The 288,358-nt window shown below is 39.4% G+C and overlaps 6 protein-coding genes and 1 long non-coding RNA gene across 8 annotated transcripts; 5 read left to right on the top strand and 2 right to left on the bottom strand.

Annotated features, from left to right (window-relative positions):
• The first annotated feature begins 16,635 nt into the window (after nt 1-16,635).
• On the top strand, nt 16,636-85,428 carry sh2d3ca (SH2 domain containing 3Ca). The gene is made up of 16 exons (XM_084745820.1): nt 16,636-16,821; nt 18,614-18,865; nt 19,290-19,806; nt 24,236-24,275; nt 69,772-69,900; nt 73,286-73,435; nt 75,265-75,542; nt 75,662-75,739; nt 76,836-76,963; nt 77,048-77,420; nt 79,275-79,404; nt 79,517-79,632; nt 81,041-81,212; nt 81,304-81,415; nt 81,499-81,705; nt 84,496-85,428. Exons 1-16 carry the CDS (start codon nt 16,803-16,805, stop codon nt 84,669-84,671), a joined length of 2,877 nt encoding a protein of 958 aa, XP_084601946.1. The 5' UTR covers nt 16,636-16,802; the 3' UTR covers nt 84,672-85,428.
• An 8,204-nt stretch (nt 85,429-93,632) lies between these two features.
• Nucleotides 93,633-107,474, top strand: urm1 (ubiquitin related modifier 1). Its single transcript, XM_084746498.1, has 5 exons — nt 93,633-93,725; nt 95,627-95,697; nt 102,417-102,498; nt 105,675-105,723; nt 106,614-107,474. Exons 1-5 carry the CDS (start codon nt 93,691-93,693, stop codon nt 106,680-106,682), a joined length of 306 nt encoding a protein of 101 aa, XP_084602624.1. The 5' UTR covers nt 93,633-93,690; the 3' UTR covers nt 106,683-107,474.
• Nucleotides 107,475-133,029: 25,555 nt separating this feature from the next.
• cercam (cerebral endothelial cell adhesion molecule) lies at nt 133,030-146,721 on the top strand. Its single transcript, XM_084746010.1, has 12 exons — nt 133,030-133,380; nt 135,347-135,457; nt 137,723-137,840; nt 138,061-138,195; nt 139,699-139,903; nt 140,059-140,178; nt 140,335-140,411; nt 140,564-140,670; nt 141,060-141,192; nt 141,454-141,581; nt 142,985-143,188; nt 145,985-146,721. The coding sequence occupies exons 1-12, from the start codon at nt 133,178-133,180 to the stop codon at nt 146,217-146,219; spliced, it is 1,776 nt and encodes a 591-aa protein (XP_084602136.1). The 5' UTR covers nt 133,030-133,177; the 3' UTR covers nt 146,220-146,721.
• Nucleotides 146,722-153,693: 6,972 nt separating this feature from the next.
• Nucleotides 153,694-210,621, top strand: sardh (sarcosine dehydrogenase). The gene is made up of 21 exons (XM_084746263.1): nt 153,694-153,875; nt 154,546-154,682; nt 156,420-156,598; nt 157,605-157,784; nt 158,880-159,003; nt 160,130-160,230; nt 164,217-164,321; nt 169,133-169,262; nt 171,426-171,512; nt 179,134-179,224; nt 179,402-179,543; nt 186,444-186,527; nt 186,808-186,921; nt 188,154-188,292; nt 190,938-191,051; nt 192,622-192,769; nt 200,181-200,274; nt 203,423-203,585; nt 203,886-204,054; nt 206,009-206,144; nt 210,258-210,621. The coding sequence occupies exons 1-21, from the start codon at nt 153,694-153,696 to the stop codon at nt 210,384-210,386; spliced, it is 2,748 nt and encodes a 915-aa protein (XP_084602389.1). The 3' UTR covers nt 210,387-210,621.
• A 3,191-nt stretch (nt 210,622-213,812) lies between these two features.
• LOC146308289 (uncharacterized) lies at nt 213,813-214,351 on the bottom strand. The gene is made up of 2 exons (XR_014772670.1): nt 213,882-214,351; nt 213,813-213,851 (listed from the first exon to the last, which is right to left on the bottom strand). It is a non-coding gene; the product is annotated as an uncharacterized LOC146308289 (long non-coding RNA).
• A 2,074-nt stretch (nt 214,352-216,425) lies between these two features.
• On the bottom strand, nt 216,426-238,328 carry dbh (dopamine beta-hydroxylase (dopamine beta-monooxygenase)). The gene is made up of 12 exons (XM_084745971.1): nt 237,629-238,328; nt 232,122-232,268; nt 229,866-230,123; nt 228,409-228,585; nt 224,692-224,794; nt 223,557-223,723; nt 223,235-223,378; nt 222,174-222,212; nt 220,925-220,984; nt 219,909-220,036; nt 219,379-219,538; nt 216,426-216,560 (listed from the first exon to the last, which is right to left on the bottom strand). The coding sequence occupies exons 1-12, from the start codon at nt 237,995-237,997 to the stop codon at nt 216,447-216,449; spliced, it is 1,866 nt and encodes a 621-aa protein (XP_084602097.1). The 5' UTR covers nt 237,998-238,328; the 3' UTR covers nt 216,426-216,446.
• Nucleotides 238,329-248,953: 10,625 nt separating this feature from the next.
• Nucleotides 248,954-280,375, top strand: LOC146308287 (protein FAM163B-like). Of its 2 annotated transcripts, none has more exons than XM_084746602.1 (3): nt 248,954-249,077; nt 273,472-273,587; nt 279,753-280,375. In XM_084746602.1, the coding sequence occupies exons 2-3, from the start codon at nt 273,495-273,497 to the stop codon at nt 280,188-280,190; spliced, it is 531 nt and encodes a 176-aa protein (XP_084602728.1). In that variant the 5' UTR covers nt 248,954-249,077; nt 273,472-273,494; the 3' UTR covers nt 280,191-280,375. The 2 variants fall into 2 exon arrangements, with proteins under 2 accessions (XP_084602728.1, XP_084602729.1); XM_084746603.1 differs by lacking the exon at nt 248,954-249,077 and adding an exon at nt 252,692-252,820.
• The last annotated feature ends 7,983 nt before the right edge of the window (nt 280,376-288,358 follow it).

Here is a 288,358-nt window from a genome sequence, read left to right as displayed (position 1 = left end):
TTTTCACTTTCTTTGATGTTATTTGCAGTGATTGCATCGATACTGAGGAAGAAGGTGGTGATGGGATTGGAGCATTTCCTTGTGAGTCACCCTGTGGTTGCCAGAAGTCACGACACAGCAATACTGCAGGTACAACTCGCCTCATTTACAGAGGTTCTGTCCACTGCTGAGACCTCTGTTACCAGGCCGAGGAGAATGTACCTTTATTTGTGGGGCAAAATCAGAAGATTGCATCAGAAAAACTTAAAGGATGGTTGATGTGGTTTAGTGACTTTTTAGCAGTGAGCTTGTAGAGGCCTTCCAAGCCTTTAGAACATGTTAATTTTCATCTATCATTGCTGTGAGCCTAAAATGATTCTTACATTCACATTCTCCACTTGCAAAATAGTCTATAAATAGTCTATACACTGAGTAGAAAAAGTAAATAAATAAAAGTTAAAAATGCTGTCATAGCCTATGTTTATGGCAAGGCGTCACCTTTTCCTCTAAGCTAGCTGTGGATACCAAATCCACAAAATGAAACTTATAGAGAGTTAAACAGTTGCAGCTCCAGATAGACTTTAAAAAAAAAAGATAAAACAAAAAAAGAGTAAAGGTTGAGAGTTAAGGTTGCAGGTCATCATACACTATTGAAAAAATATACTTATGCACATCTGCCATATTCTGCTTATATATTTCAATAAATCTTAAGCTGTGTACACACTGTGTGATTTTGGGCCGTCCTAGATGAAAGATGACCGATGTGAAAGATGGTGATATCTATGGCTCTGAAACTGGTCATATATTACATTCAAAGATGGCCTTTCTCATGGTCAAGATAAGATAAGAACCAATGACAGTCTGGACAAATGTCTGACAGTTTCAGAAATTTACGATGACCATCTCAGAACGTGACTGCTGCTACGGCCTGCATTTACTAACCAACCAACAGGAATGCCAATACCTCATGCTCCTTTTGCAAAATTGACACCCCAATTTGGCCTCTTTTCCCTCGCCGAGGCCGATTCCACATTCTCCTCTTCATCCTCTTTTGATGAATATTTTTCCATACACATAAATGCCACTATTACTTAGTTTCATTGTTCACCATTATAGTGGAGCAGATGGATGATGCACACAGATGACATTTCTTGTAATTGTATTTTGACTTACATCATAGCCCATGACTCAGTAGGTGTGATTATTATACAGTCTACATACATCAAACTTGGTGTTGTATTGTTTATGTAGTTTATTAGATCCATATCACACAGCGTAGCTTCCAATAGTCTTATAAGATTGCTGAAATCTCACAGTCTGCGGGAGACTTACACTCAGAACCTCCATCAGCAGCACGTTTTTGTAGACTCAACATCCCGATGACTCAGGATAACTGAAAGATTTTGTTTCTGAATTTCACCATTTTCTACCAAATGTAAAATAATAAAGTTTAACTCTCTACATAGTCTATGGATTATCTTAAATTACCTCGTGATTGCATTCAACTCTGTTCTCAAAACCTCATCAAATAAAATCAAAAGTATTTGCGTGGTCCAGATACCAGAGGTGACAGAACTTAATACATCACTTATAAACATCAAATAATATATCACTTATAGTAAACAATATGTAAAATATTGTTTAAAGCAATTCACTGTCTAAACACCCAGGATTACATTTCTCACATTTCTTTAAACCTACATTAATTATTTTATTTGGGCACCTGGAGACATAAGAAACAAGCTGCAACCACAACAGCTACATATTAACACCTTATAATATTTATTGTTTATTCAATATTCCTGTTTTTAGCTGCCTTTAGTGTACATCATTCCCCACGAGCCCAGACCAGCTGCTCAATTCACCCCACAAATCAAATAAGTATGCAAATATGGGATACATGCAAACAAACAAAAAAGATCTATGTGTGTTTCAGAGACAGTTTTCCCCTCTGTGTTGTGTGCTTGAGTGCCTTGGTGTGTGTTTGTAAATTTGTGTAAAATTTCCAAATCTTACCATCACTTATAATGAAAAAGAAAAAAAAAAAAAAACAAATACGAGCACATCAACCAACTGTATTTGCAAATATGAGCTTAATAAGGAGGAGGCAATGATTGATAGTGCAGATCAATGCTTTTTAAAATAACACTACTTTAATGCAAATGCTCTTTCAAAATAAAAAACACCCCCATCCAGCCCACACACACAATCACATGTACAAATAGAGTGATGCATCATGTGATGTACAACGTAATTACAGCAATCTAGTTAAAATCCAGCTGGGAAAAAAACAATAATTGAATGCTCCATGCAGTTGTTGCAAATGTATTTGAATACCAGGGAACACTAACACAGAAAATTATATTCATATTTCCATATTTCAGCTTTGTTTTTCACGGGATAATGATGATGTGACGTTGCAACAAATGGAGACTATCTGTCAGTATGCTCGCTGCCCACTGAAACTCCTGCCTCTTATTAGATTTCATCCATAAATAATTGATTACTTTGCACCTCCCCCATTCTCTCTCAATCTCTCTGTTTTTGTCTCACCCCCCCAGTCAGCTGTGGAGAAGGGCACTCAAGGTTGAACAATGTGATTCTGTGCATGTGTGTGTGTGTGTGTGTGTGTGTGTGTGTGTGTGTGTGCATGTGTGTAAACCATGAAACAGAGAGCAGAGATCAGAGTGCAGAGAGCATCCTGGTTTGATTCCAGGAGGAATGGAGTGATGGATAGACCAAGAGAAAAGAGGAGAAATGAGAGGAATATGTATAGTACACAGAGCTATGTCAATATGTACATGATATGTTGTAAGATTTCACCTTATATGCTGCTATATATTTAAATATAGATCTAAATATGAATAAGAATATGCATATGTATATTTAGTTATTTTAGTAGCTATATGTTGGCTTTTATGGTAACAAGCTGCAGGTTACCAGATGTTCAGGAGTGAGAGTTTTCACATGGACCAGATTCATACAGCAGATATATGCAAGCGTGATGCTGATCTGCTCACATCATGCAATATGCAGATGGCAGAACATTAATACAGAGTTATGCAAATGTGCATTGTTAGCTTCTGATATATCTCATGAATTTCAAAACAGAGTGAACAGTTAATTTTCTCCTAGTGATGCCTCTGACAAGTTGAACTGTTTGGCATGATTACAGTGTGTGTGACAAGATGAAAACAGTTAGATGGATTTAATTTGAATAAAAATAAAAAGCTCAAAATACAGGATAATATTCTAATCACATAAGTAAGCTGATTAAGACCCGCTTATTACTTTAAAGAGGGAAAGCTGTACGATTACAGTCTGTACACGCTGCTCAAAACAACCAGTTAAAATCTGAGACTGAAATGTCACTTTTGACCTTTGGATGACAGTTGGCAAAACCATCCCATTTAGGGAACTAAATGTTCTGTAAAGATGATGAATGTCCTGCACCTTTACAGAACACTGGGGACCCTCCTGAAATGTTATCTTTTGGTTATTCAAGTGCTGCAGTTCAAAGTTCCCTATATGACTTTAAGGGGACGATCCATTCTGGTTATTTTACGGTCACATTGTAAGATAATAAAAGAGGGCATTTGGGACGTTAAGAGAACAGTTCCATTTGGTTCTCTGTCAGTCATATAGGGATGCTTCATTCAGGACTACATCTAATGCAGAACAATGTTCCCTATTTCTCTATGGCTCAGTTTTGGTCATTTATGGTAACATGACATCACAAACAGGACTTCTAAGACATATTAGAACTAGAGTTGATTTCCAGGTGCTTCACCGTGGCTGCTTACTGCTCCTAATACTAAGGATGGGTTAAATGCAGAGAATAAATTCCTCTATAGAGATTAAAGGCAGAATATGTAACACATTCCTAAACAAAACAATGTATAGACTTACATAAACATAATCCTTTTCAATCATCACTTATGACCCACTAGAAGTGTGTGGTGGTGTCTGTATCTGCTCAGACCCTGGCCTCTGCCTCTACATCCTCATTTTCCCATCATCTTGCAGTGCTTGGGAGACTTTATCAACCCAAATCCTCTGTATTACTGGTGTGCTTACAAACAAGGTCCAGACCAAACCTCCTGATTGTAAAGTACAACTTGCAAGTAGTTTGATGTTTGTTTCTTTTTTGGTTCCAGAAACAAAGGCTCTACAAAAGTTCCTGTTATGTAATATTAAAGTTCTTAAATTGTTCTGGGAACATGATGGAAAAGGTCATTATAGGTCTGTCCCCTTAAGGTTCCTGTAATGTCACTAAAGGCTCTGCAAACATTATGGGACCGTAGTGTAGAGACCTAGAGGGAATTTCCTGCAGTGATAATCCCCTGAATGTTCCCAGAACATCCTGGATGTTCCCTGAAACGCCTAATAATGTCCACCCACTCCTCACATTGAGACCATCTCGGAATGTTCTGGGAACGTTACAAGGCGCTGTCCTTGACACCAGCAGTGACATTCTCAGAACATAGTGGTAATGGAGAGTTTCTAGCTGGGACGGCCTCCTAAATGTTTCCAGAACATTCTGAATGTTCCCTGAAAACCCGCCAAATAATGTTCCCCTACCCCCTAACAAGCACCATGTCATGACCGTCGACCAGGAATATTACCAGGCGATGTCCGTTAGGTCTGTTCTAGGGCTTTTTTGTCATATCACACGGTATTCCTTTGCAGCCGGAGTTCCCTGTTTGATGTGGAATTTTAATGTTCACATTTACATTTTCCGAGATCATATTTTGTAACACGGCTTTTAACTTTCTTCACGTTCCTAACAGGGATCTGCTCAGAAATGGAGATGAAGCCGAGTCATATGAGGACAAATTGAAATTAGAAAAAAAAAAAAATCCCTTTCCCTGAACAATGATGCCTGTGACAATAACCCAGTGGAGTGAGATAAATTGAGGAAAATCATCAAGCTGTTTTTTTTATTTGGGAGCATCGCACTCATGATCCCTGACACCATCTGCTGTCTTCCTCTCTTTGTTTTTCTAGTTCCCCCTCTAGTGCTCTCTCTCTTTGTCTATTTTATGCACACACACACACACACATACACACTCACACACACACACAGACACACACTTCCTCTGTATTTTTTTCTCTTGCCACACCTCTTTCTCTTTCTTTACATTCTCCTTCATTCACTCTTCAGTTCACAGTTCAGTATGACAGTCAACTGTTGACTGGGTCGAGGTCTGTGCCAGCTGAGTGGATGCTGAGAGAATGAGAAAAGGCTAAGCTGACACAATGTGTGTGTGTGTGTGTGTGTGTGTGTGTGTGTGTGTGTGTGTGAGAGAGAGACAGATAGAGAGAGAGAGGGAGAGGAAGAAAGGAAATGTATTCATTTCATATCCACAGTGAGCTTTCTCATGCATATTGCTAAACAGCCTGTATTTAAAGTAATTTGATTTGTACTTAATTATGCCTGTTTGGGACCTGTGGGTTTCCTCTAGTGCAATATGGTATAAATATTTCCTTGTGGTAAGTGGTAAGTAAGCTATCAGAAGCAGTGGATAAGAAGTAATGAAATATTTAAAAGGGGATTTACTGTCCTGGAATGTTTTTAAAATATATCTGCTTATTTTAGCCTTGCCAAGTGCTCAGAAATAATCAGAAATAGAGTGATGAGGATGAGTGTATGTATATCATCTTTTGTCTTAATGGTTTCCAGCTGTGACAGGATTTCTTGTTATTATTAAAGTGACAATGAAAGGTTTTCTGACCCAGAAGCTGTAAAGAGATTCTGGCCTCTAGTCATATATGTTGCTGTAGATTTGCTGTAGGCATGTCATCATGTCTCTCTTGAGACCAGAATTGTTATGCTCCTTATTAACCCTGGCCTAATTTAAAGAAATATTAATTAGTTTTACAGACACTATGGTTATGGTTTAATGGCAAAAGGTAGAATGCATGATAGGGGAAGATTGGCCATTAATTTTCAAAACACATTGTTATTGTCAGGACTACATGAAAAACACTGCTCTGCCTGTGTGTGTGTGTGTGTGTGTGTGTGTGTGTGTGTGTGTGTGTGTGTGTGTGTGTGTGTGTGTGTGTGTGTGTGACTTTTGTCTCTCATATTTGAAACATGTTTATTGAGGCTTAACCACACAGGGCTGCATAAATTACTTTATACATGCAAAGAAATGTGTGAGTGTGAGTGTAAAACTCATTCTGCAGCTCTCACAGACAGAGAGCAGACAGAGAGAAACAGAGACAGAGATGTAGCCGTTGGTCAGTATGTTTTCATAGGGTCCCAACTTCACAACCTGTGCACTCTATTGGCTGGGGGCTACACACCACTGACAAACAGGCTGAAGCCCAGAAATGTCCCGAATACCAAGAAAATAAGAAAATACAGGCAGAGGACAGACTTTCTGCAGAGACAGTCACCACTGCACACTTCTAATGACCTGCAGAAACCCTGTCTTCACTCACCTCTTTTAACAGGAATAATAAATAAATAACATGGAGGTACTGATACCGGTTACTGGGAGCTGTAAGTCTTGCATTATTTTTAGCATTATTCTTTTTCTATGTTTCCAGCATACTTTTCTCTCTGCACCACTGTCCATGGTGCTGATCACCCCTGTCCTCACAGTCCATGACTGAGAATTCAGGGTCAAAACAATATGAATTTGTCCCTTTGGCCACAGCTGATGAAGTGGGGGATTTAAGCTACAATAAAGCACAAAACATGCCAGTGTGTCTTGGTGCCCAGAATTTGATCCAGATTATTTTTTTCCCCTCGGATGTTTTGACCGATTCGATAATCTTCCCTCACTCTATACACGAGAGCGTCATCATCAGATAAGGACGAGGACAGGACCTGCCTGTGGTTCCACTCAGCCAGGGAACCATCTGTTTTAAAACTTTGTCCTCTGGGAGACGGTTCTCAGTAATCATTAAGATCCCTGTGAAGCTCAACAGTGTCTGTCTGAGAATTATCATCATCCTCAAACAGCCCTCCTGAGATTCACTACTCACAGAAAATCAATCTCTGCTGTTAAACTATCCAACAGCCAAAACTTTCTCTGACCCTTAACACTGTTGTTGCTTGTTACCATGTGGTGATTTATTATACTACAACTGATGGGTAACATTTTAAAATCCTGACAGCATAAGGTTGAACTATGAAATGAAGAGTGATGATATATGAATTCTCCATATTGAGGAGTCTCATATTCAGCACCACCTCTAAATGTCATGCATGCCACCAATACACCACTGTGCTGAATGTACTGAATTGCATACATGCATGCTGCCTCACATGCACTCAATTATAGTATGATATACTGTAATTGGCCTATATTCAAATTATATTACAATCTCAGCTATCTGCACCCCTCTAGTGGTTGAAAACTGACAATGCAAGATGGAAAAAGCACGCACAGGATTTACAGAAGAATGTACCAAAGCATTTGTCTTGACTTCAAATCATAAACAGAGTTAGACTGATAGAAATTACCGTAAATTTGACATTTGAAGGAAAGCAGCAGCAGCAGCAGCAGTTTAATAATCAATATATGATACAATATATTTTAGAGACAAGTATATGGGTTGAATGCCGGTGGATTGAATGCTTGCAATGTCATGCAGATCAGACAGGGAAGTGAAATAAAACTCTCCCATCCTTCAACATCTCTCACTGAAGTGTCATGAACTTAATCCCTAACTGTTCTAGTAAACTTCCTAAAGGGCCAAAAGTAAAAATGAAATGATCTTGTGCTGCGTCAGTGCATGCGTGTGAACCTGTGTGACCTGCAGCTACTCCCAGTGATGTTACAGTAAATACAGAAAAAAATGTTTATTGAATTTGTATTTTCCAAGCTATGATAATAAAAGAATTTTGCATTAAAATCCTTACAACCAATCAAATGGGTAATAAACAGAATTGCAAAATGTTGATTGCTTTATTAGCAACATTTCTCATGATATGATCTTTCAAATTTCAAATTTCAACTCATGATAATGTTACTGCCTAGGACAGGCACATCCATACTGGTCAGTATATCTTTTGGTCATCAGATTTTCCTTTCAGAAATGGGTATTAAAAAACAAAAAATGTTGCAAAGTGGTTTTCGCTAGAGATACAGAGCATTTCTGTTTCACAGTCAAAATGGAAGACAAGACAGGAGCACCAAATGTGTTAGTGTTGTTTTAGTTCAGGCTAAAATGTCTTTGGAAACCAACTTTGATGTGATTTTAGACATGGCAAAACATCACTCTAAAAACTAATTCAGGGAACTAATTTAATTAGTATTAATAATTATTTAATTCAAAAAGATTGATGCAAAATGTGTTATTTATTTATTTATTTAGAGACAAAACATTTGTTTTTAGACTGATGGACTGTCATCTGCAGAGATCTTACTCAACTGTTATTTGTAAAAAACCTGGTCAAGTCAGTGGCTCAGAATGTGTAAAAAAAAAAAAACAGGCCTTTTTCTCTTTCTGTTTTCTGATGATTTTAATTTTTGTTAGCCTAAATAGAAAATGAAAATCCATTCATTTTTAAAATTTCACTCATTGCTTTTTGAACATGATTAAGAAAAATCAGTTTTTGTCTTTTAAAATTAAATTAAAATTATTGTTTTTTATACGGTTTCTAAAAGGAAATCCAATGACCAAAAGATTCACTATAGACTGAATACTATATAACAGAGTAAACAAAAATTGCAAATAATTATCCAAACCAATATCAGTACAGCTCCCTGACAATGCACTAGTAGGCAGGCATAAATAGTTATACAACACATGGGCATATGGTAAAAGATCAGAGCGGCACAGCGTCGAGTAAATGTTAGTTTTCACTGAGGAGTCACTGTTTACTCCTAATGATTCAACACCTTACCAACAAAGAAGAGCGTCACTGCACCTGGTGCAGATGAGTCACCTTCAGCTGGATCTACTGATAGACTCATTAAAGAGTTGGACACACACACACACACACACACACACACACACACACACACACACACACACACACACACACACACACACACACACACACACACACGCACACAGCTGCCCTATTACTAAGCTGGCCTCTTGACTTTGCTCCCAAACCACAGAGGAGATGACACAGAAATGGATAGCAGCCGACCAACAGCAGATTGTTGGGTAATTGAGTGTTTTCGTGTGTGTCCATGCAGTTGTGCTTTTTATTGACTCTTATCATTTTCTGGTAATGGACACCAAATGATGCTGGTTATATTTCACATTACAGCAAACCATTTCACTTATTCTCCAGTTGATCTGATTTTGTGGGAAATGAATAAAAACATCCAATGAATTCATGAGGATTATATTTAGCACAATGCATATTTACATGTACTGTAATCGGCTATGAGTTGTTTACATTACATTTTATTATCTTGCATAACAAGACCGATAAAGTGTCTCAGATTTGCTCAATTTGTTCCGGGACTTTTTTTTTATTATCATAGCCAGATGTCAGCCTCGGGTAGAAAATGCGATTGTGTGCGTGTGCATGACCAACAGGGCCGGAGCTACTATGTGCAGCTAATCTCACATTCTTCTGGATCCTAATATTATTTGTGTATATTTATGACTGTATGCTAAAGGACCTGGCCTGGACTGGCAGTGATCAACAATTTTGGAAAGTCCTTGAAAAAATTATTTTATGGACTGCTCTGTTTTATACTGACTGCTGACTCCTCACTCCTCTTAACTGACTAGTAGGAGTCATCAACAAGTGCTAGGCTAAAAACAAGGCTTACTTTATCTGTTGCAGACCATATTGTGACCTCTGTCATGGCTCAAAATTTGACATCCACATAAAAGTTTTGTTTCATCTTAAACCAGCGCAATTGTAGATTAATTCCATACCTGATATGTTATGATCCATGAAAGTTAGGCATGATACAAGATGAATAAATCCCCATTTTGAGAGCCATTTCTGCTATACATCTGGACCGTTACCATATTTCAATATTCAAGGTCTGCATATGAGAGATGAAACAAATGAAAGATGCCGACTTCACTACCAAATTAATTATACTTGCTTAATTCTGAACTGATTTTCCTGATTTTCATTTTTGGCTGCTTCTTCTTGGCTGCTGCTGTATGTCAACTTATACACAATATATCGAGAGATGTAGACTTCACTACAGCCAACAATTTTTTTAACATTCTAAATAAAAAATAACTCTAAATAAAAAAGAAAATGTTCTAAATAAATTGTTGTTCAAATTTTGAAGTTTGGATTTTTCATCCCTTTTATTGTTTCCCTATTAAGTTTATAAAGTATGGGTGAAGCCGGGACACTTGATTACAATAGTTTTACACTATTCTAGGCATCTTGAAGAAAACTGAGAATATACTATGCAAAAACAGCTTATTAAAATGTCTATATAAGAAAATTAACACTGTACTATGCTAAAAAATAAACCAAAAAACTTTATTCAAAACTGGCAGTTGTGATGGCATTGCAGTAGGTGCTTCACCATATGCTGCCTGCTGGAGATCTACACTCTACTAGTTTTGCAGTTTTGAGACCATTCATTCTCTTCCTTATCATCAACACTGGGGTGTTTTTGCTCTCCTGCCCTTCCTTACATCCTTTCTTATTGAATTATAAAATAGACCACATGGCAGCCATCCACAATCTTCACCAGTCTTAGAAAGCCGCATTCTTGAACAGCTGTCATCCCTGCCGCGACTGTGTAGAGGTGCACTGAATGCAGATACTGACAGGTTCATACCACAAACAACAACAAGTCACAGGAGATGTTCATTCAGCACTGGAATGCTTATGCAGTATCACAAAAGATGAAATTATGAGGAAAAAATAGATGTACTGTATATGAAATATTCACTCCCACAGGAAATTTGAAAGATCATATTATCACTTTCAGTTTGACCCAGTGTGGTAAACCAGGAAGCAACAAACTGGTTAATATCTTACAGTATTACTGCCCTCATAAAGGGAATATGGGTCAAGAACACATGGGTCAGCGGATACCAGTTAATTAAATAACTTGTGTCTTCATCATGTGCTTTCTAAATGGGTCTGTATTGATGGCTCAGAAATAGAAACTTGCCCGGTCCACTGTCCACAGTATGAAGAATACTAATTCAGAGTCCTGGCTCTCCTCCCCCATGGTCTTCAGGGAGACACAAGCTGCCAGAAATCCACACTGGCACAGCTCCTGCAAGCTGGAGCGTTCTCAGGTCTTCTTGTATTTTTCCAAAATAACTCACTCAGAGAACATCTGAGCATCACAGAAAGAGCTCCAGTGTCCCTGCCTGTACAGAAACATGCCGATCACTCGATGATCCTCACTCACCTTCTGTTAATCCTGTTCTGGAGGACACCCAAACCACAAACCCACAGCCACATGCAGTTCATTTTACCCCCTGTGTACAAGTATGTACTGCTGACAAATTAACTTTGTACCATTAATATGTAAGATCATTACCACCATTGTCAGATTATAATTACTCATCAACGGCCTTTGTAACCTAATTTATGTCTTAATGACGTATTTGATCCCATAATGCATAAAGCAGATTAGGTTTATTTATATTAGGTTCATTAAATGTAGTCGTTCTATGTGGAAAATGTCATTATCCACACTCATACATGTTTGGCTATGTGTTATGCATTACAGTTCTTTGCTGTAATTGGTCTCTGTTGCTCCAATAGAAGGAGGAGATTCAATTGTCTTTGGCGCCCCCCATAGTCTGAAACACATGGTGACATATTTTAAATGTTTCATTTTAATTTAATCCACCATCCAATAACAGTAATACTGCAAATGTTCACAGAGGTTATATACATTCTTTGACACATATTTGCTGTAAATCCTGTCAGCTGTCTGACTATGTATTTTTAAGCCTGACAAATGAAACCCACCCAACAGTCAGCTGTGTTATAACAGTGGCAAATTAACATATCATATCAGCAACAATCATGTCATGTGGTGCAGTTTCGAGCCTTTATTTTACTGCCATTCAGAAAAGGTGCAAACTATTATAAGCAATAATAATGATAATAATAATAATCAGAGACAGCTCCTTCTGATTCAAAGAACCTGGATGCAGAACTGTTCAGATTCAGCCTACTGAGGAATTATAAAGAGGTCAAATGCTTATAGGATTCTTTGTAACTCTTCCAGCAGCAGATGGTGTCTGGAGATGTGTAATGTACTTATAATATATCTGAATCTGACTGGTGATGAAACTGCACTTAATTTGGAGAAGTCATACAAGAAATTCAACAACACCTCAAATCTGTCAAGATACTAAGTGACACAAGTTAGATCACATTAGGCCTTAATATCTCCAGGTTTGGAGATTTAGACATTTGGGGCCTTTTAACATTAACAGAACAAAATAAAACATAATGTCAAATATTCACTAAGATACCATAAGATAAATATAATGCCAAATATAAATATATGGATCTTTGCATAGAGATTAGGTTGCACAGGATACAAGCAGGAGAATCACAGGATATTTGCACAATATGAATAGATATAATCGCACAGTATAAATATATACTGCACAGGACAAACTGGATATACAAAACATTTTCTCTCTGTGTGTACATATAGAATATAAAGGGATATAAACCCAACAAAAAATATAAATGCAACATTATCGTTTTTTCATAAAGGCCACTCTAAGATGTGCAGTTTGATCTTGAAAAAGATATTTATTAGGTACTGAAGTATGGCTATTTCACATAGAGCTACAGATAACAGATTTTTTTCCCAGGAGGGCAAAGCCATGATCTGCCTCATGCTGCCTCTGATTGGCTACTAGTTGCCCTCATTGGTTGGGTTGGTTGGGTTTAGGGCATGAGGAGTAATTTTGAGGGTTAAGGCAAGAATCTCAAGGTAAGCCAATCAGAGCCAGAGTCAGGCAGGTACAAACACTCTCAGTACACTGTCAAAGATTATCATCATAGTTAGTATTTATGTTGTGCTGGATTGTATTTTATTAAGAAGTGTTTCTAATGTTCTGTTCCCCTCGTACATGTAAGAGGTACAAATGTAGATTTATCCAGATCAAAATGTGTGCATCAGTCATTGTAGAATATGATAAATGTCACTTGGAAACAAAATTATGTCATGCTTAAGTATTTCATACCAGACCTCATGCAATTATTTTCTATTTTTGGAAACAGCAGTGTGCAGGGGACGTCAAGTCTGTGTCCTCACAAGTACAGTGAAGGATGTATCTGTGTTTGCCAGGATGAACGTGTGTTAGTGTGTGTGTGTGTGTGTGTGCTGCTTTAATTTCACCTTGATGACAAACAAGGCTTCAATAATTCAGCTCTCTGCCTCCCTTATGTTTGACAGATAGAGGCCGCATCAATACAAAGTGACAAAACCTGATGACAACACAATCTGTAGCATTGTCGTGTTGACCTTTTCCTCTCCCACCTCCGTTTCATTTTACGATCATTGTTTTTTTTTTGCGGCATTTATCCTTTAGTGGACAGTATACAACCGTAAGTGACAGCTCGAATGGTTTAAAATGAAAGCAGACACCATGACACAAAGGAAGAGGGAGGTACAGAGACGAGGTTACATGCTCACAGAATGTGAACAAAGAGCCTAAAATAAACAAAGACAAAATGCTGAGAGTAAATGTGGCCTGATTTTTTTTTTCTCCTGTAATTTTTTTGCAGCCTTCATGTTGTCATGAAATGTTGTGAACCATTCAGAGTCTTGGGATGGACATGACAAGCATGGACTCTTAGATCACCTTCCTAAGTTACCAAAAAGTTAAATTATAGCCATTTCCTGATTGTTAATTAGCTCACTATACTAACTGTACAAATTGCCCAACATGCAACATTTACAAAGCACGTTTCATCTCATCTGCAAAGCCTTTAGATGACATTTTAATCTTAAAAGTTCATAGGAAACAACATTGCCGTGTTTTCTATGGGCCATATAGGGGTCTCCAGTGGAGTATCGAGTGTCCATAGTGATAGACAGGGCTAAACTTGGATCAGCAGAAGTTATCAAGGCATGCTGTAGGCTGAGCTGGTCAACCAGTGTAGCTAGCAGTGATGGACCATGGCGCTGGACCCTGAGCTCTCAATAGGACCATGAGACAACTGGAGGCAATAAACACTCAAGCACGGCAATAAAAATCTGGTGAAATATGCCTGTGGAAAAACCTGTTTGGGGCACAACATAACTCAATACCTCAGGGACCTTGGGAGCCCACCAAAGCTGTGTGCTCAGCCTCCTGCCGTTCAATCTGTACTCCCACTACTACAGTCTGTGACGTGGAGAGAAGTCACTTGTGAAGTTTGGATTTCAAACAGAGATGAAGCTTCAATTCATCCTCTGCGCACCACCAATAATAGTTTTCTGTCTGATTTTCTGTGAGTTTGGCTTTTTGTCTGTAGCACAGGAAGGACTGCATCTTTCATTTTGCAACCCCATGTTGTAAAATGATAAATGAACATAATAACCTTGTGCTCACTACGTTATATCATATTTTTCACTTTACTCCACCCACCTCCATAATGGTAGATTACAGAGCAGTGATCAGGAGTCACATTCAGCTGATTTAGTATGTAAGCTGCACGAAAAGGACCAGGTGTTCTGCTTGGACCTTCCTGAAGGGTACATGATATTACCCTGAATGATCATACATGCAAATCAAATGAATCATTAAGCCAATAATTCAAAGTCCTATTCATGAGTCATTTTGAAATGTTAATAGTCTTAATGACTCCTAACTGGAAATGTGTGAAGTCAGTTTATCAGCTATTGTATAGAACAAACATGCACATTATCTGCAATAATCTGTGGAGAAATACAGTTCTGCTTTTTCAGTGAGTTCTGGTGCCACCCAGAGGATGAATAAGAGAAGGTAAGAAGGTAATCATTGTATAACTGTGTCTGTATGAACTGACCACAGTGACTCTGAGATGTTCACTGAGCTACTTTACATTGAGTTTATAGATGGCACCTCTGAGAGGAACAAGTTGCATGACAAAAGTTTTTTGGTGTTGCTGACACAATAAAACCAGACATGATGATGAAACAACTGAGCAGTGAAGTGCTAAAGTCTGAAATATTATCTTCAGGGCATCTTTGAGTAGAAAACGGAAACAAACCTTTGCTCTTGAAGATTGCAGGATGATAAATATGTTAAAATTATATTATTACCTCCTATTTCAGCAGCTGAAATTGTCTTTAATAAAGGGGCTGTTTAGATGGTTCAGATGTACTGGAGTCTGTTATTTACTTTATTATATAGCTTCACAGGTCAGTTTCTTGACCACATATACTGGTGTGGTACTGTGTTAACAGGAAGACCAAAGGTGTCTTTTTAGACGCCCAGTGTCTATGTCCTGTTGCCAAAATGTCAACAGGAAGTGAAAACCCAAAGCATGTCTTTTACTAAACACGATATGGTTAAATGGCTTCCTCATCTGGCATCTGTACATTACATTTTTTTTTAACAAAAAGGAATAAGTGTAGTCCTATATATGAAATGTCAAAACATTTATATACTGTATTTTGCATTAATGCAATTTGCTCCTTCATTATGCTTAAATGGTAGACAATAAAAAATAAAAGAAATGCTATGAAATACTAGATGAATGACAAAATCGAAAGAACAGACAAAGAAAGATTTCACAACATGAGTGACTTTCCAAATTTTCCAAATATTGATAGTTTTTTTGTTGTCTTTGATAAAAGAAATTGACATAGACAGCTGGTAGGAGAACACTGGTTCCTGGTTTTAAAGTCACACCTTTCTGCCTGTACCTATACATCAAACCATCGTTCGCAACTGCCGTTTCTTTTCTGACAAGAAACTGCTGTTATATGAGCCAAAAATGAGAAAAAGAAAACTATTTCTACACAGTTTTATACATTTAAAAATATAAAATGGTCCCTTGAAGCCAAAACATACATATACAGTATTTTGATGGCTGTTTTAAATTTATCACACCAGTGTTTGAATCGATGCTCTGTAACAGAAAACTGTGTGTAACTTTATGGTGGACTTAATCAGTTTTGAGAAGAGAGAACTTGGTTTTGAGTAAAATGTTTCATTTTGCAAGAGAATTGTGGAGTTTTGACAATATGGTTAATTCTTTTCAGTTTTGAGAAATTGAGCTGTAGTTTCAATAAACCTGTTTGCATGGTAGAGACAAACTAAAATCATTGTCATTCATTTCTTCTTAAACATTAGATGGACCTTAGAATTATCGTCATCATGCATTACTGTGTGTCAGCATTGTGAGAGATTAAAAACCTTTACCCTGATCAAACATTAACCGAGATGAAAGGAGTCCTAGCTTGAAATACAAAATCAGTGATATCAAAGGTGAGAGTTATTATTACTTCTGAATGAGTTTATGACCTGCTTTTTATTTCAAAGAGACAAAAGTCACAATCAGCACTTCTTTCTCACAGTTTTTGTTTTGTTCACTGTTCACATGACTTCCACCCACCACCCACCACTTTCATATATGTATGTTTTTTTTTTAAATCTTACACTTTCAGCCCGTGTCATCTCATCTCATCTTTTCATTTCCTCCAACCATTGGCTCCCTCAGTTTTACACAGGAAGTGTCACAGTCTGCCTTGCCCCTGCTGTCGCTGCCTCTCTTCGCTCACACATGCAAACTGCGTGCAGTATCTCGCCCACAGAGAGGAACTGTGGTTCGAACTGAGGCTTCTCCTCCTCAGCGAGAAGTCGTCTTCCCTCTCTGCCTCTCCTTTTCTCTTCTACTGCATCTCCTCTCAGATGATCTTTCTGTCACCCACCTGCAGCTGATCTGATATCCACACTGCTGCCACAATATGAGCTTACGCAAACTGAGTGAGTACTGTGTGTGTGTGTGTGTGTGTGTGTGTGTGTGTGTGTGTGTGTGTGTGTGTGTGGAGAGCAGCTGCACTTTCTTCATGTGTTTACACTTTTAGTCAACCAGGATGTGAACAGTTAGGTTAACCAGTCAGGACTGTCAGATGTCAGTTTTGCAACATTTTGATGATACTGATGACATGCAAAGATCAATTTGCAGCTGAAATTATATCTATTGAGAATCTAGGAATTGTACAACAGTGAATAGAGGCTATTTTGGACACATGTTTTGTTCTGCAATTGAATCAATGATGTTCTCCAGTGTTTATTATATTTCATTTATGGTATTTGGACTATATAGTTTTAATTATGTACAGAATATGTTTTGTAACAGCAGCTTTTACCTGAATAGCAAAACACTTGCACGCCTACTGGTAGTGACATGCAGAGACATCCAGGCAAGAACATATGCAAACACACACACACACACACTCATATGCACATATATGTTTCGCTTCGTAGCTGCAAACGGTTGGCTGCTTGCACATCTCATCTGTAGCTCTGCAAAGGGACTTTTTGTTATGACAGCTGAGGAAGTTGATTATCTTTATTTTATTTTATTTATTTCACATGGACATAACAATACCATCAGAACTGCAACACACATTTATGCACTTAAGCATCAGATCCACTGTGTGGAGTGTTTGAAGCAAAACACTTACAACTCCTGAGGAGTCAAGAGGCTTTTAAAAAGTTAAAATAGAACAAAATAAGAAAGACAAACAAGGAGAGTAAAATTACAAACCAGGTACAACAACAACAACAACAACAACAACAACAACAATAATAATAATAATAATAATAATAATAAGGGGCTATGACACCTTCTCTGAAGTCAAATTAAAGCACTTTTCAAAAATTTTCTAGGTGCATTTTCAAACTTTTCCAGCACCTTACAGCTGGGGTAAATTCACATTTATATAAACTCAAAATTATTATTATTATGTCACATTTTTTATCCCATTAAAACATGTTAATGTGCTGTAAACAAACAAAATTATGTTTCATGATAGCATTTTACAGAATTTAAGGAAACAAAGTTTCATGTTTCACCTCTTTGTAATTAGACTTTATTTCTTCATCTAAAAAGCAAATATCTCAGTCAGGTAGCAATTTATTACGGAAGTAATGCAATTACAAATTTAAAGCTGTTTCAAGCACATTACCCAAAATCCAAGCACTTTTTAATATACTTTCTAGGATTTGAGTGTCTACTGAACTCTGTTAACAGCACTATTGAAAACACTGTTGCATTTCAACTCAATGTCATCAACAGTCCAGAAATTTTATTTCTTTAACCAAGAGGAAAAGAGGAACCTGTTTTTTAAAACTATATTTATTAGCACTTGAGGGCCGCACACTGAACTGAACACACTGTTGTTGTGGGAAACTTTTTTTAGCAAGCAATTACATATTTATGTTACACGGCAACATCAGCAGTCCAGTCGTCATTCTCCTTTTAATCTTCGCTGACTGGTTTTAACCTACTAGATGTTCCAATGTGTTTTATAGCTAGCTGCTAACTTCTCACCTGGGAAACAACGGGTGACATGGCAGTAGGCTTTAATTTGTGTCCTTTCCTAATGTTGAGTTAAACTTTAGTGAACTCTGAAGGGGAGTTACAGCCTCAACCAGTAGCAAAGTGTATAGTGTATAGTTCGCCTCACATACACCCAACAGACGGGTGGCAAACATACTTTTGTCGCCACATATTGAACATTTCTTCTTTTCTAACTGTCCCCCTCTGAAGGTTTCAAGTGGTTTGGTAGCCTCACCAACCTCTCTTTTCGCCGCTCCACTGAAAAATCAGACTCCAAGTCCTCTCCATCAAAGTCTGGAGCAAGAGATGGCACGAACCTTGCTCCAGTTGTTGAGACAACGGTGGATGATATGGACGCCATGCGTCCTCGCACCGCCAGCTACGTCCGCTCCAGTGAGAACTATACACACATGGGTACACTGCCACGGCTACTGATGAAGAGGAAAGACAAGAGTAATAAAGGTAACGCAGTCAAGGTTATGGACTACATTTCTTTTCTGACAGTAAACTGCTGTTATACAAGCCAAATATCACCCTCTACAAACCAACAAAACTCCATAGGCAAAATCAGTAATTTTACCCCACATAATAGCAGAGTTGATGACCTACTGCTGCCTCGATTTATTAGTTTGTGTGTGTTATTGGGTAACTTTGTTGAATCCAAACTTAAAATTTAAAACACTGACGTCACACAACAACACAAACAAACTAGCAGACTGCTACTCTGTTTGTCCACCATCCCTTTGAGTGAAAACATTTTAGCTTGGTAAAAAGTAGAATTACAACAATTTTCACCTTGACAGAGCTTTTCTCCCTCTCTTTTTCTCTGCTTCTCCGTGTCTTTATGTGCTTTGGTGTTTGTTTCTGATATCTCTGTGTTGTCTAGGAGGCCCCAGCAGCAGCAGTAAGAAGAGTAAAGACAAGAGCAGCATCAGCAGAAGTCAAAGCCAGCGACCTGCATGTCACCAAGACGGTGGGCCCCGGAGGGTCACAGCCGCCTCATCCAAAGTGTGTGAAGATGAAGACAGAGTTAAAGCTGACTCTGAGCTCAGCCAAGGCCCTCTACCTGATCCCAACACCCAGCCTGAACCTGCAGGTGAAACTCATGTCACCCAAAACACCATCTCTGGTCTCACAGCTGCATGTGAAGATTTGTCTCCATCTGGTGGCGCAAGTGCTCCACTTCAACCAGACACTTGTGACAAGCAAGATGTCTCCCAGGCAGCTGCTGACTTGAACCAGGAGGAGACTTCATCACCTGCGCTCAGCCAGGAGAACGATCAGACACCTGAGGATGATGGGAAAGAATCTGGACGTGTATCTGAACCACAGCAGGGGGCAGAGAGCAGAGAACTGACAGAGGAGGCAGACAAAGGAAACGAAAACTCTGACAGCATTTACAGGTGATTCTTTTTCTTTGATAAGTTATTTAATTTCAGTTTATTTTCTTTCCATTTTTCTTTTTGCACACAGCCACAGAAGGAGGAAAGGTTACCGACTGGGGAGGAGGGCAGAGTGCCATTTAAGGCAGTTTTACCCAGATTTTATTGTCTATCTAGTCAAAGTTGAAACTATGCAAAAATCACAGAAAAACTGTCTAATATTGTATGAATGTGAAATAATAATTGAAGATAAGGAAGGTTATTGTTGGTTGCTTATCTCATGATGGTCCTGATCATACTTGGCACCACTTATTGCATTTTGTTTAGACAAACAGTGTTTGATGCAATCTGACTGTGCAGAGGCTGGATTTCCAAAGACAACAACTGTCCCAAGAGGTCCAGAGACAAGCTCCAGCCATATATTGTGTCAGCTATGTGGGATTATGCACCATTAAAACATCACCTGACATGATAAAGGAGTTCCTATGGTGGCTCCTGCTTTACTACCTGATCTTGATACCCTGTCTTGTGGAGGGGTCAAAATCAGAGCTGGAAATTAACTAAGTAATTTTTTTTTTCTCAAGTCTGTAAGTACTGAGCAGGCCTAAATTTTGAATGAATATCCAAACCTTTCACCTACATATTTGAGGCTAATAAGGCTAAATGGGCCAATGAAAACAGTACTGACAAGAAAAAAAAAAATGCTGCAGCCAGAGCCAGAGCAAATTAAATTGGATGCCTGCTAGTGATAATGCATCAAGAGTTAAAAAGTGAAATAGTAATTTTTTGAAAAGAATACCTTGTGCTCTTTAAAAAAATACCAGCAGTTTTACTTGTAACTGCGTAATATTTCAGTACAGTATTTGTTTGTCTCTTTCCACCCACCATTGTGCAGACAAATACAACTAGCTGCACCTGGCTACAACAGTAAAATGCTGTTTACGCATCACTTTAAGCAATCTAATAATGACATACAAAATCATAGATGCATCACTAAGCATTTTTTTTTTCTGTAGGAAACAGTATTTTTGGTTTTGTACTTTGAGATAGCTGATTTTGAATGAAGGATCTGTACTCCTTCCCAGTTGTCTTAAACAATATAATAAAATCATCACGCAAATCTGGGTTTGGTTATATTCCAGCATAGAAACATAATGCACATTACAGTTATCAGGGGCCTCATAGCAGATGAATCCGGCCAAGCTCTGTGCGTCCACTAGGGGCGCTGATCGGTTTGAACTGCTCGTAGGCAGAGACACCGGGGAAGTTGGACGGCTCACAAACAGTTTGTGCTGACTCTGCTGTGGACAGGACTTGTCTCAGGCGATGGGTGTGAGGTGAGAAGATAACAGGACTCATTACTTCACTTGTTAAAGGCAGCAGGTAACATCGATTCCTCTTATTGATCAGATGCTGCTGAAAGCTGCTGGCTGCTCTGTTGCTCTGATGTTTCTCTTATTTTGCATCGACTTGTTCTCACAGAGTGAAGATCAGTATAAACACGCTTTTTGTGAGCTCATTGTGCGAGTTTCATAACAGTGTAGCTCATTTATGAACAAAGTCCTAACTTTGTTGTGGCGTTTGAGGGAGATTGGCTCCTGAAAGGTGCCTCTTCCTCCTCCTCCTCCTCCTCTTCCTCCTCCTCTCGGCAGAACAGATTGCATTTTCTCACTGCTTTCCCATGACATGCCAAGGTCTCTGTGCCTCCAATATTCCTTGCATGATAGCAAAGTGTGTGTATCGTGTTACAGTGGAATTTGCTCTGTGTGTGTATGTGCATGCAGCATCAGCCCATTAGTTCAGCCTGGGGACCGTGGGAAATCCAGCTGTATGGTGTTCTGCAAGTTCAGTATGGACACATCAAAGAGCCCTCTGCTGTCCTCTCTGTCTGTCTGTTCAGCCCTAAATCACAGGTCCTTCCATCTCTGCCTGGCTGTCCATTCATCTCCTCCTCTCACTCTGTCAAAACTGCAGCTCTTCACTTCTTTGCCTTTGAGTTTGTCCACTTATCTGGAAAATGATCTGAAATGATTTACTGTCATGGTGCTTCTGGGATTGTCAGCCCAGCTGGATAGTTATGGGTTCTGTTTTGTTCTTTTGCCTAGTTGTCTCTCGTGGAACCAAGCTCAGCTTCTTTGTACGGCACTATTTTAGAGAGAGGAAGAACAGGGATGCCCCCACGTTAACTCATATCTAACTAGAGTTGAAACAGTCAATCAAAAATAGCAAATATTTGTTGGTTTCAGCATCTCAGAGGAGTAGATTTGATGCTTTTTGCTGTTGTATACAGTATGACATTAAACTGAATAGTGTTCATCAGATAACACAAGTGATTTCAGTTTGTGATCATGAACTTTGTTACACTGTGTTGGGCATTTTTCACTATTTGACATTTTACTGGCAAAACAGTTAAATAATCAAGAAAAACCTGAAGATTAACTGATTTTGAAAAATACTCAGTAATTACAGCCTTTGATGCCAATTTCAAGTCAACATTAATTTTTAAGTAAATCACTTTCACTCATTGCAACTTGTACAACATTTCACCATCTCTGCTGTGAAATCCTGGAGTCAGATGAGGAAAACCTGGAAAAGGAATAAGCATTTCACTTAAAGGTTGACTGTGTCAGATTTAGAGGGATGTAAAGGCAGAAAAAGGCAAACTGGAATGTAATATTCTCATGTATGTTTTCATTAGTGTATAATCAACTTAAAATAAAAATCATTATGTTTTTGTCACCTTAGAATGACTCTTTATATCTACAGGTTGATGCTGCATCTATGTGTATATGAGTTTATCACATTTTCTGCAAGTTTTCTACATGTTTGGAAGGGGAGGGTAAAGGCAGGGGTTTGTAATTTTGCAGCTCACTGCTAGATGTCACTAAATCCTACACACTGGTCCTTTAAGAATAGATAGCATGGATGTATGCCAAATGCTTACCTAGTTACAATATTAAGTAAATAAAAGTCTAGCATAATCTTAAGTTCATACAATATAATATTAAGGATATATTAAGTTCAAGAGTTTCAAGTTTAAAAGTTTCATACGGCCCCTGTAGTTTACTGAGCTGTTTTGTGTTGAGCCTGAAAGAGATATTTCACCTTCAAATCAAAAATCAATATTTTTCCTTTGTCCTCTAGTGCTATTTATCCATCTATACTGTTCTGGTGTGAGTTGCAGAGTAAACTAAATGCTTCAAGTCCTGTGTTGCTCTAAGCACCAAAAAAAATACACTTGAAAAATTCTAAATCAGTGTATGTTTCCGAAAATCGTTAACCTGTTGCTCACAATAAAGCACAGACCTTGTTGTGATTAGTTTCATGTAGGAACCACTTTCTTCTGCAGTAGAAACCACTGGAACGTCTTTCTGTACAATGGAAAGAAAGTCTGTTGTAGACCGAGATGAACTTGAAATAAAGATTAAATGAAAAAGCTCTACTGCAGTAATCAAACAGTGGCAGGTGCACAAGTTCATGCAGAGCGATGTTTGCATGTATGTTTGCATCTGGAATTTTTGTCATTATCAGTCCAAATCTGACTAAAACAAGGTGTTCGAACCACAGCTGGTTCCTTGACATTGACTTCAGTTCTACCATGGTGCTCAGAAGCCTTCCTTCTCTCTAGATCTGGTGTGTTTCTGTATTTTCTTTCAAAGCCTCCAGTACGGTTGGTATGTTTTTGCACGAAGAGCTCAGTCACATTCTTGTCTGGATAAATGCTGACGTTATCAGTGAAAATGATGGAGGAAAATATTTTGCATTTGTACAACCATTTTTTTCTAAAAGGTTTAAGCGGTGGAGCAGCTTGGGAGGGGGATGTAGAGCTCCTCTGCCGTGGGACCTATTAACATTCCCGAGCCCGCTGCCATGATGGGGCCCTTTGATCTGGCCTCTCTGTGGTCATGTGTAACAGGGCTTTGCTCTGGGTCCTATGAGACCCATCATGCAATTGGGAACTGTGCCGATTGATCTTAAAACTTGTCTGGGGGTGTAATTGCCCCTTTAGCTCGCGCTCGGTCCATATCACAAAGCTGCATGGCGGTAGCCTACTCGCAGGATGGCTCCCAGGACCGCAGCATAGCGGGGTTTTTGACACATGATCCGCATCCATCACGAGCGTTAAAGTGTGAGTTATGGTGCCTGAGAGATTTGAGAGACCAGCTCCATATTCAGCAACATCAGATGCTCAGTGGGGTTTGTTATCTGCAACAGCGTGTTATTCACCGGAGAGGCCGCTGCGCAAGTGGGTCACGGGAATACAGGCGTGTTTTTTGTCTGTGGTAACATGGACTGTACCTGTTACAAGACCAGATCAAACACAGAGGTGCAAGTGTGTGTGTACATGTGTGTTGATACACACAGTTTCAACAGAGGTTTACAGACTTTCTCCTGTTATTACATTGCCTAACATTTTCCCTCTTTCGTCTCTTTTTCCTTGTTTCTTCAGACACATGGAACCAGCAGAGAGCCAGGCGGAGTACGTCCAGGTAAGTCTGCTCTATGCAGGTGTGTGTGTGTGTGTACATCTGTGTACACCCCTTGTCCTGTCCTCTTGTGTCTGTCTTTGTCCTTGAATATGTGGTGTGATTGTACGTCTACTTCTAAGTTCCCTTTTTTCCTTCCAAACCCTGTCCTTTTTGAGGACATTCCTATATAAAAAAAAAAAGGCTACTGGGGATCATATAAAAGGTGCCGCTCCTTCTCAGCCTCAGTAATTACTCTCTCATCCTCCCTTCCGACCGCTTTGATGAGGGGAAACAGAAACGTCAAGGATTTTTCAAGCGAGCGACACGAGTCCCCACTGTGTTCTCGCCGTCAGGCAGGGTGCCTGCAGGTTTGCAGGGATACTGACCTTCAAGTGGACCGTCTGTGTACATGTTCGTTTTGGGGTATAATCAAGCCCTGAATCTACAACATTATACTTTGGCAATGAAAAGTGACGACGTGTCCCACAAGTGCTACGAAATACACACTCTGGAGTCGGACTTCAGTGGCTGTCTGCCTCTCACAGCCTGCCAGACTTTATTAACATATTGCTCTTAACTGTTATACACATCTACTCATTCGAGAAGATTATGATTTCTTATGACTTATAAACAGACACTAACTCCTTTGGGTGAACATTTGGTATTACTTTTAGCTCCATTTAAAGTCAATAAATGTGAAATGGGCTGAATATAGGCCAAAACTAAAACAGACATTCTGCATCAAAATGTTAATTTTAAGTAAGAACATACCGGCTGTTGTGTTGTTGTGAGAGAGTATTTCAACTTAACATCTTTCCTTCGTCTCTAATGACATATCATGTTCATTTTATGATGCAGTGTAGTAAATATATTGCATATTCTCTTTTCAGCTTATTCTGTCATAATAATTTTGAGTTCTTACTTGTGTCTTTTAATGCCAGTGACACACATGTAATCTCATGCCTGAGATGCCAGTAGGTATGAGTTATAGTTTTCAGCCTACATGAGCGTCTCAGTTGGAATTTCCTCCTCTCTCTCTCTGACATTATTGAATTAGATTTTTTATCGTGAGCGCTCAGATGTAATTGTGGCTGATTATTAGCCCCTAGTCTTCAACAGTTATGCTCATTTCAGCAGGCTCACTCTGCATTTAGCCTAATTCACTCTGCCATTTAGCTAATTGAATTTGGAGTGAAGCAGTGCTAATGTCAGCACTGTGCGGCGAGCCAGCAGTCTGTGCTGCTGCCAGCAGGTGGGGCCATACACTAAGTGTGTGAACTCCTTAAAGATCAGAGAGCATGTGAAGCTGTTTCATGACCTTGGAGATGGATGATAGGGATTCGTGCTGCCTGTATACCACAAACACTCATGAATACAGATACCGGACATTAAAGAGGGAGCAAAAGTGGGAAGTGAGAGCAAGAAAGTGAAGCTCAAAGATGAAAGAAGGCAGGAAGTAAAAGGGAGAGGGAAGGAAAGACTGAAGTGAACTGTCGAGCTCCTGGGATCTGTTTATTTATTGATTTTACATCACAGGCAAGTGGTAAAAGCCTTCTCCTATGACCCTGACCTGTGTGCCTTTTGTAAAACAAATATGTCCAACTTCCTCTGACCACAACAAACTCACTATCGTTAAATCCCACAGCGCTGTCTCGCTTGTTAGGATGCTGGAGGCCGAACAACAGAATGTAAATAGTACATGTCTGTAACATCTTCATACAGCTTTAAGGCCCAGTTGGTTATTTTTCAATCTTAGAGATCATATAATCCAAGAGCATGAGTCACAGATGAAAAATTAGCATTTTTTGCCAACAAAACTGATGAAAAGAATATTTTAATAGCATCAGAAAACATTTATACATACTGAGATATTGTGCTAAATAGCACTAAAAGTGGTTCTCTGGCTCATAATCATAAGGAAACCATTTTTGGTGCCATACAGCATCTATCTTTAAAGGTGCTATATTGCACCTTTGTCAAATGGTGCTATGTAGAACCATTAGCGATGCCATATAGCACTATACTGCTTCAACAAAAATTGTGTTAAACAGCACCCAACAATGGTTCTTTGGCTTGTAATCATAAGCAAACTTATTTTGGTGCTATATGCTATCTTAACCTTGTCTTATCTTCCAATCCTCCCCCTTCAGAATTTAAACTACAGTTGAGTGATTCAGATTGGTACCTCAGAAATACGCCTGTGTTCAAAGAACTCATGTTAAGTTAAAAACGGTGACATCTGCTATATATGCACTTGAAAAGGTATATTTTTAGTAACCAGCAGCTCTATAGAGGTCAAGTGTGTTCGTGTATCTGAAGGTGTGTGTTTGTGTTCATACCAGTGAAAGGCTCAAAGGGGGTGTGGTAATGGGTGTGGCCTTTTGCAAAAACAAGCATAACTTCCAAATGGATTCACAGACTCGTACAAGATTTAGTGGAGAGGGTGGTCATGAGCCAAAGGGCAGCTGATAAAGTGTTCATGCTGGTTACAGGCAAAACAGGGGCATGGCAGTGTGAGTGGCCTGTAACAAAAAGGCATACGACTTCAAAATGGATTCACATCACATGATCAAACTCATGGATTGTTTTTCACAGACTCTTGTAGGAGGCATCATCGATCTCAGCAGAGAATTCCAAGTTCAGTGGTTTGTCCCGCCTCCTGTACTTGAGACACGCCTCTTTCATATCCCATTAACTTTTTATTTGTTTAAATATCTTTTGGGAGTCTCCGTTGCACTAAGCTGAGTTCATTTTTCATTGACACTTTGGTCACGCCCCCTTTCATAACTCATGTACTGCTTGTTGTTGAGAGTTTCATTTTTCATTGCTGTGACTTAGTCCCACTCCTTATATTTTAGCCATGGAAGACAAGTGGTTGTGTGTGTGTGTGTGTTTGTGTGTGTGTGTGTGTGTGTGTGTGGGCGTGGGCGTGGGCATGCAAGCACATGTGGATGCATGAACCGCACATACATATGTTGCATCTGCTGGTCACAGCTATTTTGCAAATTCACACTTGTTTTTTGTAAAATAGGCAGCTGCAATTTATAACAAATCTATATAAAATGTACATAAACTATAAAAACTGTTTGATTAAATCAATAATTTATTTTTTCCTTGGGATTTTTGTAATATAAAGATATACACTGATAATTGCTGGGTAATATGTATGTAAATGTTCAGTGTAAAGTTTATCCTGTCTCTCATAACTTTCTCTGTGATCTCTCTACTTTCCCAATACAGAAATGTCTCATTGGACTGTAAAATCAACATATTGCTGGTAAAATGTAAATACACCAGTGGAATATTGCGTTAGACGCATAGGGGTCTTGGGGCCATTTTGCAAACTGTGGCTGCTCACTTTTTTCTTGGCTGTGGGGTGGAGGACTGAACATATATTTAATTGGCCCAAATAAGTAATCAAACAGCAAAGCAGCCCATATAAACACACAAAGTTTGCACAAGTCAGACATAATTTGGCATTGGCATAATTGGCAGCATGATCTATGATGATGAAGATTCAGAAGAATGGCATAAATATCATACTGTCAGACACCACAAAATAAGGTGCCAAGCTCCCCCTGGCTCCCCTGTAGTTTGCACCCTGCTCGGGGGCAAAAAGGTTGATAATCATGGCTTTAATGTAAACTACGTTGAAGAATCAGTGGAGAGCCTCTGAGGAACTATACAGGAGTTAAACAGGTTCTTTGTACAGTAGCGGTGCTACATAGAACCTCTTCCGCCTCAAAGAACCACCATTTTTCCATGTGCGATTTGAGCTGTTTAGCATTATAGTAGTGTAGCCAGAATGAGAAGCCACCCAGATCCACAGACATCTAAGCAACTCGTTGAATATGTGGCCGTGTGTCTGACATAGTGCCTCTGCTCTTTACCCCTAAATGTTAATGTTTTATTTGATAAAAGTGTATGATTTTTTTAATGACGTTAGTGATGTGGTCTTTATTTCAGACAAGATGACCCATGAAATACTGTCTGGAACCTCTCAGCCATGTAATAAAGTCTGTCAATCAATTTGGGAGTGATAAGTTCCGACTGAGTGCTGCAATTAGTGTTCTTGTAACTTAGCAGCGTGGTTTGTATAATGGCAGTTTTCTGTTGGAAAACGCTGTCTGATGGCTAAGTAAAGAAGTGAAAATATTCTAAATACAGCATACACTTAAACCCATATTCATTTTTTAGGCAGACCCTTTTTAAGTTGCTAAAATACATTTTGTTGCTGATCCCGTCCTAGTTTCTATTCTGGTCTGTCCTGATACAACTCCACTTCATATAATGAGAACTATCCCTTTAGCACCATTAACACTCCATCTGTGTTTTCTCACCCAACTTTGTGTATTCTTTCCTTTCTCACTCTAACACACCACGACAGCCCCTCCCACCACCACCCACAGCCCCACCCACTCCCTGAAAGCTGCCAACAGTCCCTCCGTCCCCTTCCATTTCTCTGAAACATTTATGACAGCTGATGTTTAAATCAGGAGATGGCCTCGGTGTTCCCTGTTAAAATGGGAAAGACCAGGCCACTGACTCTCCCCCTCTGGTTTGTCACATGTGCGCACTCACCCTCGTGTATTTACACACAGAATCACGCATAGATAAAATGAAACTGAGACGAAGTGAGAGAGAGAGAGAGAGAAAGACAGACAAACCAATCTGATCTGAATATGCTCAAAGAAAATAAGCAATCAGGAAGAAGCATTCAGGGCGAGTTATTCATCTTTTAGGCTTTATCATAAAATATCCATCGTCATTCATTTTTCATGTGGATGCATGGCTGGTCAAGCAACAGCTACTGTTTTTGTTTTTGTGACTTTAAGTGAAAGATGTAAAAAGCTTTTTTTTAAATGGGTGAGGTTAGAAAACAAAAAAAAACAGGACCGACCAAACTGTGTTTTTAAGTAACCAATCAAAATTGTTCAGCCTGTGTGTGATCTTGTTTTCTTATGGTGTTTATGACGTGTATGTGTGTGGCTGCTTGTTCTGTGATTGTGTGTCTGTTTTTGAGTGCAGCCCAGACCTGCTTTGTCTCCTGGCCTGTTTAGTGGTTTGGTGCTACTTTAAGAGGAGGGGGAAGGTTCATATGTGGTTTATTAACATGTGTCTGGCACGAGACTCACACCGGTGCTCTCAAAAAAAAACAATTCGTATGTGTGTGTGTGTGTGAGAGAGAGAGAGAGAGTGAAGGGGCTCAGCTGTGTATCTGTGTGTTACTTCATGTTTGATTATGTGAATGGTTTGAATTTCTAAAAATCTGTATGTGTCTGTGTGCCGCCTGATTAAATTAAGGCAGTGCCCTGTGGGTGCATGTACGTGTGTGTGTGTGACTATTACAGTATATTGAATTAATGTGGCGCCTCTGTAAATGAGAGGGGGTGTAAACTGTCAGGCCCTCAGTAACACACCCCTGGAAAGTCTTCAGTTAGTGTTTCTTCACCGCACAAACACACTGACAGAGACTCAGAGCACAGACAGTACATACACTCTGTATAGCAAATTACTATTTACGTCTTATTGTTGTACAAATCAGTTCAGTTCACCAAAGAGAAAGGGCCCAGATATGAACTACACCTTTTTATGGTGGTTTAACTCTCAGGACATGACCAAAATAACAGAAAGAGATATTTCCAGGTTGCAGTTTGTGAAGAGCAGATTATTGAATCTCAGTTTCATGATATCTTTCCATTGCTACACATTAGTGATGCGTGAATGGGCTTTTAATTCATCCAAATCCACATGTACGCATAAATCATCCACCCCCCACCAATTTAGAGACCCGCCCCTGCCCCCCCACTGTTCCCTGTGTATTACCTTTCAAATAATGTTTCGCAGCGTGAGCTTTCCAGGTGATTTCTTCATTGTGATGTATTTGTGTTTTTTTGAACGTTTTACTTTAATGAGTAGAAAAGCTGCTTTCAATAGTTTTAAATGTTTCAATGCATGCAGTTATGTCACTGCAGCACATATTGTTAATATTTAAGTAACAAAACTAAAACCTGTGGTCACAGACTTTACATGACAGAGGAAACTCTTCAGAGGAAACAGAGACATGTAGGAGAACAAACAACGTAATATCTTGACTGATCCTGTCGGGAGATTTAAATAATGACTTAAGTTATGCTGCTGTGCCTTGTGCAAGTCTTTTAATGGTGAGCTGCATCCACCCGCTACCTGTCTTCTATTAATCAAAATTTTAATTTTAAGAGCTGGCCAGCTCTTCAAGCTAATAATTACAGTGATAGCAGGTAATGTTAACCATGTCTGCCATCTTAGTTGAGTGTGTCAGGGTGCTAACATTCATCGGTTAGCACGTCAACCTCACAGCAGCCTCAGGGAAAAGTCAGGGGATCATCAAAGTCAGTAGGCCTCCTCCTCTGGGGATCATGAATGCCTGTAACAACCAATCTAACATAGCATATTTTGATATTTCACATTATAAGAGAAAACTTTGACCAGCTGATGGTGCTAGAGGAAGATTCAGCAGGATTCATCCTCTGGGAAACCTAGTTATCTGTGCCACATTTACCACATGTATCCAGTAATTGAGATATTTCAGTCTGGACCACAATGGTGGACCGACTGACATTGCCATCCCTGAAGCCACACCACTAATATGACTTAAAGTGCTCACTGTCAGGAATCACACTTTGCTGATTGGTTTTCAACTTAAAATGACCCTTTGTCCAGCTGCCTTTGTAACAGTGATTTATAGCAGTGGTCGCTGTCTGAACTCCTGGTTCTGCGGTCATAAAACACTGAAATAAAGTGTGATATGATAAGGAGAATGGTCTCAAAAATTCTCATACCACATTCAAAATAAAGGAAAACTGCATTAGTTACTGACTGAACGACACCTTATTAAATATTTGCTTCACAAACTGCAACCTCAAAATAGCTCTGAGTTTCAGGGAGGAAAAAAAAGCTCTTTTGTACTCTCAGGTGTTTCTCTTATTTTGTCCACCCTCTTCAAGGTCAGCATGCTTGTGTCCCTGAATGCTACACAAGGTAGAGAATAATGACACATTGATCTCTGTAAGACAGCGTTACACAGTGCTTTATTCACGCTAAAGATGTGTCTAGTTGCTACAGCAACACATTCCTGTAAGGTTAAAGTCATTTTAATGCGATTAAAGCAGGACAGCTGATTTTTAATTGCGCTATTTCACACCTAAATGAATATTTTTCTACCCAGTCTGTGGGGACGAAGTCACAGCATTTCCAGCAGGCCTCTGTCTTTCTCTTGCTGCATCATTATTGCAGGCTGATGTTTCAAACGGGCTTTGAAACACATATCTGCTGGTTCGATACGGATTAACCAGCCGGTGAATGGGGTCCACCCTGTGAAAACACACTGATGACAATCAGACACACACACAGATCATTAGCTGTACCCTCCTAACCCCCAATGGAGCCCGGCCTTTGTTTTTAGACACGCACGTGTGCACACATAGACACATAAAAGTATGTGTGTACATATAATCTTGATCTGCCCTCGGTGTGGCTCTTTTCATCTCTTGCACACATGCACGTACACGCATTTTACTCTCTCACACTCACTATCTCTGTGTGTCTGTCTTTCACACACACACATACGCACGCACACACTCCTTTCATTAGTGGGATGCTTGCAGGCACATGCAGGGATTCTCCATTGTGCTCCCTATCAGCCTGCAGGATGGGGCTCACTAATTAATATTTAACTGAAGACCGCCTCCAAGCAGAGGAGGAGATGTAGAGATAGAGGTCTGGGAAGGAGGGGAAGGTGGAGGGATGGCCATGGAGGAGAAGGGAAGGACAGGGATCAGAGAGAGAGAGTAGGAGGTTAGGCTAGTGATGAGAGGTCCGGATAAGGAGGGAGGGAGAGGGAGAGATGAGGGGAGGAGAGCCATGATAAGAAGGGCTGGAGAAAGGTTGGATTCGACAGAGAGAGTCGAGGGATATGGGAAGGCTGAGTGGAGGTACAGACGAGGAAAGGAAAGAAAAAGAACAAGACAGACGATTCAGGGTAATGAAGTGAACAAGACACTAAAGTAAGAATGAGAGTCATCCCAACCTGTGACTGTTGGGAGTTCAGTTTGTTACTTTTAAGTATCTTAAATGATATCGAACACCTGAGCCCCAAGGCTTGATGGTATTTCTTACACTGTGTATTATGATAAATGGCCACATTTATCTCCATAATAAAAATCTGTACCTGTATTTTTTTTCCAACACATTGATGCATGATCTTTACTTTCCTTTGTTGATTCATGACTCACATGGTTGTCTTGTTGAATTACATTATGAGAAGTATACAAAATCTAATATGCAGACTGTTTGTTGGGTTGGTTGCAGTAGTGGATTGTTATTGTCATTGGTTGTTTTAGCTGCTGGCATTGACCATTCATAAGTCCCGCCCCTTTTTGCTCTATGCTCCAGAACCACGGTCAAATATCTCCTTTCCTGTTGTCTGTACTCAGACACGCTATGTGCAAGACTTGTCCATGTTGAAAAGAAAACCAAATGTTGGGTTTGGTAAGATGCTTTAATGATACTGCTTTTCAACATAAACAAGCACATAGCATATCTAAGTACAGAAAACAGGAAAGGAGAAGCTTGTCCAACGTTCCACGAGGAACCAAACGTGCTGGAGCACATAGCAATTAGCACAATTCAAAACATAATGCTTTTTAGATGCTGTAATAAAGTAAGTAAAAAGAGCGAGTTACTGTTGCACCAGAATATCAACACTTTAGTGTTATATCATAGTACCGACGGAGCGTTATATATTTTTCTCTCTATCAAGTATTTTTAGAAAACACGGAGTGACTCAGTTGGGATGAATCCGTTGCTGTGCTTTAATGTCACAGCTCCCCACAGCAGCTTTTTGATATCTGTTTGACTTAATTCATCTGAGGATGCAGAATGACATGCAGAAACACGAGTGAGAGCATTCAGCATTTTGCTTCAAAACAATGAGGAGGTATGCTCCTTTTACATAGTAGGACTCTTTCACTTGTGCAAATCAAAATACTTGTTTAACTTACACTGCAATACAGTACTAATGCTAAGATCATAGCTATAGCAGCTCTTATATGTTTTAAACTCTGCATCCATCATTTTGTCACATGTGTTTTCCACACAGCATGCATTTTGGGTTGTGCGCGTGTGTGGCGCAGCGGCCAGATGTAACACGCTGTATGTTGTGATTGTTTTGGCATGGTATTACAGAGGATTGACGGAAGGAAAGCGCAGGGCCCCTCTTATGAGATTATTTGTGTCCCCACTGTGTAATCTGTCTAATCCAGTGCTGGATGGTTTGAGATTACATTAAGAGGAGACGCTGCAGTTAATGAATCCATCCTGTGTCTTGTGGCTCCTTATCTGTCGCTCCTTTTCTCTCTGCCCGTGTGACCCACTAGCATGCATTCAAGACTCAGATTAGCAAAGCGATTACTGGCATCATCTGATGCTGCGTTTGTGCGGTGCAGAGATGACCTCAAAGACAAAGTGAGAAAAGGAGAGATTCAATGTTTTTATGCCTCTGCCCTGTTGTGTTTGTGTGTTGTCCATCCCTACATGCGTCCATCCTCCCCATTCTTGCATATTTTGAGAGCATCTTGAGGGAATTTCTTTACATTTTTTGCAAATGTCAACTTTGACTCAGTTCAAGGTCACTGTGAATACATGTTCATCCCATTCTCATGTATGTGATATAGGAATTTCTTCAAATTTGGAATATGACCATCCCGTTCTTGTCTATGCGATATCTGTGGAATGCCTTGGAGGGCTTTGTATTATATCTGGCACAAATCACCACTTGGAATCATCATCTGATGTTTTTGGCCATAACTGAAGAATTCATATGCTAATTATGACAAAGTTTCACACAAATATCTAATAGCGTAAAATGGTGAGGTGATGACATTTTACATCCAAAAGGTCAAAGGTCAAATTCACTGTGCCATTATAATGTTTAGCTCTCTATCAGTCCTCTGTCCACCTCTCTGTCTCCAAGTAAAGACATGTTTCTCAATGGGAATTTTTCACTGGAATCACACATGACAATATAGTGATTAAAATACTCTTAATACCTTTTGCTAAATTCCTTCACTGCATATATTATACAGACATGGATGTAAACTGGGACTTGACTTGTTGGCAGAGGAATAGAACCGCAAGGTGGTAATTCTAGTTTGTGACCTGGTATGTTGCATATTTTTCTCTTTCCCCGTCTCTTTCTCTGGCTCTGTCTCTCCCTCTTACGTTATGCCTCCCTGCAGTGGCGCAGACCCAACTAAATGCAGTGTCAGAATTTTGGATGCTGTCAAGGCTCTCGCAGTGTTGCTATGGTGAAGCGTCCTCAATGATGTCACTCACTCAGGCCTCTAGAGACAGAGCCCCACCCCTCCTGACATACATCTCCCTGCCGGTATGTGTGTGTGTGTGTGTGTGTGTGTGTGTGTGTGTGTGTGTGTGTGTGTGTGCGTGTGTGAAATGGGCCAGTGAAAATCACACTGTGTTATCCTTGAAACACCTGCCTGTGTGTTTCAGCTTATAATGAGCTGTCTAGCTGCAGTCTGCATGGCTTTTTAGAGACACATCATTATATTCTGCTGCACACAAACACATAGAGAGCAGGATAACATTTCCATCAACGTTATTTCACCACAGGAACGAAAATCTCCGTAGCTCCTGCTATCTCTAGTAATGTCTAGTGGTGTGTGTGTGTGTGTGTAGACTTGTAGGGGGATTAAAAGGTGTAAATTTGCATTCAGGCGTGTGTGTGTGTGTTGGAGGAAGGGGAGGGTGCACCCCTGTTGGGTTCCTTTCATGGCAAAAGAAAGGTTAGATTCCTTTGGGAGGCTGCACTCCTCCTCCTCTTCTCTCTTTTTTCCCTGCATCTTTTCCATTCATCATCTCATCTTTTTAATTATCTCTTCTCTCCCTCCTCCCATCTTTTCTCACTTTCTCCGTGTTTCACTCCCTCCGTCGTGCCCCCGTGTCAGCATTGTCTCACTGAAGCGGGGGTCGTCGGGAGGGTGGGTGGGGTTTCTGCCTGCCTGCAATTCGACAGCACTTCTCTCTGCTTGTGCCTGCTAGCATTCAACCCCCCCCTCTCCGCCTCCCGCCTCCTGCCTCCATCCATCCATCCCTCCCACCCACCAACCCAACCTCCCTCTCCCTCTCTCCCTCTGGTCCGCCCTCCCCCCACCCACACTCCTTTCATCAGCAAGCAATGAGGTAATCCCTAGCAGCCGCGTGAAGTGCAGCAAGTGCAGTGAGAGGCAGAGAGAAGCAGGAGAAGCGACAAGAAGCCGGTGCAGGGCAGGAGGAGCAGCAGTAGCAGAGGAGATGTCAGGAGCTGTAATATCACTCGCTGTTATCAGGACCAGCTGTTAGCGGCTAAGGTAGCTGATGTGGTTACCAGCAGCTGCTTGCAAGCTGTAGCTGTGGTGTTAGCTGTGTAGCTCGTAGCTTGGTTTTGTAGTGGTGGTGGTGGTGGCACTATGTTTAGGGGCTGTTAGCCAGGCAGAGAGGCGAGAAGCGGAGGCTGGCAGGGCTGGGACAGGCTTAACCCAGGGGTCGGGGGTTTAGATCGGACACCCTGGGTAGGGTGGAAAGAAAGAAGAGGACAGGAGACAGGGAAGAGGTGAAGTAGAAGAAAAAGAAAGGAGGGAGAAAGGTTTTGGGAAAGGTGTGTACCCACCATGACGGAGAGGTGTAGTCTGTGGAGTGCCCTGTCGGCTGCAGCATGCTGCTTCTACCGGGGGTCTTTCATGCAGGTGCAGGTGAGTGACCATCTATGTGTGTTTGTTTGTGTGTTGTGGTAGAGCCTGTGCTTCCCAGTGTTTAACAAAGTGCTTTCAGTACCATGATATGTCATTACCAGGCATATGTGTGTCCTTATTTTATATACCGTCCAAGTTTTCATATATCCATGCACGTGTGTGTGTGTGTGTTTGTGTGTTTGTGCTTGTGTGTGTGCTCACTGTTGGCTCCTCTCCTGTCCCGGCAGCCGGTAATGTCAGCCTGCCTGCTTTAGAGCTGGCAGACTGATGATATCATAGATGCTGTACAGTACTCGGGTGTCAGATGGACTGTGTGAAATCACCGCGTGGAGACAGATAGATAGAGGGGTAATGAGGGAGGGAGGAGAGGGGAAAAAGAGAAAAAGAGGAAGGGAAGATGTGTGTTTATGTGTATGAGATAGAGAGAAACTCCACACATGATGCACATGAAGGGTAGAGTGAAGCATACAGTATCAGTTTAACTTCGGTCTAATTCTGGCTTCATGCCTGAAACCTAATATCTGACCTTATTCCTACATGGGACAAAATGACACCTACAGTATATTTTGTGTGTGTCTACAGTCTGTTTCCATGTCTGTTGTGTTCAATATTTGATGCTCTTCTAGCAAAAAGCTGTTGTCAACTTTTAAGGGAGCATCAAAATCAAGTTTGCTGTAAAGGATAATATTGGTAGTTTTCAACTTGGAGTCAGTTTTCCCACGTTTCTGGGAAAATTTTTTGAAATTGGTCCAGCATTGAGGGAGGGTGCTGCAGGAAGAAGCGAAACTAAGCAATGTCGTAATCCCTTCAGGTAACTGTGCACCGTCAAATAACATCTACTAAAAGTGCATGTTTTTGCCACTGACAGGCTCAGACTGTTATAAGTGTCTGACAACATTATGGAAAGGCTCGCTACAGAGAGAGACCATTTTTTTTAAAGAATGAGATACATTTTGTTTAACCAGAAACATCTCTTTTGTCACTCTTGTCAAATCCACCAGACTCCGTTTACACAAACAATAATTTTGTCATCGTAAAACAGAGAGAAATTGAATAAAACTAACCCAAACTGTCTTGGCTCATCTTTCCACTGTTCCAACAATTGCCAACTATGGTTGTTTTTTTGTTTTTTTTATATAAACCCTTAATTCAATGCATTAGATGTGAAATAACTGGGAGAGGAACAAGAGGGAGGTTGGACATCAAAGAAACAGGACGGAGAAACGCTGTGTACAGCTGGAATTTTTTCCCATCTCCCTCGGCGAGTAAAGGTTTTATTTCGACCAAACCGAGCTGGCAATTGCTGGAGCAGTGGAAAGCTGAGCCAAGATGTTTTTGGTGAGCTTAATTTGTTTCTGTCGAGTTTGAACAAAGCAACAACGACTATGTTAAAACTGCAGTTTTGCAAAGGGAGTTTGGTTAGTTTGGCAAGAGCAATAAAACAGCTGTTTCTCGTTAAACAAAATGTATCTAATGTCTCTTTCGTCTCTGCGGGCATCCTTTTCATAATGTTGTCAGACACTTAGAATAACAATTTAAGCTAGTCTGTGGCAAAAGCAACGACATTATGTGGATGTCCAGTTAATGTGGACATTAACTGTTTGTGTAGCTTTATTTAGCTTCTGCCAGCTGCAGCACTCTCCCTTAATATGGGACCAGAATCAAACATTGTTGTCCCTATTCCCCACTGGTCAGCTAGACACAAAAAAAAGGGAAAATATAGCTCAGTACAAAAAATATAGAAGCTACCCTTTAACCCATCTTATGAATTTTCAATGTTTGGTTGGTAAAGCTCAATATTTGTAGAATATGACCAAAAATGAGACTCTTCCTAGTGGGAGTTTCAAAGATTTCACATGACAGCAGTGATAAGAGAAGAGAACACTTAAAGGGAATTAGTTAATAGATGAGATAATAGGAAATAGTAGACTACGAGGAACCCAAAGATGTTATTGCCTGGAGTTATGATACTGTGCTGGACTGAAGTGGTTGTAGTTGAACTTCTCTTCTCTTCTCTTCTCTTCTCTTCTCTTCTCTTCTCTTCTCTTCTCTTCTCTTCTCTTCTCTTCTCTTCTCTTCTCTTCTGCCACGTTGTTTGCTGCAGACGACTGCGTTGATATAATTATGGTTTTACTTTAAACGGCAAAGCCACAGAGTTGTGTTTGTGCGTGTGGTTTAGGGCAGTAATCCTGATGTTTGGTGTTGGCGTGTCCCACCTTGTCCCTCTGGCAGCAGGACATTTCGTCAGTGTGACAACTGGCAGAGACAGTCAGCGCCTTCATGCTGGATTACTTTGGTTGTTTAGTTCTAAAAACAAATGTCTTTCCTAAAGAAAAACATGGAGAGAGAAAGAGATATTCTTGGCTCCCTTCTTTCTAGGTTTTGGAGGCATCTGCTTTTGTTTAGAGTGAAGTGTTTCAAAGCTCGCTGTAATGAAGTTATTTTAATTGAATTTGTCATGGGGGTTCCTGTGTAGTGGTGGTTGTGGTTGGTGTGTGTTTGTGTGTGTGTGTGTGTGAGAGAGAGCGGGAGGTAAATTAATTAGCAATCGCTGAATGGTTAGAGTTAAGTGGGAGCATTTCTATAGTAAAAATAAATAATTACTTAATTGCCTGCAACTTGGGGTTGTTTACAAACTGTGATTTTTTTTCTTTAGACTAATATTGATCCTCCATCCGTTCTAATTAAACGTAGCCTGTCAAGCACAATACTGTGTGTCACGTAACCCAAACAGTGTCTGCTACCCAGAGAAGTGATGCTTTAATCATTACTTGTTCTGCACGTTCAATGCCATGTTGGTGCTTTTTCTGTGCCTTCAAGGGCCAACCGTTTGTTATGATATTTACACTGGTAGCACTTATCTGAAACTGGTGATTTAGTCTTTTTTTTAATCTGAAAACATAAGGATTACTCACCGGCTGGCTGGTGTGTGAAACTGTGAACGCTCAGGGGAACCGGTGATGTTGATCTCAATCTTCTTATCAATAGAATACCTCCACGCGGTGAAACCTAAAGTCACTGCTGTCTTCTCTCTGGTCTGGACTGAAGTGATGTGACTTTGACTTGAGTCAGACTTGAGTCACAAATTTGATGAGTTTAGACTTGACAGAATCAAAAAATTTTAATGACTCATAACATCTCTTGGGCTGTTTTTCACTTGAAAATACTTGATACCCCCCAAACTCAAAGATTAAAAAGTATATCATTTTAAAAGTGTCACAAATCAATTCATTTTCCTTAATTTCCTCAATCAACTAACATTAACACTGTTCATGTCGAGCAAGTCAACACATAATTCCTCAGGCTGATTGGTATTAAAAAATGTTTCTGGAATGACTAGTTGATGAATTTCTTAGTTGTCAACAACTATATTAAACGTAACTGTTTTGACTATCGATTAATCGATTTTACTCGAAATTCTCTGAATATCTTTATCTTGTGGATAAAACGACAGTTCAGGATGTTCCCTTCGGCTTTGGGAAACACTGATCAACATTTTCCACCATTTTCTGACATCTTGTGGACCAAATAACAAATAGATTAATGGAGAATATGATTGACATATTAATTGATAATAATGTGCATTGTTGCACAAGTGACATGCAGAGATGATGTTGATCCAGCGACAGTGGTGTGTGTGACCTCAGCTGATCAGCTGTATCAGTGCAGAGAGATTACACTTGATCCCCTGGTCTAGACTGCAGTATGCTAACTATGGGCGTGCATGTGCACACAGACACACACACACACATATACAGACATGCAGCTTAACCATTGTGTCTGTATTAGACCCAGTGCTTCCAGCGTATCTCTGTAACTGGGACAATGTAACTGTCCACTGGACTCCTGCAGCGGTAAAAGCCCCATGAGCCCCCAGAAAATGACACACAGGCACACATGCATGGACACACAAATACACAGAACTACCCCCTCCTCTACACTTACATTGTTTTTGAAGTTAATCCTTTTTTCTGAGCTACCCCCCTCCTTTCCCTCTCTGCTACACGACTCCGTAGCCTCATTCCCTGCTGACCTGACCAGCATGTGGCAGCCGTCATGCCAGCCAGCAGCCGGCCCCTCTGTCCTTTAGCGTTCCTGCAGCCCGACTGTATCTGGAACACTGCTGTCGACCTCCAACCTCGCAACATGGCACCTCTCTGCCACTGAGCCCCATACACTGTTAACCAAGTTTCTGTTGGTGCAAACAGATTCTCTCTCCCATAGCTCTGCTTTTAGTCCCCTCTAATGACTACTTTGACTTGATCACATACTGTGGAATCACACAAGGCTATAATATCACAATACAGAAGAATATAAGGCACAATTGTTTTTGTTTACACTGATTTTACTGAAAGAGAAGGTCTCTGAAGAGATTTTCACCTTCATTCTTTGTCTCTTGCTGCAGGAACGTCCCGATCACCTTAGTCCTTCACCTACTGTAAATGAAGGACTCTTGTAACAGCAAAGCTCAGAGGATCTTCTGGTTATAGAACATGAAGAGACACATGGGGAGTAAATGCAAATCAGCTGCTTATTATGCACTAAAGTCCATCTAAGAGAATAAAAATACAAACTGTGTTTTTTACCTGGAATAAAAGGATAGTTCAGATTATTTGATGTGGGGTTGTATGAGGTACTTATCCATAGTCAGTGTATTAACTACAGTAGATAGCAGGCAGTATGACCCTGTTAGGAAAAGCAGAGAGGGGCACCAGCATGGAAGCTAAGCAATGTACTGCTGTGGACAGGGTCAGCAACAAAAGGTATTTTAGAAAAGATCCACCTAAAAAAGTCAATATCAGTTTAAGTGCATGTTATATTTAGAGTATTTTGACCACTTTACATTGCAGTAAGACAACCTTTTCCAACAGGAAACTGCTGTCACATAAGACAACTATCACTCTCTCCAAACTCCAATGGTGAATCATTAATTTTACTTCAAAGAGCATGGGGGTTGTTGGACTACTACTACTACTACTGCTATTACTACTATGACTAAAGTTGCTGGTTGACTGCTGCCCTGTTCTGTTAGTTTGTTTGTGTTATTGTGTAACTTCATTTTTTTTTTTAAAGTTAGTTCAGACTCACCAAAGTCACACAATAATACAAACTAACAGAACGAGGCAGCAGTCGACCAGCAACTCTGGTGATCTGAACGGTTAAATTACTGAGTTCAATCTATTGTCGTACGTCATACAAACCCACTTCAAATAACGTTTTTTATCCGTTGTGATGTAAAGAAGTTAGATTGTCATAGAACTGCAGTTATTACATGCAGCAGTAGGATTTTCATAAGAAATCTGTCAACAAATAGATCATACATATTAAAGTGGCCAGTTTTATTGCATTGACGTCCCTTCTGTGTGTCTCGTCTGCTTTATCTTTATTCCCGAGAGCAGGAGGTCACTTTTTAATAACAGAAATTGCACCAATACCATCGGCAATATGTCCTGTACATCTTCTATATATAATAAACCCCTGCACAGTTCACAGACTACAGTTTGAAGTTATTAGTTTTACAGTAAAAAAAAACAAAACAAAACTGTTTCATACATCCTCAGCTCTGCACTTTTTACATGTCTTTACGTTGAAAGGGAGAGCTTAGTGGGTCCACTCAGTGAGTCACAGCAGGTTAACCAGCAATCAGCTTGTCCGTCAGATCCCCGGGGGTCCAACAGTGTGGGTTTTTTTGCATTAGCTTTACCCATCACCCCACTCACTGTCTGTCTCTGTCAGTGCTAAGCTAGCTGTAGAAGATATGGCCCTGCTAATGCCTTTATGTGTGTGTATGTGTGTGTTTGTCTGTCCAAGCCCAAGCCAATTGGTATGTTTTAGTATTGAAATATTCACCATGTAATCCCCTCTTCTCCACTCCTCCTATCTCTCCCTCACTCCCTCGCGCCCTCCTCCCCAAAGCTTTTCACCACAAATCCTCTTTTGGCGTGCCTGCCTGTCACACCCTCGGGCTCATAGTGTGAAGGGCAGCTGTGCATGTGTGTGTGAGAGTGTGTGTGTGTGCTTAAATTGCCTTGTTCCAGAGTCCATATCCTCATTAGAGCTCTGTGATGTTTTTGGCAGTAATGAGCCTGCATGAGTGTGTGTGTGTGTTTGTATGTGTCTGCCATGTGTGTGTGTTTTTCATGTGTGTATGACTATGTGGGTGTGTGGTGCCCCTGACCATCCTGTGAATTTGCTCTTCAGTCACATTTCTCTGTTCTCAGATCTTCTTTGAGTTGTAACGTCTGGATTTCTGGTTTATACTGGACATGCTGAACCATTATAGTTTGGGCATTAGCTGACGAGAAGGATTAGTTTAATCCGGTGTAATCGATCAACATTTCTTTAGATTAACTACTTTATACAAGTTGGTTTGACTCTTGGAATGAGATTTAACTAACACTTTAAAGGGATAGTTTGGATTATTTGATGTAGAGTTGAGGCACTTATTGATAGTTTATTACTTACAGTAGCTGGAGGTCGACATGTCCATGTTCAGAGAAGCAGAGAGGAGTACCAGCACAGAAGCTAAGCAATGTACTGATGTGGACAGGGTCAGCAGCAAAATGTACTTTAGCCACAAGATCCAATCAATATCAGCTTAAGTGTACACTGTATTTAGAATCATTTCACCGCTTTACTTTGCAGTCGATGGGAAACTGCTGTTATAGAAGCCAACTATCTCTCTTCCTAAACCAACAAAACTTCGCTGGTGAAATCAGTCATTTTACCTTGGAGAACACTGGAGTTGCTGATCTATCAGCTATCGACTTTAGTGTTTTAAAAGAGTAGTTGGGATTGGCCGAAGTCCCACAATAACACAAACAAACTAACAGATCAAGGGAGAGGTAGACCCGCAACTCCCATATGTAAAATTGCTGATTTCACCTATGGAGTTTGGTAACACTAAGTAACACTAAATGAGGTCCTCATACTTAAACAACAAAATCTTGTTTGTCATTGTCATCCCAAGAGACCCATTTGAGCATTTTCTGAACAATTCATCTGAGTGTTTCCTGATCTGCCACCTGTGTTGTTAAAGTTTGGTTACTTTTTGCAGGGTATGGCTTTAAAGAAACCCGTATTTCTGCAACTGCTTGTGGAAGACGAACCACAGTCTCCAAAGTCAAAATCAGATACGCCCCAAACCATCCACCTCAGCCCTCTCCCTGACAGGCTTTGCAGAGCTATAATAACATCCTGCTACTCCTGCCTTTGCCTCTGAGAGAGAACTTGCACAATCTCAAGAGGTTGCTTGTCAAGAAGAATGTAAACCCAGGTTCAGTCAAAGACACTAAAGTCAAGGAATAGTAAAACTATTTTGCAGTAACCTATTTTGGCATTAAGATATAAGCAGAGTATAGTGATAAGAGAGTTGCACTGTTCACCTGATTACAATTGGACATTACTAGTCAGCTGATGCAGCTGTGAATGAATGAAACAGATAATGCCAAACAGCTAATACAAGACGGACTTGAGCTGAACGCCCCTGATGTCTTTTACTCAATGACCAGTGTTGGTGATTTCTAGTGAGGACAGTTTCCTCCAGAGCATCTCCCTTTGGTTTTTTTTTCCTGAATAGCATGCTCAGTTAAAAATTGTGTGTTTGCCACGTTGAGTCCATATGAACGCCCCCCTCTTGTGGTATTCACAACCTCCGAAGTTAAGTTTTAGTAAGCTCCGAGTTCACGAGTTGTGACATGTTTGTTGATTTTTTTTAGAAATGTCAGAGGCCATGGAGGTTAATTTTTCAGTGGAGGGCAGATTAATAAATTGAAATTTTAGCTGTACAGACATTTTCTTCAGAATTGTTTAGTATGCCTGAAAAAAAATGTTTATATTCCCAGCTACTTCATCTTTTTATTATGCCTTTGCATTTCCTGCATTATGTCATCTGCTCACTAGCTTGCTAAATTTTTAGCCTCAGTGGCTTCTAGATCGCAACAAGTATGGCGTCCATGTTGGTATTGTCTAGCAGTGGTGTTCTCTGGACTTAATGTACACGACTTCTCGTGGCTTAAGCACAAGCTTACACGCTCAATTTGAAGGCAACATTAGTCAGAAACATCATGAGAAATTGCCTCCTACCTTGATTTATATATGTTAGACGCTTAAGGCCCAGATTGTAATAAAGCCTAACCAGCTGAAGACTTATATCACCTTCTCTTGAGGGCTTTTACTGTGAAGCAGCCACAGGAAGTATTGAGTTAGCTTTAACAGCATACTAAAGAGTCATCTGCTATCTCTTTCTTCAGCGGTGCTTTGTCCTTCAGATGCATTGTGCTCAGGGTCTCCTTTAATCTTCATCTTGGCCAAGACGGGTGGAGCAAACACTTGGTGTTAAGTGGTTCTTCAGCTGCAGGTCACTATTAGGCAGCTTAGTCTGAAAGGTAGAGAGAGTTCTTTGATTCCGAAACAGATAAAATGTGGATTAAAGATGTATTGACATTATGGTTCATTGAGCATAATATCAAATGTGAAGTTGTATGTAAAGTTAATGCTCAGCTCTGAATGAGATCAGTTGTTACACCTAAGAGCAGTCAGGTGATGGCATTAATGAAACACTTATAAATACTGTAATTTGAATAAACGTGGCCGGGCTGATAGTAGAAATGTGTCTTCAGGCATTTTATGGTTCAGCGAACCGAAGCGAATAATGTGCTCACGTTCAAACAAGTGAAAATGCAAAACCAAAATGGTCTCCTCATATCATGACTTCTAGCTGCAGGCCAGGATCACAGAGGTTTCCAGCTCAGTGCTTCATGTAATCATCTGCTCTCCCTCTCTTGACGTGATAGAGGAAAGCTTTAAAACAGAATACCTTAAGAGTGCAGACCTTTATGGTCAAGACTCTTTAAACAGAAACTAGCGGAGGATAGAGATTATTCTAAAGAATACCTGCCTGCTGCAGGTTAGAGATGGAAATGCCCTTTAACTCTTTGTGTTATAATTATCTTTTTCTCTCTCAACATTTAAGGAGTAGGGCTTAAAGTAATTACTTTGGTGAATATTTACATTTAGCTTTTTATCTTTTTAGTGTTTTTGCCTGTAAAGAAATGGTCTTCCAATCCTGCAGTCACAGTCTGTTCTGCTTAAAGAGATAGTTGAGGTTCTTATCCATCGTCAGTGTTCTACCTACAATAGATCGTGGGCAACACACCCCCAGTTTGGAGAGGCAGTGAGGATTGCCAACATGGAAGCTAAGTGTATGCTAATATTTCCACCACTTTACCCTGCTATGTGAAGTAAAAGTACGTATTTCGCCTATGGAGTTTGGCTGGTTTGGAGCGCAATATTTGGCTCGTATAACAGCAAAGTAAAGTGGTGAAAATATTCTAAATATAGCTGACGCTTGAACTGCTAGTTTATTTTTAGATGGACCTTTTTTAAGTGGCTGAAATAACTTTTTTCTTGCTCTGTCCACAACAGTTGATTACTTGGCTTTCCCTGCTGCTTCCACAAACTGGGAGCATGCCAACATCCATCTATTGTGGTTAATTAACTCACTATTAATTAGTACCTCACGCAACCCCACTTTAAATAATCCAAACTATCTTTTAATTTAGATTTTTCATTATTTAATTCTAGCTGGGTAAAACATCAAATAGTAGTAAGCATCGCTTCATAGGGATGCTGTAATGATGCATGGCTGATGTATCTGGACTTGAATAGAGGTATAAATGCTGAAAAGTGCCGACGCTCCTTTAAATGAAGAAAAATGACTCGTAGATTATCAAATTGTTAAAGAGCTCTTGAACACAAAGGTGCAATTTGACATTGAACATTGGTTTATTGCATCATCCATTAGCACAGTTTATCTATTACATCCACTTTGCTCAAATTGATCGAGAATAAGAATAATATTCTCCTCTCTTCTTCTCCTATCTTTTTTTTATATATCTCGCTTTCTTACCGCTCACTCCGGCTCCACTTTCTGCTCCATTCATTCACAAATTCAGACGTCGAGTATTAAGATGAATGAAGTCAAGTGTCTGTTAGTTTTTCAAGTAAACCTTAAGAAATGACACAGAGGGCAGCGTGTGTGTGTGTGTGTGTGTGTGTGTGTGTGTGTGTGTGTGTGTGTGTGTGTGTGTGTGTGTATCAGTCCTCTGAAGTCTCTCGCTGCAGAAATCTCACATGCCTGTGGATCCACACATGCGCACACACCACGCTCACATATGCTGGGAACGTCGCAGCTGAGAGGGAGTGTGGCATAGTGAAGGGATTTAGAGCAGGAGGTTGCCAATTGTTTGCCCTCCTCATCTTTGACCTCACCTGACCTCGGGAGGACGCAGAGGCTATTGGATCACAGGCGGCTGCAGCTTTAAAGGCTCAGTTCTCCCAAATGAAACAAATAACCGTTCTAGCACGTCGGGGAGTTGTGCTCTCGTGCTTTTAATGCCCATTGTTTGACACAAAAAGTAGGGCCTTCTGGTTTGAAATGATACATAATGGATGCAATCTGGAAGCTCAGACACTGAGACGGGCCTTGTGTTAGCAAGAGAGTTGATTTAGTTCATGTCAAAGGATATTATTGATCTACTTCCAGACGAATCATGTTGTGATGATATGATTTATAAAGTGTTCTGACTTGTGTTACATAAAACAGTGTAACACAGTTCAGTGCTTTGTAGGGCATGTGTCTCATGAGTTTGGAGAGTGGCGTCTTTTTTGTAGTCTTCCAAAAACTTAAAATACAAGAGCAAACATGTGACAAATGGCTTAAACTTTGTCTTTATCTGCTCTAATGTGAGCAGCGAACGTTAGCATATCCGGCTAATTAGCTTACTACCTTCAGGGATGTTACTTCTAGCCAAACCTGTGCTAGATGCCACTGCATTCGCCAAATTCATGGCTTATTTTAAGGGGTTAACTTGGGATTAATTACGTGGGAGTTTGAGGAGGAGGATGTGGGCTGGTGCGGAATCAAAATGGGCCGACGACGCATCCTTCTCTGGCTCACTCTCTCAGGTCTAACTGGGTTATTTTAGCCTTCTCAATATGTGCTGCACTTAATCTAGTTCCTTTCTGTCATCTGTCATATACATGTTGTATTTCACCATCTTAAAATGTGTCAGATGGAAGATGGACCTAGCTGACTCGAGGAGTTTAAGCTACACTTGTGAAATCTGCTAGCGAGAGTCATCGTTTTAGTCATCAGCTAGAAATGAGAGGATTCTTTTGTTTCCTTTCTCTGTGGAAGGAGGTCCATTTCTCACTATTAGTATATTGCCTCTTTTTCGGTGCAGCAGATGCAGCATCTCATCTCTCTCTCTGAACCTGAACCTCACAAAAAAACAAAGCATTCAAATACTGATTTGGATGTTGACTACCATAAATTAGAGCTAGTGCTTTGAATGTCAGTTTGATCAGGCCTTATATATCAGTATCAAAATTATTCTTATTATGGAAAGTATTTTTACCATATTGCCCTGCCCTCCACTTAAGTCATATTTGCAAATTATTCATTTATTAATTTGGGCTGTGCAGAGTCTGTTTTGCCAGGGAAATATTTTCTTCAGGTTAACGCTTTCCAGCTTTCCATTGCTGTCTGTTCTAATTTCAAATAAATCCCACTGGGTGGAGTGTGTTTGAGTTACAGAAGGGCCTGGACCTCTGTGGAGTTTTTAATGCATCATTTTCCTCTAAGAAAGGACCCCAGGCTGTTGGAGCGTCTCTGGGTGATTTGCAGAGAACAGCGGAGAATGGCAATGAACACACATGCAGGCAGTCACTTTCTCTCTCATACACACACACAGATATTCACACATGTATTTGTACATGCCTACACATGCATACGTGCACGGGTCCACAGATCTGGGCTGCAAGTGGCATGCTGTTTTTAGACTGTCAATCGATCTAATAATAGCCTATATTTTTCAAATCAATTGACTCTCGAGTCTAAACTTCATTTCATTTGCATTTGTCCTTGTTAAAAAGCTTAAAGACTTTTTTGTAAAATGTTATCAAATAATATTCTGCCAGTGGAGTTGACTGATAGTTTCAGCGCTACTGCAGAAGCTCAAATTAACGAGTGCTCACTCATGGAGATGGAGAAGATAGAGTGACATTTTGCTGAAGGCATTGATAGCATTTTTTAGTTATTAATGAAGAAGATTGGGGTGTTAATGTGAACCAGATACAGATACTGATAAGAGATTAAACAGATTTAATTGACTGGAATTTGATAGCTTTGTTGGATGTAATTCAATTCAAATTAGATTGCACTCCTGCTTAATAAGATTGAATTCATGCAGCGTGGACACGGACCGTGTGCTGGAACACATATAACTCATGCATGCACATAATCACTGGGTTTTAGTCAAAGTGATTAGAGACGGATGAGAAGACTGGGTCGATCGAACAGTAGATATCAGTTATTATGTTTCCGGTGTGCAATAAGTAAGAAATACAAGCATCCAGATATAAGAGAGTAATGGACAAGGCAAAGAACATCCTGTAGCAAGGCAATTATTTTCTGTATCAGGGCATCTCAAAGTGGATTACTGTGGTTCGTGAAATGGCTTTCGGTATGTGGTATCTAGATTTGTATCTATCTATAGTGAGCGTTGGATTTTTCATATAAAGTAACAATACGTTTTTGCTTATAGTGATGAAATTTCTTGCAGTATCTTCAAATGCTTCATATCCCTAAAATCTGTGCAATCTAAGTTAAAATGCTACTTAAGTCAGTAAAACATAATAATTGATAAAAGTATTGAAATTGTGTCATAAATGTAAAAAACATGTTTTTTAATGAAATTTTGCTGAAAAAAACATACTAAAAATATACAAAAAGATTTCTAATACAATATTTGTTAGTGTCCTTTTTTAGTTTTTTGATATTTGAGGTGTTTTTATATACAAATTATTATTACTATTACTTAGATGGTACATCATCCTCAGCCCAAAACTACTCAGTTTTATTTCTCTCATTTTCTCTCTCTAACATGAATCATGGACCTGCCTCTTTGCTGGCACCATGTTGCAGTGCCACCTTATTTTGTCACCACGTTTTGTACAGCGCGTAACATAACAAAATGACATCGTCACAAGCTTACAATGTGACAGTGTGAAAGACAGCAGCCTCAGCTCTCTGCTGCAAAAAGAAAGAATGCTCTAACTATTGTGGATTTAATTGTAGATCGATTCAAACAGGATCATGTTTTCAGCTTTCATAGGGTTATATGAGACTTAGGCTTGGTCTGCATCTTGTGTTCACACGTGGAGTCTTGGAAGAAATCCCAACAGCCGTGCAGGCAATTACAAACTCGCAAGTGACATCATACTCTAAAAAGGGGGGGTGAGGAGTGGGAGGTGTGGGTGGTGAGAGGAAGAGGGGAGTGTAAAACATGTAAGAGAGGAAAAGAGAGGAAGGAGAGTGAATGCACAGCACTTTGTAACAGGCTATCACAGGTTAATTTCCCATGAGCATCTCTTAGAGGAAACGTGTCTAGTGCCTCTCCTGGGAGTGTTTACACTCACACCTTCACACACATGCACACACACACACACACAAACATACACACACACACACACTTCCAAAGACTGAAGTCCTTTTCTGCCTCCTATTTTTGTCTGTTGCTTGAAAGCAGTTGCAGGGGCAGCGCTGCTCTCAAAAGGTGTGCACGTGCAGTGAAAAGAGTGTGTGTCAGTGTGTGTGCGTGTACTTTATTGCAAAGTCCCAGCTAGCAGTAAAAGCTCCATCTGCATCACCATGACAACAGCCCGGTAACAACAGGGAGACAACACCCATCTCAACCCTCCCAACCCCCATCAGCTGTGTGTGTGTGTGAGTGTGTGTAAGAGTGGTGCGTGTGTATGTGCATGCTTGATTACTTGCATATTTGATAGTGTGCATTTGAGCGAAATTCCAATGTGTGTGCGTGTGTGTGCGTGTGTGTGTGTGTGTGATGGAGAGAGCGTCCATTAGGGAGCATCCCAGCAGGTACTGTCTGTGTCTCTGAATGATGGACACGGCCCTAATAGGTCTGCCTGTATGCCTCAGTGGGGAGTGGTCATGGTCACACACACACACGCACACACACACACACACTGACACACACATATACACACATGCTTCATCGCTGCCTGTGTATGAATGGAATTGATACCTCAGCGGCACTCTCCCACTGTCTGCCTCTGCCAGCCAATTGTTCAGCTCGCTGCTCAGCCTCCAGGAAGAGATGACATCATTGCTGGCCAATGGCATCACAGCTCTAGGGCGTGCTTCTTTTTGACGGTCTGCAGGATTGGGGGTGACGAGGAAGGTTGTGTGTGCACTGGTAATAGGGAGATAAAACTGATTGATATGCATCCATGGTGTACCTATGGGATCAAACTGCAACCTCATTTCCATCTCATCATGTACGGTCACCACTGACTCTTTTCTTCCTTCTCTTCTCTCTTTTCCTTCTCCCTCTGTAACTTTTCTTTCTTATCTCTCTTTTATTCATTACTTCTCCTCTTTTATTTCTGTCCTCTACGGTTTTGTCTTTAACTGCATCATCATCATTTCTTTCTGCGCGCGTGGTGTGTCCAAGTTCCAAGGCCAGTCAGTCAATAGGTCACTGTTGTTGTGCTGTGACTAGGCACAATTTATGTGTGTGTGTGTGTGTGTGTGTGTGTGTGTGTGTGTGTACTGACACAGCAGGGAGTAGGGTGTCACCGTGACCAAGCTACAGATAAACTTGTTTATGATAGTCTTCCCTCCTGTGACCTTCTGTCTAAAATTGGTGTTTGCATCATGAATTCCCAGCCATAGCACTATTTGTATCTGTTTATTCAGGAAAAGTGATTGTCGTCTTGTTGGGGTTCAGTCAGAACTTGTCCTAAGTACGGCTGTTGCAGTGACAGAATTAGGTTGGCTCAGCGGCGCAGTATGCAGTATTGTCACCATACTTTTGTTTGTTTTTGTAAATTACTTCATTTACAATTTTTTTCACAATTACTAGCACACATTTCTTGGAACTTTCTACCCTCTTCTCAAAAGTGTAAAAACAAAAACAAATCCTCTGACTCCTCTGTCAAAATCAAACAGTGCTTTCAGCTCATACACACAGGCAGTCAGTGTATAAACACTATTGAGCAGTCATTACACACTTCATGGAAAATGGAAAACAGTGTTCAGGACATGCAGCTACAGAAAAATATTTTTATTTTGTAATAAATGCAAAAATATGCCTCAGCATCATGTCTTTGTGCTGGGTCAGGCCAGAGGACTTCATCTGCATCCCTGGCAGCTTTCTCCTTTGCCAGGCAACTGGGGGAAACCATCTGGTTTTGGCCAAAGACGTTCCACCACCATGCAGGCATTTATGAATCACTGATTGATGTTGAACCACCCACATATCCATATTGTATTCTAGTTAATTAGAAACAATTTTCACTTGTTGTGTGTAAATAATGAAAGATATTGCCCGTGCTTACAATTTTGCAACACAACTGCATCACAATGCAACATGTGTTTTAGTGAATAAGAATGCGTGTACAGTTTGAGTGAATGATTCAATAAATGAGTTTAAATACTGAGTGTGTGGTTCAGGCAGTATGATTTAGTGTTTTAGCAATTGTGAAAATCTGTGTGATAAATAAAAAAAAAAGCAAGTAGTTTTCCCACTTAGACTAAATGCAGAAAGAGTCTCATTTTCAGGGCAGTGAATCCTGTTTTGACAGCTTAAGCTTAAAAATTAAGCCCTTTAAAAATTAATTTGAATTGGTGTATAATAAAAACAAAAAAAACATCAAAAGCAGTGGTTGTGTCTGAGGATGTCAGGGTTTGTATTTATACTCCATTTCTTGGCTGTGTTTCAGTCAGCAAAGCTGATTAATCCTCTGCTGTCAGTCATTGATTAATTAATTAGATGCTGTGTCACCATATGCGTGTGTAACCATGGTAACCAGGCTGCAGCTTAGGCCACAGCCTTTATTGAAGTTAAATAGTAATAGAAGCAGTATTAAAAGTATATTGTGTATAAGTGTGAGTAGGAATAGATGTCTATAATATTATAATAGAATTATAACATCCACAACCTGCACTGATATTTCTTTATTAAAAAACCAATGATCCTCAGCATTGCTACATACAAAAAGAGGGCAGATAAATTGCTTTCTGTTCTAGATTTTCTCATAAAGTCACAAGTCAATGAGAGATACAGATTTCTATTTTCATTTTTAATCAGCTGAGGCCCTCATCTCCCTCCTCACCAACCCCCCCCCCCCCACCTCTCATTTGGCCTCTCTGCTGCTGCCTGTCCTTCAGCTGCTCCTTCCTCTCTTTTTGTCCGTTTCCTGTTAAGCTGCATTGGAGAAATTCATCGTGGGTTTGTGGTTTTCCCTCCACACCTGTCATTTTCAAGATAGATGGTACTTGTATGGACGGTAATGGTACAGGCTTGCAGTTAAATTGCAAGTAAGGAATGGATGGTGTGTGTGCATCAGTGCGTACGTCTGATTGGTTGCAATATATGTTTAAATTCAGTCTGCATATAGACATGTATGTATGTGTGTGCGCGCCTGTTTGTGTGTGTGTTAACAGAGGAGGCGTAGTATTGATGAGTCTTTAGACCTTCCATCCATCAGTGTGATGACCTTTTACCCCAAAAGCCTGCAAATTAGCCATTAATGGTTCAGCCCAGAGGATGGAGGAGAAGATGACAGCGAGTGGCACAGCCCTCAGGGGTCAATTGTGTGTTTGTGTGTGTGTGTGTGTGTGTGAAAGTGAGTGGGTGTGCTGCAGCCAAGCTGGGCAAAGGTGTTTGTCATTGTGAGTGGACGCTGATTTAATGTACCACAATTAGCATATTTGTCATGATGAGGTCTGTTTTTACCAGTTTGCTGACATTCGTGATTCTGCCAACCCTCACAAGCTCTGGTTGTCTGAGCTGCCAAAATGAAAGGTTAGACTTGTATTTCCAGCTGAATGAATAAAAACTGCCCAGAGCATCTTTCAGCTGTCCCAGCTGGTCCTGGTTGTCATAGACACTAACAACTCCTCTTTCAATTAAAGAGAAAGAAGAGGATATTTTTCGTCATGAGTGAATCAGAGAAGACAAGTTCATTTTGAGGCTGTAATGTAATTCAGAATAATAGCAAAATCTGAACAAGACTGTAGTGTGGTTGTATGAGTTACTTATCTATAGTCAGTGTTTTTATACAGTATATGGCGATCAGCACGCCCCCAGTTTGGAGAAGCTGAGAGGAGTACCAGGAGAACCCAATCTGCCTTTAGTAGATTGTGTTATCAAAGTAGGCAAACAAAATTAGGAATTTAAATTAAACTGGCCCAATTTGGAGAGTGAGTATAACGTACATTTTTACGTTAAAAAAATATCAGAAGAAGTAGAAATATCATTTATTAAATTTTTTATTTTGTATACAGCATTGTTTTCTTCTTCCCTCTGCCTCCTAATGCATCTCTTCCCTTCATGTCTTTGCTTCTCCCTGTCTGTCTCTCCCTGTTTCACTGATGGAACAAGGTGATGCTCCTGCTGTTGTTGTATATCAACACACACTCACACACCCACACTCAACTACACACCCATGCTGACAGGCCGGCTGAGTGGATCGGTGAGGGAAAGTGCATGGAGAGGGGAATGATATGATATGTGGTTGAGAGATGGCAGGTTAGAGCAGGGAGCGAGAGATGAACTGGCAGTGGAGAGACAGAAGGAGGAGGAGGAGTGATGGAGAATTATGAGTGGAGGAATAAAGGAATGGAGGAGTAGAAAGGCGAAAGCTAATGGATAATAAAGTAGAGAGAAAGAGTGAGAGATGAGATGGACAGATCGGCCGTGATGCTGGTTAGAGAGGGGAAATGAGACAACTGACCTACCTCCACTTATTTATCTCCATCTTACAAATTCAGAGGAAGATATTAATAATATTCAAATAAAGAGCAGGAAAGGCTAAGTAGTGCAGAGAAAGTCTGCACTGAAAGTGGTGGAAAATAAAGCAGTAAAGGAAAGCTGTATGATGAGTCAGGCATGTGTATGGACATTCAAACAGTCTATAAATTGCACCGCAGCGAAGTGAAGGGAGAAGTGAAGTACGGGGGGGAAAGCAGGCAGAGATGCAGTGACTGAACTGCAAAACCTCAATTCTCTTTGATTATTCTGAGCTTCAGCCAAAGATGGACAGGGCTGGTTCGGCTGTGCCAGTCAGGGTTAATAAACATCTTGACAGAGAAAACTTTTGAAACTCTTTCTATGTGATCTAGAATAAGAGATTTATCCAAATCACTGTTAATTGTAGCTACTGACAACAAATGTCCAGGTTAGGTTTGGTCACATGACGAACTGTCAAACTTCTCAGCCTGTTAGAAGCTGTTTTTTTTTTTTTAACAAAAACACAATGACTGAGCCCCTAACAGATGCAAAGCCACTGTGTGCTCAACATTGATTAATGTCCTCTGAATACCACATGCAAGTTGGCTCTAAGCGATGGCAGAAGTGTGTCTGCGTGTGCGTCTACCGGGGTTTGAATTACCCTCTATGGTTCAATTTTAGTCTGGTCTAACATTTTGCTGTTAACATTTAAAATTGTCCTGAAGAAAATATGTAAAATACATTAATAAAAAGCGCATTTTAAAGGAACCATGTGAAGTTGACTTTTTTTCTGTACTTTTTCTGTATTCTGTACAGAAACAAGTACACGGCTCAACATAACAGCGATATTGAATAAGTCACAAGCAATTATGTCATAGATTGTGTCACAGATTACACATTCATCTAAAACTGTTGCTAAATCCTTTATTCTTCTGAGTTCCTGTGATGAGTGATGCTACAGTGAATAAAGCTGAGAGCTGGAAACATGACTACTAAATGTTGTCTCAAATCCTCTCAGCCATGCTGGCAGAAGCCCAGGTCACCACACGCTGTAATGTGTGTAAATTTAAAGCATGAGTCATTGTAAGAAAACAGCAAAAAGGCTGTGTGTTTGAGTGGGCCGCTGAGGTATTTGTTTACTCTGGTGTGGCTCCATGACTTTGTTTTCAGCTATTGTTGTGGTTGTACTATCAGATTTTAATTAATTTGGATTGAGCTCATAGTTTGGCAGCACGTTTTTGGCAGAACAGCTGATCGAAAAGGGTTTAGCGGCATTTTATCTTCGTTCGCTGTTTAGTCTTTAAACCAAAGCTGAGTCCTGATTTGTCAGGTCTCGTGGCCTTCAGTCAGGGGTGAAACCGACGACTGAAATATAGAAAATAACCACAGAAGATCACACACACACACACAATCATGCACACAATGGGATACCATGATAACTGCTCCCAACCAGCCATGTTTTCCTCCTCAGTGCACCCCACTGCACATGACAGAGCAAAGCACACATGGGGCACGTTAACCTCTCTCCATCACACACACACACACACCCCCATACATTTGGTCCTCAGGGAAACACCAGCTGGGACATGCAGAGTATGGTGTTACCATGGCAACAGCATCTATAGGTGTGGCATTGCTGACTTGACAGTAAGGGAGTGGAGTGTGAATGAATATGTGTGCTTGATTGTGTGTGTTTGATTGTGTGTGTGTGTGTTTTTTTTATGTGTGGCATCTTGTGTTTGTTGTGGATAATGATCTTATTTTGTGGACATCTGTCCGTCCCTTCATGACTGCACCGGAGTCGTTCCATGTTATAAACAGACAGATAACAGACATCTGCAGTCAAGCGCTCTATTACCATATTTTCATTGTCTCTCTCACATTTTTTATGCAATAGTTCTGCAGATAAAATAAACAGACAGTTTGTTTTGTTTCTCTGATTTTCTAGTGTTTCTAAAAGCTCTTGGCAAAGTGTGTGAATATTTATTAGTGAAATCATCAAAGGAAAGCCTGAAACACTTCCCCAAACTAGGCATAATGTGCATTTGTTTCCACGTCCAGTGAAAACTGTGTCCAGATTAAGCAATTTTGTAATTTTGGTGTAAATCTATATTGTCTGTGGAGGGTAATTCTGTTGCAGAGTACAGTCTAAACCTGCTATATATGAAAAGTGCCCTGAGATAATTGCTGTTATGATTTGCTGTTATTTAAATAAATTGACTTGACTTGATGAAGTGTCCGTTTATGGTCACAAAGGCAAAAACAGGTCTGTTCACCCTTTTACTCTCACCACACTGGCGCTGATTTAAAGTTTTCATTCAGGTTTTTTTTTTCAATAGATGCAAATTTGAAATAAACTGTTCTTTCATATCTTGAGCGAGTGTTTGGTTGGCTGTTGAAACATGGAAGTGCGACTTGGCAGCCTCTGTGGAAGAGGACCTGTGCTCTCTGTAGACATAAACAGCTCACTTTAAGGTAACAAAAACACAACAATTCTTATTTTCAGGGAATTATACACTAATGAAAACATACTTATGAGCTAACCAGCTCAGATAAAACTCGACCCCTCAGTCTTCTGCGCTCTAGTCATCGGATGAGTCATCTGTATTACATTCATATGTGTATCCAGTAACAGTAATGCAATATGTGTGGCTACATTGCTGTGTCATTAGCAGGAGTATTAAACTAATTGAAACTGAATTAGGTTCATGCAAGCTATCTAATTTCATCCAGAGAAACGTCTAATTGAATCTGTGTAATCTGTAATCAGCATCTGTATCGCACTGCGGGTGACATCAACACTCCCCTCTCCTTAATAACTAAGCACACTATCAGAATCTGTAGCAAACGAGCTCTGTCATTTCTGTTTTTACCTGTGTGTACGTGTGTATGTATGTCTGTGAGCATCCTGGTATACATGCTGTTTTTATGTTTTTGTTATGTGTGTTTATTTGTGGGGAAAAGGGGGTTTGTGTCTGTGCACATGCTTTGGGGAAATGGATTTTTGTGTGTGTGTGCGTGAGGGAGAGAGAGAGAGAGAGAGAGAGAGACGGAGTGTAGCCTATAGGCCTGTTTAGCAGAGAAACATGGGTCAGGAGGCAAGGGAGAGGCGTGCAGTCAGGAGTCGTACTTAACAGTCAAACATCATTAAAATCTTCTCTGTTTTTCTGTGTGTGTGTGTGTGTGTGTATCAGTGTATTTTTATCTCTCTGTGTATGTGTTAGTTTCTGTCTGTTCATGTTTGAGGGGATGAAAAAGTTTTCTTTTGCATTTCTGTGATGTCTAGGGTGCTTTTTTTTTCTGTTTTCCCCCTCATCGTTGCCAACAGCACTGTCATGGGCAAACACTCAGTGTAACAACAGTTTTTTTTTAAAGGCAGAGATAAATGAGACAGAAAATACACAATTGAATTCACAGAATTGATGACACTGTGGATACATTCACAAATAATAATACACACCACACTCATATACAAGTACAGACACATCCAGAGAGGACATTCAGCCCTTTAGGCAGCTGATTGTCAGCATATACCCACACACACACACACACACACACACACACACACACACACACACACACACACACACACACAGTAATAGTCTTCTCATCAGAGTGCTAATAGATGCTGCTCACCAGGTTGATTAGAGAGAAATAGAGGAGGTACTTTATGGTTCTTTCAGTCCGAAACAAAAAGCAGGAAGCAGAAGTGATTCACAGAGGAATACATTAAAATATGAATGGTGGAGTCAGACGGGGACACAGAGAGAGGACGATGACTTCGTCCATAGAGACGAAGGCAGAGACTTGCGTTAAATTGTTAGAAGAAAATTAGTGTTTTATTTCCATGGTCATGGACTATCGATTTTGACAAGATCGTCTCACCAAGATTATTAACGGTATCTAAGGACACTAGAGGTGGGAGACTGGAGTCACATGAAGTCACATGATGCGAGCTAACACGGCTGCATGCCCGTGGCTAACTGGTTACAGATAGGACTGCAAATAACAATTATCTTCATAGTTTATTAATCAGTCGATTATTTTCTTGTTTAATCTGTTTTAACATTTCAGAAAATGGTGAGAAGTGTCAATCAGTGTTTCTCAAAGCCTGAGATGACGTCCTGAAATATCTTGTTTTACTCACAACTCAAAAGATATTAAGTTTACTGAAGGGTAAAGAACTGATGACTAAAATAATTGATTAATTGTTGCAGCTCTAGTTACAGGTGTAACATTAGTCTACTCATCACATGTTATTGTTCTCCTTTCTCTGTGTTAAGTGCATTAACATTTATCATTAATGTTGAAAATAAAAATCACCATTAACTGATTTAAATGTGGACACTGGGGTAGACCATCAGAATTTGACTTGACTTGACTTGACTTGAGACTTGGTTGTGACTCAAACATGTGTGACTCACTCCAGCCTCTGAGGGACGCTGTGGGAGGCCATAGCTTGACAACTGTGTTCAACAAATAAAGCACCACAAATGGTCAGACATGTTTTCTGTATGTTTTATAAATAAAAACAATTCAATTATATCTATACATTTATAATGTATTAGTTTAACCTGAGGTGGGAGCTTTAAAAGTTATTAATTAACCTGGTTCTGCTGAGCTGCTTTTTGGTTCAACCTGGTTGACCTAATGTACCGAGATGTACCAGAAGCTCACACTCTGCTGCAGTGCAAAGGATGATTCTAACAGACATTTTGGGTGCATCCACTTTTTTTCTTTTTTTTTTTTTAATTCCACACAAGAGCGTTATTTCTGCTGAGGATGGGAGGGACGTCCCCTCCACTGTACAAAATCCTTTTTACGCTCCTGCCACCATAACTCAGGTTGATAAAAATATTGATGTGCTCATCAAGGTCACTTTCAGTTGTCACAGCAATTAAGCTTTATGGGAGAAGAGAGTGAATTAAGGACTTTCCTCTCCCCGAGGGGTGTCTCTCAGACGACTGCCCTTTCCTCTGATTGGTGGAGGCTGTACCCTCAGCCCCAGAGGTGGACTGCAGGTATAACGACAAACTCCTCTGCATAATTTTTGAGTTTAAACAAAAGCTTTTATTTGCATTCAGTTTTTTCCTAAAGAGATGCTATATTTGCAATAGAGATGCAATGATTAATCCATTAATTGTCAATTATTAAATTAATGACCAACTGTTTTGATAATAACAGTTATATAAAAATACAATATTTATCTCTCAAAGGGTACAGGGTTTCCAACAACAAACATGCATTAACAAAACTAAGGACTGTCTCTTAAAGGCTCTCGATATCAACAGTCAACAGACAGAACAGGGTTGAGAGAAGGGAAGCGATAACCTGTGAAAAGTGAGAAAGGCAAAGCTGATGGAGAAAGCAGAAATGCACAGCAGAAGGAGAGCGGAGTTTTGAGAGAAAGGCGAGTGGAGCCGTGCAGCGCAGAGTGGCACTGTGCTTCCTGCAGTCTCTGTGGGAGTGTAGTTGTATGTCATATCCTGTCCAGCAGCTGTCACTCAATCCAGGGGGTCTCTTCTCTGACACCACACTGACTGACAGCTCACACCACTGCTCTATATGTGTGCGTGTATATTTCTGTACCAGGATATATATCGGCATCCAGCTGCCTGCAGGGGTGAATGCCCTGTGTGTGTTTGAGCGCGTGCGTGTGTTTGTAGGAGACGCTCATTCCTTACGACAGTAGAAGGTCACTGTTATCGGTCTCATATTCTATTACTGTCTCTCCACCAGTCGTCACACTCCCCCTGTCTGAAGAGCTGCTCCTCTGATACTATCTGATCTTATGAGACATCAGCGCTGTTGTTTTTACCAATGCCAAGGAGGTTATGTTCTCCAATCAGTTTGTTTGTCTGTTTGTCAGCAGGACTACTGAAAAACTACCAGCCTGATTTTCATGAAGTTCAGTGGAAGGATATAGCATGGCATAAAGAAGAACCCATTCAATTTTGGAGCGGATCCAAATCACTGGATGGATACACTAATTATTTTTCACTTTTGTTTTATTTATTGTGCATGTGCAAACCGATTGTAACTGAATGGTGTGCCGCAACTAAACAAAACACAACAGCCACCTCAAACATCACTGTAGTAAAAAATGCAGCAGGTATAAAAGTGGATATAACCAAAATAAGCCTTTTTAGAAGTTATTGTGGGCTAGCACAACACACGCACAATCACAAATTCTTTCTCACAATAAATTAGCCTTAAAACAATCATGCATACTGACTCTGTTGATTAAAAATCCATGTGGACAGCCTTCATCTGAGCCAACAGTGTTTTATCTCAAAATATGTTGCAAGATCCACCATTTAAGTGCTGTTACATTCATGACACTCACTGTTATAACTGTCCCAAACTTTCTCAACGCTTGTGTAAAAGTTTTGTCGAAGGACATGTTTACTGGTTTGGTGATTTCTTGACAAACCAGCAGTTATTATCTAATTCTTGTTTACCTTTCTTAAAGTAGTGTGTGACTCTCTTGTTCCTGACAAATATAGTGGCAGAGAAGACCAGACTATTGGCCTTGGTGGTCTGTAGTCTCTGAGTGCCCTTCTACTGTGTTATCTGTGTGTTGTTGTTTTTTTTAATGTCCGGTATCTCCCATTTGTGTCAAGTGCTTGTACGTACTGCCACAGGATATAGTGTGATCAACAGGCTGCTGAATAATAAAAATTAAAGCTTTTTATCTCAGGGTCTGCGGTTCCACTGTTCTTACCTCACACTCAAAAGCTTGGAATCTCCAAAATGGTTTTGGCCCAACAGGTTTTCAAAACCTCTGGTCTAATTTCTCTCCATGTCCTATAGGACTCAGTTAGGTTTCATTTTATTATTCGCTCTTGAATTTCTTTCTCATGAGATCATGTGAAACAGTGTGTTCTCTGTGTCTGGTCTGCTCCACAGGCGCACAGCTCCAATCAATGAAAGAAGCCTAATTACTAACATTTATAAGAGCAGGGTTATTCAAGCAAGCGCAGGTGTCAGGAAACAACATCCAATAAAAAACAGCTGTCAGCTGACTACATGGCTGCATCAATAAGGCTGATATGAGGAAGACTCTCACTGGACCTCTTTGGCCTGCGAGGAAAAGGTCACATGACTGATGAGGATAGTCCTGCTTACACTACTAAGTACTGCTTGCAGGCTAATCTGTTAGCATGCAAGGTGCACCGGCTGTTTTATGAGTTATTTAAAAAATGTTGCCCTGGACACATTTCAATAGGAATTTAAAGGAGGTTTGTTGTCTTTTTATTACAGTGGCATTGGGCTGTGTGCTCCTTATTGTCTGATGTTGACTGAACAGTGTTGTTGAAAGTCTTTTCCAGGCATATTAAAGAATCTGAGGGATCATTCAACTTTACAGTAATTTATAATGAGTGGATGATTAATTGTGGTTAACACGGGGTCCCAGAACACTAGAAACAGCCCTGTCTGCAGTCTCTGTTGGTCATTTGACTCTTGTCTTTTTTTCTTTTGACTTTCACTTATATGTTTTATGTTTATCTTTATCTTACATGCTGATTTTTTAATCCAAAGTTGTTCATATCGGACTCGTTCATGTGATCAGAGCGTGTGTAAACGGGTGAATGAGAGATGAACTCTTTGTCCACTAAGATGGAAAAGTGCTATATAAATTCAGTCCATTTACCATAAGAGTGCCTGCTAATCCAACAAAAATCCCAGGGTATTAAATCAAGGACATCCCCAAAAATGTTTTCATAAGGTTCAGCCTTGTTAAACTGCAGTGGCCTGGGCTCAGGTTGAGTTCAGGCCGAATCTTAGTTGATTCAGAACTGGTCAGGTGTAGTTTTTTGGACGTGAGCAGCATTTTACACATACATCATAGTCTTTATTTCTTTAATATTTTCCACTTTAATTTTTTTTTTGACATACCATACTATGCTATCATAAAAAGAAGAAGAACAGAAAAACTTGTGGTCCAAACACACATAGAAACCACTCCCTGTATATACTGTACTTCTTCGTTCCATTCATGTTAAACTTTTTTTATTACATCATTGCAAAAGCAGTTTCATTAGCTTTGATTCGATGCCACTCTCACCTTGCTAAGACAAAATAAAAGTCTAATGTTACCAACACTCCCTCTAATGCTCCTATCATTTTACATGTGTGTTAAAGACCATTATACCCGTGTGAACCAGTGTGAATATAACAGTGGAAATCAGGCTGGAGGGCACAGAGGGATTATAAGAGTCTGGAGAGGGGTGATACCGGTCATGTGTGTACACATAAACCCCTATAATGTGCCTGTGTGTGTGTATGAGTAACAGGAGACAGGAGGATACAAGGGTCTTTATGCAGTAATCCTGGTTTGTATCTCCCCAAAAGAGAGGAGGCGTAGAACTGAGGGGGGGAAAGAAAAAGAAAGCAGATCAAGGGATAGAAAGGTTCTTCAAGAGCTGGACCCCTGACCTTGATGTGTGTGTGTGTGTGTGTGTGTGTGTGTGTGTGTGTGTGTGTGTGTGTGTGTGTGTGTGTGTGTGCATGACCAGGAGGTGGGATTCCCCCTCCCAGCCCCGTTTCTCCCCCCACTGCCACCACCACTCGGGGCGTTACCATGACGACGGGGTTAGAGGCTAGCCCAGGAGCTGAAAAAGAAAGAAGATGCATTCTGACATGAGCTTAGATCTAAGTGCTGCAGCCTGTTTAGGATGCATTCCTCTCTTTTGTTGGTGTTTTTTTTTTTTTTTTTTGTCTGAATGTGTTTTGCATCCATGCTGGTAAATGCCAGGGACTTAATTTTCCTCCCTGCAGGTTTTTTATACTTGTCAGCAATTATCTTCCATTTCATTTCTCATTCATGCCTTCGCTCTTGGAGTTTGTTTTTAGTTGCGTTCCTCTTTAAATTGCTGAAGGTACTTGGCTTTGTGCTCCTTCTGCAAGAATTAGCAAACAAACTGGTTGATCCACAAACAACAACATGCTGATTTGTGCCAGAGTTAACACTCCACCACACTGTGCTGTGTATTGTAAAGAGCTGGCTGTACATTTCTGATGGGAAATTGCTGTTATATAAGCCAAATATCTCTCCTTCCAAAGCAACCAAACTCCATGGGTGATATTAATGCTTTTACCTGCAGAACACGGGAGTTTCTTGTCTGCCACTGCCTTGATCTGTGTTTTAAAAGAATAGTTTGGATTCACCGAAGTCAGAAAAATAACACAAAAAGACTAACAGATCGAGGTGGCCATAGTCCAGCAACTCCTGTGTACTGCAAGGTAAAATTACTGATTTGACCCATGGAGTTTGGCTGGTTTGAATATTATAATATTTGACAGAAACTGCATGTCCACGTACAATAATTGTTCATTAACTGTACTTTAAAACTGCAAATCCTGCACGCTTGCACAGAAATAAAAGAATAAAGCACGTATGCAAACTGGACAAAGTAATAAACATGTAAAATAACCAATTAAGCGTGGAACAGACAGCAGAACAAAACCAAAAACCACAGTAACACACACACAACATGCTAAAAAAAAGGGGTGTGTGCATAATATATGTATAAATATGTGCATACATTTAGAAATGCTCCCCATTATCATCCCTTTCATTTACTTTCCTTTTAGGCGGTCCATTTTTTCCTCCTACTGATATTGAGTGATAGCGGTGTCAGTTTCCATTCGGGGTGGGTGTGGTGATGTCACCAAATGAAACCGTCTAATTGGCCTGCTGCGAGGAAAAGGGGCTCAAGTGCATGTTGGTGTAAATTAGGTGATGGATCACACTGTGTTGTGAGCTGTAACTCATATTCACACATGCACACACTCCCCTTAACCCCTATAGCCTATTCAAACTATACAGTATACCCACTGTTATAATGAATAAATGTAAGCCTGTCTTTATGTTCACAGTGCTCTTATCTTTGGCAGCCTGGTGTTACTTTCTCTTCTACTCAGACCTAAAATAGAGCCCCATTCAGTAGTAGCGCCACTCATCTAGAACACACACACATATATGCGCACAGGCCAACATGGATGAATGCACATCCTGCATGTGCACACTCACACACCAATCACTTTTCCTCTTTTCACCCCCCCTGGGGAAGCAAAGTCCTGCATCAGCTGCTCAATTGCCTAAACTCTCTCATCTGCTAATGGGCTACCTGTCTCCCTGTGTGTCTGCCTCTCTGTCTACATTAATGAGTTTCTGTTGTGTGTCTCCCTGCCTCTGTGCCTTCCTGAATGTCTGATGTCTTGTCTTTATGTATGCTGGTTGTGTTTTCTGTCTGTCTCGGACTCTTTCTGCTACCTGTCTGCTCCTGTCTGCCTGCCTCTGGGTTCATAAATCTGTTGGTCTCTGTGTTTTGATCTGACATTCTTTGCTGCTCTGTACGGCTGTTGCACTGATGAATCCTCTCTCATGATCATACTCTTGATATATGAATCTTTCAAAGGAAATAAGACTGTCTGCTTGTATGCTACTACACCGCAAAGTAAATAAGGGAACATACTTACATTTGTATTGGTATTTCACTATTTCTGCCACTAATTTTTACTACTGATGTGTATGGAAAATAGAGCAGCACTAAAAGTACTCGATGTAGTTATGGTAGTAATAGCAGAAATAGGTGTACTAGCAGAGGTAATAAGAATAGTAAAAGCAGTAATACTAGCTATAGCAGAAGCAGAGGCTCTCTATTACTCATTACACATGGACACAAGTTGTAGCAGTGGTAGTAATAATACTAATAGTTACCAGTTAATTAATAATTACTATTACAATTAAATGCTACCATAAATTGTAGCAGTAATACTGCCAATACTGGTAGTCATTGCTATTAAATCACTAGTAAAGTAGTAGAACCAGAAATGACAGTCAAGTTAAGTTTATTTATGCAGCACAGACCTACAGAATACTCAATGAGTTTCCAAATAAAAATAAAATAAAATAAATATATGACAAAAACATATAAGATTAGAATGTATTACATATATAAAAACATATCAGATAAAAATACATAAGATGATTCTAAAATAACTGTCACACACTTTAAACCGAACTAAAAGCTTGCAAAAGAAGATATGTTGTAGTCTTCTTTACCTGACCTTAGTTCATGTGGTAGAAGATTCCAGAGAATAGGACCATAATCACTGACGGCACCAAAAGCTGATTTATAGTTTATTCTAGGATCAGTGAGGAGACATGAAACCCCCCAGGGGTACATGAAGTGATGTAGTGGATAAAACTGTGATTTGCAAAATACGGGCTCAGACTGTGCGTGGGAAATGATTTAAGATTCAGACTCTCACAGATTCAGCCAAACATTGCAGAGTTATGTGCCTGCTCTCAAGCACATCCTTCTCATTAACCTGTGTTCAGTATTTTATAGTTCTCCGGTGTAAATTCAGTGAGCATGCCAATGATGTGGTACGGAGCTATTAGGAATTATTCTGGTGATGGGGAGCAATAGCACTAAGAGTTATATAGATCTAGTTATGCTATAGTCTGCAGTATGATAGAAGTTTTAGTGGTGCTAATAGTAGTATTTGTGGCAGAATTAATATAGCAGTGATGGCAGTTATAGTCATATAAGTTATAATTAACAGTACTGGTGTTAGCTAAAGTGGAAGGCTATTAATTGCAGTGGTACTGTGAGTACAACGACTGATAGTAGTACTAGTAGTAGTCGTAATTGTGGCAGAACTGCTAACAGTAATCTAAGATAATATGAGTAATATAAGTATTAGCAGAAGTCAGATTAACCGCTGGTGTAGTAGCAGTAGTAGTAGTACACAGTAAGAAGAGTTTCTGCCACTGTAGTTGATGAAAGATGGAGGACTTTCCTCTTCTTTGCACACCAACAGAAAAACGAACACAATATGTTTCTGTGGTAACCAAGGACTCAGTGTCATGGGGCTGTAAGAGTGGCGTACACCTATTGATAATGATTATACTAGTAATATAATATTGGTCTTTGTAGATGTCTCCTATTGTACTTATTCCCCTTTTGTCATCAGCCAACATATTTCTCCTGAATAGAATTTCCCATTGTGTCTCTACCTCGTCCCTCACCCCTCGTCTCCCGCTAAGAGGAGAGTGTGTCTACCGTTATAGCACAAACTCTGTACTTGAGTCATATCCCATCAAAACAGGTATTAAATACATATAAATGTATAAAAAAAAGAGGAATTTCTCTGCAGTATTTGCATGGCATGAATTTATATTGATGGTTATGGTGTGTGTGTGTTCATACTTTACATTTCCCTCATATGTTAAAGAATATAATACAGATGATGTTTTCTGTCTTTGTCCTTGTCCAATCATTTTTCCGTCACCACTCCTTTCTTGTCTGTCCATTTTTCCTCCCTCTTTCCACGTGTCCCCTCAGATGTCAGCCTATTCTATGAACCGTATCATAAATAGAGCCCCACTGACATTTCAATTTGCCCCATAACCCTTCATATATTTATACACACACACACACATATACAAACACACATAGACACGCGCCAAGTTCATTGTTGAGCATCAGTTCAATGGCAGGCCTCTCCTGGGTTTCCACGGAGACAAGGAAAAGCAATAACTGCACACTTGACCCCTCTGCTCTTTTATTGGCCTCTTCTCCCCTTTTCACACACACAAGCACACACAATAACACACACTCATACACCTCAAATCTAATCTGGGAGAGTGAGCCTCCATGGCGATATTCTTCCATCTTCCCCTGAGGATTGGAGAAGAGAGGCAGAGGAGAGGAGGAGAGGAGGAAGTTAATAATTTCATCTCGCAGTGACCTGGAGACGATAAGATCGATTGTTTGGCTCTTGTAGTCTCCTCATATCACACACGCACAAACACACACATGCTGGTAGATGGAAACACACTCCACACACACACACACACACACACACACACACACACACACACACAGATCATTACGGTTTCCCGTCCTTGCTCACTCTCTTTTAGAAACTCCAATTCCAGAAAAGTCGGGACATTGTGTAAAACGTAAATAAAAAAAGAATGCAATGGTTTGCAAATCATTTTTGACTTGCATTCAACTGAATACAGTACAAAGACAAGATGTTTAATGTTCAGACTGATAAACCTTATTGTTTTTTTGTAAATATACGCTCATTCTAAAAAAAGGTTGAGACGGCAATACAAGACAGACAGACAACATAAGCTTTTGTTTGAAACATTCAAAAGGTAAACAGGTTAAGTGGTAACACGTGACAGTATCATGATTGGTTATTAAAGGGACATCTTCTAAAAACTTAATCAGTCTCTGCATTAAAAACTTCATTAAAGACACACCTAACTGTATAGAGGATAACACTTTGGAAAACCTTTGCCGGTCGACACAGTTTGTTGCTGCATCTACAAGTGCAAGTTAAGACTCTACCATGCAAAGTGAAAGCCATATATCAACAATATCCAAAAACAATGCTGACTGTTCTGGGCTCGAGCTCATCTCAGATGGCTTGATGCAAACTGGAAGAGTGCGCTGTGGCCTGACAAGTCCACGTTTCAGAGTGTTTGCAGCAATGTTCTGTCCTCTGGGCTTAAGAGGAAAAGGATCATCCAGATTTTAACTAACATCTGTGATGGTATGAGGGTGTGTTAGTGCCCATGGCATCATGGGTAACTGTCACATCAAAACAAGACACATGCTGCATGTAAAAGAATCCAGATATTAGAGTGGGCTGCCTGTGGTCCAGACCACTGAAAATATGTGGTGTATTATGAAGCACAAAATATGACAACAGAGCACCTGAAGTCATATATTAAGCAAAAATGGGAAGGAATTGTGCTTTCAGAACATCAACAATTGTTGTCCACAGTTCCCAAACACTTTTGAAATGTGTTGCAGCCATCAAATTTTGAATCAGTGTATATTCACAAAAACCTTTATCGGTTTGAACATGAAATATCTTGTCTTTGTAGTATTTTCAAATAATTACAATATGCTTTTATTTACATTTTACTCAGCTTCCCAGCTTTTTGGGGGATTGAGGTTTGTACACTCTCGGTCTGGGTACTAGACTGCTTCACACGTTAAGGAGAAGTCAGACAACTTACCGAAAATTTATGACTGTGAGGAATGATCAGAGGAACTGTGGGTAAGAAGGAAAAAAGTGTGACTGAAAGAAAGCAGAAGAAGAACACTGGACCGGAGAGAGAAGGAGAGATTGAAGGAAAATATTAGGAGGAATGACAGGCTAGCCTTAGCGACAGCACTGTTTACTGTTTATTTTGGTCTCCAGTCTCATTTCTCTTCATATTGGCAGAGTGGAGATGAGTTCCTCTCGCTGTTTATTCCTGTGTGGATTTCTAGTGTTGTGTAGTTATTTGTGTAAGAGTTTGTGTTTTTGTGTGTGTGTGTCCTCTATTTGCCTCATCTAGGATCATCTATCTGAACTCAATCTTTCCGCAATCATCGGTTGTTATGGTGTCTTCACATAACGTTGAGGTCCCAGTGTGGGATTTTTCTGTTTTTCTTTCCACACCTACACAGATATTTCCAGAGTCGATCAGATACTTGAACTCTCTTCAGGAGTATGTAAAATGTGCAGTGCCCATTGAATAAATCATGCATGTTATGTGGATAAGAACAAGATAAATCAAGCACTTTAAATGTTTTTTTTTTTTCAATTTATTGTGCATAGTTTTCTTTCACTTTGATGGTGGATTCAACCAGTTCAGGTATCAATATCACCTAAGACACTGGTTCCTAAGATGAGGGTCTTGTTAGCTTCATATTACTGAAACATATCGGCCAATCAGCTGTATTATTATCCCAAGTATATGGTCTCTGACATACTGTCAACCTCAGAAATCAGCGGTGCAAATGCAGAGGATGAAGCTAATGCAGCTAACATTAGTCATGCTTCAACTGCAGCTATGAATAAGTGCAAACGTGAGAAGGCCAGAAAATATTATATATATTTGCATAGTAGGGGGTCTCTGCTCCATCTCTCTATCATTATGGGGTCGCAGGACTTATAAATGTTAAAGGCCCCTGGCCTAATAAGTTTGACTTATTATTATTTCAGACACACACAGCAGTGTGTGTGTGTGTGTATTTAAATGACCATGAAAATACTCAGTGGCATTTACTTTCATGTTTTACAACCCAGATTTCCCCCATGTGCCCTTCTCTGTGCAAACAGAAATACGAAGCTTTGAAATCTGAAATATGATCCATTTTTCTGTGCGGAGTGTGTGTGTGTGTGTGTGTGTGTGTGTGTGTGTGTGTGTGTGTGTGTGTGTGTGTGTGTGTGTGTGTGTGCGTGTGCGTGTGTGTATTTGGCATTGTTCCAATCCATCCTGAGTGACCACACTCAAAAGCTAAAGCCAGGTCTCCACAGTACATGAGAACAATAAGAGCTTACACATGATGATTTCTGCCTCTTAGTAATCAGGTCAGGGTCGATTGGATTGTTTCTTGTGTGTGGAGTGTTTGTGTGTCTGTGTGTGCATGTTTGTGTGCCTGAGTGAGTGTGTGGGTGCTTGTGTGGAAGGCAGCTCACAGTGTTGCTTCCCTGCAGTGTCGCCTTCTGTAACACAGGTGTGTGTTTTTGTGCATCTCTATGTGTAAAGACATGTAAACGACACTCTACACCCATATTACATTATTATTCTACATGATGGCTTTTGGATTCCATAAATTGAAGCATTTTTCAGCATCTTTTTGTATCTTAAATTCTAAATGATGTAGTTGTAAATATATTTATGTACTCAACTCCCTGTTGAAAATGAGATCTGTGTGTCTCAGTGGGATTTATCTGAATAAATAAATGTTATTTATAGACTGTGCATCTAGTCTTTGGTCCCTTTCAGTATGAATACGCTATACAAGCTCCCTGTGATGAGTCCCTTGTGTAAACTCCTTCTCACTGATGTTTTGTTTTGCCTCTCATGTTTGTTCCATGCAGTTCTCCAAGGAGAAGTACCTGCTAGAGTCTCCTCCTGAGAAGCTTCGTAAGGAGCTGGAGGAGGAGCTGAAACTGAGCGCCGCTGACATCAGGAGCCATGGCTGGTACCATGGACACATACCCCGAGAGGTAAACACACACACTGTAGCACACTGCAGAATCTGTATACATGCAGTATTGCAGTATTGCATATCCAGTTTGTCCTGAGTGAATGTTTGAATACACATACACTTTCCAAGGCTTTAAACCGTCCTGGTAACACACAGCCTGTGCACAGTTTGTGGAAAACACGACTCCACTTCCTCCCACTGTTCAAAACTGAAGCAAAATATCCTGGATAGGAGCGCTGCCATCTTGCACTGGTGACGTCATTTGGAGTCAGAGTCTGCTGACTCAATCACGAGCAGAGCTCAGCTGTCAATTATGGTATGAAACCTGCTATTTATAGCATGCAATAACTAATTAAAACCAAACTTATTAGAAAAATTAACACTTGAACAAACATCAGCATAATAAGAACTACCTAAATGACAGAAACCATGTCATGTCCAACAATGACTCTTCATCTACTATCATACATGACAAACCAAGAAGCTGGAACCAGCAAATATTTGACATTTTTGCTTGTAAAAATTAGTGAAATGATTAATCAGTTATCAAAATAGTTGGCAATGGTTGCAGCTCTATTGTAAATTGAATGTCTTGGGGTTTTGGGCAGAACAAGCGATCGGTGACAGATATTTTTCGCTATTTTCTGACAATAAACTGAATAATTAATTCTTTAATTTAGGTTGTGTTTCACTTGAAACAAATAAAGTCTAATGTGTTTCGGCTAACAACTTCCAACAAAATAGTAAAACTTAATTTATTAGCTGTCAGAGACGAGTTTTCAAACCTTTAGTTATCAGGAAGTCCACTGTTATATGAATAAAAAGTTAAACTTCATGTCGCAGTGTCTCAGTGCCTGTGGCAGTGAAATAAATTACACATAACTAAATTAAATTCTTAAAATGATGTATTGCTGCTGTGGTTTGTATTTAAATCCTTCATATTTCAAAATATATTAAAAAAAAGACAATTAAATGACATATAAGGAGAAACATAATAGCATTTGTGTGTGGGTTGATGTGGTTGTCAACCAGTAGTATTAGTTGAGTGATTACTTGGCCGAAGTCTCCTGGCTTTGAAAGCACAGTTTAAACGCTTTACACACAGAATGACACTGATTACTGAATCCCATCATCTGTCACAGCTCAGTAGAAATTGCTTTAGCGTTCAGAAGGAGGGGAAACTCTGCCAAACAGACAGCTGCGCGTGTTGCTGATGTACGCAATTGCATTTCACAGCTGGTGACTGAGACAGAGATACAAAGGGACACACAACAAGATACATACACACACACACACACACACACTGCATACACATGTGGCGGGTCGTCGTTCATAAACACATCCTCTGTCTCCTGATCAACCTCTGTTCTCTCTCACACACACACACACACACGCACACACATACATAAACAGAGACACAGATTCAAATCAGCCATCTGTGAGTCTTTCCTCTTTTCATTTACATAAAATATTCATGGATTTGCCCCTGCGTAAACTTGGGGAAACCCTGAGCCCCCTGGTTACCAAAACAATACTTAGTCACTTGATTTCAGAGGGTACTGTACATTATATTTACACTTGCTTCCTTATATCCTCTCTTTCCTTGCTGCTTCCTCCTGTTGTTCTGTCTTCTTCCCTTTACAATTAACACTTCTATTACGTGCACAGTGTATGGACTAATGTGGCTTTCCTTTAACTCATTTTATTTTATATATTTTGTTCTAACTCTCAGTGTTAAACTTGATATATTCTTAAAAGCAGTGTTGGAGGAAGTATTCAGATCCTTGTACCAATCACACACTATAGAATTGCTCTGTTATGTTAAATGTTGTTAAGTAAAATAAAAAAAATGAAATGAAAAAGTACAGAAATATAATTAGGAAAAATGTACTTTAAGTATTAAAAAGTACATCAATGCAGAAATGTCTCCTATGACTGTTGAACATTATGCATGATGTAATTAGATAATAATTATTTATGTGTTAGTGTAAATCAGAATTATACTGTTTTAGTTGGAGGTGGAGCTCATTTTGAACTGTTTTGAACTATTTTGTATAGAACTGCATCTAATGATTATTTCCATTATAGATTAGTCTGCCTGTTATTTTTCTCCATTTAACAATTGATTGTTTGGTTTGTAAAAAATCTGTAAATTGTGGAAAATGCTGTCAGGATGACCAGCTAATCTTTTTAGCTATACTTGTATAAACTGTGGGGTAGTTTAATTTACAACAAAGCATCATATTTTATATCTTTTATATATAAAAATCTTGATCGGGACAGTCACTGGTAAATAAAGCTGTCGGATAAACAAGACTCAGGTTAAGTACAAGCACCTCAAATTTGTACTCAGTTACAGTACTTGAGTTAATGCACTTTGTTACAGTGCATTGCACCACTGCTAACATGCGGTGCAGGATCAGATTTTAAAAAGCCACAAAAACTCACTACAATACTAGTATTTTAAGAAAACTAGAGAGAGAAGGTGAGCTTTTGATCTGAGTATATACTGCCTCCTGCTGGTCTGGAAGGATTCTCTACACTACACGGTACTGCACTGCATATCACCTGTCTTGTTTTCTGTGTTGGGTTATAAAATGTCAAAAAACATGAAAAAGACTCGTCACAATTTGTTGGAGCCAAAGTGACACCTATAAGTTGCTTCTTTTTTTCCAACCAATCACCCAGAACCCAAAGACTTTTCATGTGCTGTCAGAAATCACAAATAAAAGCATCAAAACCTCACATTTAAGAAGCTGTAATCAGCAAATGTTTGGTATTTTTGTTTAAAAGGACTACAATAGTTGGCAGTGTATTTCTTATAAGCCAATGAATCGACTAGTTGTTGCAGCTCTTTGCAGGTAGTGTTAAAGGGAATGCCGCTCAGTTTGAAAAATGCATCTCTTTTACTACATGGCTGCAAGATCAATATTTGTCTTCTCACACAAACCAGACACACATCTGCAGTGTTTGGTATCAGCAAGATGTACAGCCTGAAGCTATTCCACTGACCATGAATGTGGAGATTGCTTTCCTTGATTGCTTGTTTTGTCAATAAATTCAAAATAACTTTTTGCGATTGCGCTGAACTAAATAAATTGTGTCCTCAGAAAGTCGCCGGGGCCATTGTCTCTGGCATTTTATCCATCAATGCCAATTCAAAGTGAGCAGAGCAGAGACAGTTTGGCAGCAAGAGAGATAGTTGTGTTTGTTCAGTAACTGTCCTAAGGCATTGTTATAAATAATCACGGTTCTCTGAATTCAATTATTCAACAGAAACAAAATATTCACACACATGCTGGAGCTCAGTGAGCTGAGTTGGCCTCCAGCTCTTTATGATCTGAGCCTTTTGTCTCAGTTTTGTCTCAACTTTAAAACCATATGTATCTATTGTCTTTGTTTAGGTGTCAGAGACTCTGGTTTTACGTAATGGAGATTTCCTCGTGCGTGACTCTCTGACCAGTGTGGGCGACTACGTGCTGACCTGTCGATGGGATAATGAGGTGCTGCACTTCAAGATCAGCAAAGTCCTGGTCAAATCCAATGAGACCAAGGTACAGATTGAAGCTTCTATTGACTGTCTGCTTCAGCACTTCTCACCATCTTTTTTTTTCCTGTACGCTTGTATGTTACACCTTTTGTCTGAATTTGCTCTCATATGTTTTTATTTAGTGATTTTAACTTTCAAATATGGGTTTGCTTTGCATTCACTTTATATTTTGTAGGCATAGAGGACAGTGGAGATGAATCTACTGTAATTTATCATAAAATGACCGTCATGTGTCATCGGAGATTAAGATCTGTCTTCTCTGAAACAAAACTACAGCCACAGTGTCCTCTTTTAAAATTTCCATTACTGGCTGTAACTTGTGTCGACCTGTTTCGCATTTATTCTATCTCAAATTAATGCTGAATGTTTGCAGAATGAGTGAGTGTCAGTTTATAAATCATAAGAAATTATTAATAAACTTTTAGAAGATGTAGATATTCCTAACAGTTAATTTGAGCAAAAGGGGGAAGATGGCAGGGGGAAACACCTTGCGTCAACCGTAAACTGTATATTAAATAGGATTTCAACCTATTTAATATACAGTCTACTGCTCCAACTGGCTATTTAGACTGCAGCACTCATTTTTGGTTGCGCAGTTGTTTTGGATTGCTCCTTTAAATTGTAAAAACAGGTGTTACCTATGATACTAATTAATTAATTCAGTTCCATTCAGGTCAAACAGAGTCAGGCTGCTGTTGTGCATGTGAGCTCACTGGAAAGCCTCTGTTAGACAAAATGAAAATAAATTAATATGATTAGTAACACGTGAGTTGACCCTGCTATTTTATATATTATACATGGCTGCCATGAAAACCATCTACACTTTGTTTAATGCCCAGAGATCAAACAATCAAACCTTCACCATTCAGAAAGTCACTCAGTCCTCTTATATAGGTGGAAGTACAGAGGAGAGCACAGCTGTAGCTAATAACATTAATGATGGTTCCTCAGTCAGTCTGTCAGTGGCTCAGCATGCACCTAAGTTATTTTGTGACATTAGTCACACCTGTGTTTAACCTGACAAAATGTGACTGTGTGAAGGGTGTATTGAGTCCTGATTGTAGACATGACTGGCCTCATGCTGCATTATAGTCAAAGAGAGATTGGAATTTCCAACTTCCAATGTCCAAGCGTTCTGAATGTATGACGCAAAACAAGAAAAACATGGCAGACCATGACGACTGATGTTGTTTTAGTCTTTTGTCACAGGAAGTTGTGTCCTTTATCTTCAATGTTAACTGAATTCCCATCTACCTAATAACAGCAGTGACATATTTTTCCAGTGAAGAAGAGTACCTCACTACTATACTAGGATGCATTTACCGTAGATTAGAAATCAGGAATTGGATCGACTTGCAATAGACTGCAGCTTTTGACCAGCGTTTACAAGTAGGAACTTGACTGGAGTGGTGTTCCTTTGTACTTTTTCTAGCAGGAGGTTGGACATTTTGGAGTTCCCGTTCATCTGTAATGCAGCATTACATGGCAGGGTTGCCCTCGTCTTTTCATCTCACTTCAGATCCTGAATGGACTGCATTTTTAACATTATTGTTTACACCTGTGTTTGGCAAGTCGAGATCAACCCTCCATTTGCAGAGGCCTATTTTCTCTTGTTGCTCATGATGGAAATAGTTGTGTAGGCAGGATAATTTGGTGCAGGTGTTCCTTGTTGACCAGCTGTGCCTCTGTCAAAAAACCTCAATTCGTAGCCTGCTTACAGATTTCTTTTTCATTTTATTATGCACAAAGCTGTTGTTCTGTAATTCTAACTTCTACTAGAGTTACTCCACACCCTTAAAAAAATATATTAAAATCACCATCCCTCGTTTTCAGGTGCAGTATATGCTGGAGTCTGACAGTTTTGACTCAGTCCAGGAGCTTGTACGGTTCTACGTGGGCCAGCGCAAACCGGTCTCCCAGTCCAGCGGCGTCCACATCTACTGTCCCGTCAGCAGGACTCTCCCTCTGCGCTACCTGGAGGCCACCTTCGCTCTGGCCAACAGCAAACAAGGCTCTGCCTACTCGCCGTCCAGTCAGAGGGGAGCGTACATCAAGAGGCGGAGTGTCACCATGACTGACGGGCTGACGACGGAGAAGATGATGCCTCACAGGTGAGCCAGGAGGAAGAGGAGGAGGAGCGGAGTGAGCAGATAATAAACCCTGACCATTCTTTCTTTGCAGTCTTCATCATATTTGTTTCATTCTCGCTTTATGTTGCATTCATGATCAGTGACTCAGACAGTCCCAGTCCAGGTAGGACGCCAGTGGGAACACCAGAACCAGAGCCGGAACCTGTGCCCAACTGCAGGTTGTGTGTGTGTGTGTGTGTGTGACACTAGTGTTGTGTTTGAGCACTAAACTAGTGCACTGACCTCCCACGTTCCTGCAGTCCCTTCACTTCACACACACCAACAGCACCTCCCATAGTGATGAGTCCGTTTGTGTCTTTAGAGTGAAGTTTCAAGATGACTTGTTCACGTCCTGCACTGGATCACTCAAGTTTCAAACGGGTTGAGGCTGTTTGAAACTTGAAAATAGAAAGAAGGAGCAGACAAATCTGTTGTGTACAGTGGAACTTAAATATTAGCCTCACAGGGAGTTTAGAGAAGAGTTGAACAAGCTTTTAAAGCAAGCGACAAAACCAACGCCAGTGACACACTGGGATTTAGAAAGCAAAGATGAGTGCAAAATATATATTTGGACATGATTGTTGTAAGCATTTCCCAGTGTTAATACACTAAAAATAGTGACAGTGCAACTTAAAGGGGATAGTTTGGATTATTTGAAGTGGGGTTTCAAATGTGTTTTTTTTTTTTTTTTGGTGTTTTGAGCACCACAAGCTGAATTCCATCTAGTCTCATTATGTTCAAGAGAAGGCAGAGATCTCTACAACTGATATTCCCCCCAAAAATTTGAGGTGAACTGTCCCTTTAAGTGGTTAAAACACGTTTTGCTGCTGACATCTGGGCAGGCCAACTGCTATTTACTGTAGGTAATACACCTACCATGGACAAATACCTTAAAGAACCCCACTTCAAATATGCCAAACTATCCCTTTTAACATTAATTAAGTATTTCTTTTTTTGCATTCATCTTGTACTACATTCTCTGCTCCTGCTTTAAAATCTGAAACATGGTTTTAATTCATAAGTAACATGAGAACATGTGTGTTTCATGAAGTACAAGAATTGTCCACAATGCACCGACTAAAATATTTTCCCCTCTCTCTCTCTCACCGTAAAATAATGAGTATTTGCATCTATAACAACACTGTTTGTGTCCTCTGAAACTGATAAATGTGACGTGCTGTGCTGCACTGCTTTACGAGGCTCCCTTCAGCACCTTGACAGCTTTTAAATCCGTACCCAAAGATTTTTAACGTCCTAAAAATGCTGTGTTTGCAGCCCGTCAACAATCCACCACCATAAAGACGCAATGCGGAACTGTGCGATGAGCATGGACCAGATTCAGGAGTATCGCTGCCCCTTGTCACCTGTTGGGGAAACCCCGCTTTCTCCTGCATATAGTGCTAGTAAGTAAAGAGACACAGAGACTCATAAACACACAAATAAAAGTTCTCCTCCTCACATTCACAGTCTCTTCTGTGTTTCTTCAGTCACCAGGCAGAGAGCCCACTCAGGCGGGCGGGTCCTGGCCGTCGTCCCACCCTCCCCTGTGATGCGTCGTTCCAGCGACCCTCAGCTCAGCCCCTCAGCTGGTAACAACCCTCCAGAGCATCCCGCACATACCTCTCACTCTGCACACTCCTCGCCTGCCCATCACCCCAGCTTCCAGTCACATTCCTCAGAGACAGCAGGGAGCTACTGTGACCTCAGACCGTGCCTTGCCGGGCCCCCCAAACCCCCGGCGAAGAGCTACGTGGAGCGATTGCGAGTGGAGGAAGGGAGGCAGGACGGAGGGCGAGAGGAAGGAGAGGGGATGTTCACTGCCCCGCAGGTGGAGACAGCGTCCTCATTCAGGCCATCCAGGTACGAGACAAACACGCACAGGATGAGGCTTCCAAACTGCTGCTTTATAGTGTGTCTAAAGGACAGTTAGCCTCAATTTTTACCTGGAAATCAACATTGAATTCCCAGTCAGTGCTCACTGGGAAGATTATATAGTTGGAAACTAAAAATAGTACACAACAGCTCACTATTTGCAGGTCATTTCTGCATGAATGGTTCTTGTTTCATCCTTCTCTTTCAGTGAAAAACACCATATAGCATTGGGAAAATCTAGATTATAGTGATCGAGTTCCATTGTCCATTTGTAAATTTAACAAACTGTTGTCATGTCTATAGGATAAAGAGTAGGTGCAGATAAATTGCCAAGCATTTGGCTTCCCTGTGTATCAAACTGTGTCATGGCTAGGCTTTCAGACTCATGGGCTCAGTAAAAATTAAAGACTCCTACTGAACTGTTGACCAAGAGGAGCTAAAATGAAACAGTTACGAGTTCATCATTACAGCGGGATTCATGAGGGGCTGGTATAACAAAGAATGTAGAGCCTTAACATAAATATAGGCAAAAAATAACTTGTGTGGCTGACTGTTCCGCAGCTTTTACTACACTGAAGCCTTTTCCCTCAGGACGTAAAGTCGGTGTGTTCAAAGGTCAAAACACCTGCGTGACATTTTGTCATAGAGAGCATAAATATGATGGGAGTGAGGCACTGCAGCACAGCCCTGAGTGAGCAGGGACTGGAAAATAGACTCGAGTAAACAGGTGATAATCCTATGGGAAACAGCCTGAGGGCTGACTTTGTGCTGCAGTCACAGACACAACAGATACTGTATTTTATTTGGCTCACGGTGCCATGGGAGGACACAGCAGATGACACTTGTAAAAGGAAAACGGTCAGGTACGCTGAGTTGGCAGCGGCGATGGAGCAGGCAGCAGCTTTAGACATCTCGGCGTCCCCTGTGAAATTTTGCTGCAGAGGGATTATAGTCAGAGTTATCACTACTGAGGAAATTGACGGGTAAAGCAGTTAAAGGCTTCTTAATACTGATGTTTGAGGCAGCAGTGAGAGACAGTGATGGTCTAGTTGAGCAGAAGGCAGCATGATGAGGACAGTGTCACTAATGTTAGAACTAGCGTTGAGTGTCAGATTAGTCCAGTTTGTTCATATGACCAGTAGTCAAACAGATCACAGAGAGTTAGAAATTTGGTTGCTGATACATTAGGTGCGTTTGATTCAATAAATAACCTTACAACACTTTTTAAGGAGTTGTGTCCAAGCAGAAATATAAACTTCACAGGAATATTGCTCTAGGAGATATGCCACAAAGGAAATCCAGCAAATATATAGACCCTCATATTGAGGGAATAAGGTGCAGGTGGGAAGATGGGAAGGGAAAGTCAATTGAGGAGAGTTTGCAGTGATTGAAAGGCAGATGGAACTGGCAGAGTCTGGACAAAAGTCTGAGGACATCTGGTGGATTGTGGGGGAATAGAGTGATCCAAGGGGCACATTATGACGGTTGTCAATAATTTACAAGTATCTTTTACACTGAAATAGATTGTCCACCAGAGAGCAGTTTCACCTGTAAAATAATATACTTTGGTCACAATTGTTTCAAAATTTAAGCAATCCTTTTGAAAGATTTTTAACTCTCCAATATCAGTATCAGAGTGAAAAACTGGTCCATTGCTTTTCCTTTATAAGCTTAAAGTCATATACTGTGCAACCGAACAACTTGACCACTTAAAACAGGGTTACAGCTTATTCTGCTGTAACTTATTTATCTTTACAAACACTGTTTTCCTGCAGTCCTTGCTGGTGTTCTGTCCTGTGCTGGTTCAGTATTTTCTAACACGGTGTAATCGTTCCTGTGCAGCTACGAGTCTTGCCTTTTGCCAGCTGAGAACAAGCCCCTGGAGATGTCGGTGCTGAAGAGAGTCAAAGAGCTACTGGCTGAGGTGGATGCAAGGACCGCAGCTAAACACATCACCATGGTGGACTGCACGGTACACACACACACACACACACACGCTGTCCACATCCAAGCACACATGCATACAAAAGGAATTAAATGCACATTCAAACATACAGCTAAATCATTTTTAACTCTTTGGACAGGTGGCTAGAATATTAGGCGTAACCTCAGAAGTGCAAAGGATGATGGGAGTGTCCTCAGGGTTGGAGTTACTGACACTACCACATGGACACCAGCTAAGACTTGACCTACTGGAGAGGTACGAACATGCTTTTTTTTCTCTCCTTTGTACATCACTCAGTAACTCCTCCATTAATTCAGCTATTGATTATCTGAGATCTTCTGTTCTCCATCTCTTCTCTCGTCTGTTCTTATCGTCTCCCTCCAAATCTCTCATCCTCTTTACTCCCTTCTCGTCTTCTGTTTAAGCTCTTTTTTCTTCTCCTTTCATTATACAACACAGTAAATGTTTCTCGATCAATGTAACAGCATGTCACTGAAAGCAAGCTCGATAAAAAGTAAATGTGGGGCATCAAACTGTGCTTTGCAGCTTTGCGTGACTTCCTCTTCCTTAACTTTGCCCAAGTACTTGAATAATATATATTTCATCAACATCTGAAGGCTCTGTCAGATTACATAACTCATAATACAGTACAATCTGCCACAATATGAGTTTCCAGAGTGGCTTTGGCTCAACGTCTTCTGTTTTCTTATCAGCAACAATAATTAACTTTAAAGCATTGTCCACACCAATGATGATAACTAGCAGCATTGAGCAAGTTCAAATTTCACAAGACCTATCTAAAAGTTCAGTTCATAGAGATTAAAATGAACTAGTCCATGTACATACTCACAATTTTTAATTTTGAATGAAGTTCACAGTCCCAAAAATGATTCATGTTCATTTCTTCCATTCTTTTAAAGAATAAATTACTTAAATAAACTAAATGAGGTAATAGTCGTACCAAATGGTGCGCGATATTCATGTTTTTTGTATTAATTTGACTAAGATACTTACATCTGTTGTTATTACCAATTTGGAACGATTTGATAATTTGAGACACACACACACACACACACACACACACACACACACACACACACACACACACATAAACGTCAGCATGCCATCCCTGTCTGAACTGCAAATTACACGTTTTTTCCACTTGCATATCTCATGCAACAGGAACACCCTTATTTTAATGCATCTCACAGGCAGAAACACAACTTCAAGTGTTTATTCATGCTTCAGGTCTGTTTCTCTGACAATGCACCATATGCGTGAGGTTGATGCCCACTAAAAAGGCAATGAATGCATATATCATACATACATAATACATATTTCAAATCCCACAGACTCTCCCTTCACTTTGAGGGAAAGAGGAGAGGGAAAAAATAGGAGGGAACTTGAGTAGAAACTAAAAGAAAATGTGAGAGAAGACAGGAGGAGAGGTGAGGGGAGAAGAAAGGCAAGGTCTGACAGTAAAATGGATGAACATCCCATATAATTTTCCATTAAAGAAAAGTTGCAAAAATGTTTGTGTATATTGTCAATTATCTTTGTGAGTAAGAAAGAAATTCCAAATCAGCAGGTCAGACTTCAGAATCAGCCAAGCCAGGCCTTTATTGATGATGTTTCATTGAATAGTGCCTCCTTCGTCTCTCAGGTTCTACACCATGTCCATCATGATGGCGGTGGACTTGCTTGGCTGTACAGGAAGCACTGAGGAGAGGGCGGCACTGCTCCACAAGACCATCCAACTGGCAGCGGAGTTAAAAAGCAACCTGGGAAACATGTTTGGCTTTGCTGCTGTGATGAGAGCACTGGAGCTGCCACAGGTCAGACAAATACAGACAGAAGTCACCACCATTAACAGAATTTTTCTCAGATGTGTTCTTAAAAGTTTTGTTGTGTCACTCATTTCCTCAGATTTCCCGGCTGGAGCAGACGTGGGTGACATTACGCCAGCGACACACAGAGGGTGCTATTCTATATGAGAAGAAACTCAAACCTTTCATGAAGAATATGAATGATGGCAAAGGTGAGAGCCCGGTTCACATGGCTGGTATGTTTCACTCAGAAATGTGCAAGCAAGCATTTATCATAACTGTCCTCTGCTTACAGAGTCGAGCGCACTGTCCAACACCTCCTTCCCCCACATCATTCCCGTCCTGTCCTTGTTGGAGCGGGGCATGGCTCTCGGGGAGGCGCTGGAGCCCTGGGAGAGTGCGGAGGTTGGGGTAGATGTGGTCATGTACCACCTAGAGACAGCTCGTACCATTGCACATCACGGGGGGATCTATAGAACCAACGCTGAGACCAAACTGCAGGGTAAGGATTAAGGGCAGTCTTAATGTCTTAATGTTAGCATGTTAACATACAAAACTAAGACAATGAGCATGGTAAACCTTTAACATATATACCGTCTTAGCCTCAGCATGTTCACATTCACTGTAGCTGTGTTCAGAATCACACAGTAACTTACTATTAATAGTAAGTATGACGTCAAACAGAGTATGTAGAGCACTCCATCTACACAGTATGTGGATTTTGTGTGTGCAGAGATGCCTGGATGTGTTCTAGATTAGAAAGACTTTCTGAGCATGTGCCATGAACTTACTGGACATACTCTCTTCAGACTGTCCAATGGTGGACTGCGAGGCAGACAGTTCTAGCACCACACTGTGGCTGATAAGAGGCATTGTTGGATAAAATAATTAATGAGGGAGAGTGAATGTGAGGAGCTGCTCAGGACCCAGGATGTACAGATAAGAAGAAAAATGTGGGACCTCACATATGCTACAATGTACTGCAGAAAAAAAGCAATGTATATTAAAATATCTAATAAACATTCAACAATAGGACTGGCAATGTCATGAACGACACAGCAAAACAACAATGCTCAGAAGACTTATTGCATCAGTTTACTTTAGTCTGCTGATGTTGGGCTTGTTCCAGATGAGTCCGGCCAGTGCAAAATTGATCACCAGCAATCACTGCACAATGCATTCCAGTTAAATTTCAGAATCAGGAAAACTTTATTAATCGCTGGGGAGAAATGGCTCAAAATCCAGTCCAACTTGAACCAGAATTGCTCTGACATCATGAATGCATGGGCAACTGGCTCTGATTGGCTCATGAGTTTTTGTTAGTTCTTTGTTGTAGAAAATCCTAATTTTCTGTGTAACTAATATTTAGAGCTAGATATAATAATCATATAGTATGTTGTGCAATTAAGGTTTAATCTGTTGACAAACATATTATGTTGATCGCAAATCAATGCAAGCAGTTACACAGTGCTTTCCAAGGCAGACATAAAAAGAACAGAGGATCATGGGATAGTAGGGGGATCTGTCTTCAGTTATTCCTTGACTGCAGCTTTTTGAAACCACTTCCTGCTTCTGCCAAATGGACAAATGGAAAGGCGCAGTTCATGTTGAATGAGCCTAATGGCGCAGTACTTTCTCATTCATTTAGTACACAGTATACAGTACATACTGAGTGAGTATGTAGTAGGCGGTTTGAACAGACTCTGACCATGGTAGCATGCTGCTGTTAGTATTTAACTCAAAGCACCAGCCTCACAGAAGTGTTTGGTTTAACCTCATCAACACAGCTGTTCATTTCTTCTACTCCAACCTTCAGAAATGATGAAAATAAGTCACTGTCTCGCCACAGCTTCTTATGTTCCTGTGGTATTTTGTTACATCTCATGCTGTTAATGAATTGCTGTTTATAATGATGAGTGTGTTGAGCAGCGATCGTGTGTTTGCATGTGTGTGCTTCCTATGTTAACTGTATTGATCCCTAATACCTCCCCGATGGTTCTCAGTTTGAGGCCATTACCGCTTTATTGAATCGCGTGTCAATATCTATCAGCTCACGTCTCTGTTTTCTGTTATGTTTTGATCGATCAGCTTGACCTCAGACTGCTCCCGTCATCAACAATCTTACGAGCCAAAGCAGAGACGCTCACTTCATACAGTTGTTGAAAATGGTTCAGCTTCATATGTTTATGTTCAAAAGCTATCTTTAGCTCATCTACTGGGTAAAGTTAAGGAGTTTCAATTATTGAATTGAGTACTAGCTAGGAATGTACTTAATAAACATCAAGGCACACAGCTGCCATGTTGCAATGAGCAGCATAGTGGTGATATTTCACATAAATGACAATGTATGTTAAAGGTATATTGTGTAAGATATATTGAGATTTATTGGCAGAATGTGGGAGAGATACAATATAATATTCCTAAGTATGTTTTCCTTAGTGTATTATCACCTGAAAATAAGAATAGTTGTGTTTTGGGTACCTTAGAATGACATCTACAGAGTTTCTGCCATATTTCTACAGTAGCTCAGAGGGGACAGATCAAACACTGGCTCTAGATACAGCCTTTCTTGTTTTGCACAAGTTTCATGGTTCTCCTATAGGCAAGGAATAGGAAAGTAAGATGAGGTGCTTGCAATCTGCCAGCTCACCACTAGATGCCACTAAATCCTGTACACTGTTTATTTAAGAGTGGAAGCTGGAACGGTATGTTTGACAAAATAATCTCATGTCAAAGGTCCACTTTTCATAGCTTTCAACCCCATCTCACAGTTATCGTCATAAAAGGGCTCCAATGTCATCCTGTAACCTGGAGTGTGGAAAGTTTGTCACATGATAATAAATGCCCACAGGAGAGAAAATCTGATCTGAAGATCTATATGTATTTTTTTAAACTGTGTTCTTATCTTTCCCAAATGTTTGCATCAGTCATCAAACCCAGATTAATCAGATTTTATTCAAGGTACTAGCTGCTAGTTGCTTTAACTTCCGGATGAACATGGGATACGTCGGATATGTCAAGAGTGAGGAAGGAAATCAAACGTGACTAAACAAAACTTGGATAAAACTTTACTATTACCTCGTCCATGAACATGATTTCTGCAATGGTGGTTGTTTGACAATGAAGAGAACAACTCCCATGATCTCACACCACTTCAGATGTCATCAAACAAAATCTTTTGTTATAGTTTTAATGTAAAAGACCCCTAGCAGCAGAATTTACACATTGTGTGTTCAACCTTGATTACAGTGTTATCTACAAAGAGTTAACATCCCCTCCTCTATTTCTCCAGGACTCCAGGAGCGAGCAGAAATTCACGAGATCTTCCAGACGGAGTTTCAGATGCGTCTCCTGTGGGGCAGCCGCGGCTCCGAGGGCAGCCAGTCGGAGCGCTACGAGAAGTTCGACAAGGTCCTCACCGCCCTGTCGCACAAGCTAGAGCCTCCTGTGCGCCACAGCGAGCTATAGCACCCGCCCCGACGCCCGCCATCGTCAAAACACCCCCATCTGCACTCACCACTCATCGTGGTACGGTCTTGTTTTGCATCGCAGAGGATGATGTGGAAGAGTCCATCCTGAACACTTGGAGAGGGGTGAGAGTGAATGAAGAGGCAGCTAAACAGAGCATGTGCAGTGAGCGATAGAGACGAAGAGGACGGTCTCACTTGTGACACGTGTTGCACTCACTGTGGACTTGTGTTTCCTCCCCGTGGACGTCCTCACTTAGCGCTAAAATATTTAACTGGCATCAGAGAGGAGACAAGCTGAGTGGAAAAGAAGATGGGAGAGATTAGTGTCCACCTCCTCTACTTGGTACAAACAGCAACATGTGTACGGTGTTTCCCAAGGGCCAAACAGAGCTGCAGAGTTTGGCTTTGCTCCAAAAAAAAAACCCCACAGACACTCTCAACTGCTGTCACACACTGTAGCAGATAACAATAACTTACATAGCTCATATATAGATGTTCTGTCTGTGTGAGTGAGTGTGTGTGTGTGTGCATTTACATTCCTTCATTTTGTATGTCATTAATGTTTCATGTGTGATTTTCTTTTTTCTTATTGGTTTGTTTTGATCAAAGGAAATCTGAACATCATTGCTTTACCAAACTCAGCTCAGTCTGTCAGTGCTCATTCTGAGGGAACCATGTTCATAAAACCTCATTAAATATGTATCAAGCAGTCCCATTGAATCCCATTAAAAATGTATCAGGCGGTCATTAATAAATGTATCAGAAATGAAACATTTGCAGAAGTAATGCAGCAACTTCAATACGAGGGCTTTGTGAGTTGTTAAAAACATTAAGAGGACAAAGTAACCTCCCTCTGTTCTAGCTGTTCAACTAATACATTTGATATTGTGTGTCTTGTGCACAAAATCGAGCTAAAAACAGCACTATAAGGAGAATGGGATGTATTCTCTTTAAATTTAGTTAAAGCAATGTTTCACTTAGTATCTAAACATTTATGAACATGCTTTGGTACGACTCCAGCTTCAGTTTGTACATCTGCAGAAATAATTCAAGTGGTCGATGCATGCAGCTATAAATGTTATACCAAGTAAAATGTTGCTTTAAGGGCGAGTTCACACCTGTAGGTCTTATTTCCTAATTGAACCAATGTGAGGATGATGCATTGTTTCAGTTTCTCAGCTTGTCCAGTTTGCCTTCAAAAAGGCAAAACTCAAACAGTCCAAAAAATTGGAAGCAGTCATGTGGTGGAAATGTCAACAAATGCCCCAGTTTCTACCTGGATGTGGTACATCATGAAACACCAACAGGTTCTTTTCATGTTGGTCTTGATCTGGAGGGCATATCAGCAGACTATAGAAAACCTCATAAGACAGCAGGTACTGGTAACACTTTATATGAAGGGTTGTGCATAAGACAGATGTCATTACCATGTCATAACCATGCAGTGACACGTGTCATGACCCTGAGAGAGTCTTTCAAAAACAGCCTGAATCCAGAAGATGTTAAAAGTTACTTTTAAAAAGTCTTAATCAATTACATTCTCAATTAAACACATTGTTTTATCTGATGCTGGTGAAGTAGCTGAAGACTTAACAGTCTTGCTTCCTTCTCATCTCTGTTGAGAGTTGCCTGTGCGCAGTACTGATCCACACTTTCCCTCAGTGTCTAGCTGAACCGGGCTGGGCTGGAGATCCTGGCCAGAACAGTCAGAACATCAACACAGTGTCTGAGACCAACGGTACCCAGTTTGACAGGGAATACAGTACTGAGGTGGTTTTCTTGCTGGGTTTTGCCCCTGCCACCCCGGGACTGAATTAGCTAATTAGGTGGCTAGCTACACAGGTAACCAAGTTAATTAGCTAACGCCAGCTACAGATAAGAGCGGACAATCAACAAGTAAACTAGCTAACTGTTATCTGTACATCAGGTTACTCTGTTAGCAAAATCACCTTGGTACTGTACTGGCCTTATTATATTTAATGGCATGTTTATGGCAAGTCAGTACCACTGTACTTGAGGTCAAGGAAAATATTTATGACACACTTATAAAGGTCTCATGAAGGTCAGTGTCAAAACCGACCACATATAACATTTTAATGTGAGGTTAAAACGTAAAGCTAAACAGTTTCTTTTAGTTTTGTCACGTCAAATTGTCATAAAGACAATGTCTGCTTTGCAATAAAAATTATTCCTTCATGTTCATGATAGGTGTCATGACATGTTATGACAGTGTAATGACAGTCTTATGCACACGCCTTCAAACAAAGGCTTACCCAGGTATTAAATAATTTAATAATGCAAGCATTTCTCACTTTGTTGCAAGTCCAATGCCTGTCAGTCATTTTGGTAGCAAACAGACTACTAAAACAGTGTTTTAACCAATGAGATGACACATACGAGGGTACGCTTCCTGTGATTGGTTCGATTGGAGTTCGCACCAGAAATGGACCACTCCAGAGTTCACTTGACAGCGGTCCAAGACCACCCTTTCAAGGCAGAGCAGAGAGCTGTTGTTTGGTCTGCATTAGAGTTTGAGTACAGCACCAAGGGGGTAAACACTTTGGTTCAACTGGACTAAACAAGGCTGGTATGAACCCGCCCTAAATGACTAATTTAACTGTGTATTTTAATTATGTCAAACTTGAGAAATATACAGATGATACAGTGAAGATCTTTCATGTCTGTGGATAATCTTGAATGATACTGAACAGAGAACTCTGACATCTTTTTTTGAATGAATAAAATAAAAGTTCCCAAACTGAGTTAAATAAGGACATGTTCACCACAGCCCTGCAACAGAGAATATCTTTTGGTTGAATGTTTCAAATTTGTGTTTCGGCAATAGAGCTAAAACGATCCCAATCTTTTTTTATTGCTGTGGGATTACGTTTTGGTTGACTGTTGAGTGTTGAATCACCGCTATATTTTATTTGCAGCAAGTGGGCCTGAGAGGGCTGGAGCCGACTCTCAGAGCTGTGTAGTCATTTCAACCAATCAAGGGCTGAGACCCCTGAGGATCAGATATCCATTCAGGATGCTTTCGAAAATCAGTTTTTGTCCCTGACATCACCTTCTTTTAAAAAATGTCTATCCTTTGTTCTTCCTAACTCTACCCAAACTGATAATCTACATATGAATGAAAGTCATATCAGATATCAATCAAACAGAAACAAGACTAAAAATGTCAGTTTATCTGAGAGTCGCGTATCAAACGTATCCTTAAATGGATGTTTGATTGCCCTGCTCTCTAATCTGAACCATATTTGGGGTCAGCTGTACAGATCAGTTCATGAGGTGAAGAGCCATGTACCAGTTCCCACTGCGGTCCAGCAGGGGGCGATCTTTAGTCAGCAAAAAACACTGAATCATTAATTGTAATACAATATCACAGGAAGACAGACACACACACACACAGGGGAATAAAACACGTGTGTGTTTTGAGACCAATGTTTGATGCAACTGTTGTCAGATATTAAACCTACTGGTTTAGGTTTGATGTGTGATAACTCTGATGATGAAAAAGTGATGATGATGATGATGTAATATGTTTTTATTTGTCCTCTGTTGAATGCTGTACAGGAATGCTCTGACCGTGTGTGGATCCCCCTGTTCTTTATTACAGGACTGTATGAGATGAACTTGAAAAGCAAAAAGATAAGAAATGTTTCAGGACTGATCTCATGTTTTTTTACGTACTGTACATAGTAATTCACTTTTTTTCAAATAAAATGATTGCTTGTGTCAGAGAGTTTGATTTTGTTCAGGAGGAAAGCCTTAAATGTATATTGCTGGCATAGTTATGAGTGTAGTTTTGACTTTTGTAATAGACTTAAATCGGATTTAGCTTTAAAAATGTCTGGATATTCTATATATTTCTTATAGTCATCAAATCCTGTTTCAGTCTAGCCTTGATGACATGACCCTTCATTACAATGAACATGAACACTGTAGGTTTTCTTTTGAATCAATCCCACATACACTGCATAAAGTTTACCCAGATAAAGACTCATTATAGCTTCAGTGGCTGACGTTAGTCCACTACTGACTCCTGTTTGAGTAATCTTTAGTAAAAACTACAGTGCCCAGCTGTTTTATGAAATATTTAAGAAATTTTTTAAAACATGGAACTTCAGTAAGAACAAATGGGATGAGTTCCACAGAAAGGTGGTAGATTTTGAGAGACAGTAAATGTAAAGAATTATAGAGCCATCATTCATTCATGATCAGAATACTGCCTGAAAAAACAATGAATACTTATTGTAGTCATACTTAAAGATTTTGAACATTGTGCAGAATATTGTCATGCAGCAGCTTTAGTACAAAATAATTCTTAAAACAGTATTGGTAGAGCCCTGTTGCTAAGGCACAACCAAAACTTAAGTTTTCTAAATGGTTTGTGAGGCTGAGGATAACTTTCATTCATTCATAAAAAGGTAAACTAGTTAGAAAATACACAAATGTTTGTGCAGTAATGAGCCTTGTCCTGGAGTCATTTTCTTGCAGTGCACAATGGTGACCAATAGAGGGCAGCATTTCACTGTCTAATCAAAGATGACCCTTCTCTGATGCACACTTCACAGTTATCCCTCATCTAGCCAACTGCGTCGTGAGCATCCTGGTTCCTGGTCCAGGATAGGTGGTTTAGTGCAGTACTGCCTGAGTTTCAATGGTTCTTCCTCTGGCACACAAAAATATCCTCGTTAGTCCACTAGATTCTTGGATCATGGACTCTCCTTGACACGTTAACCACTTCATTTGTGTTGTTAATGTTCACAAGACACAAAAATCTGCTATATATGTCATGTTTAACTGAGAATGCACCATATGAGCATGCGTGTTTGTGCGAAGCATCACACATTTTTTTGCAGACAAACCCATGGTGATGGCAGTGGGAGGGAGACAAAGACAGATGGACTGTGTGTGTGTGTATCCACGCATGTGTGAGTGTGTGTCCGTATATGTGCATGCGTGTGTTTTTGTATCAAGCGTGTGCTTTTGTCAACATGTGTGTGTATGTGTGCCACAACACAGATGTTGCACTATTGCAGGTTGCTGTTGCTCTTGCTGCTTACCCCCCTCATGATGGAGGTAATAGGCAGCTGTTATACTGGGGTGGTGGAGGGGGGTGGGGATGTCCAAGTTTATTCCAGGTGAAAAAAATTCCTGGGAAAATCATAAAATAGAAACATTTCTGCATTATGAAAATGATAATGTAGAGCAGAAAAGAACAAAACACAATGGAATTAAGCAAACTAGTAGAGAATAGGATGCCTCATAATCTGCCACAATAGAAAATTATCATTCGCTCTGCTCTTTGTCTCCCCTCTCCATACAGTTCCATAGGCGTAACATGTTATGGATGTAATCTCTAAGAGGATTCTCTCTGCTTGGTATCATGGTACATGTTAATTTCAGCTCTTTATGTTCCTTATTGAAACAGACCCAAGATCTCCCAGGCCTGCCAGCCAGCCAGCCAACCAGCCAGCCAACCGTCATCAATTCACCCCTAATCTCTCCCCCCAGTCCTTTTACAGCTAATCCATTGTGTTGGTCATTGTCATCTGATCATGTGTGACCCTGGCTGCTTTATAGCTGGTGCCTGGCAGCGTAGCATTGACTTTTGACGTCCATCCACGGGCAGATATGGGGGTGGGGGGTGGGATTCAAACTTGCCTCCGTTTGAATGGATTTAGGGTTGCAATTTTGCTTGATTATGAGATTCAAGGAATATCTAAAACCACATCCAACTTTAAGGATGAGAGGCTGAGGTGAAGATGACCGAAGTTTGAGTAGGATGTAGGTTGGACATGACAACATAATATGGACAAAACATATTTGTTCTGTCAGAGATTACTACTACTCTTTCACAAGCTGCACTTGTAATCGAGTTGCATTTTTAGAAAGTCCAGGACAGAGAATTTGTCATTTAAAGGGTACATGAATGTTGGCATTGGATGAAGAATGCAGATGGTGATGATAATAGGATGCTGTGTATTCAAATTGTCTAAACACAATGTCAAGACTGGGTTGCACCAACAAAGATTAATCTAATCTGAGACGAATTCCAATCAGAGTTTAGCAAAACTAGGTTTGGAGTAAATAAATCTAGATTTAAATATAAGCAGAGTATTGATGCACAATTGAAAACAAATATGTTTTTAGTAAATCCAAGAATATTGTTGTAAATTGAAGCTGAATAGTTTAATCATTATGATATGCTTGCTTACCAAAATTAATACGAAGACATAAAAAATAACTTTGAGTGCTATCAGGACCTGGTGAGTATAAAGGAAGGGGAAAACCCTCGGCTTCTATTCCTGAATGAAATGTTATGTTGTTTGCTCGCTAGCTAAAAGGTTAAGACTTTGCATTGTTCGCTAGCTAGCTAAAAGCTTAAAAAAACATTACATTGTTTGCTAGCTAGCCAAAAAGTTAGTTAGCCTATCTAGCTAGTGTACTCATGATAGATCAACAGAGCAGCTCTTATTTATTCTCCTTTGAGACAAGCTTGCAGCCCGATTTAATTGAGCAATAAAAAATGGACAACGGCACATTAAGGAAAAAAAAGACAGCAGCAGCTGGCAGACTGTTTGAACAGATCATCTGGAGTGAAATAAAGAAGAGACCCATCATAAAACTCAACTGGGTTGAGGCTGTCCCTTAACTTTCTTTGAGGAACTTAATTATTTTGCGCTATTCATCTGAAAAAGGCAGCCATTTGAAAAGTTAAACCTCCCCAAGTATAAGTTTAAAGTCAATACTGGATCACATTTTAAATTGGAGCTTTATGCCTCAATAAGATCACTAGATTGAGCACAGAGGTTATGGTTAACAGCCATTTCTCATCATAAATTTGAATTTGTACCCCTGTAAAACGAATAAGAATCATACCAAATAAGTACCACAGCTATTTGTGTACACCTAATGTAAAGGCTCATTTTTGAGTACTGTGATCTGAGATGAAAAAAGCATAAGAAACCGATCAGAGTACAAAAGAAGCTTTACGTGAACCTCACGGCAGCTTAGCAAATGTGACGTGACACCCAGAGATGGTGTGATCATCCCTGGACAACTCATGAAACGTACAGCCATAACAATCCTACACCCACCCACCCATCTTCTGCCTGTTTACCTCCCTCTGAGCTCACCCCATGACTGTTTTCACTCGTGAGGCTACTCCTCGCCACAGCTAGGACGAAAAGACAGCAACCACTATCGCTAGCTACACTTTATGTCTTCATTATCTTTCAAAACTTCCACTGCGGCCTCCACCACCATCAGAGGACCCCCTCGTTTTCCCGCCTGCCTCCTCATCCACGCCTCACTCTTCCCTCACCCCCCGCCAGGCCCCTGGTCGATCTGTCTATCTGCCCCTGCACTGACTCCTCATTAACACATGAATGTAGACAGGGAAGGGCCTGCGAAGGCTTGGACGCCAACAGAAGGCAGCGGATTTGCAATTCAAACCTCTGACCGACCCTCTCCCACCCCCCACCTCATCCTCCCAGCCATGTATACTGGGACTGGAACTGTCACCAGTATGATTGAGGATGTATGTGAGGAGGGAAACAGGGGATGGAGGGAGACAGATGTGCATTCACACACTCATGTCATGCCTCTGCACACTTTCATATTGACACACATAATGCAAATACATGCACATGCACTGAGCATGTGAGGGAGAGAGTGCCGCATATACTAATGACTTTCCAATATAATGATTTTCTAAATTAAAGTCAAGTCCAAGGGTGGCACTGTTATAAGGCTTAGTTACACAAGTGCATCAGTTAATTTTACCCTGGTCATAGAAGGTTTAGCAAGTCCATTGCATGGCACACAATCAAAACTTGAAAAAAACAAACTCAACTGTCTTAAAATGATAATTCAAGTCCCTTATTACAGTTAGACAGTAATACGGTCTTAAAATTTTAAGATGACTGAATTTGAAAAAAAAAAAAAAAATAGTTGAAGTATTTTTGTAATTATTCAAATCAAACAAACATTTCTAGGCAAATAAACTTGGTATTAATTGAGCTGTACATGAAAAAACATGTTCAATAAGCTTAAGATATTAGGCTGAACCAACAACTTTTCAGTCTCACTAATAAAAAATGACAAACAAATGAGATTTTCTCATACAAGCGCTTGTACCACTATAGCTGGTCCTATAGGAGGTGCTTGGGAGGTAGTAGCATTGACACAAAGACAATATGAGAAACTGCTCCCAGTAAAATTATTAAATTTTAAGCGTAAGAGGTTTTGAATTCTAACCTTTATCACAGCATCACCAGTGTTTTCATCATATGTTTTCCTAGTACTATTTAAAAAAAAAAAAAAAAAAAGTCTCAGGAGAGTTTTAACTCCCAAACATTGCATGCTGCACCTCAGATTGTTTTTTGAACCCTCTCAGCCTCTTTGGTCATCAGGTAGAGGACTGTTAACTGTTCCCAGGGTCCACACTGAACATGAAGTGGCATTTATAGTTACTCTCCACCACAGAGCTGGAATGTTAGATTTACACCAACATTGACCACCTTTAAATCCAGGTTAAAAACCTTGTCATACTGCACTGGCTTTGATTGAACCTTTAATACTAATCATGACTTATCTTATTCTCATATCCTGTAATTATCTGTCAGTTCTTAACTTTTTAATTTTTTGTAAAGTGTTTCTGATATCTTAAGTCTTTTATTGTTTTTTGTAAAGCACTTTGTGAAATGTAAGAATGAGAGAAAGAAAGAAAGAAAGAAAGAAAGAAAGAAAGAAAAAATAAAGTAAGAAAAGAAGGGATAAAAGGTGAATATGATCAATTAAATAAAAATATACTTGTCTACAAAATAGTTTTTATTCAAAAATTATTCTGACTTTGCTTTCAGTCCGCTGATTACATCAAGTCTTCACTGATTTTCTTTAAAAGTATCTTTTATATCAAGTTTCCTACCCAAAAAAACGGGTGGGGTATCCGTAAACGTCACTTCCGCTTTGCCTCTCCACTACTTCCTGCATGTGCCGACAATATGGCAGCGCCCGTAACGATTCACCTGGAGTTTGGGTAGGCGAATTTAAAACCTTTTGTTATAGTTCAGTCTGACTGTTTTAATGTTTTATCAGCAGTAATGTATAAACAAAACGTCGGACGATCGTCAGATTAATTTATTTTTGTGTTGCTGCCCTTCGTTTATTGAAAAAGAGACTTCGAATCAGTGCAACAGCTAGCTCCCTGCTAGTTTAGAGTTTGTTTATGAAATATCCATCATCGTGTGGTCATGTCTGCTGTCTATTTTCATAGAGATAGAGAGAGATTTCATGTTAAAACGTTAGAAAATTATCGTTACAGGCTTTTAATATCTTCTCGTCGTGACTGTGCTGCACTGTATGTAAAAGATGTAATGAATAATAAATTTAATTAAAACTCTGAGATTATGTCACTCTCCTCCATGGCAGACAGAGAGACCTTCCCTCTCTGTCCACGCTCGCTCTCATAACCTCCTGGTTCCTCCTGCAGCTCAGCCAGATGGTACTGAACATAATCACTGAACTGTAAAACAAATAGAGAACCACGTTCAGTCGAAACGATAAAGTACACATTAGACTCTCAGACTTGCATCACAAAATGAGGATGAGAACTGACTTACTTGAAACTTCACCTTACCGAAAGTCCTGATTTTATATATATGTATATATGTATATATATGTATATATATATGTATATATATATGTGTATATATATATATATATATATATATATATATATATATATATATATATATATGTATAAATTTGGCTGAATCTTTATGTTATGTGTCTCTTTGTTTCACCTAATTTTGTAGAAATTAACTGTCATGTTACATTAGGCCTAATTTATTTTAAAAGATTAGACATTTCTTGAAAAGCAAGCATATGATTGAACAAATATGTGAAATAAACTTTTCAAATTAGAAATAAATAAACTTTTAAATTAATATTTTAAGAGGTTTAAATGGATCCCTGTCTGTTTTTCCAGTCATTAAGATTTTAAAGTCCAGTGTGTGAAATTTACAAGGATTTACTGCCAGAAAAAGACAGGAACTGAAAATAATATTTAGAAGTATGTTTTCATTCATGTGTAATCACTTGCAAATAAAATTGTTGTGTTTTTGTTACCTTATAGAGAAGGCATGGCTCTTCTTACTTGGATACCAGGATGTTGCACTGCCATGTTTCTACAGTAGCCCAGAATAGACAAACCAAACACTGAGTGTAGATATGGTGTTTTGAGTTTTGCTGCCACCAAATTGCTATCTCTTCAAAATTCTTGCACCTCAGAAAGTCTTATTGACAGATGCACACTGTCACTCATTTGTACTCTCTTTATTAATAACATTTTGGTCCTCAGACATTCATCTGGTAAAGTTCATACAAAGTGCAGCAGTACAGCACCAGTACCCATAGTACTTCCAAACTGTCATCAGTTCTTTCCAGGAAACTTCCCAGGATAAAATGGGACTTCTACAGACCTTTAAAATAAAGTGTGAATTAAATACCTGACAATCAAAAGCACTTAATCACAGTACTGCACAAATACACAAATACACAAGTTGTTTTTATCTTGATGGTAGGGACATAATTGATGCTCTACTTTTGACTTCTTTTTCTGTCATCTTGATGATCCTCATGAGACTTAGTTAACCACAGTATTAAACAGCATCAGTATTTTCGTTTTCGAGTACTCTCAACTCAACTAGTCTTAAAGTCATCTTATCAGACACCCAGTGCTCCCTGTATTGTGTGGAAAGGATAAGGCTTTTGTTTTTAGAAAATTTCAAGAGCATTTTTATTTCAATTAATTAATGAGATTTTCATAGCTGAACAGCCAGTGTGGATAGCTGACTGATGATGAGTCCTCACAAATATATATTTGCCATGAAAACACACTTTATTGATTATTAAACATGGTTTATCATTTTTGTCTAGTGGTGGAGCAGAGCTGCTTTTTAATGGCGTGAAGGAACATCATGTGACTCTTCCAAGCCGGTCCGAACCTTGTGAGTATCACCAGTCTGTGCCTGTCATGATTAGAGCCTCATTTTATAACAGTGACGTCCTCAAGTACCTGTCTGGTGTTTCTACAGGCTCTAGTTCCTTTACTGCAAATCATCCAGACTGTACTGAATGGTGTTTGGTCATGGACAAGACTTTTGACAACTTTTTATTGCACATGTTTTTACACTTAACTTTAAAATCCTTTTCCCAGAGTACATTTTTAACTCATTTTGAGCTGCTTTACCACATGATTATAATGTTAAATTAACTAAATTAAAACTAGATATGAGGTTCATGTGATGGATTACGTGTCAAGTCTTCAGCCTTGTCAAGTTTACTATCACAATGTAGGCTAATCGAATAAATGAAAACCAATGGCTTCCTGGTAGGTCGGATAGCCGCTTTCAAAGAGATAGTGGAGGATGGTTTGTAGAGAAATCAAAGAATCATTTACAGTGTTGATTAATTGTATTCACTTTATCAATGACATTTCTGCCTTTTGCCCGATCAGCAATGAAAAACAGTGTTCAGGATTCTTTGTTTTGAGTTTGTGATCCCACACACCTCAGTGAGATTTGGTCTGCAAGAACATATGTTATTTAAACCATGTTTCCACCCAAAGTACCCTGAACTTTTAGTGTCAGGAACCACTTTTCAAGAATCCAAGGTTCCTTTAGCGCATTATTGTCTGCATTTTCAAGTCCAGCAAAGTTTAGGCAAATTAGTCTACTGATGAAAGAAGAATGCTACGGCTCTTTCTGCATGTCCTTTTTGCATCCGACTAACAACAACAACATTGTCGTCAATTGATTTGTCGTATGCTTTCTTCTCTAACTCCAATACATAACAGTGAGACAACATATCTCATTATCTGTGGCTGCAGAGTTTTCAAAAGAGTACTCAACCAATCAAAAAATTGTCATTGCTGCAAACCCCACCCCCAAAGTTCCTGTACTTTTGGAAAGTACTACCCCAGAGCAGGGACTTCCTGGGTTATGAAATAATGTCCCTGCGTCCCTGTGTGTCCCTGCAGTGGAAACACAGTGACACCAACACCAACATGGAACCAGCCCATTCCAGAGACTATTTTTTGATAAAGGAAAAATATATGATGAAACAACATTATAATGAAATATTGTTGCGTGGCAGAGATGCTCCAGCCCACAAATCTTGTTCTCCAGATGTGAGAAAACATGTTTGTTTAGCGCAGACCCCAGCAAATGTCGTCATCATGATTTTATTTATTTTTTTCAGTGAAAATGAAAATTTTGATGCATAAAAATTAGCATTACCACTAATCGTGGATTATACTGCAATCACAATATCTGTCAAAATTGTTGCCATATGATTTTTATTTTACTGTATCGTGCAGCCTTACTAGTATCATCTGACAGGAAAATCTGGCAACAAGAGCGGTCAGTGCTGATGCAAGCTCTATCATTACCCCCTCACCAGCATTTAAAACAGTGTAAATAAGCCATGTAATAGCCTCTGCTTTGCACTACTCTGACATAACGTCATTGTCCTTCTTCACGTTCCCTTTACCTCTTTTCCTGTTCCTCCTTGTGTCCATCCTCACCTCAAACATCTGAGTGGCCGGCCTTTCTGCCTCTAAACTGATCCTTTCTGCCTCTGAGGTATGGGAATTGGGGTAGTGAAGGGGCTGAAAGGGAAATTAATGTTTTTTTTTCTGTTGGTTGCAACAGTGCAGTAGGGTGACAGAAATCAAGGTTACTTTTTTTTTTCTTTTTTGTCCGAGGTCATTTCGGCTGACTTGGCGGGTGTGCGCTCATTTCTCAATTCATAAAAAATTCTCCACCTCAGGATCCAAACTGATTAGATTTTATTTTGCTGAGGGATTCAGGTCCCCTCCAATATGGGTCACTAACTCAGCATGGAGGAGTCGAGGGAAAACCTGCCCGCAGCCCGATTTTTACTTCCTAGAAAGACCTCAGGAACCGGGTCATTGAGAAAAATGAGGAGATGAAGGGTGGAAGCAGTTGATTAGAAGTTAAAATGTCTTGTGATTTTATATTTATTTGTGTGTGTGTGTGTGTGTGTGTGTGTGTGTGTTATAGAGAGAGAACAAGTGAAAGAAATATGCGTCTTTGGCATTTGACTAAACAAAGGGTGTTCATCCATGGTGCTGATGTTACCAGGACAACAAAAAGACAAAAGTTGACCAGAAGAGGGAATGTCAGCTAGATATGACCTTGCTGCACCAGCCGACCTGTGTGTGTGTGTGTGTGTGTGTGTGCGTGTGTGTGTGTGTACAACACTAGAAAACCCAGCGATTCTTTCATCTGATGCACGAAGTTCATAATTTTACCGCCACAGGAGCAGCGACATTGTGACACGTTTCCTGGATATATTCGCTCTTTGTAATCTTAAATTTGTGCTCCTGGCAGGTTTGCTGATCCTGAAAATGTTGCTCTGAACTAATTTCTCGTTATATGTCCGTGTCAGAGTGTGTGTGTGTTTGCATGAGTGTGTGTCCGTACAGAAGGGGTGCAGTGAAGGCAGATATAATTGCTTCTGAATCCTTCGTATTTTTCTTTGACCCCAGCCGGTGATTGATGACCCTCGACTGAAAGACCCCACCCCCACACTTGCTCTCGCTCTTTCTCTATCTAACTCTCACGCACACACACACACACACACACACACAACAAAACCCCCGTGGTCTAAGGATCACACAGTTTTTGCCCCTCGCATCAGCAGAAAGATGGATAGCTCATCCCCCCTCACATGACCGTCATAATCGCACAAAGACAGAAAAGCAAAAGGAGAAGAAAGGGGGCGAAAAACTGCACGTACAAAAGAAAAGCGGGTTTGAATCGGCGTCAAAATGGCGCCTTTTCCCTCCCCTCCCCTACATGTCTCCTTTCCACTCATGCCACGCAGCTATCCCAAGATGCTTTAGGAGCCTGTGACGCATTTTCCCTCGCTCATGTCTGTTTGTTCCCTCATTTTCTTTTCCCCACTACCTGGACCACAAAGCGCCGTCAAAAACCTTTTCTACGCCGTTGTTCGTTCCTTTCACCTCTCTAATTATTTTCACATTGTCTTCCATTTTTTATATGCTTCATTTATATATAAGCCTGTCTTTTTGGCTCAGGCTGGATGATTTAAATTTGTGTAACAATTTTACAAGAGAGCCATTAAAAGGGCTGTTTCTGTTATAAAAATCTTAACAGATGAAACTATCGATCTGTGTGTCGAGCTAAAACAGCCTGTTTATTTTCCACGTGCAATTTTTAACATGTTTTTGCTTGCGTGTGTGTTTAGAAGGAAGGGAAATAAAAAAGCGAAGGCAAAAGATGGAAAGAGGTGAAGGAGAGAAAGAGGGGAGGAGAGCAGGTTTTTACGAGAGAATAAAAGAGAGTGTGAGAGTGTGTGTGTGTGTGTGAGCAAATGAAAAAGTAAATGGGGGCCGAGAGGATGAAAGAGCGAATAAGAGGTAATGGTGGAGAAAAATTACCAATAGTCAAAGGCAAAGAAAGGAGTCACCACAGAGAAGGAGTTATGACTGCTGGAGTGATTAGTTCTGTTTTTAGCCCCGCAGAGGTGCAGGTCAATATTCACTGCCTAGTACTCTGCTCTGTGTGTGTGAGAGTGTGTGTGTTGCAAGGGGGAGGTATTTGTCTTTTTTTATATGGAGGCCTGGAACCGCAGAAAACCAGCACTATCATTATACTACTGAGCTGGTCGACAGCTCTGCAATTAACCTGAACACACAGGCTTGGGATTGCATGTGCAGTAACACACACACACGCGCACACACACACCTTTATACATCACATATCATCCACACAAGTCTGTTGGCCTCATAGCCACAGTGACCGGGCAGGTGCCTCCAGAAATTCATGAATGTTTCATCATCACAAGCTAAATGCTGCAAGTTGGCCTTCGAATGTGTCTCTTATAACCTAGTGGAATATGATTTAATGTTTTCTTAGTTCCTTTTTTTTTATTTTATCTTGATTTGTATTATTTGTTTTCTAGAATTTAAACTCAAACTATTTTGATAATCCAATAGTCATTTTGAGTCACTTTATAAGAAAAATATTCAAATTCTCAGCTTTTAAAATGTGAATACTTTTTGGTTTCTTTACTCCTGTATGACATTAAACTGAGTATCTTTGGAATGTGGACAAAATAAGACATTTGAGGACATCATTTTGGGCTTGAGGAAACAGTAATCTAGGGCTTCAGTTATTTTCATTATTTCTTAATCTGCTGATTATTTTCTTGATGAACTGATTATTCATTTAGCCTATAAAATTGTCAGAAAATTGTGAAAAATGCTTGTCATAATTTCCCAGAGGCCAAAGTGACATCTTCAGATAGCTTCTTTTGTCCAACCCACAGTCCAAAACTCAGACTCTTCATTTACTGTCATGAATGACAAAGAAAAGTAGAAATCTTAGATATTTTAGCTTTAAAAATGACTTAAAAGATGACTCAATTATGAAGGTAGTTGACCAATAGTTTTCTTTTGATTGACTGACTGATTAATCAACTAATCGTTGCAACTTTGAAGACGCCATTTTGTGCTTTAGAAAACAGTTATCAGCATTTTCACTGATTTTCTGATAAATTAAACTATGAACTTTGTCACATCTTCCACAGAAAATTAAAAAAACACATTTTTGTCAGATGTGTGGACACCAGTTTTGAGATTTGAAAACACCTGACTCCCAGTCATAATCTGAAAATCCAGAGAAGGCAGGTATTTTAGTTAAAGTTTGGAAGATTTCAGAGACCAAAATGTCTCTGCAGAGTTGGCTTATTTATAATATCTCAGTATTTTTAGGCTGTTCCAAGATTCATACACACATTTTCTCTGAAAAAGCATTCAGCAATGTCTTATTACATACTTATTACATGTAACGATCTTATATATGATGCATTGTTGACAATTAAACTGGGGTGATATGAACAGAAAGTCGGATTTCACAATATTTTTTATCAAATACCTCAATATTGATATTGTGACAATATTGTGGGACTATTGATGCTTTCAGAAAATATTAACAGAATGACATTTTTGTGGATATAGTGATGGCTAGAACAGTCTGGACAGTTACATCACTTTACTGTAATGCAGCATTTAAAACCAGGAAACACATCTGCCACATTAAGATTATATCTAGTCTCATATCACAATATCAATATACTGCCCAGCTCTGTGTTTCAGTAATTTTGCATCTGTGAAATGTAACCTGGCATTCTCTATCTTAATAGAATGATTAGATGAAAAGAAAAACAAAATTCACATTTATCTCCACTGTGAGAATGCAGCATTTTTTTTCTCTTGCATTTCTCTGAACGGATTCCATGTAAAACCTGTCGTCTTTGTGCTGTTTTAATGTGATTTTAGCTCCGCGTTTGATCCAGCTGAACCTGTGAGTCCCCGTGTGGTTTGACGCCTACCTGCTCCGGCTTCACCGCTCTCCTTACACCTGGTTCAGGATGACTCACTGTCGTCCTCTTACCCTCGAATCTGCTCCATCTGCTGCTGCCGCTCTCTTTCTCTCGCTCTCTTCTGATGTATTTTCTCGTTTTCAGTCTCTCCTTGCACATTTAAATCCCTCATCACCTCTGTTCTTTGGATCCTGGTCAAGGAGGCCGATACTGTTAATTTCATTGGTGTGTGTGTGTGTGTGTGTGTCTGTGTGTGACATGGCTACCAGCAATTGCAGCGTTGCTCTCAAGTCGTATCGCGAGTGCTCCTGTACATTACGTAGACAGCTGTGATCATACACACATGCCAATCATAAGAATCATTAGCTTGTGTCTATATTATTCCACTATTTTCTTATTTTTCTAATCAAACACACAGTTTTGTAAGGAAACACACCACGCATTAACACACAGACACTCGAAGCCTCTCACACCACCTTGAACCTTAACGTTAACGGCCTCCATAGGTATAATATATTCATTATTAGTTGTTTAGTGGGGATTTATCCAAAAACCTCTCTTTGTCGTCGCCTTTGTGGCTTTCTGTCAGCCAGTCCGACTGAGGCTCGACCTTTTGTGGGACAAGGTCAATCTGATTGTTTGAGGGGTCAGACTCGTAGAAAATTCAAGCATCGCTGATATTCAAGCTCAGGCCATTTAATGCTCGACCCTAACAAAGAAAATTATTCTTGCGAAATGGGATTTTCTGCTTGTTTTATTGGTCCTGCAGTGAAAAAATCTCACTACAAGCATGAGGCTGGAGAGAAATATCGTATTACATTTATATTTTTGAAGTAGATGCTTTTTGAAAATGTCTGGCTTAATATTTTCATTTTTTTTCTTCATTTCAACCTGTGAAAATTACATGTCAGGCTGGAGATGGCGTTTGTTTTCTGATCGGTTCAGTCACCTCTACATTTATACACACAAATCATTTATATTATTTTTTTTCTAACCTAGGTGAACAATGTCGCTCTTGGCCATTGACATCAGTCAACCCTCCCCCATTTCCAGTGTCCTCTCCTCCCCCCCCCTTAACGTACACACATACACTCATAAATATACATGCACACAGACACACACACACACATATACACATGGTCTCGTCCCGCCTGGTGCTTCCGTCGCGTCACATCGACCAGGAGGCTGGAACCGTGCACCTTGACCCTCAACCCCTGACCTGTGACCTCTGTTGTCTGCCTCTGTATGGGCTTTGTGTGCGTGTATTCGCTTTATACGTGTGTGTGTTTTCCAGGGGACGTGAAGCAGCTGCTGGTCTGGATCCAACAGAACCTGCTGAAGGAACGGCCCGAGCTCTTTGTCCAGGGAGACTCTGTGTGAGTGTGTGTGTGTGCACTTGACACACACTTGATCTGTGTACAACAATACGACCTTGTTCTACATCACACCAACGCTGGAATAAAATCCTAACTGACAAATATTTGATCAAAACTGCTTTATGAGAACAGTTCTCAGTATATTGGGCCTGACCAACACTGGATACTGATATTAGAGAATGAAAACAAATCCAATTTTGATATATCGCCCGATATTCTTTATACAGGATATAATTTACAGAACACAGAATATAAAGATAAACCCACATTTTCTACAGTGATCCCTCATCAGTGGTTAACACTTGTTACAAAGATATGTAATGGAGACAGAATATTTCACAGTTTAGCATTAAACATTGTCATCCAAAATTATATCAGGACACTGACACGCTAAACTTTCATTCATATTTTTAGTAACTATAAATAACTATGACTAGAAAAACACAAATCCAGCAAAATATTTGTATATATTAAACCTGAATTAAGAAAAATGGGTCAGATACACATTAAAATCTGCCTTTAAGGATAACAAATAAAAACAATCAGCATCATATACTAGAAAAAAATAAAAAATTAAAATAGGACCATGTCGGGCAACATATATGCTGATACTGATACAGCTGTGATAGGCCAGTATCAGCCTAATTTTATATCGGTCAACAGATATATCATCATAGATCTGGGTGATTTGGATTATAATTAATATCTCCTTGATTTGAGGCTATCCCTCACCTTTAAAACCAGGAAAACACTTAATATAATTTCATGATATAGGGCGATATCCAAAATCTAAGACGATTTCTAGTCTCATATCATAATGTCAGTACTTTAAAGGATATATAATGCATCACACTGCCACTGGATCAAAATCTGGAATACTAAATATGACTGCAGAATTTGATCAAAATTGCTCGATAAGAGCAGTTTTCAAAATATTGAAAATGAAACTAAAGTCGACTGAATGGAGGAGATTTCTGAAGCTTTTTCTACTGCAGGTTGAAACTGCTGAAATGCTGGAAAAAACAGTCTAGCCTTCAGGTTATGGGTTTCAGTAAGATGATTACCTGTGTGTGAATGTGTGAGCTTGTGTGTGTGTATGCACACGTGTGTGTGTGTGTGTGTGTGTGTGTGTGTGTGTGTGTGTGTGTGTGTGTGTGTGTGTGTGTGTGTGTGTGTGTGTGTGTGTGTGTGGGTCCAGGGCTCACAGCAGTCTTATAGGACTGGCTGACTTTTACAGCTGCCTTTGTGCAGGACTATTTATAGCTCCACCTAACCAATGAATGGAGAAAAAGCTGGCCTACCTATAAACCTTATAGATTAGATGTGTGTGTGTGTTTTTGTGTACTTTACGTTGACAGCACACACTGTTTTTGAGCATCGTCAAGGTGTTTTCTTCATTATCTTTTAAAAATCTATGGGTGGTGTGTGTGTGTGTGATTAGTTTACAATCTTTACCTTGTTTTTTTTTCATTCTTTTGTTCTTTTGCCCTGTTTTGCGTGTGTGTGTGTGTGTGTGTGTGTGTGTGTGTGTGTGTGTGTGTGTGTGTGTGTAGCCACATGTTTGTACACAGCGGTTCCTCTCACTTTGCCCTCTCTCATTGACGTCATAGAACATCCACAAGGTGGAGAGAGGCTCACTTGAACACTATGAGAGGCATCAGTGTCTGTTTCAGGCATTATCTCACCATCCACTTCACCTAAACTGTTTCCTCTGTGGCTTTCAGAAATTAAAAAAACAACACACCAACATGTGTTAAGGAGTCAGCACACATAGGTCTGTTCTTACCCTCCCCCATTATCCCCATTACCCACTTTTTGAAGGGTGGTGATTGTCTTTTAAGGCTTTATCTGTATGTTATTTCTGGTGACATTTTATTTTCGCACAGAATCTCCTGACTCTTTAACCTCTTCTCATCTCTTAAAAAAAACACACACACACACAAATCATCATCATCATTACTTTCAGTCCTTGTTAGCAAGAAAACAATCAGGGAATTTGTGGTTTATATATAATATAGGAGTTCTATGTAGCTTATATTTGCAGATAGAGCAGTTTATGTGTACATAGCATAAGCAGCAATAAGAATAACCCCAAAGAACTTGTTTATACATAATACACACACAAACACACACATGTAGCCCCTTATACTGATAGATTTATTATCATGAACACACCAGGCTTTGTTCTTATTCTGCTTGTATATTAATTTCATATTGTGAAGTGCTGAAAATGAAAACACCAGACTATATCCTATTTTATATGGACCACATTTAGCTATATAATGCAATAATAATGTTTTTTGATTGAAAAAAAAAAAGCTTTTTTAAAAACGTTTTTCTAGTTAGTGTTAGGTGTGTTCATCTTTATCTGTTTTTTAAGCCAGTTCTCTGTGTTTTTTTCTTAGGCAAGGACCCTTTACAATATAGAAAATATACTGGGGAGCCTTCATGTGTGTCCCTTAGAATAATTTGTACTTTGTTTGTGAAAGAGCAACACTAGAAATGTATTAAACAGATATTAGTCATGTGTTAAAAAATATTTGCACCATGTCAACACAGAATACCCATAAAAACACACACATCAAGAACGTGTGTTTCACACTTAGTGTATACATAAAATAAAATGTGCATAATTTTAAATAATATATAATTAAAATCAATTAAGTGAATGTGAAAACGTGTCACAGACTCCCCAGCAGAGTGCGTTGGACCCCTGTTGGTCCTCAGACCCCTATTTGAGCATCACTGTTTTAACAGCATTACTTTGACTTAGCAAACAAATGACCTCTGTGTCCCAGTCCACCATCCCAAAATGAAACAAGATCAAACTGTAATTGATAATAATTAGTAAGAATTTATTTAGTAACAACATATATATATATGTATATATGTATATATGTATTTCAAAATGTGGTTTAATAATTGTATATGCTTACAGTTAGTGAGAAAATAAAAATCTCATGCCCAAGAAAGCAATTCAGTTTAGTTTTCATATTTCATAACAATTTAAAAGTTAGTATTTTGTCTTTTTTTTATCTTTTTTTTTCCGGTGCATCTGTGGAGGCTGTCCTGCTCTACCTGTTTGTCTCTTTTACACATGCGTGTGTACGTGTGTTTGCATTTGTGCCACCTTTGGGAAATGTGTCTGACTGAAACCGTTGTGCGTTTTCCCACAGGAGACCTGGGATTCTGGTGCTTATCAATGATGCAGACTGGGAGCTAATGGTGAGCACTGGGAGCCACGTTCACTGTCAGATGGTGCCCAGAGAGAGAGAGAGAGAGAGAGAGAGTGTGTGTGTGTGTGTGTGTGTGTGTGTGTGTGTGTGTGTGTGTGTGTGTGTGTGTGTGTGTGTGTGTGTGTCCAACAGCTTGTAAAAATGTGCATTATTTTTTATTTAACCTCTTTTAACCTGTGTTGTCTGCTTTCTGGATGTACCATTACACCAGTGCTGTAACTAACTAACTAACTAACTAACTAACTAACTAACTAACTAACTAACTAATTTCAATTGTTGATTATTTTGTTGATTAATCAATTTATTGTTTGGTCTATAAAATGTCAGAAAATGGTGAAAAATGTCAATCAGGAAAACATAAGAAAATATTCACATTGAATAATCTAGAATCAGAGAATTTTGACTTTTTTCTACTCAAACTGATAAATCGATTATCAAAATAGTTGATTAACTTGACAGGTAGCAACTTATCGATTAATCGTTGCAGCTCTACACAGATCTCTGTAACTGTATAAAAATGCTTGTGTGGAGGTTTAAATCAGGAAGACGAGGACTGTTTGTGTGGGTGTGAAGGTTAGCCGATATGTTCACTCAGATTGTTCATTTTCTCCGAGTCAGTTAACATTTCATATCATGTGAAAGCAGATTGTCCTTGGGGTCTCATATCTGAACACATATTTACATGCACACACAGTGTGAAAGCTTCAATTTGAATCCATTGATTTGATTACAGAACGCAACACAGGATGTAAATGAAATGAAAAGTTTGTCATTGATTGGAGCCCAGTGGGAAAACAGGAGTAATACATGTATTTGTATGAGTAAAGATGGATATTTCTGTTTGAATATTGAATATTTTGTGTGTTTTCTGAACCTCAGGGGGAGCTGGAGTACCAACTACAAGACCAAGACAACGTTGTGTTTATTTCTACTCTTCATGGAGGATAGAAAACGAATTGAAAAACACAAACATATCCTTGACATCCTTTTTCTCCACATCTTCTGCACTCTTCCCTCTTTCCCCCTCCTCAACATTGCAACAACAACACACCCCATTGGACGCTGCGGATGTGTCAGCCTGCACCGTGACATCTGAGGTGATTGATGTCGGTCCGCAGGAAAGAGCGGAAATTCAGAGATGGTTACCAAGAAAAAATGTGGAAACTATGGGACAGGAATTCTGTGGACGTGAAATGCATAGATACCGACTTCTTCTTTGTTTTTTTTTGTTTTTTCTCGAGCTGGACACGTTTAAGAGCCAGTCATAAGAAGCTCTGGTTGTACTGGTCAGCTCACAGGTGTGTAAATACCTGCAGCGGGTCTTCCTGCAGCCTCTCTTCCAGCATGACTGTGGGAGAAAATAACGACCTTATTGTGGGATCTACGTTTACCTTCAGCTCATGAGAATATAAAAGAAAAGGTAACACTTTACTTAAACCCGCTCATTGGCATGGTTAAGCAGTAAATACTGAATAAATTCTTCATAACACACTGTTATGTGGTTGGAAGCTGATTTAAGGACATTTTAAATTTTCTTTCTTTTTTTGGTCAAAAATAAAGACAATTTATATGATTACAACTGTATTCTACTGTTGTCATTCATTATCTGTTTGTACACTGGTGAATTAAGTGCCCTTACATCTGTTTACAGCTGCATTATAGTGTCTTATAAACCATTTATTAAATGTTTAAAAAAGTGCATGCTAATAAGAGGGTTAAAATATAGTGTCACAAAAGTTTTTTCTTTTTGGATTGATGATTCATGTGAAGTTTTTTTTCTTTAAATTTTTTTATTCTTCTAGTTGCTTCTGATATTTTTCCTCACAAAATGAGATTAAACCCCCTCATTAATATTTCTAAACAATATATGAACATTGAATAAATTCTTCATAACACACATGTGTAGTTTTAAACAGATATAAGGACAATTTTAAGTATTTATTAATTTATTTGTCAAAATTGAAGTCATTTTATGTCATATTTTATGTTCCACTGTGGTCATTCATTATCTGATCATACACCAGAAAATAAATAAATTAGCTAAGTTAACCATTTATAAAATGTTTATAAAGTGTTCAGAAATGCTAATAAGAGGGTTAAAATAAAGTGGCACAAAAAAGTTTTTTGTTCATTTTTATTTTTGGCGATTGCATAAATAGTTAAATGCTTTTTTTTCTAAAAGTGTTTTATTCTTCTAACTGCCTCTGACGAAAAAAATACATAAATGATTTTGAAAAAAGATAGCTTGGGTCTTTTTTATACCATGATTTCTTGGGATGTAACAATATCAAAACCTGAAGGTGCAATAATACTGCAATAAAAAGTCTGCAGTGTATTTATCGCTATATATATTTTAAAAAGCAAAGAAAATTACTTGAAAACGTCCTTATCAAATAATAAATCTGATGTTTTTAGCATTTTTTTTTGTATGCATTAAATTTGTTTTTGACTTTTAACTTAAAGTACATCAGCATTCTTACTTTAACACAATAAGAGTAGCCAGCCTCCTAAGCATGTGCAAAAAAAATTTGGCAATGAAAATACAAATTATGTTCAATTGCAAGACAAGAACAATGCTGCAGTCAGAAGCAGTCTTATATAAAATAAAATAAAATAATTAACCTAATATCACGGTAGATGTTGTCACAGTCCAGTATGGTATTGAAATATTTTTATCACAGTATATTGTGATACTTCATGTCTTTAATTTCTGCAATTACATCCTTAATTACCAAAAGAATATTTAATATTTTAATATTTGAACAATATGTATTTACAATCCTGACAGGAGGCAATATTCTCAGTTATAAAGACACTATATTTCCAAATCAAATGCATATTAAACCAGGTAGATATTGTCACAGTCCAGTACAATATCAAGATATTTTTAATCGTGGGATCGCAATATTCATTATATTGTTACACCCATAACAGTTTCCACAATTATTCTCATAATATTCAAAAGGGGGTTGTTTTGTTTTGTTTTGTTTTTATTTATCTATTTATTTATTTTGAAATATTTGAACAAGTTATTTGCTCCGTTTCTTTTACATATCTAGCAGGAGGCAATATTCTCTGTTACAAATTAAATATATTGGCAAATTTAGTGCATGTCAAACTGTAATATCATCTCAGTCCAGGTACGGTATCTAAATATTTTTTTATCGCAATATGCAATATATTGCTAGATCCCTAATAGTTAATAATAAGTCATTATATTCTTAATGATTAAAATAGCTTTTTTGTTATTTAAATATTTGAACATGTATTATTTGATTGATTTCATGTGCTTTTCTGACAGAAGGCAATATTTTCTTTCTTTTAATTTTTATATATATATATTTTTATTTTTGTAAACAGTCTACAGAAAACAACAACAGACTAGAAAATAGTGAAATATAGAATTAATAAACTAGGAAGTAATATTTTCAGTTAGAAACGCAATGATGAAATAACGAATTAAATGCACATCAAATTAGAAAAATGTAATTCTTATACGCTACTCTCTTTCATTTACGAGAGTATTGCATTTGCAAAAAATAATAAATGTTTTTATAGTGAATGTCTACTCTTAAGTGTCGTCTATATTATAATCATTCTTTAACAATTTTCAAATACATATAGTGTGTTCCTGCACTTTATAACGTGACCATTAGGTCCAGTTTTGGCAGCAGCCTGTATACCGCAGACAGAGGCCTGTGTAAGTCAAACGCTTTTCTCAATTAGGATTTTCTATCACGCTTCGATAATTCCTGGTGATAGGTTATATCTGATCGATTTAAGCGCAGCTCTGTGATCACACTGCAGTTTTAGGCTGATTAGACGAGACTTGAGGGAGGTTTTAACCGTCCTATAGCCCCACTCAGCTGGAATATTCATAAGAGGAGGGGGGGTTGAGGGTATGTAGCCTATGTGTGTGTGTGTGTGTGTGTGTGTGTGTGTGTGTGTGTGTGTGGAGGGGGGGTGAACTCCAGGACCACTGCGGGAGGTCGAGGTCTAGCCTCCGGGCTGCCCTCCCCTGAGCGCCCGGGGCGACCTAAAACCTTTTCTCGGTTGTGGAGTCCGATTTGCAACGGGAAACCGAGCGATAATGGCCGGTAGAAAGGAAATGCTAATGAGGCTGCGAGGGGGTTAGAGATGAGAAAATGTAGCCTAGCACTGTGTCAGCAACTGGAGGCCTGAGACACTCTGAGACTTTGATCAAAAACATTTTTCTGCATGTGTGTACAGACTTTAATGCCTCTTACAGGCCGCCATTTGTAATTCCTCTTCTATTTTTTGAGCCATATATTGAGAATTTAAAAGTTCGTGTTTTTTTAAGGTGTATAGTTTTTTAAAATTGTCTGTTAAACACTGTTTTACATGAAACTCTAGTTTACCACAATAGACCCCTTTCGAAGCCGCCATTTTTACGCAGGTGTTATCAATAATGCTAATTAAGGTTCTGTTGCATTCAGGTCAAACACAGTCAGGCTGCTGGTACTGTGCATGTTGGCTCACTGGAAAGGCTCTGTTACACTAAATGGAACGGGACCTTAATTAGTATCATTGGTAACACCTGTGTTTACTATTTCATATCATCATGGCTGCCGTGAAAAAGGTCATTTCCTCTGCAAATCTGGTTTGTACCCATACTTGATTCTTTTCTCTGTTTCCATTGTTTTAGAGCTAAATGAATATGTACAAATATGAGAGGTCCTCAATCAGTCGTGCAGGGTTCCGACTATTACCTGGGCCTGCACGGGCTGTGTCTACAGCCTGCACACACTGAGTGTCTGACTGCTGCAACAGGAGCAGGATGGTGTCGATGCTGCTGGCCTCACACCATCACATCACACACATGTACTGTAGCCTATCATAGCCTATCATAACGACTCTAAGCAGTCCAGGTTACAACAGTGGGTATAAAAGCGCCTGTGATCTCCAGTCTGTGCTAAAACAACCATAAAGTAAACACCAACCAATAAAAATAAACTACTACACTATGATTTTACATAATAGCATTGATTTAGTTTTTATTTTTCTTTTATCTGCAGGCTGACAGGAAGATCCCTTTTCGTATTATTTTTTTCCCCAACGAAAAAGAGCAAAACTAGCATGCATCTCTGCATTAAAGTATATTTACCCCTAATATTTCGCGTATGTTTAAAGTCTTATGCAATACTTAATCTGAGATTGTTTACTAAATATAATGACACCTGCTTTCTTTTTATGCTAAAAGCAACTGTTGCCATCGTGTTTTCCTGCTGCACCCACAGGCTCCCATAGTTCTCTGCAGTAAATCCAGTGCTAATACTCAATGCATGTGAACAAAAACACTGATTACAAATATACAACTCAAATTATGCACAAACAAATGAAAACTAACGTAACGTCCTGCATGTTAAAATGTTTCTAAGTTAGCTAAATTAGAGGTATTTTTCGCGTCACTCAGAATGTTACAAGACTCAGTTGTATTACCACAACCTGCCAATTATTATTAGAAATAAATTCTTTGTGGGAAACACGTTCCTGTTGTGTAGTTATTGCGTTTTATTATATTATTAAAACGCTGGAAAACACGTGAACAGATCGTGCATTTGTGCAGAACAAGCCTCAAATATTAGAATATTGAATAGATGTAATCCAGAGGCTCCCAATAGTCTATTCTGTAAAAATAAATTAAGAGAAACAGTAGAAGAGTCCATTTCACACAGAAGCATTTCTGCAAACAAGATGCACTGATCCCCTGGAATTAAGAAAGGTTAGCCTTTAATGTTCAACAATAACACACACGTTGGCTGTGTGTGTGTGTGTGTGTGTGTTGTATGTGTGTGTGTGTGTGTGTGTGTGTGTGTGGTGTTTTCAATTAAATGGTGAGTCTACATCTAAGCAGAAAATAAGGAAAATTTTCTAGAGGATATTGGAAATAAGAAAACATCTTTTAAAAGTCATATATTTTATTTATATTTGCATTAACCGTCAAAAACTTCAATCATTTGCATTGTTTTTTAAATAAACTAATAGTCGTGTAAATGTTCAATAATTTATTGTCTAAAAACGAATATTTTGAGCTATTTCGAGCAGTTAATTAAAAAAAAAAAAAGAATGTTAAAAAGGTAGCAACACCAAATGGGTCAAAACATGTCCCACGTGATTTCTAAGTGACGCTGTTTGGCTGTTGGAGATTTGTCAGCATCAAGACAACAGGCCTCTCCTGTTCTGCGTGTTCTCTGTTTTTACACCTTCACATTTAGTACATTAGCTTTTATTTCGTCTTAAAAGCACTAAATGGGTTTTTAAAAATGTTTTTAAAGTAATATATCTGTGGTTAAGTGCCAGGATGCACTTTAGCTTTGCCTTGACCTGCTCTAAATATGCTCTTAATATATTAATAAATTATTAAGAATTATTTAAGAAACTATTTTACAGCGAAATGCTGCTTTTAACGAAAACTTTTTATCTATTTATCTAATCTGCCTCGTTCGTTTGTATTTATTGTCCTTGTTCATGACTCCATGTGTCTGAGATGCTCCAGTTTTTAGCTCCTGTGCTGCATGCAGGCCTCACTCACTGAGCACTCAACTTACTGCTTTCTACTATTTGCCAAACACAGTCGATACATCAATGCTTCCGGTCGATATTTGCCATTTAAAACAAACAGCCTTGATTAGATCTTCGACAAAGTGTAAATACCAATCGGGCCAACCACAACGCGGACTCCGAAAAACACATTACATGAGGCAGAATACGGTTTCCTCCACTTTATTGGCCCAGTCCTGCGTCTTATTCTCCATAAATGTGCCTGTCTTACCTGAAATGAGACAGTTACAGAACAAAAACGAGGCTAAAGGCTTTTCTATAGCCGTCTTTGTGGTTTGGGGGCCTACACATTCTTGGTGTGGCGTTTGGCCAAAGACAGCAGTGATGAATGTGAGTCTGCAGCAACAGATGTCCATACACAATTCTTGGGGTTGAATTTGAGTTTACTCAAGAATTGCGTTTGGACAATCAGTCGCTAAAGACTCTGTATATCCTCAGCCAAGATTAAAAAGAAGGAAATTAAGCATTTGATTATTTAAATCACAACTGTGAAGGGGCAGTTATTGTATAGGCCCCATGGCTGCACCTGCTACAAATGCCCTTTGACAGTATGAGCTGCGTCTGACACTGAAAACTGTTTTCTTTCCCCCCCCTTTTCTCCTGTGCATTATTTTGACATTCTCACTGCTCAGCATCAGCCTTTCCTTTAAAAAAAAAATCAGCTTTTCACAGATGATTTCCAACAGCAGCAGAAAGCTACACCTCGAGATATTTTTGAGATTAAAAATATTGAACTATAGCCTTTAATGCAACTTTTCTCTAAACCAGTAAATCCTGAAAGGCTTGAGCACACTCCCTTGTTTAATGTCAGCTACATTAGAGGAAAGTCCATCCGTTTTGTAGCAATTGTTAAATAATGCTAAAGAGGCATTTTTGCAGCCACAATCAATTTGAAAGCATCATATTTCCCACTTTTTCTTACTATCTCTCCATGCCTTTACACTGGTTGCTAGTTGTAAAGTTAACCCCAAGTGTGTCCACATCTCTGGGCCCTTAAGATGGCTGAATGGCCGCTGCATCTTTAAGTAAAATGTCATCTCCTTTGGTTCAGCGAAGAGTCTAATACTTTAAAAGTGTCTCAAAAAAAGGAAAAAATGTTGAAAAGACAGGAATCAAAACTGGACTTTGTTTCATTTTTAAAGTCCGAGGTGAGAACGCCAGAAAACGCCATTTCTGCACCTGTGCAGCCACTGTCATCGATTTAGGGAAAGACTGTTCAGTTCTGGTGCCTCGGGGATGCACAATGAGCTTTCCACGGATGTTAAATCTAAAAAAAAGAAAAAAAGAAAAAGAAAAAATCCCCTCCTATTTGAAGAAAGGCACTTGCAGCGCTTGTGTTCTTTCCTCTTGTGATCAAACCGAAATAAAAAATAAAAATAAAAAAAGGAAACCCCTTTAGTTCCCGTTGGTGCGTCCTTGGTTCAGTTCCCACGACGTGCGTTCTCTCGGATCTGCTCCGTCCAAATGCCCCCCAGCGAGCAGCGGTGGATGCTGACAAAAAAAGAAGGAGGCTGAGGAGCAGGCTTCGTACACTCCGGACTCCTGCCTTCCTTCCTCCCATCCCTCTCGGACTGACTGCTTGGCTGACTGGATGCATGTCTCTCTGCCCTCCTGGCTTTTTCTTTACGCCGCTCCTCCAACAATAAACGCTGCGGCCGCGACGCGAGGCGGAGAGAGGAGTGGAGAAGGTCCTCGCTTGGTACTGAATTTGAATAACACCACGGGGTGATAAATGTCCATTGTACTGCTTAAGTAATGAATCTCCGCTGTCCTCTATGTCACACACACACACACACACACACACACACACACACACACACACACACACACACACACACACACACACACACACACACACACGCCAGCAGCTGCGATGAGGGACCAGCAGCCCCTCTTAAAGACACAACAGCCCTATTTTCTACCCAAAAAGAGATTACAATCCCGACACTGTTTACTCTCTGACCGCACTGCATGACGTTTAGTGTTTGTCTTGTGCCCCCTCTCTTGTGTGAGCAAACTAGTGCAACGCTGTAACCAGGCACTTGGGCATAAAGCGGTGCCTTCAGGGCCATGTGCGGCCATTCTGCTGCAGAAAAAGGGCAGCCTACTGTAGGCCTGTGTGGCCAAGTGTTGTCCGGAGTGACAGAAAATGAGTGGATTATATGAAGCTCATGTGACAGGCGACAGAGACCGCGTTGTCTGATTTCAATAAGGAAAAATCTTTATGTAAACACAGTGAAACATAGCCTGCATTGAAACATGCAAAAATGGAGCGATAATAATAATTAACTTAAAGACAGATTAGTTAGAAGTTTCAATAATATCTGTAGAGAAATCCATAGGTGTGAAAGATGTCAATTTACAGCAACTCAAGAGATAAAAAGAAGAGTATAAGATAGTTAACAGACACCTTTATCCAGGATCCATTGTGTAATAACAATAAAAGAAGAGCCATATTAGAAGTTTGCTAACTCTATCATTACTGTTAGCTAAAACTACTGTTTTGGTACTTTTAGGTAATACTAATGTTCACTAGTTAGTGAACACTACTAAAAGCCAGTGAACACTACAGTAAGATAGTTAGTGAACACTACCGTTAGCTAGTTAGTGAACACCGTTAGCTAATTAATGAACACTACCATTAGTAAATTAGGGAACACTACTGTTAATTAGTTAGTGAATACTATGGTAATCTAGTAAGTGAACACTACAGTTAGTGGGGCTGAACGATTTTGAAAAATTATTATTTTGACTGATATTGCTATTGCAATATGATTTGCGATATTAGAGATAAAGCTCATTTTTACACCATTATTCTTATTTTGGTTGAAAAACATGTTAAAATGACTATGGTGTGATATTTGTTTTTAAGTCTGTAGAATCTGATGTGTAGGACAGGACATCTCTGCCACACAACATTTGTTCATTTAAAAGGTTTTTGACACATTTTACAAATATTGCACCGCCTGCGATTTGAAAATTGCAGAATTGCAATTTCAGTAAAATTTCAGGTAACTGTGCAGCTCTAACCATTTGTTAGTTCTTAAGTTAGCCACTGCACAATAGCAAAACAAGAAATAAAACATCAAAAAGAGTCATTTAATCATTTTACATAGCATATCAATACAGTGCACATGTCCTACTCCACTATAAACTGCTAATATGTTACACTTGTTGTGGGGAAGTTCTTTTATTAATTTTTAAAAGGCCATGGTGATTTTAATATTAGCCTCAAGCACACCTGAAATGGGACAAATAAGGTCACATCATGCATTTTTACAGGTATTAGTATTTTTGTCCAAGTTGTTCATAAATGCACCAAAAATCTAGTTTGTTGTTGAGTCTTATTCCATCAAATATCGACATCTTGGGTTAGTAATACGTCACAAGCACAGCAAAATAATGAGAAAATAAAGCCATACAAGCAGAGGGCAGGTCTTGTAGTGGGTTGTATGTGATGATTGGGAGGGATAATGTTTAGCCTATACATTGTTGAGGAAAATGTTGCATAGTGTACCTTTAAAACAAAAGAGCAAAATTAAATAGCTTTTTTTTTTTTTTTTTTTAGCTTTTCTTCTTTTGTATGCGCATATAACTATACTTAAAACACTGAAAATATCTTATCAGAAGAGTTGACACACTTTCATGTTCATATATAACACAAGTTTCTATAAAACACCCAATATATGAGGATAATTTTGCGTACGATAGTTGATTGTTGAGTTTTATTTCCAGGGTGCCAAATAGCAATGCTTTGGGCTGGTTAAGTGTCCCACCACAGCCAAATAATGAGAAAATGAGTAAATACAGGCAGAGGGCAGGTTCTCTACAGATACAGACACCAGCATACATTTCCACTGGGTCATAAGTGATGATTGAGAGGGATTATGTGTAGCCTATATGAGTCTATACATTGTTTTTTGAGGAAAAAAAAAAGCATATTGTGCCTTATGACAAATAAACAAATAAAATTGTTTTTTTTCTTTGCACTCCTATAAAATTGCATTTTTAGCACACTGAATATATCCAATCAGGAAACTTGGCACACTTTTGTGTTCGTGCATAAATTGGGTTTGTATAAAAGCTCTGATATGCAAGAATAATTCAAGAGGTTAGGAGTCTTTAGCCTGTGTGTGCCTCTCTCTGGAAACTGGAATCTGAATCAAGCCCATCCGCATGTCGTGCATATCAGCACTTTTGAATGCTGCGTTTGCGCTGCAGCTTTTTGATGCTTACAAACGCCACCTCCTCTCTCAGTTTCTCCCTCTCTCTGTTTCTCTCCCTCTCTCTCTCTAATAAATCATCCTGTCTGATCCCGCCCCAGGCGCAGGGGGTCCTCCTCTTTAAAGCTCAATCCGTTTTTTCCCTTTTCATCCTCCTGAAGAAGCCGAGTTAACCTCTGCTGATCCACAGGGCCAGAGCCCCTCTCAGCCCCAGCCCGCCTCTCATTCATTCAGCCAGTCAGTCATTCATTGCTCTTTTTTTGAGAGGTGGTGAAAAGCAAACCCCTCCATCTCTACTCCTCTCTCCCTCTCCCTCTTTGCCTTTTCATGCCTTGACTCTTCCAGAGGCGGGAAACCCAGTGAGAAGTCAAGAGGGTCCACTTTCACTCTCACCTTGACATCGCTCATTTATGGTACTCAGGGTTATTATGGATCTGAAGGGTTCTAACACTCTCACTTTATAGACCCTTTTAGTCCCAATATCATGATTATGTCATTGTGTTTTCTGAATGCAAAACAAAAGAAAATTGGATGCAAACACGAATCACCTCAGAGTAGGCCACATAACCAAGTGAAATGTTGTGTTTTTGTTTTGTTGGGTAGTGATCGAAGTAGTATTGTCTCAAAATTGGCTCAAATTTTATCTCATACCAGCTGCCACTACCAGATGAAATCTGGGAGATATGTGAAGCTGCAACAAAATAAGCAAAATGAACTCACAAAAAGTCAAAGAAGGAAATATTCTCACACCTATTTTCCCTATTAAAGAGAAAAAAATACAACTAATCATCTTCCAAATCCAAGTTTCTCTCTTTTACTGAACAAAGACAAGCTTTAATTATCTTGTTAAGTCCAGAAAACACACTTTATTTAAAGTTGACAGAAAGAAAATAAACCCCAGACTGTCTTGTCAGTCTTTCCACTGCTGTAACAATCATCAGTTCTGGTTTGGTCGAAATAAATCCTTAATGCACATCTTTAGATGTGAAAACAATCTGACTTTGCGTTTCATTCTGACACACTCGCTCAGCGGGTGTGCAGTGTGCTCTGTGCCACTGAGTACGTTGTGGAAGAGCACCTGTCAGGCATGCAGACCATTAAATTAGCAAAATGAAATTAAAAACTCACCCCCCAAAAAACTTGTCAAATTGCCCAAACCCTATGGCAACTGTAGAACGATGGTCCATCCATAGAGTGAGCGTATATGGGTCGGCCAGTCTAGTCCCACTGGTTAATGTTAATTTTTCTCAAGTAATACTCACAGTCCTGGAGAGTGAATGATTGTACATATTATGAACAGCTCAGATTTTCTTCAGCCAAAACTTGCAAGCTTGTGTGAAGTCACTTGTTTAGGGAATTGTGTTGCCTCCCTCTAATCTCCACCCATGAAGAACATCATCATGTTTCCCAACAGAAAAGGGGTCTATAATGTGAACCAGGTCCATATATCACAGAAATGTCTTAAGTCTTAAGTTGATTTTTGTTTTTTTTTCTCAATTTGGTATTACAGAGGCAAAACCTAGCTTAAATTAGGATAGGAACTGTTCACCTCTGTCGGCCTTCCAAGTCCTAACCTAATTACCGTGGTTACCAAACCATTAGAGTAAAGACTGAGGTTGTACAGCCCCAGCCCCATCAGTGGAAAGATCAGGATTTTGACCACGTTGAATATACTGTTAAGATCACAGATACATCTGCAACACAGGATTGTCCTCTTGATGTAAAAAAATCATCCATGTGTGACAAGACTGCCACCTCAAAAAGTGATGCACATGACCATTTTTAGTTTGTGGATAAGAATCATCTTGAACAACATTTAAATCTGCAAATGAGTTTTCCAACAGCAAACTGTTAAAATATTAGATTCTTTTTAGGTGATACAGACCCCTTTACGGTCAAGCAAGTTTTTAACTTAAACCATATCAGTTTAACACAATTTAGCAAATGAGCTCATCAATGAAAAGATTATTTAAGGTTATTTCTATATACTTATTCTTAATGCCTCCCCGAAGACCAGAAGCAGACTCTGCAGACCAGAAGAGCCTATGTTTATGTTTTCCCAGGTAAAGTAACAGCGACTTGTACGTTAGGCTGTTGAAAAGAAGCAGGGGACATTTTTCTTTAGATAATTTTATTTTTGATGTTATATTTTGTGGTGACTGTGGTGGAAACACTACCCCCTTTGTCCACAGGGGCCTCCAAAATCAACACAATGTGCAAGTTCCTTGTCGCCACTTTTAACTGTGTGTATTTGGCTTCAGTTAGTGAGAAAACACAAGGCCGTAGGAGGAAATTGTCCAACTTTGTGGTTAAAAAAAATCTAATCAGAACTATTAAAGGCTAAATAGCAACACAAAAAAACCCCGAAACTCTATCAACCATCTTCAGCTGTTGAATTAAGGCCTTTTAGCTCAGTAGCTTTCATGTCAGCTGTTAGTCTTGGTGGTGTATAGTAGGGGTGTGTGTGTGTACACACAGAAACAGTGGGGGACCACTGCACTCTACGCAGGGGCCACTGTGCTTCCCTCCATTCACAAATCAATGTTTAACCCGCTGGCTAAAAGGCCTGGCAGGGGAGAGGGAGGCCCAGTCGGCGGGGTGGGCTATGAAACCATCCCGTCGAGAGATGGAGAGGAGAGAGAGGACAAAGGGAACAGGGGAATCCTTAAAATAAACCTCCTCTGGTGAAGGCATCTCCTCCCTGCTGCTAGGGCACGGCTATAGAGGATGGAGAGCAGAGCAAAGAGGTTACAGAGAGAGAGGCAACGCTGTGGCAGGGAATGTCAGTGAAATTTATAGTGGGAAGCACGTTTAAGCACGACAGGACAGAGAGTCAAATGGACAAAGAGGTAAATTCGGGTGGAGAGTTTTTGAGCAGGCTCAGTGGACAAACACAAGACCTCAATCCATATATATAACTGCTGGAGAACAGCCGTGTTTTGTGAAAAGATCATTATAGGAGCAGCACTATACACTAATTTCACCCAGCAACCACGATTAAAGTGGCACTTCTTCATCTGCAGTGGTAGCCTGTAATATTTAGTAGAGAAACTGTAAGAGACAGGCAGGAAACATGATGCACAACCAGGGGCATTAAATGAGACAGACAGCAAATGCAGGAAATGAAGGAATTACAAAGAGGCGTAGAAGTCTTCAAGGGATAGTTTAGGTTTTTTGAAGTGGGGTTGTATGAGGCACTTATCTATAGCCAGTGTATTTCATAGAGTAGGTGGCCGTCGGCATACCCTGATTTTGGCAAAGCAGCGGGTGTTAGAAGCTAAGCAATGTATTGCTGTGAACAGGGTCAGCAGCAAAATGTGTTTTAGCTTAAGTGTACCCTTTACTTGAAACATATTTTCACTGCTTTACCTCGCTGTAAGATAGTCTCCTCTCACGAGTAACTGCCGTTATGTAAGCCAAATATCACTTTCTCTAAAGCAACCAAACTCCATTGGCAAAAACAGAAATTTTACCTCGCAGAACAAAGAAAATGCTGGTCCTCCACTGCTTTGATCAGTTATTTAATTAGTTAGTGTTATTGTGTGACTTCAGTGAATCAGAATCAACTTTTAAAAACACTGAAGTCACACAACGACACAAACAAACTAATGACTGAGGAGTGATTCATATTTGCCCTATATAATAGTGGTTTCCCATTGAGAAGGCTATTAATACAATATGTAAGAGGAAGAATTTGCACTTGTGAACCATGAAAACACACTGCAAGCATCAGAAACATACATTTGTGTCAGTGTTTCTTGGTGTGAGAAAAGTTGACTCATCACAGATCAGGGCTGTACTTTGTGACACTGATGAAAAGGTTGGATTGTAAAATAGATCTTCAAGAATCACCGAGTGGCATAATGGCTGAGATTAAAAGATTAAAAAGAAAATTCTCATATAAATGCACAACTGAGTGTGTCCTGCTACTCTCTACTCAGACCAACACACACTCCTGGCTTCTCCTCTGCCGCCAACACCACACACACACACACACACACACACACACACACACACACACACACACACACACACACACACACACACACACGCTCCTTCCCCCCAAGCATGCCGCTGCCTAAACATCCCCCAGAATTCTTTGACAGTGGCTGCGCTGTTGCTTGGCAACGAGGCGACGGACAGCGTCATCCAGGGAGTAACAGAGAAGATGAGAAGCAGAGAAGTCTACACTAATCTCACCATTTCTTTGTAGAAATCACGGGGACTCAGGGGTGTTCACAAATATCCTGTAATTTGCTATTGTGTGTCAGTGTCTGCAAGACTAAAGGATACAAAAGTAAACCCATCTTTAAGTTCAGTGTGAGTTTTTAAAAGTTAAAGAAAAGCTGAAATTCCGAAATTCATGTCTCTGAAACGGAGATCTCGAAGTTGAGTCTAAACTGTAGCAGCATAAAGTCACTTTACATGGGACTGGAAAGCATCATACCATCATTAATTGTAAAATCAATTCCCTGGGCAGGTATTTTATCTGACAACATTAAAAATGAATACATTTTCTAAAAAGATCAAATCAAAAATTATAAATGTTTTGTTGATCATCCGTTTCATATTCATGAGAGCAGATAATGCAATCATACCTGTATCACCGACCTCATAATCTCATTATTTCAGGCATTGCCAGAGCATTTAGTCTGAGCATCAGCCTCTTTGTGCTGACTAAGTGGTGTTGTGTAAAGACTGGACTTGACGTACACAGGTCATTTTTTACTCAAGCAATTCTGTTTAAGTGCTTCAGTCAAACAACAGTATTGGCCACCTGGAGTAAAAAAAAAAAAAAAACACCCAGCCCACTGGCCTGGAAGTCAATTTATCTATACTGCTACTGACTCCACAACATCCCCTCTTCACACTGTCCACTGTGACCAAAAACATGATGTCTGTAAGGTTGAGTATTTATTATTTAAACATAGTAAACACACACACAAACATCTTGATTTGTCACTTACTTAAATACCCAGACTGTAAATTCTGCCAGTTTCATGACATTGTGAAGTAGCATGGCATTATGGGAGTTTTTATCTTCACACACCATTACCTTGATTAAATTACAGATTTCTTTGAGTTTGAACATTATTAGAAACAGCACATAACATATGTCCAGCCTTTTTAGATATTTTAATGCAGAAATGTCACATGTTATCACTATAAATGTGAAATAACATTGCCACAGCTCCTAATGGATCAGTTATATATGAGATGAGAGAGGAAATTCTTGCAAATAACATGTTTCAACAAAATTATAGATTTTGTTGATTTTTTTTAAATCAAGACAAGTGAATCTAATTTTAGTAAAACAAAATGTGCACCCAAAATAATAAATGAAATTACATGGCAGTGACAAAAGTGTAACTTTTGTTGTATTTCCCTCTTTGCACAGAGATTCAATTATTTAAAGTAAACACATTTCATTGTGAACAACACATAAATGTCCCCTAACAATACCAACAGTTTTATAAAATTTTGGACAAATGGATCGGATGCAATCAGACATGTCAAACTGATGTTGCACATTGTTACTTTTGCTTCTCTCTGTTCTGTCTACTCTGAAAAAGGCACAGAACGAAAGTAATAACGATAAACTTTATTTGTATAGCGACTTTAAAAGCCAGAGTTACAAGGCACTTCACAAAATAAAGTACTGCACAGTATGGGTACAAAGATGACAAATCATACAGAGAAATAAAACCACAAATTTAGAAGACATCATACACAGAAAATGCAACACAAGCAAAGAGAAACTACAATAAAGTAATGAAAGTAATGCTTGAAGTAAGTACTTAATATTTCTGGTATATATTAATGCTTTAGTTCATCAGCTCTTACTGATTGTCCCTCAGATGAAACAGCTTGACACACTCTAGCATACACATTTTGACCAGTGAGACCTCTGTTTCTAGTCTTCCTCACATGAGCATTTCCTGATAATATTATGACAAAAGAAATATATTTTTAAAAATAGCACCATGCTACTTTTGTCCCTCCCCTGTTTCAGTCAACTTTAGCCTGGCTAATACCAAAGATAAGCTAACGTGATAAATTAAAACTTCATTGCTTAGCTTATGACTACGTCTAACTAACAGATGACATACATTTACAATCTTCAACAAATGAACTTTACCATATGTTTTGTTTGTTTACTTTCCAAGTAAAAAAAAAATTGAGTCTGGAAGAGAAAGAGAGAAAATGTCAGGGTCTATACTTTTGCCCAGCTCTACTCTATTTTAATTCACAAGGTTACATTTTCACTGAAACCTTAAAAACAACCTTTTTAGCAAATAGCTGCATGGTAGCCTGTTGTTGCTTTCAGGAGCAATTCCTCAGTTTCTCAAATATCAACAAACTGTCATTCATAAAGATTGAAAATGAAAATTGTTCTCTTGTTCCAGTTTCTTAAATGTGAAGATCTGCTGCTTTTCTCTGTTTTATATCATTGCAAATTTACTACTGGGTTTAGCATATCTCGGTCAAAATTGTGCGGAGTCACAACAGATTTTTACACTTTTGCAAAAACACAGTCCTTAAATTTTGACAACATTAGACTCCTGAGATACACAGGATGACATGGGAGGAGGCGAGCAGACAGAGTGAGGCTGCTGTAGCTGCTGAGTAAGAGGGTATGTGCCACGGCTCAGACCCTGAGTGACAGGTATTGACCCGCCCAGCCAAAAGATGTCTCTGTGGGAACGCTATTGATTATTGCCACAGCAATAAAGGTCCCGGAAGCTTGTGAGAATGTCACGACTCTGCGCTGCCTCTACCAGCTCCGGTCCCAACACACTAACGCAAAGACAGAAACCCTTTCACTCTGACACCTCCTAACCTGCAGCCACTCATTCTCTCACGTTAACTGGGTGAAAGAAAAAAAATACGACAAAAGAAAGTTTGGTTACAATGTGCCTTTGTGTGAGTGTGACCGTATGTGCACATGCATGAGTAGCTTGAAAAAACTTCGGTAGCATCATGCAGACAGTTTAGGTTTATTTTGCTTGAAGTTTCAGATAAATTTCTGCATTTATGGTACCCCCCCTTTTTTCCCCCTGTATTTCCAGGAACAGTGTCTCTGCTACTCAGAGTAATTTGTGGAGCATGTTGTTAACAATTTTCATTTTTCACAGCAAGGACTGTGGATTATCCGGGATATCCGGAATTGTCTCTGAAAAGAATTTTCTAAATGTCATTTGAGGTACAACATTAACCGTGGCCCGATGGCCCGTGGCCACCAAATATTGCATGTAGGTGGCCTCCTGTGGCCACCATGGCCGTTTTTCCACCACAGGAACTTTCCTCAGGCACTGGGAACCTTTGAAGAAACTCTAAAGGTTTAAATTAAGTTCCATTTATTTTTCCCCCAAAATGTTCTTGCTTATTTTTCAGTAGCACAGGAACATTGGCAGTGGGTTTTTGCAGCCCTGTGAACTCAAGACACTTTTCATATAGAGCAGGTCTTTAACAGAGACCCAACAGTTTCCACCTTGAGCAAGCACTTTGTGATATTGCTGAAGAAAAACCAGAGCATGCAAATAATGATGCCTGTATGTCCCTTTATATGGTGTCATTGCTGGTGTATAGTCGCTGCAAAAATGTAAAAACAGCTGTCACTTTTTCGTATGTCAGGGGACTAATTCACCTAATCCTCATGAATCTTTATGGTATGGTGGAAATACAGGCTGAAGGTACCTTTCTTCAAAAGTAATTCAGGTACTTTGGGTGGAAACATGGCTCAAGTTCATCCCCATACTGTGTTACAGTTAAACAAACATCCCAATTCCTTTGTGCCTTTTAGTTCAGCATTCTTCGAAAAAAAAAAGAGGACTTGTCATTAGCTATGTACCGATGTTTGGGCTACTTAAGTACAGGTTTAACAGGCCTACTCAAACTTCTAACATGTTCCTTACAGAAAAAAAAACAGAAAGAGAAAAAGTGGACTATAAAAAAACACAAGACAGCAACAAAAATTCAGGAGTGAACAGAAGCAGGGGTTGCATTACAAAATGTGTTAACTTGCAGATCCTATCTTAACTGTTTGGTAAAAAAAAAAAAAAAAAAAACATTGCAGATGAATAGTTCATAAGTCAATATTCTTATCCTAACTTAAGATAGGAAAAGAGTATCACACACGCTTCCCAAAATCTTACATAAAGTCTCCTAATTTTAGGATAACTGTAGAGCTGTCCTAATTTTCACCTGTAGTATGACCTGTAGCTAAAATACTAACTAGCTCATGGTAGCGTTCATTAAAAGTAATTAACAGTAGTTTTAGTGAATTTGTGTAATCTATATGGTTGCTCTGTTAATATTGGTACACAATGGATGTCAGATAGATAGATGTCAGGCAGAGATTGTGTCTGCTATCTCAGCTCACTCTCTTTCTTTTAGGTTCCAACTGAATACTGCTGTAAATTTCCTAAAAAGAGCTTCTTTTTTTTTTTTTTTTTAACAGATCTGTCTTGAAGTTAAGTGCCCATTATTGTTGACAAGGGATATTGGATTGAGTGTTTAGGAATTCAGTATCTGAGAAAAGATAGGATGAAGTAAGATAAGATAGGATTCCTAAAGTTAATTTGGATTTGCTTCCTTTCAACTTAAGACTTAAGATAGGATGTTTATGTAATGAATCCCCGGGAGTTTAAGTGGCTAGAATCTGACACATCATTGAACATAATGTAATGTGGTGTGTGCTGCCAGATTTCTCAACTACAAGTCGAGCTCATTTTTCATCTTAAACAATGCCTTCAGGAAACATCACATCACAATGAAGAAAGTGGACAACACAAGTGTCACAGTTAAGGAAGGATGTGTTTAGGGTTGTGTTCAATTCCCTTTTCTGTATTGTTTTTACACAAGCTTACATTTGGGCCACCAAATCTAGAGGCCTGGTTTCCTCTGAGGCTTAAAAATATTAGTGTCTATCCCTGTCGTTCATTCTGTTCACCTTCATTTTGTTGGAAAAATCGTTCAGAACCTGTACACATAAAACCAAAACCATATGCAGAAAATATGTTGTTTTGGATGAACCAAGAATTTCAGACTAGATAACTGAGACAAGATAAATCACACCACAAGCATAGAACGCATTTTATCCACTTTTTCCCTGTCCTTCAATCTGGTCAAAACAATGCAGATTTTCTTTTTGTCTTCCTTTCCTTCACACACCCCCACATGCACAAATGCCATCTCCACCCTTGACCTCGCAGTGAAAAGTTAGTGCACCCGAGGTTGAACTCTCCCAGATCTGCCTCAGCCACAAACGCTGGGAAAGTGCCCCTGACATACGTGTATGTGTGCATGCGAGTGTGTGTTTGTGTGTGCGAGTGTGGCAACACTTGGGGTGTCATGAATAGGAGAGATTTGACCCTCGACCCCTTGACCTGTCCACACAAACGGCTCCTTCAACCCAGCTCGACTATTGTCAGCCATGACTGCCTTCGTTTATTCAAGGAGCCCACCAAAAGAGTCAAAATTCATTATATACCACTTTGCTTATTATTTTCCACCCACATTTATGCCTCTACCCCCCTCCTCATTTCTACTTCCCATCATCCTCATTCTCCTTCTCCTGCTCCCATCACTCCTCTTTTTGCTTTTTCACAGCCTCTGTCCTGTCAAGCTCAATGTCTGATCTTGAATTTTCAAATGAGTGCTGAGCAGATTGAGCATTAGCCGTAACATATTTGCATCCTTAAATTCACTATGGCTTCAGCCTCCAATCCACAGCTAAAATAACCAAAATTTAGTCAGTGCCTCATCTTAAGTGTCACCACATCCTTAAAAAAAAATTCCTTTAAGATTTAACTGTGTGTATGTGCACGCTTATGTATGGAAAGAGTGTGGACTTCTGTTGATGATTGAACATGATGTTGTTTCTATAATTTAGATTGTTAGTTTAGTGATATTGTGTCTAATCTATCTGACTTAGACGATTGGTTTAGGTTATGTTAAAGGCATGGTTCACCCACAAATCAAAAATACATCCTTTTCCACTGGCCTGTAGTGCCATTTTTCCATTTTTCTGGTGTTAGTTGCAGAGTTTTGGTGATAGAGATACCTGCCTTCTCTGTAATATAATGGGGCTAAATGGCACTCAGTTTGGTGCTCCAAGTGGGAAAAAAAACTTTTGAAAAACTCTACAGCACTGTCTTTGTCCAGCATTTAAAAGAATCCACAGACCTTGCTGTGAGCAGTTTAATTGAGGAATTATTTTCCTTCTACTGAACCACCTACCAACCATATCACTGTGCCGAAGGAAGTGTTCCTCTGATGAGAGGTTACATCGCAGCTGAAGATGACACCATTTGTTTTTACATTCTGCGCTGTCACAGGTACGAGGCTCTCAACCATGAGTAGATACACAATTCCTTGTGCGTGGTAATACCGGTTGAGAGCAATCGAAAGAAAATAGCTGAGTGCTATCTAGTCCATTATATTAGAGGGAAGGCAGACCTCTACAACTGATACCTTCAAAACACATCAACTCACATTAAACTATCTAGATGGATAAACACGTTTTTTATTATATAGAGGAATGCTGCGTGCCAAAAGTCACAAATTCATTCTTACACAATTATATACACATGTACAGGACAAAATGATGAGGTTATATCCAAAAGGTGAAAGGTCAGATTCACTATGACATCATAATGTTCAGCTCCCTATCAGTCCTCTGTGCTCATCTGTTAAAAATAGTCTCTTTTCTCACTGAAAATTATTCACCATAGAACTACGAGGCAGTAATTCTACTTTTTGACTGCTCTGTTTTATATGACCATTGACAGCTGACTTCTCACTCTTCTTAACTGGCCACTAGGGGCCGCAAGTGATCAACAAGTCTGACATCTTGTTTCAGCTCAGGACAGCGTATGTGGACGTCATGTTAATATTGGTGGAAACCTTTGCAAATCTCCGCTGGTTGCATCTGGCAGTTGTGAAGGCATCGCGGCAGTGCTTCACCATTTGCTGCCTGGCCAGGATCTGCACTGTTGACTGTTCTCTATTAATGAAAACATGACTGAAATGTTGTGGATATAACCAGTGATGGTCTGGGATCTTGTGCTTCTTCATTTCTTTTGAGAAGAATCCCGACCAGAGCTGTCAAATGACTTTCTCAAACTGAGCCCCAGGAACCTCCAATGGAAGGTTCAAGGTGGACTGAGCACTGCTTTGAAGATCACAGTATGAAGTGGGGACTGGAGATGCAGGGAAATACCAGTTATGACCTCATTGGGAGGAGACCAGTGGCTGCTTATTTAAGCGAGCAGTGGAAGCTATTTCTACTGTCACTTTTCCATTTCCATCAGTAAGTGACCCAACACACCTTTAATCCTCTGGCCTCACCTGTTCACAGCTTTGAAACTCGCCCGACTCCTAAACTCTAACGCCTGTGTACAACACCGCTCCTGCATCCTCTAGTCAGGTATGATGCCCACATACTGGCACGCAATTAGTTAAAGAATCATCTTCGACCCTTTTATACACTGTAGAAACCATCCCTGTTTTCTTAGCTCTGTCTCAACAATGGCCTCCACAGCACCAAAACTTACAAATTCTCTTCTCAACAGACCACTCAGGGCTACAGAGCTGTAATAAATAAATAAAACCAGAGCGCAAATGGAAAATGACAAATTGCAAGTTGTATTTAAAAATTTAAGATACCTCATGGCTGAATACCACAAACTTTCCACTGATTTAATGATCAGTCCCATTGATCACAGTTTCGCTGATCAAGCCTCCATTGTTTATTAAACTCATTACTTAAAGGGTAACTTCAGTATTTTTTAACCTGGGGCCCCATTACTGAAACATCCTAGTCTGAAATCCTGTCTTATCTCAGTTTGGGACATTTTGGATTTCTGGTTTTACAGAAACATGTTTCCTAATTGCATTTGGGAAAACACCCCATCTTATTTTAGGATAGGAATTTAGCTATTATAGAAGAGTCCTAACTGAAGAATTTCCTAGGTTAGTTAGACGTTTGGAGATATCGGCCGAGACAAGTGAGGTGAGTCAACTGTTGCCATGGATACAGGCACTCGTGTATATTTTAAACACGGATACAGGCATGATAGGATGAGTACCAGCTCTTTACAGTTCTAGTAAGGATTTTCTAATTTTAGATATGAGGTCCGAGCCTGACATGAGTTTTGGAATTGCTCCTGTAATTGGAAGATAAGATTTTTCTAATCTTAGAAACTTGAATAAAGAAAGGACAAGCACTTAAGACATTTTTCTTTAATAAGACCCCTGGACCCTCTCTCCCCATGCTCTCAACAAACTAAGCAGACTCCATTTACAGAAACAGCAATTTAACTCACCACAGGCATCCTGACTCATCTTTTTACCATTCCAACAACCGCTAACTCTGGTTACTGGGTGGAAATACACCCCTGATTCACAGAGGTAGATGTGAAAATATCGGGAGAGGACATCAGACAAGCAGAAGGGACAAACGGCATGTGCAGCCAGAATATTTTCACGTCTAACATGGTAATTTAAGAGTTTGTGTCCACCAAGCCAGAGCTGGTGATTGTTGGAGCAGTGGAAAGACAAACCGAGATGTTTTGGTGAGTTTTATTTTGTTTGGATGAAGATGAAGAAGACAATGTTAAAATTATTGTTTCTGTAAAAGGACTTTGGTAAGTTTGATGAGAGCAATAAAACAGCTGCATCTCTGCTGTGTCTTGCTCTATAGACAATCTCTCTATAGTGATCCTTTCCATTATGTTGCCGGTCCCTCAGAATAACAGTCTGAGCCTGTCAGTGGCAAAAACAAGCACTTTTAGTGGATTTACTGTAAATTTGTGCAGTTGACCATGTGGATGATATTGAAGCTTAGTTTAGCTCATGAAATGTGCAATTTCAGAAAATTATTGTCCCCATTAGTCACTTTGACACAAAAACCTGAGTGAAATGGGGTTCAGGTTGAAAAATACCAAAGTTAACCTTTAACCCTTCTTATGTGAGACTGTTGTAGTCAAAACGCCTCCTGCCACTGTGGCGTTGCATTCCACCAAACTGTCATCAAACATGCGACCACCCAACCCCAACTTCACAAACACAGTTTCTAGTTATATTATCTTATTCATTACTTTTTAAAGTACTTGTACTTTTTCCAAGTACCACGTTTGTTAGACATAATCTTTTTGCAGGAGTTTCACATTGCTTCAGAGTGTGTATTTCCCACAGAGTGTGTGAGGTAACCAATGAGCTCCTCCTAGCAGCAGATGCAAAAAAGCTCTGAGCTGTTTCTTCTGTGGCTTTCAACACAGCAGGCCATAAACAGTAAATGTAATTAACCAAGTAATGGAAGAAAAACTTTTACTTAAATGAAAGTAGCAATACCACAGTGCACATAAAAGAACAGAGGTGTCACCAGCAAAATGTATTTAAATCATCAAAGGCAGTCATTATGCAGGATGCCTCCTTTTTAGTGTATTATATTATCAGAATGTTGTTGCTAATTTGCAGTGTTTTATAGTGTTTAATCTTGTGTACTTTAATCTGCAAAAGTGGCTCCCAACCATTTCTCTTAAGGGACTCCTTTTCATTTTGTAAACTGATGGCCCCTGATGAAGTGACGTATTTTATGGATATTTCATATCATATTTAATGCATAACATTAAAAGACCAGAACAGATGATAAAATGTACAATTAACCTAAATAACAAACACAACAACTGCAGTATGTTTGTGTAAAAGAAGAAATTTTGATAATAATCATACACTTAATAGGTTTCTTTTTTTTTTTTAAAATTCAGTATTTTCTTCTCATTTTTAGCTCTTTGGTTGTTCGAACTTTGTACTTTTCTAATGCAAGCTGAAGCTGTTCAGCAGAGAGTGACGGCTCTGTGAATATTGTGTCCACCATGTCCTTATCATATGACATTTTTGGGAGTTTATATCTTAAATCACAATCTAAACTTTTATATAAAGATTTCATTTTTTTTCTTTTTAATTAAATACTAAGATATAAGCCAACTATATACTACTATACATTTTTAAAATGTTTTCTTGCACCCTTTAAAATCAAGAAGGCCCACACAAAGCTTTGGCAGCTCCTTGTGGTAGCCAGTGATCCACAACAATACATCATAATCTTTCAGTTGGTCATTTGTGCTTTTTTTTTTTATGTGGAATGGTATGTTGCAAAGATACTATTAACTATTACAGCTGCAACTGACAATTATTTTAATTGTTGATTATTCTGTCAGTTATTGTCTTGATTAATCAATGACCTGATCCATGAAATGTCAGAAAATGGTTAAAAAAAAAAAAAAAAAAAAGATGTCCATCAATGTCTCCCAAAGCCCAATATGATGTCCTCAAAAATCTTCAGAACTCAAAGATAATGAATTTACCATCACTGAGCACCGAAGAAAGCAGAAAAAGGAAACAGAAAGAGACTGAGTTTCTAAAAAATGACTCAGACTGATTAATTGATTGTCAAAATAGTTGGCAATTAATTTAATAATTGACCCATAATCAATAAATCAATTCACTGTTGCAGCTACACTGTAGTAACAATTGTTGCCAAACATATTCCTCTAAATGTAGAAGAGGGGAAGTTTAAAGTAACACAGAAATACTCTTAGACAATTATGGGTAACCCCAGGATTGTACTTGAGTGCAGTACTTGTAATTAGTTAACCAGAGAAACCATTCGATTAAAGGCCTCAGACAAACACTTGAGTAATGGGCCGACTCTTGGATCAAAACCTCCCTCTGCTGGCGAATCTTTGAAACTGCTGCCACAGTAAAAACCAGAAACCTCTATGTGCTGATGTACATTTTGGCCTGCATATTTTTACATTTTATAGTGGAGGCCAGGGGCAATAGTATCATTTTTTACATTTTCCTTAATGACTCACAGACTGCTTGAAATACACGAGTCATCTTTTGATATACGAAACATATATATGTGCACTAATCAATAATACCATTGATATTTTTTCACTAATAAAGACAAGACAGTAATATTAAATTTAATGCTAGAAGTCAGGGGCAATTGTAGAACTGAAAACAAATGTAACAATATAAAAAATGTCATTAACTCCCTGTACCTCAAATAAAAGCACACGTTGAAATAATCACAAAAATCATAACAGTGTTAAAATTTCCTCTCAGTAACCTGGAGGTAGAAAATGATGTAAATTTAACTTAGCTGCAATCTAAATTTTAGACAGCAGAAGAAAAATACTGTACATCCAAAAAGGAAAATTTTCATTACTCCAAATCATTTTTTTTGTTGAAAACTTCTGCAAAGGTGAAATGATCCTGCTCCTGATTTACAATCAGAAAGAGAATTATCCATATAGCCATATACAGGATTGAGTATGGATTACATGTAAGTGCGATTATGTAATCAGATTACAACAAACAGTAATTATAATCAACCCAGATTACATTTGAAAACTGTGTAAATAGATTATAGTTAAATTGTAAAGGATTACTTCATTACATTTTTTATTTCATTGTTTAAAGACGGCAGTTTTAGAATTCTGAAACTTTTTTAAACAGCAGTCACACAAACTTACAGTAAAGATACAGCACTGAATGCTGAACATGTAAAATACGTGTTTTTGTACTGACAATTTTTTGAGAAGTTTAACGAGGAAAAAAAAGAACATTGTGGAACTCAATCTTTTGCAGCTGTTTCCAGTTTTTAAATAAGATGCATTATTTTCAGTGTTTAAATCCAAGATCCAAAAGTAATCAGATTAAATAAAATTTCTGTAATCCAATGGATTACGCAATTTACAGCAATTGCCAGGTAATTTGTATTCAGTAACTGACTACATTTCAAAGCAATCTGACCCAACCCTGCCCATATATTTGCATAAATAAAAGGTGTAGGCTATTTACTGTATTTAGTTTGAGTGTATAGTTTCTTAATCAATATTTTATATTATAATTATTTTATATTTGATTCTGTTTTATTTCCTTTAAATTCTATTTATCACTTTGCTTTTTCTACATGTACTCAAGATCTTTGAGCTGCTCTAATGAGTAAATTCCCCTGTGAGGAAGTGTATCTTATATCTTTTTGCTCTAATTTGTGTCTGACTGGAGGAATTGATTGTGTTACAATTGGTCCCAGTATCCCCTACAAATGAGGATAAGAAGGGCCCCACAGCTGAGGCACTATTGTTGACAAAGAGTAAGAAGCTATTGTCACTTTAATTTGTTTCTATAAATATACTCCACACACGCAAACTTCAATAGCTAGAGATAAAGTGATGTTTAGAGGTTTTTTCTGTCTGGATGTTACATGCTAAACATCGCCTGCCAATTATGTCACCATTGTCTCCGGAGATTTTCAGAGAACTGCAATCTGTCCAAATCACGCCTTCATCTTTGGACAACGGTGTCAGACTTTTTTTTTTTTTTTTTTTTTTTTTCTTGTACCACAGGCCTGAAGCGGAAGTTGTAATTTAACCCTCTCCCGTGACTGGCTTTGGATTTGTTCTTGGAAAAAAGACGAACCAGCTTGTACGATATGTAGCGAAGTAAAGTGGGGGTGGTTGAAAATTTGGGAAAGCCCTTTTTTTCTTGGACTGCTGACGCGTCCAAGCAGCTACGTGCTGTGCCGAAGCACCGCGGACTCGGGACCCTCTCAGCTCCACCATGTTGCTCCACTTCTTTCTTTTAGGGGCCTTCGCTTTCCGGGCCGAGGGTTACTTTTCGGAGGAGAAGTACCCGGAGGAGTCGAAAATGCAGCCTCCGACGGTGGTCATCGCTATCATAGCCAGGAACGTGGCTCACTCCCTGCCGTACTACCTCGGAGCTCTGGAGAGACTCAACTACCCCAAAGATCGCGTCTCTGTGTGGTGGGTTTTCCCTGCATGCACCGCCAGGCTGTTTGTAGAGGGCTCTGCTGTTTTATCCGCCGTTCAAAAGGTCAATGGCATTTAAATTAGTTTGTGAAAGCAGCAGCAGCAGCAGCAGCAGCAGCAGAGTCCTACCCCTCCCCTGTCCCCTCTGTGCCTCTCAGGCTGCATTCATTTCCTACTGTGGTCTGCATCACATTTTTATCTTCTGTGGAGTGATATTCCTTCTTAACAATGATTTTTATATAAAATGTGTCCAGCATTAGTGATTAAAACCCACAAACCGAGCTGTCATCCAGGAGTTTTAGCTGTATCTGCCTCTGTGGAGTTGTTCATGTGTCATAAAGTAACTCTGATCTCATGTAAAAACTATTCTGCTTGTAAAAATTTTATTCCATCAACCTGGATCTGTGAAGAAAGATTAACTGTTGCCTAACAGCACAAAATAGAGCTGTGATGGACCTCTAGCGGATAATGATGTACGATAAGGATGAACATAAAAAATGTGACTTTATATAGGGGAGAGCAGGCATCTTGTGACATGGGTACGTCGTCACTCTGGGTATATCTCAGACAGAGGGTGTTATATAAGTATGTATATATATAAGAATGTATATGAAAAGCAGTTGCATGTGGAACTTACTGGTCTGAGGTCATTTTGCTCATATGTCACTGTAATCTGAGATGAAAACCATAAAATAAAAAATATTTACTTAACTGATTATGAAGTAAAAGTTTGATAAGTAAGTATGTTCAATAATCTTGTTTTCACACAGAATAGAGGAGAGATCATGTGTCTTTTGCTACCTGAATCAAAGTTGTCTATTAAAGCTAGGTTCTGGTTCTGGTATAGTTAGTAATAGCACACTAGGTGCTTTAGGGTAAGTTGTCTAATGCTTTTGGGACAAATCAACACATGTGGCAGTTTACCCCAGTGGTTTCTATGCTTCACACCACTTCCATACTGTGAGTATAACTGAACTTGAGCAGATAGAGAGAGAAAAATTTAGTTATTTCTTCCACTGTTTCTGTGTAACTGGGAGACAGTAACTCCCAGCAGCTCCCAGTTTTCCGTTCAAACATTATCCTTTTGGAGGAGATTCCCATGAACCTGGTTAATTATTCCATGTTGACTGCTTTGATGAGGGAAAAATAGAAATGTCAAGGACTTCAGTGTCGATTTTGACCAAAGAAAATAGGTTGGAGGTGTAGCAAGTGATCAGAACCTTCACTGAGGAAAAACTGAAACGATCCAATGTTTCCTTATTAGCAATGCTTCCAGTAGTCGTTATTTAATTGTTGTAAATGATCAGTGATCACAAAATGGTTGAAATTCACAGGAGGGTGAATCATAAACCTTTAAGAGGAAAAGAAAGATAACGACAAAGTATCTATTTGTAGGAATATGCAAGCAGTAGGCAGAAAATAAAGGAGAATGGGAGGCTGATAGGAAGCCTGTTAAAATGGTTCTGCTAATCAAACTATTACACCCAGAGATGTTAAAGGTAGATTCAGCACAGTATGAACAGTATTACAAAATCTCATCATGTTTCCCACCAAGCTGCTTTCCACCAACCAGAAGTTTAGAAGCAAGATTAGTGTTGATGAACATTTTCAATTTTAATGACAGTGTGACATCCTGATTGAAAAAGTTTCACTCTGAAAACTAGTGCTGCCTCTTCCAAATCAAAGTGGTGACCATCTTCTCTTTTCAACAAAGATTTCACATAAACTGACATATGCAGAGAAATAGATCCAAAGCATATATCAGAAGAACGTCTTCTGCAGTAACATATGCAACAGCATAAAATGCTACTAAATCACAGATACGAGTCTAGTAATTATTTGTACGTCTTAAAGATTTGTTGGAATTCATTTTTGCTCCATTAAGCCTAGATTTGAAACACTTTGTCACTTCGTCAGTCTTATAATTTGTTTTACAATCTGCTGTCTCTGTGCTCCTCAGGGCAGCCACGGATCACAACTCAGACAACACCACAGCCATACTGAAAGAGTGGCTCACTGTCATGCAGAAATTCTACCATTACGTCGAGTGGAGGCCGATGGACCAGCCCACGTAAGTCCACATTTAACGTCTTGATCTGTTTTTACGGTAGCGATCGGGGTGAACAGACATCCTGTCTTGACCCTGTAGGTTGAAGTAAATATTACCCAGCCAGGACACTTCTGTAGGTGCATTAGTATGAAGAAAAAAAAAAGAATAAGCCTACTTTCTCTCTTTTATTCTCATCAGGATCACAGTCAGAGATTCCTTCAAGTGTCATTCTGTTGGTGATAAGTTGAATTTATCAACTGGGGGTAACCAAATAAAAAAGCAAATGGTCCAAATCAAAGCTGCACTTTGAAGGGTAACCTCAGTGTTTTTCAACCTGGAGCCTATTTTCTTATGTTTCTGTGTCTGTGTGACTAATGGGCACAACATTTCCTGAAGTTGGTACTGCAGGTGAGTGCTGCATCTGGCAGAAGCTGGCTGCAAGGTAATGCTTATGGACAAGTGTGCATCGTCAAAGTCTGTTTTTGCCACTGACAGGATCAGGGTGTGTTTTTTAAGTTTCTGACAACATTATGGAATGGATCTCTACAGAGACAGGCTGTTCTAAAGAAAAGGATGTGTTTTGTTTAACCAGAAACAGCTGTGTTATTGCTCACCCCCAAACTAACCAGGCCGCTTTTACAGAAACTGTAATTAGAAATTTTCATTGTCATCTTAATTCAAACTTGACAGAAACAAAGTACCAAAGCTGTCTTGACTCATCTTTTTCACTGCTTAAACATCACCAACTCCTGATATTTACATATCTGCCTCCGCGATCAAAGGGTTTTTAATTTGACCAAACAACCAGAGTTGGTGATTGGTGCAACCATGGAAAGACAAGTGGTGAAAAAAACACAAAGTGAATTTTGTTATTTCTGTCCAATTTGAGCGAATATGCTGATGACAGTGTTTAAGGGAGTCTGATTAGTTTGGTGAGATCAATAAAACAGTTTTTTCTGGTTAAAGAAAATGTATCTTACTCTTTAAAATGAGGTCTCTCTCTGTAGGGATCCCTTACATAATGTTGTCAGACACTTACAATAATAACTTGAGCCAAAAACAACAACTTTTAGTGAACTTAGATTATGGCTGTAGTACCCTCCCTCAATGATGGACCAATTTCGAAAATTGTCATTCCCATTCGTCACTTAGATACAAAAACATGGGGAAATAGGGTCCAGGTTGAAAAGTCACCCTTCAAGCACTGATCTTGCCTGCTCACTCCAACTCTTTTTGTCCGATGCACCGTGAAAGCTTATTAACGCACCTTTATACTGTGGCACACCTATTAGTCACGGTGGAGCCACTGTTTGGTCTAAAGATAACGCTCATTTTCACTTTGCATAATAAGGAATGATGCAGCACGCCTCTGCTTGTCCATACACGTACCTCTGTGTGGACATCTGTTTGAACTGAAGAGGCCATTAATGTAAATTATTGGTGCATGTCAATTATACACTCTGAAAGAACTGAACCCTGGTAATCTGCTTACAGTTACTGAACTGTATAAACCGTCAGTCTAGCTGTATTTTAAGCTGTGTATGGACATATATAAACCATATACAGAATTTATTTGGGCGACCCACCCAAATAGATTTACCCCCATCCTTAATTTTTCAGTCTTTTGGTGTTTTGTCTTCTTTCTTAGAGAACTGATAAATCCTTTGGCAACACTTTGTTTGAAGGGGTGTGCATAAGACTGTCCTTACACTGTCATAAACATATCATTCGTCATGAACGTGAATCTTGATGAATGTTTATGTCTATTATTAAGTGTCATTTGGTCAGTTTAGTCATTTGTAATGCAAAGTTGACATTGTTTGAGATGTCTTTGTTATGACAATTCAACATAATCAGACTCAAAGAAACTGTTCACCTTGTTTTAACATTACATTATGCTTTCATATGTGGTTAGTTTTGACACTAGCAGTCAAGAGACCATTATAAGTTTCCTTGACTTCAAGTAAAGAAGTTCTGACTTGTCATTAAGATGTCATTAAATGGTATAAAGCCAGTTTGAGAGAGTACAGTAGGCTAACTGCTGTACTCTGTCATATGTCATGTAATCTTAATGCAGAAAGCTAAACATCATCTTTAACTTCAATAATGTCAAGTTGTCATGACAACAACATCTCAAACAATGTCAACTTTGCATTAAAAATGACATAACTGACTGACACTAAATGACAACACTCATAAACAGACAGTCTTATGCTCTTCAAATGAAATGTTACCAAACCTTTTCACAATAAAATGGAATGTGTCTATTGTTTTTCTTTATTTCAGGTCGTATGCAGGAGAGTTTGGACCTAAGCATTGGCCCAACAGCAGATATGAGTATGTGATGAAGCTGAAGCAGGCAGCGCTCAACTTTGCCAGGAAACGCTGGGCTGACTACATTCTGGTACATAATAAAAGAGTCTTTCTTGTGTCAGCAGTTCAAGATTCATATCGTGCTCTCTTCTGTTTTTTATTTATCTGATGAGATTTGTTCTTGTCTTTGCTGCTGGCGTTTCATCCAAGAAAAAGTTCTGGCACCGATTGTGGCACCAGAGACATGACACCACAGTCATTCCCCTATTTTTTCTCTCTGTTCTTTTGTCCCCTCCGTGTCTCTCTTTCAGTACGCCGACGCAGACAATATCCTCACCAACCCAGACACCCTCAACCTGCTGATAGCAGAGAACAAGTCGGTAATTGCTCCCATGCTAGACTCTCAGGGAGCGTATTCCAACTACTGGTGCGGTATCACTCCGCAGGTGAGTGTGAACTTGATACTGGTCATCTATCACTTCCACTTAAAAATTCTAAAATTTAGAGTGTATAAAGGCTTATAATATTATTATTGAAATATATTATGGCAATCCCTGCGCTCTATTATGTCCCATGAGTAATTGTAGCACTTTTTGGGTTGATACCATTTTATTACATAGATTTAGTCCACAAAGAAACCATATTTAAGTACTTGAGAATTAATACAAATAGTGAAAAAACCCTCCAGAATACTATATTAAGACACCTAGAGCTTGAGGAACATTATAGAAAAATTAATTCTGTTATTAGGTGTCAAAAACGTAACATTTTAGAGATTTCTGGAAGAATTTCATATTTTGGTGATTGAATGGCGAGCACACGAGCTCTTATTGTCAGTGTGCCCAATATGAAGCCACACATCCTCTGAATGCTCCAGATCTGCAGTTTGTGGTTGTGAAGTTTCATGAGGCTGTGATTATCCTAGAAGTCACAGCAGGTCGTTTCATACAGTAAAGTTTCAAAAAAATGGCCTCAATACATTTAAATGGCTACTATAGTACTAACATCATGACACAGGAATACAGTTTGGCTCAATGAATCTACAAGAGTCTTAGCTTTCTAGTCATACTCAACTTATGCTATTCCAATACTATTTAGGGTCCCCAGTATGCAGAAATATTCAAATAGAATTTAATAACACAGTTACTGCATTCAAAACTACATAGTTTTTGCCCCAAATTGCATGGAACAAAGTGGGCACGTCTATAAATAGTAGACTCTTTTGGGCCCATAATCCCATTTTCACTCAGATATCTTAAGGTGAGAGGTTGGACCCTTATGAAAATTCATATGACAGTGTTTCCCTTCCCAAAATTTAGCCTTACTTTGGAGTGTCATTTAACCCCTTGCTGACAAACTAGCATAAGTTTTGTTGTTTGGTATTAGTGGGTTCCTTAGGTCTTCTAGTTTCATATGATTCTATTATCTTCATTCTAGATTAGCAAAAACGTTAGCCGTTCTGTATTTCTAAAATGTTACAATATTTGCTAGCTGGCTAAAAAGTTAACAAAACATTAGATTATTTGCTAGCTAGTTAGCTAAAAAGTTAAAATGTCACATTGTTTGTTAGATAGTTAAAAATGTAGTTAATGCTAGCCTAGTTACTCATGATAGCTTGGCAGAGAAGTTCTAATTTCTCCTCCTTTGAAAAAACTTCTTGGCTCAATTAATAGAGCAATATACTGTAGGTGAAAAATAAAAGATGTGAAATGAACAAAACCACAGCAAGGAACAAAGAAAAATGATCGAGGATGGCAGCCAAAAATGGCAGTCATTTTAAAAGTTAAACCTCCTCAAGTCCAAGTTTAAAGTTAGTGGATCACATTTTAAATTGGAGTTAATCCATGTTGGTTCATACAGCCTAAATGTTGTGTTCAAGGTAATATTTTTTTTTTATTTTTCTCAATGTTAACATTTTTACCATACATTCTAATCCATCCACCTCTCAGGGATATTATCGTCGAACTGCAGAGTATTTCCCCACCCGTCACCGTCACAGACAGGGCTGCTTCCCTGTGCCCATGGTCCACTCCACCATGCTGTTGGATTTAAGGAAGCAAGGCATGAAGAAACTGGCCTTCTTTCCTCCTCACGAGGACTACTCATGGCCCTACGATGACATCATCGTGTTCGCCTTCTCCTGCCGAGCAGCAGGTATGTTAGCACATGTTTGTGGTTATGTTTTTGTAATGGTATTCACTTCAAGATAGGGAGAAAAAAAAACATAACATAACATAATTAAGTTTACCCAAGTGTCTCAGTCACTCATGAAGTCATGTATTGATTGATTCATCTATTCTGCTGCTCAGAAATACAGATGTACCTCTGTAACAAGGAGCGCTACGGTTACCTGAATGTCCCAGGCAAACCTCACTACACCTTGGAAGATGATCGCCTCAACTTTGTCCATGTCCATCTGGAGTCCATAAGTAAGAACAGACTGTATTCACCATTTATTGACATTAATAAAGACAAATACAGACAGAATAAAAACAAACAAAATGCATCATATTGTGTTGGTTCAGCTTTATTTTTGTTAAATTGTGGTCATCTCTTCTAACTTGTGTTCCCTCTTTGTCAAACAGTTGATGGTCCTCGAATGTACCCCTCACGCTACGTCCATATGTTCCCCAAGCAGAGAGACCTCATGGGCTTTGATGAGGTAATGAGACACAGCTGTGTTTTAGAGACAGTCATTTCTGATATATTAATATATTGTACTGTATACATACATTAGATTTTTCTCAACCAGCATGGTAATCTCTAATACTTATTTATTACATATTTATTGACTCATTGTCCTCCCTTCCTCAGATATATCTGATTAATCTGCGACGGCGTCCTGACCGTAGAGACCGGATGTTGTTCTCTCTGAATGAGCTGGAGATTGATGTCAAGGTGGTGGATGCCGTGGATGGAAAGTGAGTAGGCTGTCAGGGAAGGACTCGATTTAGCGAAAGTGTGTTTTGAGTGTTTCTTTATTTGAGTGAGAGAAAAAATACTGACAGACATGTACTGATACTTTCTCTGCCTCTGTTTACTTATATTGTTATCCGTCTCAAGAGATGTAACATTTTGATCATTCAGCTCATGGTTCTTGATTTTAATGTAGGCTCATGGTTAATTTATTCTCACAATCTCAGTGAAGACTAAAAAAAGGTCAGTTTTTTCTACACAACCAGGGAGTAGCAGTGTTACTGGAGGTATGATGTCAATACTGAGATTGTGGAGATGATAGTGGACAATGTTGATTGAGGTTGTCTGTGGAAATATAATAATTTGGTACTTAAATGTGTTTGTGTGTTTTCAGTGCACTGAACAGCAGTGACATTAAGATCCTGGGTGTTGACCTGCTGCCAGGATACTACGACCCGTTCTCTGGACGCACCTTGACCAAAGGAGAGGTGGGCTGCTTCCTCAGCCACTTCTACATCTGGAAGGAGGTGAGAACACATACATTACAGATGAAAGTCTTTATTTTCTTTTGCGCTTACTTTTTACAGTTATTATGTATCCGAAATGTGTCAGATCTGTTTACAGAATACAAAACCCTCCAAATCCCTTGTAAAACGTATTTGGGCAGTTTGTTTTAGGGGATGGGGGTCAGTTTAATTTATCAGTGCATTCAAACAATATTTTCTACTGTTTTTATTTCTCTGAATGTTTGTCATTGTGAACCAAATATATGTCCGTCTTCCCCTCAGATGGTGGACATGCAGATGGATAAGGCGCTGGTCTTTGAGGATGATGTTCGTTTTCAGGCCAACTTCAAACGACGAGTTCTCAGACTGATGGAGGAGGTGGAGCAGGTGGAGCTGGACTGGGACATCATGTAAGATTGGCGCGTTTTATTCACATGGTCATTGGTTTTGTGTGGGGTTAGGTCAGAAGAATAGTTCAGATTATTTAAACTTGGATTGTATGAGGAAATTATCTATAATCAGTGTATTACCTACACTAGAAACAAGGTGGAACGTCCCCAGTTTGGAGAAGGAGTACCAGCACACAAGTAAAGGAATGTAATGCTATGGACAGGGCCAGAAATAAACTTAAAAATGTCCTGTAAAAGTCACTGTAAGTGAACGCTGTATTTAGACAGCCTTATCTGACAGGAAACTGCTGTTATATCACTCTTTCCAAACCACCCAAACTCCACTGGCAAAATAAGTAATTTTTCCCTGCAGAACATGGGATTTGCTGTTCTATTTCTTCCTTCATTTCTTAGTCTGTTTGTGTTATTGTGCGTCTTTGGTGAATCATAACTACCGTTTTAAAACACCAGTGCCAGACAATAACCCAAACAAACTGACAGATTGTGTGAGCCGTAGACCAGCAACTCCAGAGCTCTTAGAGTTAAAATTGCTGACTTAATCCACGGAGTTTGGTTGGTTTGGACTGAGTGGTATTTGACTCATTTAACCAGTGATTTGCCTTTGGAAAAGGCTGCTTGATGGCAAAGTAAAGTGGTAAAAATATTCTAAATATAGCATACATTTAAACTGATGTTTTTTTTTTTAGGTGGACCTTTTTTAAGTGGCTAAAATTGCCTTTGTTGTTCACCCTGTCCACAGCAGTACATTGTTTAGCTTCCGTGCTGGTGCTTCTCTCTGCTTCTCCAAAGTGGGGGCATGCCAACCAGCATCTACTGTAGCTAAAGCAAGGACTATCAATAAGTACTTCATACAACCCAACACTTAATAATCTGTACCATCCCCTTAAAGGTGAGTGAGAGAGTTAGAGATGAAATTGGTCAGTTTGAGTCAGTACAGTATCCTCAAGTGTGTTGTGTGTGTTGAGGAGTTGGGTCGGAAGTCAGAGGAAAACATCCACGTCTAGAAATCCGAATCATTCCTTTGTGTGTTAGCATTTCTTAGATGAGAGTCAGGACAGGATATAATTGACAAAGCAGAAACAAATGTTTTAATAATCATGCTGAAATGTTAGGATAAGACTTCAGGCTCACAGTGAAAGCACTTTGATAGAAAGATGGGAACCACCTTCTTTTTTGTTTGCATTGTGGTTATCATGACTCTAAGAATGGTCAGACACACATGCAGAGCAAATGGTGCAAAAAAAAAAAAGGCAATACTTCAAAAATGATTTCCAGCCCATCTGGGAACAAAGTCCAGCAACACTGCAATGGATTTCAGTTCACAGATGTTTTGGCCTCTTTTCTTCTTCTTCACTGTTGTTTTTGTTCTCCTTCATCTTCTTTTCTCCTTTATGTTGCTGCAGATACTTCGGCAGGAAGCAGGTAAATCCCGGAAATGAGGAACCAGTGGAGAACGTTCGTAACTTGGTGGTGGCCGGCTACTCGTACTGGACTCTGTCCTACGCCATCTCCCAGCAGGGAGCCCAGAAACTGCTCAACGCTGAGCCGCTGTCCAAGATGCTGCCTGTCGATGAATTCCTCCCCATCATGTATGACAAACATCCCAAGTATGTATGATGACACTCAATCCACCGACTGAACTTTACTCACTTTTTGTGTATTCACAAATGTCTTCTGCCATCCTTGTTTTAATCTTTGAGCTTCGTGAATATTTTGGTGAAGTTATTGTCAATCATTTTCACATTCCATGACTTCTGTGATAAAACTCTTCAGCACAGTGCTCCTTTCTTCTTCTCCCTCACTCGACCTATAAAGCTAAAACCAACCTCATAATTGCTGAAAACAGCCTTCCCTATAGTTGCCTAAACTTGTATACACGCAATATATTTAATCTAGTTTGCGTGGCGTTACTAGATTAAAGACCTATAGGGAAATCAGTGGTTTATGTCTATGAATTTCTTTAAAAAGATGCTCAGTTTGGGACATAATCTCTTTTCTTGTCAGTTTAATATGTACTGCATGCCAAACACCACATTTCAAACTCGTCTTTAATCTTTTTATGATTTTCATGGCTTCTGGGATTGATTGTCTGGATTTTGGGCAATGTAGATTGCCATTTTTAGGCAAAGTGTGTTTGCCAGATAGACTTGAACGGCCGGAGGTGATTGAGATGTGTTTGTGGGGACATAAAATTCATATTTTCTTTTATGGTTTTTAGTAATGCTATTGGTATGACTTAAGGGATGGGAATGTTGGCTGTTCTGACAGTCTGTTCACCACTTTGGGCCAGACTGAAATATCTCAGCAGCTGCTGGATGGATCGCCGTTAAGTTTTGTGCAGACAGTCATTGTGCTCAGAGGATGAATCCCAGCGGCTTTGGTGACCCTATGACCTTTCCTCTAGTGCTACTATGAGGTTCACAGTTTTGTTTTTTAATGAAATGTCTATTGAATGATGAACATTCATGTTCCCGTCAGGATGAATTTTAACAATTTTGGTGGTTGATTTAAGGGTAACTTGGGTATATTTGAACCTGGTCCCTATTTTAACTTTTGCTAAGCAAACCAGACTCCCTTTGCAAAAGTGTAATTTTAACATTGTTGTCACCACCCTCATTCAAACTGGACAGAAACAAAATAAAACTCACTCAAATCATCTCGGTTCATCTTTCCACTGTTGCAATAATCACCAACCTTGGTTTGGTCAAAAATATTCTGGTTGTACATGCCATGTCTCCATGCTGTGTGCAGATGTCCAACCTCCCTCTCTCTCCTCTCCTGATATTTTCACATCTGACACTTAATTTCAACCAAACCAGAGTTGGTGATTGTTGGAAAAATGGAAAGACAGTTTTGGTGAGTTTTATATGTTTCTGTTGCGTGTGAACAAAGATGACAATGTTAAACTTCAAGTTTTGCCAAGGGAGTCTGGCTGCTGTTTCTGGTTGAAAAAGATGTGTCTCACTCTTTAAAAAAGGTCCATCTCTGTAGTGATCCTTTCCATAATGTTGTCAGACAACTATAATAACAATTTGAGTGTGTCAGTGGTAAAAACAAGCACTTTTAGCATGCTTACTTTGATGATGCACAGTTGCCCAGACGAATCATGTTGTAGCTTAGCTTTGCTTAAGCTGGCTGCAGTGCTCTCCCTCAAAACAATTTCAATAATTGTTGTTCCCATTAGTCACTTACAGCACATACAGCCTTTACCCTTTAAGGCTTCATTTAGCACAATCATCAGGTCAAAATTCCATTCCAAAATCCCATATTTGCAAAACTAATGACATTCCCATCAGCCTCGGCTATACTTTGTGTTTAGTGCTAGTTAGCATGCTAACACGCTAAACTAAAACAGTGAACATGTTAAACATAATACTTGCTAAACATTAGCACCACTCTGCCTCACAGTTGTGCTAGCGTGGCAGTAGACTCTTGTTCACTTTCTTCTACCCATGTTGTCTTCACATGTGGTTTGACCAAAGCTGTCTCAAAACAGCAACAATGTTTAGGTCCTCCCACCAGTCCAAAAATGTCCACTGCTGTTTTTGGCTGATCACACACTCATTCTGCCTCTATTCCTTTATCCATCTATCGCTCAAGATGGTTGTCAGTGTCACTTTGGCTTATTATAAAGACCAGCCAAACAACTTTTCTCATCATTCCACACTTATGATGTAGCCGAGTAACTGAGAGACATGCTATATAAGAGATGTAATGCACCTTGAGCTGAAGGGCCTGCAGACCAGAAGGCTTGGCAGTGTCTGTGTGCTCCATCATGTGTGTAAAACTGGCTTATAGCCAACCCACTTTCTCTATTCTCTCTCTCTCTGTCTCTTTCTCTCTCACCTCCGTGATTCTAATTCGATATGCTTGACTAGTCCGCTAAGAATGCACAACAACCGCACACCACACACTGGTCCTGCTGTCGCCCTTCATGCTAAGAGTAACTGAGCTGTGTTTGAAAATCTGCTTCTCTCTCCATCTCTTGTCAAATAAGTGTATTCAGAAATAAATCACAAAATAACCATGATATGAATGATTAACACTGATATTGATTAAGGATATTAAAGACCTATGTTTTTAATCTGGCTTTTAATTTTTAAGTAGGAGTAATGTTATAACCTTACTTTTTACGCCTTTTTTTTAAACGCTTTTTACATGATCTTTTATTTATCAGTTAAAAAAACATTTATTGTTTTTTTTTCTTGCAAAATTTTTATTTGTTCTTTTTATTTGTTTCTTGTCTGTGTTGTTAAAGCACTTTTGGGCTGCATGTGTGTATGAAAGGTGCTTTATAAATTTTATTGATTTTTTTTTAGATCGACATGTTAAATATGTGTCCAAATGTCTCAATCTAATCTAATCAAAGCCATATAATCTCTATCACTGTTCTCTCTTTGCAGTGAGGACTACAAGTCCCATTTTCCCAACAGGATCTTACAAGCCTACAGTACACGCCCTCTTCTGGTCCAGCCGTGTCACTACGCCGGCGATCCTCAGTGGGTGAGCGACACGGAGACGTCCACTCTGTGGGATGATGACAATGTACGCACCGACTGGAGGGGTTCCCACAAGACCCTGAAAGGGGCGGCCCCGTCGGCCGACATACTGTCGGGAGCCTACAGGGATGAACTTTAGTGCGGAGCCATGGAGAACCTGCGGGTCAAGAGGCCATGAGGTCAGAGTGACAGACGCTGAGATGGGAAAGTGTTCTGGGAAAGACTTTATTTCAGTCCACTGTGTCACTCCACTGACATGCTCAGTGTCATGTAAACCGGACTTTGGCTGTTTCAAAGCATGTTAGCAAGTGTGCGGCACAAAGAGGTTTCTTTGGGGGAAAAAACAGTTTGTAAAGACACATAAAAGAATGGGTGTTTTAAAACTTGTACAGATGTCTTAGCAATTCAAATGCTTGAAGTTGCACAATAGATTATTCTTGAGAACAATCCATAATTTAGATTTTTTTTTATTTTTACTTAATTCAGACATTTTTTTCATTATGAGAGGTTATACAGTTTGTATGTCTATTGTCAAGAGCATTTTCTTTGAATGTATGCTTGTGACGGTGTGTGTACTTGTGATGACTCCATGTTAATAATTATAATGCTAATTACACAGTTTTTAAAAGGAAACCGGGGAGGCGGCTTTACAAGGACTTTTATTTGTTAATTTGTTGAGCGCTGACAGTAGCTGCACTGTTCACAACTCCTGGAAAGTCTGGACAAAGGCCTGATGGTATTGGTATTGGTATTATCATTTTTTTCTGTGTTGGTATATCTATCTGTATGGAAGAGTCATTGCCCTGTTTTTCAAGATTATTATTCCAGAATTCTGAGATAAGATTTTTGTTAAATAGTCCTGCTCTGATTAATTTATGAGATACTTCTAGCAGGCTTTCCATGCCCAGAGCTGGTTCCAACCTCCTCTAGAGCCTATCCCAAAGCCTATAACCAGCCTCCAGAATGCTCCAGTAGGCCCAACCAGGGCTCCCAGCCTCATAAGCCTATCCCAAAGCCCCTAAGCCTGGCATTGGCTCTCTGGCCCTAAGACAGCAAGCTCTAGTTGTCAGCTCTCAGCCACCCCAAATCCCATACCTAGCATCTAGCACATGGGCCCAGGCAGGCAGTGGAGAGCCAGTGCTGAACAAAATGTCTAACGAACATCTGGCAGGTGCAGCTGTAAGTCTGTACCCTGTAAAGGGGTGCTTAAGAGTGGGTTTACAGGTTTGACTGGTAGGCGAGGTTCCTGGCAGGGGATTAGGGGTCCTGGGTGAAGCCTCGAGGACAGAGAGCCCAGTAGAGCTTGGTGTAGGTTGGGTCACGGCTGGAGAGCCACTATTAGGGACTTTGGGTTAGGCTTATGGGGCCGAGAACCCTGCAGGGGCCTGCTGGAGCATTCAGGAGGCTGGTTATAGGCTTTGGGTATAGGCTCTGTGGTGCTGAAAGCCGGCCATGGGTTTGGAGAGCCTGCTGGAGGTATCTCATCCATTCAGAAAAACAAAGCAGGATCCATAAAAATTATGTTAATTCAGAAAAACAGCAGAATTTTCCTCTCAAGTGAATTCTTATGCTTCCATCTGTCTGTCCATCTCTCTACTTGTGCATGACTTCCATCAGGTATTTAACACAAAGTTAGATTGACCCTAATTAATATTTCCCTTAGCTTGAAAGCTGATGTACCTCATGGTTTCTAGAAGCAGTACAAGACTGTTTCATCGGTACCAGACTGTATTCAGGAAATATTTTGTTAGTGCAACTAACACATTGAATGTCTGCATAATAATTTAAGCTTCTTTAAAATGTTGTCTTAAAATTTTAAGTCATTAATAGATCAACTGAAACAACACTGACTTGTTTGACTACCTTCTGCTCTGTGGCTGTGTTTTAATAATTTTACCTTTAGCCACGGAAATTGGATTTCAAAGTCAGATTTTGTATAATATATATTCACCTCTCCCAGTTGTACTTATATTTAAACACAGCCTTTAATAGCCTTTTTGTAGCATCACTGGGATCATTAAATCTAAGAATGTGTTGACACTTTGTCTGCACAGCAGTGTTGCAATGCAAGTAACTGATGTTGTAATTCTAATGTCCCTCATGGATTTAGATTACAATGATTAGGTTACACTAAACTTGTCTTCATGAGCATTTATGGCCAAAATTCAGGTCTTCATTTTCGATTTGTTAATTTGAGTGTTGCTTTTCCATCAAATGTCTTAATTTATTTGTTGAGTCTTTCTTGATGTGGTTAGTGGACGAGTCACAACATGATGAAAAGCAAGTAATCAAAGTGCAATGGCTTTTCTGCCAAAAGCCTCTCTGTGTGTGTATCTTTGAGCAATAAATTTGTGTTCAGATGTTATAAAACCGGATGTTACGGCAACTGTGTAGTAAACTTTTCAAATGTTAATAAAAATTGTTTTTACATTTTTGTCTGAGACCAAATGTGTGTGTATATATATATATGCGTATATATGCATATTTTGTTAGCCAATAAAACAAACTTTCTGTGTACAGATGGAAACATGGAAAATGTACTATCAGATGTACTGACAAACATCCACCACAAGAGGGCGTAATATAATTATGTTCCTCAGGCAGGGATCAAGGTCCAGGAGTTGACCCATGACCCCACAAAGTCAGAAAGATCAATGAGATGGTTTGATTTGAGTAAAACTTCTGTATAGGTTACTTTGACTAAATCTTTGTTGTTGTACTTTAGTAGTTTGTTGAAATGCAGATGAGCAGGTTCCCCATATGATCCCTCCCTTCACAAGTCTGTCAGAATCCTGCATAATAACACTGTTGAACTTGCCCCTCGGGACTTTCAGGTATAATTCTGCATACCAGTAACCACTTTGTACAGATGTCATGCCAAAAATCCCTTAATTACATGCAAATCATACAGTTGTTTGTAGAACTGAAAATACCATGTATTGTTTACTGAAGTGTAATAAGTCAGTCTAGATGTTGTATAGGCCTAAGCTTTTAGGAGAAGATTAAGCATGTCATAATTAGTGTTCACAAATCAAATGTAGTGGCAATAATACTTATATTACTTATTTTCACAGGCGGTGATGAGTATTAGAACAGTCTTCTTAAGCACCAATAATGCATGTCAGGACAGAACTTGACATAAACTTTCAAGTAATTTTAAAGTCTGTTTCTTTTCTTCTTTCTGTTCATACATACTTGGCACAGACACAATGTGTATGCACTACTGTCTGCACATGCACTAATCTAACTGGTTCATGTGACCTTATTTCTCCCTGGAATGCCGTGCCACAGCCTAATCTAAATCTAACCCAGAGTGAATGAAACGTAGCCAAAGATAAGACACAACATACAGCCTATATGCATATTGTATTCCTGTTTGCACAAGCATAGAATACACACTTGCACATGTGCATGTATATAAAGGTGTGTGTCTGTGTGTGTGCACGTGCCATGCCGCACTTAATTACAAGTTCAGAAACAGTTATTTAACCACCTGAAAGGGGGTTGATGAATACAAAGTTCAAAGGCTGGTGTAGACCATTTTCTCACTTGTGCACAAGAACACACACACACACACACACACACACACACACACACACACACATTGTGCATGAGATAGAGAGACTGGCTGCTGCAGTTTCTAGATTCTGCTCAGGGCTGTATGAACTGGAGAGAACCTCCTATATCACAGGAGGAAACCTAAAGTCAGCACCTCATTGGCTGCTGCCTTGGAGGTGGGGATTCATGAGGTCAGCGTGGCTGGCAGAGAAAACTGCATGAGGCTACGGAGCATAAGGTTTCATAATGTTGAGTTACTTAGACAGCAGTGATGAGGGTTTTAAAACGTCCTGCATTCTTAAACCTTCATCCCCCCACACTGCAAAATCACCAAGTATATGTATCCAAAGCCTCACACATGTACAGTACAGACTCAGAGACATACATGATGTTGTATGTTGATGTGATGTTTTACTTCTGCTTGGTTTGGCCTCTGGGCCTTGAGGACAACAACAGCTGCTACCCTGACAACCCCCCCAAACACACCCACCCACACACACACACACACACACACACACACACACACACACACACACACACACACACACACACACACACACTCTTTACATAATCTAAATAGAACAAACACCAAATCAACTGCTTCTGTGTTTGTCATTTGACAATGCTTTCATGCTGACTATGTGAGCATTTTCATAAACGATTTAAATTCTCATCTCATGTAATGTTAATTTCACCCAAATGTAAAAGAGGACAGAGAGCCAGGAAATCAAATATGTGATGGATTTGATCCTGTGCAAACTTAACCAGCAGTATCTGGTTGGTAAATCCTTGCAAACAAACCCTCAGCTAGATTATTTAAGGCACATAAAGGGCATATGATGGGTTAAGCAGGCCCACCCTGCTAAATCCTGACATCAGAATGTGGACTCAAGTCACATGACTTGAACTCGGGTCAGACTCGAAATCCAACTTAGACGACTTTAGACTGTACTTGTCAAAATCAGGACTTCCACCTGGTTTTGGATCATAACACCAATTACTTGTAACTTCACTTGAATTTGAGCCTTTTGTCTTGAAACCATTATTTATCTTCCGCCAAGCCCAAAGATTAAAAAGTATGTCATTTTAAAAGTGAGCCACGAAATCAATTAATTTCTCTTCATTTCCTGTATAAACTAACATTAACACTAGTCATTCCCAGCAAGTTGACAGTTAATTCCCCAGATCCACCTTGGTTGAACCAATCTGACAAAAGCCAGTCATGTAGCAGGAGAGAACCATGAAGAACTAACTAACTACATGACTGAGTGCCAGTTGAAAAAAATGATACCAACGATAATTTATTTAGCTTACAAAAAGTACGAAATGGTACACAAAAAACTAATTGCAGTATACAAAATGCATGGCTCAAAAATTACAGACCCATCAACTTCAAACTATAGAAAGGTTAAATTATGGGTAATATTAACATAGTTTGCAAGGTAATTCTTAGTTAATGTTAGCTTACCAGCTAAGTAACCTACTTTGCTAGCTAGCGAACATTTGTTAAATAAGTGAGACTGGAAACTCACTGTTAGGCTATGATGTGTGTATGGGACTCGAAACCCAAAGTATAGGACTTGGGACTTTATATGAGACTTGTCTGTCTGTCTGTCTGACTTAGATACTTAGTTAATTGTGACACAAGTAACAATGACTTGGTCCCGCCTATGGCTGACACTGGACTTTTCTCATCTTGTTACTCCATTAAAGCAGAGGTTCTAATTTTGTTACAATTTTCATTTTCTTCAGCAATTTTACATAGCCTATTTTGTATGCTTCTTCTTTATGTGAAAAAGCAATGTATTTGAAATGTATAATTTAAAATTTTAATTTGTTAGAAATGTATATTTTAAATTTTATATTTAAAAATGAAAATATTACTTGCTGATCCACCGTTTACATAATAAACGACTTAGAGGAGCATGGCCTGCTGCTGCAGCAGTGTGAAATGTGCTCGATGTGTGTAGGCGCAGTTATTAATTTTCTGTGTCCTTATTTGACTGACTTAAAATCTGGGTAGGTGCCAAACTCAATCGACTGTACAGCATGCTTGAGTGACTCTGAGGGAGGGGCGGGGTCAACATAGGAACCACAACTGCAGTCAAAGCTCACATAACCTGACAGCAACTGAGCCGCCGCTCCCGGGCTACACTTTTAAACCGCCTCCTCTCTCTGGGACCCTCAGCTATTCGGCCATTTTTCGCCCCTTTTCAGCTGTTTTCATCTCCTTACGTCTTGCACCGACTGTATTTTCCGTGACAGTCCGTTACAGCGGCACCGACTGTAAGTGTGCATCTGGGAACCTCATATCTCCGTTGTAACAGAGTTACTGTGTGCTTGAACTTGCAGCAGGTTTGGTAACGTTAAGTACTCGGTGCTTGTTTGTGTGAGAGATCACATGCAGCGTTTATGCCACGTTACCGTGTCACCGCTCGCAGCTGCTCAGGCTGCTTTTGTTATTTTTGGGATGTGACGCTTAGCTGTAGTATATGCAGTCTGCTCAATTTGTATTTTGTGACGTGCACGTAGATGTGAGTGTTATCAATTAAATCAACGCTGGCTTCAAATGCTGTGAAAAGTTTGCGGTGCACATGAAGTGTAGAACCGAGCGGTGCATGCTGTTACTGCACTTGAGCAGCCAGTTTACACACATTTTCCCCCCCAAATCCTCCTCCTCACCATCAGGCTGTTTGAGGGTTGTATAAGTGTGAAGTACAGCAAGGCCAGTTGATGAATGAGCACTTGAGTACAGACGGATAAAGTCTGCAGATGGTCAGCTGACCATGCATGTCACCCTAAACCTGTTTCTCTTCATGTTAAAATAAATGCGGACATATTACAACTCATTAGTGTCAGCCTGGTGCATTTTACTGTCCTGTCACATACCAGCTGATGAATCATTAGTATAATATTAGGGTAGATTACTGTTGGAACTGATGGTCTTGATCTTGGCCTGCTCTGAACTGAACCCTCTGCTAACACAAGCCATACTGCTGAAAAGCCATATAGCCTTAAGAGACAGACATTACTGTCATTCATTGACTATTTTGGTGATAATGCAACACTGTGAACTTTGATCACAATAGACGATTTTTGTTCTCAGTTTGGTTCAGGTTGCAGCCAGCTGCAGACTTTCAACATTGGTGGTAGAGATGTAGGACACCAATCAAAACAGCTGTTTGCTCACTGAAACTGAGTTTTGCATGCAAAACTGACCAAGATAACAGAATTCTAATGCTCAAAATCTGTAGCTCTTCCTGCATCCAGCTGTTACAGCTTGGATTTCTAGTCTAGTTTCTGTCTCCAGGTATCCAAGGAGGGTGTAGATGAGTATTTTTTTCATCTAATGCCGTAGACATATTACATGTAGAGGCTGCATTGGCCTTTGGATCATAAATCAATGTCACCACTACACTGGTCCTGTCCAGACTGGCCTGTGAACAAATACAAGTAAACATGGAGCTGCGTTTTTTTTCTTCATAAAAATGTTACATTTCTCAATGGATTTCAATCTGTCATTTTTATATTAGAAGGGTTTCTGATCTATGTGGAGTAGACTAAATTAGAAAAACAACCCTTTTGTCCTACTCGGTGTCAAACCTGTGAATATAACGAGTCATTGAAATGTGTTGAGAAAAGTAGTTATGGTGCTTTATACCCAGAAAAACAAGCTCCTCCATTTACATGTACTTGTTAACGGACCAGTCTTGACAGGACCACTATGGTGGTGATGCTGATGTATTGCAGCGATGAGATGCAGCGATCAATGCGATGTCTACGTATGTACTGTATGTCCATGCCTGTAGCCTGTGCCGTGAACACTGACTGGACATCCATATGAAAAGTGACACATTTTCTGTTTATATTCTCTGTAATAAGTATTAGTTAAAAGATAAATAAGGTCCATCTGTGTCCTCTAAGATACTTATTAACATTAGTATTAACATCATTACATATTAATATGATGATATAAGTGTAAATATTAGCATCTTAGCATATTAGCTGCTAAAAGCATAATTAACTGTTGTGTCCTCTGACTGTCCACAGGGGCCATGGCCTTTCTGGGCAGTGCAGTTCGACGGGTAGTGTCAGCAGTGCGGCCTCCCCTCTCTCCCTTGTGCCGGACATCTGCTCGGTCCTACAGCTCAGAGCCCACCACAGAAAAAAGTGTTCCCTACGAGAAGACGCTCAAACAGGATGGGGCCTCCTCTGGACCGACTAAAACTTTACCCAGGTTAGCTCAGTGGACGTATGGACAGTGTTTACCCTATTATGTGCTGTAAAAGTGAATGTTGACTAGCAATAGTTTTTGCAATTTAAGATCAGCTTCTGCCTGAATTCTTGCATCACAATATGATGATTTAGGATGAAGAATACACACATAGCTGGGTAGGTTGAAGGTGCGCTGCACAAACCATTAGTCCACTGCACAAACCTTCCACCCACCCAACACTTATTGACCAGTTTATGGGGGAATAATGATCATGATGACTTGATGAAGACCTGAACAGATTGTAGAAGCTCTGTGGACCAATCAGGTCTGGAATAGGTCTGAAAACAACATTTGATTGTCAGTGTAGTAAAACAAACATAATTTTGGAATGATATGATCTAAGGATATAAGAAGTAATATCATTCATCTACTCAATATTAAAAAATGTAAACAAGTTTCTTTAAAAGCCTGAAAAAAGCTTTAAAGTTACAGTGATTTATTCCTTCCAGTCTCTGTACAAAGCTAAACTAACAGGCTGCAGCCTCATATTTAGTGCGCACATATGAAAGCTGTATCAATCTTCTCATTAAATTTGTCAGCAAGGAAAATAATTAAACATGTTCTCCATAAGGCCTCGTCCTTTGAAAGTCACATTTTCAGCTCACCTGTAGTAATCTGCTACCTGTCTCAGGTCGGCGGATGTCGTGGTGATTGGAGGAGGCAGCCTGGGCTGTCAGACCGTCTACCACCTGGCTAAAATGGGGATGACCAACGTGGTTTTGCTGGAGAGAGACAGACTGACTGCTGGCACCACCTGGCACACTGCAGGTAAAGAACTGTAAGAATATGGACAGCTGTGAGGAGTGTGTATGTACCTGAGATCATGCATGCTGAAATGTAACATCCAAATATTTGCGTACTATTTTTAGATTTAAAAAAAAGTGACATACATATTAATGAACATTTCCATGTAAATATGTTTGAGATTGTAGCCAAGGCTTATTTCCATCTCTAGTCCCATTAGCAGGTTGGTGTTCACAGGAAAAAAGGTAACAATAAGAGAAATATTAATATAGAAAGAGATTAGAAAAGAAAGGGGAAAAAAAAGAAATTGATCAAAGAAAACAAACAAGGCAATGAAATAAAAGGCAATAAAATTGTTCATTACAGACCAGATTCATTCCACAGTGATAAAAGTTTGTCAAATATTAAAGTGCAAGGTGCTAAAGTGCTACAGGTGCCAGTTAAAGTGCTAAGTGCTGATGTTATTGCATACTGCCTGATTTCATATGATCTCAAAGTGCTTAGTGGATTGCATGCTGCCCTGTTGCACATGTTGGTGTTATTCACATTTGAAGCTTGTATCACTTTAATCTTGAACTTGTACTGGGTTTGGTTAAGAAAGCAGCCTGTGGTAAAGTGGTAAACTTTGCACACAGTTTTGGGTCTTCACTTCCTCAGATGGTGGGAGTAATGTTAGATGAGGCCTTTTGAGTTGGTTCTTGCTGCTAACAAGAGAGATATTGATGTGCTTTGCATGTTAGATTACCTTTCACATCTTCACGTTACACCAGGAGTTGGCATCAGCAAGGACAATACTTATTTGATTTAACTGCAGTTCTATGAGTCTGTACTTAGCTCTCTACCTGCATGTTCTTGCAGCCACAGTGAAGCACATTACTTTAAATATACTGAACCATCTATCAGAGTAATGATGGCAAAATCCATGTTGTGGCAGAATATACCACTGGTGACTGTGAATCAGCAGAACTTGAGTCCAAGATGAATATTTACAACTGAAAGCAAATAATAAGTGGGGTGCACAAAAATATAATTGTTACAACTTATTACTTATTTTTAATCGTTAAATCAGCTTTTGGAGGCAATTTAGAGTGTCCCGTTCATGGGGAATGTAGGAGGAAACTGGAGCAGCCAGAGTAAACACACGCCACCACAGCAGACAACATGTTTAGTACATGCTTTTTACCACAATGTAATATGTCTTATACTATTAGAACCATTATGTTGTAGTATTTTTATTATTCAAGGGTGCCTAACAACATCTGGCAAAGGGAATGGACTGTCAGTGAAAACGAACCTTTAGTTAACTTGGATCCATTTACATTTGATTTTATATTAATTAATATACATGGTTCCTTTTCAAATAGATAAATAAATAAAACACACAAAGCAGAAAGGTTCAGGACTGGGTGCAGAATAGAGGCTGTCACTCTATAGACAATTATATTAGCAGAATAAAATGACAAATATCGCCCTAAAAATCATCCAAAAAAGCAATGGCGATGGATTCAGCCCATCGTCGATAAACGATATATTTGTCCTCTTACCCTACTACTTCTACCAAGTGCACTATTACTGGTACTGTTTAAACCATTCACCCCTATTCTTAGTTTCTTTCCTTATCTATCAACAATATTCTTCATGTCTTGATCAGGTTCCCAGTTGTGTGTTTGTATGTTCACCTGCACATGTTCTCACACACTGCTCATGCACTCCTGTCAATAAAAGTCTGAACATCCTTCGATGTTCGCGTCTCTTCACCAGGCCTCCTATGGCAGCTCCGTCCCAGTGATGTTGAGGTGGAGCTCTTGGCCCACACCAGGAATGTCATCAGCAAAGATCTAGAGGAGGAGACGGGTCTCCACACAGGCTGGATCCAAAATGGAGGACTCTTCATAGCCTCCAACAAGCAGAGGTTGGACGAGTACAAGCGCCTCATGTCGGTAAGAATTGCTCGATTTTGGGCCATTGTGAGGAAAATATTCTAGCAATAGATGTAGGAATTTAAGGCTTATTATGGGACACAATATTTGTATACAGTGGGGCGTATTTTGTTGTAGCTAGTGTACTTTGGAGGAGTATAAAGTGTGAAACTGGTGCCTTTTCACGGTTTTCCAAGTGATGAAATACTAACATTTGAACAAGCTCATCTGAGCTTTCCCTCCGCGTTGTGTCATATTGGGAACAAATATTATGTTCTCTCAGAAATAAATGTTCTTTTCATTGTGTTATTTATTTTAGGACTGAAAAAATCAGTTAAGCAAATAACTTTGTAAAATTCATACATATTTGTGCTACAAGAACAATGTGATACAACTTTATTGTCATTATTTGCTGAAATTCAGTTCTGTTCAAGAGGTTTACACACATGACACTTTTCATAGATGTACAAAATACATCAAACATCTGGATTCAGATCTTAGTTAGTGGTTCTTTAGCCTGTTGCATTCAAATGGAGAGATATCTCCTAGTAGAGGGCAGAAGTTGATATTCTCTGTTTAACAAGTTGATATTGGTGTTTATATGTGGGTGTTGTTTGCTCAACATGATGGTGGCAAATCACCAAGAAAAAGCTTCCGTTTACCTTGATTATTTGTGTTTATAGATCAAAGTACACTTTAGACTTGATCTGACCATTAGACGATGTTAGATTGGTGGAGCCCCTGAAAAAGCAGTAAACATGCTTAGATCAGCAGTTCTCAGTTAAAAGCCAATAACTGATATGGTACTAGTGACTCCAACTCCACTGCTCCTGCAGCTGCTTCACATTAAAAAATATGTAATGTAACATAATGTTGGCTTGAAAGCTTTTACTTTGAAGCACATGCAAGAAGTGTTGTGCAAATATTTCTTGTTTGGTGTAGAATAAAGGTGATTCATCTTTAAAAGAAAAAACCCGCTCAGGCCAGATCATAACCAATCAAACATGCCTTCTCCTCTCATTTCTAGCTGGGTAAAGTTTATGGCATCGAGTCCCACGTCCTGTCACCTGCGGAGACCAAAGATCTGTATCCTTTGATGAACGTTGACGATCTGTATGGAACCTTGTATGTGCCAAAAGATGGCACCATGGACCCAGCAGGCACCTGCACCACCCTGACCAGAGCTGCATCCGCCAGGGGAGCCACGGTAATGCGAGCCAGTCTGTTGACGAATGGTTTTCTTGTTGAATGAGCAGCATACACAGTGTTTTTTTTTTCTGCTCATGGAGATACATCATAAATATGTACATCCATTGTAATTTATAACTGCAGTGTAGTCAACTAAAAAGATATAAATTATTTTTTGTTAGTTTGGTAATGCACTCTGTGAAGGCCATCTATAGCACATGATGGTGTGGCATTCACATAATGCTTTCTGATGCACTGTATCATAAAACATTATAATGTGACTTATGAATTATAAGTTTAAGTATCTTGTGGATGCTCTAGTTATTAACTAACTAACTGTCGTAATGTCAAATAGTATGCTATAATAGTCCATACAGTATCATAGGCTATCGTTGTATGTGTTAAGTCAAGTGAAGTACATATGGATGCATCACTAATAATGCAAATTTTCTGTGTGTGTCACAACTCTGTGCTGTGTAAAAATAGCACCCTTATCTGGACAAGAGAAACCAGTGTAGATAACCCGTTCATAACCTTTTGTACAGCTGAACATTAATTGCTGTTTTAAACAAACTACATCTTGAATAGCAATGAGTAAATGAACACACAACACCATACTTTTTAAACTCATGTATAGCTCATGTAACAACTGCATATTAATGTTAGTCAGTGCCTTTTGGGTTATACAATTCTAACCATAGGTTTTAGTCTGAACTAACTGAGACTGCACAGCTGCTGGACAGCAGGCTAAACTCAGGCTGTCGGATCCAACAATACTGGCCAAAAGTAAGAAGAGATTAATAATCAACAATGTCACATGGGCAGCACTCTAAAACTGTGTGATCGTGGCAAACTGTATGCTCTGCACTGTTTGTTTTGCTTTGATTGATGTTACATGTGGTACCGTGCACTTCAAGGAAACAGGCCACAGTAGATAACACTTGCAAATCTTTTCACAGAGTCAGTGTGCAGATATTAAAACAGCTGTGATGTTGTACTGTTGATTTACTTAACAACCTCTCAGTACATTACATGTAGGGATGTAATGAAGCAGAGCATGTACATTATCTGTGTCTTACATGTAGATAACCCCACGCTGTCCTCTGTAAATCAGGTGATCGAGAACTGCCCTGTGACTGGTATCCAGGTGCGGGCAGATGACTTGGGTATAAAGAGAGTGAAGGCAGTGGAGACTCCTCATGGGACCATTGAGACACCTTGTGTGGTGAACTGTGCAGGTGAGATTCAGCTCAAAGACAACAAAACCACAAGTTGAAAATATTTTTGTTCAGTTGATATAAAATATACATTGTGCTGTGCACATTCTTTATGTAACTATAGATAGGAGCTTCTCCCTGCTGATGCAAATATACCATGGTTGATCCTCAGTGGAAACGGGTCTGAACCCAGAAGCACAACTGAGAGACCAGCAGGATAAAAGTAAACGTTCACATTTACTCATAGTGAGGAACAAGCAAAAGTCAAAGCCTGGCAGGCAGAGAGGAACAGGCAAACTTATCCAAATACAGTAGTTAAGGTTGGGGAGCAGAAGTCCAGTAGGCGGGAAGGAAGGCTGAAACACAATAGACGTGTCCCAGTAAGCTGTACACAGCTATTGAGCAAGTGAGAACAGGTGTGCCAGTAGGCGGAGAAGGTCGGGTCATGGTGAATGGCGGGAACCCGGGTTTCTGCAGGGCAGGAGGGAAATACAAGCTACTGCTTTCATGTGCTCCTCCTCAGATGGTTCTGTTTCCCAAGTTTGGCAGTTGTTCTTCTGACTTTGTTGTGTTTATGAAATTTTAAACTGTGATGTGGCAACATTAGTAGTAGGTTCCTTTACACTGCTTGCTTTACTTGTTATGAGAGTTAATGCTAATATATAACATTTCAAACTAATCTAGGTCACCATGTGGACAGTTACAACCTAATACCATATTACAAAATACATGTTTGCAAAAAATTGATATAAAATATGTGAATAAATAAGAAGGTGATATCATTTACTTTTGTCCACCATGTTTCTGCTCATACGTCAGCAGACAACAACTCAGCAAGTTGTGAAACAAAATTTTCCCCCTGATTAGAAACTGCTTTTTAATATTATCCTGATATCACAGGACTGCAGAATAATTACAGAGCAGGGGAGCCAAGCAGGCAAGAGAATGTAAAACTAGATGCTGGCTGGCGTTCTAACATGTGAGATTGCTAAGTACAGTTGCAAAGAGGTTTGATACTTAATGCAAAATAAACAATTCAGTACAATTTTACAGCTTATTTCTTTGGCCAAATTGCTAAATAGTAAAATAAATAATAATAAATCCATCCAGAATGTCGTGACATTTTGTCTGTGTGTGTTATATGCAGGTGTATGGGCCACCAAACTGGGGCAAATGGCCGGCGTCAAGGTGCCTCTTATCGCAATGCATCATGCCTATGTGGTGACAGAGAGAATTGAAGGCATACAGGTAGGACCTCCACCTGTCATATCTGAACAGCTTGACTGTGGTTCATGATGTGTCATACTAAAAATACAATAACACTTTAGAGCTTCGTATCCGGAAAGAAAATGGTGGCCTACGCGGCAAAGCTGTGTCTCAAAAGTCTTTTTATTGTTGACAATACAAGACACCAGAAGATCGAAGAGGCTCCTGATTATAGTGGTGCTGTTTATGTCCTTTGTTTCTGTGGCTCAGATGAAGCAAATGTGAATGAGGATGTAATATACAATATAACATAGATAATATAACCTGTATCTCATATGACTTATTTTAAATTGTTTATAAACACAATCCAACAAGTATTTATGCTACTTGTTACTTGTTGCTCTTCACCTGTTTATGTAACATATCTTTAGGGTCTATGTATGATAGTCTGTGTGAACCTTAAAATTACACACGTTTTATAGTATTATATATTTTCTGCCCTTTTTATCTGCAGAATTTTTTTAAGAAACAAATGAAAATTTCAGAGCATGTACTGAAATGTTAAAGGGATAGTTTGGATTAGAAACTGATTTAGATTTGGTTTTTTTCATGTTCCTAAAATGTGTTTTGCTGCTGACCCTGTCCACAGCAGTATATTATGTAGCTTCCTACTGGGGTACTCCTGCTGTTTTGCTAAACTAGGGGCGTGCTATCTACCATATACTGTGGGTGATGCACTGACTATGGATAAGAACCCCATATAACCACACTTTGAAGAGCCTGAAATATTAACATAGCTGCCCTTTTCACAATAAGGCTGGATAGTGGTTTAATTTTTGTGATAATATAAAACAGTGTGATGTTTCTAATAACGTGCCATAAAAAGGGCAGTGAAATCAGTCATGAGTAATGATGAAAACCTGATGATACAATGCCACTATTACCCTGCAACAATAATCGTAAGATGTCACAATTCATTAGAAAAGCTTAAAGCCTGACATTTACATTGTACATGATTTATCATGTGTTTATTCAGGCATCCTAGTAGAAAGTACTACTATAACTTAGCTTTTATTGTTCATTTAATTCTCCATGGAAATTGGGATACGGACAACCTTTTATCTGTGTGTATTAAGTCTGTATGACCAACAGGGGGCACTGTGACACTGTAGATTTCCACCACCAGGCTGTGATAGTTTTCTGTTGGACTGAGATGTGTGTGCTTGTTTGTGTAGGAGAAAAGGGGAGATTGTTTTGTTTGTATCCTTTAATGCTAATACTGTGTTTGTTGGTGCATTGTGGGGAGGCTTCTGTATGTAGATATAACGTGTGTGTGACATGGCTGCTTGTGTACATCATCCACTGAAGCTCTGTGGTTGTGTATCTTATGTATGTTATATTTAATGAATGTACACTTGCATAGCTGCACTCATCCTCTAGAGGCTGGTGGTTTTAGACGGGCTGTCAGAGCTTCACTGTGTTATGTAGTTTAAGAGCAGCTTAACCAGCATTACTGCGACATCATTTACACAGACATCAGCCCACACGCACAAAGTGACACACTCACACTCGGATGCCATCAGGAAATCTGTTCCCACCAGAGTGTGCAACTTGTCAGGTCAAACATCTCATGCTGACCACATGTCTGAGTGTGAATACATGTGTTTTCATCCTCAGAGGCTTTAAATCTAAAAAGTACCAGGCTTCCTGATAGTAACTATGCTCTTATAAATAATCATGCTAGAACCATACAGGGTTCTGTGGTTTGTTCCCATAAGAGAAGCTTTTTTGCTTCCTGGTAGAACGTTTTAAGAAGATTCCACTTGGAACTCCTTCAGATAGTTCTACCTAGAAGGGTTATACCTAGAACCATCTGTGTGAGTTTTCACCCAGAACCTGCTGTGTTCTACAGAGAACCCTTCTGTGCTGTAATAGTTCCAACCAGAATCCTCTGTGGGGATTCTGTCATGAATTCTATCCCTATTTCCACCATCTAAGGGTTCTAACAAGAGGGGGTTCTCCTGAGAAACTTTTCATATTGCAAAGGTTTTATCTAGAACTAACTCAGAACAGACTTGAGGATCTATCATGAACCTTTTTATGTCCCACTTGTTTTATCTAGAGCAGACTCAGGGCGTTCTATGGAGAACCTTTTTATGTCCCGCTTGTTTTATCTAGAACAGACTCAGGGGATTCTACAGTGAATCCTTTTATATTTATAGAATTTTATCTAGAACCCACCATGGGGGTTCTACTGAGAACACTTGTATATTATGGTATAAAGAACCCTGATGGTTGGGCGGCATGGTGGTGCAGTGGCTTGCTGGGGCAGGGCCTTTCTGTGCGGAGTTTGCATGTTCTCCCCGTGTCTGCGTGGGTTTTCTCCGGGTTCTCCGGCTTCCTCCCACAGTCCAAAGACATGCATGCTAGGTTAATTGGTGACTCTAAATTGCCTGTAGGTGTGAATGTGAGTGTGAGTGGTTGTTTGTCTATGTGTCAGCCCTGTGATGAACTGGCGACTTGTCCAGGGTGAACCCCGCCTCTCGCCCAATGTCAGCTGGGATAGGCTCCAGCAGCCCGCAACCCTTACGGAATAAGCGGTTACAGAAAATGAATGAATGAAGAACCCTGATGAACCCTTGAAGAAAGAGTTCTTCAGGGATTTCAACAATCCTTTTAAGAAATTCAAAAAGGGTTCTTAATGGAACCCTTAGTTTTACAAAGAACCCTTGACGAATCCTTTCTTCAAAAAAGGGTTCTTCAGAGGCAAATGGTTCTAGGTAGAAGCTCAGCCCTTCAGGAAGAACCCTTTTGGAACGCTTTCTTTATTTCTAAGCGTGCATGTTTTCGTGTGTGTGAGTCCGTGGCTGTGCACAGTGTGTTGAAGTCAGCGCTCAGTATTGATCACATGGAGTCTGTACTGTACACAGCACAGAGCAGAGAGGCAAAGAGCTGCTTGGCTTTTATTATATGTAGTGCGCTGTTTTCCAAATGTCACCTTGTTCACTGGTATTTTGGTTTTGTACCCAGAGAGCCAATTGACTTTCGAATGAAAAGCGCTCCTGACAGTATGAATACAAATGACACAACATACTTAAAAGTGTAACTATTCGTTAGACACTTCTACACAAATGTTTACTCTGACTGAAGGGGATGAACGCGTCTCTCTGCTGTGTTTTGAAAGAAGATTTCATGGCGTGTCAGAAGCTGACAGATCATATATAAAGAAATGCTATGGTTTGTTAAGGTATGTCATGGTATGTGCCACTGGTGCCGTAAAGATTTTTATGGTTGTTATGTTCCATATTGTATATCCTGTTCTATATGTACACCACTGTGTAAACCACTTAATACCGTATTAGAATCTGGGCGGAGTTTAGGGAAAATACATGGCAGTAGAGCGGCATCAAAATATTACTGAAATTGCAATATGGCCACGTGCAATATTCAAATCACAGAGGCTGCAATTTATTTTTATTTTTTTTGATAAAGGAAAAAATTGTGTCAAAACAGCATTACACAAACCTTGTTCTTGTAAGAAAGCATATTTGTTTGACTATTAATTTTAGCATAACTTTTGTCAACCAATCAGTTTGTTGACTGAGATGAAAGCAATTACAACTTTTAAAAATTCAAAACTTTTATAAAAATGTAAACATATAAAAACATGCTTTTTAAATTTTATTATATTTTTAGTCCATTATCTGGTGAAATACCAAGTGTTTCCTGTTACAGCTTCAAATATGCCAGCATAAACTTGGTTTTCTTTGTGTTTTGTTGCTGTGAATGAATAATTTATTTTTTAATTCTCGCTGCCAGTCAAACAAAGCAATTAATTTTTTAGATAAAGAGAGCCTTGAACAACTTATGTCTCTTTAAAAGCTAAACAATTAAATGATAAATGGAAGAAAGAAACCAAGTCATCCTCCTCTTGTTTGTGAAGATGAATCTGCCCATAATTTAATAATTAAAGTGTTTGGATTAATTAATGTTTTAAATGTTTCTGCTTTTTTCTTGACTTTCTGCAGAACATGCCAAATGTCAGGGACCATGATGCATCAGTGTACCTGCGCCTCCAAGGCGACGCCCTGTCTGTAGGTGGTTATGAATCGAACCCCATCTTCTGGGATGAGGTAAGTTTGAATATTATTTCAATTAGTAACTGTCATTCTCAGTCGATAGCTCTGAGACTTTAAACCTGAACATATTCGACATAAAATCAAATACTTCAATTAGGAAGCTGAACAAAGTTTAATTCTGTTTATATACTTCTCATTCTCGCCCTCAGTTTGACCTCATCTCTTATTTAGTCTGTTTTTCTTTCCCTTGTCATTCATTAATTGAAACTGTATTAGCTTGGAGGTCAAACTGTATTCATAATGAGACTCATAAAACTGTGTTTGTGTGGATGTGTGTGTTCATTAATTTTTCCAACAGTGTTGAAAAGAAGTATACAGATCCTTCACTCCAAAACAAGCAAAATTAGAATATAGAATTATTATTTTATAGGTAAAAGTCCAGCTTTGAAAACTTTGATGCAAGTGCTGTTCTTCACTTGCTCAATGTTGTGTTATACATATCCGTTTTATGAGCTGCATGTCTGTTTGCTTCCTGTCAACGCTACAGTGAGGTTACCTTCACCTACAAGCTTTGTGATTTTTCATCCTTAAGTTAGTTACTTCACTTTTCACAATTAGTTTGGCGAGTGGTAGTTAAACACTACTGACAATATGTACCAAGCTAACTGTGAAGAGTGAACAAACTAACTTAAGCATGAAAAAGTTTGAAAGTGAAGACGTATAGCACTAGCAGCTCCTCAAATGGATATAAATCAGATTACATTGTGCAAGAAGAAAATTCAGGAGAATAAAGAAAAACACAACATTTATTTGCTGTCGTGCCAAGAGATGATGAAAAGATTGATACCACTCACATGTCGCAGCTGGGAGGCAGCTAGCCCAGCTTAGCATAAAGAGTGGAAGTAGAGGGAAGGAGCTAGCCTGACTGGACAGGAAGTTGTGTACTGAACATGACAGTGGTATCACTATTATTATTCAACTTTAGCCAAGAAAGAAAATGAGTGTTTCTCCTAAAATGTCAGTGTTTTCTTAAAAAATATCAAAATTAAAAGTAGTTATTGGTAGACAAAGTAAAAGTGTTCAAAGTGCAAATAACCTTGCAAGTTACACCTGTTTCACACCTGTAGGTGCTGTTGCATTGAGGTGAGGTTGTTATACTTAATAGAAACATAAGATAAATTTAAAGCATTTTTCCACAATAATCAGCTACTTAAGATAGGGCTAGGTGTCACATTTAATTCTTGAGCTCTAACTGAATTCACCATGCAGTCAGAACTGAAAAACTTGACCTAAACCAATAATTAATGAAAACTAAACTGAGCTCAGAGGCTGGAAATTCTTCTATGCCTCCTTCTAAGGACAAGACTAAATACTGATGCATCTGAAAGATTTGTTTTATCTGTACAAGAAAATGTACCTTGCTGAGTATGTTTATCAAAAAAGTATTTTGTTGTTATCAATCATGAAACTGAAGTGTCTTATTGCCTGCACATGAGATATTTCATTTTTAATAGGTAGATCTAAGAACATAGTACATGATAGAAACCCTAAGGGAGATAAACCCATGGATTTTAATGACCCCATAACTTTTCTTTTAGCACCACCCACAAACTTTATATTTTTAGCGCCACCACTGGTGAAATTGCGTTTATTGGAACCATAAATCCAAAGTATTTCTCTAAGAGACTAGGATCACAAAAGGCTGTGAAAACAAATTATTCAAAGAACTCTGGCAATTATAAAAAGCAATCATGGAGTCAGTTTTCTCATGCACAGACTGACTTTTTAAAAGAGTGGTTGACTTTGGAGATTGATCTTTGTAAAAGCCTTTGAGTCCATAAGTGCTCTTGGTCTTAATGGATGTCTACTTTTTCTTAAAGGTGAAATTTTAGAGCAGTTTGTTGACTGGGATCGAAGGTTTTGGTGCCAGGCATCTCTTTTTTTTCCTGTCCTGGTGTTTCACTCTTATAACTTTTAATTCTTCATGTATTCCTCTTTGATTTATTCATTTATTCATTTAAATCTTTGCTTTTACCTTATATGTACCCACACATTCACAAATAATGACCCATATCAAAAATAACCAAATAAGTGGTAGAACATAATGAATGACAGAAACTATTTATCAGTCTTAATAATAAGTTGTCAAGCCTAAAAATGTATATAATTGAAAAATATTTAGTCTCAGTTTTTATGAAAGACATTTGAAGTGTTTTTTGCAGGGCAGTGATAAAATCTTTGTGCCTGTCACACTGACTTCATGACTTTCTGTCTTTCTGGTTGGCTGCCTGCCGGTCTCCAGTCCCCTCAGTGGTTTTACATTTTAGAGGATTTCTTTGTGCAGAAGCGGCTTCTTTTGTTCTCGTTCTGCAGCTGAGCGTTGCTTTGATGTCTTGAGGCGGATGGAGGAAGAAAGAGGAAATACAGAAAGAAGAATTAGCGGGGAGACAGAGAGAATCGCGAATGCCTACTGAGTGGAGATGAGCAGGATCGATGGCTTGGGAGGGATTGAGAGAAGTGTGGTGTTTAGGACAAAGAACGCTGCTCCTCAGATACTCCAGCTGAGTGTCAAGCACTCGGCACTAATGCAGAAAATCTTTGTTCACATTAAAGCAGACACTGCCAGCTCACACATCCCTGTAATGTTCAAGTCTTAATCTGTACTGAAAGTGTCACCACTAATTGTTAAGCCATGGGAGCACCTCTCCTCCTCAATATTTCTGTCCTAGTGCAGACCTCTAATTTAAAGGTGCAATGTGTCCAGTACGGTCAGTCTAACACAGCAGCTGTGTTAGACCACCTCAAATACCACCATGCATGAATCATACATCAATAATAGCCAATTTTACACATGATCCATGATGATAAAGATGTAGAAAAACAAATACATGTCAAAAAAGCACATAAATACAGCAAATACACTTTGGTCCTGTATTTCCTGTCGTCAAGCTGTCACCCCATTGGTCTTTGAAGCTGTGTTCAGTCCTGGCCACTGAGAGGACTTTTCCACCAATATGGAACCAGCCCCATTCTTAGCATTTCTACCAAAGAGGAACGAGTTTGACACCTAAAAGCTGGAACCAAAAAAAATATCAGTTTTTCCTTGGGAACCAAAGTCGGTGTGTAATATTCTAAAGGTTGCATTCTGGAAAGCCCTCTGTTGATGAGCATCCTTGGTTCCACTCAAAACTGGTGGAAATGTGGGTGGTGCTGGTTCAATAGACAGCGCCAAGGTTCCAAGTTTCTTGAATGGAAATGGTTAAAGAACCAGAGCAAATTTGGTGGAAAATGGCCCTGAGAGGCTGCTGAGTGGTACTGTTGCCCGGGGTGTAAACATAAATACTGTCCAAGCGCTCCAAGCTGCAGGTCCGGGCCAGACTCAAGTCCAAATCCAAAGGGCCACTAGCTACAAAGTATAACTGAGCTAAAAGTACTAACGGCTCAGATACCATCAAAGTCTAGCACAGAGTACAGTGAGCAGCAGTTAGTGGTTACTCTGGTGATGTGCTGCCCCCTATTTGTTTGATGCTACCAATGACAGGTTGTCATATTTTACACATTGCCTCTTTATAAGAATCACTTATATAGCATTTTAGGTGGTCAGTTGATGCTTTTATCCGACATGACATGTCTGCAATGACTCAGAAATTCATTCACCCTCTGAAAGTAACAGAATGACTGCTACTTGACAGATAAAATCGCCCGACAGAACATAAGCTGGTGTGCTGGACTTTTCAAGTTGAGCACCCTGAGTCACTCCGATTAGTGTAGGAGGCGAGGATTTTAAGGCGAGGCGGTCAACACTCCTTGGCATGAGTTGTGGGAGCTAAAGGCTTCATTTTGGCTTGGCTGACATGGAGGGAGTTACAGAAGTCCAGATGGGAGCAAATTAAAGCTTGGACAAGGAACTGAGAGAGATGGGTCTCATTTGACAGATGTTGATTCCCTGGCGAGAAAAAGTCGATTCAACAGATGCTACAGAATTGTGTTGTGGCTGCAGTGTAGCTGTCTGCAGCTGCATGTGATGACTTAGACTGAAGTTCTCTAAGAAAAATAGCACATCAGTCTTAATGACACCAACTTTGACGTGGAACAAAACTACAGTAATGTAGACTAATTTTGTGGGCAGTACAAACAAAACAGTCAGCTGAATATTTTTGGTTTTTAAAGTGACTATAATCAATATTTTGTGCATAGATGAAGATGAGAAAAAGGTGACTTGTGGTGATGAACCTACAGTGATTTTTTTTCCCCTCAGGAGCTGGTAGAGACTGAAACAGAGCTGAAAGACAGAGAATACTGGTATCAGACTCCAGAACTCCAAATGAATTATAACAGCTGCATGTGTAAATAAGCAACTGTTTGCTTATAAGTTTTCCTTAAACATAGAAGGTCATGGTTTGTTAGTTATGTTCATAACTTGTTTCCACTGCCTTCATATTGAGTAATAAAAAAGAATAACTCTGAAAAAGAACAAGAAAATAAATATATGTGGAAATGTAAAGAAAAATGCAAAATATAAAAAAGAAATGGCAATTCTTTGATTCTCACTCTTATTTGGGTATTTATTTCTGTATATATTTATTTCAATATTTTTAAAAACATTTTATTATTTTTTGCATATAATTTACTATCTTTTTTACTATTATGGTTATTTATTTATTTTAATTGTGTCCCTTTATTTTTCCCTTTCCTTTCCCTTATTGCTCTTGCTATTCCTTCAAGTGCCAAGCTGCCAATCAGCTGGCTTGGGCATGACATCCTTGTGTTTTGCCAGTGTTAGAAAACAAAGTCGTTATATAATGTCCAGTTTTGCTTTACAGGAAATAAGTGAGTCATGTGTTTGTGTGTGTTTCAATTCCCAGGTGTCTGATAAGTTTGCCTTCAGCCTGTTTGACCTGGACTGGGACGTATTCATGCAACATATTGAGGGTGCAATCAACAGAGTTCCTGTTCTGGAGCAGACCGGCATCAAATCCACTGTCTGTGGACCAGGTACTCATTCACACATGCGCACATACACAGACACACACACACACACACACACACACGCACACACAATAAAGCACCAGTTCCCCTGATGCATTACTTTTTGTGAAAATCCTACAAGCCCTTCTTTCAAATGTCGTCTAACATTATGCATTACAAGAGGGAACAAGCAACTTTCATGACACTTCGTAAATTGGACACATTCTAATTTAAAAGTTAAATGTATCCGTCTGTGAAATATCTTCTGTTCCGCTCACATACTGCATTCCCTCATGAATACCTAAACCAGCAGGCTGTGTGTCATGTTTGTAAAGGAGATAGTTTATCTCGTGCCACATTGCCGAGGAGTGAGATGGTCTGTTGCCGGGCAGCCTAAAAAAGTTACAGTCTTGACGATATATTATTTATTTTCATAGTGTGAGGAAGCTGTTTGCAAGGTCTGAGTGAATTTGTGAAGGGAAACAACTGAAAAATGGATTTATGCAAACACACACACACACACACACATATGAATGAATGACCAGTGGAGGCAAAAAAATAAAAGAGAAATTGAGAAGGAAGTCTTAGAAGATTAGAAAGAAGCAACATAGTCTGAGCAGAGGAAGGTAGCGCTGGGGATGTAAATGGAGATAGAAAGGGAGAAAAAAAGACAAATAACAACATAAGCAGAGAGGCAAAAAATGAGAGGTGAGATGTAGAGAATGACAGAGACACACAAAATGCAAGAAATGGAAAACAAATGTCATGATGGGAAGAAAAAAGCAGGAAAGATGAAGCTCAGATAAAATGAATGAGATAAAAGAATGAGGATTTTATTTTTGTGTGTGTGTTTTCTCACACAAACCTTGATCCCAGTGTGATTAATTCCATTATTACTTTTGTCTTCAAGCGTTGCTACGAGACCATTTTAACGTTTGACACAGTACTGGTTTAAAAAAAAAAACAATATTCGATATTCTTTTGATACCAGGTCAAAAAGAAAAAGAAGTCCCTGGCACACAAAATAGGATATTTTTCCCTTTTCTGATGAACAACCTGCACACAATGCTGGTACAGAAAGAGTCACTGAACGCTGTCTGGGTTTGTTTTGCTGCAAGTCAAATTTCAGACAGGACAATAAAGGCTGAACTGAACTGAGGTCTTGAATGAGCATTAGGGTCATTTTTTTTTATAGCTTTGGTACTTTACTAAAACTGAGCATTACACTTCTTACAACCTTAATGCATTCAGAGAGGATAGAAAATATGCACTATAAATGTGTTTTGGTAATGCAGTTCTTCAAAAGGTTGGTTAGGAGGTGAAATATGTAACATAATTAAATAATTTAGGTCAAGTTAAAGGTTAAGGAATAAATTTAACCGGAAGAAAAAGGAATAAGGGAAAAGAGACAATTTGTTAATAAAAGAACCTTTGTTTACTTTTAAGTGTAAAATTAAGTTAAATTAAATAAAACAAAAGGGTTAACTTAATCTGCTAAATTAAACAACACCACACACACACAAAAGATGAGTGTCTTTGTGAGCTGGAGTGGCTAACAAAAAAACACATATACACAGACAATGAGTGCCTTTGCTAGCTGGCAGATCGAGCAAAGCACATGTGGGCACCCTACGAGTGTCATTGCTAACTGTGGAGGCTAGCAAGACACATGATACATAAACACAAGTGACTTTGCTAGCTGTGAGAGCTAGCAAAACACATGTCACACACAAGGGGGGGGGGGGCAGAGCCTGGGCGCAGGAGAGCTCAGCAACACATACACACTGTGGCACGTAACACTGTGTGTATGCATGTGAGGGAGAGTGAATTCATGTGTGTATTTTTAGCCCCAGTGAGTGAAGCACTTGACCTTGGACCTTCCTCTCATATATTCAGTTCAACTTGTATATCTGTGTGTTCATATGTGCTTCCTCTCTCTCAGTAACTTTGTCCAGGTTTGACACTTGGCATCAACAAAAAAATATCTATCACTTAAAGTCACTTACAGCACAGTAAAATTATACTTTGTGTGTGTGTCTAAGCGATATTATTAATATGGCTGCTGAACAACAGATGCTCACCGATGCTGTTGGGGAAAATTTGTCACTTCTTTGAGTCTTCTTTAAGTCTGTGTATCTTACTTTTCCCCCCACTTTTATCAACAAAGTTTCTCTCGGTGTGCGTTTTCAGAATCATTCACAGCAGACCATAAGCCGCTGATGGGAGAAGCCCCAGAGGTCAGAGGTTTCTTCCTGGGCTGTGGCTTCAACAGTGCCGGTAAGTGCTGCAAGGACACAAAAGTCAAAGAAAGAATTGGAGAAGACTTTTAAAGAAACAAAAGAATCTTTTCTCTAGTAAGTTTGTCACTGCCAGAATTTTTACCTTCAACAAATGATGGATATTGCTCACAGTTGTATGCTTTAAAACACTTCATGGTGTGTAGAGCTTTCCCTTGTGGGACCCATGAAATGATAGAGCTAGAAAGGTCAACAGAATCTTCAAATAAAGTATATGGCACAATAAACAGGAAGAAAACAAGTGAGGAGAAATGGCCAAAGAGTGTTTTTCCTAGAGTTTGACCAAGCCATCGGCAATCTCTGTGGGCACTCTCAAGGCACAGATGAATAATGGAGTGCTTTTCATTTCAAGTCCATGGAGAACACACAGACACACACAGATGCACACATATGCATGTACACACACACACACACACACAAACAAACAAACAAACAACAACCCAAGTCGCTCCATTACTTACTGAGTTACTCCATTAGCTTACCTCTGACATTAGACAGAGAGGAATGTAAGCATCTCAGCAATCTGAGAAACAGAGAGAGAGGGGGCGTAAAGGGTAAAGTCATCGCCATCAGTGTTGACAGACAGATTAGAGAAAGCATGAAGAGCAACAGACTACAGGGGAGAAAGAAAGATGGATAGCAACACAAGCAGAGAGGCAAAAAGTGACAGGTGAAATGTAGAGAATGGCAGAGACAAACAAGATGCAAGAAATGGAAAACAAATGTCATGACGGGAAGAAAAAAGACAGAAAGCAAGAAAGACGAAGCTCTGAGGGACAGGAAGCTCAGATAAAATAAATGAGATAAAAAATGAGGATTTTATCAGAGTTCTGTTGTTAAAGAGCGTCTCTTCACCTGTGACCCTTGCTTTAAAGCCCGCTGTGGGGTTATTCCTGTGTTCCCAGGGTCCTGTGTTCCTCAGATGTATATGGCACAATAATGGTTAGGGGTTAGCATAGAACGTCATGCCCTGGGAACATAGAAACATTCCCCTAGCTTTTGTTGCATTCTGCATTTTGTGTTGACATGAGAAGTACACCATGTTGAGCCTTTTTCACAGTGAGCTTACTGAGTCTTTTTTTTGTGTGTTTCCTCACACAAACCTTGATCCGAGTGTGATTAATTCCATTATTACTTTTGTCTTCTAGTGTTGCTACGAGACCATTTTAAAGGTTTGACACAGTACTGGTATTAAAAAAAAAAAACAATATTCAATATTCTTTTGATACCAGGTCAAAAAGAAAAAGAAGTCCCTGGCATACAAAATAGGATATTTTTTCCTTTTCTGATGAACAACCTGCACACAATGCTGGTACAGAAAAAGTCACTGAACGCTGTCTGGGTTTGTTTTGCTGCAAGTCAAATTTCAGGCAGGACAATAAAGGCTGAACTGAACTGGGGCCTTGAATGAGCATTAGGGTCATTTTTTTTTATAGCTTTGGTACTTTACTAAAACTGAGCATTACACTTCTTACAACCTTAATGCATTCAGAGAGGATAGATGGGGTCAAGCTCAAAACATGTTATAACAAGTGTTTGAGAGGTTCAGAGAGGTGGAGCTTTAATGAGTGCAGTGTAAACACTCACCTACAGTATAATGCAGAAGTATAGATTTTGTTGGATGCTAGTTTCTTGCAAATTACTGATTGCTGAAAATAAAGTCTTTTTGCAAGAAAGGAAGCTCAGTGTTTCTGCTGGTAACATTTATCTGTGGTAGATAGCATTTTATACAACATGGCCTTTTAGTAATTATTTGTTTTAAAACTTTACTTAAAGGGGTGGGCATAAGACTGTTATTACACTGTGGTAACCATGTCATGACACCTGTAATGAACATGGAGTCTTTATGAACATTTATGCCTGTTGCCTTTAAGTGGCATTCAGTCAGTTATTTTAGTTGTTTTTAATGCAAGTTGACATTTGAGATGTCTTGGTTATGACAATGTAACTTTAACATAGACTTGTTACATTATAAAAGCATTAGACAGTGTAATAATAGTTAATGACATCTTTATGACAAGTCCAAAATGTACCACTGGAGGTCAAGGAAAATATTAATGATGTGCTTATAACGGTCTACAGATGCCCAGTGTCAAAACCAACCACGTATGACAGCATAATGTAATGTTAAAACATAAAGCTAAACAGTTTCTTTAAGTTTGATGTGTTCAAGTGGTCATAACAAATAGATTGTTATGACAACCGAGGCACCATGATCTGTCAAAGACATTTTTTGTCTCAGTTAATGTCATGTTGTTATATACAAGACATCACAGACATTCTTGACTTTGCATTAAAAATTACAGTATTGACCAAATGACAGGTAACGACAGCAGTCATAAACATTCAAGAGTCCTCAATGTTCATGACAGGTTTCATGACATGGTTATGACAGTGTAATGGCACACCCTTTCTTATGCACACCCTTTCAAAAAAGTGTTGCCTTATATGCTTGTCTGGCCACATTACAGCTGACTAACATAACTTTTCACAACACTTTTCTGTGACTGCTGCAACATGCTGAATTTAAAAGACTGAATCTGAAAATGTAAATGAGTTTTCAAGGCATAAAATCAATGATCTGATGATCTTTGCAACTCAGGACCCAATAGTCTAACAATGGTATAGCTGTAAGTGCTAAAAAAACAAGAAAATGGAATTGTGTTGTGACCTTAAAATTGAAAGTCAAATTGAGTTGTGGATTTTGAAAATCAGGACACCCCAACAGATGAAAATAATCCTTTAGCCGTTATTCAAATCATGTTGTACATTTTCTTTGTCTCCTACTTTATGCAAACAAAAATTAAACATTCCTATCTGAATGGATAAAATATTGCAGAACCCTCATCCTCTAGTCTGTGTTCCAAAGTGTCATGCTGAGACCGAGCTCATTGAAATGGGCCCAGCATCACCAATATATCGCACCTGGTAACAGTGGCTTGATAATTAGGGATTTTCCACCGTCATGCACACCAAGGATGGTCCAAATGCCTTCCAATAGCCTGAAATACACACACACACACACACACACACACACACACACACACACACACACACACACACACTTGCGCTCAGCATGCACACATACCAACAAAACATCCTAGCTTTTATCAAAGCAGGAGCTTGGTAATACCCTCCTTTCCCAATGTCGTTCTTTTCCCCTCTCTGTATGTCTGTCACTCTTTCGTGCCTCTGGTGAGGGAAAAGTCTTTAGTCCATTTCACTCCATCACACACACATACATGAATTCACACATTTTTTGTTTTTGCCTCAAGGTAGGGCAAGACAAGGGGGGTAATTCAGATACCACAGGGTCAAATCGACAAGATTCACATTTAAAAATCCATCACGGAGTGCTTGGAAACTTTTTAAGCCTCCAGTTTTTTGGAAATAATTTTGGTCTCCAAGCAGTCAGTAACTCTGCTTACACTTTTTGTATTTGTTGCCTAGCAACCTTGACTTACTTATTATTTCTTATTCTAGTGTCAAAACCATCATGCTGAACTCTTAACTTTGAGTGCATGTATTCATTGTGATTATGCTTCTTTTATTGCTTTTAACTGCAGCACCTCTTACTCTGCTGCATCAACATCTTGGTCATAATAACAATAATGAGCACCTTCTCAGGTATTATGGCTAGCTGAGGCTTTTCATCACATTATAAGGCACAGAAAATTGCCCGTGTTTAAGGCAGAACATAGTGAACGCTGAGAAAACCGCTGGGTTCACTGGCATAATGCATTTTGCTAGGATAGAGTCGGTGATGTAAACAGCAATGAGACTCATCTCCTACAGTTGTGGAGTTGGTGGAGGACAGAGAGATAAATCAAAAGGTTGTCGGAGATGCAAACCCTAAAGAGGACATAGTTTCAATACTTATCTAATTATAAAGGAAGGAATCTCTTCTGCCTGTTTGTGTGCATGTATATATGTCCTTCGTTTTTCTTGACAGTTGTTCATCTGATCTACCTCACACTTGGCGGGTGATTTGCTGGGAACCAAGGCTAGCTGCTAATTTGAGTTTACAATGTTTACAACATTAAAATAGCCCTACGTAGTCAGTGTTGAGTGTGAAGTGTTAGCATGAGGAGTTTTCGAGTAATCTGCAAGAAGCAGTTAATGAATATGTTACACAAACAACTTTCTCTTGGGAGTTAGATGAGCAGGATCGAAAAAAAAATTCCAGTCTTTGCATTAATGGAATGGTTCAGTATTTTGGAAAAACGCTTATTTGCTTTCTTGCAAAGCACTAGATGAGAAGGTCAATATTAGTTTTATGTCTGTACAGTAAATATGAAGCTAAACGTAGTGGCTGGTTAGCTTAGAATTAAAAACTGGACAATAATTGCACAATAAAAGTAGGCATCTGTATATTTGTTAGCAAGCTGATGTATTCATCTGTGATCAAAAATGCTTTATTGCAAAGTCATTCATTATTTGATAATTTCATAGGTAATAAAAAGAAGAATTATAAAAATAATTTTACAAATCAAATGTTACTCCATCCATAAATAGTTCAAATTAAAAAGAGATTTACTAAAACAGCATAAAACAGTAAATAAATATGTCATTTAAAAATACATTAATCAGTTCATAAATAAATAATGACATTTCAAAATCTATTTAAAAATGTAGTTTAACATGAGAAATAAATAACTGGATTCACAAATTGAATTAAGAATACCAATTTTAATCAGGCATTTAAATGGGCAATTTCCTTTCTCATTTGCATTTCCATTTCCTCGCTGCTTTTCCTTTTCCTATTAGCTATTCAATTTGTTGAGTCATTTATCTTCTCCTTTTAGCTTCTCCATTTAGCCTTTCCATGACACTTTGGACCTTGCACTGGTAAGACGAGTTAAAACCATTGACATAAATAAAGATGGAAGACACGTCCCCACTTCCTCCCTCTGTACAAAAATAAAGTCAAAATATCCTGGATACAAGTACTGTCATCTTGCGCTCATGACGTTGTTTGGAGCCAGTGTCTGTGCTGCAGTGATCGGAGTTAGAGCCGTGCTTTCGAGTTTCCACCCCCACAGCCGGTCGCCTCAATTGTGAGCAGAGTTCAGCTGTCAGTCATGATGTGAAACATGCTTTTTATAGCAGCACATAACTAATTAAAACCAAACTTATCAGAAGAATGAACACTTGAACAGACAACAACATGACTACCTAAATTAACAGAAACCATGTTAGAGAAAAATATATTTGATCTGTACTTTCATATTTTAGTTTGAACCATGCCATATCTAATAATATAGAGGGGGTGGGATGTATGACCTATACTGCAGCCAGCAACCAGAGAGTGAAAGAGATGTTTTGGCTTCATTTATGGGGAGCTGTCATGTCGTTCATCTGTATATCAGTAGGGTAAAAGTGGGCAAAAAATGCCATGGGATGTAACAAGCTCTCTGATTGGTTACAGAGCTGCACCCATCTCATACCCTAGTTAGTTTGTCCAACACTGTTAAGGCACTAATTTGGTTATTTCATGCCCCCACGCAGGCAACAACCGTAGTCAGACGAATTGTGTTTTTTTCTTTAAAGTTGGTACAAACAACCATTTAGACTCAAGGATGAACTGATTAAATTTTGGTGGTCAGAAGTCAAGGTCATGGTGACCTCTAGTTCGTCTCATTCTCATGAATGTTATATCTAAAGAGCACCTTAAAGGAATTTCCTTGAACTTGGAACAAACATCCATTTGGACATGAGGATGAACTGATTACACTTTGAACAGAGGTCATAGATCAAGGTCATTTCGAACTCACAAAACATGTTTTGGCCAAAACTTGACAAAATTTGAAGTGATATATCGTGATAAATTCCATTCACCAAAAATACACTTAATACATTTTATTAAATTCCTTCAAAATCTTCATGGAATATATTACATATATTAATATAGGGTCATGTTGTTCATCAGAAAAGGAAAAAATATAATATATTATATGTACAGGGCAGCTTGACTGGTTGTCTTTACACCTGCAAATCAAGATACTTACTAGTCTACCAGTGTAGAGAAGGACAAGTACAATGCATGTTTTCTTCCTCTGTAGAAGCTTTTTTTTTTTTGTATTGCTAGCAGCATCACTGTAAATGTCACAAGAGTACATTGGGAGTGGGAGAGAGCAAATATCTTAAAATAATCTGAGAGCAGTGCAGAGAGAGAGAGAAGAGAGGAGAGGGAGTGGTAGATAATGTCATAGAAAGGAACAAATGTTTGCAAAGCACAAACAATAATAGAGTTAGATAGTGATAGTGGGGAAGGAAAGGGGAAGTACCAAGGCAGAGAGGAGGTGTTGATAAGATGAGTGGAAGCGCGAGCAGGAGGGTTCACACGCAGATACACTCTCCCACATCAGCGTGGTTATCTTGGGTGACATTCATCAGTGCCACCTCGCCTTGCTGGTTGTCTCCACATTGTCTTGGAAGAGCTCAATCATTCTGCTGCCACCCTCCCCTCCTCCCTCTTTCTCTCCACCCCTGCTCCAGTCCGTCCATCCATCCGTCCCGCCATTCAAACGTCCGCCCAGGCTTGGCCCCGGGTGACAGTGCCAGCAGATGAGTGAAGCGATGAGAGGTGGAGGGAGAGGGGATGTTGTGAGAGATGGAGGGATGAGAGAAGGATACAAGGACATACTGGTCGTGCTGTTGCATAGTGAAGTTGTGTATATGCACACACACACACACACACGCTGTATGCAAATTAGCAGCAAAACAACACAAGAAGGGGTTTGCTAAAAGGGAGCAGCTCATTAACCCAGCAATTTTGGGGACCGGATGGATAAAATATAGAATTGCCAGCGCCGGTTCGTTGGTGGAGTCGAAATAAACAGAATGCTGCAGCTGTTGGGTGCAGCCGATGAGGTCAGATCGCTCAGGGGCAGCTGTGAGCAAGGGTCAAATGGTGGAACTAAGGTCAAAACAATCCTCTGTAGGTCGTATGACATATAGAGGCAGAGGAGCAGAGGAGCAGAGGACAAAAACTGCCCTTCTCCTCTCCAAATTAATGAGAAGCACTCACAGTACTCCAGACAGGCTATCAGTGGGAGAGCAGAGGAGAGAGGTCCTGGTTTTTGTTCACATTTTATTCTCTTTATTTCCCAACTGGTGCTTGTGCAGCTGTGGACCCAGTACCCTCCTTGAAGTGTATAAAAGCGGTGCATTTATTCTGCGACTAACCACAATTTTCAGTTTTCTTTTTAATTAATCACTGAACTATTATTATTATTGTTATTATTATTATTATTATTATTATTATTATTATTATTATTATTATTATTATTACTGTCTATGGTGACATCTTTGTTTTGTTTAACCATCAGTCCAAAATAGTGCTGTTACCTTGGGCTCTGGGAATTTACAATAGGCATTTTTCTCTTTCATCTGACATTTCATCGACTAAATGATTAATCAAAGACAGGCCTATCGCAGCCCTAAATTTGAAAGTATTTAAAGACGGATACAAAGCAAATCCTAACATTCAAAAAAGGATAGAACCAGCAGTGTTTTACAGTGTTTTCTGTAAGGACCTGAATGTGATTATGGGATGCTGTTCGTAACATTTCTGTGTTTTGTGTGTGTGTTTTTGTCAGGTATGATGCTGGGAGGTGGCTGTGGCAGAGAGCTGGCTCACTGGATCATACATGGCCGCCCTGAGAAGGATATGTATGGTTATGACATCAGGTACATCAGCGCACACAAAGTATTACAAACAAAATCATGCCTTTGAGCTTCCGATCGGTATTTTATCAAAGGGCAGCAGGAATCAGAATAATGATGAAGTTTTAATGAAGTCTGAATAATTGTGACTTTTTAATGAGCGTTAATCTCTTTGAATCCCTCTTCTCCCTTCTGTCTTAGGCGTTTCCATAACTCGCTGACAGACAACCAGCGCTGGATCAGAGAGAGGAGCCACGAGTCGTATGCTAAAAACTACTCTGTGGTGTTCCCCTTTGATGAACCGCTGGCCAGCCGAAACATGAGGAAGGACCCTTTCCATCAGGTAGATAAGCGGTTTGATCTTCGGTGTAGACGGTTAAATGGGGTTTCTCCTGAGGAGTTCAAGGAAACAATCCTCTTGCACATTTTTCCGTTCAGGAGTTCATCAGACTCCTTTTAACTGCGATGAGTCATTTAAGTCGAGGCACTGCAGGTTTAATTGGCAGAGAAATCCTTTTGTCTTTTTTCTTTCCTATTACTTAGGATAATTTACAATATGATGCAATGTGTAAGCTTTACGTTTTGATTCATCTCATATGTAAATGAGATACTGTAGCCTAGATGAGAATCTGTGAACAAACTTTAAAACTGTTTAAAATGCATTTTTGCTGTAAGATGATATTAAGTAAGATGATGCCTGCTCTCCCAGTGACGTGACGTCTCTGCGGGTCAGACTCGTGTCTCTGCACTCTGCTGTCAGACACGTCTTGCATAAATGTTTTACAGCAGTGTTTGTCATGTTTCTTATAAAACCCAAACTTATTCTACACTTGCGTGTTATGAAAGTTTAGTGGTGCGACACGGTGTGACGTCAGTTCTCTCGCTGTGTGGGAGGGAGGAGGGAGCGCTTGTTTGGTGTGAGCGAAGAAGCAGGTGTCTAGCGAAGGTGGTGGTGGTGGGGGCGCTGCGAAAAGTTACAGCAGCAGTTCATTGATGCCAAAAATGAAACATATGCGCGCCCTAATGAGATGTATGCTATGCTTTTTTTTTTCCAGTTCATGTTAAGCTTTTTATTGATACAGGCTATCTGAGCTGATGCTCTTGTATCTCACACATTAAAGCCTGATGCATCGAATGCATGAGTGGATCAGTACACCCCTACTGTTACTTTATAAGTTTAAATTAATGAATTCATGTTTTTTAATTGCAGTGTTTTTATCTAACATTTCATACTAATAGACCTGTCGTAGGAGTTGTGTGCAATTAGTCTGCTGTAATCCACAAGTTTTCCACTAATGGATTTTATATTTTATTGCTTTTAGTCAATTTTGAAAATCCTATATAAATTACACTTCATAATTATGTTTATTTTATCCTGTTAGCCCTGCATGTGAAATTATAACATAATTCTACATGTATTCATATAGCCTACAAATATCATCATTCATTTAAAGGGCAAGTTCACCCCAAAATCAAAGATACATATTTTTTGTCTCTGGCCCGTAGAGCTATTCATCCATGTAGTTTGTTTGTTTGTTTTGTATGTGAGTGTGAAGGAAGCATGTGTCTGCTCATGGACGAGAAGCTCTTGTAGCGAAGGATGGAAACATTAATGGCGTCCTCATCTGACCTGTAGTTAGCACAGTGATACGGTTAGCAGTAGAAGGAAAATAGTTCCTGCATGAAACTGCCAACAGCAAAGTCTGCGGATTATCTTGAGTGACCGGTTCATGATTTCTGGAAAGAGACATGGCTCTTGAGTTTTTCACAAGTATTTTCCTGGCGCTTTGAGCACCACAAGCCAAGACACATCTTTATGGCTGATATCGCCAAAACTCTTTAACTTGTACTAAAACTATGGAGATGGAAAAATAGTAGTGTGGACTGGAGTCAGAGTATTTTTGTCTTTGGGGTGAGCTGTCCCTTTCAATTGATTAGTAACATTACTGTCAGGCCTTCTAGCTTCATCTTTGCATGCAGGTTTATGCACATTGAACCATTTCGTCCTTATTTTAGTAACAGTATGACCCACAGGTGACTTGGCATTAACCTAGGTCGCTATGTTTTCCCATTCCTCTGCTTTAGTGGATCCCTTAATTTCACTGCTGAGGCTGTTAAAATCATAGACTTTCCTTTATGTATCTCTGGACAGGTGAATTTCTGTTTTTTTAAACTTGATTTTACACTATGGAATTATTGGGGCCTTAATTATGGTAATTAAGTCTGTAAGACAAGACTGTATGTTCCTTACTTCTTGAGTTTTGATGAAGATAGCTAAACATGAGCAACTACAGATGGCTACAATCTGACCAGCGCCCCCTGGCATTTTGGCAGTTGAACGGCAAAGGGGACCTGGACAAAAGCCTCTCCATATGCAAGTTGTGTCTAATTAAACTGGGCCCCGTTTCCCAGAGCCTTCGTAGCGCTACGTGCGTCGTAAATTGTATTTTAAGGTCCCCCTTAAAGTTGTCCCAACTCTGGGAAACAGCCCGTAACCTTAAGGGAGACCTTAAAATACAACTAACGACGTACGTAGCGCTACAAAGGCTCTGGGAAACGGGGCCCTGATCAGCTATGGACCATAACAAATACACTGTGTTAAAAAAGTAGTTACACATTGACTAAAAAATGTCATGTATAGAAATCAAAACTTGAAATGTATCAAGATGCATCAATAATTGTTTTATAATCATATCATAGCACTCTGAATTGGAATTGGAATTAAATCAGGCAGTGCCAAGAGATTCCCGTCCCCTAAAAGGGCATTTAACGTAAGATAAGATATTCTTTTATTAGTCCCACAACGGGGAAATTTGGACAGCAGCAGTTGGATAGCAAAAAGGAATTATAGCATCAGTAAGATGACGAGAGTAATAAGTAGCCAAGAAATATAAATAGGAGGATATATTGAAAAATAGGAACAATATAAACAAGAGGAAATATAAAACATATAGGAAGAATATCTGCAATATAAACAATAAACAAACCAAATTTACACAGTTACCTGAGGTTAGGAGTGTTTGCTGAATCTGATGTGGCACAATCATACAAGCCCACAGTACAAAAAAAAAAAAAAACAGTTAGAGAAATTTAAGATCAGATTATGAAAATGATCTTGAATGAGGCACAGTGTTCTCATTTTCTGTTTCCTCTCCCCAAGATGTTATGGGATCATTTTCATGTATATTTTTGCTCGATCTGACAAACATAAAGAATGACCTTCATAGTATTCAAGCACTGCCAGTTAGGTAAGCAAACCTTTTACTTTCTGTAAGAAAGTGTAGGCAGTGTAGTGTATCTCTCAGGATTTATACACCTTTTGGCTCGTGTGCATAGCTGAGGGAAACTTTCTGAACTCGTATCGACAAGGTTTCCTCACATAAGTTAAACCAGTTCACCTCGCTAAGTCACAGGAGCATCTCTGCTGCCTTTATGTGACCAGTCATCTAACTTCCTATATTTTTAGAGGTTGTGACTCACTCCAGTCCTTTTCTGCTTTTACTTTTCAGATTTTTCTCCTTCAGCCATTCATTCCACTCCTTTCTCAGTTTTTTTTTTCAATATATCCACCCACGGCCTATGCTCATCTGTCTCTCATGTGGTCCTCTCTCTATTTGATATTCTTACCAACACAATTTCCTCTTTTATTCATCCTGCTATTCATATGAGTTCCCCTCTTGTCTCTTCCTGTGGTTGCCACTGTCTTTGTTTTCATTACAATCTGTATTTTGTGCGAAAGAAAGAGCTGTGCTGCTGTTTCTTTCCCTCTATTAACCTCTGTAACCTCAGTGTCTGATTGGATAATTGAGACGGTAACGCGCCGATAGAGCAAATCAATATATAAACAATGCTGCTCAACCCCGGGTTGAATACTGAATAGAGTGTACTTCAGTTGCCAGAGCTAAAAATCAGATTTAGGCTGCAAATAGGAACCAACTGTGTGTGTGCTGTCGTGTCTGTCACTGAATATTTTGTCAAGCTAGTCTTGAAGTACTGTTGATACAAGTGTTTGCAAAGATATCATTTGTCAGACTCTGACCCCGTCTCTCTCAGTATGTTTATCTCGCTGTGTGTCTTGTCTTCTCTGCTCAGATTTAAAGGCAAATCGCTGATTCAAGCTCAGGCTCAGACAGCAGTTAGCAGTGTAACTTATCCCCAGCAGCTACATTTATTAATGTGATCCGTGCCAACATGACTATAAATGATACACTTAGCTTCTTTCAGCTTCCTCTCCCTCCCCAGCCCGACACAAACTCGTAATGGGCCTCGCCACCATATTTTATGCATTAACGACCCACTTAGTCTTGCTTTCCTGTTCCAGACTTCATTTACCTTTAACCGTTGCAATTTCTACGCCTGCTCACGTGCACAGGCATTCTTTCACAACAGATTACTGTCACACAAATGGCATTAGCAATGTTGTCAATGTATTTTGTAGATCATGTCTACTGCTTTCTTAGAGCTTGTTTTATTTAGCTTCCCTGACACCTTTCATGCATAATTAACCCGATTTTTCCAAAGGGCTTTCTTTTAAGATTTTGTACAGCAAGAGCGGAGGCACGAGGGGATTTTAACTTCTTTAAAATGTTTTGTGTGTGTCCTCACAATGAATCGTTACATTTTTTGAAAAATATACTTTCTGTTTTTAGCCTTTTGATTATAATTTAGAAGAGAAAAAGCACACCAGGGGTTGTGGTGAGGTGCTGATCACTGGAAGCAGACTTGAAAGTAGGAAAAAAGTGTTGCACACCCTGGATATATATGTGCTTTGTTATTCTGATGATGTTTTGGCCCCTAGTCCTTCCGGGATCAATCGTCATGGTCTTTTTATTGCACAAACAAAATAAAAAAAGGAAAATTGATTGGGTAAAAATAACCTAAATGTATACAACACAAATATCACGTGAAAAAGAGACTCTAGAAGTATGTCTTGTAATAAATACCATGTAATACTACTTATTTATTCTTTTGTCCTCACTTTCTCTTACAGGAATTCTTTCTGAGATATGCACATCACAGAAAAACTGTGTTATGGTGAACTATGGGGATACATTTCTTAACTTTCAGATGTGTTTTTGATTCGATGGAAAATCTTTCAAAACCAGGTTAAACTGATCTGCTCGTTTTTCAAAAATCTAGGATATTTTTTGGTTGAAAATCAGTAAAAAAAAACAAAAAAAAAACAACAAAATGACACCAAAATTCAATGAGGCTTAAAGGTGCACTAAGTGATTTTGGAGAAAGGTTGCTGATTGTTGAGTGTCATTCCCAGGTCATCAAATTATTAAGGTTCTGGATTTGTGGCTCAAAGACGGCTGATTGTTGAATCTCATTCTCAGGTCATCAGATACTTGTGTTTTGGGAATGAGACTCAACAATCAGCTTCATCTTAACAACCTGTGATTGGTCAAAGTCGCCCATCGCAGACAAGATTTTCTAAAGCCTGAAAACAAGGACAAGAGGAGGAGCTGAAGTCTAGTTTGCTCTCAGTCCACTTGAATTACATTTATGTTTATGCTCAAAGGTTATTATTGTCCAATGATACCAAAAATATACTGCCTAGCCCAGCTTTAATTGTAGCATGATGCAAATAATGCTTTCTTAATTTAATACTCTTAGGTTCTATAAAGAGGACTCTGCGTGTTTTAAGAGCATCACACAGTGATGTATGATGTACGTCAAAACACCCACACACCCTCGCAGCATATATGTCACCATCAGCTTTCCGGAAAGGCACCCAAAATCACACACACCCTGGGACTGTTTGAAGGGGTGTGTGCTACAGGAAGCTACGGAGGCACATAAAATGATGATTTTAGTCCCAGTGGGGTGCAAAACTATCTCCCCACAAATATGCATACTTCTGTTAATTTCTGACTTCAACCTTACATATTCAAAAAGGCATATCTTTCATTACTAATGCTTTAAAATGAAAGCATTTAACTAATGTAAAACATTTAGGCTGATGGATATCATACATTGTGTCAGCATGCAGTGTCATTTTCAGGAATTTTTATGGCAGATCTAGTGTGCTGTTGTACAACACTGTAGCATTAAGACTTAATTCCTCCAGCCAGCACAAAAAAAACCTTTCATTTGCATGATAACAAGTGCAGGGTCAGGTGTTATCTTGTTCAGTGTAATTATGACAACTGTTTTTATGCTAGCAGTGAAATGACACAAATAGCTGCTCTCAGGTAGCCAGACATGTAGCTTGAAGGAGATCACGTTCTCTGTGAGAATGGGTTGGTCCAACCCTCGGCTGCAAGCCCATTAGACCCCTGCTAATCACTCGTCGAGGGCCATCACCTAGCAACTAGCCTTCCTACTATAGGAGAGCCTCGGATAAATGTAGGGGTGGCAGGGAGAAGAAGAAAAAACACTGAAAAAGTCTAATTATTATTTTCTAAATGAGCTTCTGTTGACAGCACTGGCTCTTGCAACTGATCACGACTGCATGGCTAAGAGGTACTTAAGGAGTTTGATTAGCCAAAGAAGCTGTCCCTGTGCGAATAATGAGACTGTCTACTTTTAGGAGGCGATACGAGATTATTTCAGAGCACAAACAGGCCATCTCTGACACTGCAGCTCACACGTTTTCTCCACCCCGGTAGCACGGATGGTAAATATAGCTCGGTGTGGGAAGGTTTGGCAAGAGACAGCTAGCTGCCTGCTAGGAGGAGAGCATAGCAGAACATACCTACCAACTGTGGGCGACTGTCAGTTTTAACAAGGAGGATGGTGAGCGTTGAAATATTTTAATTCAGCGCTGGTCAAGAAATCAAATTTTGACTCCCTGATACAAGTATTCTTATCCAAAGACCACCTCAAACAAAGTCCAGGAAGCGCTCCTACCCACCTAGTCAAGAGGTGGTTTGACTCCCTGACTAAGGTTTGACGCTGAAACACGTCAGAGTTTATTTTAAGGTCTAACATGACCATGCCATGACATTTTATAGTATTTAAATTGTTTTAAAAGTAATTTTTGGGATATTTAGTGTGTTAGAAAGTTCCCCTTTATAATTTGAAAATATGTCAGATGAGAGGATTGAGCAAAATACTCAAGTTCTGAGAAAAAGGTTATGGGACAGACTTAACCCAATCAACTTTTGTGATGTGATTCTTCTTTCTTTCACTCCAGTTGATCTGTTACAACAGCCTGTCTAGTAAACCTCCTCAGCTGCGTGTACTCTCTGTACCGATCTCATCTCTTTGTTTGTGTGTGTGATTGTTTGTTTTATAGGTGCTGACGGAGCAGGGCTGTGTGTTCCAGGAGAGACATGGCTGGGAAAGACCTGGCTGGTTCAACAAAGACGGTCCCGCTCCTGTGAGACACCACACGCAAATATACTGTAGACAAACACATGCATGCCAGTGATTTATTTACATCCACATATTGACGAAAGGAACTTGTAAAGACGTAAGCAATTAAGTTGCTATTTTTTCCCACAAGGCCTGCTGGATAGGGGCTGTTGGAACAGATTGGCTACTAATAATGGACGACACTGATGCGGTGTCTGGTCCAATGCTTTGTCCTTCTCTGTACTTGTAAATGCTGAAGAAGAATTAGCCTCTAACTAAATGTGTTTGTCTTTATTATTTCAAAGGTTAAAGACTATGATTACTATGGAGCTTATGACATAAAGAAGAATGTGAACTACAAATACAATGAACTGCTGGGCAGAGAGTACACCTTTGACTTCCCTCCACATCATGACGTGGTAAGATCACAGGCAGGGCTGGCCCGAGGATTTTGGTAGTCCTAAACAAGATTTTGTTTGTGGTCCCAAAACACTCCTAAGGCAACCACCAAATCACACACACTGTTCATAACTGAATGAACGCACACTGTTAGCTATGTTTGTACAATTATTAGTACAATTCATGTTAGCTACCTAGCTGGGTAAAACTGCTGGCAAAACTATCCACTTACAGGTACGATAAACATTTTCATAGTAACAGTGAGCTCCACCAATCAAAGATGTTGCTGTTACACCTCACGTTTGGGGGTAGTGTAGCAGCTCTCCATGACATCACGAATAAAACGTGTTTTTCTTAAAACAAGGTTGATATCATACAGATTTGTGGCTTCTACAGGAGCATAAACCATCACAGCTCCTGCTAAGTCTATCTTGGATGGTTATGACATAATAATAATAATCACTCTTTAGCTCTATAACGTGGAAGTTGTTTATTACTGTTAATAGAGACTCCAGTCTGCATGGTAAACCACAGAATTGTAGAGTAACACTAGGTTTCATGATCAAAAAAATTTTTATATCATGATGACATTTCTGTCCATATTCGTACGCTCCTTTCCTCGCAGTTGTCCCCATGACCACTTTCTGTTTCTCTTTCTCTGCTGCAGGAGCAAACAACACAGAAAGTCACGGTTGTGTGGCCCCTTCTTATGGTTTTGGCCTTAAACAAGAGCATACAGTATTTATTAAAGCAGTCTGGCCCTGATACCAAGCATAAAAATGTGTGTGTGTCATTAAGTTACATGCAACTTCCTGTTTTGTCAAATAACTATGTGTCAGAAAAGTTCAGGCTCGCCAGATGAGTATGAACACTCTCTGAAGGCTCCCATGAGGGAGGGGAACACGTGTCCTCTTGGGAAATAAAATAACAATCACGGACATATGACAATGATGAGAGTACAGTCAGTGAGGTTTATGGGGCATAAAGTGCGTACCAAACAAACGCCGCTGCTTAGGGGACACATCACAAGGGGAGAATCACCTACCTTGACGTCAGAACCTCCTTTATTAGTTTAATTTCACAGTTGTGACGTGATGAATGTTTTCCTTCAAGGATCTGGCTCTGAATATATACAGCAGTCATCATGTCGTGTTTGGCAAAGAGATGAAGACACTTTTATTCACTGTCAGAGTCTACGTTAATTGGATGTGTGTGCTGTGTTTCTTTTTTTTTTTTTTTTTTTTTAATGCAGATTAAGAGTGAGTGCCTCTCATGTAGACACGGTGTGGCTGTGTTTGACATGTCCTACTTTGGAAAGTTCTATCTCACTGGACCAGATGCGAAGAAGGCGGCTGATTGGCTGTTCACCGCTGATGTCAACAAGAAGCCGGGTCGGTGTGCTGCAGCAAGAACACACACGCACACACACACAAATGCATAGACAGATGGGAGAGAAGATTGACAGAATGAAGAGGGCAGATACATGGATGAAGGCACTGAACAAGATGCCAACGAATGAGCAAAACAGTTCACTCTTCCACAAAATATTCAAATACCGCTAATACTAAATGCCAGTATATAGGGTTCTGTGTCTCCACTGCTGAATTCTTGGGTAACTTTTCAGCTAACCGACATCTACGCCTCCTTTCTTCAGTGACAGGTGTGTGCAGATGTGAAAATGGGCACAGCTCCAAATGCTCCGTTATTCTTTTCTCCACTTTCGTCACATCCGTGCTGTCAATTGAACCTGATAAATCATCCCTGTGCTGACAGTGATATCTTTTCAGAAACTCAAATCTGTCGTCCGACCTTTTTAGACTTGTGTGGGATTTGAAAATGTCTGATTTTGGCGACTCCCAGAGGTACCAGCCCACGGATCTGACCCCTGGACACTCTAATGAAAGGGCTGAACTAATTATTAAACAAGTAAAAACTCGGACTGTAAAAATAATTTTTAACAAATAAGTCGACTCATGGGAGCTTTAAAGGGGATCTTCACATGGGGAGTACTGCTTCGCCTGTGGAAAACAGAAATATAATGTCTCATGTGTTACTCATGTGTTTACCAGACAGGGAGGGTCTGATGAAAAAATGTTGTTGGTTACATTATGAGAAATGTCAGATCTGCGACACAAGGCGAAACATAACTCCCTTTTGATTTTATTAGCAGCATTTTAGCCAACTGTATTAGTGGTTCCCAGCATTTTTGTAAGATGTACTCTCACTTCATCCACACAACCAGTTGTATTTGAAATGTCCCTGTTTGAATTCATTTCAAACAGTGTTATTAACTATTACTGATATAAAACTGGACATAATGGTGGATGTTACAATATTTACATACAATTGATGCACACAAAAGATGCAAACAGTAATATGGTGCATATCATAGGATAACAAGACGGCATATATAACTATCTAACTACTAATTATCAAAAACTGTTTGTGTAAATCGATATAAATGCAAAAATACAGATCTTTATATCACACAACGCAGGACTGTTCTTAGGTTGGTTTACTGAATCATCCATCTTTGGTCATTACATCTCAGAGTTTTCTTACTCTTGGGTGTAGTTCAACAACAGATTATATGAACTTCTTTTTAAAAACAAAAATGTGAACTTACTTGTTATTGGTTATCAGCCATGAGAAGCAGGTCGTTATCAGTTGGAAAAATCTGTATCGTGCAGCGTAGCCCTATTTTTTCAGTGCAAATTGTTTGTCATGCCATGTGTACATACAGATTATAGAGGGAGGATATCCAGGTTAAGATGATATGTCAGAGGCACGTGCCAACATACAGTTATATACTGTATGCTACAGTGATAGGATGTAAGAGCAGTTTTTGTTCTTCTGTAGTCTGTCTCCTGTTAGACAGATAAGACACCTACTCTAACTGAACTGCAATGTTAAGGTGCTGGAAGAACCGCTTGCACTTCATTATGAAAACCAGATCTCTCCCCACTTTACGATGGTAGTTTCTCAAAAACAAACAACTTTTTTCCCCCAATGTGATACATCATCCAGTGTTACTTTCTCAGCCTCTTTGTCCTTCACTTCCCCTTCCTCGCTCCCAGTTCTCAATATGACAGCACTTACAGTGGTCACACTTACTCCGAGAACATTTAATGTCTCGGCAGGCCAACACATTTACACCCCTCTTTTCTTTAATACAACTGACAGAATGAACGTGTAACATCAATCACTCATTCAAATGAGGGATGACTGAGGGACAGCCACATATTAGCCTGTCACTGCAGCCGTCAGCTGCCTTGGCCAGTGGAGGAAGGGAATGTTGTCATTTTGTCTCCTGCGATTAGATGCAGCCTTCATTATGATGTTTTCATTATGAATATCTTTATGTGATGTGCTCAGCAATCAGTTTCTGTGAGTCTCTTTTCTGTCGTTTCCTTGGTAACTCTTTTACGAAGGACGAGGTTCACGTGTCTTCATGGTGATCTCTGGAGGCAGAGATTGATAATGATTGCTAGAGCCCGACTGATTTATCAGATATTGCCCTAAAACAGATATATTGTATCAGGTTTCATGTTGTAAAATATTCACTGAAATGGAAACTGTTTTTTTAACAGAATACAAGGCAGAAAATGATGCTTGGTGCTTTTTGGATCTATTAATTATGTTACATCTGTTCTTTTTTGGATTTATACATATTTATAATTATTAAATTCCCAGTGAAGTTTACTGTTTTGGTGCAGTGATGCAATTTTGGACAATAATAATATAAGCATTGCCCCCAAAAATCCAGCATAGGTCAGTCCCTTAAATAAAACAGAGTTATGAAAGTGTAAGTACACTTGAGTTTATTAAAAATGCATTCTGATCCACGCAAAAGCTCAGAAACTGGATAACTCACAAAGAATCAGTTACAAACGGAAGAATGACCCCAGATTCAGGTTCATTTTTTATTCTGAGATTTTTCCATCGGCTCGGTTCCAAGACACTGCACACTTTAAATTGGCCTACAAAGGCTGCCACGAGAATTAATTGTTAATGTGCGATTTTGTGTGCGTTTCAGGCTCCACTGTGTATACCTGCATGCTGAATAAGAGAGGAGGGGTGGAGGCTGACCTGACGGTGAGCAGACTGGAGCCCGGTGCTGCCAACCTGCCCCTGGCACCACAGTCCAATGGTGAGACACACAGAGAGAGTGCGTGTGTGTGTGTGTGTGTGTTGTTGTTGTTGTTTTCATAATGATCTGCTTTACTGTTATATCTGTTTCTCTCTCTGTTATTCTTCTGTTTATTGTTCCATCACTGTTGTGTTTTATCAGTTTCTGGTTTTATTGATGTTTTGCTCTCTTTTATTTATTCCTATATTTCCCAGTTGGTATCAATACTGCATATCTCTTGTATTTATCATTATAATCTTATTATCATATATTCTTCGGGCTGTGCCAAATAGTTTGAAGCTTTCATCATAACATTTACACTTGAATTCTTGATCAACATTGAAATGCCTTTTTTCTTCAGGCATCTATTCATTCTGTATTTCTGCACAGTTGCAGATAAACATTAGACTACACTCATATTAGTATTATACTTTTTGCAGATTTACATTCCAGTGGTGGTTCTGTAGGATTGTTTTTGACTAGTGTGATCCAAACATTTCCAATAACTCCAAAGCGCTGTAAAGTCCAAAAGTCAAATTTATTGAAAAAAGATAGACATAATAACTTCCTAAACTGTTTTAATCGAACGAGATATTCTGCTTCAATGCGTATTTGTTGATGTTTAACCTTTCAAACACATTTGTAATGAGGCACATGCCTGTAGGGTATTACAGGTTAGTCTGGCATCATAGTCTATCTGATGATGTTCATTAAAGAAAGTTGATTTAATGAAAAAAGACTTACTCATTTAATCAATTGAGGTTATGACATAAAATATGGCAACAAACATTTGAAGCTTCATCTAAAAACCTCAATAGAAGTTTTAAATTAATAAAAGGACGTCTGATACAGTTCTGTGTTGTTCATTCTGTTATTCCTCTCCTATTTTCAGTCCAGTATAAAAATTTGTGTTTGCCATTCAGTCGTTTTAACCTTTCAATGTATGTCTCCATCAACCAGCTAAAAAAATGAGGGGAACTGAAGACAGTTTCTGCTAAAACAGATGATTTTTTACACCTCTGTTGTTGCTGTGGTGAAATCAAAAGGAGATGCCATCCAGAGAAGCCTTGACTTCCCCAGAAAGCGCCCCCCCCCCCAAAAAAAAAAAAAAAAAAAAAATGATAATCATAAAGAGCAGAGTTGTCTGGGATGTCCTGTACGTAATCCCAGTGTCTTTGGTTTAAATCCAGTTGGGTGGGGGGCAGTGTTGTATGTCACCCACAGAGTATACACAGATCAGAAGAGACACACTTGTTTATTTAAAAGATACCATCTTAGGTGGGAAGCAGCAATTACATGCCATGATGTGTTTAAGTGACTGGTGCTTAATTAATTATGCAATCATGTCAATCAACATATTTTGCCAAAGTTTCAGAAAGTTCATTAAACCTTGCAAACATTTTAAAGTACATACCACATCTGTCATTCTGTTCTAGTTTATTATATCTATATATAGTTTGCTGTATTTTGATGCAGTGATGAATTTATGTGCTATAGTTTGTCATTAGTTATCTATCAGTGGTTATATTTGTCTGTGATTGTTTTTGTCACACTCCCTTTAATGGCTCCTTATTCCTTTCCTTTGCTCTAGGTGATGCATACTACCTGGCCATCGGAGGCGGTGTAGCAGAACACAACTGGAACCACATTAGAACGGTTCTTCAGGACCAAGGCTTCCACTGCCAGCTGACAGACCACTCTGAGGACATGGGCATGATCAGCATCCAGGGACCAAAGAGGTGGGGAAAGAAAGAAAGAAAGGAAGGTGGAGGGGAGGGGTACGTGAATGAATGGGCACATTGTCATGATTTATATATCCAGGTGAGAAAGGGACAAAAGGAGTGAGGGAGGGAGAAGAGCGGTGGAGAGGAGAGAAGAAAGAAAGAAGATAACGGATTGGTCTAAAGATGGGTTATGATTCACATCGCGAACACAAGAGGTGGGGAAACTGAAGAGACGAGCTGTTGGATCGATAAGAGGAGAGCAGGTTAAGAGCCTATTCTCTAGGCTTGGCTGTAGGCATTAGAGGTGAGTGAGTGCAGGGACAGAGGAGACAGAAGAAGCAGAGAGATTCAAGGGTAATGCTGCAGTTTAATGTAGCCATCTGCCGTTTCATGACGCTATAAAGTAAAGTCAAATCTATTTTTCATCTCGGTGAACGATAATGATAAAGATTACTCAGAAGAGTCGCACTGTCTTTCTCAACAACAGTTTACACCTCAGGTTAAAGGTCCATGGGTTTAAAAGCCTGAATCATAGAAGGACCTGTCCGTTAAAAAATGTATGAAGCCTCATTGAGGCAAGAGCAACTGGGTTCAGGACATATGGACCTGAATGGAAGCGATTCCAAATGAATGTACGGTTGAATGGATTCAATCATGGAATAGATTAGTGATGTAACAATCCCAAAAAACTCAAGGTAAGATTATACCAAAATAAAAAGTGCAGATATATAATATTTATGACATTACCTGTCTGTCACTTTGTCCAACACTTTAGTCCAGACTGGAATATTTCAACAAGTATGGGATAGATGCCATGATATTTTACAGAGATATTCATGGTCTCCAGAGGATGAATCCTGCTGACTTAAGCTGTATTTCTACTATATGTTAATACTCGACTTCACTCGCTTTTTGTACCTCTACTTCGTTTTCCACTGCAGATGGTACCCTCTCATCATAGACAGAGCTGACCAATCAGTGGTCTGCAATGTTTTCACATCACCTTTTTAGTATCGGCTCAGTTCACGTGGAACCTCAAACGAGGTGATACCAAATAAATTACCAGGTAATATATATTGTTCATAATGGAAAACCAGAAAACGGCAAATCAAACCGAGCTGTAACGTGCGGTGGAAAATCCCTATCTGGTGGTCCTCAGACTTTTACTCTAGATCCAACAGCAGGTCAAAGTTTTCCAATAAAATATTTTGTCTAGGAATATTCCATTCAGTGTTCAGGTTTTTTGGGCTCTGATCAGTGTTCTTTTAATAGTCTGCCAGTATTTTCCTGATACAGTGTATATTACCTAAATATTGATTAAATATTTATCTGACACTGGTTATTTTATACAAGATACTTGATCCAAACGTTGAAGGTCAAAAACATTTATAAGCTTAAATTATTGAATGAAACTTTAACTTTTGATGTGATGTGAATGTGATGCCTGAGTTTGATAGAACACGATCCACTAGAGAGACGATATGCTGTATCACTCTCTGAACTCTGACAGTTTAATTTTGGCCTGTTATCCAGTTACTCTTGGATTCAACATCTATTTAGTGACAGATGATAGGATAGATCTGCTGCCACCAACGTTTGTCATTCTCACCACTTAAAATGACACAACTAAATGGATTGGGTTATAGACACATCAGTAGTTTGTGCAGACATTATTGTTACCCAGATAATGAATATTTTTGACTTTGCTGATCTCAGTTTTTACCCTCTAAACCAAAAGTTGGATGGATTGTGAAGTGCACACATTCATGTTTCCCTCAGCATGAATTTTAACAGCTTAAGTGATCCCAAAGGTGAAATATGAGATTCTAATCCAATATACTTTTGCCAAATTCAAAAAGTCTGCTACCTCTCCTTTCTGTATGTGCACAGTAAAAAAAATCTGGCAATTTTACACAGCCCTGGCTCTGTAAATGAGAACAAAAAGTGGCTCAAACCGAGACACACAAAACTATTCCTGCTGATCAGCAACAGGTTGCGCTTGTGTTTAGGGGGTGGAAAGATGCAGGGAATGAGAGGGATGATAAATCTTCCTGAATTAGCACTGAAGGGAGGGGTGTATTTGTTTGGCTACTTTAAATATCAGTAATCTTTCTTCAGAACTGTGTACTGCACCTTGAACTTTTCATCAGGTCAGGAATTTGATTTATCCAAATTTGTTTTATTACCAAATATCTGCAAAACTAATGAGATTTCTGTCAGGATCTGCTGTTTTTTTTTAAATAAACTTTAAACTTTACATTTATGTAATAACTGCACATTTCACATTTTGATTAATACGGGATTGTTATAGGCTATAACTACTTTATAGCCTCATAGCAGGTTCTGGTGTTAAAATCAAGGCCTCTCAACCTGAACTTGCTCTTCTCAGTCTCAAAGCTCAACATATCGGAGTCTGACTTTCTTCATTAAATTTCCACGATAAATAATACATTTCCTGTAGAATCTCTTCATCTGCACCGTCCGCCCTGATGACTCCCCAGTGTAAACACTGCGATGATGATTTCCAAGAACTAAATGTCAAAAACTCTGTTTAGCATATATATGGTCTTTATATTAGGTACCAAGAAATTATTAAAGTTATAAAGATATGAAGTTGTGACAGCAGTTATAGACAGTGAATGCTGTCAAAGACATGAAAGTGGAACATAAGTGGCTGTTTGCTGATTTGCTTCAAGCTCTTGAAAAGCTCCTGCTCATGTTGTTGTTGATAATGTTCAGTTACTTTCACTGTGTGCATCAGTGACACTATAGTTAGATGGAAAGTTCAGGTCAGGTAGGGACAGCAGCATGGAAACTAAGCCATGTACTGCTGTGGACACAGGAGCAAAATAGCCACTTTAATTTAAACTTAAAACACTTTAAAAAAAAAGGAGGACATAAAAAACAAATTAGATGCTATATTTAAAATAATTACTGCTTTACTTTGCCATCAGGCAGCCTTTTCTGATGAGAATGTGCTGTTAAGCCAAGTCACAAAGCAACTCTCATGTTCTGTGAGGTAAAATGACTGATTTTGACTATGGAGTTTGGTTGGATTAGAGAGCGTGATATTTGGCTTCTATAACAGTGGTTTCTGGTCAGAAGAGGCCGTCTGATGGCAAAGATAGGTGGTAAAAATATTCTAAATATAGCGTACACTTTAACTGATATTGATTGATTGGACCTTTTTTAAATGGCTAAAATACGTTTTGTTGCTGACCCTGTCCACAGCAGTACATTGCTTAACCTCTGTGTTGATGCCCTTCTCTGCTTCTCCAAACTGGGTACATGTCAATCGCCATCTACTTGACTACATCATACAGCACCACATTAAATAATCCAAACTATCCCTTTAAAATGCAAAACTACTGTGACTTGTGTAATAAATCATGTTGTGGTTTTGTGATTCTTACCATTTTTCAGAAAATTACTGAAACCCAAACTGAAAAGGTTACAGTATTCCTTTGTTTTGTTTTTTTTTACCCTCATCGATCGGACCCATCATGAATTGATTTCTTCATGTGTGGCTGAGAAATCAAGTACTAGTACAGGTGAAAATGGTGCTGCATATTCGGACATGGGATGTAGTCCAAGCTAGTCTTCTGGCTCCCTGCAGCTTTTCATTTTGTTCTTCTCTCAAAGAGCAAGCTGGGGTGCCTTTACCTCCCCCCGATCTCATTCTCTGAAGTCCTCATCTATCTTTTCTTCCCCTCTCACCTCCTCTGCTCCCCACCTCACTGTGCTCTGACTTTGTTCTTCCTCCTTACCAGCAGCAGGGTTAGGCCACCCTATGTGGGCTGTGTCGATTTCTTTTCTCCTTGAGGCTTTTCTCATCTTCTGTTCTCCCAAGTTTCTTTTCTCGGTTAGATCTTATCCAGTTCTCAGTGTCCTCCTCTTCCCCTTTTTCTGATTTTTCTGTTCCTCTCGCTTGTGTTGCTTACGTCAAACCAGAAATCGGTGCGTCACTAGCAGCAGTAGTCCCATATATGTATGTTTCATTATAGATACACAGTATCACAGTAGGGTGTTGATTGTGGAGCTCTGACTTTTCCTGAGCATCCAAAACACACTCAGCTTTTGAGTGTTTGCATTTGTTGATGTTGATGCAGATTGGCGTCTTGCTATAATGATCCTCAGCTCCTCCTCATTGTTCCTGCCACATTTAAGGAATTGCAGGAAATAATAATGACAACCTTTCTCAAAATAATGAATTAGTATCTCAAAATCATGACCTACCATCATCATTATAAGATCCTCAGTCATTATTTTAAGATACAGTCATTATTTTTGATGAATAAATCCATGTTATGACTGTTTTTAATCAGCTGCTTCAGTAAAAATACTGATTCTCCAGTTCAAGCAAAGGGTTGATGTGCAGTGATTAAACTGATCACTGTGTCTGGGGTCCTGGTAGCTCACTTCGTTGAGCGTGTCTCTGTCTCTCCTCTATCTTCTGTCTACCTTTGGCTATATTATCAAATAAAGGCACATGCCCAAAACAGTAATAGTAATATAAATTCTTCTGTTGTATGTGTCACAGCAATCCCATTGAATCTAAAGTATTTTCCTGATTAAGCATGATGATTGAATAACATCTTGAAATATTAAAATTAATCTTGGCTTAATTAATTGTTAGTTTATATTAATTGAGTAATAAAAAATAATCTCTGGAATAAATTAAATTAGTCAATAGATTAATCTACTAATTAATGGAAAAAGTTAGGTTCAGCCCTAGACTTGATACTTGAAAAAGCGCACTCAGCTCGACTGTGTTTGTGTCTCTGGATGTTGGCGCAGGTTGGGGGTCTTACTATAATGATCCTCAGCTCCTTCTCATTGTCTCTGCCACGTTTTAGGAATCACAGAAAATATACCCTCCGATGTTTGGGTTTTGTCTTCTCGAAGCAAATTGATCTCTTTAAAGCTTGAGGAGTGGGGAAATTGCGGCGTTTATGGAAATGTGTTTGTCTTCTTCCCCCAGAGACGTCTCATTCCAATTCTCCTGAGAGAGGGGAATCTGTAGAACTTGCAGCTTTTCTCTCACACAGCTTGGCAGCGCACTACAAAAGGGTGAAACTGGCACTCTGTCGTTTGCTTTGTAATTATGAACCTCATTTATAATACATGAAATTATGTGATATCCTGTAAGAGAGCTCCTTGTGTGTGTGTGCGTGTGTGTGTGTGCATCCTCTGATCCACAGCTGAGAGCCACAGTTAAGTGGCAAGTCAGAGAAACAAATTGGTGGTTGCTAGACTGCCTCACCACACACACACACACACACACACACACACACACACACACACACACACACACACACACACACACACACACACACACACACACACACACACACACACACACAGACAGACAGAGCCATTCACTGATTATATATAGCTAATTGGCCTTGCTCATGGGCTCTCGAGTCCAGTGAACAAATGCTTAAGGGAGGACAGAAACTGAAGGACAGCCTGAAGGAAATATCAGCCTGTGCATCGTACTTGAACATACTGTACATGCATGCCTGCACTCATGCATATATGCAAGAAATGTTTTATTTACACAAGACCGTATCCGCACACACACATTTCTACATCCAGCTATGACAACATCGATTGCTTTTTAGAAGAAAGGACTCCCACACAGATGCATGAACATGTACGGAGCACACAACCCGAACCCTTCCCCAAATATCTTCCACCCTGGCGTCCTGCCACGCTGTTGCAAAAATAACCTCCAGAAAAGGCCTCTACCTGCCCACTCACAAACATACAAGTAGCAAAGTAAGCTAAACTTAGTCCCTTTTTTCTGTTGACTCATCTTTATGTAATATTGATTTTGGTGTGTGTGTGTGTGTGTGTGTTTGTGGGAGAAGGTGAGATGTTGTCTTTCTACAGAAAATAATACAGATATTATTGTAATTTTGTAGTAATGTTTTTCTTTAAGATTTTAATTTGAAGAAAAAACAGACAATTTTGAGTGTTAAAGATCCACTGTGTAAAACGGATAATAATAATAATTTGTGTGGTAAAGTGCTTCACAACCATCAAAAGACAACAAAACAACAAATGATAAAAAATAAAATAGACGTCACACAATAAAAGCTTTTACAGGGATTTATTAGCAGATTTCTGCAAAAATGGAATGAACTAAATATACATAATAAGTATGTTTTCATTAGTGTATAATCTCTACAAAACGAGAATCACTGTGTTTTTGTTAACTTGCCTGAACTGTTTATATCTACAGAGATGTGGGTCCTCTTCCATGTTGTCATGTTGCACCACCATGTTTTTACAGTAGCCCAGGATGGACAAACCAAACAGTGACTCTCCTAGTAGGTTCTCCTACATGCTTAGAAGGGGAAGGTGAGGCGAGGTGTATTCAGTTAGATGTGATCTGTAGTCTCACCCCTAGATGCCTCTGAATCCTCCACACTAGTCCAGCAGCCAAAGCTTCAACAAACATCCCAATCTTATGATCTGTTTCTATGACGACTGCATGCTCGGTTTCCCAGGTGCACCAGTGAAAATACCCAAAGTGATGGTTTCACTATGTAGTGGCGCTCCTCCTTTTTTTTTTAGACCCCACTGCCACACAGAGATGTGCTGCAGAGTTACTCCAAAGAGTACTTACTGTTACTTCAAAAAGCAGATGCAGCAGTAAAACTGTATTTTACTCTATGATGTTTCATTTAGTCCATAGATCACATGTGGTTTGAACTGTGGGGGAGGGGGGGGGGGTGATCCATACAGACCACAGACCAACAGTGATCCATTACACCCCTAGATATTGTCTTGCAAATCTCTATATAGGAACATGAGTATAATTAATTTACACTGTGTTGTACAGCTCCAGGTACTCAGACACCAGCATTATCAGCTCCTTCATGTATGCTTATTTCTGTGATGCCTGCCTCCTTCTGTTTGATTGGTCAGTTCAGCATGGTGAACTCAGAGCGACAGTGCAAAATCTGTGCATGTTCACACGGGTGGCAGCTACTTCTTACCCCTAATACTGTAATAGCCACTTCCCCTCGCCACCATCCCCTCATTGGAAGGATTGGAGGCAGTGAGTTACTGCGCAATCAGTGTGAAAAGGCCTTGTGTCCCAAGGAATCTCCTCTTTGTAATTTATAGCGATCCTGGCCTTCATTATCGTCAACCTAAAATAAAAAAATAAATAACATTACTATCAGTCAAAATTGCCAATGTTATTTTTTCCACTGTTGTTCCAGCTTCCCAAAAATGTAATAAAAATTCCTCCTTTTGCTGGGGACCTCTTACAACACACTAAATGGGACCTGTTGGTCTTAAGACCCCAAAATCTGATCATTTAAGTATTAAAAACCAGTGGCACAGATGCAGTGTGAAATATATTGACCAACTACCTCTGTTGACGGTGATGGCGTGTTTCCTCTGTGTGCAGTCGAGAGGTACTTCAGGAGGTGCTGGACACAGACCTGAGCAACGAAGCTTTCCCCTTCTCTTCCCACAAAGTTGTCAACGCAGCAGGACATCAGGTAAGAACACATTATACAGTATTCACACGCACACTCGGTACCTCAACCCGTTTCTCCAGTAATTGAATGTGGCACATTTGTCAGCTTCAACACACCCTGTCAACACTAGTTAAATAAAAAATGCAGTTAATTAAACAAAAAAAGCGCATGCTGATGAGTGAAACCCGTTTATTATTTTAAAGGTTCTGTGTGTGTTTGTGTGTGTGTGTGTGTGTGTGTGTGACAGATGGCATGTCTCAAGGCATCCTTGTGACTTACTTAGATATCAAGTCTGTCCACATGTTTTGTGTCTTTCTACCTTCTTTACGCCTTCTGCCTCTTTCTGTTTTGTCCCCCGAGGTCAAACAACTCAGAACAAAGTTTATAACGCTGCTGTTGTTTACAAGCGCAGGGGAAATCATATATTTATGATTATTTGTCATTCAGTTCTCTCACAATAATGCTGAGAGGTGATGTAGCCTCGGGCAGCCAGTCAGGTTGACCTCTACACTGTTCCTGGCCTCGGATCAAAAAAAGCATGTTGTACCGGCACATGCGGCGACACATATGTCCACACACACACATACACACACACACACCGGCTCTGTCTTAGTTGCTCTTGCATGAATTATGCAATGCTCCGGTGATTGCAGTCAGCATCTTCTCACAGCTCTGCAGTAATGTTTGTGCATGTGTGTGTGGGCGTTGCTTGTGCTGTGTTCCAGCTGGTTGCCGGCCTTGTCTGGGTGACATTTTAATGGCTGCACTGCTGCGAGAACAGAGCTCTCTCTCTGCCCTCTGCTCCCCTCATAGCTCATTAGACTCTCTCTGTCTCTCCTCCTAACCCGCCAGTTGAAGCGACTGTGCTGGCATGAGTGTTAGGCCATATGACTTCATGTTTATATGCATTTTTGTACGTGTCTGTGCTGTGTGTGTGTGTTTGAAGTTTGAGTGACAGAATGCATGAGGCATGCAAGTGTCTCTGTGTGTTTGAGTTTGCTGCCTGTGTATCTGGTGGAGTGTGTTGTGCGTAAGCGCAGGCCTACATGTACTGTCCTCCCCAGAGTTTCATCGTGTACATATGGGGCCCAGGGTGATCCCTGGCTGGCCAGATGGCCTGGCTGTCACAGCACCCACTGGGGAAACTGTTGGAGAGAGTTTTCGCTCTTCATTTTTCACTCCCTTCCATATTTTCTCACCCGTTTATTTTCCTTTCCTCTTCCTTTGCCTCTTCTTTGTTTTGTTTTTTTTGTGCATTTTTCTTAATCCTAACCATTCTGGTATTTTTCAAAGTGGGTGTTATTTTCATTTTGTTTCTCTTGTGACTATAATAATCTGACAGACAAAGGAAAAATGTTAATTAAGTAGCAATCATCTCAAACATTTTGAGTTTGATGAACCCCATGGAAATCCCTGTAGCTGTTGTTGCAAACTGCATTGTATGGCAGATCCACTTCTTTTCTGATATATAAATGTGCAGACAACAGTAGACAGTACAGTGGAGGTCGGACCGATCCAATCTCATATTGGTACTGGGGGCTGATGCTGACATAATTTGCCCATTGGACTGATCCATATAACAATATGGCGCTAAACAGAGCGAAATCAGTGATAGGAACTCGCCATAGTTCTGCTGGAGTGAAGAAATGCACTAGATGGGTAAATACTTTAGTCATCCTCTTTGGGAAATTCTTCTACTAAAGGTAAAGGCCAACTTTATTATATAAAATCATACGGGGTACAATTATGCAGTCACCTTCAGTCTCTCTATTAGGAGCAGTTTAATTCTAAGCCAGGACCTGGGTGAGGGCTACTGACTGGAGAATTTACCTAGTATGGATGTTTTTGATGGTGAGGTAAACCTGAGCTCCATGCAGGCACAGTGTGAATGTATAAAATCTATACAGAAAGGTCGTGTCCGAACTGAGACTGAGACTAACCAAGTGCGCCACCATGGTGCCCTACTAGCCACCTCACTCAAAATTCCAACTATAAACCATAATGTCCTGAGCACGCTTGGAACATAAAATAGGTAACTTGGCAAACTACAAAGCACCAATGCATGATAGGAAATGAAGGCCAGCTCTCAGTGCTATCACCCTCACAAGCCAGAATCCTACAGCGCCCCACAATGATCGGAGGATGTCGTCACACAAGTCAAAGGCTCTTCAACACTAAACAAGCTTTCCAGATGGTAAAAACTGTGACTGGATGTGAACATAGTCAGTCAACATCAGCTGTCACAGAACGTTTCACTACTAAACTGAAGTTCAGGTGCAGCCTCATGTAATCTAATACACAATACCAATACTACTAATACTAACACTGATGATAATAATATAATAATGTATGGATTGGTGTTTCTCTACATGGGATTTCAGCTTTAGTATGCCTGTGTGCATCCTAGACATGTAGGGGAAAATGCAAGAAGACAGTTTGGGTCTGCAAGTTTCCAAATTGCAAAAATAAAATGACAAGATACACACTGTGCAGTTTCCATGGGCTGACATTATCAGACAAACAGCAGGTAATTGTTCCACAGCTGCTGAGCAATTCACAACAGCAGCTTCAGGGATTTCAAGGGGGCTACTTCCTGTGTTTGCTTGCAGTTTGAAGGACACGTTTTTTGAGATGATATCTGTTAAATTGAGGCTTTTTGGAAAGCTGTGGGAGGTTTGCACCCTTCACCCTATTCAACGCTGCTCTTGCTGCGTTTTGCTCGTCATGTTTTCGTGACCAGTTCTTATTCACAGTTGATGAAATTATGACAATAACGTTTAGGTTGATAAATATTTTCCCTTTTCATTCTTCTAGCTTCAGTGCCTCAATTTTGTTGTCTGTCAGTCTTATACATTTCATCTCTCTGGCCCTGTCTCTACCCACTCCTTCACTATTTTTCATTCTGTTTTCTTTCACCTCTCTCCCTGCTTAATCTCCTTCCCATCATTCCCACCTCTCAACCCTCAGGTGTTTTTTTAATATCTTTCAGGGCAACATCCATTTCTAAAGGGAGATTACAGCTTCCCCTGTTTCCCTCTTTGTGCCCCTTATCTTATCCTTGAATCTTTTCTATTCCAAATCTGTTCTGCAGAGACATGGCGGCTCGGTCCTCTATGTGCCGCTCTCCATCTCTCTCTAAGCCCTTCTCTCTCACCCCTCTCTTCTCCAGGTGCGAGCTATGCGTCTGTCGTTTGTGGGAGAGCTCGGCTGGGAGCTGCACATTCCCAAAGACTCTTGCCTTCCAGTCTACCACGCTGTCATGGCTGCTGGCGCAAAGCACGGCATCATCAACTCAGGCTACAGGGCCATCGACTCTCTCAGCATAGAGAAAGGTAACATAAATAACCAACATGAACATACAGACTCAGCTCAGGTGGAGTTTTATCCTGTAAATAAAACATTTGACTGTGATCCTGCAGGTTCATTACCTAGTATTTTTCCATCTTTAGTATAAAATATTGATTAGTGCAGCTTTAGAGTATGTTTGCATTGATCTTAAGCTTTTTAGGGAATTCTGCACAAATTAACTTGAAGCTTAAAGTACTTCTTGATCAAAATAAACAGTTCTCCACCTTTCTTTCAGTGCTTCTCACAACTAAAGCCTTTGCTTCTTCTCTTCCTCTCTTTATCAGGGTACAGACATTGGCACGCTGACCTTCGCCCAGATGACACACCTTTGGAGGCGGGATTAGCCTTCACCTGCAAACTGAAGAGTTCAATCCCGTTCCAGGGCCGTGATAGGCTGGAGAAACAGAAGGAGGAAGGGTTGAAGAGGCGCATTGTCTGCTTCACCACTGATGAGTTAGTAAAAAGCCTGAGGTTGTGTGCTCGTCAGAAAGAAATGAATGAAAAGGACATATCGTCTCTGCGACAGCTTGAATATTGTAGGACACCTAGCACAACCTAAAATAATTTAGAGAATGGTCTTACTCAGAGAACAGAAGCCTTGTGGTATGTTCAGAGCATCAGTCTTTTTCAGTGGAAGCTGGCGACATGAAGCCAGAAGCTGACCTCCAGCACTTGCCACTGCATTTTTGGCATGACACGTTATTTGTCAAAATTGAGCAGGCCTCAACTTTTATTAGTGACCTGATGACTCAGTGACGCATGTACCAATTATATGTTTTGGTTTTGCCACTTTCATCTCCCCACGATTCCTGTGCTGCGTAAACAATGGGAGTAAAACGTATTCTTGCCTGGTGACTAAATATGCATTATGGATGAGTATTGAGAACCGTTAATAAAACCAGAACCGGCTCTTGACTGGTCAGTACTGAAATATCGATTACGTCCCGAACAAATAATACTGGCATCATATTTATGTAATGTTACATAAACAGCCAACTGGGCAAAACTTTCAAAAATGTGGGCTCGCTTCACTAAAAAAAAAAAGTAATGAAATAACTGTCAAATCTTTTCCTATGTTTTCATGTGATGTCTTTATTTTGTGCACCACGTTATGGCGAACAGTATCAATAAGAGTATTACCAAGTATCTGCATCAGTAAGCAGTATCAGAATCAATATTGGTATCAGTAAATTCCTAGTGATACCTATTCCTTATGTGCAGTACTGAAAAAGTCTAGGCTCTTTAGTTCATTTTCTTTTAGCTGCATCATTGTACACTGTAAAGTTGCTCTGGTATTGCATTTTTCTAAGTGGCTCTCAAAATCACCAAACCCAAACTAACTGTAGTAGAACCAGAGAAGAGTGATGGAGAGGGCAGCGTGACGCCAGACAGCGACTGACAGTGCTGTCAGTAGCCTGCAGGAGAGATGCTCTGTGGTGCTATGAGCAGGACACACACTGTTTCTTTATCTGACTGTGTGGAAATCTGATGTTTTCACATCATAGATGACAAGCAGACTGACACGGGAGTTCAGTGTGGCGCTGAACTGAAAAAACAGCACAGCCCTAAAAAAGACCATGTGTATGGTTTCGATGCTTAAGCCCTGTGCCTCAGATAAACTGTGTAACAGGATGGAAAAACAGTTTAATTGAATATTCTTAAAATTTCCCAGCTGTGATTTTTTTTTTTTACATGCCAGAGGTTTTTTTTTAGCAAATACTAGGGGTGGGAATCTCTTCGCAGCTCACGATTCGATTGGGTTTTAAATTTTTGATCATTGACTTTTCTTCATCGAGTCATAATCTGCCAAGAGACAATTGCAATGCATCAGAATGCATTTCCCCCCATCCCTAGTAAATACAGGCCTGAAACTAAAACTGAAATTCTGTTACAATTTAAAATATTTCAACTGTTATATGTAAATCTAAGATGTAATTTCACCAGCTCATGGTTTAGGCATCATTAATGTTTTACCTTCAGCTGGAGAGTTACATCCTCAAATGAGTTTTATAAACCTTACCTGTATCAAAACCAGTTCAGCTCAAAAATTCATGAGGGCCAGCTAAAAATAAATGTTCTTCTCTTCTCCTGACCGTATTTAAATGTTGGAGATGGAAGCACACAACAATAGCAGTTAGCTATCATGAAAACATTTTCTTCTTTATGTGAGATGTTGTGTTTGGGTCTGACAGCTGTGATCGGGGTAAATACATGTACTTTTGCATATATAGGTGAATCTTGTGTGTGCAGTTTACAGTCAGCAGACTTCTGTTCGTGTTACTGCACACATGAACAGATTAAAATTAAATATGCTCTGGATTCAAGACCAGCTTCGATTAAATAAGTTGATTTTGTGAGTGAGTGAAATAATAATTAAACACTCTGTCTCTCTCTCTCTCTCCACCAGGAAAGTGCCAATGTTTGGTCTTGAGGCTATTTTCCGTAACGGTGTTCCCGTTGGTCACCTGCGACGTTCTGACTATGGCTTCTTCATTGACAGAACTATTGGTTATGGATACATCCGCAACCCCGATGGAGGAGTGGTAAAGGACTTAAACACACGCACACTTACACATATACATGTACTCTTTTATAGTTCTGCGCTTAATTATTTTCTGCTCTGTTGTCATTTAAGCTTCAACACTTTTTTTGTTTATATTATATATATTTCTATCTTTAAATTACAAATATTTTGCTTTTCAACTCCTGCATATCGGGCAGATTGACTCGGCAGGATTGATACATGAATTCTCACAAGCTGCTCATTTGGTGTTGATTCCTTTAAAAAGCTATCGATGCATATTTAGCTGGCCTGTGTCACATGACTACAGAGACCAATGAGAGATTAGAAATGAGTCACACAGTCACACATTTCTGCATTAAATTTGTGGCAGAAGAGAAATATAGCATGATCTGGTGCTAATTTTTACCTGTAGTTAGGAATACAGCAAGAAGAGAGCGACACAGCAACAACTTGACTAACTTCTTCAAACATTTAAAGAAAGCCAGAAAGTTATAAGGAGACTGAACAAAAACAAGAAGATAATTATTCAATTTATTATCATTTTTATTATAGTGTTTCTGTAAAATGGTCCTGCCATACCCAAAATTAAAAATGCCACAGCCAAGTTTGAAATCTGAAAATCTTCTGAGGTCCATTCAAACCTTTAATCACTCTGATCAGCTCTAATGGGTCACTAAATACAAGGTAACAACAGTGAAATTAGATCTGAAAATAACAAAAGAATAACACAGTTTAAATCCCATGGCTTGGTTTTATCAGTCCTGTTTTTTAATTAATCATTAATATTTTATGGTAGCTTCAAACTTTAAAACTGATACTTAAAATTGTTTTATTTATTTATTTGATGACCTCTCAGGCAGTACTTTCTTTGCCCACCAGGGGGTGCAGCCCCCACTTTGGGAATCACTGAAATAGACTTTTTATTATTAGCACAAATGTTTTTATTTAATTGTACTCATATTTACTTTGTCATGAATTTGTTATTATTGGCCAGTGTGTCATGTGATTTTCCGATCCTTTTTTCAAAAAGTCTGACATCATTTTTGAAGTATTTCATATCAGTTTTAAAAATGATCAGTTTCTGTATCTGTACTGGAAAAATTGTGACAGAAGTGTTGATATTATATCAAACTTTAAAGGTTTGGCATGAAAGATAGTCTACGTATAACACCAGTATGACACCAGTATAACACCATATCTCATTCTCTTAGTCCTCAGATGAGTATAGATGGTTGTGCTTTTGCATATATGAATGTGTTTTTGTAGGTACTTCAGGTATTATCAGCTGTCTGTCAGGTCCCACCATTCACTTCACACTGAATAATAAGTGGTATTGGCCAGCCAGCACACAGTCTTTGTGTGTGTGTGTGTGTGTGTGTGTGTGTGTGTGTGTGTGTGTGTGTGTGTGTGTGTCTCCTGATGATAATACAGATACACACAGAATAACAGATGGAACATCAAACAGGCAGATGGAAGCAGCAAGAGAGAAACAAAAAGTTATTGGTTGAAGTGTTGCGCTCAAAGGCAAAGCTAATTTTTTTTAGATTCTGAAAAACAGAACAATCCTGTGATTTGTCAGGGTGTTTAGATATGTATCTGTGAGTGTGTACTCAATAGGCACACACACTGTGTGCATGTGTGTGGTAGCATGTCTGCCATTGTCTTTGTGTGTGTTCATTGGTTTAATATGCAGAGTCGTGACCATCAAAACAAAGAGGATTGACCCGTCTTTGCTTTGTTGAGCACTTCAGGAAATGCACTCACATGCGGACACGTGCGCAGACACACACACACAGACTCACACAGGTCTGTGGGATCTAGTCTCCTGTCAGTCAGTATTACAGAGCACATCCCCTACGATCACATCACTGGCTTCAGCAGAAATAAATGTGAGTGAGTGAGAGGTGTCTCTTTTCCTTTTTCCTTCCTTCCTTCCCTTTTTGTTTATTTCTTTATTTTTTACACTACATGTCCTTATTACATCTTTTCACTCTGTTGCTTATGTGTCTTTTTTCAATTCATCATTTCACTGCTGCTGCTATGCCATTTAATTTATCCCAGTACAGTAATGTACATGCATCAGTGGCCAGTTTACTCAGTGTTTCCTGGAAAAAGATGTGGTGATATTGTTACACTTGTGTCTACTACAGCACCAAATAATTGTGGGCAAGATGTTAAATGAGGTGAAGTCATTCCAGTCACAGTGACACAGCAGGTGTAACTTCTTAAACTTCTGTAATTTCAATCAGGAGAGACAAAGATAATTGGTTGTTACACAGATGATATTTGATGATTCGTCTTGACAGAAAGTCTTAGACTCTACAGGGAGATTTTGTAATTGAGGGGCGTCTGAGCAGTAGCAGAAAGATAAATCCCCCCATGGAGTCCAGACTCTGGTGGTGTTGGTGGCTGATGACCCTGCTGGGACTAATAGGCTGATAAAATGATGAAGCTGATGAATCTGCAAAGACTGGGCGGTGATGGGGAGTGGAGGGGTGCTCATTACCAGCAGCATGAATGACAGAGAAACATTAATAAGACAGCAGCAAGATGACAGGCAACAATGAAGGTGCGTCGCCGTGGTATTGGTTAGACATGACCGGTTGATAGATGTCCTGCCCCTTTTGGAACCTCAGCTTTCTCCTTCGTGTTTTCTGTACTCATGTTGTGTCTAGAAGGAAAGCTGAGATTTGAACTCTCGTGCATGCAAACTTGAATTAGCACAGAAGCGCTTCAGCAATGGCGGATTTCCCAGAGAGGCTCTAAATGTTCAGACAGTCGTAGTTCGATTGAGAACAAAAATTGTTCCTACATAAAACTGCTCACAACAAGGTCTGTGGACTATCTTTAGTAACAGTCCTGATCTATGGAAAGAGACATCAGTATTGGGTTGTTTAAAATGTTTTTTTGTTTTGTTCTTGCAGCTTTGAGCCAAGTGTCATCTAATTCTATTATATTTGAGAGAATACAGGCATCTCTATAGTCGATATCTCCAAATCTCAGCAAAATCTAGATATGTGTTTTTGATCTTTTAATCAGAAATTGCAGAATGAGACACTGTTGACTCTGTTTAAAATCTTTTTAGACAGCTAGCACAAATGCCAGTGCTAAGTGTGAATTACACTGTTCTTAACAATGAAAACTTTGCCTCGCAAATCATGAGACACTTACTTGCAGGAAGGCACATTAGACATAAATGTCTGCAGTGGGTGCTGTTAATGAAGTGTAACTGATTTCTTATAATTAAGAGGAACACGCACACTGATATCTCAATGTGTTGCAATAGAAAAATGTGACTAAAACTTTTATATAGACATAGAATGAACTTCATTTCACTGTAGAAGCCTGTTATCATTTTATGTCTCAATAGGGTACAGTGATGTGTCAGAGCACTTCAGGGCTGCTTTTAAAAAAATCAGGAACTGAGAGGGTTGTGAGTAAACAGTGAGTACAGCCCATTACAGATCCTTTTGTCAGTTGATGTTAAAACTGGCCTTCAGTCTCACATCATTGCAGTGTGAGTAATAATCGTCCATTCACACTGAGACAAGGACATCAGCGATGTTCCTGGTGTGCCTTTTGCTGTAATGTCATATGGCTGCAGACGTTTGTCCCTGAATAAGGTCTTTTGACCACAGTAATGTTCCCTCTAAAAACCTTCAACAGGAAAGTAGTAAAAACTAAGCGGTGATGAGAGTGAGCTCTGTGTGTGTGTGTATATGTGTGTGAGTGATAGAGAGACGGAGTGACTGATCAGTGGGAGAGCTGCAGGGAGGGAAAAGGTAGTCAGTCGGAGAAAATTAGCTCTCTGGGTTACGAGGGAGCTGACATTGACTCATGAGTGAATGAATTGCTTTCAGTGTTTTATAACTCCTGCGCCTCTTCTCTTCTGTCAGATATGAACGCCGTGAAATCGCCCATTCCGGAGCGCTCTGCCGGTTGGAAACACTATTTTTATAAAGACTGTGGATTAATTGGTCGTCTCATTTCCACTCTGTTTAATCTCCGTCGTCTCCTTGTAGTCTCCCAAAATATTGAAATTCCCTCCCCCCTCCACTCCTTTTCTTGCTTATCTCCCCCGTCATTTTCTAATTTTTACCCGTCTCTCTGTTTCTCTTCCTTTCTTTATCAGGTGAGTGCCGATTTTATAAAGAGCGGCGAGTTCACCCTGGAGAGGATGGGAGTGACGTACAAGGCCAAGGCCCACCTCAAATCTCCATTTGACCCAGAGAATAAACGTGTCAAGGGCATCTATGCTTGAGAACGACCACACATGTAAAAACACTCAGGCTGAGGGTTTTTTTTACATGCAGGTGCAGCTGTTTTAGTCTTAACCTCTCTGTGAAATACAAGGTAGCTCAAATGTTGATATTCCAGTTGTATCTGTGATTTGAAAATGGAGGGGATTTGATGGAACTTTAAAATTTAGCTTTCTATAGATGGTCTAGAATCTGTATCAAGATATCAAAGAGGTGCCGATTAAAAACTGACATGAATTTTCGTTGTTAAGCTCCACATTTTTATAACCACTCTGGGGTTGACAGTATCAGTGTTCTCAAGACAAATTCCATCTTATTATCTCCAAAATCAGAATCAGGAACCAGAAATACTTTGATCTCTGGGGGGGAAACTGGGTAGCTTGTTGTTTGAATAACAATGGCCGGTTGTTGCTGGGTAGACTCGTTGGATGGTAGGCTGTGATGCACTTCATAAACCCATCCATGTCCTCTCCATGTGGCTCAGAGTGCAGAGTGCCTGTGTCTGTCAACTCAAGACAGCCCTGAAGTGTCCCACAGACGACCTCAGACCATCTCCTCACTATCTTTGTGTTCATAGGCAGACTTGCAGTCCATCTGCGAACACAAAGGCCATGAGGAGATGGTTGGAAGAAGCCATATAATCATGTATGTTTTATCATCACATCTGGGTAAACTGATCCAGTTAACTTTTAATGAACCTGCATCTCTGCTGGATTGATTTCAAAGACTCTAACGGGTTGCAGAAAGACTCCAGCACACTGTCTAACTTGCAATATATAATTTATTTGCGACGTTTCTGTACTAGACCTTCATCAGGCTTGACAGTGTGCGGGAGACCTTTCGCAAGTTTTTGGTCCTCTCTTCATCGCACCTGTCTTGTTTAATGGATGTGCAAAGTTTTTCCTTTGTTTCTAAAGACTCTTACAGCACATTAATGGTTTTTAGTCAGTTTTAGAAATAGAAACTAAACTGAACAATCCTTGTTTATGTCGAAACCATCATTAGTCAAATCAGTATGTAGAACGGGGCCTTAATCTGTCCATGTGATTGCCGTTTTCTAACAGGGAAGCTGTATTTGTGATTTTTAGGCCTGCAATGAAAACGGTGCTAAGCCTTAACACTAGATAGCTCAGGGAGTCTTAATCTGTCTTAATGAAGAACTAGCAGCAAGCATAACAGTGAACCTAGTTCAGATTATTTGAAGTTACCTATTGATAGTCATTGTGTAACTACAATAGATGGTGGTCGATCACCACAGTTTGAAGAAGCATAGGGGAGTACCAGCACACAAGCAAAGCAATGACGTCTTATGAATGGGTCACCCACAAAACATTTTAGCCCCTTAAAAAAAGGTCACCCGAAAAAAAAAAAAATCAGTATCAGTTCACGTGTGTGCTGTATTTAGAATATTTTAACCACCTAATCCTGCAATTAGACAGTGTTTTCCAAAGGGAAACGGCCATTATACAAGCCAAATAATGTTCTCTTCAAACCAACCAAACTCCAGAGGTGAAATCAGTAATTTTACGTCAGAACACATAAGTTGCTGGTTTTCCACAACCTTGATCTGTTAGTTTGTTTGTGTTAATGTGTGAATCAAGGGTTTTAAGATTCACTGAAACCATGCAATAACACAAACAGACTGAGACAACTCTCGTGTAGAGTTTGGTCGGTTTGTAGAGTTTGATGTTTGGCTTGTATAATGGAGGTTTCCCATCAGAAAAGGCATACACTTTAACTGACTGATTCTTTGTTTTTTTGGGTGGACCTTTATTTAAATGGCTAAAATACCTTGTGCTGCTGATCCCGTGTACAGCAGTACATCACTTAGCTTCTGTGCTAGGAGCACACACAGCCGCCCCCCATGTAATCGAAATGCTGATAATGGGACTAAAGATACAATTATAGACACGTGTGTGCAAACACCATCATTTCTTAATTAGTGACCAGGGCCTCTGTGCACTTCAGCTGAAGAGAACTGCTTCTACCTCTGTTAGAAACATGTTAATTTACCATCCAGTCATTTATTGTAATTTTGTCCTTAAAGTGCCTGACATATTACATTGTAGTGCTGTAACATTTCATTTCTAATATATCCTATGAGGCTGCAGACTTATGTATTAGGGAATAAAAGTATTGTCAAACTATACGCTAACCCTGCAGGCAGCATGAGTCAGATTACAGTGACTGATGTTTGGGCTGATAACAATGACTAAAAACAGAGTTTGACTTGCTTGTATGGGATCTAAATCTTAGGCAGACAGCCCGAGTGTTTATCAGAGTTGGATGGAAAGGGAGGAAAAAAAACACCCGGGGGCATTTTGTACCAGCCGGGGACAAAACACTGCTGGAGAAAAATGACAGAAAAAGACAAGAGTTATCAGAAAGCAGCTGTTACAGATTGAACCCTCTTGTTTTCTGATCTGCTGCCCCGCCCCCCCCGCTGCTGTAGTCAGCGGTGATAGACTGCTATGGCTGCTGCTTGCAAACTTAATTCTCTTAGTTTAGTTTTTTAATAGATGCATTGTTATTTTTAATAAAGCTATCTACCAATTCAGGCGTTCTTAAGAGCTCTTGTTTTGTCTTGTTTTGCTGTTAAATTAACATCTTGTGCATCTGCTTTATACAGTAAATCCCTGCAAGCAGTCCAGGGGGCATAATCACTCTCCTTTTACTGTCAAGCGTCAGCAGCAAGCAATAAGAAACAGCACACTGGAAAAACGCCTCATTAATTAATACAGTACTCTCAATTCAAAATGTGAACTTAGTACAGCAGAGTATGTCAGGACTGTATTGTAGGACTAATTATAATGTAAATGATGGTGAATCACTTAGTTCTGGAGAAAGGTGGTTGATTGTTGAGTCTCATTCCCAGGTTGTCAAATACAGACTTAACAATCAACCATTTTACCGACCTGTGATCGGCCATCATGGGCTAGATGGGCTAGAAACAGAGCCAAGAGGAGGAGCAGAAGTCTAGTTTTCTCTCAAGACCACTTGAATCACAATATGCTGAAAGGTTTTTATGGAACATTTCCCCAGTGACGCCAGAAAAACTGCTTATCCCAGCTTAAAGGGATAGTTCAGATTATTTGAAATGGGGTTGTATGAGGTACTTATCGACAGTCAGAGTATTACTTACTCAACACGGTTTTTAGAAGGTAAATGTCTTATTATGAATTGAGTTTCAGTGGGAATAACTAATTTAAACGGCAAAAAAGAAAAGAAGTCACTCGTATAACACCTTGATATGTGATTCATGTCTTCAAAGCAGGTGCAGGTATGTGTGGTAATCAAATATGTTTTGTTGATTCTTTGTGTTAATATGTGTGTCTACAAGCTAACTACAAAATGTAGTTTCTGTTCAGATGCTTAACATAGAATTTGATTAATAATTCTATTTTCTTTCTGGGTTAACATCCACTCACTGAAACCGTTTAGGCCAAACAATCACCAAAGTTCTCTCTCTCTACACACACACACACACACACACACACACACACACACACACACACACACACACACTATGCGAACAGCAGCCAAAATGAGCACAAGAGTAAGAGGAAGGCATCTGTATGTATAGCTACTACTTGCCTCTCAGATGTGTGTTGCTGCACGTTCTGCACAAAATGTTTACTAATGTGGAGTGATTCATTGATTCTGCCCAGAAGGCCATTAATCATTGAAATGGTTGTTCTCAGTAGTGGCTTAGGTTAATAACAAGATTTATATGTGGGAAATGTGAAACAGACTGATAAAACACTATCACCACTGGTCCACTACAATATGTCCAGAGGATTTTTTTTTTCTAATTCAGTTTATAGCATTTCTCTTCCTGCCATAGTGTAATGTGAATTTGCAAAACAGATAGAAAGCAGGTGAAATTGATTCTTTAATTGAAAAAAGTATAAATTCTCTTAAATATGCATCTTGAAATTGTTATTCTTGTTGTTATTGTTTTAAAAAGGATGTTGAGGATAAGGATGTGTATCAGTTATTCTGTCCAAAGCAATTTGTGTATGAATAAATTCCTTTTTAACTGCCAACATTGTTACTTTTATTATTTAACACACAAAATAATACAATGACACACAGGAACATTTAACAAAAAAAGTGAAAATTACAGTGCTACATTAAGTTCTAAAGTGATGAATTGGAATTAAAGTAATTTCTTTTTCTTTTTTTTTGTGATCTCAAGTCATTCATGACAAAACTGTTTATTACAGACTCAAATTATTCACAGAATAACATAATGTTACATGTTTTTTAGTTATTATCAGAATCGAACACAGTAAATATGAAAATGTTGCAAAATCGTACTTATTAACTTTTAATGCAATGCAGCAGAGGTTAAAGGGTAATTAATGTATTTTTCAAACTGGATCCAATTTTCCCATGTTCCTCTTTCTAGGTGACTAATGGGGACAACAGTTTTTGAAATTTGTCCAAAGTCTGTCCAGTAAAAGTGCTTGTTTTTGCTACTAATGAGCCCTTATTGTTATTTTAATTGTCTGACAACTTTACAGAAAGGCTCACTACAAAGATAGACTTTTTTTTTTTAAAGAGTAAGCTACATTTTGTTTAACCATAAAAAGCTGTTTAATTTCTCACCAGACTCGCTGTTACAATCCTGAGGTTGTATGAACATTTTCTGTGAATTTGAGTCTGTGCTTTAAACTGTGCGTGTCGTGTGTGATGGGCTGCAGGCTGATTGAATGATTGACTGTGTCAGTGTGCAGGTTGTTCCAGGAAGCTGATTGGTTCCAGCCTCCAATTTTGTGGTTTAAAAGGCTGGTTTTCATCAGCTGCTCTGGGCTCTTCTCCCTCCACTTCCAGCCAGAATGCCAGCCAACAGCTTTTGTAATAGACTTGCTAAATAACTTTTTGTTTATTATTTTGCAGTTTGCCAACCCCGAAGCTAAATTATTTGAATAAAACCTTGTTAAGGGCTTCAAATTCCTAACCCTGGGAAGAGGGAAGTCTAATTTTTTCATGTTGGCAGGTCATATTATGAACTGGTGGCTCATCCAGGATATGAAGTGGGGATCTCTCAGCAATTTTATTATAAAAAAGACACCTTATTCAAACTATGGAAACAAAACTCACTAAAACAATTTTTACTGTTCCAAAATGACCAAATATGGTTTGATTGAAATCAACCCTTTATTAACTGCATTAGATGTGAAATTATTCTGGCTTGACATGCCGTTTCTCCCCACTGCTTCCTGATGCCCTACCTCCCTCACACTTCTTTCCTAATATTTTCATTTTGAACGCAATAAATTGAGGGTGTAATTAGACCAAACCAGAGATGATGATTGTTGGAACAGTGGAAAAACAACTCCAGATATTTTTGATGAGTTTTATTTTGTTTGTGTCAAGTTTGCATAAAGATGCTAATGTTAAAATCATTGTGTAAATGGAAATTCTGGTGAGTTTGACCAGAGCAATAAATCGGTTGTTTCTAGTTAAAACTCATCTTATTGTTTAAAGAAAAAGGTCTGACCTTTACATAATGTTGTCCATAATGTTGTCAGACACTGGAAGTGACAATCTGAGCCTGTCAGTGGGAAAACAAGCACTTTTAGAGGATGTACTTTGACGGTTTTGCTCATGATACCTGCAGCACTCTAACCCACAGTACTGAACAAATATTCAAAATTGTTGTCCCCATTAGTCACTTAGAAACAAAACCGTGGGAAAGCCATCCATCTTTAAAAACACCAAAGTTACCCTTTAATGCCAAAAGCTTTGCTTCACAACATTTTGGTCTCCCGCAGCAGTTTGTTAGTTGCACTTATGCTTACAACTTTTTCCATTTCTTAGTTTTTAATGCCCTTGTCCAGTACTTTGAAACATGATATATGAATAGGATTAACATTAATGTGTGTGTAATAACGACGCAGACGATGGATGGCTACACAAGCATAGAATTATATCAGGTGTCAGAAAACTCAGAGGATGTCATCTGTCCCCCCAAAAAATGAGATAAAAGCAGCTCAGGAGCTTCTGTAACTTTCCTCAGGTTAGGTGCCCTGACGCGTGCCATAATGCCCCCCTGCTCACACTGAGGGTGTAAGGGGTCGGCTGGTGGGAGGAGCTCCTCCCTCGCAGGGGTAGCGAGGTTTTTTAAGGACCGAGGTCACCACCGGTAGAGGCTGTTTTTCCCACTCTCCCTGAACAGAAACAGATATATGATGTTAGTGATGGGTGATGTCCTTGATATTTAGACAGCAGGCTTTATTAGGTAACTGCACAGCTGTCAGAGTACGATGCATCAAACACAGAAAAATACACTCAATGACATTTCTGTATTTTACTGAGGCAGCTTTCAGACTGTGAAGAGGCTGTTACCTTCCTTTTTCACAAGGTCCAGTTCCCAAACATTACAGTGTTTTTGTGTGAAATGATTCATTTCTGCTCAGTGTTTTGCCAGTTAATCTGTCAAGTTGTTTTCTGCTTGTGATGTTGTTGCCGATTACCTCCTCATTCACTGAAAGTGAAAACTGTTGGAGTCGGTGTACTTGTGTTTGCCTCGGGCTAAATTTAAATGCCAGCAATAACTAAGTAATCTAAAATGATTGCTTATAATGTCATTGCATTTTCCTTTAATGGTTTGAACCTTTGTTCCTCATCCCGTGTTTGGTGCGTTTCAGTTCGGTGAAGTTGAGAGGTCAGCCACTTGTCTTCAGGAGGGGAATGTGAGGATGTGGCTTTCAATTGCTGATTTAAACTCTTAAATTGTTTTTCTTTTTCTTATCACTTTTTATTAATGAAACTTTTGAATGAGCTCCTGCCTTAAATTTTCTAGTGCTAAAAAACATCTCCAGTCGAGTACCGACACTGCAGTGACTAATAGGGTGAGAGCCTGACTATGAGACTGACAACTGAATTACTGGGAGATTATTTCACGCTTGATGGCTTCACCCAAAATATCTTGAAAGCAGTTGTAGTCAAAGGTTTTTGCCTTCCAGCGGCCGTGCCAGTAATGGAATACATGCCAGTGTATGAAAAAGATCACCCAGTGTGGCTCAAGTTAACGAAATAAGTGAATGAAACTGAATACTCTTGACAACATATTTATAGGGTATTCTCATGATTTATGCCCCCATTTCTTTTTTTTAAAGCTGCCTGTCCAGTAAAAGAGAAACGTAGTGGCATGCATGTCCACTTGTACATATTTAGTTCAATGCACAATGGGCTGGTAGTATTTGCAAATTGCCAGTTAGCTCCTGCAATCAATACTGGCCCACAGACTATCCTCGGCATCACACCCTCAGAAGACCATAAATTTTGTGTGCCTGGGAGTTTTTAGCACAACATCTGTTGTGGCTGTGAAGTCTAATCTGTGAGAGGCAGACTCAGCTGCAGATATTACATGTGTGTGTGTTTGTGTGAATATAAGATATATTTGAGATGAGGCAAAAGTGTTTCAGTCACAGATTAATTTATTTATCAGGTGTTTTTTTCTAGGATGGCGAAGTGAAGGCATGACCCACCCTACTCTTCTAATTGGCTTACCTGATATTCTTACTCTAACCCTAACCAATCAACGCTCCTCATACGTAAGCCTGACCAGCCCAACCACAGACATGCAGATGACATATTGAACGCTTCACTGCCGTTTTGGTCCGGTCAAGACTGGCCTGTGTAAAAAACATGTAAACAGGAAGCTGCTTTTTTTTTTAATGAAAAGCATATAAAGTGAATATTTCTAAACCAAATTTAATGAGTTAGGTTCTATTCAAGAGTTAATAAAATACATGTATAAGGAAAAACTAACTAACTTTCTAACAGCATGAACGTGTCACTGCAAAAACAACTCATTTAAATCAGCTCAGAAATAAACTTTATAGTGCGTTTTATCCAGAAGAATGGAAGCTCCCCCGTTTATGTCTTTCTTCACAGGAAACCCTTGACCGGTAAAAATTCTGCGTCCTCGTAATAATGATTTTGGAGTCATCTGACTCATTTGCAAATAATTAAAACCAAAGTGACCGGAGAAAGAATATTTGAAGCGTATTGTTGATGTGTCAAAACACAATGAACAGAAAGCATACTCGTTTGTTCCCGCAGATTTTTAATAATGGTGGCTGCAAGTATTCGACCAATCAGAAATATTCAGTGCTGCATGCCCCGCTCCCAAACTTCCTGTACTTTTGGTGAGAACTACCCTCCGAACAAGGACTTTTGGTCGGGTAAAATAATGTCCCTTGAACTTAATTTAGACCCTGGTCCCTTTAGTTCCTCCAAAGGTTCCTAGGTTCCTGCAGTGGAAATGCAACTTTAGTTTGGCACATGTCCTATCAACTAAACTGGAGGGGGTGGGGTTTATAACCAATACTGCAGCCAGCCACCAGAGGGTGATTTAGATATTTTGGCTTCAGTACAATAAGTACGACGCAAAGGGAGAGTAGGACGGGTCTTCAACCTACAGTATGAAAACAAAATTGGCTTGAAGCACAATACTAAATGATGAACATCAGCAAGGATTTAGAAGTGAGTATATAAAATGCTGACTGAAATATGAGTGGGTATACTGGATTTCTGAGCTGGTTTCCAAAATGTAGACCAGCTTTACATAAAGTTCTCTCTAGGTGTATTTGTCCTGGCTTGCCCTTGCACAACCGTGTTTCCACATCAAGGAGAAAGTTTTTTTTTTTCCTGACCAAAAAACTTGATCAAGGCCTCTGCACAGTTTTGAACTCTAATTGATTTATTCGCTCTGATCCCAACATCTTATGTGTGTCTGTATGTGTGTGTGTCTGTGTTTATATTGCAGGTTAACAAGCTGTCCGTTCAGTTGGTCCGACTATGTCCAACTGATGTCCACCTTTGAACTGGTTTAATTGGTGGCTTGGCAGTTGATATGTGTGTGTGTGTGTGTGTGTGTGTGTGTGTGTGTGTGTGTGTGTGTGTGTGTGTGTGTGTGTGTGTGTGTGTGTGTGTGTGAGTGAGAGAGAGAGAGAGAGAGAGAGAGAGAGTGAGACTTACAGGAAAGAGGTGTGCAGTTGACTGGTTGCAGTGCATGTAGACGGGGGCTGTATTATAAAGGGAGTCTAGTACTTCTGTGGAGAAGGCATCCCACTGTATTTGAGAAAACTGCTCCGTCACACTAACCTCACCACACACACACTGGTCATTTCCGTTGAACCTGGGGGGAGGAGAAGGAGTGAGAGGTTGAAGGAAAGTCGATAAAAGAGGGAGGCAGAGTGAGATTGAGAAAGGAGGAAGAGATTGAAAGGGAAAAAAAGAAGCAGCAGTTAGAATTGCCGTTAGAGGAACACAGTTTCACTTTAAAGGACAAAGCGTGTGGGTTTCGAGATTAAAAGAAGTAATCAGTCTGGTTCCCGGGAGCGAAGGACAGAGGGGGAAGGGATGAATGCTGAAACCAAAAATTGCTTAGTCACACGGGAGATGGAGAGGAAGATGCAAAGTGAAAAAGAGAGAATGAAGGACAAGGGGAACAAGCATATGATTTGAAGGAGAGAGGAAGAGAGAGGCGGTTTGTGTGTGTGTGCTACCTGTTAATGAAGTTAAAGTATTTCTGCAGGTATCCTGTGTCAACGTGGGTCTTGCAGAGCTCCAGCTTAGTTTGTGGGTAGTAGTGAATGTAGTTAACACACATTTCCTCCATGATGCCAAAACCTCCCTGAAGAGACAGAGATTTGGATGGAGATGGAGAGGATAGATAGATAGATGGAATTATTATTGTGATAATGAAGGAAATATGGAGAGTTTGAAGGAGACAGTGACAGTGTTCAAGGTGAACTTTAGAAATATCAAAATAGTCCTGGGGCCGTATTATAGAAACTTCCCATATAAGTCTAATTTTTTTTTCCTAATTTGGTATTACAGAAGCAAATCCTAACTAACTGTAGGAATCCTATCTATATCTTACTTTATTCTTATCTCAGGTTTGGAAATCCTAAATACTAGAGCTGGGTATTGGATTACTTCATTCAGTATCTTTTTTTTTTTTTTTTTGAAGGTATAGTTTGACTGGAGAAGTTTTGCACCAGCTTATTTCAACAAACACCTTAAATGTTTTGAGTACCGATACTGTACTCAATCCAACATTGCTTATCCACTTTTATGTATATCGCTTAGCTTTATGTATAGCACTTTTTTTATTTTTTTATCATTGAAACATACAAAAAATGGAGAAAAACAATGATAGGAACTTGACTTTAAGACATATTAGTCTGAGTTTTTGGTAACATCTGCAGAGAAATCCAAAGATTTTCCTTTTGGGATATTATATACAATGCTAACAAGAAAGAGTGAGCTAAGATAGCAGACTGTAACTGTTGTTTTTTTTATTATTGAAACACTGAAACATACCAAAAAAACAGAGTAAAAGCTTAACTTCAAGACAGATGGGGAACTGTTCATCTGTAATGGCTTTTTTCCCCCTAAATTTAGGTCCTAATGTGATTTACCGCGGTCACCAAACAGTTAAGATAGGATCTTCTAAACTTAGTGAGTTTCTGTAATATGTTTCCTGTACTGTAAGCTATATTGACAGTGTGCTGCTCACCACTGTAGGCTTGCTCCTGTCTTCTGTGTTGTAAGTACACTTTGTTATGAGGACGTCGCCCTGCAGGATTAAGCACAAACACACCAGTTATTCATCATATTTTCAGTTTAACAAAAGCGTACTGGAAATAATTGAAGGTGACAGAAAAAATGTTATTTAAAGAAGCAACATGTAAGACCTTTGCATTCAAAAATGAGGACTGCAGTCCACAAATAGTGAGTTGGAGCCATAAATGGTATATTAAATGGGTTAAAGCTCATGGTTGTAAATGACAATATCATGGTCATTTTACATATTTCTCCTTGAAGACAGCCAGTTGTTTGTTGAACAGAATTCTTCCTTGTGGAGCTCAGCTGCTGCGGTTTTGTCTTGTCTGTCTCCTGAGAATGTCCGATCACATCACTGACCTTAGAACCTATCGATCAGCTGTCTCTTAGCTCTCTGTTTTGTTCTACTTTTTTGTTGACATTGACTGCTTACTGCACCATACAAGAATGTCAGTTTTGTCTTGCTGAATGCTACTGTATTGTGTATGAGATTTTTAGACTCTGATTTTCACAGTAGATAAAAGGTTACTCAGAAAAAGTCAGCACTGTACAATACTGTAGCACACAGATATAGGGATATACGTACATATATATATATATATGCAGTAAATGTACTTGTGTAGCAATGTGCTACATGTACTGTGTGTCTTTTACAGTGAACAGATAATTTGTCATGAACCGAAAAAGCAAAAATGCAGTAGTAAAAAACATTACATGTCATAGATATTTATGAAATATACATTTATGGCTAACAGTTTTTGATAACTGAATTGATCTATTTGCATGTTGTGGCTCGGGTGATGAAAGAGTGTTTTCAAAATCGTAAAGCGTTTAAGAACGAACTCATCAGTTTTCATCAGCAGACTTTTTGCAAGTAGTTATTGTGCAGTTTTAGCCAATTCTACTGAATATATCTGAAGGTAAATGTGAAGGTCCCCTAACTTTTTTGCACACAGGCCTGTTCAGAGATTAGAATTTATTGTACTAAAAAAAAAAGTGTCAATCAAGAATTGAGCCAAAGTGAATGAGAAAAACTTTAGGCATCTTATACAGCAGCAAGGTAATTCAGTACTTTAACTGTATTTTAAGTTAATTCAGAAGTGGTTGGACTGAGCTTGCAAAATAGTAAAATTACAATTCTTATCTGAATTCTTGTCACTGGTCATTTAAAATACAGGCAGAGGGATCAACTTTATACTTACAGGTAAAACATTCACCATCTTCCTTAGAACTCGAATTGTCTATAAGAAAGAAGAAAAACAAAAACAATATGTTTAACATTCATTTTTAAGATTCCTGTGTTTCTTCATCTGTATGTTTTAACACTGAACCCAGAAATAAGTCTCCATTCCCAAAGCACTGACAGTGACTGAACAGAAAAATTCTTTGTTTAAGCTTTTCAAAAGTCGACCACGGGAGATATTTCTACAGTGCATTTCCCTGCCGAGCATCTCAACTTTAGGCATAATTAGACACATTGCATACAGTAGATTTATTTCAAACACAGGAACATAAAACACTGGTTGCTCTTGATTCTCTCCTTGGAGGCAGCTTTCATACTTATTAGCTGTGTGTGCGCAAAGGTCTGTTAGCTTTGCTGAGAATGGTTTGATAAAGTCTTCACACGCCTAATGAGGCTGCAGGCTTAGAAACGACACCGCCACACAGGTACACTCAGCTTAATCTGACATCAACAGCAGCTGCAGATTGTATCAGGCAGTCGAGCAGATGTCCGTCTCTGCTCTGTATCCGTGTGTGTGTGTGTGTGTACCTGCCTCAGGATATTGTGCATAAGCAAAAGCACAACAGATGTCGTCTGCCGCCTCTCAACAATGTTAAGGTTGTTGTTTGTCGGTTTTGATGTTGAGTTCAAGGTCAATGTTATGAGGTCTAAATTCATGGCACGACTGATGTAATTGTGACTGCTCATCACAGAAGGGTTATAACTTTCTGGAGAACACTGACAAGTCAGGAAATGTCACATTGAAAGTGCTGAATTTTCCCTTTAAGTAACGGATTTAACTATATAATGCCATTCTTTGTGCCCCCATCTTTAAATATTACATGGTCATTACACCTTTAAAAGGTGCAGTAGAAGAACAGCGAGCTTCGAACTCCATTTCTTCTTCAGAATGATTTTCATCCCAGTAGCACACAGCTCAGTGTGATCTGAAGAAAGGCTTTTTTTTCCAGTCCAATACAGTATGAAGTACAATACACAGAGGTGGATCCTCTGGGTAAACTGGGGCCTGCTATTGCTCACCTGGTAGTGTGTGCTGAAGTGCTGGTCCTCCTGCACCACCTCCAGCTCTTTGCCTCCCCTCACCAATACTGTCCTCACCCCACGCCCCGCCAAGTGGGTGTGCAGCTGGGATGCAAATATAAAGATTCCTCCTGGAGGCAAAGCCTGGATAGACAAACAGACAGACAGAAAGCAAAACAGACTTTTTAAGGTCGAGATCCAAGATTTTTGTGCTTTTGGGACCAAAACTGGGGGAAATACAGTACGTTGCACGGCAGCTGAAATACTCACTCAGCATTCTTAACATTTGAAAATAAAATAACAGAGTTTTTTGTATACACACAGTCTCAGTACACTTGGAGGTGCAATATCCACTGAGGTAGAAGGTGTTTTGTTTAGGTGGGATAGCCATGACAGGAGTATAAACAAGGCCCAGCTCCATGATCCCCGCATTGTACCGCCTCAGACTAGGGGTGTAGTGCAGCCGTATCCCTGATGAGTCATGACGGCCTGCATGAGGAAGATTGTGGAATATTAAAATATGTCACATACAGTCAGCTTACTATTGAAATACCAGCCAGAATTATTTTGCACTAAACCAGTCTATGAAGTATGAATGAATGAATGAAAAATCTATTTGCTACAGATGACGTTTAGAGCAAACTACAAACTACAACATCATTTCTGTGGAGAACTGTGCACCATTGAAGTACTTGCTTGTTTTTGCCACTGACAGATGAAGTATCTGACAACATTATGGAAGTGATCGCAACAGATTTAGACCAAAGATTCACTTTGTTAAACCAGAAATTGACAGTTGACAGAAACAGTAAATTTATCATCATCATCTTCATTCAAACTTGACAAAAACAAAATAAGTACTTTTATGGTGCACAGTTGCCCAGGGGGATTATGTTGCAGCTCAGGTCAGCTCCACCAATACTGGAGCAATTACAAAAAATGTCGTCCCCGCTAATCACTATGATGCAAAAACATGGTAGAAAAGAATCCAGGTTGAAAAGTTCCTCTTTAAGTTGATGCAAAGCATTTTCCTCTGCATTTGCTGAACCGCAGGGAAGTTTGAAGGAAGAGATGAGATTATATGATTAAATGCATGTATTCGTTCGTAACAAAAAACAATGCTGAAAAAAGTTGTGAGGAGGGGTGGAAAAAAGTTATGTAGGATATATTGTGTGCATTGTAAGGTTAGATCAGGATAAGGAAGGCAAAGTCTGCAGTGACTCGAACAGGCGAGATCAAACAGTATATCTGGAAAATTTTAAATGAATCGCTCTGTTGAAGATAAGCCCAGCACTCATCGGGAGAGAAACAGAATCCTGCTGCTTGTCTGTGTGTGTGTGTGTGTGTGTGTGTGTGTGTGTGTGTGTGTGTGTGTGTGTGTGTGTGTGTGTGTGTGTGTATAAGAGAAATATAAGTGTATGCTCAGGTTTAAGTGTTTACGTGTGTCCTGTTTGTACCAGATATAAGGAGAGGGTTGTGGTAGTGGACCTCCAGACGAAAAAACCTTGAGGAGCCTGGTCCACCCATAGGCAGCCCTGCATCAGGAGGATAGTAAAAAGCCTGCAAGCAAACACACACACACACACACACACACACACACACACACACACACTATTCATTATTCCTCTCAATTATGCACAGCTGCTTTGAAGTTGTAGCACAGACTCTTCACATATCATGTAGATGATTAAGAGTTGTTCGGTAAAAATGTTTCTGCCACTTGTGTGCAGAAGGCAAAATATAGGTGCATTTTATTCCAGTGTTTCACAAGCATTGTTTTGGAGATAGAAGCAATAGGAGAGAGGAAGATTTCTCTAAACAAGGCCATTTGTGGTGGCTGACAAGCGTTTCAGTGAAAGGGACCAAACGATAATCGCACACTGTGATCTTTCTGCAAAACAACTTATTTTTGAAGCATTATTTTCTGCTCATTCTGTTCAAAGCAGACATCATAGAGGATGACAAATAAAAGTCACCCATACGTGTAGCGCAAATGTGGACCAACCGAGTGTTGAAAGACGTCTCTCTGGAGTCTTGACGGGTGTTTCTTCCAGAGGAGAAAGTTTCATTTCACCCATAGGAGGTGTCTTAAAGGGTAAGTGGTATTTTTCAGGACCCTATTTTCACATGTTTTTATATTGAAGTGTGAGGGAGAGTGAGGGAGACTGCTGCAGCTTGTTTTTTTTCCCCACTGACAGGCTCAGACTGTTATTCTAAGTGTCAAGACAACTTTTTAAAAAACCTTTTTAAAAAGTAAGGTACATTTTGTTTATCTGGAAAGACATGCTGTATCTCTCAGTTTAAAGCAACCAGACTACATTGTCAAAAACATTTTAACCCTCTGGTCTGCTGCTGCCTTGATAAATCTTTAAAACATCAAAAGTCACACAGTATCACAAATAAATCACCTGACCGAGGTAGTAGACCTGAGAGGTGAGAATCTGGTCGCTCTGAACAGAGCAGTATAGTGGCTCTTTTTGTTAACAACTGGATTTTAAGCTTTACAAATAAATTTATTTATGTAATGACCCTTTCCATAATGTTGTTAGACATGGTGTCAAAATCAAGCACTTTTAGTGGAGATTCTTCAGTGTGGAGTTGCCAGGAGGGATTCACTCAGTTTCACAGCTTTGCTGCAATACTGGACCAATTTAAAAATTTCCTGTTAGACTCTGAGACACAAAAAACATGGGAAAGTAGGGTCAATTTGTACCCAATCCACCTCAAACTAGTCCTCCACCCTCGCCAAGATGTGACCCACTGTCACAGTAGGATATCTAAGGAATAACAATTATATCATCTTGTTGCCCAAACTGCAGAGGTAGCCTCTCTAGCTCTACTTGTGTGGTCCTCTATCATTTTTGATGATGGCCTCTAAAAATAACGTCATGCCTACTCACAAACTCCCATCCACCACCCACACCATTTAAAATTGTAACAGCAACAGACTGTAAGACTGAAAAAGGTATTTTAAACTGAGTATAATAACAGAAAACTGAACACATTTCAATCTGTGCATCAAATAGGTTCCTTGTTGAGAACCTTTAAAGTGTTTGAGGCCTTTTGGGGGTCTCTGAGCAGACTGAAACAATGTTTATTGATTATTTCTACACAGGAAAAGGTTGTATTCATGTATGAATGCACCCTCAGGGAGACATACCACTCCTTCACTCCTCGGATCCTTAACTGTTCTGCTTATCGTAGAAAAATTAATTTCTGAGTCACTGCTGGCCCCACGGGCATCAAACCTCCATACTTTTATCAAGGAATCTTGGTTATATCTTGATTTATCAAGTCTGCTTCATTTCACTGGAAGGTCGACCACTTCTGCTGATACAATAGAAAAAAGAATAGTTTAATTTTATCATGCCGTAACAGTAAAATCTTTAGAGATTTGCTCTCTCCCCTACACACACCTCTCATTCTCTGGTGTCATCCTCTCTCTTCACATTCTGACAGTGTCGTACATTATTGTTTCTCTCCCCGTTCAAACTTCCCCCAATCTATTTCCCTCTTTATTTCTTATGTTTTCTTTTTTTTTTTTTGCAAGGCCACGTTTCCCTTCTGATGCGGTGCCGGGGAGAATGAAACAACACTATTAAGAGGTGATGAAAGAGGCCTGAATATTTCCCACCTAATCTTGTCTTCACAGCTCACAGCTCACAGAAGGCATCCTGCTTGTTTTTGTTTGGCTGGCAGATAATCCAATCAGAGAGCGGCCAGGCTGGCTGTGATACAGTGTGGAGCAGAGCAGAGAAATATGGTGACAGGCTCACCGTTCCCTGTCCTCTTTGCTTTATGTGACTAGCGGGCCGCTTGCGCACTTGCTTGGTCAGCCGGCTGGTTGGTAGCCACAGTACATGAGTGGGGTGATTTAATGTCTGACACATGACTGACTAACTGACTGGCTGAGGAAACAGGTGTGTTTCTCCTGCACTGAATATTTCAGTCTTAAAAAAGAGCAGCAATGTGTTTCAGGGGGAAAAAAAAGTTTAAGTTTTGTGTTAGTTGAAAATCAAATTACACCAATAAATCCACTACTTAATACTTTTTATTTACCACTGGAGTACCACCTTTTAGCTGGCTGACTGGTTTGCTGGCTGACTGTCAGGATTGAATGAGTAGGTTGAATGAGATTATCAGCCATGATGTCGCCTATGGATATACCTCTTTCTTTGGAAGGCACTTTCCACCAATGCGATGAAGAAAACATCCCAACATAATAATAATGAGAAACTTTCAAGACATAATGCCTTCCTTATCTCAAAATAATTAGATAGTATCTAATAATGACTTTGTATCCAAGTTATTATTTTGAGAGAGTTTCTTATTTTTTGAGATACCAAGTCATTATTTCCACATACGAACTCACTTTTTTGAGAAAATGTAATTTTTGAGATACTAACCCATTATTTTGAGAAAGTTTCCTGTTTTTTGTTTTTTTTTTACCAATACCAGTATCAGAAAATGCCTCTAATTTAGTCTAAAATGCTGGTATAGGTATTGGTGAGTGCATGAGACGATGCACTGATCCCATCTATTATAGTTACAGAATCCTTTTTTTTTATTTACCACACTGGCGGAAATGGACTTCCATATATTTCTGAGTTGCCAATATACATAAATATGTGTTTGTCAGTCGTGTTTGTGTTGAGCAAGTTTGTGAATATTTGCATGAGTGTGCTTCCCACATACAGACTGTCTCCGAGCCCTTAATAGACTTGTGCTGCATGTGGGATCATCTTTACAAGGTTTTATGCTCACACTTTTAGGCTTGGATATTACTTGCGTAGGAGTTTTTGTTTATTTCTTATAATAGCTACTAGGACTGGACCGAAATCAAGCTCAGTTCCAACTCTTTTTCAATTAGACAATTGTTATGTATATGAAAAACTTGTCAATGTATGTGTTTATTTGGCTTCATTTGATGGTGTCTGTATGGGCGCTTCTCTATTTTTGTGATCAGTCAGTTCGAGTGTCAAATCTTTTGCAAAGTGACAACATTCTGGTTGATTATTCCATTTTCACGGGGCAGTTTTATGGCTAGCATCTGGGTTTATTAGTATCATAAAAACTACATTCACTAAAGTGTTGAGGACTGTTTTTTGTCAGTGGAAGGTCCTCATAAGGATAGAAGTAAAAGGCTGTGCGTGGCAGTCTGTTTCCCATCATACCTCAGCACCCATGGCCCATGCAGCCAGCACATGGCGGCAGAAGTTGAGCTTGCCCGGCTTCATCTTGTCATCGCAGGAGCCGCTGTACTCTGGAACATCGAGGATATCTGGAGAACACTCAAACACTTCGATGTGATGCACAATGGCCTCGTTACCTGGAGTTATCACTGACTCATACTGACAGACACGCAGAGACACACAAACACACACAGAGGTGGAGAAAGAAACAAAAGAAAAAGAGAGAGTTGTGTTGTTTTGTGTGTTTCTACTGGCTAAAAGCTGCAGATATGTTGCTACCTCAGAAAGGTAGGCCAATAAAAACACATCTGAACTTAAAGGCATTGTATGCAACATTTTCCTAAAAAACAAAAAACAAAACAAACAAAAAACAATGCATGGGCTTGTATTAAAATAATCCCTTTCTTCTCATTATTTTGCAGTGCTTGGGACATTTTACCAAAACAAAATGTCAGTATTTGACGTCCTGGGGGTTAGACTCACCAATCATCTATCTTTCTGGTGCATTTACAAACAGCTCAGACAAATCCTACTGATTCTACTTTTAATTAAATGTAACATATTGTGTGTATTGTGTATAGCTTCTATATCTCATTGTATATTGTGTGTTTTTGTTTTGGTCCTGTTCACATTCAATCAGTAACAAAGTAAAATACTTTCTTATTGTATTCATTTAGAGTTTTCAGGTATTCAGGACAACTTTTTTTAAAATTTTATATTTTAATATGAGTATCTGTATTTTCTACCCCATACATTTTCAAACAGAATTGTTGCTTTAGTTTTAAGGCATTTGAGGGGAATTAACAGTTATTTCTATTTTGCATCCTTGTGTGTCTCCTTCCCAGCATCAAGACTGATTTCAACCTAAATAGAAAAGACGATTCCTTGGTGTATCCATCAGTGTGTATCACGCCGACACACGTAACGACAACAGCAAGACAACAATGTAAAAGACGTAATGAGGCAAAACACACAAGAGAGGGAGACTTGTCTGCAGAGAAAAGGTGAGGTTCAGTTACCTTCAGAGGACTACTTTTTAATCTTATACTTTGAGTACATTTCAAAACCTGTACTTTTTCACTTTAGCCTGAGTAAACTGGTTGAAGCAGTGCTTCTACTTTTACCATTTTTTTTTTTATCTCTACTTCTACCTGAGTAAAGAATGTGTGTACTTTTGCCACCTCTGCTGCATACCAGATCTATATCTGAGAGAACAAAAATAAGGATGTGAGGTGTTGTGTTTGTTGTTTTAATACATTTTCTTAGATTAATGCTTCTTCTTTCTAACCATGACAATGTGGCTCTTGTTTTGTTTGGCCCAGCTGGTAAACAGGGAGCAATAATAGCAGCCTGTGCACGATCTCCATCTGAAACACCCACTCCGCTGTGTGCAAAATAAACTCTATGTTAAGTGTTTCCATTTTTAGAGGCATTTATACCATAACAATGTGGTTCTTTGGCATGTTTTCAGGCAGCTTCTGCATGAAGCACCAGTAGGTGGTCTCCTGACTTGGTATGATGATGTTTGGTGCGACGACATCCAGCGTCTGCACATCTGGAGGCAGCGTGGGTGAGGGCGTGTCGGGGCGCAGCATCAGCACTCTCTGTACCCCCGTGTGGATCCGGGACAGGTTGAGTTGCTCCAGTGAGGTAAGTGGTTGATCCAAGAATCCATATATGATGTGCACAGTTCCCTCCTGACCGGTCAAAAGTAAAGAAAAAAAAAAAAACAGAAAAGAAAGCATGTTTGATCAGCAGGCATGTCTATTTCAAATTAATAGTCTCTTGTGATTGTTATTTGGCTGAAATGCCTGCTAAAGCAAACACAGAGAACTTTTCATTACGTTGTCATAGTGATGAGCATTGGTTTTGTGTCTGCAACTTTAGAGGTCTGATGTGGTACCATGGAAACCATAATCATTATAATGAATGCTTCAATGAATGATTATTCCAACCTTCTGAGTATTTTATGTCCACACCTAAAACCACAAATCCTCCATGATTATCAGTTTCATTGCTTTTTTGATATATATGGGTGTTTCTGCAGCTACAGTCTGTCAAACATATAAACACAAATTTGCATGCAGTTGTTAAGATATTAATCTGGAACATGTTTATTTTTAATGGTTTCAATCACTTGTCCTCACAAGACTACAATGTAACATTCAGTTTAAACATTTTCCTTTTTTGATTTCTATAAAATTTTAAGACATTTGCATTTATTTTCATCAAGATGTGTCCATCATTGTAAATCCAATCTGAAACATAATAAAGAAAATAAGGTATTTCATGGTTTTCTCTATGCCATGGAAAATTTAAACAGTAATCTTAGATATCAATACACCCAGAAGATAAAATATGTTGATTTTATGACAGATATTGCATTTCTACAACAATTTATGTATAAATCATCTATACATAAGTTGTTGTTTTTTTTATGAGATGTTTAAGATTTCATAGATATTTATGAAGCATCACATGACAAATTTTAACATAAATACAAAATTTTCCTACTGGAACTTAAAGTTGCTACAGGAAACTTTTCTATTTTGTTGATTTTGGAGCCTCCTGTGGACAAAGGTGGTAGAGTTTCCTACACAATTGTCACAAAATATAACGTTCATTCATTCATTTTCTGTAACCGCTTAGTCCGTAAGGGTCGCGGGGCTGCTGGAGCCTATCCCAGCTCACATTGGGCGAGAGGCAGGGTACACCCTGGACAAGTCGCCAGTTCATCGCAGGGCTGACACATAGACAGACAACCACTCACACTCACATTCATACCTACGGGCAATTTAGAGTCACCAATTAACCTAACGTGCATGTCTTTGGACTGTGGGAGGAAGCCGGAGAACCCGGAGAGAACCCACGCAGACACGGGGAGAACATGCAAACTCCACACAGAAAGGCCCTGCCCCAGCCGGGGAGCTGGGGGATCGAACTCAGGACCTTCTTGCTGTGAGGCGGCAGTGCTAACCACTGCACCACCGTAACGTCAAAAATAAAATTATCTGAATTAACCAGGACCAGGAAAATGTAAACCCAGGCTTGTTTCACCTGATTTCAGGGAAAACCCAACCTGGTGGCAGCCATTAAGAATAACAGAAATAGCCTTAAAAATACTCTTATTGGAGTTGGTCTCATCAACTTATAGAGGTCATATGGAGGCATAAGTGATCAATTAAGGCTATTAACTCCTTGTAATAGTGTTAGAATATTTTTTTCCTTCTTATGTCAATATGTTTAATAAAATTGTGTATATTCTGTATTTATAAAGCATCATAAGACAAATTTCAACATAAATCTCAAATTTCACTGCTAGGACTTAAAAATGCTCATAGTTGCAGAAATACCCATATATGCACTGAAGACAGGAAGAAAAATATCATAAAAATGCAGACACACACCCTCCCACACACATGCAAATACACTGCGTTGTTCTTTAGGTTATACACTTTGTGCATGCGTTCAAACACAACCTTTCTCACCATCCTTACATGCTATCAGCCTCTTCTCGCCACCTGTTAACTGTCAGGTTCAGTCACTTCAGGATTGACAGGCATTCTTTTGGCTTGAGGCCATATGTGACATATAAAGCAACATGTGTGCAAAAAGTGAATGTTCAAGATGCTAATGGATTAAAAAACCAGTTGATCCACATTCTGCTCCCCTGTACAAAGAAAGACTTTACACACCTCTATGAGGTAGTCCCTGGGATCACAGGTACTGAATGGTCTTTTGAAGAGCAGGTAGAATCCATCAGGTTTCTGTTTGGCTTCGATCAGCTCATAGTCTTGTTGGCTGTCCAATGAAACATGGCCCTCACTGTCGCTCCACGCATCCTGAAGGAGGAGACACACATAGCAAGTCTTTAATATACACCAAATAGACAACAAAGCATTTAAGAGCACATTGTTACATTTTATTCATCAAATATAGTCATGATTTAAAGTGGAGCAAGATCTAACTATGGATAACCTTTTCAGTAACACTTTATAATCACCATTAATAAATGGAAAATTGATCATTTAACTTGATAATTACTTTAAATTGCTAATTAGCTTTTTTTAATATTGTAGAGTAGAGGAGGGTAAACACAGGTATACTTATTAGAGTCAGATTCCATTTAGTGTAGAGGAGCTTTTCCAGTGAGTCAACATGCACAATAGCAGCACCCTGACTCTGTTTGACCTTAATGGAATGGAAAGTTAAATAGTATCATTGGTAACACCTGTTTCTACCCTGCTATTTCATATCAATATGGCTGCTGTGAAAAAGGTCTATTACGTGTTAATTTTAAAACACACTATAAAATTTTAGTGGATTGTTTAACAGTGGATCATAAGTAGGAAATCAGCAAAACTGGCGTTTCGTGTTGTGAAACCTTCCCAATCTGGTGTACAGGACTCCACTTCTCTGCCAGGAGGCTTTGCAACTGCTCAGTCTATCCGCTTCTGTTATGTTTCTCACATTCATATCTGTCCAGAATAGCACCTAAGATCTCTCTCTTTATTTCTGTCTCCCTCCCTGTCCCTCTTATATAACTGTTCTACACAAACTGAAAACGTTTGGGAGCCAATGATCTTGAAAATACATACAGTATATATAAATCTAAAAACAAAACATGGGCAGAATACAGTATGTGTTATGTGTGTTACATGTCTGTGCACAGAATAGTTATGACCTTTGCAGATGGCTGAGAGATAGAGTCGTATCTTGATTCAAAAAAGTTCAGTTATAATCCTTGAAACTGTTAAGTTTGTATATAAAAGTTTGGTTCTAGGTTAGAGAGGGCTTCAGTAAGGTCAGCTTTTGGTGTCATTAGGGATCTCAGATGGGATTTTAAAGGACAAGTGTATTTAGTGGCATCTAGTGGCGAAGTTGTAGATTGCAACCAACTAAATACTGCTCGCCTCACCCTTTTACGGTGGCTGCCCAATCTGCTTTTGTCCACTGAAGGGCACTCTAGGGGGCACTATATAACATTTTGTGCACTCAGGAGGGCACATTATCACATTTTATCCACTGGAAGGGCGTAGCAGAGGGAACTTTATCATGTTTTATCTACCTCTCATCAGGCCTTCCAAAGTTTGCCAACAATTACAGAAAAATCATGTACAATACCTAAACTCTCTTGTACAATGTCATCTAAATATGGTATTCACAGAGTTTGCTCATTGATTGGATGAAATATGCGCCAAGAAGTAAGTCTTTACCAAAAAAATCTAAAATAGCAGAACAATTTTACAGGCAGAAATGGGCGTGGCCTGTATCAGTTGAATTGGCTGTATCCAATGAACCGACCAAAAAATAAAATATTTCTTGTACTCCTTGCAGTTCATGAGTTATTAGTCAAAATATAAAATGCTTAATCATGAAGTAGTTAAGTAGCAGCTCCAATGGAAAAAAATATGTTTTACATGTGTCAAATGTGCAAAAATGTGAGGCAAACCAAAAAACATACTGAAGAAGAAAAAGTAAATAGTGAAATTAATAGTGAAGATAACTGCTGCAGCAATCACACAATGACTGTGAATTAAAACAGTTTTGGTGAGAAAAAAATCTTAATTTATCCTCATCCTTATTTATTGTAAGTGCCCCCACTCATCCATCAGAAGCAAAGGTAATTGCCGTTGTGATTATCTTGTTTCACTGTCACTTGGTGTCACTAAAAATACCATTATACCTTCAAATGTGCTTCAAGTCACCTTACTGAAGAAAGAAAGCAAGACAAGAAAAAAAGATTCTCTGTATTCATGTTTCTGGTGTGTTATGTTGGGAGAGAATCTTAAAATTCATGTCTCAGCGGCCTGATTTGAATACATTGATTTAAAAAGGGATTTTAGGAGTCCATGAACTAGAGCATATCTAAAATGTGCCTGGCTTTGTGAGAAGCGACGTGTGTGTGTGTGTGTGTGTGTGTGTGTGTGTGTGTGTGTGTGTGTGTGTGTGTGTGTGTGTGTGTGTGTGTGTGTGTGTGTGTGTGTGTGAGAGAGACTGTGTGTGTGACAGAGAGAGTGAGAGAGATTGTAGCAGTGACCTTTCTTCTGCTAGTAGTTTTAGTCTCCTGAGGGAAGAGAGACAGGCGGGACAAGGAGAAGAAGACAGTGGGGTGGCAGGGAGAAGATCAGTTTAACAAGACAATACTTTACAGTGATGTGAGTGTTACATTGTGGTTTGATTTGAAACTGCAGATATGTGGCACACTGGGATTCCAGTATGCACTGTGAGTCATGTCTCTGTGCAGACGTAAGGACATATCACATTATTATTATTACTTTTTTTAATGTGGTATTTTACAATTCATAAGTGAATACCCTAATAACCACATCAGATTCATGTATACAGTTGTTTGCTCAGTTATTTGTCAAAAAAAAATCTTGAGAGATGTTAAAAGGAAGGGGGTTCACAGAGACTGCTTATGTATAAGGCCCAGAATTTTGTGTGACACCTCTGAATAATAGCAACATATGTCTGCAGAAATAAATGTGCTGGTACAATGGGGCAGGCTGCTCATAGATTTTTTTTAATACATGAGTGTTACTCCTGTCCTTCCTCAAAAATCTGGTATAAACCATCTGACAGCCTTCATTTTGTGCCTGGAGAGTGGCCTCTGGAGTGCTGCAGGCTCCCTCTGGTCTCAGATCGAATCACAGCAGAGATGCACGGCAGACATTTCTTTTTTGTGTGTTTTATCTCTGCTGAACAAATCAATAAAATTTTATAAATGGAGTTGGCGGCCCATTTGCTTTTTTTTAAAACCAATTTTTATTTCATGGATATCAGTCATCTATAAATTAGATACAGTGGAAACAGCTTATAACAATCAAGTCAACAATCAGTTTATTTAGGATCTTTTCATACATGACATCATTTCTATTCTCTCTGTTTTTTTTGCCTTGTGGTAACTCGTCTGTCTAAGCTGGCTACCTGTGGCTGCTGCTCACTGAAATCATTAAGGGAAAAAGAAAGTAATTTCCTCTCAAGAAACATATAATCTCCTTAAAGCTTATGACAAACTGCCAAAAATGAGCCAACAAGATTCAGCAGTGAAACTACAGTAAACTGTGCTTTACCTACAGTAGTGGAATCTGCTACACAGTAGTGTATTTCATTTGTATAGTAATTCAATTTCTACAGTAATTTGAAAAGCATTGAAAAAGCAGTCTGTTTCCCTACGTTAGATTCATGTAATAAATATACAAGACGTCATGCAAACAAGTAATTTAAAAAAAAGTGGCAATAGTTGGATAAAATAAGGTTTAAAAGTAACTTAAAAGTAAGACTTAAAGGTGCAGGAAGTGATTCTGGAGGAAGATGTGATTCTCTAAAGCCTGAAAACAGAACCAAGGGGAGGAGCAGAAGTCTCGTTTTAAAAGTAAGATTTATCCATCCTTTACTGATAACTGATAACTAAGAAAATGATTGAAAGAATGTTTTATATATTTATTGTCATTAAAGAAGAACAATTTGTATTCAGAAGCTGTCCCTGTGCAGTAGCATGAGCAGCAAACACGTTAGTTCCTTAATTGCTGATGGCTTGAGCCTTATATATATGTACATTGTAAATATTTCCTCAAGGTCCCTACATATGTCATTCATTCACCAATCAATCAGATGTTGGCAGATTCTCAGTTCTAATGTTAATAATGACAAGGTAGTTATAAGTCTTTCCTTGAGAATCTGAATTGCTACTGGATTATTTTAACTGCAATTAGTATTCATCCTGCTTACTGTTTCTCATTAATATTTGCACATAAACCCTATGGACAAGATGCACATGAAAGGAACATAAATTATATTTTTATAGTGTGATCAATTGTTTTTCTGAAAAAAAAAAAAAAAAGATCAGGAAATTTCAAGACAAGAAATGCCAAGTTGGATTTCTTGAAAAGGTTGTGTGTGGCAAAATGAAAATGAGGCATTTTACACATCTTAATCTGCACAGGATTTAATTTTGATATGCTAATATCTGTTAATGATTCCCAGATGAACTTCAGCTATTAGTGCAGTTTGAGTGATTTCCAATTAGCAGGGGCTGATAACATCCTTTGTGACTGTGTGATCATGAAGCAAGCTGTCCGCTGGCTGCTTGCGGAAAAAACACCAATCCCACGCCCCAGGGACCACAGACAGATGAGGACACTATGTAGGAGGGAAACCTTCACTCCTTAAGGACTTTCATGTAATCCCTGTGCATTTATGAATCTGATAAGTGAACACAGAGAGGAACATTGGAAGAGAGAGTGATAAAGTGATTTTACACCTTCTCTTCAGACACCTGCATGATATCCTCTTTTTAGAGACGAACCTTGCGTCAGTCTGACTTTTTATACATTTAAAGGGATAGTTCAGATTATTTGATGTGCGATCTGAGGAACTTATCGATAGTCAGTGTATTACCTATAGTAGATACCAGTTAGCATGCTCCAACCAAAAGTATTTTAGCCACTTAAAAAAAGTGGTTTGTGTGATTTCTGTTTTCAAAGGTTAGTTCAAATTCACTGAAGTCACACAATAACACAAACAAACTTAGCATATCTGCATACCATGTACACCATATCTGGCCCAAAAAAAGACTTTGTAGGTATATTCATGTATTCTTGATGATATTTTAGAGTTTTTCTTTTGTTCATACACAAAATTTGTGTCCAATGAAATGATTTCTCATTAATGATGCAGTGGAGCACAGAAGTAAATATATCCATTCTATCATCTTGAATGGGCCACACTGTACAATACCGATTGAGGCAGCAGTCGACCAGCAACTCACATGTTCTGTGAGGTAAAATGACTGTTTTTGCTTTAGGAGCTGATTTGGCGAGAGCGATATTTGGTTTATATAACCGCGATTTCCCATCAGAAAAGGCTGTCTGACAGCAAAGTAAAGTGGCGAAAAATATAGTGTACTAAAATTGATATTGATTTTTTTTTTTTTTTAACCCATTTTAAGTGGTTAAAGTACCTTTATTATTGTTGACCCTGTCCACTGCAGGACATTGCTTTGCTTCTCTGCTGGTGCCTCTCTGCTTGTCCAAACTGTGAGTGTTTGACCAACATCTTCTGTAGCTAATACGCTATTGATAAGTACTTCATACAACCACACATCAAACAATCCAAACAGTCTTTTTAACTCTCGAAATTCTTTTAAATTCAGATATCTGAACGATTATACAGATACCACATATCCAGGTCTGCTTACCCCAAAATAGCTTTTACTTCCTGAGTTCCACAGCACCACCAAGTCAGCGTTGGTCAGCTCCCCGCGGTCTGACATCCCCAGGACCACGCCGTGTTTGAGGTCTGCGACCTTCAGCTGCATGTACACCTCCTGGTTGGCGTAGCTGATGTTCCAGGCCAGCTGGAGCTCCCCACGTGGGTCAAGGGGCATACGAAAGGGCATGGGGAGTGGCGGGAGAGGACTGGAGATGTCTGATTTAAGGATGGACACTTCGACGGCATTAGTGGGCGCCTGATATGATGCCACCAAGATGACCATTAGAGCAGCCAAGGCGGTGAAGTACATGATGGTGACATCCTGAAGGCGGAGGTTCTTATTGAAGAGCCTCATAGCCCCAGTGATGGATCTTGATTTGTCGTTCTGTCTTCTTCAGTTTCTTCGGCCAGAGTTGATTTGGAGTTCAGTCCAGAAAGTTGTGAGGAAAGTTTAATCTGCAGCACTGTAGTTCTGTAAGAGCTCTAATTCTCCAGACTTAAACCCTCACTGGTTTCTTTTTGCCTTGTCAGCTCTGATCTGCTTTCTGGCCACAGTAGACTCAGAATATCCCTCACAGTGATCAGGTGAGGTTGTTTATTCTTTTCTTCCTGTGTTTTCTATCCTCTCAGGCCCTTGTTTTCTGAAAAGTGCGACTTTCTTCTGAGTATCACCAACTTTTCCAGTCTTTAAGACTCCCTGTTACCAAACCCTGGTGGGTATTGTCTCTTTCCTCCGAGCCAGCGCTCCGTCTCTCTCTGTCTCATCTCCCCTCCCTGGTTTTTAAGAGACTCCTCCCTTGTGAGTTGTCTGTTTTTATCCAGCCTAATGGTATTACATTTGTTGAGGAAAATTGGATTGTATCCTTTAAGCCCTGGGGTCAACCATGATTCTGCACATCTGCCATCCCCTAATTGATCCAAATTCAACCATGGACATTATCAACAACAATCTGCTTAGACTAACTAAACTTTATTGCTCGCTCCATCTCTGTCCCTTTTTTTTTTTGTAAGCATGTATCATGCATTTTCTTTTATACTTCCTGACAAAAAGTATTCCACACACTATGCCTCTCACCTGGCCTGTTGGGTGTTTGACTCAAAACAGATTTAGAGGGCAGCGAGCACTCGTGGAGGCGTAAACAAGACATTAATGCATCAGGCCTTTTCCTTGAGCCACTGCTTGAGGCAGCAGAAGACCTAATCAAACTGTCAATTATCGGTTTCAAAAGCAAGAGGGACACATTCAGGTTGGTTTGAAAGGTTAGTATAGCCCCTGCAGAAATGTGTGTGTGTGCATGTGTGTGCATGCGTGTTTGTTTGGTGAGAAATAGGTGAGTTGCAACATATAAATGGATTTTAATGGTTTTATAAAGCAATGAAACACTCTGCTCTTTGGCCTGTCCCCACCGTCTACACACACTGGAGAATCAATATAATCTAAAAATTATATTAAACATGGAGCTTGACCTTACACAAAATCAGGAACTAAAGCAAAACATACTCAGTTGAAGACGGAGCTTTAGAAAAAATAAGTGTAGTAAAATAAGCAAAATTAAAAAAAAAAAAAAAAGAATCAAGTAATCTTTTCTCATCAATGCAGATATACAAGTTTTATTTATTCAAGTTAATTCAACTTGGAATTTCTAGTATTTTTTGCAGAACCCTTCAGAACTTACATGAGTTCCGCTAACTCAAATGAAATCTTGCTGTGTGAAGAAGAAGATCAAATTTGTTTGTAATGTTCGTCAATGTGATGGAGGATTTGTTAGTTCAATTTTTCTAGAAATGTTTGTTTTGAATCATCACAAAATTGTCTCAACTTGCCTTTTCAAATTCAGTCAACTTCAGCTTTTAAGGCTGGAAGCAGGTGCCAGAGGGTTTGTAGCCTCGCAGGATGAATCCCTGTTTTCAGGTCAAATTAAGGGCATTTATTTGTTCAGTGTAAATTTATATAACAACACATGAATGCATTTTAAAAGGGGTGAAAGAATGAAAACTGCTATTAAAGGTTCATATGAGTTTATTCTTTGTGTAGCACCACCACTTGGCTGTGAAAGGATGTCTGTCTCCCTCCCCCACATCCTACATCCTTTGTTTTTTAGTTTTTTTTTAGCTTGCATCTAATGTGACCTGTCCTGATCTACCACACATACATGTCATCATAAGAGCCTACAATGGTCAAAAAGTAACTCAGTAATTCAAGAGTTACTTGGAATTGAATTGAATTACTTGAATTGCTGCCCAGCACTGATCATGGTTTGGGTTTGTGTAAGAGTTATTCTTCTCTCCTCTTTTGATTGATTTTACTTTCTGTCTTTGTCTTTTCCCTCCTGTCTTCTGTATCACCTGTGTTTCATTAGTTAATTATTTCCTTGTATATTTATATTTATATCTTTTGCATCAAGCGTCCCCTAGCATTTCCAATTTCTGGTTCATTTTTGGACTTTCTGAGAGTAGTTGAAATTTAGTTTAACAACACTTTATTGTGAAGTAGCCAGTGGTTTTCCCAACACTGATGCTGGCTCACTGTCACACTGTCATGACTTATGGTGCAGCCACAGGACAGGGACATGACATAAAACACCACCAGGATCCCGTGATATCACTATTGTTTGTGGTTACAGGTGCAACAAAGCATACTTCTGACCACACCCAAGTGAAACAGGCTTAAAACTTTAAAACAGAGAGGATGGTGAAAGATAGCCTGGTGTCATTACTTCTTAAATATGGATATGGATGGATGGATGCACAGATGGATCGAAGTACAACCTCATTTGTACATTACTTTGTTCACTTGTCTTTTTGTGCCCTGTTCTGTAGGACTGATTTAATAAAATTCAAGTTCCTGTGACCTCCAGGGAAAGCTCATCATCTCGTGTGCTGTAGGGCGAATGCAAATTTTGAGTGTGTTGGATTAAATTTTGTACGTGACGTCAAACCTATGAATCCTTTTTCTGGAAGCGTCTCATAAATGGAAAGGTTTGGATCTGAGGAGAAAACAGAGCAGAACAGAGCAGAAAGACACAGGCTGGTGTCGTGTCTGTTAATGTAATAAAGCCTGTTAGTCCCTGAGGCACAAACAGAGACGTGTGTGTCCTTCCAATGTCTCTGGCCTTCACGTGACACTCAATAATCGTTTCTTTCTCTATGTGTCTTTTTTTGTTTCTTTTCCTCTTTTGCACTGTCACACTTTTACGTGTTTAAACATCAGTCTGTGCTCTGTCACACTTCTGTCTGTTACTGCTCCTACTCTCTTCCTTCCTCCCTTACATGCACACTTATCTTTCTTCTGCCGCTACTGATGTGTCAGCAAACATAAACGAGACAAGACGCCCTAAAGTCGGCTGTGATCCGGAGGGAACAGCAGAGAAAAGAGAGGGATAGAGTGGGGGATGGGTGGAGGAGAACAGATTTAGGGAGAGAATGCTGGTCCTTTGAGTAATCGTGTCTGTGTGTGTTTATGCAAAAAGCCTGGGGGTCTATCTGACATTATCCTGCCTAGAACAATCCACACATTGCCCCCCAAACTTTCCCATCATGCTTTGTTTTCAGTTTGGGAGAAGCTCATGCATGGACACACTGAAACGCACACACACAGCCCAAATATTTAGAAGACTATGTAACAAATGATCCATAGCTTATGAGCAAAGTTTTATGTTTTGTGGCGTTTTCTGCTATGCTATGGTTTGCATTGTATTTAAGTATATACAGTATATAAAGTATAAAATAACCATATTTTTCTAACAGCTCTTAACCAAAAAGAGGCACTTCAAGGGCCAATCAGATTTCAACTTCATTACTGCAGCTTTTAATGTGAAGCAGGGAGCAGCCATCTTGAATTTTGAGGCTGGGGTTAGTAAGGTTCTCTGGAACTTGGAAACCCCGACTTCCCTGTTCAAATGGAACACACCATTAAAGACACAGTTGATTAGCTTGGGATCATGGGAGTTGTTGTCTTCATTGTTAAACAACCACCTTTGCCAATAAAATTCTCTGACAGGTAGAAATCATGTTTGCAGACAAGGATGAGGTAAAGCTTTATTCATGTTATGTTTAGTCACTCACACATCCTGTTTTTCTCCACTAATAGCAACTGCTGACCACATTTAACATACCCTTACCTTGAATAAAATTACAGATTTCACTGAACATGTTTGGAAATATTTGGGATAATATAAGTACACAACTCAACAAAATATATAATATAGTTCTAGTTGTATTTAGATTTAATAGATTTTAATGTGAAAATGTTAAATATAATATGCTTAAAGCAAACCTAAGTAACATTTGCTGAACAGCAGCCATTGTGATCACAACTGGCAACTAAAGGATAAAAGTAAATGTTAAAATGTAGTGTAGGAGAACCACAAGTATGAGAATTATGAAGTTAGCAAAATGACTCAGTATTCTCAGATACACAGCAATATCATCTATGTAAAGTTTGCTAACTTGTTCAGGTAAGTCACAGGAAGTGTGTTTTATCGCTTATGAGTTCTACTTTTCTATTACATGAGGAAAATTGTGTTATTTCCTCTTTTTAAAGTCACATAGTCTGACTTCAGAGTTGTGCAAATTCCTTACAAGTTTGCAAATATTCAAACCAACAAAGCCGATTGACATGTAGTGCAAAGCTGGATATTCCTGGCCCCTAGGGGTCTGTGGCCCCAAGGCAGTAAGCCCACTTTGCCTGTTTGATAAGCCAGCTTTGACAAAAAGATTGTTCTCAACTGAAGCTTCACTTAAATTCTGCTATCGAATGTTATCTTCTTTTGAGCAAAAAGGAATAAAAGCTGTGAATATGAGTTAAGCTGCCTCACCCTGCCTGCCTGCATGTGAACACACTCACACACACACACACACAGAAAAGGAGAGGAATGGATAAAAGCAGAATTCACCTCAACGTGGCCAATCCAACCATCTCATTCTCTCCTAATATAAATATTTCACCGCCACACACTCTCAAAGTGCACTAATCTCCACTTCTGTGAGTTTGAATAATGAATGCAATAAAAACTCACACTGCTACTCTTAACGTTGCCTCAAACTGCCCCTCAGCTGATGTGAATGGGAGAGGCGAGGCGTTGTAGGGGTGGATTGGATTGTCAGTGGAGACGATGAGTGAAGAGTTTGGAGACAAGGAAATAGACTGAGAAAAAAAAGCAGTGAAACAGTTCAGATTCAGAGGCTGATAGTAGGGGAACACTGTGGCACAAAGACAGAGAAACAGTAGGAACCGGTCTTTCACATCCATGTACGGTTTCCTGATAATGTCCTGCAGTCAGAGACAGAGTGATAGAGACAGAGCCAAAGGACAGGAGACAGAGTGAGGTACGAAGCACAGAGAGAAAAATGATCCTCCCAGGGACTGTTGTGTCCTAATGGAATTTAATGAACGTTTTGTTCCAGACAGAGGCCCAGTTTGTTTTTCCACCTTGGCTGAACCTTGGGCAGAGGACAGGTGTAATTTCTTAATTATCTTTATAGAGTTGGCTGTCACATATGCATATATAGCTTGGGTGATAAACTGCTGTGACTTTAAGCTGGAAGCTTTAATGAATCTCCTTTAGATGCTGCAGCTGCTTCTGGTTTCCAGTGTAACAGGAGGACATATTGGTTGTCTGTCAGGACTAAGGCTACAGTTGGTAGAGCTGCAATGGTGATGTAGAGCTTTAATGATAAATTGATCAGTCGATTAGTATTAAATTAATCATCAGCTGTTTTGATAATCAATTAATTAGTTTTTTTTTTTTTTTAAAGACCAGGTTAGTTGTAACACTGTCAGTTTGATCAATCTGATGTCATCAATATTATTCACTCCCATTTCCTTGTAAATATTTAAATAGATTGAACTAATAGTTAATTTGTCCAAAAGCTGGATGATTAACACACAGATTAAACTTCCATTGCATGTCTATATTGGTATCAACATATATTAACCCAAGCATTTCATTGAGCTTTGGAATATTAAATTATTAATCTTTGCTCTCTACACCTTGGCCCTTATTTCCCACAGCTGTCTGTAAACTACAGGTTATACTGTATTCAAGGATGCACAATATGGATTTTTTTTTTCAGCTAATAATAATTGTTACTGCAATGCTGAAATTATCTGCTTCACATAGCTGATACCAATAAGATAACCAATGATTTCACATTTGTATTTTCAAAAGAGGCTCGTATAACTTATAGTTTATACTTTCATTTAAAACATTAAACTTAAATACTCCACAGCTCTGATCAAAAAAATCTGACTGAAATCACTAGTACAACAAAAACAAAGAACAACTCTGACTCTTTTATGGAACATTTTGCTGAAGAATTCAACTGAAATTATTTGACATCATCTGTCAAATCAGACATTATTAGAGCCATTATTTATTGGCTAATATTTGCCAATACCAATATAGATTGATATGCTGTGATAGGCCAATATCAGTCAGTAATTTATTAGTACCGATATTTACTTTGCATCCCTAATTACACGAACTTCTTTTGAAAATATCGACACCGGCCATGTGAAGCAGGTAATTATCAGTTGTCGTATTGGCTGAAAAAAAAATCCATATTGTACATCCCTCATATTATTTATCTGCTGAACTGAAAATTCTGCTACCTGACAGCTCGACTTGGCTCATAACAGCTGCAGCATTCATCAGTGTCCCAGACCGAGCTACCTGTCACACCTGTCTCATGCTTTGTACAGGATGTTTACAGCAGCTGACAAAATTCTTTCAAATGTGGCCGTAAAGTAGCCTTATTATAAACATTTATACTTTGAGTTAATTAGCTTATTGACACTAATGTTACAACAATGGACCTGCTATGAACAAAGAAGAAGGATAAACAGGATTAATAACCAGCAAAACCTGATAAGTTGAGCAAAAATAACAGGACATGTCAGCAATCCATTAAGTCTTTATATGATATGATTTATTCTTCCACTGCAGGGAAGAAGACTCCAGTCCAGAAAGAGTTTTTTTTCACCTCAGGAAGAAAATTTGTTCTACAGTTTTGGTTCAAATTCCATTCCAGGGTTTTTATTCATTTTCACTTTTAAAGAAGTAGTATGTAGAAACCGGGCATGAAAAAATGACTACTGTAGTCAAAATAGCAAGTTGGTGACACTGATACTCTATTAAAGGTCTATTAAGGTTGAAATCCTATTTAATATACGACCTATAGTTGAAGCGAGTTGTCTCCCCCTGCTGCCTCCTCTCCAGACTCGGGGAGCAAAGTGAAACTGTGCAGGACGAGCACAACATGGTCAACTGACAATAACAAGTGAGGACGAGTCCTCCACTGTCAGTTGGTCAGCTGTTTGTAATTCTGTCAGTTGATGTAAAGTTCAGCCTGGAGTCCTGAAAATAAAAGCCCTCTGCTCTGAATATACACACTCTGGAGTTTGAGTTCAGTGACTGCCTGTCTTACTGTCTGCCAGACTCTATTAACATTTTGTTGAATTTAACTGTTATAAACATCTGTCTTCTACAAGAGTATTGACTTCTTATGACTCAGATGCTAACTCATTCACAACACATACAGCATTAATTACTTTGAAACAGGCAAATAAAACAGTTATTCTGGCACAGAAACTCTGATCTGATGATCTCTGATGACATGATTTATTACAGTTAACATATTACAGATTTTTCCTTTAACTGAACATTTTGATTGCAAACAATTAATGCATACATTTTAAAGTTCTGCTTGTAAAAAATGCTTTAAAACATCTCATGTAACAGTTTTCCACAGTGTGCTGTTTTCTTTTTTCAGATTGAGTCAAAAGATCAGGAAGATGAACCTTTGAAGGGCAACTTTGGCACTTTTCGTGTGTTTATCCAGTCAGCATTGATGGTAAATGTAGTCGATTGAAGCAATAAACTCCTTAGTGTGTGTTATATTGACAAAGAAAGTGTTCTAATGCTAAAAAATCTGTTCTTCCTGCATCCAGAGTTGTCGCAGTGATGCTGTTGGTTGTGCTAGATGTGCTAGATGAGTATTTTTGTCATCTTTTGGCCAACAAAGTAACAGCTATTGGCTCTGGTGGTGATACATGGCAACATGGGTGTGGGAGTCAGGTCTGTATGGTGCTCACAAAAACACAGAATGGATTCAAAAACACCAGGACTGGAGTGAATCTTGAAAACAATAACAGAGGCAGAAAGAATTTGTTCAAAAAATTTTAGTGAGAATGAAAAACATTTCTAAAACAAATTGACTCAAATCAACCAGTTATTGAAAGTAAAAACAGACTCTTCTGGCCTCTGTAGCGCCTGTTGGCTTTTATTTAGATCAAGGCTGCCCAAAGTGCCCATAGAGTCACAACTACTCAGACTACCATGATCTAATCATGTTTTCATAGATTAGGCCTCATTCAACAGTTTTCTCCACAGTTTGAAATGTAGTTACTCACATCCATCTTTTTAGACATGTTCTTATATGTTCTTGTATGTTCTTATATTATTCCAGTTTACTGACCTACATCTTCTGTTCTTTCAGTTGATCTGTGCTGCAGACCGTCATCACTAACATGGCCCAGCTCAGTTCATCACTCCAGAATCTTTCGGGCCTCTTCTCCTTTTCAGCAGCGGTCACAGGTAGGCTATTTTTTAATAGTATTAGTAGTGTTCTCAGTTCTTCATGTCATAGCTAATGAACGTGAATTAAGTGATTCATAGATAAAAGGGAAATACACAAACTAACAAAATAATCAAACATTCTGTTGTCGGTTTTTCAACAAAGGTCATCAGTTGTGGTTCATTACCCTCAGCTTTAATTTCTTCACAAAAATCTCATTCTATTCATTAAATCAATGTTTCCATCTAATATTCTTAATTTATTTGATCAAATTTAATGATCTAAGATAATTAATTTCATTTAATATTAATTTAATATGTATTTATATATTAAAATGTTTGATATACATTCTGTCTGCATCTATTGTCATTGTAACAAATGTCACCAGTCATAATTATTAAGGGTGACATAATATAAATACATAATAGACTCAATATAATAATCAACATGTTGCATGATAATCTGCATGTTAATCTCTTTTGGAATGACACTGTGCATCTTGTAAATTAATCAAATATTTATCTACATAAAATAGATACAAATTTGAAAAATTTAAATTATTTAATGAAACATTAAATCAGATGTTACTCAGTGAAATAAATAATGTTAAACAAAATATAAAGCATAAAAATGTGGGGATATAAAATGTAAAGCAACATTTGAAGCTCCTGTGATTTTTTTTTTTTTTTTTTGGATTTTCATTGAAGAAGGTGTCCTGGTAAGTGTTGAGGTAAGATTGCAGTGCAACAGGACAGGACAGGACAAGACAAACAGCAGGACAGCAAATGCAGAATGTGTGTCTCAGTTGGGGTATTTACAGCAGTTTGTGACACGCAGCCTCTTCTGCTCTGTGCTGTAAACAAACCAAATAGCCAACAGTTTACAGGACTGGGATAGAGATTCATGCACAAAAGAAAATCTCACAGAGGGTGAAACACACCTATTTTTAAACATTATTTTAGTTTTGATAACATATTTTTGGATGTGCACAAAGAAAGTGTGCTTTTAAAGAACGCGATTAAATGAATGAAAGAGGGAGGCTGGGTTTGTATGCTCAAACATTGCCACCAGTGGAAAACGCTGGGGGAAAAAAAATACTATTTTGACAGAAAAAAAGCAGCCATAATCAACGTATACATAGCTGTATGACTCATTAACAGACACTTCCTCATTCAGAGAACATTCTTCAATAATTTGAACTCTGGTTTATGTGAAATGGTCAAACTAAAACACTTTAAAAAAATATTTAAGTATTTAAAATTCAATTAATTGATGAAATACATATTTTTGTGATTAAACTAAATTAATACAGTGATGCTTTTTACAGTAGTTGAATTAGTGTTGTGATAAAAGCATGCTGATTATTTCTGTAACAACAGTTACAGTACTGTGGTACTGTTATTAGATTTACAGTAATCATACTGTGAAATGTATTCACAGCAACTTTCCAGCTAATTGCTGCCAGTAAGTGAAAATTTTACAGTGCATGTAGTGATACAGTGAAAGGGGGCCCCTTTTTTTCACTTGAGATCCTGTCCCAAAATGTCTGTGCACGGCAGTGGCTCATGCACTTCTTCGCTTACCTCTTAAGACTTTTTCACATACTCATTTCATATGCATGTGTGGAAGTGTTTGTGTTTGTGCAGCTTGAAGCTCTTCCGATTTTTTTTTAATTAAATGAAAATTTCTTGCCACATCCCCCTTTTAGAAAGTCAGCATCCTTGCAACACAGACTTTTTCTTGGAAGTCAAAGGGGGACCTAATCCAGCATCTTGTCCCTCTTTTTTTTTCTTTTTCATCCCCCTCAGTCTCTCTCTCTCTTGTCTCCTCTCTCTAGCACCCATAGTCAATCTGAGCCTGTGACTAAAGCGCCATCTCTCAGGCAGCACACTCCAGGCTGCATTCACTCACTGGGTCTGCAGGCGCTGAGAGAAGCCACCTCTGAATCCAAAGCGCATTTTCACTCGTGCTGGACGTCGCTCTGCAGGAATCAGCAAACAGACGGAAATCCAACGAGCGTGCGTCAAATATACAGCAGCCTTTATTCTCACTTTGCAGCCCTAGAGCCAACGGCCAGCTTTGCTTTTCGCCAAGCATGGGATGCAAAGAGAGAAACGCGCTGGAGGGAGGGAGGAGGTAGATAAACAGATTGACAGAAAGAAGAGAAAAGCGAAGCGTGCAACAAAAGAAGAGATCCCGGATCGATTGGAGCAGCTTTACAACAAATATCTGACCTCGACCTCCTCGGACGGTGGGAAACTGGTTGTTGAAATGGAGATGTCGAGATTTTCTATCATCCTGTCTCCTCCTCTAACACGCACGCTGCCGAGGCTGCTGCTGATGATGATGTTTGCGTAGGAGTGTTTTATTTTGCGGACAGCCGCTGCTAAACCAGCCTCTACTGTTCAAACAACTCCAGACAAGTGGTGGATGGACCCGTGTGTGTGGTTTTTTGGCGCAAAACACATCTTTCGAAAGATTTTATTCATATTCCAGGAGACCGATTTTGTTATTCGTTTTTGGAGTGTTTTTTTCTAATGTATATCTGCGAGTCTGGATTGGAAATGTGTCGGGAAAAGTAGTCCAGAAGCAAAGAAATTTACAGAGTACGTTTCGCAAAGGACAGAGCTGCTTTTTGAAATTAAAAACTAAAGAAGATCAGGCCCCGCAGGTCCAGCTGCTCCTGTTTTGTTGATTACTTTGCTGACACTGGGGGCTTTTTTTTTTTTTTTTGTTGTTGTTGTTGTTGTTGTGACTGAGGTCGACACACAACTACAACCAGCAGAGGTCGAGACCTGAGCTCCAAGGAGCCACCACTACCCTCGATGTGACCCGGTGAATCCCTCTTATCTCTGAAGGTAAGACCTGCTGCTCCATTCACTCACTGTTGGATTTTTCTCATGGTTTTAATTGCAGTAAATCTGCTTATTGAAGTCATGCATGCAACTGAGAAGTTCTGCCAGATAGATGGACAGACAGATGCATAGATAGATAGATAGATAGATAGATAGATAGATAGATAGATAGAGATAGAGATTTTCTCGTTTCAGCACCATGGACAGCACCACACTTGTCTCACAGCAACAGCAATCTGCTTTTTTTTCTCCTTGTTTCATCAAGAACGTTTGTAATTGAATGGACTGTAATAATTAGTCCATGCAGCCAACATTCAGTCCAATGTCCAGTGCATTTCTAGAAGGTTTAATGAAGCCAAGAATGAACAGCTATAGATGTACAAACAGGCAGAAAGACAGAGGAGAAGAGAGATTTGGAGGTTCAGAGTGGTGCTTTGTATGACAGACTTGCTGGCTGGCCGGCTTGCCTGCCACATGCTGACAAAACAGCATGGCTTGTGAGCCACAGCTACTGTCACCAACTGTTAGCCATGGTCACATCCAAACTGTTTTGCTTCAGATATTTTTAGGCAGGGGTGGAAATGCATCTCAAGCAGCATTAAGGCCAGCGCAACACCAAAAACATTCCACTGAATGTGGTTAAAATGACAAAATATTTTAGGGAAAGGCAACACACTGACGGGATATAGCCCACCACCCACTGGGTGTTTTGGAAACACTGTGGTGGATGAAGTAATAGCTAACCAGCTAAAAATGTTAACCCACAAGTGTGGCTGGGAAGATTAAAATGCTGTCTCTAAAAACAGCACCGGCGAGCAGTAAATTGGACCAAGAAAAAAGGAATTTACACAACTAACATTGTAAAAAATATGAATACTGTAGTTTATGAGTCATAACAGTGATTGGGAACCATTATGACATAAACTTTACTTCTCTCTGGCAAAGGTATTTTGGTTTTATAGTGGACGGGTGGACCTTAAAGGGACAGTTCATCCCAAAATCAAAAATACATATTTATCATTGTTATCCGTCTAGATTGTTTCGGTGTGAGCTGCCAGGTTCTGGCAATATCAGCTGTAGAGATGTCTGCCTTCTCTCAAATATAATGGAACTAGATGGCACTCTGTTTTTTGGTGATCAAAGCACCAAAAACAAACAAACAAACAAAAATACATTTGAGAAACTCAAAAGCAATATCTCTTTTAGAAATCATGGCCAGGTTACTCAAGATAATCCACAGACCTCACTGTGAGCAGTTTAATTTAGAACTACTTTATTTCTACTTAATTACATCTGCAAACCATATCACCCTCTTGAAGGAAGGGTGCATCTACTCAAGGATGAGAGGCTCATGTTTCTGACAACACAGGATGTAAACATTAATGGTGTCTTACTCATCTGCGCTTTAAGCTCTCGTCCATAAGTTCTTGCACCACTTTCTTCTGTGTGGTGATGCGGTTGCCAGGTGTACTCTGGTGAAAAGAGAAGAGTTCCTGATGAAACTGCTCATAACAAGGTGTATGTATTGTCTTAAGTGAGCCGGTCATGATCTCTAGAAAGAGACATTGCTTTTGCTAAAAGCACTATTTGATATTGCCCAGATACTTCTTTGAAAGTATCTTCTAAATTTAATGTAACATTTCTACCTGTTACAACTTCATTATGCTGCTTCAGTCCAAATTTGAGCCTCAGTTCAGGCTCTAATAGATGCTTAAACTACCAAATTAGGCATCATTACTCTCTGCTGCTGCTTGCGTGTCAACTGGCATGATTAGAAGATATTGGTTTAGTTTACCTGAGCTAATCTCCCTACTTGCCTCACCTCCTCCTCATGCACTGAAAAGTTTGAAATTAGGGTTGCTTGTATCAGTATTGGCCTCCAGTACTGCCTACAATGCTGTCATTGGCTATTACGTGTGTCTATGCACTGATCTGGTACCATATAATTTATTAAACCCTAAACAGGACCCTGCCACCCTATGAAAGAAACTCATTTCAGCTGCTTGTATCCACATTCTCCTTCTTTCAGTCACTACCCAAAGCTCATGACCATAGATGCGAGTTGGGACATAGATCAAGGTAGAGGGCTGAAGGTCGCACGCTTACTCAGATTGTTACCTCGGAGTCCTCTGCTGTTTAATCAGCTACACTAAATACAACTCTGATATTAGTGATAAATCAGTCATGCCAGAACTGTCTTAGTTACAGCACCATAGTGAAAGTTTTGGTCTGTGAAAGGTTTTCAGAATTATTCTATTATTTTTATTATTTCGGAATTTAAATTAGCAGGATATATCTATGTGTGTGTGTGTGTGTGTGTGTGTGTATATATATGTCCCGCTGCCATCCCTGTTTCCTCTACTTAGATATCCTATGTGCTCAGCTTGTCTATGTTGAAAAGAAAACCAGTTTTAAGATGGTTAAAAGACCTGTGAATGTTACCAGAACTCTAGCTAACTAGCGAGGTAGCTCATGTACATCAGTAGTTATCTAGCTAGTTACATCTCATAGCTAATGTTAGTAAAATGCTAGCTAACTAGCTAGCTATTATAAATCATTTGCTGTCCAGCTAGCTGGCGTTTTGCAAACATTAGCTAACTTAAGATGTGACTGTGGTTTTTACAGGTCCCTCAGCAGTATCTTTTAACCATCTTAAAAATATGGATTTCTTTTCAACATAGACGAGCTTATGAAGTTCCACTGGGTTGCAAGCTTGCTCAACTCTTATTGGAGCACAGAGTAAAAAGGGGTGGGACTTAGGAAGGGTAATTTATGGCTGTTATATACAGTAAATAAATCTCCCTCTTGAAACTCAAGTATGTGTTGCCAACACATTGCCCATTTAGGGTAGATAGTGCTCTCTCTATGTGGCCCTGTTGTCAGAGATCAGTAAGATGGACACATTTTTAAAATTACTGGCTTCTACAGCAACGAATTAAGCTGATGAAAAAAAAAAAAAAACTAAGGGAAAAACATTGGGGAGTATCTCTAGTATGAGTTCATTGAAATGGACAAGGGGCAAAATGTTGTATGATATGGGTAATCTGTGTTGAGATAGTACGAATGTTATTTAAATATTTGTCTTATATCTTTTTTAACGTGTTTCTGTTGTGTTATTCCATAGAACTAAATAGAAGTGTATGTCCAATTATTCCAAGGGACATACATGAGGTCTTCAGTATATTTTCTATCTTTTAAGGGATCTTTGGCTGAAAGGAAATTGAGAACCTCTGCTCTAAACAACACACTAAGACGGTATGACCTACAGCTACTATATATATATGACAACTGGGACTAAATTCATGTTGTGGACTGAAAATAAAAAAAATAAACACACACACACATATTGTGATTTTAGAGGGCCCTACAACAATGAAAAAAGACAAGGCGGGGCTTGTGTTCCCATGGCGACTTCCTCAATGACCCTCGGAACAACCTTGGCCCCCTGGGAGATCAGTCATACTCTACATACACACACACACACACTGAAGTCCCCCTCGGAGCGTGACTATGAGTGACTGTGTGTTTCTTGTCTGCTCGTTGCTGCTGCTGCTCCACCAGCCTCAGTCATTACAGCAGGAGAGAGACGAAGAGGAGGAGGAGGAGGAGGAGGAGGAGGAGGAGAGAAGAGAGTTGAAGGACAAGCAGATGAGTGGGATGGAAAAGCAAATTTCAAAGACAGATGGGTGATGAAAAAAGATGAAGAAAGGTGTAGAGAGAAGAACGCATATAAAACAGGGAGAGAGGTAAGGAGAAGAGGAGGAGGAGGAGGAGGGAAGGTTGGCGGAATAGTCAAGAGTGAATGCAATTACAGAGGCAGCATATCTTTTTTTCAGGGCATTTAAAGTGTACTCACATATCAGCTTAATTACCTTTAAAATGCACTATTGGGAACGGGAATCATGATGGATCAACTGTGATGGAGATAAGGGGGAGGAGAAGTGGAGTGGATGGATGAACTGAGACTGGGGGAAGGGAATATGGCTGCTCAATGATCATGTTAAACAGTCACCACCCGTTCCTCCCTTCCTCCACCCGTCTCTCCTCCTCCCCTCCCCCTCGGCACCACATTCTCCGCTCTCCCCTCCTTGCAGCTACACCCTGACATGCTCACACATCACGCTCACGCACAGATGGGTTCCCACGCAGACACCGATATCACACACGTATGCGCACACACAAGCTGTTGGTCAGCTGCCCTCATCCCAATGAGTGATTGTAAAAAAAAAAAAAAAAGTGAAGCTCATTCCAAAGAGTAGAAAGGAGGTGAGAGAGGCGGAGACGGACTAACAGGAAGAGGGTGAGGAGAATCAACAGCAGCAGACAAACAGCTGTTGTTCCTCTGTATGTCCTTCTCTTCCTGTACCTCAGCTTTATTATCATGCGTCTATGAATTTTCCTGCACATACTACATGAAGAATGCCAAATAACTCTTTTAGCTAATATGGCTAACAGAAGTCTTCATTTTCAGTGTGATTTTCCCAAAGTGGGCCTCATTTCCATAGTTTTGGACATCATCCCTGTCATTACATTTTACTCAGTGACTTAAAGGAACACTTCAAAGTATATGAAGTGGGATTGTATGAGCTACTTCTCAGTAGTCACTGTATTATGTATAGTACAGCAGATGGCGGATGGCTTACCCCCAGTTAAGAGAAACAGAGAGGAGTACCAGCATGGAAGCTCCACAGTGAACTGCTTTGGACAGTGTCAGCAGCAAAAGGTATTTTTACCACTTAAAAAAGTCTGCATTAAAAATTAATTGGTGTAAGCTATATTTACAATAACTTAACCTTGTCATCAGACAGCCTTTTCTGATGGGAGACTGTAGTTACATCAGCCAAATATCGCTCTCTCCAAACCAACCAAATGTCATAGATGAAATAGGTATGTCTTTTTGTGTATGTGTGTGTGACTTTGGTTTTTAAAGGACAGTTTGGATTCACCAAACTCACACAATAACACCAACAAATTAACAGATCAAGGCAGTGGTAGACCAGCAACTCCCGTTTTATGCTGTGTAAAATGACTGATTTTACCTATGGAAAGAGAGAGATATTTGGCTTGTATAACTGTAGTTTACTGTCAGAAAAGGCCGTCTAACAACAAGGTAACATTGAAACTGATATCAGTTTTTTTAGGTGGACCTTTTGTGTTGCTAAAATACTACCCGCTTACTCCTGTTAGCTCAATAAGCTGTGCCAAACCTGGCAAAAAAAAACAAACCCTCCTCCATAATGGTTACTGCAGCCTCTTCGCTATCATAAAACTGCCCTCTATTGGTCTCTGAGGCTGCATTGCCCCACTGGACCCTGCTGTTGCTGTGCTCTTGGTTCTCAACATTTGATTTGGTAAAATCAGTGTTATATTAAAATAACTGGTAGGAATGATGGCTGAAGCTACAGAAATAAGACAGATGTTGTGAAAACATTTTTCCTTCAAGCTTTGCACAACTGGCCTGTCTGTCTATACAGCCTGCAGCATGCTGCATATATTTCACGCTAAACACATTATAAAGGCAGACAGCATGCTGCTCAGATTAAATTTTCAATTTGCATGATGGCTGTAAGTATAACCTACAATATATACCGTACATTTCAAAGAAGCCTCTTGGCTTTCTCATTACAAACTTTATGGTCTGAAGCCTACATGCTCATTAGAGGAACTGCCAAGTTTAGCTGTATAATGTTAAATCTGAGACTAAAAAGTTGCAAACGTCAACATGGTCCTTTTGGAAAGTGATGAAGCAAAAAGAATTTGAGAACAAGCCAGCTCAGCAAGGTCGTGACTTACTCGCTGCAATGAGAGTCGATCACAACAAAAGTGATTCTCATTCATAAATCCCTCTCTTTCCTGTGTGTTGTATTTTGTTATGCATCTCTGCAATTCTGACTGATTGGCTGCACTGTGCTTCGTTTATACCAGTTTACAGATTAGCATACAGTGTGGTGTGAGCTGAAAAAAGTTGGTTCAAGCACAAGAAGGCAAGAACTTTTAAGCGTAAAACCACCCACTCAAAAAAAAACAGAAAAGGCGATGGTAAAATGTCAGTCTGCAACAGCCCCCGTCACCATAGTAACTGAAGACCTGTTCGTACTTTTACACACACTGCCTCTTGAGCACTGACCATTAGCACTAACAACCAAGCAATCATCAGCCCAGAGCTTTTAACACATTTGCTTCGACCATCTATATGTCTAATTGAGAATGTGTGCATCCTTCATCTCACAAGGTGCCCTCTGCCCTTTTTTTCCTTTCGCTTTTCTCATCATCTTCCTCTGCTCTTCTTTCTTTCTGCATCTTCTTTTGCCCGCTACCCTTTTTCTTGTCACTCTCCTTCATGCTGTCTTTTTTTATCCTGGCCTTTTCTACCTCTTTCTTGCTTTCTGATGTTTAATCATACATGTTCACTGCTGCTCCTGCATGGACCTTTAGACCTTTAATGACACACACACACACATATGCAAAGAGGAAAAAAAAATCAGTTACAATACTGGAAACGTCATGCATTCGACATGTACTATGTAAGGAACCTGTAGCCACACATACACAGTCTCTGTACATCACAGATGTATGTAGCACGTGTGTGTATGTGTGTCAGATAAGAAGACCAAGGAGAATTCAGAGATTAAAGCTTTATATATAACTCAGTATGATTTTTCCTAGATAAATCCCTCTCCAGCTTAATGTAGATTTTTATCAAAATTGCACAGGTTTTTCTACCTGAACTCAAGCAGATAAAAACATCAAGACAAAAATAAAAGATGTTCACTGTTCAGGATTTCATATATTTCTGTAAACCAATTTTCACACTGCACCAACCAGAAGGCAGAAGAGAATATTTATGTTAAAGGTCCAGTGTGTGAGATTTATGTGGGTTTATTGGATAGAATTGGAATATAATATTTATAAGTATGTTTTCATTAGTTTGTAACCACCTGGTAATAAGAATCATGACCTTAGAATTATAGCTACAGAGGATGCAGGTCCTCTTCCACAGACGCTGCCATGTTGTGCCACCATATTTCAACAGTAGCCCTGCAAACTTGTCTTTTAAATCCTGGCTATGATCTGCACCAAATCCATCAACCAAACAATTACAATTGCCTATTACAGAACTGATTGATGTCTGATGATCTGACATCACTTTGGTTAGGGACTACAGAAAGATCATAGTCCCGGTCAAAAGGAAGCTGGTAGGAAACAATGCAAAGCCAGATGATTGGAGATCTCACTGCATACTGTTTGTTTGGGGATTTCAAAATGCAAGATAGTTGCTCAAATGGCTGTGAGAATTTTTGAAGGACACACCAAAGCAGTGCTGGTCTGACATCATATTTATGTGCATGTGCAAGGCACAAAGCTCAGCTTCTCACAAATGAAGTGGCATTTTTCCTTAACCATGGTGTTTTGTTCTCTTGCCTGTGCCAGTTTGGTATATTTGTGACTTGCAGAGCATAGCATTTGGAGGACAGGTGTAGGAGTGCGTGTGTTATGGGCAGTCCAGGGGTCCTGTACTGCATTTCTGGTGATAAGTGCCGTCTGCCTTACACCTACTTGGATCAGGTCAGTGGACACTTTACATTAACTGAACTTCATGCCCTACATCCAGTTTCACTAGAATAATTCTCTAAAGCCCATTTTGCACTGGACAAAAAACTCACCCACTAACATCCGGCTTTTGTCTTCACTGGCAAAGGATACAATCAGCATTCATTCCAGGGTCAAATGACTCTGCAGTAGCAATGAGTGCTTAACAGCTCCGGCTACAATCAGCAGTGATGGAAACACGACATCCAGGTGTACACGCTAATTTTCACCCCTTTACCAGACGTGATGCTTGAAGGCTTGTTGGCTTCCGTCTGCAACTCTTTATCATCTCAGCCACAAATTTTATCTCCGCTCAAGAAGCGCTTGAACATGGTTCCAAATTAGTCGGCGCTGAGTTTGAAAAAGAGACTGAAGTAAAAGATATTAAAACGTAACCACCATAACATAGTCACTGGTCTCCATGCTGCTTTCTATGAGTGTTGTAGTAGTCATTAGATGTAAAACCTCCTGCTTCAAATGCAACCAAAAACTTAACTGACTCACCTGTTACTGTTGGCAAATGCCAGCCCTCCCTGTGCATGGTCTTGACTTGAAGACTGCTGTCTACTGTTTACTAACCCCTGTTTTCAGGCATTTGTGACATTTAACATAAAACATAACAACAACAAACAGAAAGGCAAACTTGTCTGCTGGCAATGGGAAAGGTGTTGGATCACCTATTTTTAGTGGTTTTAACTGTGTTTAAAAAACTTCATATACATGCTAATTTTGGTGTATAAATCGTGTTTGTCGTACAAGACACATGCAAGGAGAGAAAATCAAGGACAAAGACAGGGAGAATATCCCAAAATCTGGTGTTGGAAAACGGAAAATTGCTGAAAGAGTTTCTAACATTGCAAAGTATTCAAGAGAGTCACATAACTGAGGATATTTTGTGTGCATGTTTTTGTGTCTCCAGTGCATTTTGCTGTGTTGCACAGCTGTGTGATGCTTTCATCACTGCCTAGGATACGTAGTAACATCTGACTCTCCTGTGACTCCTCCGAGTGGTGTAACTTCTTGTAAACATCGTGTTTGCTCGACAGGCTGTGCTTTGAATTTGCAGAGTGACGTATGGTGGGATGGATCTATCAATCTCGCCGTGTCAGAGGCACTTGTCTCTGCTTGTGGGTGGGCACTGCTGTTCAAAGTGCTGCTTAAAACAGAGGCATGTCCGCGCTCCCTAAGGCAGCGTACATCAGCTGAACAGACAGAGAGCAAGAGCGGTGGAGAGCAGATGGGAAGTCAAAGACAGCAAAGTTAATGGAAGGAGAGGCTAAACAGAGATAGAAAGGCCATGGGGAAAGAGACGGACAGAGAGAGCAGGTGGAGATACGGAGTGAGGCAGTGGAAAGCAAAAGCTAGAGAAAGATGACAAAAAGTGAATGACATGACAGGCAGTGTGCCAAGAATGTGGATGGGGATATAAAAAGATGAAAGAGAGCAGCAGAACAGTACAGGTACTCAGCTGCCCTCACAGAAAACCAAACACACACACAGACAGGCAAATGCAAAGCAATTTAACCTATATTACGAACACCCCTTTATTCATAAAAATAAATAAATATTGCGGTAACTTTCTAGTTAAAGTTCCTATGATGTCAAAATCGATGTGTAAGTGTTTTTATTGCATATATATTGACCTATACACCACTATGATTCATCCTGCATTCAGGGTCATACACTAAATTTGCATCCAAACACTTATTTGCTTATGACGCAGTGGAGTGGATGGAGAACAGATCACATTCACAGGAGTATTTCTGGGGGTCTCACTGTACAAATGCACAACTTTATAATTTTATTCACTGATTTGGGTGAAGTGTGTCATATTTTATTGAGAAAATTGAGAATTGAGAATTGAGAATTATTTTCTGTTTTTCTCTCTGATTTCCTCTGGCTGCTAACCTTCACTTCTCAGGACTTTGCTGATGGCCGAGTCTTATTGCTAACTGTTACTGTAACTGTTTGCTGCTGTTAGCCGTCAGTATAACTAGGCTCAGCAGCCTCCCAAGGACAGGATGACCACAGCCTCCAAGACAGACAAGGAATACAGTACCAAAGGTGTTTACTAAGTTTACAGATTGAAAGATAGCTTAGCTAATCACTGACTGCTAGCTCAGTTGGTGGGTGCCATGAGCCAAACCCAACATGCAGACCCCCTGCTATCACCTATCCCCCGTTGTGACACTAGCCTCCATTAGTCTTAGAGGCTGCTTTGGTCACGGTCTGGCTGTGATCACTGGAAGCTCTTAGAGTTAGCTCAACGCTATTGGCTACTTTAAATGTCACTCTGCAACATCTGCAACAAGTCCCTGCCTAGCTGCTTGTTTTTACAGAAAACACAAGCAATAAGGAATCAGGTTAACTGTTTCATGGGACCTTTAAGTGTTGTTACATTGATAAAGATCTGCTGCTAGTGGCTCTCCTCTCCTCTCCTCTCCTCTCCTCTCCTCTCCTCTCCTCTCCTCTCCTCTCCTCTCCTCTCCTCTCCTCTCCTCTCCTCTCTGCTTTGTCAGATGTGTGCATCAACAGCAGCAGCTGGGGTTGTGTAGCGGTGAGCGCTGAGATAACCAGGTTATGATGTTATAATATGACTTGACCTTCACTACACCACCCCTTGTTTCACTACATTTACTGTGGCATCTGGCCAGGTGGCTGTGTGTGTGAGTGTGCGTGTGCGAGTGTCTGTGTGAGTGTGTGCCTTGCAAAGTGTGAGTACTTATCCCTCAGGTACTGTATGGTGCATTTTAATGCACACATTTAGATTTAGTATCAGATGAAATATCCATTATCCAGTATGAGGACATTATGACGGTTAGGGTTACGTGTCCTTGACTTACAAAGGAGCTCAGGACTCTACATTCACACAGTCTGCAAAAACAAACTGCCTGTCTTTCAGCCTTACATCCTTTAATGCAGACAGTTTTCTTCTGATTTCAAATGACTACAGAGAAAAGGGCATTTTATTATAGCCAGAAAGCATGAAAAAGACCTTTGTCTGAGCTGTAGCTAAACTGTTCATCCATATACTGCAATATGCGTCAAGAACTGCTGATAATAAGAAAATTCGGATAGAAAATTAAGTAGGCTATTACTGTTTGCCCTCAAATTCAGTTCCTCTTGGAGAAGTACAGTGATGCCACAAAAGATGATATTTCACTGCTTTTATGCACCCACATTTTCAACACTCAGACCTTGTGCTGATAAACGTGGGTGTATTCTTTCGGTTCACAACAAGACTTTATTTGACAAGTTGACAGCAAGTCGCACACTGGGGGTGACCACGCATGAAAACTGTAAACAGAAGTCGGTTTGCACACACAGTAGGGAAGAAGATAGGCTATGAAAGGTAACATTACCTGTGAACTGTGAAGTGACTTCCTGCACCAATTTGGAAAGGTACAAAGTCACGCGGCCAATGACATTTAGTGTAATTCTTTATGTGAAATGCAGCAGTTCATGTCAAGTTCGTCCACTTCGCTGTGTAGCCAAACAGATGTGATCACATGGTATTATTCTGTCATATGAAACATTACTGTAATACATTTGCAAACCCACAAGGTGAAATAATTTTATTTCTTAATGTAACTTTGGTAACATTCTGTAATGCCCATATTCATAATGAATTCTAATTGATCATAAACATATTTCTAATGCATTATGATGTGCTTAAAGCTATAATATGTGACATTTATGCATTAAAATGTCTAAAAATGCTAGGCATATGTTATTTATTTTGTTGATTTGTGAACTTACATTATCTCAAATGTTTCCAGTGTTTGGTCAAACCCAGAGAGATTCAAGGTGACGATGTGTTTCCTGTTAGGTATCGCTAACTAGTTTGTAGCTGCCAGAACTTTCAGGATATGTTGTATTCATCAGAGAGTGAGGGAGGAGGTCAGCTTCCATGAATATGATTTCCACCTGAGTCATGTCAGATAGATTTTTTTCAGCTACGGTTGCTGACAAAAGCATCTCCCATGATCTCACGCCACTTCATCATGACATCAAGCTTGACCTTGACCTACTTGACCTACCTAGACTTCAAATAGCTATAAATAAACATTGCTTTACCCACACTATAATGCATTAGAAGTATTTTTATTATCCAGTATAATGCATTATAGACATCAGTGTTTTAATTTTACTTCTGAGGTACTTTTTATGGTCTGCTTTGCTGTATGCACTGTAGACAGCATTTTATGTCATATATGTCAAATGAAGGCTTATGTGAGACACAGATGTTTAAAGACAACTAACTCAGCTGACCAGCCTCCAACCCAGGGCTGAAATCATGTTGCTTGGGGGAGAGAAAGCAAAGTAAGGCAAAAGTCTAAAATTGGAATGATCTCATTGTCAAGTGTCAAGGAGCAAATGTAATTTAATGGTGTCTTATCTAATGCAGGAAGAGGAAAAGGAATTGAATTTATTTGAGGGCAATGTATTACCCTGAACAGACCATGTAGCCAGAGGGAAGGTTTGTGTGTGTGTGCACGCACAGTCTGTGTCCTTACATATTATTACACATTTGAGTGTTTTGCAATAACATTAATCTGTCATATAGGGGCAGACACAGTACAGTATTATCTGCTCGGTGCTCTCATGGCTAACGTTTTTCACACCAGGAGGTCCTAACGGAGCTCTGAGTGTCACAACAAACTGTCTCCTCTGTCACTGCGATTTCTCAGGAGCAGACGTGACTGACACTGAACTTATAAACCAGGAGTGAACCAGCAGCAGGCAGCAGCTACTGTTATTATCTGCTTTAGAGTTAGAATAGAATATAATAGAAAAGAATAGACACACATACCAACATGCTGAGATTATGCATTGCCAGGGGTGAGTGAAATGTGCTGAGATTGTTGCATTTCATTATTGCTATTGTTATTACTTAATAGGAAGGAACAAACAGGGCAGAGAGTTTGCATAAATATCTCTCAACAGACTGATATTCTGTTATAAACAGCAGTTTATTTCTACTGGGCGCTGAGACTGGAGAAGCTGATGAGTTGTAGTTCGGCTCTTGTCTGTTATATTTATGCAGTGCTAAGCATAAACTCCTGTTCATGCTATTAGAGTGAAGTTGCTTGAGGTGTGTGAGGTGATGATTTTGATTAAACAGTTTGCTCTTCACACACAGACACTCAACTACAATGACTCTCACAACTTTCTATCTACTGTATATTCCGAGTAAGCCTGTTTTAACTCAGTGTGTTGCTTGCAGCTGTTGCTTGTGCACCACATGTATCTGATGGCCTTGATGCACCACGCTGACATTCATCCATCCAGTGGCACTGGGCCATCACTGAACCTCTGTAGGAGAGCGCTGGCTGTAGATTTTGCAGTGCGTCTGGCACTAGTCAGGGCTTATCAGTGGCTGATCATGAGCATGTTGAATCAGCAGCGGAGGAAGTTAGAGAGATACTGTGTGTGCATCACACAGACCTAGTCGGGGTAAAATACCGCACGTGGGAGAAGTTAGGCTTCAGATCTTTCTGACAGAAAGCCCTGTCTGGCAGAAATCTTTTTTTTTTTAACCCAAACCCAACCTATCTAATTAGTTTCACGTTGGAGGTCTCACTGGGTGAAAATCTTCGGCTCATCCCATTGATCTACCACAACCTGCTCCTGGTGTGTCACTCTTGATACTGTGTCACCTGAATTCCTAAAGCCTTTTTTGCCATGGAGCCCACTCTGACAGAAAGATTTCTGGCCTTTCTGTCAGAAAGTCCTGAAAGCTAACTTCTCCTATGTGCTGGAATACCTCAGATTCCAAAGCCTGTTGCAGCCTTTTTTTTTTTTTTTTTTTTTTGGGTGGGGGGGGTTCTTCTCTGTGGCAGGTTAGAGGCAGCTAGGGAGGGACTTGTTGCAGACATTGATTGGTGTTTACAGTAGCCAATAGCACTGTGCATTACATTCTCCCACCATGCAGTTAGAGAGGTCCATGCATGAAAGAAGGACTAAAGTGGTCCTATTAGCTGACCCTTCCTGGACTGAGAGCTCCCAGTGAACACAGCCAGACCAGCCTCAGAGAGTAAAGGAGGCCAGTTTGATGACAGGGAGTGGGTGACAGTACAGAGGTGGTTATCTTGTAAGGTCTGGCTACCGGCATGTGATGCATAGCACAATACATACGTGATAAACGTACGTGTCGATTTTGACTTCATGAGAAATTTAAAGTGTCTAAACCAATTTGTGTGCTAATTAAAATATGATTATTTGAACTGATTTTGCTTATTATTAAGGGCCAAAAGTAGAAGAAAGATTAAAGTCTTTTACATAACTATCACAGCCTTTTAAAAACCCTGAACTCGTCCACAGCTTTCCATGACAAAAACCAAAGCGTGCCGAGGACACCTTTTTACCGCTTGCATCACTCAGTTTCAGGGCTAAGAACTCCTCTTCAATCCATCAACTGTGAAGTTCAAAGAAGTGTAATATCTCTGAGCCAACTTCAGCTCCTGCTGGTGCCAAGATTATAGCCTGTCACACACAGACTAGTGGTATTATTTGCACAGCAGAGAGTAGAGCATGGCGTGGCAGAGGGGAGGAGCAGGAAGTGCAGTCCCAGACTGACAAAATGTGATTATATGCAATTATTTTTGAGATGATTTGAAAAGTGAAAGCTCATTTTCTTGTACCATTCAGGAGGAAAAGACAATTCTGGGAAAAAATAGTGTCCTAACATGACATCCTTTTAAAAGATTTTTTGTTAGATTTTTATCTATAGATCAAAATGAAACACTTTGATGTGAAAGAGGCAGGAAACGTTTAGTTTTTTTAGGGTTTTTCACCACAAGGACACCCTTTACTGAAGTGACATGAATTAAGTTTGTCTGCTGCTACATTGCAAACACACACACCAAATACATGCTACATTTTATCACTTCTTTCACACTGACATGATAAGAGCCCTTATCTGAGCACTGATGTGACTCATAGAAGCGCCCTCATAATGTGATTTTCTCCAGGAGCTGATTATAGCACTTAACTGGGAAACATCCATCCATGTCCTATTACATTTCTGTGCTAAATATTAAAGTTGACTGCTTCCACCATGGACTCAGCTGAATACAGGTGACAGTTAGATCAAATATTGATTATGCATAAGTACATTAGTCTCAAAAGAGATTTAAGTGGGAGAAGAGCGCATATTACAGGGAAATGTTTTTGACTTGGAGGGAACAGACTTGTGGCTTATCAAGATGATCTAAAGCAACATTAAAAAAAAGGGTTTCACATATATTCAAGAAATGTCTCAAATTCTGTCTCTGTCTGCAAACAATTACAGAAGAGAAATGCTGTAAATAAATGTTGAGTTGCAGTTTAGTTTTATCAGAGGTCGCCTACACTGGGAGTGTATAATACAAGCGCAGTTTTCGGTTCTTCTCAAAATGCATTTTCAGTATCCACAACATGGCACTGGCACTTTCTCACTGGAATATTGTTGAGGAAATGTCATTCATTTTCCTTAGGGATAGTTTGGATTATTTGATAGAGGGGGGTTTATGAGATATTTACTGATATCAGTCGAGACAGCAGAGAGGAGTACCAGCATAAAACTAAGCAATGCACTGCTGTGGAAAACATATTTTAGTCACAAAAGGTCAGTGTAAGTGTACACTATATTTAGAAGATTTTCAGCACTATTTTGTTGCCAGACAGTCTTTTCCCAAACCAACCAGACTTCATTTACAAATCAGTAACAGGAGTTGTTAGTCTACCGCTGCGTCAATCTGTTAGTTAGCTTGTGTTATTATGTGACTTTGGTGAATCCAAACTGGTTTTAAAACACCAAAGTCACACAGTAACACAAACAAACATACAGATCATGACAGTGGCAGACCAGCAACTCCCATATTCTGCGAAGAAAAATTATGGATTTTGCCAGTGTAGTCTCTTTGCTTTGAGAAATTGTTATTTGGCTTATGTAACGGTGGAGAAGACTGTCTGACAAGTGGCTAAAATATTATTTGTTACTGACCCTGTCAGCAGCAGGACATTGCTTAGCTCCTGTGCTGGTGCTCCTCTCTGCTGCTCCTATCTGAGAGTGTGCCAACTTGCATCTACTATAGGAAATACCCTGACTATCAGTGCCTCATACAACCCCACATCAAATAATCCTAACTATCCTTTTAAATGTTGCAACTTTATAGTCCTACAACAATCCCAAACATTCCAATTTCAGTTTCAATGGATTGTGACCCCAGAGGAACACATAAAAATACAGCATGCTGTGCAGAAGGAAGGGTACTTCCAGTGCATGCAAAACACGTTTACAGTTACAATGGCGCTTCTTACATCAGCATGCAATTTGAACTGTGAGAACAACTGAGCAAGGTCATTCCGATGGATGAGAGACATTTAGCGAGCTGTATAATTAAATGAAGAGACCCCCAGGTCACTGTTAAGTTTTTTCCAAACGTCCTCATGGTGCTATATTCATACTAGCCGAGAGCCATTTTTACGATATATCATCCACAGAGGGGCACTAATTACAGGAGCGTTGAGGAGCACACATGAGAGGGATAAAAAATACTATTCCTGAGCTCAAACCATCGCTGCATGAGAGAACTGGTTCCTCACTTTTATTCATCCTCTCCCTTTCCCCTCTTTGTCCGACAGCCTTTGGGATTTCCCACACACCTGAGTCAAGGTCAGCATTCGGGATGAGCAAAGCTGGTCAGTGCCTTTCAGTAGAGGAAGAGTTTTACCTGAGGCTAGCTCTGTGCTGTCATTATTCTTGGAGGGACACAAAGAAACGGTAGCAAGAGAAATTTCTGTATGTGGTGAAATTTTATGCTGGAACAGGGTGAGCCAGGAGCCGGAGAGGGAGAGTCAAGTGATGTTGCAGTCAGGGTCAGTGCAAGCAGACAGGATAATATTGTGACAGGGCTTAAGGAGGAATTTGTAAGCTTATTAAAAAAATGTGTACTTCAGTCTATTAGTGTGGAAGAGGTGGGTTTGGGGAGATTTCTTTGGCTCTATATTACTACTTGCATCAAGGCTTAATGAAGATTAAAAAAATAAATAAATAAACATGCAGTCAAATGAATGTTACAGCATTATATCATAGCTAAAGCTCATTTTCACAAATTTAACTTCTTCATCGTGTTGATGTTTAGTGAACTCATCTGCTCCCTCCTGGGAAATGCTCACACATGCGCAGAGGCTTCAGAATAATTTGTATTCTAAATTGCATTGACACACTGACATTTCATGCATGTTCCAGCCTCGAAATTACATTTTGAGCAAATCAATTTAATTGGACCTAATTAATTAGAATCAATCCAATTTTGTTTATTAGGATTGAAGATTGACTTTTATTTTTGCAGAATTGAAGTGTTTGTCAGTGAAAACCCTCTAGCTGCACTCTGCAGGAATGTTGAACACTTATTTCATCCAACAGACAGGGCCTTTCAATTAGGTGAGTCTTAAAGGTCCAGTGTGTAAGATTTGTGGAGATCTCTTGGCAGAATATGGCAGTTATTCAATATAAAATTTTTCGTCAGTGCATAATCACCTGGAAATATGAATCATTGTGTTTTTGTTTGTGCAGATCTTCTTCCATGGAGTTCGTTGTGTTGCACTGACATGTTTCTACAGTAGTCCAGAATGGATAAACCAAACGTGTGCTCTAGATATGGCCTTTCCAGTTTCACAGCCACCATAACTAAATCCTACATGCTTGTCCTTTTAAGGGATAGTTCAACATTTCGGGAAATATGCTTATTTGCTTTCTTTCAGAGAGTTAGATAAGAAGCTTAATCAATGTCTGCAGAGCAAGTACAGACCAGGAAGCTATTTGTTTAGATGAGCGTAAAGATTCAAAGATAGGAGAAACACTGAGCCAGGCTCTGTCAAAAGTTCATGAATACAACAAGCAAGTTCAAAACTGCTCTGGTTGCAAAAAAACAAGATGGCAACCCCTGTAGTGCCAAACACAAGGCTGCAAAACGGTAGTCCACAAACCAATGGGTGACGTCACAGTGTCTCTAATTGTTGTTCACTAATTATTCTATCGTCTATGCACATAACTCACAAACAGTAGTTTTGATCATTTCAACTTCCAAAAAAACAAAAAAAAGGGAATTTCCCCAAACTTTAAACAGTTCCTTTCAAGCTATACAGCTGTTATCACAAGCAAATCCCAGGTTGTGTTCCTGCAAAGAAACAGTAATGAAGTGTACAAAGTGGATCACAGTGGCTCTTCATTATCTCCATTATTGTGCATATATATACTGCATGCACCACACATCAATATGTAAGTGATGGTAGATGAGATGAATGTTGCATAATGGAAATCTGAATAAATTTTAATTTACTTGGATAAGCTGATACACGCTGTAGGTGGAAGTTATGTAAGATGGGAATTATTTTGCCAAATTGAATACCCGCTGATTGCAGTTTATTAGAGGGTAGACAAAAACTAATCGAGGACAAAAAGCTGCAATCAAGCAGACTCTGCATGACACTTAATGAAGCATGGGTCATTGTGTCTCCCTTTACATTAAATTTGTGCTCTGTAATCAAAGACATGAAGTTTGTGAGCCTGAAAACACCTGATATAGAAACTTGAGAAAAGACATTCGCTAGGTCATCCACGAAACTTTTAAACATAAATGCATTTTTTAGGACTGTTTGGCTTGCATAATATCCTTCGAGAACCATGTATGTGTGTGTGTACTGTGTCTTTGTATATGGCTGGAAATCTATGTGTGAAATCGCTCTTTGACAGCTACAGCTGTAGTGGAGCTCATCCCATTGTTCTCGGGGCATGTTATTGTCTCTTGTGTATGACTCGAACCCGCCACCTACTGCGTGCTTCTTTCCCGTTGAGCTGAAAGCCTGTCAACAGCCATTATTCCTAGCAAGACCTCTGCTGTGATCCCTGCCATGTTTCATCAAAGCATGGCAGTTTATTCCAAAGCCCAGTGTCTGAGCATGTTAGCTAGTACTAAAATTATTGCATGTGAGTGTTTGTGTGTGTTTGTGTGTGCGTGTGCCCACTGCTATTCTTCTTTCGCCCCTAACCTCTTGTCATTCCTGTGGACGAACACCAGCAAAAGGAGCTGAGCCGACAAGTTTGCCTTTCCACAGTACTATTTCACAAAGGAGTCTGGGTTGCGTGTTTGCGTGTGTGTGTGTGTGTGTGTGTGTGTGTGTGTGTGTGTGTGTGTGTGTGTGTGTGTGTGTGTGTGGTTAAATAATTAACGCTGTTCGTCGCCTTGCTGCAACACATCCCTCAAACACTGTTCTGATTAAGGGAGCCCTAGGAGATACACATTGCCTGCCTACCCTGCACCAGGACTAATGCGTGTGTGTGTGTGTGTGTGTGTGTGTGTTCTTTGTTTATTTGCTTTTTGCAATAATAATACATAGACATCCTATACATGCTTAATATTATTCTGCTATGTAGTAGTTGTGTGTCATATCCCTTCATTATGTATGTGTGTGTGTTTTCCGTGAGCTATTATTGTGTGTGCATCTATTAGAGGAAGGTCAGAGGTTAAGAAGCGGGACCAATTTTCTACAGAAACAGCTCAATACCACCACAGGAAATACTGCTCATAACCTGGGCAAATGGGTTTATAGATAATAAATTTTATTAGCATAATATATATTTTGTCTTAGATTAAAAGTGAAACTAAAATTTTATGCCTGCCTCAACAAGTACATTAAACTCCATCTTAGATGTGTATGTTTTATTAAAAAACAGTAAATTGTGTTATAAAAATGAGAAATCACATTCTTTGTCATACTTTGTAGGGTTTTTAAAGCAGGTATAATGGACTTTTCTGCCTCTTGGGGACAGTGGAACAAGCTGGAAACACAGTGCTCACATATAACACCTCCATCTCAATCTGTTATCTCATTATGGAATCAAGTTACCTTCTATCCTGATTACATAACATCAATATTCTGTTACTCCCCGAGCCATTATAAAGTCGGTGTGGCAACATTGTTAGCAAACCATTGCCTATTTACACCTCCAGCAGACATATCTGGCTCATTAGCAGGTAAATTCTCCTTTCGTTCACTGGCTAGTTGTTAACTTTGTCTGCATTCGTTTGGTGCTGAGCAGGTAGCCTCCTGCTGCTGCTAGAAACAAGGCTGATGATCGCAGTGAGAGTGAACCAAAACAGCAAACCAAAACAATGAGCTGAAAGACACTAAAACGCTCCATAGAGCCGAGGGGAACTGCAGATCTGAGTGATAATTCTCTGTGGGTTTGTCATTATTTTCTCACATCATTCAGCTTCACCAAAACGCCAGAAAAACCCTCCGAATTTAAACCCAAGATTTCTCTTTCTCTGATGCCAAAAATATCCCAAAAATCACCACATTTACCTCTTCAATGTAACTCAAAGCCTTTTAGGCCAAAACACTCTGTTCTTGTTGTTCCTCCATATTGATTTGGTTGGTGGCCTGCAGATTGGATTAGAGTCCAGCTGTACTCCAGCCTGAGGGGAGAGTAGCTGTGCTGTGTTTGTAGACAGGACAGATAGCTAGTGTAGAGACAGTCGGATCCATTCTAGCATTATAGAGCGTCTCTGAAGAGACATATCACAATGAAAGCTAACATGGTTCACAAACGAATTCTACGTGATTTAGTGGTTTTTCAGGGTGGGAAGGTCAGAGCTGTCAGTCACTCGCATGTACAGGCTGAGGGATGCTGATTGCACCAGGATGTGGAAGTGGAAACTGGAACACAGTCGATGTAAATTGCATTCTGGGTAAACAGGAAATAGTATGACTGCTGGTTTACATTTACCTCAGGATTCTCCGTGTTGTGTCAGCAGTCCTGCTTTTCTATTTTAGGGTGTGTCCATGTCACAGTTGAGTTACATCTTGACAACACAGGCCTATACTGACTGCTGTGTGTGTGTGCTGCTGATAATGGCTTGCACCATTGAGTCATAGCTTAGCAACAAGCCTGCTGGCCTATTTTCAGTTTCAGGCAATTATCCACAATGCAGTGTGATGGTGTGGTCCTATGACACTTCCAGATTGCGGATGTAATGAAGGGGAAAAGGCCTGTACCCACATCTGTCAAGTATCTGCAGCATTTTCCCTAAATATATAAAAATGTTACTAAACCTGGGAACTGGGTGACAACTTTATTATTATTATCATTGTGTGGCTATGTCTGGGCACAGTCAGTGACACATGCGAGGCATGAGGGCAAGAGGGCACTGCAAGACAATTTTAAGCTATGTATTGGAGGAAAAAAACTTTATACGTTTGAACTGACCCTTCACTAAGCCCAGCCCTCTTTAGTTACTGTTGCTATGTCTGTCAAGCTTTCCATTCTCGCACTGCACATATGCAATTTCCAGTAATAATGGAGGCAGACTAAACATTGAAATCAGTAAGTTTTGAAACACTATGGGTTTTTGATTCAAAGAAGAAGTTAACAAAAGCAGCTTCTCATTTCTAGTTGACAACCATGGATTTTGTCAACTAAAATGAAGACTCTCACTGGATGATTTCATAAGCATAGCTAGGTATCGTAAGCTAATGCTTGAAACTCCTTGAATCAGCTTTTGGATTTTTAATGTTTCCATCTGACAAAAACAAGAACCCCTCTGAAATACTAAGTAATTTAATGGCTGCATACATGATTAAACGTCAATGCTAAAAGGCTGAGGCTAAAGCTACATCCCAGCAAACATTGGGCAGACTCAACCCAAGGCTTAATGATGGGTAGTTAAAAACACACCAACAAAAACAACCGCCACTGTTTTCATCACGTAAAATTGGATAAATAATCACAGAAGACACTGGGTTGTGAATTTATAATTATGGATTTACTTTACAGCGTCTCAAAGAAGACACTCCCATTCAAGGCTGGATTACAAAGCTTCTGAGAGGGTTATGAACGTACCAGAGCCCATGTTGTAAAAGTACAATGCTAGCATTAGCATTTGCTCAACATCCTGGTCAGCTTAGGAGTCTAACCCCCTTCACTTTTCCAGCACTTAAGAAACAGACACATTTATTTGGTCTTAGGAAGCTGCAGTGTTTATTATGTGACACAGTGTAACATATACTGTACATTTACTGCCAGACTGAGTTACTACCAAGTTTAAGTTTCTGCTCTGCAGTGGGCATCAAAGTCTCTCTCAGTCTGCAAAGTTCAATAAAACGTAATTATTGTTTATATGTTGCTTTGTCACCGTGGCAAGAAAAAAACCATTCTGTCATAGTTGACGCACTGATGCCAGTGCAAAAATGCTTATCCTCCACACAGGATTTACAGTGGAACTGTACTCCTGAACTGTTGTTGTTATGCAGCAAATTATATTATGAGCGAGTAACAGTTCAGTGTATTTTTGATGGACACACACTGGCTGCTGCTGCATGGAACAAACTCCTCAGTAATCTGACAGCCTCAAATACTTTCCTGTTTCACAGTGAAGGGAACGCAGAACAAAGGAACCACTTTTGACAATTTGAATGACATTCACAATGTTTGTGATTTATGCACACATTACTTTCAGGAGTAGAATGAATATTTAAAGCCTCTAGGCTCGAGGCCTCTTCCAGTAATCCAGCTGCTGTAGAGACTGAAAAGAGGTAATTAAAGGGAAGCATTGATCTAATAAACTGAGAATGAGGTCAGTTCAGTCTCAAGTCAGTTGTACTTCTGCAAATGTTCTTATGATGTGCTGTAGCGCTCGCCCCCAGTCATTTCTATATGCATGTGATTTCTCAGTGTTCAGACTGTAGCAAATATCCACAAAATAATTTAATCTTGATGGCTTGGATTTTTGTAAAACCCACAAAAGGGCAGCATGCCAGAGAGATATATAGATTGATTGGTATATAGGTAGATGCACTCACAGCCCATAGGTCAACATCTTCATTTGTCTTTGCTGTGAGCTCTGATTTAAGGTCAGAGTTCACAGGTCACCCACAACTCTACCGCCGGTTGTTTCATGCTGATTGATGTAATGAAGGTCATGGCCTACCTGCTTTGCACAATACCTCATTATTCTGTTTCTGTTCCGGTGTCAGTTTCTTTTCTGTCTGCTCATTGCTGAATCATAGCAAATTGAAAAATATCTTTGTCACCTTGTTTTCAAATTTGACTTCATCGTGAGACTGTTTCCTTCCCTTCATCTCATATTCCCTAGGTCAAGGCATTTAAATAATTCCTGTTTCATCAGGAGGTCATTTGATTAAAGGGATTGTTCAGATTTTCAAATTATTTCAAAAATACACTCAAATAAAAATGCTGCAAATTTTCAAATGAAAATATGTGATAACTGAAATTAATAAGTTACAGTAAGTTGCTTTGTTGAAAATGAAGTGGATGACAGTGAACTGAGTGAAGTGTCCACAGCACCTGCTACCACTAAACGGCACAAACAGTTAGCTGGTACTTGGAGGGCTCATTATTTTTTGAGGTGGTGCACTGTATAAGAAGTTTGGGAAACACTGTGCTGCTGAGAGAAAAATTAATAACTGAACAAACATGTACTTGTACTCCTGCTGCTTCTCCAAACTGTGTCTCTGTCGACCATGTAGGTAATGCAATGTGCTTCATCCAACTCCACTTCAAAAAAATCCAAACTATCCCTTTAAGGAAGCCCTGCTCAGTCTTGGTATACACTGTTCTACTTTATGCAGTTCAGTTCATATTTTAAAGCAAAGGCAGGAAAGGCCATAACTCACTATCAGCTGTGACATCGAGCAGACTCAGCTGTGCTCATTCTGATATTATTATTTTTTTGTATATATATAGTTATAAGATTTTGTTTTTCATATGGTATTATTGTCTTCGATGCATGCTGGCAATGATACAAATACTGTATTTAGGCATTTTACTGTTAACAGTTGTGTTTGTAGCCTTATTAATATTATATTGTGAATGTTGTGTCTCTTTTGCAAGGTTTGCACCATTCAGTACTTAACATTTACTCACAGGAGCAACTGAATAACAGCTAATATGTAGATTGCATTTTTTCTTTCTTTTTTTTTTTTTTTTTTTACCAAAGACCCACAGGTTTGTTTCTTTTCTTCTTTTTTTAGTAGTTTTTAAGCAATGGGCATGAACAGCAGTCTCTGGGATCAGGCATTTGTGAGTCCTGGGTGTGCGCATAAAATATGTTTTGAATGTCATTCAACCATAGACTTGGTTTAAGATTTCATCCCACTCATTTTTTTTTTTTTTATCTTTTTTAGTCACCCAATCATCTTGATTCTTTATCATGATCCTCTTTCTCTCATCCACATTTATTTCCATCTACCCTGTTTATGTTTCACCTCTCCACCATCTATCTCTCACTCCACCTTCTTCATCCCCTCCATCATTTTGTATCTCCACTTTCATATCCATCCATCAAATCCCTTTCTATGCCTGTTACCTCTTTCTCTCTCCTGCCCCACGTCAATTCACTGCTCACTCTGCCTTTGTTTCTCTCACCTGCTTCAGTCACTTCAGCTGTCCTCACTCCCACTATCCATTTATCTATTTGCTTTCGTGTCATCTCAGCGACTCGTTTTACTGCTGCTTTCCCTCTCCTCCTCACACTTCTTTTTTTCTATGTGTTCCAGCCTGAGATCCCAGCATTTGTAGGCTGATTCTATTACATGTCTCCTAACTGCTGGATAATTCAATAAGCACCACTGAGATGACACACAGTTATAATCTACTTAATGAAGCCACTGTACTGATGAATTGTGTGCTTTCTCCTCCGTCATTTGTTCTTTCACTCACTCCCTACCCTCATCTACTCTTCTCTACTCTTGTCTCTGCTCCTCTCCTCCCACCCATCCCTCCTCTTCCTCTCTGCAGGGTGTTGATGGAGAGCCATTCGAATGACAGCCGGGACAGTGGTCATCACTGGTGGAATTCTAGCTACTGTTATATTACTCCTTATCATCGCAGTACTGTGCTACTGTAGGCTGCAGGTGAGATTACAGCTGCTTTCAGCCTCTGTTGCTTTCGCTGTACTTCATTTTGAGAGTTTGCAGAGCTGCAAGGTTGTCCCTGAGTGTAGCACTTTGTTGATAGTCATAAGATGGTGTTTAATAATTGACCTTTCCTAAGTACAAACCTTTTTGGCTCTGTGCTCCAATAACAGTTGAGCAATCTTGGTACCCAGCAGGACCTCTGTCAAAATTCTCTTTTCCTGTTTCCTGTATTTAGACATGCTTGTGCAAGGCCCATCTATGTTTAAATTGAAACCTAATTTTGGTGGTTGAAATGGTTAATGGTTAAAAGACTGGTTGCTCTGGGACCTGTAAAAGAAACATAGTCATATCTTAAATTAACTAATGTTTGCAAAATGCTAGCTAACTTCCTTGTTAATGATTGAAGTAGAGCTAGCCAGCTAGTTAGCTTGTGTTTTGCTACAGAACAAAATGCTAGCAAACAAGCTAGATTAGCTCGCTCCCTCAGCATCATTTTCAACCATCTTCAAAATCTGGGTTCCTTTTCAACATAAATTAAAGTAGAGTATAGCATACATAAGTATGGGAAACAGGGAAGGACAAAGTTGACACAGGTTCCAAAAGGGGCGGAACTTAGGAAAAGTTCAGAGTTCGGTTACAATTTTCTCCCCTAAACCTGCCCAAGAAGGGCTTTCTAGCAGAAACCTTGAAAGCTATCTTCTGCGAACAGCCATTTCTCCCCCCAAACCTGACCGAGATGGGCTTTCTGGCAGAAAGCCTTGATGGCTAACTTCTCACAGCAGATTTTGCAGGATCACTCTTGTGATCGATCATCAAAATTTGATTTCCAACCAAAACATTTAGCACTCTAGAGATGTCCTCAGCACCTAAAACAATTTATTTCTTGGCCCATGGCAAAAGCCTCTCACCAAATTTTTACTGAAGTCTCTTGAGTTGTTTTGAAATTCAATGTGTTCCTGTCCAGAAAAATTCAACTAATAGAACTGCTAATTGAGCAACAAGTTAATGGCAGCTACTGCACAGTTAGCGACAATGCACTGGTGACTTCTGTGTTACAAGAGAAAAGGTCTGCGTACCAACGACCCCCGATACTTTCATCCTGGCCCTAACAACAAGATAAAACTACCAAATGGTGTTTGAGTGTTTATTTTTTCCTTTCTGCTTCTAATGGATAAAAGAAAACTTGGTTCACTAAGACTCTTATCACTGATTAACAGTTTAGTCGACTATAGGCAGCCCTAGTCTGAACCACATTTCATGAATTTCCATCCAGTACTTGCTGAGATATTTCAATTTGGACCAAAGTGCTGGACTGATGGTTCAAATGACTGATGTTGCCATCCATACGGCCACTAACGGTATTTGGAACTCTGAGACTGACTGATGGCCATCAATTTATGGACAGATCATTATTGAAACTTAAGGTGAATCATGTATTCATCAGCTAGTAGAATAGAAAATATCCAAGACTGTGTGAGGAATAAAAGCCATATCTGCACTCACCAAAAAAAAAAAGCTCCAATACTTTTCATTCCACTCCAGTAAGCAAAAAATGAAGATGTGTTAGCACTTTGCTTTCACTATAACTGCACTTCTGCCTCAGTCTGAGCCCAGTAAGTTTAGCAAATCATTTCTTTGATCGCATTACAGACTTAAGTTTCATTTTCTACCATGGAAATCACACTGTGGTAATTTAAAAGAAAAAATGTCATTATGCCGTCTTGGTCAGGCGCTCTATGCTGTGTAAGAATAAAATGAAAATGAAGTCAGGTGAAAAGGACTGCTTTGTGTTTCACGCTTGACAAACTCCAAAACATCACTCTGATAAATCCACCAGAAAGCCAGCTTTCTAGCATTTGGTTTCTGTTTCACATTTTACTGTATACTTTCTGCTTCACTGAACTAATCCCCTGTGCATTTCACCGTTTTTGACTTACAGTGGAGCATTACAAATCTTTTTGTAAAATGGAATATCCAAGACATTTAATTAGAATTGGACCTATGCTTAGTACATTTTTGTCAGTTTCTTAAAGGAATTGTTTAACATTTCTGGGAGTATGCCTATATACTTTCTGGTGGAGAGTTAAATGATAAGGCTGATACTGCTCTCAGATCTGTCCATTAAATATAAGGCGACAGACAGCTGGCAGTTAGCTTAGCTTCATACAAAGACTGAAGACAGAGAAACAGCTAGCTTGGCTTTGTCAAACGGTGACAACATCCACCTCTCGTCTGTTTACTCAGTACAAAAACTGGAGTGTAAAAACAACAATTTGATGTTTTATGGATGGTTATGTGCTGGACTTTCTCTTGGCCTCAACTAGTAATTTCCTGGAGATTTTCTGGTTGTCAAACAACTACTCAGAGCCAAGAAATAGTATGGCACATAATTCCCCTGAAGGGTTATACGTTTTTCAAGCCTATTTTCCCATATTTTTGTGTGACTAATGGGGACAGAAATGGGTCCAGTAGGCAGAAATTGGTGCCGCTGGCAAAAGCAAAACAAAGTACATTCTAACCAATATAGGCACCAGTGCAACGTCAAAAGTACATCCATTAAAAGTGCTTGTTTTTGCCATTGGCAGGCTCAGACTGTTAGTGACAACATTATGGAAAGGATTGGAGTAGAGACAGAGCATTTTTGAAAAAAAGTAAGATGTTTTCTTTAACAAGAAATAGCTGTTTTATCGCTCTCACCAAACTCACTAGACTCCCTTTGAAAAATGGTAATTTTAACATCATCATCTTCATTTAACTCAACAGAAACAAAATGAAACTCACCAAAAACGTGTTGGTTCATCTTTCCAACAATCACCAACTATGGTTCAGTTGAAATATACCTTTTTCTGTACAGTGGTAGATGTGAAAATCTGGCTCTAAAGGCAGTTTCTCTCTGCTGCTTCTCTGATTTCTGACCTCCCTCCTGCTCCTCTCACAATATTTTCACAACTACAGCGGTGAATTTAAGGTTTTATTTCAACCAAACTGTAGCTGGTGATTGTTGGAGCAGTGTTAAGACAAGCCAAGATGTTTTTGGTGAGTTTTTTTGTGTTTCTTCCAAGTTTAAATGAAATGTGTTTTAAGACTGAAAATTACTTATTAACAATTATTGCCCTGAAGGTGACACTAAAAATCACAATGCACTACACTTTGGTTTGGACTGACAAAACCCAGCTGCACTGTTCTTGTTTCAGGGCTCAAAGCTCACAGTAGCAGAGTTACAATCACCTTCAAATTTGCTGCTATCACACACCTTTTAAATACTAAAAAGCATTTTCACACCTATGGGACTGAACACTGAAACTCATCCGAAAATATGTGTGAGAGCAACTCAATCTTGTTATCACGTAGCTCTAATTTGAACATCTGGGAATCACAAAGTACTATCATTACTTTGGCTTTAATATACAAAAGATTTGGATCTGAACAGCTCAGTCTAGGGACATGAAAAATACATAATTTTCCTTGAGGGAATGTAATAATAATTTCATCAAAGAATTCCAAATTCCTGCTCGAGCTCAGTTTCAAAAGCTCCTCAGAGTATTTTTTTTTATAGACTTTGCTCCAAATACTCAAATTTATTTTGTAAGAAACATCACAAGAGCCGTGTCCAAGTATAATTTAGTCAGTCCATCTTAACTGAACACAGTGCTGTGTCTTAAAGTTGTAGTGAACATAAGATTCTCTTCAGAATTCAGTTGTCAGTCAAACAAGAAACAAGAGTCTCAGTGAGGAAAGGACAACAAGATGTCTTTTCGCATCACATGGAGTCATTTGGTTCAAATGTAAAAAATATGGCTTAATGGAGTTTCAGTGGAACACAACAACTAAAACAATGTTATGTTATAACAGTCAGGATAGGCCTGATAATCTCTATGTGCATACTGGCTTATTCCTCGGGTTGGGTATTGATAATGTGTTCCAAATCAGAATCAGTCCTAAAATTATAATTCCACAGGAATCATTAAGAATTTTTCATTCCAATTCTGCTCATTAATTCCTATACACTAGTTTCAAATACAGCAGTGTGCTGTAAAACTAATCTTTCTAATTTTCCTCCATTAATTGATTGATTGTTTGGTTTGTAAAAATCGTGAAAAATAGTGAGAAATTCCATCACAATGACCCAGAGTCCAAAGTGAGACATTCACAATGTTCCAAAAATATTACAAACCTCATAATTATTAAAAATAAATTAAAATTATTTAAGTAATCAAGAGGAAAAGCAAAAAATCTTTTCCAATTAAAGATAAATAAGTGATTTATTTTGACCTGGTCCTTCAAAGAATAAAAATCAAAAGCTGTTGAAATCAGAATGATAGCCAACTATATTTATTACTTGGATGATATGCACGTAGGGATTCAAAAGCTCTAAAAAAGGGGGCTGAGATGTTAACCACCTTGAGAAGAGTACCTGTGGCTCAGCAGGAAAAGCATTAATCTCTGAGTTGGTGATTCATATACCTGGTTCCTCCTAGCCATGTATCCAAGTGTCCTTGAACAAGACAATTATACTAGGGCCATGTATGGTAGCTCCCTGCCATCGATGTGTGCGCCTGATTGGTTTACTGAGAGGAAAACAGTAAAGCATTTTGGATAAAGTCACTATATGAATGCAGTCCATTTACAGACATCAACTGGAAACTGTAAAGTAACACAGCTAGAGTAGAAATTATATGATCCTTTCAACTGATTACAGTTCCTAGGGTTTTTTTTTATTTCACAGTCAAATCAAAAGTGATGCCCAAATTATGGCTTCGTATGAGTTGGCCAGATGCCAGGAATGAATGTGAAAGCTACATTTTTAAGGGCCAGAAATAGCAATCACAAATTCTGCACTGAGAAGTGGATTCTGTGAAGTCTGTTGGAGCTATAATTGACAAAACATTTTTGCATCAAACTGTAGCAGCTTCACTGAAATGACACATAGGGGGCTGAAGTAGTTATGAAAGACATCCTCCCTCTAAAGGATGTTGAATGAATGCAGGCTTTCTGTCCTGAGTGTGCAAACTAGGGCAGCAATATATATAAGACCAGATATCATCTTAGATTTGGATGTCTTGGATGATATGGCATACGTGTCGTCTTTTCCTGGTTTTTAATGCTACATTACAGCAAAGTGATGTAATTTTTTGAATTTGCGAGACTGTTCTAGCTGTTCTATTATTTGCCTTTACCCACTAAGACATTAGTCATCCACATTACTGATGATTATTTATCAAAAATCTCATTGTATTTATATTTTGTGAAACTACCTATGTCTATATCAACCAGCCCCAACTACTTTATTCTGTTGGGTAGTTTAATATACAGTAATACATCAAATTCTATAAGCAAATATGGCAAAATTACTCATATTATTCACTCATGTAGAAGTACAGATATTTTTGTAAAATAATAATAATAAAAAAAGAAATACTGATTCAACTTCTTTTCTCAAGTAAAACAGCAAAAGTTCAGGCTCTGACACATACAAGTATAAAAGTAAAAAGCAGGCCATTGGAGTCGTCCTCTGTTTCGTCTTGTTACATCTCTTAGGTCATTGTAACCTCTTTTATGTTGTTTTTGTCTCTTGTCTTTTTTTTTTTATCTTGTTGCATCTTTTACATAGCTTTTTAGAGTCTGTTTTCAAAATGTGAGAATAAAGTACAGATACCTGAAAGTGTTTGTACTTAGTTACCTCTCACCTTTGTCTCTAAGATCATCATATGTTTGCACCATTTCAAAATTTACAGTATGTTATTTGGGAGAAAATTTGTATATGGAGGTATACATTATATATTACAAAATAGCATAAAATATAGATGTTTATAAGCCAGTTCACCCACCCTAAAGCAAACCATAGACTAATGTGATAGTCTTATGTTGTTGATAAATGTGTAGATATATTAGTTTAAGCTATATTGTTGTAATATGTAATTTGGAATGATATTTGATATTTTGAATGATACTGCAGACATTGCGATCTCACTGTAATAAATGCCCCCCATCTTGTTATTGTTCTTTCTGTTATACCTCTTTTTAATTCTCCCTCATGTCTTTTACATTTTGCATAATTTGGTACCTTTTGTCCTAATATTCTCCCTGCCTCTCCCTCCTTTCCTCCCTTCTTCCTCTCATCTTTGCTCTCCATACCGCACCTCCTCCCTTTCCCACCACTAGTATTATTGCTGCAAGAAGGAAGAGTCCGAGTCGGAGGAGGAGGAGCCGGACTTTGCTGTCACGTCCCGCCTCCCGCCGGTCCACTCCAATCACAACATTGTGGCGGCGACGGCCGCCGCCTCCTCCATCCCAAATGGCCCCGCCCTTTTCTCCACCCCTCCACTGGCCAGGAAACTGACCCGCTCACAGACCTTCTGTCCGTCCTGTACGCACTATGAGCTGCCTTTCTACCTCCAGCCCCCTCAGCCGCAGCTCCACCATCAGCCAGATGGGTTGAGGAACGGAGGGGACCGGATCAGCTATCGCAGCGTCCAGCAGCAGGATCTGGACCTGCCAGTGCCAGTGAACATTTCAAATTACCGTAAACCAAACCTAGCCCGCTCAGTCACCATGAGGGACATGTTCACACGCAGCTGTAGCATCAGCACTGATGTTTAGCTGGGCGAGGCCGGTTTGTGCTTAAATGGGACGGCCTAGGCGTGACTAGGATGGCCTAGGCTGGACAGGCATGACCAAGGCTGGACTGGGCCTAAGTCAGTCTGTGTTTTTGTTATATTGACCAGTTTAGTCCAGTCTAGTCTGGTCTTGTTCTACTGGTCATCTCTTGCAGAACGGTGGACTCTCAGGACAGGATTTTCAAAGGTACTATGCTCAGGTCCAGGACCTTATACATGGGCCAGTGCAGAGTTTAAAGTATTTAAAAAATGTTAAATTATCAATAACATAAACTTTTTGTTTTGTTTTGTTTTGAATAGCTCTTTTTTAATGATAAGAATGGAGTTTGTTTTACGATTTGATAAAGTTTGTGTAGCCCGACTTCTTCTGGATTCTTCTACCCATGGCCTGAAAGACAGACAGATTCCCGCCATGTCAAAATGACATAACCGGCAGGGATTTTCTCTCTGCCATAGCTGCTACAGACAAAATATGATTAGGTGAAGTCCAGTGTTTTCCCCCTCCTATGATGGGATGATCTGTCTGTTCCTCCATCCACAGATTATAGAGATTATAAAATATCGCTAGACTAGAGGAGGAAGGAGGGGGGTGTCGTGTTTTAGCTGCCACTCACAGACATTTTGGATAGACTTAACTTAGGCCATAATATTTTAAGACATAAAGGGCTCACAGAAGATGGACATCCCTGCTTATTTTCCACATCCTTTCATAGAGGTCTCCAGTTTGACGGGAGGCAGGTTTCTCTGAGTGTCTGCTGAGTGTGTATATGTATTCTACACGTCAGCAGAGACGGACCTCTGTGCTCTTGCAGGCAGGGTGGACTAGGTGCCAAAGGGGGATGGGTTCTTGCATTTGTGTGACTGTGCTTGCATGCATGTGTGCGTGTGTGTGTGTATAACTCGATCAATCGTTATACCAGAATTCTTATTCCATACAATTAAACACAGTCTGTCACCCCAACTGTATGTGTACTGAACCCAGCGGTGGGTTGCAATAACATTTTAAACATTTATTGTAAAGGGTGAAGGGATTGTATTAGTTTCCATGTGCCACTTTACCTTTAAATCCATTTTGAAGCTTAGAAAGGCCCAACCAGACTACATGACAAACTCCGAGTGATTTTGCAGCTGTTTTGTAAATGTTTATTTTGTTGATAAATGCTATATCACAGTCTTGAGACTTGCAGGTGGCAGTCAGAGGAGCAAGAAGTTTTTATGGCAATACTCTTAGACATAAATGAAGGTAAAAGGGTTCTACTAGGGCTTTTTGGAGGAAAGACTTGAGTGAAAGCATGAGTGTTAAATGATCCTCACCCTCAAATATTTAACTGTTTAGCCATTAATGAAGTCATTTTACTTGTGTTCTGCCATAGTTGATCATTTTTTTGCTTGTTTAAGCATCATTGCCTCATCAGTTGAACATAATATGATTCTTCATATAATTTTGTAGAACCCATATTAAAAATCTATTTTTAGATCCCCCTGGGTGGGTTCTAGATGAAACCTTTGAGATATAAAAGGGCTCTCAGTAGAAACCTGTTTGTGTTCTACATGAGACTGTTGGAATGTAAAAGGGTTCTTGACAGAACCGCTGGATGTTGAGTCCTAAGTAGAAACCTCTGATAAGGCTTCAGGTGGAACCTTTATGAAAGGGTTCCCCTGTAGGCTCTTTTACAGGTTGTAAACAGCGAGCAAGCTGCATGCGCAATTTGGCAACAGAAGTATGGCAGACTGCCACAGCTTATCAACGGGTGCTGCAAACACGAGCATTTTTGATCAGTTTTGGTGCTGGTTAAACTTTTAATTCAACATTTGCAGTCTGATAACTCATCTAGATGAGTGGAGGAGACCACTACTTCTGTTGTCGAAATATGCACGCAGATTGTCGGCTGTAAAAGGGTCTATGGGGACAAGTCGAAGAACACTACAGTTAGTTAGTACTTTTATTTCTAAGAGTGACCACTTAACTTAACAATGTGATATTCATTCTAGTTCTTCACAGAAGTTTCATTTTGTGGACTCATCACTGCATTCCTTGTGTTGTCTCTGATTTGTTGATATATGAATTCATATGGGCTAAAGATGAAATCACCATTGAAGGCACATCTATAAATATTTAACAGGCCATAACATGGGCTACGGTCTCTTTCTCTCTCTGTCTCTCCTCTCGACTCGCTGGACTGAGGAATATTTGCTCTTGCTCTGAGGTACTCAGAGAGTTCCTTCTTGGGATCGTTTTTATTTTCTGCGCTTGGCTGACCGGCCTGGCTGGAGGGCTGATAATCTAACTGGAGTTTTAAGGACACGGGACACATGTTTAATGAGTGAAATTATTTACTGCTTGATTTCAAGAAAAAAAAAGCTGGTGGTTGTGTGAGGGGCTTGAAGCTGATTGGATTGTCCATCTTGGACCCCCCCCCCCCAAAATGGATGGTAAACGCTCTTGTACCCTTCTCTCTCTCTATCTCTTTCTGTCTTTGTTGATTTTATCAGTAATCATGCTCATTTATTTTCCCAAAGGGTGAAACAGTGAGTGATTTTGTTTTAAGTTTTTCCTCTTGTGACATGTGCTTCCCTGCAAATACATTATGACACACATGCACACACAGACACACACACACAGTTCTCAATGCTATGCTTTCCTTACTTTTTAAACAGAAATGTGACAGTTGCACAAGAAATGTAGTGCCATAAAGAATTATGAGAGAAATTTATTATTATTATTATTGTTATTATTATTACAAGTGTTTATTCAAATGCAGTGTTGCTTTTACCCTGAGGTATTTGAATTACTTGCTTTATTTTATGATCCAGCTGGTTTTTCAGACTCAGTACAGTACAGCAGAAATGTTTCTGTCCTTGTTTCTAATGTATAACTAACAGACACATTGTTGCTAATAAAATGGTGTGAAAATCCTCTGATCTGCTTTGTTGTCACTGTTAGTGTCACCAAAACCAAATTGCTCATATTTAAATGTTCCTCAGTGGCAGAACTAGTTCTTCAAATGTTTAAAGGGACAATTCACAGAAAACATAAAAATGCTTTTCCTCTTACTTGTAGTGCTATTTATGCAGAGAGAGAGAGTTTTGGAGATATCAGCCTGAGAAATGTCTGCCCTCTCTCAAATATAATGGAGCTAGATGGCACTCAGACCACCACAGACCTTGCTGTGAAGCAGTTTCATAGGAACTTCTTTCTATCTCTCTAGACCTGCCAGTAGTATCACTGTGCAGAAGGAAGCGTGCGTCTACTCATTGATGAGAGGTTCACCCATTACCTCAGTAGTCTACTAAGTGGCAGCACTAGTTTTCAGGCACTCTGACTAACCAGATGTACACTGCGGGTATAAGCCTGCCATTGGTTGCTTGGTTTCAGTTGGCATTGTGGCATCCTCTTACTGTGTTTTTTAAAGTACCTGGGATACAACACCAACCTCCAAGCTGCAACCTACACACTGAAAACAACAATTCAGTGCCTAGGACACTAATGGTATGAATGTAAACAAGCTATCAGCTGTTCACTATTCTTTTGTGATGTAGTCATTTTAAAGCCTGGACTCTCCTCCTGACATGCACGCGTTGCACCAAAACAAGTTCCCCCTCAACACTATTTTGCAGCAGCATGCTCCATCTTGGGATTAGTGCCACCCAAGACGTCTGTGATTGATTTAAAGAAATGCAAACAAGGCAGGGTGTTTTTTTCATATATACCAGTTTGTGCATGTGAAACCAGACCCTTTTCCAATGCTGAGGCCTGTGGGGACAGGTCTGGCTATACACAAAATTCCAATTAAAATGGGAAAGAGCTGTTGTACAATTGACTGAACAAATTGGTCAAACAAGAAATTGGAGCAATCTTTTTACAACCTGCCAAAACCTAAAGAAAAGAAAAGCAAATGGGTCACTGAAATTCATAGAAACAACTGAAATCCAGGCACTGAAACATCAGTTTGTGGCTGCCATTTTGTGTTAGTATGTAAAATCCTTGACTGTTATTGATGTTACTTATGAATTAAATGTAGCATATAGCATCTTATTGATAAATAAATTGTGCTCAGTTTTGACTCTTAGTGTTTTCTTACTTTTAGCCTTAACAACAAGTTTGAAATTAAAATTTGCCTTTAGTCTACAGGGAAATTAGTCATCAGGATCATCATCAGACATCTCTATGACAGACAAAACTCTGCAACTCACTCCAAAACAATCTAGATGGATAATTAGCACCAGTTTTGATTTTGAGGTGGACTGTCCCTTTTGCATTGTGCTCTTGATCTTGATTTATCAATGAACATCCACTGTAAAGTGAATGTGTTTTCCCTGGGCAGGACTCCACAGGATCGTGTTTCTGCTCACTGCCAAATGTGTAACAGTGGATTCAACTAAAAGCACGATGCATCATCCTGGATTATCTTATTTAGTGAACTACTAAATGCAGGGTAAATATCAGCCAACTGAAATATATGCTTTGGTTGGAGCACCACACGCCACAAACAGCAGAGCCATACAGAGAGTCCAGCAAGCAATCTTGTGAAAAAAAAAACAAAACAAGATTTATTTTTTTGTCTAGACAGCAGGATTTATATCATTAGGTCTACTGATCAAAGTAGCTTTGTTTGGATATCTCTTTGAAGAAAAATGAATTTGTACCATCCTGGATTGAAACAGCAATCTAATTCTGCTTTGTTTGGTGCATATGTTGGCTTTTTGTTTTTGATGAAGCTAATAAGCGAACATCTGTTCATCATCTCAGCTCATAAAGGAAAATTATTGTCATTGCCCCATGGCAGCTAAAAGTTGTACTCTCCAAAAGATTACAGGTGTAAATATGTCTGAAAGGGAAACCACTATATGTTTTACTTGTTATGTTTCATGCCAAACATCTGACACACTGTAGCAGAAAAAAAAATGCCGACATGAGAAAACAGTGAAACCTGCCAAACATCAAACCCCAGTGACAGCGATAAAGTCTGTTTGCACACAGATACAGTCAGCCCTGAGGCGACTGACGAGGTGAGAGTCATCACAGCAAATATGTTTGAATGGGAAGGGTAAGAAACAGGAATGGGGCACTTAAGTGGGATGATAAACCAACCTGACAGTTCCAGGCGAGGAGATGATAGTCACAATGAAAAGTCATCCGTACAAGAAAGCGAAAAGACAAAAATGGGAAGCTTTAATCTGACAATAAACTGAGTGAGTCAGGGAGGCAAGCAGACTTATCATGCAATAGAAAAACAACTGAAAACTATTTCAAAGAGGAAATAGAGGTAGTTATTAGAAGGATGAGTCAGAGCTAATGAATGAGAAATAGCACATAGCACAGAATACACAGACAGATGGAGGCGTAGAGGAGCTGATATCAAACCGAGGCCTCCCTGGCAGAGACATGAATAGCCATTTTGTGATGGCATTAATACAACAGCACTGCTTCAGACATGAAAAACCTTTCAGATTATGATGGATTCCCTTTGAAGTAGATACATTCAAAACTCCCACTTATTTCAACATGAATTGCAAGTACTGTAACATGGAATTACTGTCACACTAGCATTCCACCCACAAGGCAAATTGGCTGAAAATGTATTTATTGATTCTCTTTATAGCCACCATCATTTACACGTAATGATACTAGAACGAGGGATGCATGACATTGGATTTTTGCCAATATCTGATATTTTCCAAGTCATTTTGGCTGATACCTGATATATGGAATTAACACGTTGTTATTATTATGATGCTCTTATTGTGGCGATGCACTGGCATTTCATAAAATGCAATGCTTTTCAAAATGTTCACTAAATAAGAAAACTACTACGACAATGACACCTTTATTATCTGTTTTGGACATTTCAAAAAACCTCCACACCTCAGACAGTGTCGTGTGCACATTGTTGAAGAGCTGTCTTAATGGGGTGTCACATTGGCAGAAATGTTCATTTTGGGCCAATACTGATATTTCATTTAAAGAACTAGAATGGTAACTAGAATCACTTACACAATATCATTGCGTCTCAGTTTCTGGTCTAGAACTTGAAACTGCAGGGTAAACTTCTAGCCTAGCTTGGTTAAAAGTAAAGCTGTTTATATAGTTGACCCTTAATTGGGATCAAGTACAACATTTACTTAAAAACTTATATCACACACAATACAATTTATATGTATTTATGTTATGTAATGCTGGGAGGGAGAGAATTCCTGTTAGCTGACTTCTGAGACCGAGAACTTTTACTGAACATGGCCAGATTTGGACCAAAACAGCCTCTGAGAACAGAGGCCAGTGCTTAAGTTGGCAACAAGTAAAGCTATCTTTCCATCAGTAAACTCCACAAATGACCCTAGTACTCTATTCCCTGTCAGTCTGAGACCATGTTTGTCCTGGTCCCTGTTCACTAGGAGGCTGCTGAGCCTAGTTCTGTTGCCTGCAGATAACAGCTGAGAGTTACAGCTAGCTTCTTTTGCAACAGGTAAGCTAAAGCTATCTGTCCATCAGGAAACTGTAATTAAATAATCAAAAGTTAGAGCTGAGCAGCTGGAGGACATCAGAGGGAAAACCAGCAAATGTTTTCTCCATAAAATACGATCCAGTTTCACCAAAATCAGTGAAACTGGATCGTACTGATTTCCCGGAAAGACAAACTCTGATATATCACTAAAAATACCAGATAATATCTTTAAAACAACTTTTTTTGTCATAGGTTGGACCATGTACTGGTGTGTAGGTGACATATACCGCAGTACATAAACCACTTGATTTTGACCACATCGGAACAATTTGTAAGATTTTGTCCATAATTCCTAACGCTTGGCCAGCTGAGAACACCTGATGTGTGAATAAATTCTATCAATACTGTTTGGATGGAGACATTGTTGTGAAAGTGATGTTTGTGACAGTATCCTTCCTGGCTGACATTATCCAGCTCAGCAAGAGTTTGTCTCATAACTAAAACAGCCTTCCAATCTATCAGCTGCTTTCTATCTGCACCCAGGCTCTGAATGCTTGTCTGACTTGCTAAACGTAAACATAAATCTTTCCTTCTGACAGGTGCAAAACCTCCAAAATGTGTGTGTATTTCTGTAAAAACACATTTCCTCACTGCTATGCATGTCTGCACTGTAGAAGTAGCCCATACATTTTTGTGTGTTTTGCGTTTGTTGGCAGAGGTGTTTGTACTGTATTTGTGTATGAATAAGCGCTTGTGCAGCCAATGTGAATTATTTAGAGGCATAATCGCCTCCAGTGTAAGCAGAACTCGTAGCACGGCCTTTGGAGGTGTATCGATGTTTTATGACATGCTTTGAATCATCCCCCTCATCTGCCCCTCATCCTGCAGCAGTGTGCTCACTCTCACTCTTTCTGTCCATCCCCTGCATCTCGAGTAGTCTCTCACTCTTTCTCTTCTTGTTCCTCAGCTATCTTTTCTCCCTTCCTTATTCTCTTGTACTACATGTTGTGTGTGCTTGACTATTTTATGGTCCCTGGCCATAATTCCCCAACAGTGGAATTTAGATGCAGTACAGAGGAGCGGCTGGGATTCCATGAATTATGAACATGATAGATTTGAGGTTTTCCAGCAACCAAAAGCTCCCTACCCCTTCTTCTCCTTTTTTCCCATCCTGTTGTTTCAACCTCCTCTCCTGTTCCCCTCGCTCATTCCCATTCCTTGTTTTTCTCCTGCTCACATTTTCCTCATATTCGCCCTAGTGCTCTATTTTCAAATAATGCTTTTCTAATATATCCCAAATATGGATTTTTATTCAGATTGTCAACAGTGACAGATAAATAGTGAGTTAATGTGTGGATTCTGTGCAAAAAGTCACAATATTATTACAGAAAATGGCTTACAATTGGCTTGGACCTGTCACTAAGTCAAGGAAAAACAAATATGTAGAGCATGAAATACAGTAGTTTGACAAACTTAAGGTCAGCTTTACTGCCATTTTCCAGAGATTCCAACCACGGCCTTCTTCAATGATTGCTCCGAAAAGTAAGCGGACCCAAAGTTAAAGGTGCAGTGTGGTTTTGTGTCTTTCTCAATAGGTACACTATTACAGCCTCCTCCAACATTGCCGCGTTTGCTGTTGTCAAAAACTTTTCATTCTTAGTCTTTCTCTTTGGGGAAACTTTTGACCCTAAACGGTGCCCAGCTGTGG

This window comes from Lutjanus erythropterus, chromosome 20 (genome assembly GCF_056507025.1).
Source record: "Lutjanus erythropterus isolate fLutEry1 chromosome 20, fLutEry1.hap2, whole genome shotgun sequence".
Taxonomy (NCBI): domain Eukaryota; kingdom Metazoa; phylum Chordata; class Actinopteri; order Lutjaniformes; family Lutjanidae; genus Lutjanus; species Lutjanus erythropterus.
Note: the sequence above shows the minus strand (reverse complement) of the source record. Positions and strands in the feature narration are given on the sequence as shown.

What these genes read in the sequence shown, in the direction of transcription:
- urm1 (XM_084746498.1), top strand. Translation starts at nt 93,691, where the DNA reads ATGGCAGCGCCCGTAACGATTCACCTGGAGTTTGG. An exon ending in TTTGTCCAGGGAGACTCTGT is followed by an intron (nt 102,499 to 105,674) that starts GTGAGTGTGTGT and finishes GTTTTCCCACAG; the next exon opens with GAGACCTGGGATTCTGGTGC. An exon ending in ATGCAGACTGGGAGCTAATG is followed by an intron (nt 105,724 to 106,613) that starts GTGAGCACTGGG and finishes TCTGAACCTCAG; the next exon opens with GGGGAGCTGGAGTACCAACT.
- LOC146308287 (XM_084746602.1), top strand. Translation starts at nt 273,495, where the DNA reads ATGACAGCCGGGACAGTGGTCATCACTGGTGGAATTCTAGCTACTGTT. An exon ending in TGTGCTACTGTAGGCTGCAG is followed by an intron (nt 273,588 to 279,752) that starts GTGAGATTACAG and finishes TCCCACCACTAG; the next exon opens with TATTATTGCTGCAAGAAGGA.
- sardh (XM_084746263.1), top strand. Translation starts at nt 153,694, where the DNA reads ATGGCCTTTCTGGGCAGTGCAGTTCGACGGGTAGTGTCAGCAGTGCGG. An exon ending in AGTACAAGCGCCTCATGTCG is followed by an intron (nt 156,599 to 157,604) that starts GTAAGAATTGCT and finishes TCTCATTTCTAG; the next exon opens with CTGGGTAAAGTTTATGGCAT. An exon ending in ACAAAGACGGTCCCGCTCCT is followed by an intron (nt 186,528 to 186,807) that starts GTGAGACACCAC and finishes ATTATTTCAAAG; the next exon opens with GTTAAAGACTATGATTACTA.
- dbh (XM_084745971.1), bottom strand. Translation starts at nt 237,997, where the DNA reads ATGAGGCTCTTCAATAAGAACCTCCGCCTTCAGGATGTCACCATCATG. An exon ending in ACAGGAGCAAGCCTACAGTG is followed by an intron (nt 220,037 to 220,924) that starts GTGAGCAGCACA and finishes CTGTCTCTTCAG; the next exon opens with GGAGGTTTTGGCATCATGGA. An exon ending in TACTTTAACTTCATTAACAG is followed by an intron (nt 219,539 to 219,908) that starts GTAGCACACACA and finishes TCCTCCCCCCAG; the next exon opens with GTTCAACGGAAATGACCAGT.
- sh2d3ca (XM_084745820.1), top strand. An exon ending in ATGGACACATACCCCGAGAG is followed by an intron (nt 69,901 to 73,285) that starts GTAAACACACAC and finishes GTCTTTGTTTAG; the next exon opens with GTGTCAGAGACTCTGGTTTT. An exon ending in TTCTCCTGCATATAGTGCTA is followed by an intron (nt 76,964 to 77,047) that starts GTAAGTAAAGAG and finishes GTGTTTCTTCAG; the next exon opens with TCACCAGGCAGAGAGCCCAC.
- cercam (XM_084746010.1), top strand. Translation starts at nt 133,178, where the DNA reads ATGTTGCTCCACTTCTTTCTTTTAGGGGCCTTCGCTTTCCGGGCCGAG. An exon ending in GTGGATGCCGTGGATGGAAA is followed by an intron (nt 140,671 to 141,059) that starts GTGAGTAGGCTG and finishes GTGTGTTTTCAG; the next exon opens with TGCACTGAACAGCAGTGACA. An exon ending in ATGTATGACAAACATCCCAA is followed by an intron (nt 143,189 to 145,984) that starts GTATGTATGATG and finishes CTCTCTTTGCAG; the next exon opens with TGAGGACTACAAGTCCCATT.